This window comes from Harpia harpyja, chromosome Z (genome assembly GCF_026419915.1).
Source record: "Harpia harpyja isolate bHarHar1 chromosome Z, bHarHar1 primary haplotype, whole genome shotgun sequence".
In the NCBI taxonomy this organism is placed as follows: Eukaryota; Metazoa; Chordata; class Aves; order Accipitriformes; family Accipitridae; genus Harpia; species Harpia harpyja.
In genome coordinates, this window is record NC_068969.1 from 64127899 (window position 1) to 64374544 (window position 246646).

At 42.3% G+C, this 246646-nt stretch overlaps 4 protein-coding genes across 14 annotated transcripts; 2 read left to right on the plus strand and 2 right to left on the minus strand.

The window, feature by feature from the left end:
• Positions 1 to 53147: 53147 nt before the first annotated feature.
• On the plus strand, positions 53148 to 68892 carry PHAX (phosphorylated adaptor for RNA export). Its single transcript, XM_052777238.1, has 5 exons — positions 53148 to 53319; positions 55223 to 55842; positions 58144 to 58264; positions 60066 to 60149; positions 61715 to 68892. Exons 1-5 carry the CDS (start codon positions 53215 to 53217, stop codon positions 61982 to 61984), a joined length of 1200 nt encoding a protein of 399 aa, XP_052633198.1. The 5' UTR covers positions 53148 to 53214; the 3' UTR covers positions 61985 to 68892.
• A 16451-nt stretch (positions 68893 to 85343) lies between these two features.
• LMNB1 (lamin B1) lies at positions 85344 to 113884 on the plus strand. Of its 2 annotated transcripts, none has more exons than XM_052777218.1 (11): positions 85344 to 85787; positions 94023 to 94179; positions 95026 to 95151; positions 96200 to 96370; positions 98434 to 98559; positions 100947 to 101167; positions 102111 to 102336; positions 104680 to 104784; positions 105222 to 105341; positions 106085 to 106192; positions 113830 to 113884. In XM_052777218.1, the coding sequence occupies exons 1-11, from the start codon at positions 85441 to 85443 to the stop codon at positions 113848 to 113850; spliced, it is 1728 nt and encodes a 575-aa protein (XP_052633178.1). In that variant the 5' UTR covers positions 85344 to 85440; the 3' UTR covers positions 113851 to 113884. The 2 variants fall into 2 exon arrangements, with proteins under 2 accessions (XP_052633178.1, XP_052633177.1); XM_052777217.1 differs by lacking the exon at positions 113830 to 113884 and adding an exon at positions 107509 to 108526 and having other exon boundaries at positions 85345 to 85787.
• On the minus strand, positions 87329 to 197093 carry MARCHF3 (membrane associated ring-CH-type finger 3). 4 transcript variants are annotated; one of them, XM_052777219.1, is made up of 6 exons: positions 196719 to 197092; positions 196111 to 196284; positions 138146 to 138359; positions 135766 to 135970; positions 121281 to 121490; positions 111928 to 116426 (listed from the first exon to the last, which is right to left on the minus strand). In XM_052777219.1, exons 3-6 carry the CDS (start codon positions 138334 to 138336, stop codon positions 116268 to 116270), a joined length of 765 nt encoding a protein of 254 aa, XP_052633179.1. In that variant the 5' UTR covers positions 138337 to 138359; positions 196111 to 196284; positions 196719 to 197092; the 3' UTR covers positions 111928 to 116267. The 4 variants fall into 4 exon arrangements, with proteins under 4 accessions (XP_052633182.1, XP_052633179.1, XP_052633180.1 ...); XM_052777220.1 differs by lacking the exon at positions 196719 to 197092 and adding an exon at positions 139092 to 139234 and having other exon boundaries at positions 196111 to 196421; XM_052777222.1 differs by lacking the exons at positions 111928 to 116426; positions 196719 to 197092 and adding an exon at positions 87329 to 87937 and having other exon boundaries at positions 196111 to 196421.
• An 8593-nt stretch (positions 197094 to 205686) lies between these two features.
• CZH5orf63 (chromosome Z C5orf63 homolog) lies at positions 205687 to 216660 on the minus strand. Of its 7 annotated transcripts, none has more exons than XM_052778398.1 (5): positions 216576 to 216592; positions 214810 to 214946; positions 210605 to 210725; positions 206910 to 206966; positions 205687 to 206134 (listed from the first exon to the last, which is right to left on the minus strand). In XM_052778398.1, exons 3-5 carry the CDS (start codon positions 210722 to 210724, stop codon positions 205955 to 205957), a joined length of 357 nt encoding a protein of 118 aa, XP_052634358.1. In that variant the 5' UTR covers position 210725; positions 214810 to 214946; positions 216576 to 216592; the 3' UTR covers positions 205687 to 205954. The 7 variants fall into 7 exon arrangements, with proteins under 7 accessions (XP_052634358.1, XP_052634357.1, XP_052634355.1 ...); XM_052778397.1 differs by lacking the exon at positions 216576 to 216592 and adding an exon at positions 216053 to 216145; XM_052778395.1 differs by lacking the exon at positions 214810 to 214946 and having other exon boundaries at positions 216576 to 216660.
• Between the last annotated feature and the right edge of the window lie 29986 nt (positions 216661 to 246646).

A 246646-nucleotide genomic window follows, 5' to 3' on the forward strand; every position in this document is an offset into this window, starting at 1 on the left:
CACCCTCACAAAGGAAAAGGCCAGCTGGTCATCCCAGCACTGACCCTGGTGCAGACACCCCTGGCAGACCTGCGTGTCGCACTGAGAAGCTCAGTTCTCTATTTGCCTTTCCCCACATCAGATGCTCCCAAATCAGCCTTTGTCCACACACACAGATCGGTCAGCCCACCTGTGAAAGGTCTTGTCCATACTGAGGGTTGGGGATAGAGATGCTTCATTTATCACCTATGACTTCTGCCCATAGAAGCACTGAAATTTCCATGTAGTCCACAGAGATAATTTTTAAATTTTTAAAGTGGAAACAAATCAATATTCTTTTGTTAGATATGAGCCACACTTGGTGTGAAACACAGATTCAAAATGCTTACGATTTTTGTTTGTGAACACCCCAAATTTCCTTTTTAGGCTTAATACCCTTTTCCAGCCCTAATGCACACAGGACTGGGAGAATAAGCTTTTTCTTATTTATTATTCTTTATTATTATTATTATTTATTATTATTTATTTATTATTATATAAGCCTTTCTCTCATGCAGCCTCTTATGCAAAAGCATACTGAATTATATGACTAAAGGAACTAAGAAACATCCTTTCTTCCTCAGCTAATACAACAGATTTTTCCACTCATTGAACTATATGCTCAAATTTGTGACACTGAGAGATTGGAAAAGAGGCATGTGCTTGCCTCTTTTATGACAAAATCACCTGTGTCAGCACCATCTCTCTTCACAAATAAATTAAAACCATTAGACAGGAAAAGTGATGAAATTAACTACTCCTACTGTTTGGAGCCAAGGTATGTAGGTACCTCTGCAACAGCAAAAGGATCTATGGATTTTATACAGATTTAATCCCTTTGTTGTGCATGTTGCTGCACTGATTTTTATTTCTATAATTTGTTTTTTGGGGCAGCTGATAAAATAGATTTTCCCTAGATACCGTACGGGTGGCATCTAGTTCAGGAAACAGAACAGTTCTGGATAGTTTTGACATCAAAGTGCGATGACTTCCTGTCTGCCTTGTAGATCTTAATTGCACACACTGAACTGGTCAAAGACGAGAAGAATGCTTCTTCAATTAACCATGTAAAGAAAAGGATGATAAATATACGCAAGGCATATACATTTTTCTGGAGCACATTGTGGATCTCATCTCTATGTATTTTTTGTTAGATCTGTTGCCTTGGGTATTAACTAAGCTTTAATCTAGATATGGTTGTTTAAGAAATGCTATTGATTGTGCCATTTCCAATCAAGTAAATGTACTTAAGTCAAAAGGATTATGTACACATCATGTGGGTTATATTGCATGAAGCTTGTTTATATAGTACCGATTTTACATAGTGTGAATATTTCAGATGAAGAGAAAGACTGATGAATAAGGACCTTTATCCATTTTAATGAGTTACAGTAGAAAAGTAGACTAAAGTTTCTGTAACTTTAGTCTTTGTTTATGCCTTATTCAGTGGGTCTGCTGGTCCTTGTCAAAAAGGCATCCCTGCTCGTTTCCAATGCAAAGAGGCAGGCAATAAGTGACATTTCCAGAGAGCGAGGAGTTAAAAGGAAGGACGTGTACTCTTCCAGTGAGACTCGGGTTCAGGAGGATGTTGGGAGAACTCCTTTGTGACCTCGAAGGACGCAAGCCTGCTCCTGCTTCAATCTCAATAGCTTGGACAGGTGCTGAGAGAGCACAGTGGACAACTGTTTTACAAACGGCTGCCAAGCACCTCACATGTCAGCTCTTCAACATTGCCCATGACTGCAGCTTGGTTTTGGCTCAGTTTTGGCTTGCTGCCCCAGTCAAGGCTGCAAAGTTTTCAAATATCATTTTGAAGGGCCAAATGCCTTTGAGACAAAAATAATTAATACAGAAGAGGCAAAAGTAGAAATAAAATAAAGCCACAGAAGTTCTGCAGTATTTAACCAAAACCTGTTTCAGTTGCTGCAATAACACAATTGTCTTGCTCTCTTGCAAATATAAGTGTCTTCAATAAGAGTCATAAGACCAGTGCTTATAGCAGACGATAAAACATCACCAAAGAATTCACAGCTGCACTGAGAGAACAGCAGGTTCCCCCAAAAAGTACGCTGTCTCTTTTTGTAGCCGTTACATGTTCCTAAGCACTTTCAAAAAATCACTCAACTTGCTCAGCCAGCAGACTTCACCAGATGCTCAAGTGATTGCAAGGGAGAGAGAGGAGGAAGCTGCCTTTCCTCTCAAGGTGAAGATGACTGATGTCTCCAAACACTGTGGCTTCAACATGATAATATTGAAGTCTTTATCAACCCATAGCACACTTTACCATAAGTGAAATCAGAGGCTGAGTTTGACTTGCCAAATGGTCTCTATTAGCAATTTATTTCAGAACTATTTGGTGGCTATTAAGTTCTAGAAACATTTTTGTAGGCATACAAGTCTCCAGTCCAAATTTCAGAAGGGTCCAGACCAAGATTTCTCTTTAACACAGGCCACCATATCAATTACGGCAGCGTTCTCTACTTGGGACTGAACTTTCAATTAGGCATTCTGATTGCCACCAAAAATTTTGGCAAAATTGGTTTGTTGCTCTCCTGCTGACAAACTATAGATCTTGCTGGAAGAGTGTAGTGTGTTAAGTTCTGGAACACAGTTCTGAAGTACTTAAAAAAGTTGTTAAGTACGAGCGTACATAATTATATAGCTAATCTTGCCACTGTGCGCTCCCTTTTCACACACTTAAGTCCATATTGCACTAGAATTTGTTAAAACTGCACGTGATACATTTCTTATTCTTACTGAAACACATATTTTCACCTCTCTTTATAAAGCTGAAGGCAAGAAATGAGGCTGAATTTCAGAACAAGCTGCACTTTTGGAAAGGGCCGTTTATCCAGGTAGCTTTGTAGAAACTTTAGATGGATTGTAGTTTAACTATGTCTTACGTGAGTCTTACACGACACCTGACTGTAGCCAACTGTGGTTTGATCACGCATCTGCTTCCAAGATCCTCAAACTGTTCAGTGACTTTCATGGAGGAGAGAGTCGAGACTCCGCAAGAGCATAGGCCATATTCACAGAGTTGCAACGTGGCTCTGCCTATGCCCCTCTTTCTAGTTCAGTCCAGCTTACTAGGTATGTTGGCACACGATGTACTACTCTCTTCAGGGATGTTGCAGGACCCATCAGCCAGATCCTGCACTACCCCCACTATTTGAAGTTCTGGCCCCAAGTCGTCTGGGGCACCTTTTGTTCCCTGGAATATGACCTGACTCTGAAAATAGCATGACTGAGTGTCTGATGCTAAAATATCATTTAGTCTGTACATGTAAGGGGGATTTAGCTAATATCATTGTAATGAGAAGAATGATCATCACTCACACCAGCTTTACTAGATGCTGATAAATTCAGCCTGAGCAGTTCAAAGATTCTGCAAAGAGTGTGTTGGGAGGTGGTGGAGGAGAAGGAAGTGGGGAAGGAAAGGTAAACAAGAGAGAAGATGCTGCCTGTCTTATGGCATTGAAAACTTCAGCCCATAATTTTGTCTGTCTCAAAGAAACAGCTTTTGCCCCACTCTAAAAAAGGATGGGAGGTGCCATCTTTTCTATGCTACACTGACTGCTGAGGCCTGGCTTCTTAAAGAACAGCCCAGAAGGGTCAGATTTTCAGTGGATGAGATGTATCTTGCTATTAAAATGAGATAATGCAGTAGACACAGCCATGGAGTTTGGACTGTTGTCCTCCCTAAACCACAGGATTTTGTTTCCTGTTCTCTGTTACTGAAGTACTTGAACTGACCTAAAAGCAGCTATGTCTGGCTACTCATTCCCACTCCTGCTGCCATCAGGTCTTTACATGCTCATTTGCAATATCTACAGAGGCATCTTTCCACTTGAGGGTTTCATGCGCATCTGTCGGCCAGCTGTGTGATGCCAGCAGAGACGCAAGGGAGAGAGCAGACAACCTTTAGGAAGAATTAAACTACTGGGAACACATCTTGGCATACAAGACCGTGAAGAGATTGGACCTACACACACATACAAAATCTCACGTGTGCGTGCTCTGACATACTCCTTTCAGCCCAAACCTACCTGTTTGCCTTGTGCCACAACTCTTTGGCTTTAGGGACTGCAAACAGTAGGTGGTACTCCCTTAGTGTCAGAAGCAAAAAAGAAGGGGCGCTTCTCTCAGAAATGTGCTTCTCTTCATCTCTATCAGTTCTGGGTAGTATTTGTATAACATTTGGGCACTTGAACTCACATGAAGAACCCCTCACACACATGGGGTCAAGTAGGGAGAGTGTAGATGTTTTTTCAGTGTGCTGGGATCAGCTGGACTGCCTACAAGGGAAACCTGCGCTGGGTTGGGCTGCTGTCCCTGTCTGACATGGGCACACTCTGCCACCAGTTGAACAGAAGAAATTCAAAGGACAAAGGCTCCAGCTGATCTATTTGCAGCTCTGTCCTTCAACAGTGAATTAGCAACAAGTGCTCTGTCCTTCAATAGCGAATTGCAAAAGAAACCACCTCCAGCTTTGCTGTAAAGCCATCTCTCAGGAAAGTGGTTATGACAAATCCTTCCATTTTCCTGAGAGCCCTAAAAGAAGCCAAGAGCTGTCCCAGGTTATGGTGAAACACGTGTGCCTGGTGAAACATCATGACCCAGATCAGGATGTTTCCAGACTATCCTGTACTTGTACTGGAGAGGAATTGGGCAGTAGGCACTCAGTCAGCAAGTTTGCTTTGACTCGGTAGGAGTCTTGTCATGACAAGACAAGTTATTATCAACCATTATCAGAGAAAGGACATTACCTTCCATCCTTGGGTGAGTTTCTTTTGATAACTCCTCCTCATTCAGTATTCTCAGTAACAGCATTTCATTTATGACAAACATAATCACACACAACTAGGGCCAGATCCTCCACAGGTATAAATTGGATTAGTGCCACTGAACTCGGTGGAGTTTCTCTAAACTCCACCAGCTGAAATGGCAACAAATAAGCATTTGTGAAGTCGGTGATGGGTTTTCCTGTAGCATGCAAGACAATGTTTTTGTCTTGCTTTGTTTTCTCTCTTGTTTCTCCACTGAAAGTGACAGGAAGTGTCTTCTTACCTTTAATGAAATCAGCAATGGGCTTTCATTATGGATGGTAAAGGATTTTAGAAATATAATTCTTGTATTTTGTATCAGCCTTAACAAAGTCTCTGAAAGCTATCATCTACCATCTCCGTTTCTAGTTGCTGATATTAATGAAGGTAGTGAAAACTCATGGATCATTTGGTCCTCTGTAAACATTATAAGCATATTTTAGAAGAATTTATACAACATGTTAAAAACTGTCTAAAGTTTCCTTAAGCACCTGTCAGTAAGGATAGTGAGTAACTGTCCGAGCCAACCCCAAATTCCTATAACATGGAGGAGCCTCCATGCCCCAAATATTCCAGGCATACCCAAACAACGTGTGGGCTTTTTACTTGGTGACGCTGTGGTTTAACGTAAGCAGACAGCAGAGTGTGCCATACCGACAGCCCTTTTTGCATCTGTCTGTCAGCAATAAGGCAGGTGCATCTTTAGACTAGGCTCTCGTCTCCGTCTCTGGTAACATTTTAATGGGAAAAGGCAATGACCCTTTGCATTTTGTATCAAGTCTGAGCTATTAGATTTGTTCCAAGAATGTCCACAACAAATGCCATGTAAGAAGAACATTTGAAAGATGACTCTAAATTTAAAGCAAAAATATCGAAATTGTTATTTTTATTATTCAAACCATGGAGGGTTGCAGAAACAAAGTTTGCTGGAACTACTGCCTTTGAAAGACGAGACGTTTTCTTCTAGCGGGAACACTAACCAAAACACCTGTCAGTAGCATCGTTTCTATAGCAAAAAATACTGAACTACAAAAGCCTCATGTCTTTTATTAATAACAGTGACGAGACTATCTCTAACCAACCAATTTAAAAAACACGTCCCCAGATTTCTAAAATCAGAAGTGGCTCTCTTTTTGAGGCTTTTTTTTTTTCCTTTGTTCCTATAGTTTCAGTGTATGGTCCACCTCAATATATTTTACCAATTTAGAAAGACCCCTTTTTATGGATACTTCTTAATCCCCTAAGAATGTAAACATTTAAGGTAAATACTTAACAATTTTTGTTTGCACAGCCAGCTTTTTGGAGCAGGCGCTGTCTTTCTGCGTATTTGATACTGTTCTAGCATGATGGAGCCTGGTGTGTGACGGGGCCTCCTGCATGCTACAGCGGTATTATAATAGATGCCTGCATCATTTATAGGGAAAGTTGTTGCTGTCTGAATCCCACTTTCACTGCATTTGCAAAGGTTTGCTTTTGATAAATGTTTCACAGAAAACAGGAAGGATATTCTGACCCTTATCAGACATTGTGCTTGTTTCCATTTACTTTTACAGCCTGCTTGTTTGGAAATGCTAAAGGCCCGCCAGCATGTTCACGACATAAAGGATCTGTGGCTTCCTCTGAGATGCCTCAGGAAGACCCAGATTTTGCACAGTAGTGGGAGAAGGCATGCTCTTGAATGGATGGCTTCTGGAAGCCTAAAAGCCATCAGACACAAGGCTTTGGAGGCAAGGATGTCTTGCAAAGACTTTTGATATTCAGAACAAAAGGGACATTTTAGGGGACCTGTCATCCACAGGACAGAACGACTCATCCTATGGCAGGCACTGCTCAGGGACAGCCTTTCTGTTTCCCTAGCTTGGGTGCCCATCTAGCATAACCTAAATCCATCCTTTGTGGGAAGTTCAGAGCTAAATGCAAGTCCATCTGTTTCATGTTTGCTTTCAAATTTTTGAGAGCAGTGAGGAGGCTTTCTTGCAAAGAGTTCATGGCGCTCTCTAGTCAGCACAGTTTCCTGGCTTTCTGAGCTGGAGGTATTGTGGAATGCTATTTGGCCTGCTTTGTGGGTGTTTATTTATAGATACCTGCCCTTGTGATTTATTTTCCATCGAATTATAATTACTAGTAACAGTGTTAGCTGTCATGTCTACCTGGCAATTACCTCTGTGCTTCTGTGAGGTGAGGACTCTTGAGTTTAGAATGAAACGGGGTGGCTCAGATGGTTTTCCACTTTGGTGTTAATCTTCACTTGTGCTGTTCAAAACAGATAGGTTTCTTTGTGTCAGAAGAAAACTGTACTTCACGTTCTCAGATGTAATTTATAGTCCATCATTACTGAGAATTCCTGATAGTCCCACAGACTTCAGGAGAACAGCAGTATGACAGCTGGTAGCATGGGTTAAGAGAAATACGAGGCAGATCTCCTTTCCCTTCTCTAGTATGTGCAGGCTGTGTGCTTCAAAGGCTTGAAGGTATTAACTCAAACTAGATTTGAGTGCAGTTCCTATGTCTCTGAGAAGTCTTCAGTCTTAATTAAATGGGTGCCTGTGTTCTTCAGGAGCTACGGTGAAGGACAATCAGGCTTACAGCATATGAAGAAGATGACATCTGGAGTCTGTGGAACCGACAAGCAATGACAGAAAGAAATGAGGAAGCAGAACTTTGGGAGGTGAGAACAGTGAAGCACCAGAAAGTAAAGGAACAGGTATTCTTCCTTCCCACAGAGCTACTAGCAAGAAATAGACGTGTGATTCTTTCCCTATGGTTCAAGATCACCGTTGCACTGACTCCAAGGCATATGGACATGGCATTTTGTGTCAGGAGCCTTTCCTGAGTTATTTTAAATATTTATATTTGTATTTTAAGGGGCAGTCCCTAACTAGTACTGTGGAATCTATTGAGCTCTCTTGTGGAACAAGGGTTATTCACATCATGTGTTTTCTGCCAAGAAAGGACCCTCATGTGTGATTTAGGTAACCACACTCTTATGGATCACAGATTTCACACTAATTACAAGAAGTCTCTCATGATTTACGAGTTCTTTGCTGACCTGTAAGCCAACTCTTCCTTTTGGTGTGTACACCATGTTCCTCCTCTGGAGAGTATATACTGCTGTTGTGAAAGACATTCAGCTTTTAACTCCTAGTTGCTCCTAGATAACATACAACCACATGTGTTCAATTGTAGTTTCTTCACAGTTTTGTGCTTACTACAGCAGGCTGGGGAAAAAAACTCACATATCTTGCTGAACTGGAAAGCTAAACATTTTTTGATTTATTTTCTCCTTTATTCATCATATTTTCCTCATTAAAATGAACTCGTAAAAAAGAATTATCACATTAAAAAAATTTACCCTTTTCTTTTTTAAAAGGACATCCCCTTCCTTCTTCCTCCCCTTAAAGGAAAGGAGGAAGATTTAACCAAAAGGATCACATCTATCAGATGTATGTTTTGATGGAAAAAAGCAATTACAGATGGAAAAAAACCAGTATTCCTCCCTGCTTTCTTGTAGGAGGAAGAAATATCTCATTATATCCCTCTTCATGAACATTCAATTAGAGAGTCTTCCAGAAATTCAGTGAAAGAAAAAAAATTGTTTTGCCTGTTTTATGAGAAAAGAGGTAAAAGGATATTTTGCAGTCTCTCTACTCCACAACAAGGGGACAAACATCATTGGCTGTTCTGCCCATCAAAGTAGGAGAGAATTTATCTGGTCCTTGCGCAGATGGAAAAACCTTCCAAGTCTTCCCTTTCTCACTGTGTGACACAGGAACTGAGCTTCTCCAAATGCCAGCCTACAAAGAAATGCCTTCTTCACAAAGAAGAAAAAGACAATGTCATCACCAAGGCAAGTGACAAGGCACGATTCCGCTTAATGTTAGAAAAAAAACTTGTCCCTTTTTGTGGTGGAACAATGCATACACGTGTATCTAAATGAAAAAATGTGGTGTGGGAGGAAAAAAGGAAATCTCTGTTGGCCTTCACTGTAACACTTCCAGTGAGGAAGATCACCACCAGGACCCCTTGGCGGACCTAATTTTTGACAACGTTTGATTCCTTGCCCACGCAGGAAATACATGGTCAACTTTACTCAGGCTGAGAACTTGGACAGAGGACTCAAACACAGAACTCCACCCACTTACAGGTAGGAAGCTTCCTAAATCTCCTGTGCTTCTCTGGAGACAAGATAGGACAAAATCCCAGCCCCAGAAAGAGCAAGACACATTTTCGCTTGCTGTCTAGAAGAGGCAGGAGTTCACAGTCAAATTCGAGATTTGCCCTAAATTTCAAGTCTTGGTTGAAAACATATCAACATAGATCATCTTAAGAGAGAACAAAGTGGTGAATACACACACAGAAGAAATTTTAACTTCATCATATACAGAGGAAACACTTGCCCTGAAACAATATTCATAACAACTAACAGAAGATAACTCAATGTTTTCCTTCTTTTCCCTCGAAACCATCACTTCCACTTTTTAAGGACAGGAAAAGAAAAAAATAGAGGAAGAAAAAAACAAAACTGAAACTGAAAATAAGATTGCCTATAAAGTCAAGACATCTGGGCAGCTTCCTAGAAAACGTACATGTGTGTCACATCTCAAGTTACATGTTTTTTGTTGCTTGGTAACAGGCATCAAAGTTCCCTTTCATGTTTTATTTTCCTCTGTATCCACTGTTCATAGGGTATTTACTACTGTGACACCAGAATTCCACCACTGAATGGCTGTCATGGGGTCTGCCTCCTGAGTAAACCCTCTTTTACAACCCTGACTTCTCCTAAATAGATCAATATTTGATTTGTACTCAGAAGGATTAGGATATGGAAATGCCTTTTGAAAAGGCTCCTTACCTTCCCAGGGTGTAGACACACCTGAGAACGCTGTAAGAAAAAGCAAAATCATGGACAGAATGAGGGGGGAAATAAAGAAAAAAGGAAACTAAGAGAGAGGGAAAAAAACCTTCATACCAAAACCTGCCAAATGTTCTTTGCAAGTAACTTCACAACGAAAAGCCCAGGTTAAAAAGTAAAAAGAAAAGGCATTTTGTATTTGCGTTGTAGAAACTGAACTGTTCTTTGCATAGGACTGCTTGCCTGGAACACCTTCTCTGCCTCCTGCCAGACTCAAGAAAATGTCAGGCTTGCAGCAGCAGTACTTTCATGTGTCCTGGTACCGCTTAGGTTGCTTCTAGGACACTGTGAACAGAATCTTGAAAAATCTTTGACTCTCAGAGTCTGGACATCCCGTTGGGCTGAAAAAAACCCTCCCCTTAAAAACTGAGATTATCAGATGTAAAAACATAATTTACAAAATTGCTAAACAGATGGTGAATACAAAAGGCCTTGCTGCTTATTGATTTTATCTTTTCAAATAAATGCCATTATTTGTCAGCAAGCTTTGTGTTTTCCCCAACTCACAGTCTTGTTGCATTCCTGTTGTTAAGAATGTGAACGGCAGCTTCTAAGACTCCTTCTCACACCGTCTAAATGGCAATATAAAGCAAAGGATTATGGAGAATCAGGCCCTGCACAGAGCAGGTGGCATCAAGCCTATTGCTCAAATGCACAGGTTTTTCAGCAAACGCAAGCCAACATCAGCAAATGCTAATTGAACATCTGGCTCACAAGTACATCCTTCAGCACTGTATTTCCTGCATATATTATCGCGCAAAGTATTTTTAGTCTGTCTCCACTGGGATGTCATGGCTAGCAGATGACTGACAGGTCAGCTCAGCTCAGTGTAAAATTTTAAAGTGATATTTCATCAGCTTTACAGCAACAAATACATCACTGCTCCCATTAGTTTCAGTGGTGGTGGGACTGGCATCCAACATTCAGGCAGACAACGTATTTTTCTTAACAACCAAGGCTGGATCTGGAAGAGTGAGAAGAAAGCCTGTGCTCGAGGGCAGCAGCATGGTCACCGTTCCCTGGCTGCTTTCCAGCCGGGCAGCGCGCCGCATGTGCTGGTGCCTGGCGTTGTCCCTCCGAGGGGCAGGACTTTGCACTTCCCCTTGTTGAGCTTGTCGGGGCTCCTGCCTTGGCAAGGTACGACCCTAGGCTGATGCAGAGAGCAGCACCGAGTCGTGACTCTGCACAGGAGAAGGGATTTGCTTGATTCTGGGAAACGTACCATAAAAATGATACTGTTTCATGGCACCAGTGATTTGACTGAAAATCATTCGCTGAAAGCTAGATCGTTCTTCCTTCGTCTTACTGTCTTGTTACTTGCTAGGCATTTTTGTTGCCAATGGCATTGACAAATTTATGGACCCTAAGATTTACTTTTACTTTGACTTCCGCTGGGACGTTTGGCTAAGTACCAAATAGTGTCTGTGACATAGATTTCCCCCTTTCGGGGGTAGGAAGCTGCTCAGAAGATAGGTTGAGCCCCTGAAGAGGAATCACCCAGGCATGCCAGAAGTGCCAGTTCCTTCTGTTGTCTTAATAATGACAAGCAGTTAAGCTATATTGGGTGCTGGATGCATTTTGGAGGACTGCAGAGATAGCACCTACCTTCTTGTTACACATGTATCAAGAGCTGTAATACAAAGAGTGAGGTCACATTATCGCTGATCTGGAGCAGGTGGTGGAGTGCACTCTCTAGGTTTGTACAGGACACAAAACTGGGGGGAAGCAGTCGCACGTGCGAGGGCGGGACTGCCATCCAGAGGGACTGGGACAGCGGGGTTGGACCTTGTGCAGTCTGGGCTGGAGGAATGGGCAGCCCTGTCCTGGGCTGGCAGACTCCAGCAGCGATGCTGGCAGGCCTGAGGACCAGGTCTGAGGGGAAGGCGCTGGGTGCAGATGGGCAGCGGGCTGAGCAGGGGCCAGGCCTGTGCCCGGGCAGCAGCGAGCAGTTTGGTTTGAGCAGGGCATGGCACGGGGAGCCAGGGGACGGTGGGGTGATGCCCCTGTTCAGCACCTGTCAGGCCTCACCCAGGACACTGCCTCCCATCTGTGGCCCCATACAGGAGGCACGTCGACAATCAAGAGGGGCTCGGGGAGGCCAGTGAGATGGATGGTGGGGCTAGAGCACTGCCTTGCAAGGAGGTGCTGGCTGCTTTGTGGGGGGTAACTGTCTTTGTCTTTGGGTTGCTTTTCTTTGCCTTTCTTTTTCTTTTGGCTTGCTTGCTTTTTTTAAAAGGCCATGTGTGCCCCACCAAGAGCACAAACAATGGCGCAGTTTGACCTCTACCGCTTCTGTGAGCTGTCCAGTTTTTGCTCTGTCAGGTCAGACCAAGCCCCCCAGCATGCCAGCCCCGGTTGCAGCATTGGCTTTGAAAACCAAACCAAAGAGAGAAGCAAAGAGCAGATCTCTCCCCCAAAGATGCACGTACACTTAGAAAGACAGTGGGGAGATGAGAAGATGGCGCGGACTGATAGCATTTCAGTTTCTGTGAGCTGACATGCATTTGGAAACCCTTGCCCATCACTGAGGCACAACGATCTCCCTTTGTGCGCCACAAAGTACATCTGTGGCGGAGCTTCACACAGACCTCCTCAAAGCGCTCATAACACCCCCAGATCACACCGCGGTGGGCGTGTTTTCAATGAACACCTCCAATTAAACCAGAGCAGCCCTGAAGAAGTTTGGTGCAAGGCATTCACACATTTCGCCAGAGGCTTGTGCCTCTGGTCCTCTGTGGACCTGAGCCTCACCTGATCTCCTGTCCCCGTTCCTCTGCCCCGCGGAGCAGAAGTACCCCCAGTGGGGTGCCCCTGCATCCCATCCCTTGTGTCCAGCACCCCAGGAACATCGCACTGCCATTGCTAGTAGCAGACCACAAGCTCTGTACTGAGTTACCAAAGCCTCTGAGCAGAGGCTGCTCAGGCTTGCTGTGCTGGGACATGCCCTGGCCAGCTGACAGCGGGGCTTTCACTGGGTTTAGGTGCCACAGCACGTTCTCTGCTGACCAGGTGGCTGATGCGCATTCACCACCCTTATGGAAGCGTTGGCAGGGTGCAACCCTAGGCCGATGCAGAGAGCAGTGTCATGTCCCAGTTTCTCAGGACGATGACTCAGGTTTGCCGATTCCCAGGTCAGGATTAAGGTGAAACGACACCAGCATCCTTTAACTCACAAAACTCAACTTGTATTTGCTCACAACAAGAATTCGCATGCTCACAGCAAGAATTGGCATGAAACTACGTCAGTAAACTGTAACATGTGCTAACCATACATCACCAAACATATACTACAGGCCTTGCCTGTTTGGGGATCAGTTCAGGGAAGATAATAAGGAGAGCCCTCCTGTTGGGTCACGAGGTTCAGAGCGGACCCCGTCCCTTTCTAGACTCCCTCTCAGAGAGGAGCCTGGGGGCGGCTGGATCCATTCCTAGTCCCAGGCTTGGTCAGCAGTTTATGTCTAAAGGGATGAGGTGTAGGGATTACGGAAAAAAAAGAGACAGAGAGAGAGAGAAGAGAAAGATTTCACCAGTTGTGGGTCCAGCGTTGGTCCAGTCAGCCTAGAGGTCCTGTTCTGGAGGGTGCACGCACGTGGGGCTTCAGGTTGTGCCCTTCCATAATCTCCTTGCCCCTCCTTCGGGCGGGCACTCGAACTCATTAGGCTAATTAGGTGTCACGTGCGGTTTGTGCTTCCAGAACCTTCGGGAAATGGGTCGGTGGGCTTGGGGGTCCTTTGGGGAGTAACTTCTCCCTTCCTCTCCCTCCCAACCCTTCTTTGCTCTTTCGCCATCCCCGGGGAGCTGCCCTGCTCAGCCAATACGCTGAGCTGCGCACCCTCCTGCACAGCCTCCAAATCGCTTCTTTTCACCTGCGGTTCCTCGCTGTGCAGGGTTCATTGTTTTGCAGAGCATGCCATTAAGCAGAACTTGCGCCACCACAATGTTGGAGACATTAACTCTGACAAGCAGCACCAAGTCATGACTCCCCAGCAGGGACTTGGGCACTGCCGTATTGAGGCTGCACCCAGCAGTGCAGGCTGGTGGGAGAGCAGAGCCCCGGGACGTGGGGGCAGAGGGGGCGGTGAGGGGGAGGACGAGCCTGGGGTGATGAGCGGTGGGGTATGGGCTGGCCCTGGAGAACCCCCCATCTGGAAACATCTGCCCCAGAACCAGCTGCAGAGATGCTGCAGGTCTGGAGCTGGGCAGCACTTGCCTTTGTGGGGAACATTGAAATAATACATGGCACGTGTATAAGGACCCGTCAGCATTAACATCCCGCCCCTCCTGGCCAGGGGCTGCATTGCCGCACCCACTCTCCCACCACACTGACCCCATCAGCCAGAGGGACCAGCGGACACGTGAGGAAGCGGAGGACGTAGCACCAGGAAAAGGGGGAGAAAGCACGCATCGGGACAGCAGCGCCGATGGCATTGTTAGTTAACACCGAGGCTCTTTCTGTAGTTTTCATATATTTATTTTCTTTGATAAATCTAGGCTACTGAGAGCTATTGGATTGACTTGTGCACCAGCACATGCCCCAGCTCCTGGCCCAGTCCTGGTGTTGGCAGCTTCTGGGGCCTGGTTCTAGTTTTGCCAGTGAGGTGGCCTCTTGCAGGGCTGGGAAGATTCCTGGGAGCTGCTGGCCCTCCTCTTCAGGGGTCGCTGTGGTCCCCCAGGTGAGCGGTCCCTGTCCTGCCTCGAAGTGGAGGGACCTGCCACAGCCTCCCCCAGATCCTGGTGCAGCTCTTCCTGCTCCCCGTGGGTGGGAATGGGGACTTCGGGGGGCTGCTGGGACCCCCACGAAGAGCAGCGGTTGAGGTGCTGGGACGCTCCTCTTCATCAGCTCCAGCTGGGCTGCCAGCGGGGGCTGGGCCAGGGGCAGGAGTCCCTCTTTGGGAGGCAGCAGGTTGGGGGGCAGCCAAAGGGCTGCCCTCCCACTCCTCAGCAGCAAGGCCATCCTCGAGTTCCAGCAGACGGTGAGCCTCCCTGCTGCACCGTTGCACAGCGACATTGATAAGCTGCTGTACGAATGTCGCTGTGCGCCTTTGGAAGCTGACCCGCAGCAGCCGGACCAGGAAATCTTCATCCAGCCCAAAGAGGCCCAGGGCAGACACGACAAGATCCTCCGCTATGACTATCTGTGAACGCCGGTTCCTAAGGATCCGTGCCAGCTGCTGACGCACCCAGGGCAGAAGTGGCTGGAGGAGAGCTGGGTGGTCCCAGAAAAGGGATGCCCAGGTGTTGGGCCGGAGGCCGCCCACAGGAGCCCTGGGCAACATACCCACAGACTGTTGTTCGGCTGCTGCAGGGCTGTGGGCAGCTGGACGTCCAGGAGCTCCTCCTGCCTGGTGGCCAAGGACATATGGTGCTGCAGGTGGGGTGACAACATGCTCCTTAAAGTCGTCATCTGCCTGCACTGAGTACATGATGGAGACAATCATCCTCTTGCAGAGAGGGCACTCGGGCTTGCTCTCAGCCCACTGCAGGATGCATGCATAACAGAACTGGTGGAGGCACGGCATGGCAAAGCTGGCCTCCTCCCAGCTGTCCAGGCAGATGGGACAGCGGCTGTCCGGCTCCGCGGCCATGCTCTCCACGTGCTGTGGTGGGCTGGGGGGAGCTGGGGATGTCGAGTCGCTCCCCGTCACCGCCTCTGCAGCTGCAGCTGTCGTGCTAGAAAAGAAAGAGAAGCCAGGGTCACTAGCTGGCCTGGGGAGGGGTGGAAGAAGTGCCCAGGTCCCTCAAGAAGGAAACCCTCCCAGCTGCCCAGGCCGAGGTGTCCCCTCCCAGCTCACCTCTGCTGCTGCGAGCGTGCCTCCTGGGTGCCCCGGCTGCCTGAACCTGGCAGGGCCGGGCTGGGGAAAATCCTTTGACGGCTCTGGGGTTGGACACGGAGAGCTGCAACGAACAGCTCCCCGAGCACAACACCAGCACCAAAGGCCTCGCTCAACACTCCAGAACTCACGAACTCGCTCAGCTGGAGTGTGGGCACGAGCCGGCTGGCTGAGACTCATCACCCGAGTATAAGCAGTGAGGGACACCTGGTCACAATCCACGCCTCGGTGACATCGCGGTCCATCCATCGGTGGCACCAGAACACATCACTCGGGGACTTCACCGTCCATCGCTGGGGGATGTCACAACAGGCCATCCTCACCCACAGCGCTCGCCCCACATCTGGGGTTACCACGACACCGCTGCCCTCTCCATCCCCCCATCTCTCATCTTGTGCTCAGCATCGGTGTCTCACGCCAGTCACCGAGGCCTCAGCCATGTCTTCCCAGGGCCCCGTCAGGTCACTCTGGCCAGGGCAGACGTCTCCAGGCACATATGGCAAGAGCGTTCACTAGATAACACCTCGTGCCTCCCCGGGAGGCTGCAGGACAAAGTCCCACAGGCTCTGCCCACACCCCAGCACTGCTGGCCAGCCGTCTGTGCTCCCCTGCTTCCTCCCACAGGGGGGCCACAGGCAGCACTTGGCTCACTCTCACGGGTTTTCTCTTCTCTTTCTCCCCTAGCCAGAAGGCACAAGGGTGATCTGCCTCTGCTTAGCACCCATCAGGCCTCATCCGGGCACTACGTGCCACTGGGAGTCCTGGGCAGGAGGGAGGCCGACAAACCAGAGGGGCTCAGGGGCGGCAAGGAGGGTCTGTGGGGCTGGGGCTGGCTCAGCATGGAGCAGAGGAGGCGTCAGGGCACCTCACAGCACACGCCGGTGCCCACGGGGAAGGCATCAAGGGGATGGGGGCAGGCTCTTCCCAGCCCTGCCTGGTGGGAGGGTGAGAGATGGTGGCATCTCCTGAAACTCGAGAGGTTCAGGCTGGAGATAAGGAATCAAAACCAAAATCCCCGTGAGGATCATGAAGCCCTGGAGTGGATTGCCCAGAGAGGAGGTAGGATGCCTGAGCCTGGAGGTCAGCCTGCAAGACCTGAGTGGCCACCACCCAGAGCATCCAGGTCTATATTCATTGTTGCCCCTGCCCTGAGCCAGTGGTGGAACAAGAGACCTCCTCAGTCCCCTTCTAGCAGGAGTGGTTCTGTGGTTCAGTGATTGGTATGGCCAAGTAGGGGAACATCTGAGCGTGGAAGCCTCAGGACTGGCAGAAAAAGGGCTGTGAGAATGGCAGTTGTTAATGGCACTCACACTGGCACTTCATCAAGATCACATCCACATGCAGCTTCTCAGGACACCCAGCAGGGACAATCCAGGAGATGTGAAGAGCCCTCCAAAGGTTGTGCCTCTTGTCTTCTGTCTCACCTCAGGTAACTCTGTCCAGACTAGGTGGAAATACACATTTAGCTGCTTGCACAAAGGTGGATATGACAGCACGCATGTGAATGAGTGAAATCAGTCATAGTTTGAAATAAAAATCTCCCTCCCCTCCTTGCTTTGAAATTTGCAACATTACTGAGATTTGTGATACAGCTTGCAACAGAGGTTTGGGGCTGGAATGTCCAGAATGCCCCAGGAGAAGCTCCACACTGAGCTTCCAAGGCCTTTGGGAAACAAACGGGAGGAACTGGAAGCGCTGGTCAGCTCCCAGAGCTACGATATCATTGGTAGTAGTGAGAGTTGGTGGAATGAGCCCCACGGTTGGAGTGCTGGGATGGAGGGCTACAGGCTGTTCAGGAGCGATAGGCATGCCAGGCGAGGTAGAGATGTCGCACTATGTGTAAGGGAGAGGTTTGATTGTACAGCCCCTACAGTTAGTGGTGATGTGGTGGAAAGCCACGTGTAGGTGAGGATTAGGGAGATGGAAAACAAAGGAGATGTTGTAGTGGGTGTCTACTGCCGATCGCCCAGCCAGGATGCAAACACTGGTGAGTTATTCTATAGGCAATTAGGAGAAATTTCTGGATCGGCAGCCCTTGTCCTTATGCAAGATTTCAACTTCCCAGGCATCAACTGGCAATATCATACTGCTGTGACGAGCAGGTCTTGGAAATTCTTGAAGTTTGCAGTACGTAACTTCTTGTCGCAGGTACTCTGTGAGACAGCTAGGAAAGATGCCCTCCTAGACTTGCTGTTTGTGAATAGAGGAGAAGTTGTGGGGCATGTGATGGTAGGTGGCTGTCTTGGCCACAGTGATCATGAAGTGCCTGACTTCAAAGTTTTCACTGTAATAAGAAAAAAGGACAGCAGAGTTGCTACCCTGGACTTCAGGAGAGGAAACCTTAAGCTATTCAGGGAGCTATTTAGCAGGGAAGCTTCTTTTGAGGGCTTAGGAGTCCACGAGGGCTGGTCAGTTTTTAAGAGCCACCTTTTAGAAGCACAGGAGTCGGCAATTCCACGGTGTCATAAGTCAAGCAAGCTGGGCAGAAGATCAGCTTGGCTGGACAGGTGAACTCCTCGTGGAGCTCAAGAGGAAAAAGAAATTGTATGATCTCTGGAAGCAAGGTCAGGCTTCGCAGGAAGCTTACACAGCTGTGGTTCATATATGCAGGGAGAAGACACAAAAGGCCAAAGCTCAATTAGAGTTGAAACTGACCAGTGTTGTGTCAGATAACAAGAAGGGCTTTTTTAAGTATGTTAATAGCAAGGGGAGGTCTAAAGAAAACGTTGGACCCATACCTGTTGAGGATGGTCATCTGACTAATAGGGATGAAGAAAAAGCAGAGGCATTCAATGCGTTTTTTGCCTCAGTCTTTAACAACACTGACAGACCCTGGGCCGCCTGGTCCCGTGAGTCAGAGGACCACGAGTGTGGGAACAGTGACTTTCCATTTGTGGATACTGAAATTGTAAGGGACCAGCTCTATCAGCTGAATGTTCAGAAGTGCACGGGGCCTGGTGGGATTCATCCCAGAGTACTGAAGGAGCTAGCGGATGTTATGGCAGGACCCCTCTCGACCGTCTACCAAAGGTCTTGGGAGTCGGGGGAGGTCCCCGCTGACTGGAAGCTAGCCAGTGTTATTCCAGTCTACAAAGAGGGTGTGAGGGAAGACCCAGGGTACTACAGACTTGTTAGTCTAACCTCAGTTCCTGGAAAAATCATGGAGAGGATTGTACTGCATACTATTGAAAGGCATTTTAAGAATAACGCCATCATCGGGGACAGTCAACATGAGCTCACAAAGGGAAAATCCTGTTTAGCTAATTTGATATCCTTCTACGATAAGGTCACCCGCCTAGCGGATGAAGGTGTCATGATTTAAATCCAGCTGGTAACAAAGCACCATGCCGCTGCTCGTTTGCTCCTCCCACCCCAGCCATGGTGGGATGAAGAGAAAAATATAAAGAAAGGCTCGTGGGTCGAGACAAGGGCTGGGAGGGATCGCTCACTACTTATGGTCTCGGGCAAAAGACAGGCTCAGCTTGGGGAAGAAAAAATCAATTTAATTTGCTGCTAATCAAATCAAAACAAGGATATTAAGAAGTAAAACCAACCTTAGAACACCTTCCCCCGCCCCTCCCTCCTTCCCGGCTCAACTCCACTCCCAGTTCTCTCTACCTTCTCCCCCCGCAGCAGCGCAGGGGGACAGGGAATGAGGGTTGCGGTCAGTTCGTCACACGTTGTCTCTGCCGCTCCTTCCTCCTCAGGGGGAGGACTCCTCACTCTTTCCCTTCCCCACCACGGGGTCCCTCCCACGGGAGACAGTCCTTCACGAACGTCTCCAACGTGAGTCCTTTCTGCGGGCTGCAGTTCCTCACAGACTTCCCTGGCATGGGTCTTTTCTGCGGGCTGCAGTTCTTCATGAACTTCTCTGTCATGGGTCCTTTCTGCAGGCCAATCTTCAGTCACAAACTGCGCCAGTGCAGGCTTTCCCATGGAGTCACGGCCATCTTCGGGGGCATCCACCTGCTCCGGCGTTGGGTCCTCCATGGGCTGCAGATGGGCATCTGCTCCCCCACTCCCCTCCATGGGCTGGGGGGGGACAGCCTGCCGTCTCACCACGGGCTGCAGGGGCATCCCCTCCTCCAGAGCACCTCCTCCCTCTCCTTCCTCACTGACCTTGGTGTCTGCAGAGGGGTTCTTCTCACATTCCAAAACCACTACTCACTGCAGGTTCCCCTTCTCAGATCTGTTCTCCCAGAGGCGCTACCACCGTCGCTGATGGGCTCGGCCTGGGCCAGAGTCAGGTCTGACTTGGAGCTGGGGGAGCTTCTAGCAGCTTCTCACAGGAGCCACCCCTGCAGCCCCTCCCCTGCTACCAAAACCCTGCCACACAAACCCAAAACAGAAGGGAAGGTGGTAGATGTAGTTTTTCTGGGTTTTAGTAAGGCTTTTGATACTGTCCCTCACAGCATCCTTCTGGACAAGTTGTCCAACTGTGGGATGAGCAGGTTCACAGCGAGTTGGGTGAAGAACTGGCTGAAGGGAGAGCTCAAGGAGTTGTAGTGAATGGGGCTACACCTGGCTGGTGACCACTCACCAGCAGCATTCCTCAGGGCTCAATTCTAGGGCCAGTTCTACTCAATATATTTATCAACGATCTGGATGCAGGAATTGAATGCACCATTAGAGACTTTGCTGATGATACCAAACCGGGAGGTGCCGTTGACTCTCTTGAGGGACAAGATGCCTTGCAGAGGGATCTAGATAGATTGGAGCATTGGGCAATGATCAATGGGATGACATTTAACAAGTCCAAGTGCTGGATTCTGCACCTAGGATGGAGTAAAGCTGGGCACAAGTATAAATTGGGAGAGGAGTGGCTGGAGAGCAGCCGCGCAGAAAGGGATCTGGGGGTGCTGGTTGACACTAAGCTCAATATGACTCAGCAGTGTGCCCTGGCAGCCCTGAGAGCAAACTGCATCCTGGCACGCATCAAACACGGTATAACCAGCCGGTCAAAAGAGGTGATTATCCCACTGTGTTCAGCATTGCTGCAGCATCACCTTGAGTACTGTGTATCCAGTTCTGGGCCCCACAGTTGAAGATGGATGTGAAGGTCCTTGAATGCTTCCAGAGGAGGGCAACAAAGCTGCTGGAAGGGCTGGAAGGAATTTCCTATGAGGAGTGGCTGAGGACTCTGGGCTTGTCTGGTCTGGAGAGGAGGCGGTGGAGGGGTGACCTCATTGCTCTCTACAGCTTCGTGAGGAGGGGAAGTGGAGAGGGAGCTGCTGATCTCTTCTCCCTGGGATCCAGCAACAGGACGCATGGGAATGGTTCAAAGCTTCATCAGGGGAGGTTCAGACTTGACGTTAGGAAGCATTTCTTTACTGAGAGGGTGGTCAAACACTGGAACAGGCTTCCTAGAGAGATGGTCAATACCCCCAGTCTGTCAGTCTTTAAGAGGCATTTGGACAATGCCCTTAATAACAAGCTTTAACTTTGGGTTAGCCCTGGAGTGATCAGGCAGTGAGATTTCATGATAGTCGTAGGTCTCTTCCAACTGAAATAGTCTATTCCATTCTATTCTATTCCATTCTGAGCAGAGGCTGCTCAGGCTTGCTGTGACAGTACATGCCCTGGCCAGCTGAGAGAGGGGCTTCTGCGGGGTTTAGCTGCCACAGCACTTTCTCTGCTGGCCAGGTGGCCGTGGTGCATTCATCACCCTTATGGGAGTGTGGGCAGGGTACGACCCTAGGCTGATGCAGAGAGCAGCACCAAGTCGTGACTCTGCACAGAAGGAGGGATTTGGGTGCTGCCATATTGAGGCTGCACCCGGCAGTGCAGGCTGGTGGGAGAGCAGAGCCCCGGGACGTGGGGGCAGAGGGGGCGGTGAGGAGGAGGACGAGTCTGGAGTGATGAGCAGTGGGGTATGGGCTGGCCCTGGAGAACCCCCCATCTGGAAACCACCACACTGACCCCATCAGCCATAGGGCCCAGTGGACACGTGAGGAAATGGAGGGTGTAGCACCAGGAAAAGGGGGAGAAAGCATGCATGGGAATAGCAGTGCCAATGGCATTGTTAGTTGATATCGAGACTCTTCGACCACATTGAGTTGTGGGCTGGCACGTGCCCCAGCTCCTGGCCCGGTCCTGGTTTTGGCAAATCCTGGGGCCTGGTTCTACTTTTGCTGGCAGTGTGACTTCTTACGGGGCTGGGAAGCCCTCCTCTTCAGGGGTCGCCGTGGCCCCCCAGGTGAGCGGTCCCTGTCCTGCCTCAAAGTGGAGGGACCTGCCACAGCCTCCCCCAGATCCTGGTGCAGCTCCTCCTGCTCCCTGTGGGTGGGAACGGGGATGTCAGGGGGGCTGCTGGGACCCCCACGAAGAGCAGCGGTGGACGTACTGGGACGCTCCTCTTCCTCGGCTCCAGCTGGGCTGCCAGCGGGGGCTGGGCCAGGGGCAGGAGACCCCCTTTGGGAGGCAGCAGGTTGGGGGGCAGCCAAAGGGCTGCCCTCCCGCTCCTCAGCAGCATGGCCGTCCTCCAGGCCCAGCAGACGGTGAGCCTCCCTGCTGCACCGTTGCACAGCAACATCGATAAGCTGTTGAACGAATGTCGCCGTGTGGTTTTGGAGTCTGATCTGCAGCAGCCGGACCAGGAGATCTTCATCCAGCCCAAAGAGGCCCAGGGCGGACACAACAAAGTCCTCCACTATGACTACCTGCGAACGCCGGTTCCTAAGCATCCGTCTCAGTTCCTGACGCACCCAGGGCAGAAGTGGCTGGAGGAGAGCTGGGTACTCCTGGAAAAGGAACGCCCAGGTGTTGGGCTGGAGGCCACCCAGAGGACCCGTGGGCACCTCCTGCTCCACAGGCTGTTCGGCTGCTTCAGGGCTGTGGGCAGCTGGACGTCCAGGAGCTCCTCCTGCCTGGTGGCCAACGACTGATGATGCTGCAGGTGGGGTGACGACGTGCTCCTCAAAGTCGTTGTCCGCCCGCACCGAATGCATGATAGTGATGATCCTCCCCTTGCAGAGAGGGCACTGGGGCTTATCCTCAGCCCATTGCAGGATGCACACATAACAGTATTTGTGAAGGCATGGTGTCACATAGGCAGCATTTTGCCAGCTGTCCAGGCATATTGGACAGCGGTTGTCCTGCTCCTTGGCCATGTTCTCTACTTGCTGTGGTGGGCTGGGGGGAGCTGGGGATGTTGAGTCGCTCCTTCTCACCAGTACTGCAGCAGCGGGTGTCACACTAGAGAAGGAAGAGAGGGCAGGGTCACTGGCTGCCCCGGGGAGGGGTGAAAGAAGTGCCCAGGTCCCTCAAGAAGGAAACCCTCCCAGCTGCCCAGGCCGAGGTGTCCCCTCCCAGCTCACCTCTGCTGCTGCGAGCGTGCCTCCTGGGTGCCCCGGCTGCCTGAACCTGGCAGGGCCGGGCTGGGGAAAATCCTTTGACGGCTCTGGGGTTGGACACGGAGAGCTGCAACGAACAGCTCCCCGAGCACAACACCAGCACCAAAGGCCTCGCTCAACACTCCAGACCTCACGAACTCGCTCAGCTGGAGTGCGGGCACGAGCAGGCTGGCTGAGACTTGGTGCCCAGATATAAGCAGCGAGGGATGGCTGGTCACAATCCATCACTTGGAGATGTCACAGTCCATCTCTAGGTGACACCAGAACCCAACACTCAGGCACTCGGTGACATCATAACCCATCCCTGCCCCAGTACCCAGTAATCGAAGCAAAAAATCCCCTACAAGTAATGCATTCTTACCAAAATCAAAGGAATGCCTTAGACTGCATGAACGAAGAGCAGCTCAGAAAAGGTGATACACAGAAGGGAAGATTTGAGGTCATGGTGGCTTTGGTGGCCCTGTGAGCTGAGTGGAAAAGGTACTCAAGCCTCCTTTTGGTTTTTTTTCTCCTTAATTCACCAAAACTCCCCTGAAGTAGTGTTGTCATTGGAACTGGGCTTCCAATTTTTTCCCAGAGGACTCCTCTCCCATTCCTTCTTAATCCTTCAATTCCTTGGAAGCACACTTTTCTCTGCAAGGTGTGGGTTTCCACCTTAAATCATGGCTGGTTGGGCATGCTTGTGGCAACTCCCCTGAAACCAGAAAGGAACAGTATTAAAAACCAACACTTGGTCTCTTGGCATTTCATCTGATACCACGTTGAGAACAGAATTGCATTCTGGTTTTGCCCTTATCCGTCCCTAAGGACAGATGTTTTTTCATGGCACAGTACATACATACAAAAGAAAACATAACAGAAAGGTAAAAGGCAAATTTATTCTTGACCTTGATATTTTTGAGCACGTATATTGAATGGATATGCAAGCCAAGACAGGCAGCATTTTGTCATACAACTAAGGAGAAGATGTGGGGGACTTCCACTTGAAGTCAGCTGCTCTCATTCAATTCAGAGCCCATTCAGATTCAAGTCAGTGCAGACAGAGCTAGAAAATATGTTTCCCCCAGAATGTGTTCTACCATTAGTAGTAAGCTATTTAATGACACAATTTAGCTCTTCTTTTCTCTTGGGCCACTTTGCAGCATTGTTTACCTTCTTTACCAAAAGTGCGTCTGAATAATTGTACTACCAAATACATTACTACATGAATAGACTGTTCAGGAGAAGAAATTTATCTCGGCAATATGTATGCCTGAATTAGACATAAAATAAGCCTTCAGAAAAGCTTTAAAAAGGAAAGTAGGAAGAAAAAGAAACTGGATACAAAGTTGAAAGGAAAACACAAAAATGTGAAAATAAAATTAAATGTGAATTAAAACATAAAAGGAAAATTGTTAGCACTGTTCACAATCAGCTGCTAGGTCTCATTGACCCCCGATTTCACTGCAGCAAGGCCTTCAAAATAGGGTGAGATAATTTTATAAGGAACATAAAATGACCAGAGGTTTGAAAAAAAACCCTTAACCACCCCCTCCCAAGTGCCTTTCAGTAGGCTAATATATCCTCTTGCTGTAAAGTCTATGCAACCTTCTGCCATGGACAAGGAAAAGCCTTCTCTTTCACAGCTGTTGAAGATTTTGGGGGTGGGACAAAGGAACTCCACCTCGCCCTGAGGCAGAACTCATTGGCCTCTGTTAGAAACAGGTTTCTGGAAAATGTATGTCATGGGTCTGATCCAGCAGGACAGTTTTCCCTGTGCAAGCTCACTACACAGCCATCTCCCAGGTACTCTGGAGGCAGATTCCACTAGCAGACACTGTGGTATTACATATTTCCTCAAAGGTGTAAAGGCCTTTGCCTGTGTTCACCATATTATCCAGTTTCAAATTTATTAGTTCTTCTTCATGTATTTTAGCACAGTACTGTTTTAATTGATGCCACTGCTTCTGTTGAATTTAACAAGAAAGGTGGGCTGGCTTGACCAAGAAAGCTTGAGCATGGCTGCCTCATGATAGCATAATTTTTCTCAACTTTAATCCTTTAAATAGTGTGATTTTTCCTATCAGAAAACAGTTGAGTTTGATAATTAAGCTTCTAATCTTAAATAAGCTTTAGCAAAGGAAAAAAAAAAACAGCTTAAATTCAGCAGAGTGCTTTGAAAGCACTATTTTTCCCACAAGAACTTGCATTTTCACATATTTAGTTATAATAACATAAAAGTAAGATCTTGCCTATGTTTTAGCTATTGCCTTCATGGCACTAATGTTACGACAGAGAGATAGCCACATCTCGATTAGACCAACACCAGAACGTCTGTACAGGAAAGTCAGCACACTTCTCTCCTCCATGTGGATGAGCTCATAATGGGGTGCACAGGTATGTCTTTGGAAGAGGCCACTTTTCAGAAGGACTGTGAATCCAACAACTATGAAGGCATCCTGCTTATGATGAAAAGAGTAAACCTTTATGGAATGTTATATAAGTAAGATCTCCCCAGCAGCACATACAAAGCTCAAAACACTTTATACTTCAGCAAGTAATTTTTTCAGTCTTATCTTTTCTTTTCCATTGGTTGCAAATCTTTAAATTGCCTGAATTCCTTGTGGTAGGTCATGTCAGTTTGTACTGTGCATTTGGGCAATTCTGATTATTTACTTTTTAAGTATTTGTATGTATCTTAAATAATGAAAAATTAAGAGGGAGGAAAGAGAAGGGGAGTGACATTTTTTAACATTACTTTTTATTTGTCATATAAGTCCAGTTAGTATCTCAAAATGGGAGAAAGCTGGGGAGACATTGTGAGAGTTTTTTAAGCTCTGTAAGTCCTATCTTAATCATCTCTCTTCTACCTCTAAGCCTAATTTCACCTCAGTCTCTTTCCTGTACTGTTTTTCCTGCTCTTATGACTCCAGATTTTATTTGCCTCATGGCAGGACAGGCCTAATTTTCTATTGAAACCTCACTATTCCTGTGGTTTTTATTTCACAGAGTTTGGGTACTTACAACTTCTCTGGAGCTGATGATACTTTTTAACAAAAAAAGTTGATTAAAACAATAGTAATTTCATTAGCCAAAATACAAAGTGTACAGCCTGAACATTGGGTGAAAGTCATAGAAAATACTTTCTCTGCTCAATGTGTTGTGAACAGGAAGTCTACTTCCCTTTATCTTTTGACTATCTGGGTAAGGCAAAGCCATGCTGTTCTGCCACCAGCATGGTCCTTCCTGCTGGTGAGGAACCAACAGTGGTCTGCACCAAGGCCAGACATCTGGAGGCTCAGTGTTGCTTCTCTGCATGGGATGGGGAGAAAAAGACATCACCTAAACCTCCAAAGGGTTTCCTGTCAAAACATGGCACTAAACAGATATGTTAGCTGCCTAGGCAATGAGAGCACTTTGGTACAAATGGTTACTTATTACAGCAAAAATTGTGATTCTTTTTATAACAGCTTCACTATCTGCACCTCATCCTTACTGTTAGGGCCAAATCCTAAACTGCAGTAAATCAGCATGACAGCTTTGGACCTTCTGGTCCTCATTATTTCAAGAAAGTGAGAAAACATGCTGAGGGAGAAATATTGTCACGAATTTTTTTTCTGAGAGATGGTATGCTTGGATTATAGAAGATGAACTAAGTCTCCTTTGGCATATATGATTGATCAAAGAAGCTCTGGGGGTGAATCTGGCACTACACAGAAGCCAAACCTTTCCAAATTGGTGGCAGCAGACAGGTGAATTCCCATCCCCCTTACCCATTTCATTAAGGAGTCATTTAATCCTTGTTTGCAGTCAGAAACCCAAGACAGTGCTGTGATCCTTAAAGGAAAGTTTCAAGGACATAAATGATAGCAAGTTCCCATCAGTTTTACCTGTCAGATACTTTTCAAGAAAATTCCCTTGTGCTTACACTCAGTGCAGAGGGGTTTGCCATGGTGCTGGGCCTCCTGGCAACAGGGGAAACTGCCATCCTTGGAGGGGAAGTGTCCTTTTCTGGGTATGGACATTGGTGGAGGTTTGCTGCTCCCCTTTGCCAGCTGTGCTTTTCCTATGCAATGTTTCTTTAAACACCTCAGCTAAGAGCACTGTCACAAACTCTGCTTCATATTCCACTTGTCATTTTCCCCATTTCCCACCCTCAAGAAACTCCCTCCTCATTTTTGCATTTCTCTTTTCTTCAGACCTCGGTAATCCTCTCCTTTTCATACAGCTCTTTGTGCTTTAATTTTTTGGTAAGTAAAATACCAATGTCAGTTCGGTGTCAGCAGCGGGAATAAAAACATTTTTTATTTATTAAACAGCAAGAATATATCCTGCTCTTTAAATCAGTAGCTGGTTTTCTTTCTGTAAAGTAGCTTGAAAGCTCTGGTATGAAAGAATCAAATCAAGTCAATTGATATGTCAGAAAAGAATCATGACTTTGAACTGATTTTTTAATCAAGCGGTGGTTTTCCATACAAAACAAAGGACTAATAATGTCCTAATAACAGTAAGGTGTTACCCTTTTCATCCTGTCTGTCTTAAATTCAGAATTTTCTGATTTTTCTATAAGTCAACAGAGACTTTGCTCCTTTTTTGGGAGATCCTACACCTGCCCTAAAATACTTATTCCTATGCATACTGTTGCAACAGATTACATATGTGTATATCCATGCTTTGCCTATACCTATGCCTATGCCTACACCTATGCCTATGCCTACACCTCTGCCTACACCTACACTCACACCTATACTATCTGAATGCATCTATATATCTCTGGGAATTAGGGATTGCTTTGATGGGTATGTTTAGAAGACCAACAAATCTGGCCAGTTTTAAACTTTATTGAATTAATTCATTAACAATGCACTTGGTGCTGATGGGCAGTTGTCACACACAGTACTCAATACCTGTACTTACACAAAACCACCAGTCTTACAACCATACTCTAAATTAGCTGTGGGTATATAGTACCATGGAACTGATGCCATATAGTGAGTCCATATGGCCAGAGCCCTGGGTGGTTCCTTGTACTGAGATCATGGTGAGTGGGCTGGAGAGATCCTTAGTGAGAAAAATCAGAACCAAACTATTTTTCTTTCTTCTTGGGTTCTGCTTTCTCATGCCAGTTTTTACACTATTGCCCTCTCTTTCCAAAAACAGTGAGGGGGGTATGCTTTCTGCTTGCTCTGTTGCTTATTTTGATTTCTCTTGTCTTCACAGTCATCCTTCTTCTGTATTTAGGAGGATGCCCTGCCTCTTTGCATGCCCTTGTGCTTATGTTGCCCTTTCTTTCATCACTTGCATGCCTCCTGTGTGCAATTTCACCCACCTTTGCCTTTTGGATGATGACACTGCTCACATCCTTATTTAAAATTGTGTTTGGCTGACTACTACAAAAAATTCACATGCTATTGCTATATCATTTTAGTACACCTATATTCAGGTTCAAGGCAAGCTAATATTAATTTTATCCTGATTAGCATATTTATAATTTGTAGGTGACACAGGCCTCTGCTCTGGCTACAATGCTGACACACCTATGAAGATCCACCAATTCCCCACAGAGTTAGAGGGCTGTAGCTTGGAGCAGAAGGATTCCTTCAAAATCCAGAGAAGGACATTTGAAGTGCTTTCCTGGGTTACTCAAAGAGTCAGAGCACTTGGGTAATTAACTCTGTGGCCTGGAGGAGCAAGAGTGACTCTAGAGGCATCCTTGTTAGGGTCCTGTGCCTCCAGCTGTATGACTGTCTTTGGGAAAAATGAAAAATATTACTTTAATGAATTTAACAAAAGTAGTGTTGCCAATTTTTTTGTATATAATTAATCCATTTCAATGGATTAAACTTTCCCAGTACATTTTAAATCGGCACTTCAGCATTGCATTTTGAAACTGAATTTTCCTTCCTTCAGTTAAAACTTTTCCAGAATTTTTTTGTAAGAAACTTTGTTATAGCCCTCAAAATCTTGTGCTTCATTTTTATGTCTTACCAGTGAACTGAAAATTGTTTGCACAGCCTGACTTGTGGGAACTGCAAAATTTGAGCAAATAGATGCTGACTGACCTAGTCCCTTAACAAACAATTTTCTGCTATATTAAATATAACCAAGAGTGTGTTTAATGAAGTGCCTACGGCAATCAGTACAGTATCAGCTCATGTTTTATTTAATACAGGAGTAAATATTGCACTAAATGAGCACAAATTTTCTGGGAATGCAATTTTTTAAAAAAAGAAAAAGCCACCCAACAAAACCAAAGTACATCCCAGAATATATGCAGTGCATTGAGTTCTGAAATAAGGGATGAAGCTTTGTGTGCTCTATGATTTCCAAAAGATTGCAACTTTTTGAATGAAAACATTTTGAAAAACAAGTCAAGTGAATTAGTTTGTAAACTGTTTCTGTTCTCTCTAACCAAAACCATTCAGGACGACTGCCGAAAGTTGCACTGTACAGACTGATAATTTTTTTTGTTTTGTGCATATGCATGTGCTATAAATAGGCAAGTACTACATTTAGCTTGGCCAGAAGTGCCACCAACAGGCAAACACAGTGATTTCCCATAGAAAATTACAGCCTGTACCCCAATGCCCCATAAACATTAAGGTTTTTAATTTGTGAGGCAAACTCCACAGGAAACAGTTTTTACTCAGAAATTAGTTACTTGTTGCTTTGATAATGATTTGCAAGCGTATGACGGGCAATGTAACTAACTTTGGTTTTGACTCCTAAATTACCATGCAAAGCATTTTTACTGAGGTTGTGCTTTTTTTCCCACATATGAAGGGATGTTCCTACACAATCCCTCTGAGAGCCTGCCCTCGTTCCTCAATCTGCCTGTTTTGTTTTCTCTCTGTGTTGAACTGTGCATCTGGCATGTGCATGTATCTATGTATTATACAGGTGTGTTTCTATGCGTCCACCTGCTGGGAATGCATATTTAGCCTCGCTACTAGTTGGACCTGGGGCATGAAACCATAGCAGCCTTGCCTCTGTCAGGCTGCCAGAATCAGCAACTCCTAACATGAACCTTCTGCACTTTTCATTTCCTGGCTTTTCTCTCTTTTAGCTCTTTTATCAGCTTATAATGTGTACCTCTGGAAAGAGAAAACGGTTTCACTGCCTGACCTCCATCCTTGTAGACTGATGATCTGAAATTACATTGCTGCCTTACCTCCCATGCTACATGCTTCAAATCCTCTTATTTTGTTTCCCTTTTGCATATTGCTGTCTGCAAGCTTTGGTGAAGTTTTGTTCCCCTCGTAGATTAATCCAGCAGGCAGCTAAGCACCACACAGCCATTTGCTCAATCCCACCCCCACCAGCAGGACAGAGGATAGAATCAGGGAAAAAAGGAAAATCTGTGGGTTGAGACAAAGACAGTTTAACAGGACAGAAAAGGAAGGGAAAACAGTAATAATAATGATAATAATAATAATAACAATAATAATGATAATAATAGTATTAATAATGCTAATAATACCAGTAACACTAATAATACCAATAGTAATAGTAATAGTAATGGTAGTAATACTATTAGAAATAAAATAATTAGAATATACAAAACAAGTGATGCACAATGCAATTGCTCACCATTGACTCATTGTGTTTTGCTCACCAAACAACATCCAGCCAGTTCCTGAGCAGTGGGCCCCGGCCAGCTTTCACCCTCCTTTATATACTGAACAGTCATCCATCATGTGGTATGAAGTACCCCTTTGGCCAGTTTGGGTCAACTGTCCTGGCTGCGTCTCTTCCCAGCTTCTTACGTCCCCTCAGCGTACTCACTGGTGGAATGGTGTGAGAAGCTGAAGAGTCCTTGACTAAGTGTAAACACTGCTTAGCCACAACTAAAACATCAGTGTGTTATCAACATTATTCTCAGCCTAAATCCAAAACACAGCACTATACCAGCTCCTAGGAAGAAAATTAACTCCATCCCAGCTGAAACCAGGACAGTTACTCAGCTTGATTTTCTCCCCAAAGATCACACTACTGCTTAAGTAATGACCTTGTGCAGTCCCTTTTGTGCTGAATGTGAACTACTGATGTGCCAGGTTGCATCTGAGTTTTGGTCTAGCTTACTGTGAACAAAGAAAAGATTTTTTGGCTCAAATCAAGTGCCCAGAAGAGAAGCTCCTGCCGTGACACTGCTGACTCCTTGTACTGGTTTTGCTAAGGGTAGTCAGAGTTCAGTCCTGTACCTGGTAATATGACCTGTGGAGCACACAGATCAAGGTTTTCTCACAGCAGCTCTAGAAGGTCATTCCAGAGCAAGTGGTTCTGGTTATTGGCTGGCAACCTTCTCTTCAATTTTTTGCCTTTTGATTCGTGCTTTTAATTTGATAACCTTTCTCAAGTTTTCCCTGACCTGGCTTATCCTGCCCAATGTGTTCTCTTATCTTAAAACTGTTCTTTTCTTTAAAACTGGTACTTTTCAGCGAAGTGCTGGGTTTGAGGCTTTAATTTCTTTAATCTTTTCTTGAAACTCTGTTTGCAAAACTCACATTTGAACCAGGTTTTTTATGTCTCTCCTCTTTGCATTGATTAGCTCCCCTTCTAATCTATTTCTGTGACCACAGCTTTATTTCTTGACTTCAGCGGATGTGATCTCTGACTTAACTTCTCCAGCTTTTCTCTATTACAGTGACTTTCTACCTTTATTTGGCTGAGGGTTCCTGATCACCCTCCCGTTCTTTTTCCCCACTGAGTGAACTAAATGCCCATCTCTTAGCCTGGGTGAAATCTGTGCTACCTCCACAGGAACGTTTTTTAACTGACTCTTAGTGTTTGCAAACAATCAAACGGATCTTGGCATTATTTGTTTTCCAAAACAAGCTACAGTAGTTTGATCTGTTTCCTGAAGGTTGATCAGTGAGAATGAATCATTACAAGTCACCCTCTCCTGGCTGATTTTCTAATTATGGTCTCAGTCCAGGATCAGCATTAAAAACTTGAGCATTTCGGCTGCCTCACTGGAAAGCTTTCTCAAACTGTGTGACTCCACCTTGTGCAGACTGCAAGTCTGTAGTGTGGGGCAGACCTTTGTGTCTGCAGAGTGTGCAGTACCTTGTGGTACTAGCCCTGGTTTTGATAGGTCAGTTTGCTGCAGCAGTTAATAGTAACCGTCTGTAGAAGCATGCAGAATAGCCCTTTGAAATACATGATTGGGATCTACTGTTCAGACGAATTGAACCCTTACTCCTGTTACTCTCTCCAGTCATTTTGGTTAATCAGGGTCTTGCCCTGTGCTGACAAAATCCTATTTTATCAGAAAAGAACCCTGTGGATCTGCTGCAAAGATCACTGAAATCAATAGGAAAAGCCTCGTGATGTGGCCTGTCCAGCCGTTGGAGCAGGCACTGTAATTGCAGACAGGTTTGAATGAAGCCAAACACAATGAGTCAATGGTGGCTCTGATGCCTTGATGCACCACCATAGGGCAAATGCGTAATTAATAGCTGATGCCAGTGGTGTAAATGCTCCACTTCAATTAATATACGAGAGGATATTACTGGGGGAACTATTTAAGCTTATACAGCAATTTGTAAATGCCATTGTTTAAAGAGGGGTTTTTGTCTTAGGCAGTATGAACTAAAAACATAAAAAAGAGATGGCAGTGACAAGATTGCACTTGGTGTGCTGAACTGTCAAAATCTTCAGTTCCTACAGCTTCAGCTTCTTCAATTCCTTGGCTCTTCCCCCCTTGGGGATGGTAGAGGAATGCCTTGTGATATGAATGTGACCAGAAAGGCCCTCAGCATTTTCCAAAACTGTCCATTTCAGATGTCCTGGTACAGACTCGGCAACTACTGTGAAGGGAGGGATCTGAGCCACACATCTCTCCCTGGGGTGGCTCTCGGGAACTGGAGTAGGAGTTGCCGTGCACAGAGCAGCTGAATATGCAGTCGTGCTGTTTGAACACCCCGGCGACTTTACAGGCAAAAGAGGCTTTTCACTGAGGAGCGGATGTGCCCCACCGCTTCTCCAGCTGCCCCAACAGGCAGGAGAGATGCCCAAGATCAGGGTGCTAGGAATCAGTCGCTGCTAGTTTATCCAGTGATATTTCTCTCTCTGAATGCCTGTGTTTGAAAATGAAACCCCTGTATACAGTACTGAAAACCTCAGCTTTGATTTGAGCTATTTGGAACATTTTGACCTTTAAGAAGTGCTGACTTAGCCAGTTTCCACATGGCTGTTAGTGGCATTCAGATGCTGATTGTTTGTTGGATTAAGAAAAGAGCAGAGAAGTATCTGCACATTGTCAGCTCAGTATTAATATAATCTCTGCTTTTCTTCTGGACTAAAGGCATGGTTTACCACAGAGCTCATAAAGTAGAAAGATGCTTTTCCAAAGAGCAATAAACCAAAGATTTTCGTGATTCTTGCAAATGAGAAAATAAACAATGGAGAAGCATCCAATTCCTCTTTTTAAAAATAGTTAATAAATAAAATGATAATACAGATTTTTAGAGTATGGAAAACACTAGACAGTAACTCTGAAGAACAAGCATTCCTTTTCTCTCCAGGCTAGAAGTAAATTCAAATGTGAAATGTATCCAATGTAAGGGCTCAAGTAATAGAACATAGGCACTGTCCGTAAATTATTTAAAATTTAATCAGATATATCCATGAAAGACAAACAGGAATAGCAGAACAATGAAAAAATTCTCATTCACAGTGCATTGAAACAAATAGTATAATTTGAACATAACAAAATGTATACTTAGAGTAAATCATATACTTTTATTTTAAATCAAACTTTTCATAGAGCCTCTTCAGAACACTCAAAGCTCAGAATTCAATGAATAAATCCCTTAAAACTTAAGTTGTAAATGTATGATTTGGAGAATTAGTTTTATCCCATTCGCTGATACAAGCAGTTTAGAAATGCTTGAAAGATGGTATACCCAAGGAATTCTAGAAAGGTCTAATGGCTGCAACAGGGGTTTTTTGTAGAACTTTTTCTTTCCACTCTGCAGAAGACCAGCTCTTGACACCGCTGCTATCAGTGGAGCACCCCGTGGCACCAGATCCACCCCTGTGGATTAGTGTCAGGATCACAGGGGAAAAGGAAGCTGCTCCCTGTCACTACCTTCACTGCCTGGGAGTTACTTTGTCATATTTCTGCGGGCTCTGATGGACTCTGCAAGGCAGCTCAAAGAATAGTTGAAGTGTATGTGAAAGTTCCTGACTTGAAAAGTATACCCAGTCTTTCCCTTAAGTGCACTTGCTGCCTTAAGGGACTAAGAAACCACTTACATTTCAATGCCGGACAAACATAGTCATGACACATGGGAAAAGGAAGCCTATAACGGGAATAACATTGCAGTTCTGGTTCCTGTGCTTGCAGCCATGTGCCATATTCAGTGATACTGTGCAGAATGAAAAAATGCTGCTCTCTGGTGAAAAGGTCAAGTGCTATGCACTTATTTTTCAGTAAGAGAGACAAAAGAAGCTTTCTGTAAGATTTTCCATACCTGAAGTCTTTTTCCTGCACCAGACAGTATGCTAATGTATTACAGTAGTTATTTGCCTGGCATACTCTTTGATCTGTTACTGCAATCGGGTACTGTTGTATTTCTGTAATGAAGAGATGCAAGTACTTGAGCTTACTCTCAGATATTACTGCCTACTTCTATCAACGACACAAGGAACTCTGCCTCGTGCCAAGAGTCAGCACTTGTTCTTTATGTTTTGCAGTTCTTTAAAAGAGCCAAGGAGGAAAATAACCAACACACCTACCTGGCATAAATTAAGGCTGCCAATGGGTGAACTGAACTCATCTTTCAATTTCATGTAAGTTTTATGCAAGTATTTGGTTTGCTTTTAAATAAAACACAAGCAGGTACTCTTGGCATGGCTAGCAGCATTTCATGAAACACACACTTTCAACAGTATTTATTACAGCAAAGATTAGTTGTTAGCTGAGATGAGTCAAGGGTTTTGACAATACCCCTGCTAGCTTTAGAAGGTAGGCCATTGACTGTAGGACAGGTAGGTCATGCCCTCTCTGACTGTGAAATGTGCCCCACCGCTGAGAGCCAGCCAAGGAAGGACTGTACATCCCTAACTCAACATTGCATTCTTGATCCTCGTTCAGCAGAGCTAAACAGAAGTTCAAGTGCCTTTGACATGATATGCCTTGCTTAAGAGGCATATGCTTAAACACTTTGTTTAGTGCCTTTGTTTTGTTTAAATGCTTGCAGGAGTAATGTGGAAATATGTTTCTGAGGACTAGAGGATCGAAGTTAACTCTGTATTTTCGCAGCGCTTACTCACAGAGGGTTTGGGTATATCCTAGGTAATCTAGTCACTTCAGGAAGTTGAAACAGGAACTTCCAGGCCAGAGCAACACATTACAATTGGTTTGAGACTTCCAGACACAAAATACTTATTTCAGTTTCTCAAGTGAAAGTTGTTACCAAAACAAAATTTTGCAGAGATTCCAATTCGACAGTTTGGCAGTAGAGTTAGAGCTGGTGAAATGACTTTCCTGACGTCAACACACACTTTAGTGTGCCTCAAACTTACCCTTATTATATGTTGTATTATATATTACCAGGACTAATGTACTTTTTGAATCATACCAGCTTGGTCATCAGGATAAGTAGAAAAGAACTTCTCTTGATGGGTACCGCTGGTTAGAAAAAGAAAGCAAAGTTAGCATGGAATTAGCTAATTCCAGCAATTATTTACTGACGCACAACTTCTCTGCAAGATCTAGGTATATGGAATGTAACTCCCATTCTAGGACTAGAAACTTTTGTAAATCACTAACTCACAAAAATTTCTCTGCCCCTGATGCTCTTGAGGACTTTAACTCCCACAGCATGAACAAAAGCAGTCAAAGATCATGATTCTTTGTATTTTTGCCAGAACAATCTTGGAATGGAGTATGAATGATACAGCAGTTCTTGATCTTGTGAGGCTTTGTTATAAATCAGGTGGTGCAGGTCAATACAGAAGGGGAATGGAAAGAGGGTCTGGTTGATGATATGAATTGGAAGAATGTCAAGTGCTAAAAGTGTGGCAGACACTACCATCTGGTAGTGAGATTTGTGCTTCTGCCATATCCAGGGTGTTTTCAGTGCAAGCTGTGCCTTTGCTCTTGAGCTTTCTAACATGGCTTCTTAGGCCATTTCCAAACATTGCTGATGGCTTTTTCTTGTCTTTAATGTTTCAGCTTGGTCATCTCCAGACACCTTGTTCTGCTTACAATCAAACATGTTCAAACCACAGAAGAGTGGCTAGTTTCTAAGCTCAAGGAAGATGGGAGTGATTACATTTTTCATCTGTCCCTATGAACCTTACACTGCCTATTAGCCTCATGCATGAATTGAAAAATCTGGTAGCATCACTTTATGCTTTTTGACAGCTACTTCTTAGTAGTTCTGTAGGATCTCATTAGGTAATTAGCACAGGAGCTAGACATAAATCTAGTGGTTTAGATATTCCTTAATACAAAGGGTATTCCTGCAAGAAAGCTCACTGTTGTGCTTCACTTCTTAAAAACTGAAAAATGACATTTTGACATTTCCTATATTAGTTGCTGGGACTCGTCATACCCTTAGTCATTATATGAAAATGCTTGACTGTAAGCTACTTTAGAATTCTCCACTCATCTGTAATCAGTGTAAAAAATTATTGTGATGGTCTTCTTGTCCATCACGGTAAGAAAGTCCAGTATTCCAGCACTGCATATTTCCAGGCAGGGTCTGAAGGCATAAGAACAAGCAGAAACGAACACATCTTTTTTCCTACAAATATTTCATCATATCTCCTTTGAGGGATTGACTTGAGACTTATCATGATGTTTTATCCCTTTTAAAACTTTATCTCCATTGGTCAGTATAACTTAGAACATGCTTCCTGATTAAAATACACACCCAACTTCTTAAAAAAGGATGCAGTTATTCATCTAAAAGATGTCATGTGCCAATAAGCTGCATTATTTGACTGTCAACAAAGGAAAATATTTATTTCCTACTGCAAATTTTAATTTTTCTACCTGCAAATATTGATTCATTTTTTCTCTGTTTCATCCAAGAAACCATATGCAAATATGATTAAACTGATACATAGATATTGAGAGGTTTGGTGGTTTGGGGGCTTGGGTTTTTGGTTTGGTTTTGATTTGGGTTTTGGGTTTGGTTGGGTTTTTTCCCAAATGCTAGAACAAGTGGCCCAGAGATGTTTGCACCCCTCTTCCCTCCAAGGCCTTCACCATGGGACTCTTCCAAGCAGATCTTTGAACAGGCCAAAGTTCACTCTCCTGAAGTCCAGGCATACATTTTTCCTGCAGGTCCTGCTGGTGTGCTTTGTGACGCAAAAGTGATTTGGGGTTGGTCCTCTATTCAGGCAGTGACTCTTTTCCCTGCTCTGGCTGCCACGTGGCCTGGAATCTGCATTGGCACAGTGAAAGCTATTTCACATTTTTGATCAGCATCTTCTTTATATTGGTGTTCTTTCTAGTTCTTTTATGGTGTGGCTTACCTGCATAGTAGATGGTGGCCATTTTAGAGCAGGGGCTCCTTTACACAATTATTTTATGTAGTGCCATGAATCTTGGACTTTGGGCTTTCAGGCACTTACCATGGCCATGTAGCACTGATGCCTTGCTGTGATATTAGAACCACTAAGGAACATGAAGGTGTAGCTGCTATCTCTGGCAGTGTTTTGTGGTAGATTTTCCACAGCACACCTGTGCATCAAAAGAAGTGAAATAGTTGATGATGAAGGTGATGGCCAAAAGCTGAAGCAGTGCTGTGGTACATAAGGGGAATCTGTTTATTATATACAGTTTGTCCAGCATCCATGAAAATTAGCAGTACTATGTAATTATTTAATAAGTACTTCCTAAATTTTGCTTATCTTGACTAACCAGCAAGTTACACTCCATCTTTATCTGCTTATGAGTAGACTTTCCCATTATTCAAAGATACACCATAAGTTTCCAAACCGTATGTTTTCATACTATGCAGTTTTTTAGAGAAAGTGTTGCTGCAGCAGAATCTAAGCCAGGAGCAAGCCATTATAGTATTGCAGTTTCTCCAGCTGACTCCACCTCAGTCCCTGGCCATCGGTGACTGAGCAAGTACTTTCTTAGGAAGACAATACCATCTTCATTTGAAGATACCATGTGAGGTAGAACTTAACGTATCCTGTCATCATCACCTCCTATGATTGGGTTTCCTTATTTGCAAAATTGTGTGTCTTGCTTTAGGTTGAACTGTGTCGGTTCCCTGCTCTACTCACCTGCATTTGGCAAGCTTGCTTAATAGTTTTAGGCACTTCTCTGTGTCATGCTGAAAGCAAAGTGTTGATCTCTTTAATAGGCTAGTGTATTCATTGTTAGTCCACTTCCCAATGTTGATAAATAACTAACATTTAATTTCTATTGTCATTCACAGGCACATGTGTGTACATATAACAAGTCCAATAGAAAAGTATGAATTTATTATAAAATGCTGAAATCATAATTTCTCTGCTTTGTTTCAGATATCATCTACTGAAGTGACCCAGCTTGTCCTAAACCCATTTGGAAAACAAACTTTGGCAAGAGACCTGACCTTAACTGTTTGTGCTACAACCCTCTCTTAATTTGCTGGGTCTCCTGTTGGCCTAAGCTACTTTTTGCTGTTACTGCCTGAGGTGCTGTTACGTAAGGAAAAACTACAATGTAAAGATGGATTTGAAGACCTACCCAGCAGAACTTGACTGACAGTGACCTCGCCTGTACAAGTAGGTCTGCTCATAGAAGAAGCCAGACCAACTGTCTGAAAGCAGCAACGTTCCAACAAAATCATGCAAACTCAGCTAATAAATATGCATTAAGCACACTTGCACAGGGGGGTTGCATGTACAAATACTCAAACGTGAATGGCAACAGGCAATATCATGGTGAAAGCCAATAGGTTATGTAAATTGTAAAAAAGAATATGTAAATAATCTTAGGATTGCATTATAAGGAATAGAGTTGTAAAACAGAGTCCTTTTTGTGCTCCCAGCTGAGAGGCACCTTTATTGCCAGCAATAAAAGGTGTTTTATCCACTGTGTACTTCTGCTGCCTTCTTTCCAGTACCCACGTATGAACTGGAAGAGAAGAAAAATGCAAGCAAATCCATTCTGGTAACACTGCTGCTGACCTGACTCTGTTCCTAGTCATGCAGGACAGTGACTCTTTTCTCCTAGCTGTATTCAGGGCCAGAACTTCTAAGAATGGCATAAAATTGGAGGTTTTGCTGAGGTCAATGACAATTGAGCCTCGAGTTTTATAAAAACTCAATCTGAGAATAAGTAACTAAGGGAAGTGGAAGGAGATCTTTTGGTTTTGCTGCTAGCAATATTATCTGGGACAATTCCAGTTCACACGTGGTGGGGAAGGAGAATGTTAAAACTTTGGAGGGGATCAGAAGTATTCTGTGTTTAGCATCAATAAGACCCAAACCAAGCTTCAGACTTCTTGGAATATCAATATACTTGTAGGCATTTAAAAACAGGGTAGGTATTTTTTCCTTTAAAATATGAAAACTGAGAATATCAGTGTTTTCAACTAAGAAGGAAAACTTTCAGGAAAGTCAGTGTGAAATCATGAAACATGTAGTTTTGGCAACTCCACTGTTTCTTTTGATTAGCTGTTTTACCCAAGTCTGCCTTTTACCTACACTTTTCATCCTTCAGCTGCAGGGTAGCGTTTCCCCTACTCAGGACCTCTCATTGCTTTAAATTAAGATCTCAAAAGCACACACTTTTAAGAGAGTGTATTTTTCTCTGCTCTCAGTCAACACTATGGAAAGCAACATTCAGACACTTGGAGTCTTGTGCTTGTTATTAATTGCCATAATGATTTAGAATTCTAACAGCCCTCTACAGGGGTATAAATTTCCACCACTTGAAGCTTTGAGATTACAATAAAACTCCTGTATGCTCACCACTTTTTATGCTCACTAATCATTGGGCAATGATTAATGGGATGACATTTAACAAGTCCAAGTGCTGGATTCTGCACCTAGGATGGAGTAAAGCTGGGCACAAGTATAAATTGGGAGAGGAGTGGCTGGAGAGCAGCCGTGCAGAAAGGGATCTGGGGGTGCTGGTTGACACTAAGCTCAATATGACTCAGCAGTGTGCCCTGGCAGCCCTGAGAGCAAACTGCATCCTGGCACGCATCAAACACGGTATAACCAGCCGGTCAAAAGAGGTGATTATCCCACTGTGTTCAGCATTGCTGCAGCATCACCTTGAGTACTGTGTATCCAGTTCTGGGCCCCACAGTTGAAGATGGATGTGAAGGTCCTTGAATGCTTCCAGAGGAGGGCAACAAAGCTGCTGGAAGGGCTGGAAGGAATGTCCTATGAGGAGTGGCTGAGGACTCTGGGCTTGTCTGGTCTGGAGAGGAGGCGGCTGAGGGGTGACCTCACTGCTCTCTGCAGCTTCCTGGGGAGGGGAAATGGAGAGGGAGCTGCTGATCTCTTCTCCCTGGGATCCAAGCGACAGGACACGCGGGAATGGTTCAAAGCTTCATCAGGGGAGGTTCAGACTTGATGTTAGGAAGCATTTCTTTACTGAGAGGGTGGTCAAACACTGGAACAGGCTTCCTAGAGAGGTGGTCAATGCCCCATGCCTGTCAGTGCCTTAAAAAGAGGCATTTGGACAATGTGCTTAATAATAGGCTTTAACTTTGGGTTAGCCCTGGAGTGGTCAGGCAGTCAGACTAGATGGTCATTGTAGGTCCAAATGGAACTAAACTATTCTATTCTATTCACTTTAAAGCTTTTAACAAACAGCAATGAAAATAAAAAGGAGTAACTGCACCAGCTCAGATAAGCATGTAGGTCCCTGTAACTTGGAACAGAGAAGTCCCTTTGCAGGTGGTCCTTTTACTTAAATGTTGCTTGAGTAAAGCTCCTGCTTATCTTGAGGTTAGAAAGTAGGAATTGGATAATTCAGGAAAGGATGAATCAGTAACTCTTTGTTTCATTGTCGTGTTCTCAGCCTCTACTGACTTCAGGGGGAACTTTGAAAAGTTTAAACCTCTGTACAGCACGGAAGCAATCACTAATGGAATAAACTTTTAGTAATGTAGCATGGGTTTGGTTTTTTAATTCAAGGTGATGAGACCACAGCCATGAGCCCAAGTCTTAAAGTCAAATGCCCTCCACTGGCCATGAACTGATTTTCTTAGTGTTAAAAATAAGGCATTTAGTATGAGAGTTTGTTCGAAGCAAAACTCATGTTTATCTGCAATTTTTTTTTCGTTGTTCATTTGCTGTCTTGCAAAGCAGGTCAAAGTATTGTGAGTGGCTTAAACTACTCCTATGATTCAATAGATGGGGGGGGCAGGGTGTTTCCAAAAGGTTCTTCATTCTGTGTGTCCCTCAGGAAAGAAAGGCAAAAAATTACTATGTCAGGAAAGAAAGCAGAAAACTATTCTTTGGCAGAAAATGGTTATAATCTTTGTGACAGTGTAGCTTAAGGCCCATGCTAAAATCAGGGCCAAGTTATGAAGAAGCTATGCAATATCCTTGTACAAATGTGTCCTTAAAAGCTTGCAACCATGATAGAAAAAGAGAAAATACAGGACATGCCCAAGGCCATAACAGAAAAAAAATCTGTGGTAAGGTCAGGATTTCAACCCAAATTTTATGCGTTTTCATTACCTGTGACAAATGAGACAAAGTCAGACTCTAAGGCGCCCAAGTTCGGTTAGGGAGGGGAAGGGACAGCGGAAGCATGCTTATTCATGCGAACTATGAACATATGAGGACATTCCCCTTCCTGGAGCACTTACGTGACTTTGCCTTCTAACACGTGGCCACAGCTTACTGCCTCTTTTACTACTTCCTTTGCTTGAGACACTCCCGGCACGCAGCTGTCTTAACTGTCCAAAGGACAAGTTTATCACTACAGATCATCTCGCTGAAAGCAAGCAGAAGAGCTCTTCCACTTGTTTACCTGATACATCCTCTGCTGAAAAACAGGTGTGCTTTTAAGGAATTTAGGAAATTAGGAAACGTAAGGGACTTGAGGATGGGCAGTGAGCTTGTAGCCAAAAGCTTATTTTTCATAGCTTATCATGAAATTGATTAATTGACTTCTACAGTTTTTTCTATATGCCAGCCTGATTGGAAATTGTGGGCTAGGAGGTGAAGAACAGACTTGAATCCTCCAGGGTGATGGTTTTAGAGTCACAGCAGCTTAAAAGGTCACAGACCTCAAGCAGTGTGGCAGCTCATCAAATACACCTTTCAGCTTCTACAAATTGATAAGGCTACAGCTCAGGTTTTCATGGGAACCCTATGTAAGTTACCTGCTCAAACCTCACTCAGTGTTTTTTAGTGTTATTATATTTTCTCCAAAATGCGATGGGGATGCTCACCTTTCCTAGGCCCCACGGCAGTTGCACACATGACAACCACAGTCTTCCTATACATGTTGACATCCCCTGAATGATATCAAAGCTCCACACCATGCTGAAAATCACAAGGAATCATTCCTTTGGGGGCCGCTGCCAAGAGCTTTGACCAAACTCCTGAGCTTCTTGTGTCCTGGAGCAGATGGCTGACCTTAGCAAGGGTGCAGCATGCACTCTCTCTGTTCACAGAGCAGCGGTGAGTTTGGCAGACTTACCACTCTCTGCCGCTTGGGCTGGGCTGTAACCGTCCTGGAGACTGCCTACCCAGACAGCTGTTTTCAGCTGTGAGGGCTGAGCTCACCACATGTGAGCCATCTCTGGTCTGAGAGCTGTTTAATAACTGTTAGGCACGCAACTAGAGCCTGTGTGGAGGATTTACTGAGTGAAAGAGGACTGTGCCCTCCTGGGCTGTTATCCCAGCCTGTTAGAGCCTTGTATAGCCTGGGAGATACTTCAGGAGAGAGGCTGCGCAAAGCCTTCTCTCACAGGGGCTTTGGTGTCCTGCCATATTCGCATAACCAGCCTCCTAGACAGCTATACCCACTTGTTACCCTTCTTTGATCTGTTTTGGCTGGCTTTGCCCAGTACACCTCTTTGTGTGTGGATTTCCCCTTTACTGGATGGGGAGGGGCGTAAGGATTGACCAACAGCCTGTCTTGGACTTCGCCAATGCTCTCAAAGGCAGCCAGTGAAACGACCCTATTCTTGCTGTGCTGACCAAGCAGTCATCAGAGTATGAAAAATTCCTGGAGCAGGAGCAGTGGCTGTCTTACATTGTCTGTGTTTAAGTGCATGTTATTTTTCTCATGGATTAAATCTGTTCTTTAATTGTGATTTCTAAAAGCAGGAATGTGGTGGGTTGGGGGTTTTTTCCAGCTGTAGAAGCCAGTCTCCAGAATAACTGGTGAGATGGTTTTCATGGAAAGCACAGGCATGTAACAGCAGATGCTATAAGATAGGATATACAGGACAGTGCAGAAGGGAACAGCCTAAAAACAGTGCTTACAATTTTTCTTTCAGCACAAGCCCTTTCAGAACGGTGCAGAGAAAGGGAGCAAAATCTTGCAAGGTACTGTGAATGGGTATCATGCGTTACAGGACATTTTCTTCTTAGGGAGAGAAGCCCAGCCCCACTTGTGCCATTGGACCCTGCAGTCAGGCTTGTACACCCCTGTGATTGCTGGGGCCCCCTCTGAACAAGCAGTGTCTCTCAGTCCTGAGGTCCTTGGAAATGTGAGTGAACTCCCCAGATCAGGTTTGAGGGTCACAGCCTCAGCTTGGACATAGGACATATGAGGCTGATAGCTGACAGTCCAGCTCTGTAGAAGAAACTTTCCCTGGATCAAGTAACATACTTCTGGCACTGCCAGAAGGCACAAATGTGTAATTTTACCTTCTAATTAAAAAAAAACAGCAAACAAACAACAACAACAAAAAAAGGAAGTCACACTGTTGCCTTGCTGCCACTCTAGCTTGCTTTTTCTAGGAAATGCCATCTTGACATCACTTCTTCATGAGATACACAATCTCCTTGCTCCAGGCTAGTAGTGGTGCCCTCATAGCAAACATAAGCATACAGTTTTTCTAGAGCTTCTGCTTTGTGAGTTTACTGTGTAATACTGAAAAAATTTGTTAAGACACATGGCTTTAAAAGGCTTCTTAATACAGTTGCACATTACTTTCACCAACAAAAGAAATACAGGGTTGCATAAACTGACACAACATTTGCACACTTTTTTGCTGTACCGGTTTCCTGTTAATATTCAGTTTTGGCATTCAGATGGTGACCTTCTGAGATGAGGATAGCTGAAGATGGTTTCTGTGGCAAATTTCTGTGTCTCTCTCTCCTGGGTGGAGACACCTATTTATTAAACTGGAGCTTGCATTATGAAACTTTTGGTGATATTTTGGTGATATTTTGGTGGCAGGTTATTGAGCACCCTGGGAATAAGTCACAATCCTTGAACTTGGAGGTCCATTTTCTAAGTCAGCACACAAAAAGAGGACATGTTGGGTGGGCTAAGGAAAGCATCCCTCAAGTTCCACCTCAGAGTACACTCGGGTCATTTTCTTGCTTTCATTAGTGATATAGTCAATCACACACACTCTTCATAAACACAACTTCTATTTGATACTCTTAAGCTCCTTGCAAGGTGAAGCAATAGAAATCATGAAGAGTGACATCAACAGCTGACTAAGTTCTGGTTTTGTGAAAGGGGGGAGGGAGGGGGTTGGCATACCCTGAGAATAATTCAAAAGGCTAGGAGTGGTGTTAACACCAATAGCTTCATATGAATTATACTTTCTCACTGGTCCAGTGTTTAAAGTTAGTTGCTTTCTCCAAAGTGGATTCTGAGCAGTTGAAGAATTCCAGTCATGTACTTTGTTTTCATTGGCTTTTGCAGTTCCGAAAACAACTTAGAAATAGAAGAAAACAGTTCCAAGGATAACCTTGAGGAACTTCTTCTGGGACAAGTATATCCATAGATACACAAAGAAGAAAACACATAAATCAGATACTGAGGCTGTGGAATTAAAACAAAGGAATCCAGGAAATGCAAAGCTTAAAGTACTGATCTTTCATTGCCTTCCATCCTTTACTGCCTCTTCAGTTTGTTCAAAGGTGGTGTGACAGTGTGTTAATCATCAGCAATTGCTGTACCTATTTTATCTCCCTACTATAATAATAAGGAATTTGTATATAGGCTTTTATGAGACTGAATAGCGTCTGAGGTGGGCAGTTTGGCTCCCCTCTGGAGTGTGGAAGATCTGTGAGTTGCAAAGGCTTAGAATTGGAGGCAATTACCTTTCAAGAAAAAAATTCCCATTCTTGAAGTGGCATCATCATCAAAACATTTCAGCAAAAGAGAAAAGGAAAAAAGAAAAAAAAGGAAATTAGGTTAGCTGCTCTTGCTGTTAAAAACAATGTCAAAATTCCCACTGACTACAACAGAAACACAAACGGGCCTTACAGAGCAGTCATTTCCCCTGAGAGCACAAGATAATAAAGGTGAAGCAACAGTGCTTGAAAGAAAGTTTCAGAACTCTAGGAAATTGAAGAAAGGACAAGTTTAAATTGAATATACAGCTTGTTAATACCAGACTTTCTATGGTGCTACCACTTTTATTCACCACTGTAAGCTCAAGGCATCCAGTTTGTTGCTAGGAAAAAAAAAAAATATATATATATATATAAAAATACTCCTTGGTTTTTAGTGAAAGAGCCAGGCCACACAGACACAGGCAAAATTAAAGTGATTCCTTAAAGATAGCTTAAACATAGATAGCAAAATACTTACTTAACAGGAAGAGGAGAGAAGCATTTGTCTAGCTTGAAAAAACAGTCACTTCATATGGCACACTGGGCTCTTCTGGAGATTCTACATAGGCTTCTGAACAATGGAAATCTAGCCTTACAAAAGCCAACACGCTTCTGAAAAGTGAAATCTAGCCCTACTGAAGCCAACAGGAAAAAAATAAACCCATCTCTTTCAAGGGAAAGACAAGGAAGATGGAATTTAGGTGTTAATGCCTCCTAAAAAATGAAGGCAGCTCTGGAGTAAAATGAAATGTGACCAAAACTATGTTTTCACTGACAATTTTTACATTTTCATTACCTAAACAACTGCCTATCCCTCCCAACCTTTTCACAATGTAAGGAACACTGATATTTTTAAAGTCTTCTAAAAATAGTTTAAACAGCTACTTTTAAGAGATAAGTTCTTCTTTCTCCCACTCATACATATGAGAACATACATACATACATTCTCATACACAGGAGAACAAAAGGCCATATTAGAGCAGGCTGACTTCTAAACAAAATAGTGAAAAGTGGCTGTCTATGAAAGTGTTTAAGCACTGGTTGGATAAAGAAAGCTTTCCTAGTCCTTATCATAGCATGGGATCTATGCTCAGATTCTGTGCTTAGATCCTTTGCCCAGCCAAGGGTATCTTTGAATTGATAATGAGGTATTTTTGAATTTATAATAAGGTATCTTTGAATTGATACTAGCTTTTTGGTTGGGTTTTTTTCCTGGTGTTTTGAATCCCTTTTGAACTGATGTAAATAAGTCCTCTGACATTCACAGGACCCTGTGACAAAGAATGGCAGTGTAGCTGTTGGTTACCACTGCCACCTTTTCTTTGTTTTGAACCTGCCACACACTAGCCCCATGTTCCCTCTGTAAGGTAAGACAGGTGAACAAATGTCCCCAAAGCATCTTTCCCACTCCAATCACTATTCTACCAATCTCTGTCATACACTTATTATGTCATCTTTCATTTATTTTTTCTAAAGGTTTTACACTGTTGTCATCCTTTATTCTATTTTTTCCTGTTCTTCTACATTTTGAAAGGAGAGGAACCAAAGCAGTACCCAGTATTCAAACTGCAGGTGCATTATGGACTTATACAGTGTGAAAATTTTGTTTTCTGTGCTACATTCTTTTCCTAATAGTTCCTAACATTTCATTTGTTTTTGAACTCCACCTGAGCACTGAACTGTGTTTTCATGGGACTAGCTATGACAATGGTCATCTCAGCATCCACTGTTTTGTATGTCAAGTTGTGTGTGTCTCTTTTCCCACATGCATCCTTCCCCATTTATCTACACTGAGCTTCCTGACCTGGTCCTTAAAACATGAGTCTTAGGAGGTCCTTTCACAATTATTCACAACTAGTCCTTACCTTACTATTCTGCATGGTCTAGTGTCATCTGCAAACTTTGTCACCTCTTCCAGACCACTAAGATGAATGCTGTATCTGACATGGGGACTAAGCCTGTCATGATCCACCTTTTTTTTCAAATAGATTTATGCAAAATTTGAACAGTGGGACTGGAGACATGATTCCAGGCTAACCACCTAAGCTGCTTTACATACTCCTGTATGTCTTGCTGAGGCAGAAGATCCTGAGGGAGAAGTTAAATCCATTCTACTGACATTATTCAAGGAAATGGTGGTACACTTGTCCTCCATACCAATTTTCACCAATATGTCTTCCAATTGCCTGAGTATCTCAGGGAATCATGCTAAGACAATGACTTCAAGGTGCCACTGGTGTCCAGATTCAGCTATATGGTACTAAGCACAAGGCAACTGACCTATCTACTCTACTATTCCTGAAGGTGTCAAGCTCCATACTTTCTCTGGAAATCTTACACTGCTGAAGCCAGATTTGTGTTGATGAGCAGAAAACACTAGAAAACACATTTGAATGATGACATAGGTTTCTGGATTTTTTCAGTATATTATCTGCAGACTTTCTCTATGGGACCCAAGTGTTGTTCTGCTGACGCACTGGGTCCCTTTATGGAAAACTAGTGAGACCATGAAAATCAACTTTAAAGTATACAACATTTGCTGTATGTAGCTAGTGGGCAAAGGAAGAAATCCGGATTTTTCTTCTCATAAATGCTACTGTCTTCCAGTTGAAACCATTTTCTGCTCATGAAAGCTAATTCATAGTGTCTCCTATATTCTTCAAAGAATTTTTTCATTATCATTTAAAAGTGCATAGAAGTCAGACATATGTGCACACAGGCACAGAGATGTATATGTATCTATTTGAGAGGCTGGCTTTCAAACTACCTTATATACTGATAGGTAATAGATTCAATAAGGTGAGGCATGATATCAATGACAGTTTTAGTAATTGTAAAACCATGGCATACTGCTGCACTGTAAAGCAGTGATTCCCCTTCCACTTCATAAATAAACAAAGAAAACAAATCTGCTGCCGAGGTAAAGAAATGGTCATGAAAGCTGGAGAAGGTAATAGCAAAAGGACCCCACCTAGACAAAGCTGATACACTTCACACAGCAACAACCTTTGGAATAACCCGGAGCACTCTCTGAAGCCTGGTTATGAATATAGAACCACATGCATTAGAGAAACACTTTACTGACAAGTGTAATATTGTTACGCAGAGAACTGCATGGGGTAGGGTGATCAGTCCTATGCTTTCCTGAAGTTTTTGTCATGCTGAGTATCTTTTGGATATATTCCTGCAATTCCGAAAGCCTTAACTTGCTTACTACTTTGAAAGGGTGGCGTAGTTCCACCATATGAATTTATTTGCTGTGTCACAGTCTGGACTAACAATGCCATGAATATGATCCTTACGAAGCATTTCCCGCTCACTATTTACTAGTAGCCTCAGAGAAGAACAATCAAAGAAATTGTCTGCTATTAAACAGATGCACTGAACCAAGGTTTCTTTCATTTCAGATTTTACATTCCTGCATGCTGTATACTTTTGAAGGGCAAGGAATGGCAAGGTCTCACCACCTTAGTGCTGAATTTTATTGTCACACCTGAACAGCTCTCTACCATTTGGAGAATATTGACAGGAATAACAACATATCCTGAGGTTTTTAAGTTTTCAAAGATGAGAAAATCTATATTCTCTTATGGTCAGCTAAAGTTAAGGATAGAAAGGAAAGTGCATGGGTTTAAGGGTTTTTTGTCTTCCCAACCTAACTGGTCCTGACCACATTCTTAATAATAATCTTTATCCTGATGTTAGACAAAATGAACAGTTCATACTTGGTCAGAAAATTTTCTAGTTTAAGAGAAAAATGCTATACAACATATAGTTCTAAAGAAAAATGCTAAACAAACAAATACCACTCAAAATGCCAGAAGGCTCTGTGATAGGGTTGCCTTGGAACACTGAGAAATGGATGGTCTCTGGAGGCAGAACAAGAGCTCTGAAGACTGAAAAGCTCCATCCAAGTGTCATGTGCTCAAGAAGAAAGGTAGGAATTAAAATGTTTTGAAGTCTCTGTGGTTGGAATTCAATGCAGATTTTTTTCTGCAGGAAATAACACCTTGAGCACTTTAGTAACTGGTCCACTCCATCACCTTTGCTGCCATTATCTACAGGATGAATGTACACGCTGCCAGAAGAGGTAGACCTGACTGCTTTTCTTTTTCCCTATTTATTTGTGCATGCACTGTCACTGTGGGTTAAAGAGACCCAGGGAACTGACCTGGCTGAAGAATAATCTCTTTTCTGGCTAAACCAGTTTTCAGCTGGATCGGTTTCCTGATGTAATTCTTGTGTCACCTGCCACAAAAAGTCTAATGGCTGTCTAAGCACAGGCATAGAAATGCTTCTCGAGTTTGTCATTTCTGAAATTTGCACAACTTTTATGATACAATTAGCACACTATGTGTTGTGTGATATGGAATGTCAGATGTTTTATGATACAGTTCACACAGCACGTACTGTGTGACCCACACCATGTGTTGTGTGTTGTGTGACTGGATTCTTGTGCAGAATCCTTGTGTTTGACAGATATTTGATATATTCATATTGCATTGAATATTTGACATATTCATATTGCATTGAATATTTGACCTCATTTCATATTTTGAGAATAATCTGTCATGTGCGTATATGCACAGATATTGTACTGCTGTTGACGGAAAAGAATTTAGCTTGCAATCGTTGTAGAAGTCAAATAAGGTACAGTCATGGTTTAAGCCCAGCCAGCAACAAAGCACCACAAAGCCGTTCACTCAGTCCTCCCCCCAGCTAGGATGGGATGAGGAGAAAATATAAAGAAAAGCTCATGGGTCGAGACAAGGACAGGGAGGGATCACTTCCCACTTATGGTCATGGCAAAAGACAGACTCAACTTGGGGAAAAAACAAAATCAGTTTCATTTACTACCAATCAAAACAAAACAAGGATAATGGGAAGCAAAACCAAATCTTAACACACCTTTCCCCCATCCCTCCCTCCTTCCTGGCTCAACTCCACTCCCGGTTCTATCTCCTCCCCTGCAGCAGCGCAGGGGGAAGGGGAATGGCAGTTGGGGTCAGTTCATCACACATTATCTCTGCCACTCCTTCCTCCTCAGGAGGAGGACTCCTCACTCTTCCCCTGCCCCATCGTGGGGTCCCTCCCACAGGAGACAGTCCTTCACGAACTTCTCTGGCATGGGTGCTTCCCATGGGCTGCAGTTCTTCATGGACTGCTCCCGTGTGGGTCCCTTCCCATGGGCTGCAGTCCTTCAGGCACAGGCTGCTCCAGCGCGGGCTTTCCCATGGAGTCACGGCCATCTTCAGGGGCATCCACCTGCTCCAGCGTGGGCTCCTCCATGGGCTGCAGATGGGCATCTGCTCCACAGCTCCCCTCCATGGGCTGGGGGGGGACAGCCTGCCGTCTCACCACGGGCTGCAGGGGCATCCCCTCCTCCAGAGCACCTCCTCCCTCTCTTTCTTCACTGACCTTGGTGTCTGCAGAGGGGTTCCTCTCACATTCCAATCCCACCACTCACTGCAGGTTCCCCTTCTTACATCTGTTCTCCCAGAGGTGCTACCACCGTCGCTGATGGGCTCAGCCTTGGCCAGAGGCGGGTCCGACTTGGAGCTGGGGGAGCTTCTAGCAGCTTCTCACAGGAGCCACCCCTGCAGCCCCTCTCCCACTACCAAATGCCTGCCACATAAACCCAATACAGGTACCTATTAGTGTTAATCATAATTCCTTTCTAATTTGACTGATTTTCTCCTACATCAAAAAGGGGCATCATATTAACTTTCTATCCATCAGGCAGTAACCACTGGATTCTGTTTCCTGCATCAAAATTCTGTGAAGATTCTCTGAAGCTCTAAAAAACATCCCATCGCACACTGCCAGCTACTTAGTACTTTAACTGACATTAATCTGAACTTAATCTAGATTTAGAACAGTATGGCACAATGTGTATCATTTTTTATTTACTCAATAACAGCCTCCTATTTTCTCATCCTTCAAACCAAGGGCGGGGGGGGTACTATATATATATATATATATATATATATATATATGGGCAGGAACGGTCAACAGCTTCTTAAGTCTTGCAGAAAATTGTATTTCTAGGTAAGTAAGTAACACATCTTACTTTGCAGGATTGAACTATTGCTTTTCTTCATGGTGCCAATAGTGATAGACCTAACGGTAGTCTGAGATGTCGGGTAACAGTGAAGACCATTCCCTTGGTTTAGCTGCTATCATTAGGTAGATCTGGGCAGCTCCCTGCTTTGGGTGCTAATGAATGGATTTCTGCTTAGCTCTCCAATGCATGAAGAGCCTCGGTGCCTAACTCAAGATTTATCAAATTCCACCCAGAGACACAGTAAGCATTTCTAAGCTGCACTGCACTGTGCCCCACTGCTTTGTGTACACAGCTGAGGGACTGTGTGTATATTAATTATTGAAAGAAATATACGAATTACTGAAGACATAAGCTAAATTGATCTATCTGGCATTAATCAGAGCTAAAACAACCAGAAGGACCTTCTTTGAACTCCTGATTGGCATAGCCAAATGGGAAGTTGTTGAGCGTTGACCATCACAGTCTATCACTGAAGTAAATGCTCATTTTCTTAAGTTCAGTTTGAAGGATGCCTACTGGCAATCTCTTAACACTTGCCATTTATGTAGCATACCAACTGGGAAAAACATCTGTTCTTAGACAAAATGTGACAGAGTGGTTTCTTTCCCTTTACTGCAGAATCAGTATCCATGAAAATTTATGAAGAAATGACAATCAAACGGATAATTTTTTTCCTGATAAAAGTGAGCACAACACTTCACTGTCCCTGCGAGCAGAGATGTTAATACTGTAAAATACACAGTGTATTTGAATTTCAACAGCTGCAGCCTTGTCCTCAGATGAAATTATCTAATCTACCTCTGTTTATACCAGGTGAGGATACTGGACATTTGGTCCATCTGTCCAGTGCTGTGTATATTCATTCATCACTTTCTCACATCTCCAGTATTTTAAGTCTTGTGTCACCAAATACTATCACATTTATGTGTCATTACTTACAGAAGGTAAGGAGAGAGTTTGAACCCCACAATCAGACTTCTTTTAGTTGCTTAACACAGATACGGAACAACCCTAGAAATTATGGCAGGACTTTTCTATCTTCTGCTTTATTCTAATCAGTCTGAGGTTTGGGGTTGGGTTTTGGTTTGGGGGGGGGGGGGGGGTGGGCATGTCCTTTCACTGATTTAACAGTTTGCCTGCCTGATTTTTACTGGATTGGACTGTTGTGATAAATAAAAATAGCTCCGTTTCAGACCATCAATCCCTTAATCAAACCATTACTCAGTACTGTGTGTTATGGATCCACAGATGCACCCTCAAGAGAGTGACATTCTAGCTTTGCAGTGCACAAATGATAGCTTGAGTCATACGTAAATTAACACATAAGACTACACAGCCAATTTAGATTGAAACGGACCCTGGGAGGTCGCTTAGTCCCTGATGACTAGCAGGAAACAGACATGTTTCTCCAGGCTTCTGGGGCGTTTTGAGTGACACTGTGTAAGTAGGAAGTTCTTTTCTTCCAGTGTTTGTTAAGAAATACCTCAAGAATCTGCTGTAGAGATCAAAGGGGGCCATCTTACTAACTCTCTAATACAACAGCTTGTTGTTGGTTTTGCCCCTTGCGTTGAGGAGCCGCACGCCGCGGTCAACGCCCAGGGCGCTGGAGGGCCCTGCGGCCGCTGAGGCAACGCGTACGCACGGCCTTGCCGGCCGCCCCGCGCATGCGGTGAAGCTAAGCGGGACGGATTTTCATCTAAACTTATTTCTTTGTGCAGCAACGGCCATTTCCACAACGGCAGCGACAAGACAACGCGCCGGGACGGCGACACGAAACACTTCCGGGACAGTACAACAAGAACAAGATGGCGGCGGCGGGCCGCAGCCCCTTTCCCCCTTTCCGTCTCCTTCCCGCCCGCTCGCCGGCGTTCCCGACACGCACCGCACTCTCCATCACAGCCGCCCGCTCTCCCTATTGGTGAGAGGCGGTCGCCGCGGGCCGCGGCTGCGTCCGCCTCCGGTCCCCCCTCAGGAGTCGCCGCGCTCCGGGGGCGCAATGGCGCTGGAGGCGCGGAGGATGGAGGGCGACGTGGAGGACGGCGAGCTCTCCGACTCGGACTCCGACATGCCCGGCGCCGGCTCCCCCGGGGACCCGCAGCAGGTGAGGAAGGGGACGGGCAGGCGGCGAGGCCCGGGCTTCAGCCGGAGCCGCGCCACCCCTGGCGGCGGGCCGCGGGCCGCGGAAGGCCCAGCCGGGAGAGGCCCGCTGGGGAGCGGGGAGGGCAGAGCCGGGGCGGCGGTACGGCCCGGGCGGCTGGGCCAGGGGGCCCTTCCCCCGGAGTGACTGCTTACCCCGTACCCGGGGCCCGGGAACCGGCTTGTTCCTGCGGTGCCCGTTCATTTGGGAAAACCGCATGCCGTCGCGGGGCGGGGGGGGGGGGGCTTTTGTTGTTGCTGGGCACTGGGTTTGGTGAGCAAAGGAGAGTGCTCACCGGTACCGCTGGTCGCTTCAGGAACAATGCAAACGAGCAGTTGTAAAAACATATGAAAGTAATGAGTGGCGATTACTGCTTTTACTTGACGTTACAACTCTTTTGCGTCCGTGAATTGTTGAAGAGATGTTATTTTTTTTCCCGGTGTCTCATACTGTTTTCACGTTAGAGTGTGTTATGAAGTTAATGAGGAATTTATGGTGGTGTGCAGGCAGGAAAAGATTTCAAAATAAGATAAATCAGCGTATGACACTGTATGTGTAAGGATTTGGGGTTTTTTTTAGTTATTTTGATTATTTGCAATATAGTTCTGGGATGTGTAACAAAATAAATTATTACAGACGGGGGAGTTAATTTATGGAGTTGTTAGTGTTTTGCATTGGAGAATACCTTTTAAATTAAAGGTTTGTATTTCATAACATGGTAATATAAGTCGAAGACTTCTGTTTTGTGTTTGCTAATAGAAGCAAGAAGAAATGGTGCCGTAATGTTAGTGAAAGCAGCAAGCTTAAAGAAAGAATTTTTATTTCGCCTGAAACTGAAGGAAGAGGTCTTATTTTTAAAGATCACAGGATAGCATATAACTTTATGATAGTAAATTAGTTAGGGAAAAACTGGATTTATGAGTAAGGAAAATGCTTAGTGCGGATTAGCACAGACAGCATGGCCAAAAGTTTCCAGCAATAGGGAATAAGAATTCTGGATTATGTTACCCATGGTGCTTTTGCAGGTTATGCAGTTTTGAGCAGGTTTGGCTTTTGTATTTTAGTTTATCTGTCAGGTGTATGGGGAAACAGCATTTCTTGGATATTTTTACAGCAGTGGGATTTTTTTGTGTAAAGTATGTTGAAACCTTTAGGGATTTTGTCTTAATTAAGAAGCCATAATGAGTCTGGCGTGTCTTGTTGGTTTAAAGGAAGAAAACTCCAGTTCTTCTGGAAGGTAGAAGCTGGTACTGCCCCCAGCTGGTCATGTGCTCTCCTGATTGAACCAGAATCACAATACACTATCAGCTTTTCAAAGTCTGAGCAGCATCCGAGTTTTGTGGGTTTGGGTTTGGGTTTTTTGGTCAATTTTTCATCTCGAGCATCTGGGAAAGCTATTGTGGTTGCATATCACTCGTCTTGACCCCTTTCAGACTCTGTAGAGAAATACTGATTTCTATGCTGTTAAAAAAAACTTCTGGTAAGTTGCCATGGTGGTGGTTTGTTTTTGTTTTTGTTTTTTTTTAGTCTTTCATAGAACTGCTATGCATGTTGTGTCTTTGTCCAATTTGGGAATTTTAATAGCTTTTCTAGTCTTGTAATAATTTTAATTTCAGTCAAGAAAGATTACATTAAGTAGATTAGCAACTCCTGATACGTGTTATCTATAGCAGCCATACACAAACATTCAAAATACAGAAGTTTCATAGGATGCTTCTGTCAACTGTAGTCCAAAAGATGCTCGTAGAGGACTGCCCAAACAGTCATGAGTCAGAATTAAGTTCACTAGCTAACCAAATCTTTGGTGTGACTTGATAGCTCTTTTAATTTACAGTTAAATTAATGGACATTTACTTTTTCATTTCAGAAATCACTTGATGGCAATGATTCAGGTAGACCATTCCAGAGCAGCATTTCATCATGTGCACCAAGTGTTCCTTATCGGACAACCAAAAGCGTGGATTCAAGTGATGAAAGCTTTTCTGAATCTGATGATGACAGCTGTCTGTGGAAACGAAAACGACAGAAATGTTTCAACTTTCCTTCTGCTAAATCCGAGCCTTTTCAGCTTAGCCAGAGCCACCAGAAACAAACTGCTCTAGGTGGCAAGAAGGTCAACAACATTTGGGGTGTGGTGCTCCAGGAGCAGAATCAGGATGCGGTGGCTACTGAACTTGGGATTCTGGGCATGGATGGTAGTATTGACAGAAGCAGGCAATCTGAGACTTACAATTATTTATTGGCTAAAAAGCTGATGAAGGAAGCTCAGCAAAAGGAGGCAGAGACTTTAGATAAAGAACTGGATGAATACATGCATGATGACAAGAAAACATTGCCAGCAGAAGACGATAATGGGCAAGGCTTTCCCAAGCGGAAGAGGCCTGTAAAAGATAGACTGGGTGAAAGACAAGAAATGAAATATAAAGGAAGGTATGAGATAACAGAAGAAGATTCAGAGGAAAAAGTGGCAGATGAAATTGCTTATCGGTGAGTTTAATAACAGTATATCTTCACTTCCTTAAGTATTGGTAAACTGTTGATGGAAAATAAGAGGTGAGGGAAAAGCTTTCTTACTGCTAAATATGTAAGATGTCATACCAGATTACAAAAAGCATGAGTGCCTTATATGTATTTCCAAAATCCTGGGATTAAAATGCAGCATTATGTATGGCTGGTGTCTTGTAGCAGCATCCAGTAATACTGTCTAATTTTTTTTTTTTTTTTTTCAAAAGATCCACCAAAATGGTTTGTTATTTGAGAACAATGGCAAGGAAAAATATTGTTTCTCATGATACAGATTTAGTAGTGGCTTTTTTAGGAAATAGTTCGCAGACAGATTTGTTTCCTTAACCAAGTTGCTGCACAGTTGCCTTTGAGCTGGCACTGGCAGCACTGGACTGATGGTGTAAGGGAGGGCATGACTGCAGTCATTCTCACTTAGATTGACTTAAATTGCCACAGTCGTTTTTCAGTAGTGCAAGGGAAGAAAATTATATGAAACAGAGAACAAGAGTTAAAAGATTTAATGATGGTGAGCTTGATGTTTAAATAAAACCTGGGTTCGTTGATAATTTTTGATTTCTTATGTGTGATACTTAGTATTGCCAGATGTTGGCAATAATTAGACAATTACTAATGCTGTTATCAGTTCTTGGTATCTTCTTACTTATGAATTTGAAAACTTTGAGCGTGTCTCTTGTAATAAACTTTGTTATATTGAGCTTCATCAAAATAGAGCAAAAGCCTCTTTTTTCTGATTGTTTATAGTAGCAGTGGTGCTGAACTGCATCAGTAGGGTTGAGGTTGTACACATCACAGCACTGTTGTTCGATCTGTGCTGTGCCATCAGTGCCTGGATTCATAACCTTTTGTTGTGCTGGCCCACACAGTGAACTGAAATCAAAGAGTTTTTCTGACCATCTTGTGCCATTTTTTGCCCTTTACCTCACTCAGTTCATGGTGCAGTGCACAGCTGCTTGTTAAAGCATGCATACAGGAGGATTGTGCAGGGCCAGAATGAACACTTGGTGGGGATTTGACTGTTTAAGCTGCCACTGCTAGTAACAGAAGGTCTATTTAACCAGCTCTCTAAGGAATGCTAGTAATCTTAAAGGTCTCTGCATCTTTGAGAAACATTTCATTCTCTTCCAATAATTCACAATTTAGAACTCAATCCTATAAATATTTTAAGAAAGCATTTGCTTTCTGGTGCTTTATCATTCATTGAACTCAGTGAGGTTAAACACAAAGTATAAAGTTAAGCAGGTAGGGTAATCCTTTTCTTGATTAGGACAATCGTCACTAAAATGTGAGTTTTAACATTTAATTTCAGGTAACTTCAGTCATACAACTGAAGCAGCTGAAGCTAGCCTGGTTGTTCTAAATATCTGTTCACATCTGTGGTCAAACACCTTCTATTATGCAGTCATTGTAACAAATGCAACTTTATAGCACAGTAATGTCACTTGAAGCAATTGGGCTAGACAGCAATTTTCAAGAAATTTTGGTAATGGTGGTGGTCTGCTGATCTGAAAAGTGTAAAACTACTGAGGTGTAGTCCTTGGGACTGTGCTTAATGAGAAGCTTTGACATTAAAAAATGAGAATTTAGCGTATGAACTCTTGCTCTGGACAGGTGGTATTGATTTTGGGGCTTACGATGTGGGAGTACGTACTTTGGCACAGCAAATTGATGCTGTATAAGCCTCTCCCTTCATGCAGACTGACAATGAAAATTTCTGTATGAGGACATTGTTGCTAACAAAAGAATACAATTTAACTCAGGAATATTGCAACTTTTTTTCTTGTTTGCATTTTATAGGTTATCATAGATTAGTCAACAGACTGATGTCATTTTTATTATGTAGGTTTGTCTGAATGACACATGATACAGGGGAACTTTTAAACTTACTATTGTCTCTGGTTAATGGTTGATTTAACTGTAAAAGGTGCTGTAATTTTAACTGTAAATGCACAGCAGAGTTTTATACTTTAATTTCGGAGATTTATACAGGCCTTTGCAGTTTCTTATTTGGTTTAGTCTTCTACACACCAAAAGAAGAAAAATAATTACTCAATGCATTTTCATTGAAACAAATTTTAAAAACGCAAGCTTCAGAAAAAAACTAGCCCTCAGAAGCTGAGTGTTTTGAAATCTGATTCAAGAAGCCATTGAAACACGTTTAAATGTATGGACTCTTTAATTTTAGCACAGTTTTATGTTCCATGGTCAATTTTACTCGAGAAATTATACTGAAAATAAATATGCTTTTTTTTTCCCTCCTCCCAGGCTTTGTGAGCCAAAGAAGGATTTAATTGCCCGAGTAGTGAAAATAATTGGGAAGAGAAAAGCTATCGAACTGCTTATGGAAACAGCTGAAGTGGAACAAAATGGTGGACTGTTCGTAGTGGTAAGGAAAATGTGATATTGTGGGTTTGCGGGGGGGCAGGGCACACACAACTTTTTACTTGTAGAATATTTATGTAGTACTGTTGCACAGCTTTCATGTTGGACAGGTTCTCTCAGAGTTTCATGGCCTTCCAACTTGCATAATAAATACTAGTGTAACCTTCCAGCAGGATTTGAGTAAACAATGAGATGAATGAACCTGGAAATTGCTCAACTTTTTGTACTGAAATTAGTATCTGATTTGCAGTGATAACATCTTATCTGTTACTTTGCCTCCGTTGGGATCTTTCCCTGACAGACTTAAGAGTGAAGGATTCTGAAGCTTGAATAAAAGCTTATAATGTTAGGATCCAGGTGAAGCCCTGGCATGTTGCTTCAGTAAGTCAGGTGGATGTTTGACAGCACTGACCTATTTTCCGGGTTAATCAGCATGCCATCAGAGATCAACATTCTCAGCAGTGAGAGTTTCTAATGTCACATTTGAAGAGTTAATTTTCAAAAGGGAATCTGTTAGCTTTATTAGAGAACCATTGGCTTGTGTATCAGTAGAGCAAAACTGAGTACTGATTTCTGTTACAAATCGTGGTAAAAATCCTATACTTGATGGTTAGGTTATCAGTTTCTTGGTATGTTTTTGTTTCTATTAAATAATGAGCCTCAGTGCAAAAGTTCAGAAGGAAAAAAGTGGGAGGGAACTAGTAAGTACTTTCAGGCATTTGTTTATAATTTACATCTTTTAAGTTCCATCACTGGAAGTAGAGAGGAGAGAAAAGAAACAAACGAACAACCCAGAACAAAGAAAAAAAAATACCCACCCACCCCCCCCCCCCGCCGAAAGGACACAGCTCCTGGTGGCACAGGTTCCTTTGGCTGCAGATCAGAGTACGGTATTTGAGAGGCAGATCATACTGTTTTTCCTGGGATTTTGTGCTGATAGGATGATAGAAGTATGTGGTGTCTGCTGTTTCAAGAACATACTTAAAAATTGACCTTCTCTGTTCTTAGAACTTTTGTATTGTATTTTACTTTGTTATTTAGTAGAAAAGTATCACATTTAATGCAATGCCAGAGCACTGGAGTAACAGTTCAACTTCATGTACTATGAATGGTAATTGAATAATAGTATGATAATTAGTGCTTCTAATTTACAGAGGTTTCAAAGCTGAGTCCATTCATGATTCAGCATGGCACGTTGCACTGCTGCTGTTACAGTGAAAACTGTTGAAGCATGGAAATAATACGTTGTGGGGAGAAACTTTAAAGTACACGTTGTGTTTCATATGCCTTAGGCAGAAATGCAAAATCCTGCAGATATGCACATAGGTTGTAGAATTGCTGAGCAAAACTGAAAAAAAAAAAACCCTGACACCTACATAATTTTATGGAGTTCATTTTTGACATTTTACTGGCCTTATGTCTTTGGGATGTTCTGAATATTTAACCTAGTATATACATTATTGCCGATAGTTGTGAGAGTAGGTAGAATAGTATTTGCGTTTTGTTTCTTCTCTACCAAATCAGATTTAGTATGTAGTTGAACAGTTTGGTATTATGTTCTAAAGCAAATTTTTTGTACCTTCACAGTTTACCTGTCCAAATGTAGCAAGCTGGTTGTTGACCTTCTCATGACTAGTTCAATCACAAATAAAACATAGCCAGGGTTGTTTTTATGTAATACCTAACACAGCAGAACTTAATTTTTTTTATGCTGTCTCACTACAAAGCATTGTCTTAGATGCTATTTTTATGTCAACACTTACGTATTAAGCTTGTTATTACTAATTTACTCTTTCCCTATTAAGAACGGCACTAGGAGAAGAACACCAGGGGGCGTTTATTTAAACCTGCTGAAGAACACGCCTAGCATCAAAGAAGAACAAATCAAGGTAAACTTGTCAAGAGTGCAAATGATTGTCCAAAGTAAATTTTGGTTTTTTTCTACTAGAAATCTTATGATTGAATCTCTCTCATAACTTCTAGTAAGTTTAACTCTATATTCCAACTTCACATTCAAAATACAAGAAGAAAAAAACAACAAAAAAATTAATTGCCATTCACACTGTACAGAGAAAACACCTTTTATGTATTGCCAGTCACAAAAACCTGTTGAGGATGATGAGACTGTAGAGTCTGAAGAGATAAACATTGGATTTTCCTTAATTTGTATATACCTTACAGCAATGTTATCTGCAGTTGTATTTCTGCATTTGGAGTTCTGCATCGTTGTGCATGGATTGAATGGTGTTCTCTTAATAGAATATTTTTGTTCTCCAGCCGTAGCACCAGGCAGGGTTTCCCATTAAGTCAGATACTGCTCTGAACCTAGTCTGAATTGTTCCCTGGCCTCACCTGTGGTGCTCACCAGATCAGTTTTGTCAGCTTGTAAATATTACTGCCTTTCCTTTTAGGGTATGAAATAGACTGAGATGGTATTTTCTTCATTCAGTTAAAACAACTTGGTTTTTTCATGGTGTTTGCCACTTTAATGAAGTTATTATTAAAAGAATGACTCGTTTATTTTGCATGTAGGTGGCCACAGCTCACTCTGTAAATCGTCCTAGCATCGTGTACTGGGAACTGAGAAAGAAATCAACATAAACTGTGATTGTCTGTTTTATGTTTAAAAAAAACAAAACCAAAAAACAACCGTTCATAGCTTACAGTGGTCACAAAAAGTTGCAAGTTTGATCACTTTACCCCATTACAAAAAAAAATAATTTGCCTTTCTACCCCTCTTGCATGCCCTTGTAACTGTGTGTCTCAAGTGCTTAATGAGGCAGCAGTTTTCACTCAATGAACTTGATTGATGGTAAGAGACATCATTTGTCATACAAACCTGTGGGAAAAGTATGTATAATCCTGTCATCATATATAACTCTCACAGATTTGCATACCCTTAGCACTTGACTGGCAGCTTTTGGGGAGAGGCATGTAGTAGCATTTAGCTCTGCTACATGATATTCTACCCCTTGAAATATGGAGGAAACTTATAACAGTCGTATTTTGCCATAGAGAAGATGTTAATGGGGCTCACAAATGTTTGACAGTGAAGATCATGAGACCTGGACTCAAATTTCAATTGTGGAGGAAAAGTTTTCTGAAGTTGTCATAGAACCTTTGGTCGTATTTTCTCTACAGGTCCCTCTATGGCAGCATGACCCTGTGGTCTGTCACCCATTCCTTCCAGTTTTGTATCATCAGCAAACTTGAATTGAAAACTTAGCGATACATACTTACATACAGTTTGAGATAGCTGAGAAATTATGTAATAAAATTATTAATGGGGCATTTTCCTTAAGTGCAGTCTATCTTCCTACTATCAATAATGTGTATATTAGTTAAATATTAGTGAACGGTATTTGTAATAAAAAATTTTTTTTACTTCTTTATATTTTCTTTAGGAAACACTAGTAAAATGAATATGCCAAACTTTTTTTTGTTTTCTTTCAAGGAAATATTCTATCTGGAAAACCAAAAAGAGTATGAAAACAAAAAAGCAGCTAAAAAGAGGAGAATACAAGTTCTAGGGAAGAAGATGAAAAAAGCCATTAAAGGGCTTAACCTGCAAGAATATGATGATGCATCTCGTGAGACTTTTGCTAGTGACACAAATGAGGCTCTGGCTTCCCTGGATGATCTACAGGAGGGTCATCATGAAGCAAAGATGGAACCTGAAGATGTTATTGAAATTGATAACACTCATGATTTGGAGATCTTCTAGTTACTAATATTCTTGATAACAAAGTCACTATAAAACATATTAAATGAGCCTTTGTTATAATCCCATGGCTTCTTGTTTTCATAAGCTGCAGAAACAGGAACTATTTCATGCTGAAGAACATGACATAATTCTTAGCTAAATTTAACAGCATGGAAGATGTTAATTGTCCTATTAATTGTTTGCTGAGTCCTCCAAAGCTGTTAAGATTTTTCTAGATAACAGCTCTGCATCACCAAGTTCCTTAGGAACTTCTTTTATCCACATGTTAGGTTTAGGAATTAAGGCTATGTTTTAACCAAATACATCATATTTAATTTGCTGAAACTAACATAATCATCAAATAAGCGATGCTTCTCATTACAGTTGAACAGAAAAACAGTATAAAGTTAGTCTTGATATAAAGGATTGTGTGTTCTTAACATGGCAGTGTATTGACAAGAATAGCAGTGTTTATAGGATTAAGACCTGTAAAAACAGATTGGTTTGTGGAATAATTTTAATAGTCAATGACCTTTGAATAACAATCTTGTAAATAAGCACTGTTGAGCAATGTATGTTTTAAATTTCTGCAGCAGTCTAATCCTTCGTATTGTAATAGTGGCTTGAGCTTCTTACCTGTTCTGTCTAAACTTTTTCCATTATTAGACACACACACAGCTTACACAATCTTTTTGTTTGAAAACAAATATAACTGAGTGCTTTCTAAGTAGTGAGATTTTAGTAATCTGTGTTCCCCTCAAGGATCTGTAGACTCTACGTGCAAGTATAAACCCTTTACCTTGCAATTCTTGCTTCCATGCTGCTTCTTGTGTGCATTAGGACAAAGTAATGTGCAGCTTGCAGAAGTTCTGAAGTTTTTCTATGCTGACTCTTAAGAAAACAATAGTGCGCAAAAGATGACTTTTTTACTTGATGCAGAAGACTGTTGTGTAGTTTTTAAGTTCAGTTGAAGACAACTTTTATGTTGAATGTTGTTTTTAATATAACTGAAGAACATGTGTGACACTGGTATTTATGATGTCTAAAATACTTGTCACTAATAAGTTGTGTTTTCTGTGACTAGACTCTTGTTTTCCAGTATAATATATTTCTGAAATATTAATGAATTAATTCACTTTCAAACCCAACAACAAACTTCTGCACATAAATTTTGTTCACCTGGAGTCCTTGGATTTCAGAAGCAAAGCATATCACTAAAACACATTAATGAATTTATAACATTGAACAATTCAGTACTGTCAAGAGCTGGTATTTAAAGGACTACAATATTTGAAGAAAGAGTTCTTAAACCTATAGCACATTCTATTATATGTTTTACTAAATTTAATTGGAGTTTTGACTTTGCATTTTTCTGTTCATGTGCCAGAGCTCCCTATTTTTAAGAAGTTACTCATCAGATGTGAAGCATGCCTTTTCAGGTAGTAGTTGCTCTTGCTGAAATAACAAAAGGTTTTGATTTGTTCATTAACTTTCCTAACAAACCTGTGATGATCAGAGTACTAAACTGATAATTCGTGTAAGCGAAACAGAATTTTGTACTATTTAATTAGTTTGGGACTGTACCATTTGATCCTAGTTTGGAGAACTGCTTGGGAATGTCTAAACAATTTTCTGGATAGAATCAGCAAATTTTAATGGTAGTTTAATTTTTTCATTGTGATGTAATTTGCTGCTGATGAGCACTGTGTATTTTTTAAATCTTGATATTTTTAATGTTGATTTCCCAGGTAAGGGGTACTGAAGCAATGTGTAAAGTCTTCTCTTTAACAAAAGGAAGAGGAAGCAGACTGCCCATTCCTTCCTTCCCATGTCTGACTAACTGGCCTTTGCTTATCTTCTGTTTTTTCTCTCTTTTCTATTTTCTTTGGAACAGAGTCCTTTCAAAGGGAAGCTTGTTCAAAATGATGAGCAACTAGTCTTCATTCATATTACACCAGCGATTTCTTTTTCTTTACCTTTGGCATCAGGAAGATTGCATTAAGCAGCACCAGGTTTTGTGTAGCACTGTAGTGGCTGCAGTCGACCTTTGGTTTATTAGTGGAGTCGCGGCGCTGATCCTCCCCTCTCTGCAGCCTGACACAGGCCCCTGCCCTCTTCTGTCGGATATGTCTGCTTGTGCTGGTGTGTGGTGGTGGTGGCCCGGCAGTGGCCACATGGTGAGTCCGTGTGTGACAGTCTGTGTCAGCAAGCCTTGGGTTGAGCATGGGCGGTGCTGGAGCTGAGGAGCCCAGGGCTTTGGAGTCTGGTGCTGCAGCCACCACAGTTTCCAAAGGGACTGATGCAGTTGTACAAGGGTGAGAAAGAACAGGCTGTGACATTCCTTTGTATTGCTATAGATCTGTCTCTTTTGTCCATATCTGACAGGTTGCTGGAAGGTGTTGAGAGGGATGCAGTGGTGGTCATTTTCATCTTCCTCATCAAAGAGCTTTTCATTCCTCCCTCTGTGTTTTCTTCCCCCCAAACTACTGCAAGAGTAGGAAGCATAGGTAAGGGTAGAGGTTTCCTCTCTTAACTCCCACATACTCAACTTGTTTAGTCTATCCTGAGCTGATACTTGCAGAGATAGCAGCTCTGCGGTGCTGGTTAGTGGACTGTGTCTTGCCTGAACTGGATTGTGTGGGCTGTGTTTTGTCTAGGAACAGATACGCCTGGCTGTTGAGAGTTTTAGTAGCTGATGTTTTACAGATAAAAATGCGAATGTAAGAGTTGGGTTTTGTGTTCTTAAGGTTCTCTGATCGGCAGATGTGATTGAGGCATCATGTTTACTGCAAATGTAGACTGCATACTGCCAGGACAAATCTCCCCCTCCATCCCTTAAGTTATAGCAGGGTAATAAGCCATCTCTGTCTTGCCTGAAGCAGACAGTGAAGATGAGGGAAATGTGCTCTGGTTTGAAAACACAAAGCTTGTTTGTAACCAAAGACATTTTTCTTCCTTGTATCCCAAATTCAAATAAGAAAACAATACTTTTTGATATCACAGGAAAAAAATTTATTAATGATTCGGTTTTATAGTGGATCATGAAATCATCACTTTAAGTATAATTATAGTATTACAGGTTTTTCTTCCCCTTCCAAGTAGATGATCTTATTAAAATGTTTTTATGTCCTCTAGGCTTATTAACTCCTACTTGCCAACATTCTCAAGCAGGCATGGACTGACCTAGTGCTTACTGTGATGCTTTGAAAAGAAGATGTGAAGAATAATTTGATTTTAAAGGTAGTGATAGTGAGATCAGAAAGTGTTTTTGTACTGTATGCAGCTTAATAGTTGTCCCATATTCCCAAGGTGCTGCTGGGTGTCTGGAGCAACTTGTATTGAATCCAGTTCCAAACGTCAAGCCAGACAGCAATGCTTTGCTGTTCTCTCTGTACCATCTTCATAATGCTAGCAGGACATTTTATCCTGAACCTTATTACTGTCTAAACCGTGTCTAAATCTTTTATTCTGTTTTTCTTTATTTTGCTCATAATTTAAAAAGAAACAAACCCAAACCTGTGACTGTGACTCCTTTGTTGTGTTATGAGAAATGGCTAGAGACAGGTAGTTGGCACATGTGGGGTTATTCGTTCTACAGATAGGTTTGTTAAGGACTGTATGGTTTCTGAAAGACCTACGAGGAGCCAAAGAGGGAGAGGAGGGAGAAGACAGCAATAACAAGGTATAAAGGTGATGAGAAAAGTGAAGTAAAAAGATACATTTATTATGACATGTGCTGTTATGGAGAAGTTGAATTCCTTGTATTTTGTCAGAGTAAAGGTGTGGAGAGGTAGAGTAGGTAATAAAGGAAACTCAGTTTTTCAAAAGCATTTTTTTTCAATCTCATAAAACTTCGCTATGGTAACCCTCATTACTTTTCCCCCTTAACTTATGCCATCCTCTGCTGCTGCAGTTTTGACATGGAAGTGTCTGCCAGAGGCATTTTTTTTAAAGCTCAGTTTATTTCAATGTATGGAGGAGAATTGTATTCATGGCTCCAGTGAATATGGGCTTGGTACCCCACTCCTGTGCCTAATTCTTACTGGTCAGCAGCAGGTCAAAGATACAAGTCTGTTTCTGAACTACTGTGGTACTTCAGTGATTCTGGGAATATCCAGTCTTAGAGCCTTTTCCATCATAGTTTAAGGGATTCAAGAATGTGGCAGAGACAATGATTGCAATTTCCCAGGACCACCTCTTAGATTCAGGAGGCAGCTGGAGAGCATGTTGCACAGTGACAATCTTTGCAGCAGCTGTGACCTCTTGATGATTTAGACCTACTGCATCCTATCTCATTCATGACCTGTCAGGCCATAGGAAGTTCTTGCAGAACAAATCTTCCCAAAATTTAGTAAGGACATATTTGAAGCATTCTCATCTCCTTATCTGCAATACTGATAGGTGCCACTTTTTCAGAGCTGTGGAAGGAGGAAGGAACACTCAACTGTGATAGATTTAATATGGCCCAGCCAAATACATTTCTAGAATCACAAACATCCAGACCTAAATACTGACAAAAATGAAAACCATATATCTGAACTTGTAACAGGAGACTCTACGCACAAGTTACATATTCTAGATACTGCCTTTTAGGTAACTTTGGGGGTTTGGGGTTTTTTTTTTTTGCTTGAGCAGAGAGATTCATTTTTCAGTTATTTAAAAAGAAACAAAAAATTTTTCTTATCCTGAAAAATTTTCCCAAAAAGAATTTTTTTCCCCTTGAAAGATCATTTTGTGATTCAGTATATCAGCATTCCTGTTTAAAACATCCTTCCTTTGAAAGGTATTCTCATTTTTCCCCAGAAGTCACACTTTTTTAATTTGCCTCCTGAATTTTTCATTTGTTCTATCAGGTTTTTTTCAAATGATAGTAGAGCTATTTACAGTAATTATGTTTGTTATTTAGTTACTACTGATGAGTTTTGCACTGACGGCCTTCAACCACTGGAATGTCTTTATTAGGCATGCAGAACTTCCTGAAATATATACTGGGGCTCTGGAAGACTGTTCTTGGGCACTAGGAAGGACTTTGCCATGGAGAAGAAAGAAAATGCCTCCAAGAAAAAATAGATGCCTTGGGAAATGTTAATTGCTGATATCCTCATACATTCCCATGTTTCCAGATACTGGGCAACTATGATTACTCTTGCATGCAGAAAACTCATGACCTCCTTTTTCCTCTTATAAACAAGCTGGAACAGTGTAGTATGTAGTGTTTAAACGGCATGCAACATTGCACCAAACTCTTATGTGGACTATTTTGTGTACAAAGAAAAGTCAAAAAAACCTGTCTTAATATTGATCTGCTGTCCTTGATAAAGAATATGAGAACCCAAAATATTTTGGAGTCAAGATTTTGGTGGAAAAGCAGAATGTCCATGTAGATGTACAGGAGATAGGTAGCAGCCCAATTGACGTCTCATTCTTTTTAAGTCCTGATGGCTTTCTTCTATTCCTCCTACATCTGCTGGAAGTGACCCTATTCATTTTTCTTTTGTCCTTCTGGAGATATTATGACCCACCTTACCTTTTTTTTTTAACTTGTTTAAGCAGTTCTATTTCTCTGCCTAACTGATACATAAATAAAATACTCTTAACTCCTCTGTAGCAGGGATAAATTATTCCCAAGCCTACTACAGTGAACTAAGATTTTCTGAAGGACGAATTTCTGATCTAAAGTCCCTGACACCTTTTAAAAGAAAATGAGACAAATGCAGAAGGATTCTTGTGAGCCATCACAGAAAGTGTGCTGAAGATCTAAGTGAAGAATAAGCTGAAGTAAATGAAGGTATAAAATAAATAAGCTCCACAAATTACTACAGTTGGTTCCAGCCATCCAAATGTTTTCCCTGTAGAGCTGTCAGCCCAAGCCAGATGCATATATCTAAGAAGAGGTGTCATTCAGTTTTGTCTTAGGATTCTCTTGCCAACTCCTCATTGTGTAAATACCAAATTGTCAAGCTGGATAGTGGCAAGTGGGAAATATAAAGAAAAAAAATCTTTAATTTTGAAAGGGTTTGAGTATTTTATAAGTTTTCCAGAAAGTGTTTTTAATATCCTGGATACCTGTTGACTTTTGCCTTATGTGATACAAGTAAGTTTGTCTACTGTAACATTTGTCTAGATACTTTATTATTGTCTTTTAAAACATGATATACTAAAGCTTTATTTTAGGTCACTCTCTTGAAAAATATGTTTTATCCCAAGTTACTGTATCTTCATATTCTGTTTTGTAGCATACTAACTCTTAAATCCAATGAACAGGAGCTGGCTTCAAAGCTGTAGGTACTTATTAATTGCCATGAAATACAAAATACAAAATTGTCACAAAAACAAATGAGAAGGGCTTTGAAGAATTCTATATAATTACTATCTGTTTAGTTTTGTGTACATAGAAATACTGATCTCCAAATACCAATTGTTATTTTTCCTCAAGTGGTCTCAAATCCAGACAAGTTGCATTTATATTTACTTAGGAAAATATATAGAATATATATAGCACCTTGTTGTTTCTCCCTGCAGAACTTCTGTCACAGTGGATAAAAATCTATGGTTGATACAATCTTCTCTTCTACAGAAGGCAATAAAAATGAGCTAATGCATCATTGCTATTAATGCTAAGTGAGTCTATTTCCCTGCTCTGAAAATATGTAACATTCTCTTGTTCTTTTTTTATTTGGTTTTGATTTTTAATGCTAATACTTTGAGCTATTTTCTGTGAACTGCTTGATTTCTTATATTATCCAGGTTTTCCCCAATGAAAGGCAATCAAGATTAGTTTCTATGCAAAAACATTACAGTACCTCTCAAAAGACTGATGCTTCAGTAAAGTAATTTGTTAATTTTAACAAAATCTTTGGAGGTAAATTGAACCTTTTATGTGATCGGGTTGTCATTTTGCAATAAATTATTGATTGTATAGTGCTCTATTTTAGTGTTTTCAGTTTGGGATGACTACGTCTAAAGAAATCAGAATGCATACATGTGGAAGGAGAATAGTAGTGTCACATTCCTTTTTTTTTTAAGGTTTACTTATAACTATTATTTTGTCAAAATACTTATAACTGGAAGTATGAGAATACCAAGTTCAGTTATGTGACATTTCCCGCAGAAGTTGTCTGACAGTGTGTGGTACCACAATTTAACATCTCAGTCACTTTCCTCTGAGGATTACAAAATGAAGATATTCATGGGTTCCTTTGATTTCTGATGCAGTTGCAGGCTTTTATGCTCCTAGTTTAGCCAAAAGAGTACAAAGCAGATGAATACCTAAGCACTACAGCGGTAAAGCTGTAATCATCTTTGCACTTTTCAGAATGATTGAATGAAAAGAAGAGGGTGCCAGGCAAGCAGGAAAAGAGGGGCCTTTAGGATTCCCTACCCTTTATAGTCAGGTAACTGAATAAATGATTTTTTTCTTGCGTTACTCTCCCTGCCCTGGCAGTCTACCTCCGCTCTCAAGAATTTTCTGTGCTCAGCAGCTAGCTCTGGCAGTATTAATGCCCCCATGAGTTTCCTGTAGAGAGTTAAAAAGCATGTACAGGACAAGCACCATGACAAGCAGCCTGGCCTCTCGGCAAACCATTTCTATCCTCCCTCCCTTTCTTCCTCGCTGCTGTAGTTTTTATAATTTTTCACAGCAGCCCCCAGGCATGTGAATACACAGCAGAAAAATGATTTTGCATGTAGAAGGGAGACATGAGCCTGCTGCAATTTTCTCTGTAAAGCAACTACATAGAGAACAGAGGAGTGTGTATACAAGACAAGCTTTGAAGTAATTCTGAGTTCAAATTCATAATTTTGTGAGTTCAACAGATGAGATTAAATCAGGCAAGAAAGGGATTGTTCCTGTAATTAATAAATCACTCAGCTGATATCTAAGAAATCATTGTCCCTGCCCAAGAAATTTGTAAGAGTGAAATAAATAAGATACTCCAGAAAGCCCTTAAAAAAGTGACAAATAGAATACAATAAACTAGACTAGAATAGCTCCATTTGGAATGGACCTACAGTGACCATCTAGACCGACTGTCTGACCACTGCAGGGCTGACCCAAAGTTAAAGGCCATTATTAAGGGCACTGTCCAAATGCCTCTTTTTAAGGCACTGACAGGCATGGGCATTGACCACCTCCCTAGGAAGCCTGTTCCAGTGTTTGACCGCCCTCTCAGTAAAGAAATGCTTCCTAACGTCAAGTCTGAACCTCCCCTGATGAAGCTTTGAACCATTCCCCAGGCGTCCTGTCGCTGGATCCCAGGGAGAAGAGATCAGCAGCTCCCTCTCCACTTCCCCTCCCCAGGAAGCTGCAGAGAGCAATGAGGTCACCCCTCAGCCGCCTCCTCTCCCAACTAGACAAGCCCAGAGTCCTTAGCTGTTCCGCATAGGACATTCCTTCCAGCCCTTCCAGCAGCTTTGTTGCCTTCCTCTGGAAGCGCCCAAGGACCTTCACATCCTTCGTAAACTGTGGGGTCCAGAACTGGATAGAGAACAGCACACAATAAACACTCCGTTGGCCTTTCTGGAGCTTTTGGGAGCTGCCAGTTCTCTCTAGGGAATCTTCAGCCTTCGAGCTGTGAACGGGAACTCATGCTATTGCTAAACCATCTCTGTAAAATTACTTGATATGAAGAATATATTTGAAATATTTTATTTTTATGAGGAAATCAGTTTAAATGGGCAAAGGCAGAAATTCTTCCTTCAAGACATAATTACATGCAATTTCAACACGGCCATGTATTCACCATGCTGCAGAAGCTCATAAAAATGACTTAAATATATGCATATGCCTTGACCTTTCAGATCAATATAAAGTGGTTAGTCGTTAACAGTTCAATACACGATACTTTCAGGCTTTTATTTTAGAATACCGTGCAGTATCATTTAATGAACCTTTTTCAAAAGCCTGTAAATGAGAGTTCACTAGAGAGTATGTGCAAGTGTCCTGAGAAAGACGTTCATTGCTGTGTATGTACCAGGTCGTACTGCAGGAAACAAGGCTGCACTACTGCTTTCATTTATTTATCAGGTTTTGATCTTGCACTCAGCAGAAAAGAGAGAAAACATTTGCAGTGAAACAAAATTAGATTAATAAACAATGGTTTACTACTATGCTTTCTCTTCTTGTTCAGAAGAATTTTAGAATTAAAAATGTTGTTGGCATTTGTGAAGTTTTACTGAGGCTGTTTGAGAAAGCTGGTTTCAGAAAAAGTTGGGTTTGTTGCATTTTTTTACCATAACCTGGTGATTAACCCTCCTTATCTGCAGAGTTGTGTTGGGAGGAGTAATTTTCTTTGAAAGATTTCACTACTTCTGGGGGGAGGGGCAGTGGACTTCAAGAGCAATAATGTAAGAAAACATCACCTGTATGTTACCTGAGCCACTTGTATGGCTGTTGCTGTATTCCTACATGCTTTTGACTTTCTCCAGAATATTGCTATTTATGCAGCATTGCGACTGGCCATCATTCCTCTTCCCCATGCAAGTACAACCAAGTGTTTTCTCCAGTTGACTCTAAAGGCAATCAGCCTTCACTTGCAGAATTCAGATCCCTGGGGCATCTTTAAATGTTTCAAATCAATCAGAGCAATGGTTTCTACCCTGTTTATTTTAGAGTATTTTGGAGAGAGAATTAGACCTTCAAGGACGTGGAGCTCAGCCTCACCTGGAAGAGAGCTGACTCCCCCTTGCTGGAGAAAAGGAAAAATGTTAAGGGTCACAGGGCTAAGAGTATTTAAAAGCTGCCAGAGGTCATTCAGGAGGCCTGGGAGAAATTGGTTGTATTTTGTTAAACTGAAAAGAGATATAGGAAAGAGTTAGGTTCAGTGACTCTGGAGTTTCAGGTTGAAGATGTGGGAATGAGACCAAAGTGAGCAGCTGCATCCAGGAAGGAAATCCTCTCCAGATGCCGGATGAAGTCTCTGAATCAAGAATGTGAGGCAGCTAGGAGGAAATCTGGATCTGATGTGTGCTGGGAGGCCAAGCTTCCCCAGAGGAAGAGTAATTGAGGAAACAGCACTCTGTTGTCTAAAATCTGTTAAGGAGGTGTTAGCAGCAGGACCTGGAGCCAAACTCAGTAAGCCCTGTTATAAAGTGACGCTGGGGGCTCACTGAAATCTGAATAGGGGCACTCACCCTTGGCTCAGCATTGACAGGAAAAAAAAAAAAATAGCCAAACGTAATTTAAAAAAATGCTGACAAAGTGTGTCATCTTTCCCCTCCTCTAAGTCTCACTCCTGCCCCAAGCATTTCCTAGCAAAGGACAGGCATGGAAACAGCTTTTTCCTGAAAGGAGCTGGTTGTGTGGTTAAGGTTCTGCCGGTTGTATGTACTTATCAGAGACCAACAGTAATCCTATTTACTTTTAAAAATAAGAATAATAATAAAAAAGGTAAAACATTAATATTGCTTCGTGATTCCAAGCCAGTTCTTTCAAAGCAGTTTTATGGTGTTTGGCTGTAGAGCTGTATTTTTTAACCTTTAAAGCTTACTCAGGTAATTATGCAAGAATTACCAGGGGAGGGGGAAGGAATAATGAGTTTTCTGTCCTAAAGAATGCAGATGGTGCTTTCAAGTTTAAAGATTTTAAAAAAAAAAGGGGGGGGGGTTTAACAATACATTAGGTTTTTAAGGTATCTGTGTTTAAGGTAGTCCCTTTCTGATGCTTGGCAATTGATTCAAAGTGAAGCATGAATTTTATCCCGCACGCTGAATAAAAAAAAAATTACTTCCTTATTCCCTCTTGGTTGTTACTGTACACTATATTTCTCTAGTGTAATATTCTTAGATACTGGTATACAGAGGAGGAGGTGGTGTTTTGCAGTGGCATATTTAGTGGAAATCACAGGCAAGAAAAATAAGCTACATCCTGAGAAGAAAGGCAGGGGAGAAAGCAACAGATTTTGTGGCTTTAGGTCTCTAGTCCAGAAATTGGAGAAGATATCTTACAAGTTCATTATTGTCTAGTTGTATGCATATTTTCAGAACTAAGTCATCTCTGCAAGATGTTGATGCGATTTTTGGCACAAGGCCTGAAAGAATTATTCAGATGTCTTTGAATTTTTTGAACGTGTTGAGCAACTATTTGAGCCTTCAAGAAGGTTGGAAGATGAACTGATTCTTAGAGTTTACAAATATAGTTCTAGAAAGGCGTAAGAGTTTTGTTTTGCAGCCAGCATATCAATATCTCAGCAATTACCTTGTTTGTATTACACTACTTTCTTTATAAGAACCTATAGGAAGTACGTTATCTTTTAAAAAGGGTTTGTTATCAAAAACTGGTTTTCCCACTCACAGGCTACTACAAAGCATAGCACCTTTTATTCATGAGGTAAGATTTCTGTCTACTAATTCTAAAATGCTATTTTATCAGTAAGACTATTAAGTTCTTTTTCAGTACTCTTGTCCTCTTTGCAGCTTTTAACATTGTTTGCCATTTCAATAATGCTTCAAGAGAAACATACAGTATTTTCTTTTCCAAATGGGTGTAGAATCAATTAAGAGCCTTTTATAAAATCCTGTCCTCTGCTGAGCAGGGCAGATCCCATTAAAGTTGGAGTGGATGAGCAGTCATTTATCCCTGGATGGAATTTGGCCCTTTGTGAGATGCCATTTGGAATTAATACCCAAATCTCTTAAACCATGAGGAACTAAGCTTTAGGATTCCAAAAATTCTTCATGTGCAAGGCAGCCAATGATGAGTGCAAAACAATTTTACAATGATGCAAGTAAAAATATTGCCCAGAAGAAAATCAACAGAGTACCTGAAACTTAGGAAGGTGTGACTGAAGAACACTGATTATCTCCTTGTCATGCTTAGAGAAATTTCTAAAATTAATGTAATTCTAAGCGTAATTTTTAGTGGTGATGTTGCCTCAAGCCTTCAAAAAAACTGATTAACAAGTAAGAAGGCAGTGATAGCTTAAAGAAAAAAAAAACCCTAAAACATGAGAAGTGTGATATGCTTGCTATTCAAGGACTGTTTAGATTATGTGTACTTAAGGTAAAGCTTATCTAGTTTAAGATTCTGCTTACAATAGAGGATGCTTAAGGAGTGTTTGGATAATAGTCAAGGCACCAGATAACGGACATTTCAGAGTCACAGACTTGCTAATTAAGGACCTACATCCTCCTTTGGCACTGAGAAACGAGGGGTTGGCAAGAGGAACAAAGACCCTGGTGTCCTCAGATGAGGCATGACCACTAAAGGACAAAAGGAGTAGGGGTATTCTTCCCCAAACAACCACCAAAGATCACCAGAGACCCCGGCACAGGCGTAGAAGACTCTGGGATGATTGCTCAACAGAACAACACGTCATGCTTGCTCAACATAATGAATATGCAAAAGTTAGGCGGAACATATGTATTAGATAGGCGTGGTGTTTTAACTGCAGTGTATAAGTATGGACCGAAAACCTCAGTAGGTGTGCTCGATTGTGGAAATCTTCCACCTTGCACCCTGCACAGAATAAAGCAATGTCTCCTCTCCAAACATACTTTGTGTGTTTCAGGAGTTACTTTCTGATCAGGTACCAGTTAAGCAGGAAACACTGTTGTGGTACATGTAGGGCTTTTACATGCCACTAAGAACCACATGTCCCCTCTGTGTACTCAGTGCAAAAATGAAACTGATTTGCAGAAATTAGTGTAAATGGTGCCTACACATTTGGGACTGCTAAGGTCCAAATTCCCAATGAGACACACACACCGATCGTGATAGTCATAAATTCAGTCTTACTTGACAGAAAACAAAATACAGGAGCATGAATCTACAAGCATACATATAGGGCTCCTTGAAAACAGTTGCTGGTAAAAAAAATTGATTCCCATTACTGAACAAACAATCCTATCCTTAATTTAGCAGCTGAGGGGATGGCTGCTTCTCCTGGGAACAAAGTGGAGGTTCCAGAGAGCCATTACCTTGGAAATCCCACCCAGAGCAGGAACATCAAGAGCTAACAGCTCTTCCTAGCTCTCTCCAAGTACTGGGAGTTGTCCACAGAGGAGACTGTATTGACCACGTCTGGAAGCAGATCTGCATGAAGATGCCTTTCCCTCCCATGCCCACCGCAGGTATTGTGATCCCTGAGTTGGCATGGGAGAGTGTCCAGCTGATTCAGAAACGTATGAGATTGACTGCCGACCAAGCTCATTCACTCTTCTTTCTTGCTAACAGCTCCTGCCCAACTAGGTATGGCTGCACAAACCTTACTGTTTAATCCCTGTGGCTTTGGATCTGACCTTCTGCTTCAGCCAGCATGGCTGCAAGTCAAGCCAATTGCCTGGACCCAAGCTGGGAGCTCTGCCTTACAGCAGGATCAGGCCCTGAGAGAAGGACACACGTGTGCGTAGGAGGATCAGATTTGTACTGTTGATTCTTAGTTTATTTCATCTTAATGCTTGTTCATGCTGGTGTAGTGAGCTGATTTTTCAGAGAACTTGCTTGCTGGATACTACAGGCAAGAACAAAACATGATTTCAGTCACTGAAGGCAAATGGAAATAAATTATTCTTAATTTTCTGTAGTTAACTTTAGGCACTATTGCATCATTTAGTGTGGATGTCAATAAAGGGAAAATTTCAAGAAGGGTTATTTTATGAGCATCGTTATTCTGTGAAAGGTAGTTATTAACAAAATTATAGGGTCAGATCACTCTTACTGAAGTACAGAGGATCTGTACAATAAAGCTCTGCATCCTAGTATAGGTCCTTCTTTCTGAATAATCTGTCCTGTACATACCAATGCAAACAAAGAAGTGCATGTGGTTCTAGGAAGCTTCATCAGGAAGACGTTGCTGGTAAGAGACTCCTTATGCCCTCTTACTTTCTGCTGGCACACAAAAAAGACTGTTTTTAATGATGTTACTGGTAATTTCAAAGGTAGGAACCTGCTAGTAATTGCTGCACCTAGTTCAAGTTCTACTTCTATGCCCTTTCAATGCATGAAGTAATTCTTAGTTTATAGCGAATTCTTGACCAGAAAGGTGTATTACCTATGTACACCTCAATACTAACTTTCTTAGCCAACAAAAATTGATATATTGTCATATATAATAGTAGCTATTTATTACAACACATTCTTTGATGTACGACTCTTTGTATGCATGTGGTGATAGATGTACACAGGAGTTCAGTGACTGCTAAAATCTCTACCAGCAATCCACTGGCTCACAGTAATGATTTCAGAGTGAGAAGGCCTACGTGGGCCCTGCTCCTGTGCTTCTGGGAAGATTGTCTCTCACCTCTGCTTCAGTACATGTAATGGAATTCATTGCGAACGGCTTCATACCCTGGTGAGGCACACCACCTCTACACTATTTAGAACCCACACCTCTGTGAATTAAAGGGTTTTCTGGAGTGCTGAGTTTGGCTTTGTTGTGTCAGCAACAGCGCTCCTGCGCTCCAAGTCCTCTGCTCACGGACGTGTGCAGTCTTCACCGTTCAGACCTCTGCATGCAGCTTAGCTGAGTGATGCAAGATACGCAGTCTTATGCTTCACTCTTCCACCAGCCCTCATCCAGAGGGTTAGAATCTGCATGCAGTTTGAGGTTTTTATTAGAATATAGCTCTGCCTATTAATTACCACTATGAGCCAGGTGAAATTAAACAATACTTCAAGTACTGGCAGAGCCTGCTTAGTAGATTCAACATTTGACTTAAAGAATAATGAATAATAAAATAGTAAAATTTAGGAATATTTGTATCTGCGTTGCTTTCAGGAATTAAGCAGTAGCATGCCAAAATTAAATACAGCCGCAGTAAAAAAATAAAAACCTCTTAATCTTGCAGAGCTGAAATTCTTCTATACTCACTTGCAGTTACGGTGTGGTATTCATAGAGTCCCAGAACTAGAAACTTAGTAGCCAGAAAACATGCTGCAACTTCCTTCTGAAGTTTTAGTGAATCTTTTATTTTGTTCTCAAAAGATTTTTTTTTAAATGGCTACTTAAGTGGTCATATAGTTTTCTTGGCATCCATAATCCTTTCCGCTCCATAACTGAGGGCTACAAATAGCTGGGCTGTGAAAAGACAGTTACAACAGCTTTGAAGACTGCAATTTTTTCCTCTGCCAAGCAAGACTGGGGACACTTTGACAGATATAGCTAAAGCAACAGATAAAAATGGAAGCAGTAATCACTATCAACTTCAGGAGTCTGAAGCAAGCCTCCCTTTTTCTGAATTTTCAGAAATATAAAAAACACATTGAATTTCCGTTAGAGAGAGTACACTATCAGACAATATCACACAGCTAAGAAATTATGTTTATTTTGCATTCTGCTAGCTGCAATTACGACAATGCAAGAAATCATAACTGGCAGAAGAATACTATTGCTGTTGTTGGATATATGTTTATGCATATATCTTGAAATGCTGTATTTATCTCCCTCAATATCAGATCAGAAATACACAGTACTTCTCTGCACTTCCATGTATGCTAAAAAATATAGGACTTAAGATGAAATACTGAAAACCGTGTTTTCTAGCGTATTTTAAATATGTGATTATCTGAGTGTAAGACAGTTTTAACATCACAATTTGTTGTCCTATGATTTGCAATATTTTTTTAGACTTTTGCCTGATACCAAGTTTTAATAGTCAGTCAAACGAACTAACTCTCAGACTTACATTTTTCTGGCCTTGTATGTGAAATGAACACTGATTTTTTTTCCATATTTTAATTATAATACTATTGCAGATTATAATAGTAATTAAACTGAGATTGTATCAATATACTAATTACACAAACACTAATAAAGCAAATCCAAAAACATTTCTGGGATAAGATTGTGATGTAACAATGCAACCTCTTTGTTACCCTGTTGGTGGGCCAGATTCTGCTGCTGTTGAATATACTGGCTTCAACTGAAGAAAAAACATGTTCTGGGGAAGAAAGAACTTACTATCTGATTTTATTTTCAGTGAATATCAAGTTTTTGTGTTGGATTTTTTCCTTTGTATTGGGTTTGCGTGGCAAGGTGTCGCTAGTGGAGGGGGCAATATGGATAGCATATATGATAAGCTGGTAGAAGCTTCCCCTATGTCTGATGGAGCCAATGCCAGCTGGCTCCAAGACAGACCCGCTGCTGGCCAAGGCTGAGCCCATCAGCGATGGTGGTAGCACCTCTGGGATAACATATTTAAGAAGGGAAAAAAAAGTTGCTGTGGCACAGAAACTGCAGCCGGAGAGAGGAGTGAGAACATGTAAGAGAAACAAACCTGCAGACGGTGAGGTCAGTGAAGAAGGAAGGGGAGGAGGTGCTCCAGGCGCCAGAGCAGAGATTCCCCTGCAGCCCGTGGTGAAGACCATGGTGAGGCAGGCTGTCCCCCTGCAGCCGATGGAGGACCCCACACCAGAGCAGGTGGATGCCCGAAGGAGGCTGTGATCCCATGGGAAGCCCGCACTGGAGCAGGGGCCTGGCAGGACCTGCAGACCCATGGCGAGAGGAGCCCACGCTAGAGCAGGTTTGCTGGCAGGACTTGTGACCCCGCGGGGGACCCACACTGGAGCAGTTCATGAAGGGCTGCAGCCCATGGGAAGGACTCACATTGGAGAAGTTCGTGGAGGGCTGTCTCCTTTGGGAGCGACCCTGCGCTGGAGCAGAGGAAGAGTGAGGAGTCCTCCCCCAGAGGAGGGAGGAGCAGCAGACACAAGGTGTGATGAACTGACCACAACCCCCATTCCCCGTCCTCCTGTGCCGCTGCAGGGGAGGAGGTAGAGAAAACTGGGAGTGAAGTTGAGCCCAGGAAGGACGGCTTCACATCCTTATAGAAAAATGCAAAATGCTTAGGAGGAAGACTAGCCAATTGCATTGAAATTGTCTTGCAGTTCACCATATCTTCCCTATGCCAATACTCTATATTAGAAATCCCTTGACCTGTTAAGGTAATCACAGTGCCTAACTCTGAAACATAGTACAGTTTTTATAAGACTTCCTAATGAATAAGACTTTTAAAGAATAACTCTACAACCTAGACGCCAAACTTTAAAATCATAATTACTACCTTGCTAATTTATTTTAAAAATTCTTAAGGCTTTCATATGCCTCTCTGTCCTCAAATGTATAGTGTGAAAACTGGTATTTCTAACACCTGTAACACCTTTAGAACAGACACTGACACTCCTTATCTTCCCACCCACATAAAAGAGGCTACTGGTATAAAACTAAATATAAGGGCATGTCTGCACCTGAAATCTGCTGCATGCTTATTATATTTGCACTGTCATCCACAGCAGCTACTGCAGGAGCAGACAGACTGTCCATATTCCAAGATTTCTGTATTTTCACTGAAGGTCTCAAAAAGCACTCTATTGTTACTCTATTGTTAGGGAATCTGGAACTAAGTTTCTGGTGGGAGCAAAGAAATCTTAATACTGTGCATCAGTCTGAGTCACTCTTCTTGATTAATCCCACCACCACTGTACATGGGTTGTGGTGTTTGGGTTTTCTTGTGTTTTCTTCTGTGAGCTAGCACTGTTGATCTCATGCTTAGGTGGTAAGGAGGAGCTAGTCTGGTGAGCAGGTGATTCATGATGTCAGACATAGATATTTCTCCCACGGCTTTTCTGGGTTTATTCTCTTGAGGAAAGGAGCTCTGACTGGCAAGAGAGCAGCGTATGTGAGAGACAAATAGGCTGTTAAAATCCAGTTTTCTGAAATTCTGTGCTAAACTTGCTTAGAGATGTGGAACACATCAACTACATAAGCACCCACCTTAATGCAGAGAAACCTGGAAACTCACTGTACCTAGTATTACCTGTCAGATACTAGTTTAGATTTAGAGCAAGTGTTTAATTTTCTTTAAGATGTTTAATTTTGCACTGACTCACACTTTCAACAATTTTTTTTCTCTACATCTAAGGGGACGAGATTCTCTTAACTAAAACTTTGAGTTGTGATTAATCAGAGGAATTAATTTAATTAGTCTTTGAAGAAAAAACACCTCAGCTTCATAAAACCAATGACAAGGTCACAGAATTTGGCAACAATTGATGTGTTCTCTAACCATACCCTTACAAAGTGAATCAGAGGAGTTCTCTCACCAGCTACAGCAAAGCACTCTCATGTACTAGTAGGGTTAATACCTCTGTAATTTCTTGGCAAAAAGTTTTTCCCAAAACCTAGTACTTCTGTATAAGTTTAAGGCATCTGCGCTAATGATTGTATTCCTAGCAAGGAGATTCTGTATTTGTAATCTGGTTCATAGCCTGTTCTGCAGAAATGCAACGTTTCTAGTTTTGCACAGTGGTTTTTGAAGTGAGCTTAATCAGATCTTTCTGTGGAGCCATATAATTATCAGCTCCTGCTTCTCCTTTACCATCTGCAGTTTCTTTCTCTGTCCTTTGGGGTTTTGCAGTCACTGTGGGAAGTGACTGTAACTACGACAAATTGTCGTATCACTACATCTCCCCCTGTGGGTACCTCAGCACTGCGCGTAGACTATTCCCTGGACATTATCTCAGCCAAAATCAACCACCCACCCCCAAGTGTGCATTCCTTTAAACATGCATCCCCGCATGGCTTAGGATCTGCTTGAGCAAGGCAAACTGAAGCGCAGTGGTTTCGGTAACGAATACCGAGGAGCACTGCAGTTCTTGCGACGGTTCTTTTTGCTTCTGTCTTTCCTGCGCTGCTTCTCCAGGCTACGTTCCCTTCTCCTCCCCCTGCTCTCATCCACCTTGCAGCCTGTCATAGGCATGCGCCTACAGCGCGGCTGCATCCCAAATATGTTTATTCATCCTATTTTGGCTTCTGCTGGAGGAAGAGATGCCACAGAAATGAAATAAAGTTTTCTAAGAAAATTTTCAGCAGAAATGAAAAATTGAGTTTCTGTTGTACTTTAAACAGTAACTTCAAAGAAGAGCAGATTTTTTTTTTATTTCATTTGCATGCAGACAATATTGATAGCTCTGTTTGAATCCTGGTGAGATACAGTGTAGAATTAATATTTTAAAAGTATTTTTTAGGCACAGCTTCAAGTTATGCATGAGGGTACCCATTAAGAGTAACGCAGTCATACATGAGTTACTACTATACAGAGCAGCAATTAGAAACACATGGATCATGCAGCACTTACAGTTATCTAACTGGCATTATTTTTGCATTCCTGAAGCCAAAAAACTACTATCCCATCTGCTCACGTGAGGAGTCTCCAGATTTTGCTGTCTTTCTAAGCAGCTGCAGACATGCCCGTGCTCTCCCCTCCTGCCATGGCAATACCTCAGGGGAAAAAAAAAAAAATAATCTATTTCCTAGCTGCTTTGTCCCCAGAAGTGGTCTCTAGTCAGCACTAGATAAGCACGGAAATTAACATTTTGGTTGACTTGCCAGAATTACATACTGTAGTATTTATGATGTATGAATGATAACACAGAAAAAAAGGGAATCTCCTGAAAGGGAGTTTTCTCAGCACTGAAGTGTAAACTTAATTGGACTTTAGATCAGGCCCTGGTGTGGTGTCATGGATGTGCAAGCTTGTTTCGTGCTCTGACATTGTGAAAATACTGAAGTTTCACTTGTTTAACATTGAATGTAGCTGATAGGAACAACAGCCCTGTTACATATTGCAGGACCGTAACTATTTTATCTGCAACTCTTGCTGTTACAGAAAAACATTTGTATTCATTTTTTGTTGTTTTGCTCTGCTTCTTGAAAGTGCAGACCACAGCATTTACTCTGACTCTTCTTTAGCAGACATTCCCCAAGTGGAAACAAACAGTATTTTCTGGTAAACACTCAGATTAGGTAATATGAATTTAAAATATTTGTCCATTTCTTCTTTAGAAGGGTCATATTTGAATCCCTGACGTAACTCTCAGAGTACTGACACATTTCCAGAATGTATTCACCGTGATTCTTGTCCACTTTAAAAGTAAATATGGTATAAATACAAATGATTATATACCTTAAAAAAAAGATCTGTTTTAGCAATACAAAGTTGGCAACAGCAAGAACGGCCCATTTACCAGGAATTACAGAATCTATGCCAATTTCCCACAAGCTTTTCCAGATTCTAGAAGTTTGTTTATTTAAATCAGTGTACAATGAAAACCTTTGCTGTTAAATGTTGGAAGGCTTTTCTTTAAAAATGTCTCAGTCAGTGAAATACCTTCCACATTCAGGGGAGGCGAGTCTAAATGTAGCACAGCCTGCTGTGTCTATAAGATGTGCACATGCCCATTATGTACAATTTATGCTGACTGTAAAGGTATTAAATTGTAGCTGTGGCGGTATTTTGAAGCTGTGCTGAAGTACTTGTGATGTACTTCAGAGATCAGCTCTAAGAGCAGTAAAGTGTGTCAGAGTTATACTTACAAACTGAAAGTGTTTTGAGTCAAGTTGTCAGCCACACGGGTTAAACATCACATTCTTTTGTTTTGGTTTGGTTTTCTGAGGTAGAGAAAACACTCCTGGTTCCCTTGGGCAACAGACTGGAGGCAAGGGAGTGTCAGCTCCCAGTCCTTCAGGGCTGCGTTGTGCCTCTGAGCAGTGACCTCTCTGGCTGATTTAATACTAGCACTTACAGGCTATCCTATACAGAGGAAGTATATCACATGTGTGTGCTGTATCAGGCCCAAGCTGCTAAGAGCAAAGAACAATGTTGACATTCAGTTTCACAAGCAAAGTGTCTGACATCAGCCGAGGCACAGTTTGAAGGCCGATTCTTCTCTTACTTTCTTTTTCAGCCTAGTAGAGCAAGATGAATTCAATCACACAAGTAGCAGCAAGAAATCTCAGTTGTAAGCAAATGGCAGGGAAATCTGATGGCATGATTACTGAAGATTAACTTGCTTCAATATGGAGGCTAATCTTGCTGTTGAAACCACACAAAAGATTATCTTTTCAATAATGAGATTTTAATAGATTCAACTATTATCTTTTTTTTTAAATGTATATAGGAAATGCTACATCAATATTAACTTTTTAATTAGGTGGAAGCAACAACCTAAAAACACAGACTGGTGGAAAGTAAGCATGGAAGTGGCATGACATTTTGTTTTTCACTGGGCAATTATAATAAGCAAACTCATCAGGCCAGCCCCTACTACTACAATACTTGTTTCCATCTAATTTTTACTGTATTAGCAAACCTAGTCTGCTAAGTAAGCCCCATCTACTTTCATTTCATGTGATAGGCTGGGAAGCTAAAATGCAATAGTTTCAACAACAAAAAGTTAAAGCTTGAGGCTTTTAAGGAGAAAGGAAGGCCTCCTTACAAATAGTTTGGATTTTAAATACATCCTTTCAGTTTGGGAGGTGAAATGAAACACATCCCACCCATAATTCTTTTGGCAAAAAAAAAAAAAATTAAAAAATGCTTCGCTTCAAGCACACTAACTGCAAAACTAATACTGGGGAGCAGGGAGGGAATAACGATATATATTTTTATAATGAAATGAAAACTTAATGGTTTAAAACCCAGCACTAAATTAAATCCTGGATGTAGACAGATTCAAAGTCAGCACTGAACACCTGCAGAGGGCTCAGTTTGTACAACAATAAAATCTCCCAAACTTTATTTGTCTCTTGTACTGCCTGTGAATACAGATCAGTTCACTCTAGTGCCAGCTGCAGTGTAAAACTACCTTGGGCTATAATCCTACATTGTTGACAATTTTATGTTGCAGCAGGTGCTATAGAGATTTTTTTTTTTTTCCCCATCTGCTACCACTCTTTTTAGCCAGCTTTGCGATTTTTCCAAAGAGCTGGAAAAGAGCAAATTGTAACAAGGGGCAGAGAAGAAAAAAGGAGAAATGGCTTGTGTCAACAAAGGCACCACGTGGGAAAAAGCGGGAGCTCCCTGCTACGGCTAAATTACCTTTAGTTATACACATGCCTGTGACTGGAATACTTCTTTTTCTTCTTTGAGGGGATGCCACTTAACAGTGGAAATTTGCAAAAATTGTTGTGCTAAGCTAACTGAACAGAGAACGAACACCCAGGAACTGAGAAGGGGCAGCCAGCTCCCATAGGGGCGATCTCATGTCCAGTGGAAAACTACTGGGTTTCTGGAATCTCGTCATGGCTCATTTTAGAAGGAACCTTACTAAAAGACCGAGGAAATGTTAAGTAGGGGAAAATCTTAAGTGCCTTCCTGCTGACAAGACCCCTCTACAGAAATTTCTGTGAGAAGGACAGTTGGGTTTACAATCGAGACTTTGAATCATTCACTGTGTTCCCCTTTCCAGTTTCTACTTTCTAAGACCCAGCTAACAATGCCCAGTGGTCCTAATGTAAACCGACCTCCAGAAGATGCAGCCTACTTAATTGTTTGTGAAGGGATAGTGTTGATTTAAAAGCCATAAAAACCAGACCTTCAGCGGGTTCAGTTCCACACAGATGAATGTGGCTTTTTCGTCTTGCACTCCCAGCACCGAAGGATTCATGTTTTTTCCTTGAAGTATTCAGGTTCAACTTGTACTTAAGGACACAATAAACCTTCACGAGCCAGACTAACATCAGATAAGGAATATTCAAACACTAACACCAAACCCGGGGTTGAGCTGAATCTGAATAATTGCAGTTTGCATATTGAAATGAGAGTACTCATCTGAGGCAACTCGAAACCGGGTGCTCAGGCACTCCCCGGATCAGGAGTCACGCACCGTTTTCAAATTACAGCGTGCAGCCTACAGACGAGGGAAGAGTAAATTAGGGACAGAAAATGGCTGGCGAAGCAAAATCGCTTCTTTTCTCGCAGGCAGAAGCCGCACTGCCAAATGCGAGCATCTCCCCCGGGCCGGGAAGTGGCTGGCTGGCTGGCTGGCAAGCCGGCCGGCGGGGACGCCGGCGAGGCGAGGGGAAGGGACGCAGGCCGGCGGCCTTGGGGAACCCGCCTGGTACTGGAGGGGCTGTGGAGGGACGCCCGAGGGGACAGCGCGACGGCCGTCACTCCCCCACCCGCCCCGCCCCGGCTCCGGCTCCGGCTCCGGCTCCCTTTGTCCGCAGCCGCAGGCGGCAACAAAGAAAGGGGCCGCGGCGCCCAAGCCGCCTCAGCCGCGCGGCGCGGCGGGGCGGGGCGGGGCACGGCCGGGCGCGGCCTCCCCCCTCCCTCGCGCGCCGGCTGACAGTTGCGGGCGGTGGCGGCGGGTTTTGAATTTAGTCTCCAGCCGGCGGCGGAGCGCGGCACCCCGCCCTCCTCGGATCGCGATTGGTCGGCGGCCGGTGGGGTGGGCGGTGGAGCCGGAGGGTCGGGGGCGCCGGCCGGCGCAGCTGGGCAGGCGCCGGCCATATTGCATCGCGGCGCCGAGCCCGCCGGTGTCGGCGGAGGAGGTGTCGGTGTTGCACGGGAAGGCGGCGGCGGCGGCGGCGGCTCGGTGCGCGCCCGCCCGCCGGCACGCGGCTCGGCTCCCGCCCCGCCGGTGCCGGCTTCGTTCTGCCGTTACTGCCGCTACTGCCGCGGCGTCTCCCGTCCGGTCCCCCCTCCATCCCGCCCGCCGTTCTTTCCCCGTGGGTCGCGCTTGTCACTCCCGCTGCTCTGCCATGGCGGCCAGCATGTCGCTGGGGCCACGGAGCCGCGCGGCCGCCGCGGCGCACAGCACCAAGCGCCTCTCCCGGCTGCAGGAGAAGGAGGAGCTGCGGCAGCTGAACGACCGCCTGGCCGTCTACATCGACAAGGTGCGGAGCCTGGAGACGGAGAACAGCGCCCTGCAGCTGCAGGCCACCGAGCGGGAGGAGGTGCGCGGCCGCGAGGTCACCAGCCTGAAGTCGGTCTACGAGGCTGAGCTGGCCGACGCCCGCCGGACCCTGGACGACACGGCGCGGGAGCGGGCCAAGCTGCAGATCGAGCTGGGCAAGATCCGCGCCGAGCACGAGCAGCTGCTGGGCAGGTGAGCGGCCACGCGGTCGGGGAGGGCACGGGACGCGGGCAGACACGGATGGGGGGCGGAGGGGCCGGGACCGGCAGCCGGCCTGAGCGGTTGCCGCCTGTCGGGAGGGCGGGGAGAGGCCGCCGGCGGCGGCGGCGGCCCCGGCTTTGAATGAACGAGCGCCAGGCAGCGGCGCTGCCCCGCCCCGCCCCGGCGGGAAGCGGCGGCCCGGCCTCCGCAGCGCCGCCCTGCGCCTGCCGCGCCCCGCGCGGCTGCGGCCGTGGGGAGGGCGCCGGCCGGCGGCCCGTCGCTCCGAAGAGCAAGTCCGCTGGGGGATGCGGTGCTGGCGGCGCCCTCGAAACTTCTCCCGAGCTCACCCTCGCATAACTGAGTTTGGAGGGAGGGCTGCGGGGTTGGAGTCAGGATGCCCCTTCACCTCCCACTCCTCCCCCCTCCCCCGCTCCGCTCCGTGCAGACAGATGACTCTGTCTGTGCGGCTTAAGCTGCTTCAGGATGAAAAATACAGAGTGATGACAGTTTGTATAGTGGCTGTTGCCGGTCTAGGCTTTCGATGTGTCCTTTCCGAAAGATGTTAACTCCATGATACGAAGCTACACGAGTGGATAGTAAGTAGGGTTTACTTAACAAAAAAAAACAAACCTGGAATGTCTGTTGGTTTTACTGGATATTCGGATGTTACAAAAGGTAGATTTGTGACCAGATTCCCTCAAGATCGCAAAATTTATGGCACGGCGCCAAGATCTCCCTCCCCTCTTGCAGCAAACTGATTTGTGCCACTAGATTTTGCACCTTACACATTTGACTTCAGTTGTTTATTTGCTTCCTTGTTTGTGTATACCTGGAATTTGATTTCTGACTGCTGTAGTCTTCCATTAGCAAAAAAGAATCTCCTGTTTGGCCTTTTTTTTGCTAGTTAGGCCCACTTACCATTCTAACTTCAGTCTTGGGATCACAAAGTTTGTCGGTGGATTGATGTTGGAAAAAAAGAAAGGGCAGAGTTGTTAATCTTGCTCTACCATTGTATAACCTGTTAATTTTGATTTTCAGTTAAATACACTCTCAGCCCTGATTTTTCATAATGAGAAAGATATTTCATGTGTGAACTAGCTCATTGATGTTTTCATATGTCTGCAGACAGCTCCAATATCTTTTGGGCTCATGTTACTTAAAAACCAAAAACAAACCATGAGCTTGTAATTCGTGAGTCTAGTCATTCTTGTGGTTACTTCTTCGTGCCACATGAAGGTCTTACATCAAAGAGATTATTGATAGTGACTGGGAAAGCAAGGTGTAGCTGCAGATAGGCACCAAAATGACTTGAAAGTCAAACCAGGAATTTCCATCTCTTAGTGACTTTATGGAGGAAGACGCACTCTTCTGTCAGCTTCTTAGAAGAGTGTAGGTGGAGGATTGGGGTCAAGATGCAACTCGCAGCTGTTAATTTTAGGTAGAGTGCTCTTCCTACAACAGGGCAGCATGGCCTTGGCATGGCCTACTGCTGACTTCATGTTCTTTGAGAAGAGAACAGAACACACAATGCAGGCAAAGCAGTGAAAGACATGATCCTTAGGCATTTCATAATGTCATCATTTAATTGGCAGATAAAAGAGCAGAGCTCTGAATTGCTCCATCCCTCCAGCATCCTACAGACTGGATTAAGTTTCTGCTTTTGGGTAGAAGTGTATCATGCTTTCATCATTTGCAATAGCTGCAAACCAGGGAGAACTGTAGAGCCAAGATGGTACAGGAAAAATCCTGATATGTAACTTGAGCAATTAATGTAGCAATGGTTTACATTGTGAAGTTCGACACAACTGTGTTAACAGTCTTGTTGAACAAGGGCAGTTCAGTAAGTCAGGCTCACTGTTACTGTTGTGTTACTCGGTCTGCTTATGCATCAAGTTTGAGGATAGATTTCCACGGGTGAGGTGAACGTTCATTATGGAGACTTATTTAAGTGTACAGCAGGTCAAAATCCCTAGCTGGACTTGTCTGTATTCTGATTTGTCATGTGAGGTAATGATGCTGTTTAGGAAGCATGAGCTGGTGTTAATTCTAGTTCATTTAGGAAACTCCCTGTTTACATTTGTCTTTGGCAGGCTGAGATTTTGCTGTGGCAGTTTACCAATGCTGAAGTAACATCTGCTCTCCTGTAAAAGGAGACAATGTGGTAAAAGTTAACTGTGAAGGAAATTATGTGTTTTATTGAAGATATTGGTAAAGGATATAATGGTCATTAATTATCAAGTGTTACAGAGTGCAAGCGTTTGTAGTAAGTGTAATTGTGGCAAGGAACTAGTTTTATGCGTTTTTAATATATAAGAGATTATTTCTCTGGCTCTCTTGCTTTGTATCTTCAATTGGTCTTCTCATCTATATTATGAAATGAATTTCTGCAGTGGGATTAGGCAGTAAAATAAACATCAGTAATAGCTTGGTATCAGCCTACAGCTTGAATTACTGTGCAAGCGTGTGGCACTTTGCAGATGGTACCCTGAACAACTACTCAGAAGAACCAGGTTGTGTTAATGTGAGCAAAGTTGTAACAGCTGTTCCAGGGCTTCCCTGTGGTGCACATGTGGTGTGCTGTAATGAGCTAGAGGAACTGCTCTGAGGAAGCTGACTTGAAACTTTTCAAAGCATATTTTCATTATTGTAGGTGATCTCGGGAAGTGAGGTGAAGATTGGTGGCTGGGGAACTGCTGAGCTTTAATCTGAAAACTATCACTGTTGTACTGTAGAGAGACCACCCAGAGAAGTAAGGAGGGAAGTGATTAACTTGTTGCACAATAATTTAAATGATTGAAATGTAAGAATATAACTTAAGTTATCTAAGAGTGTCTTCCATGCAGTGTAGGATGTAACAATGCAAGGAATGATTTGCTGTAGGGTTAAATGTGGTCTCAAATATATGTGGACATGTAATGATAGTAACAGGCAGTGACTTGACATGTATGCAGTGCATGGGTAAAGGTTCTGCCTAGATTGCTGGTTAGAGTCGTGGGATTCACATGGTTGACAGAGCTCTTGAGGAACAGTCACTGTTGAGCAGTAAGTGGCTAGAGATGATGTATATTTAGGGTTGATTTCAAACACTCAGCAACTCGCTCCAGTTAAATAAAATGGGTGACATGAGACAAGTTGAAACCAAGTTACATCTGTTTATTTACAGGAAAGGCAAGCTTGTCCAATTATGCTTATTGTCAAAAAACTGAATGCTTTTAGACAGATGGTTCTTATCTTACTGTAAATCACTTCCTTGCAAAACATAGCCTTACTGTTGTGCCTACCACAGGGTAAAATAATACGGAAAACTGACTGCTAGCTAAACAAAACATAAAGTGTTAATGACTATAGTTTGTTTTTTGATTTTCATATTTCTCTACAACTGGAGTGGAAAACCAGCTCAATGTGCAGTACCATGTAATTTTATATGGATGTAAATATAGGCTGCATTATCATGAATTACAACACTTGCATAGCTGTGTCATGAATTGGCTGAAAACCAATGTTTTTCAAGGAGGATTTGGTTAATGTTGGTAATGCTTAGCTTTGTGGTCTGTCTCTGTAAGTACTGGCAGAAGGGAGTGGGTGGGTGTGGGAGGTGAAAAAAATCACCTGTAGGGTGGTGGCATCCTTCACTTGGTCAGTTTCAAAGGAACTTTAAATTACACTTGAGATCTAGCTACTGACTGAAAGGAGCAGTCTTCCTGCTTACCTTGCATTAGCTTTGTGGTTTGTCTGGCTCCAGAAGGCCAGTTCAACTTACTAAACTGGTAGAAAATTATTTTTATCTTTTTTCCTCTGTGGCTTTTCTACTACATTAGCAAGAAATTTAACAAGATTGGTAAATTCTAGGTTATTTCATGAACCTCAGGGTTGAAGGAAGAAGGGTGATTGATTGCACAACAGCGTGAAGAGGCAGCCTGCCGCTTCCAGTGGGCTATTCAGTGACTTGGCCGTTTTACTGAACTGCAAACCAACCGATGCAGGTAATCTCACCAAAGCAGTGATTGCCCCTTGATATCTGTATTTCAGAGCTTTGAATTAGCTTTAAATGAGCTAGTGCAGGTAACCAGACACAACTTAACCACAGTACCTTATAGTTGTGTGTGAGTTGATTTACTCTCCTTTACAGGTTATTAAGTTTTGGGAATGGTGAGCAAATTAACCTGCTTAGAAACCTGTGCCTCAGCTAGACTGCATCTGGTATGAGAAATTAGCTTGCTTAATGGTGAGCTGGCCACATGTACTGCAGCTGTCAGGGTTATTTGTATTCCTGAGAGTGGCACTGTGGAACACTTACTGCTGCCAGGTTGCTTGAGTGGTTGGAGTGTATTGGGGAAAACTGATTGCATTACTTTGTGTGTGCTGAGCTGTTTCTAAAGTATACATGGCTGCAACTCCTTTACTGAGAGCTGTGCTGGTAATGTTAGGTAGGAGTGAGACCAAGTTCTTCACACTCGGTAGTGTCTATGGGAGTTAATTGTTGTGGGTTAAATTTCTGAAGTGCAAGTTTTCCTTGAAGTACGGTGAAAATTAATAGGAACTGGATCTTTTCTGGGCAGATCCTACTTCCACACTATTTTAAAATAAATTACAGTTCCATAGATAAGAAGACCCACATGCTTTGAAGTCAAAAGAGAGAAAAACAAGCTGCTGCTTTGAAGAAGATGCAACTCAGCAACTATTTCTTTGCTTTTATTTTTCTTTCATGAGCCAAACAACTTGAAGGAGTACAGTTCTGGCTAATTTCTGAACACTACAACAGGAAGGTGTTTGAGGTTTTTTTTTATTTGTTGTTTTGAGATGTAGCTTTGGCTTTCTGTGGAGGAAAAACGTAGGTATTGTCGAGAGGCTCAAGTTCTTCCTAGTAAAAATTACTAGGTGTAAGGATGAAGTGTATGTTGTATACATTTGGTGTTTGTTTTTATAATTCACAGAGGGTTTTCTGATCTTGCTTTGCTTCTTTCCCACATTCCTTTAGTGCTGGGATGACACTGCTGAGTTGCTGAGATTTCATCTGGCTTTCAGCGTTTGAATTGTTGAGCTCCAGTTTCTGTTTTCTTTCCAAGAATGTGTTCGGATGAGCTGTCTCAGACAACTCATAACACTAACAACTAAGAGTGCTTAATTTTAATTCTTTTTTTTTCCCCCTTCTGTGACTTCAGTTGCACTAAATTATACAATGGCTTCACAGCCAATCTTGTTGCAAACAAGCAAGGAAGGTCCTTCAGGTATTACATCAGTCTTAGTTTAGTGGTACAGGTAGTGTATTGGGTTTTAATCATGTTGTTGTTGCTAGTCCATGTTGTATATCTTTTTCTCTGCCGCTCCCAATTGCAAGAGCTCTCTTCTCAGCTGCCTTCCAGTATGTAATTGGTAGAGGTATTTGCATTAAAAAATTAAAAAACCCAAAGTAACTTTAGGGTATGTGGGGAGTCTTCCTGTTTTCAGAGTCCAGGATAATTCAGGGTGGAGTAGGGGGCGGCACGCCATGGCCCTGTGTATGTGCGACTTTCAGGATCCGATTTGATAGGCTTGGTTTCGGCATGAAGTCTTGTGAGAGAGCCTGGGTGAAACAGTTTCTCCATGTTTTGAATAAAGCTTTCTCCAGCAATGATCAAACAACAGAGGCTTAGTGTAAGCCCTTATACTTCCCAATAGGTGATGGAGAGATTTTTATTACAGATGAACCATAGCAAGACACCTTTCCTTCCCTCTTTTTCCTTGTCTGCCGTACAGCTTCCTTGCATGCTGAAGTTCCTATGGGCCTGGATGGGAGGGGAGGGACGGGACAGGACAGAGGCCTCCAGTGAATAATGAAGAGAGCTGGAAGTAGGTACCTATGTGGCCAAAACCTAAATTCTGTGCTTTTGTCTGAGCTGTGGACCCAACCACTGTGAACTGTTGGTTCTAAGAAATGGTTTGTAAAACCCCAGGGAGGGACTGGATAGCGCTGAGCAGCAGAAATGAAAAAAATAGTTGAGTATAGAAGAGTCAGTGCGTGTCACGGGCTCTTGCAGTCTACAACTTTGGTTAACTGTGGTGTTACCCAACAGGAGCAGGATTAGCTAGTGTTAAGTCTGTTATGTGAAGCCTGCCATCTTCTGGCTGTAATGCTATGACATCCAAACATTAATCTTATTTCTACAGATTTTTTTTGCAAGCCTCTATGCACACATCTCTTTTGAGCATGATGTTAATTGTATATGCCTGCATGTAATCTTGGAAAAGCATCTTTTAAATTTGAGAGTCTCTCCTTTTATAAATGTGTGTTGATTTACATTAGTCTCATTTTGCTGAGAAGCATTGCTATTGTTTCTTATAAGCAGTACAGTAATTAAAAAAAGTAGTGAATGTATTAATGCTTTAACACTTTTGAATCTTGTTCTTAAGAATCTTTATCCAGTTTTCAGTCTCTTCAGTTTAGTGTTGTGAATTCTGATTTTTTTCACTTTTGCAAAGAGAAGCGTGAAAACTGAAGAACGTGCTAGCTGTTGTCTTACTGAGCCTGAATCTGTCCATTCCTGTAAAATGTTTGTAGTTTGATTATAAACATCTGGAACTTCTATATGCTACTGCCCTTACTAGACAAATGTAGGTATCCCAGAGAGAAAAGGAATCAACTTGAAGGTGGAAGAGCTTGTGTTACACATTTAAACACAGATGCTTTTGCCGACTAAAAGTCAATAGTAATTTTGATTCCTGACTATGGTTTTCCTTTCCCCTATTTTTGATAGTGGCTTGTTATAGCATTATTTGTGAGTAATTAATTTAGGCTGAAGAGTGTGGGTTTGTGTTTATGTGACATTACTTTATTTTTCTCATTTGATGTCTTTGTTTACATATGCCATTTTAGAGAATAAACCCCTAGAAACTGTTTGACCGCTTGTGTAGACATAAAAACTAATTCGAGTGGTAACTTGAAAAGCTTGTGTGTTTGCTTTCATAAAGACAGACACCTGTACCTCTGCACCAGTGGAGTTCCAGTGGCAGCCCAGACTATTGTATAGACAGGATTTGGGTATCTTTCCTCAGATCTGTGGAACTTTGTCATTATGTATGGTTAAAAGGGTGCTGCAAAGCAGTTCACTATGCTACAGCTTCTGCTTATGGAGGACTGGCTTATAGATAGTTGTCCTGGTTTCAGCTGGGATAGAGTTAATTGTCTTCCTAGTAGCTGGTACAGTGCTATGTTTTGAGTTCAGTATGAGAAGAATGTTGATAGTTGTTGCTAAGTAATATTTAGTCTAAAGTCAAGGATTTTTCAGCTTCTGATGCCCAGCCAGCGAGAAAGCTGGAGGGGCACAAGAAGTTGGCACAGGACACAGCCAGGGCAGCTGATCCAAACTGGCCAACAGGGTATTCCATACCATATGACATCACGTCTAGTATAGGAACTGGGGGGAGGGGGGGGAGGGGGGAATCGCCGCTTGGGGACTAACTGGGTGTCGATCAGCAGGTGGTGAGCAATGCACCGTGCATCATTTGTATATTCCAGTCCTTTTATCATTACTGCTGTCACTTTATTAGTGTTATCATTATCATAATTAATTTCTTCTTTTCTGTTCTATTAAACTGTTCTTATCTCAACCCACGAGTTTTACTTCTTTTCCTGATTTTCTCCCCCATCCCACTGGGTGGGGGGGGAGTGAGTGAGTGGCTGTGTGGTGCTTAGTTGCTGGCTGGGGTTAAACCATGACAATAGTAAACATCAATTTTCAATGAGAAGTTGGTCTGTTAATTGGAAATGGGCTGTTTGCAGCCCAGACAGTGGTTCTGCACAAGTTCCTGAGTGGATAAAAGACAAGGAAGATAATTTACTTGTTTCCACCCTATGGAAAGAGCCTTCTGCTGGGAGAACTTACTTTTTCCTATTAAGATTCTGGTGAAGGTAGGACGTTTTTACAGTCGCTAGCTAAAGAGAAAACAAGAGGTGCCTTTATTAAAGTTTTCCGTTTCCATGTATGCCTCTCAGACTTGTTTGATGCTCTGAGTTTCTCATATATTTAGGCTTCTATAGCCAAAGCAAAATATTAGGTTACTGTTATATCAGATGAGAAAGCAGAACTAAGGAGTTGATTTCAATTAGAGTAAATTAAGACAAGACAAAATATTTTTGTTGGGTGTCTCTCCAAGTTTAGGATTCAGATTGCACCTTGTTTTATTAGTCAGCAGTCTACTTTGGGGGCATTTCTAGACTTTCTTACCACTTTCTCTGATTTATTCCAGCTATGCAAAAAAGGAATCTGATCTTAATAGAGCCCAAGTCAAACTTAGAGAGTTTGAAGCAGCCCTCAGTTCTAAAGAAGTTGCACTGGCCAGAGCCCTCGGTGATAAGAAGAGTCTGGAGGCAGAAGTTGAGGATTTCAAAGATCAAATTGCACAGGTGAGAAGAAATGTTTAGCCATCAAGCTTCTGTCAGCAAATGAGGTGGTTTCATGTGTAATACATCTATAGTAAGAGCTGTCATTCTGGTGAAATACAACTTTGTAGCCAAAAAAGTGACTAGATGACAGTTTTGCATCCAAACTAGAACAAACTGTGGTATACTGTCAACATTGGAAGCAGTACTGACTAGGTGTCTGTGACCTGTACTGTTCAGTTTATTAGTAAACATGAATGGCAGAATAGAGTGCTTTTAAAATTGCAGACTCTGTAAGGGATGGTACTTATGTTAAAGAAAGCAGGTCAAGAGTCAAAACAAATTGTAGAAATGTTTCTGGGGAGAAACTGACTTCACAGATACAGATAAATAATAACTGACAAGTAACAGTTTTTGATTCTCTCTGCCCTCCTTCTGGTTCTGCCTGTGGTTCTCCATCTTCCAGGCATCTGATAGAACAAAGAGGAAGAAAAAAAAAGTCTTGGGCTAGTTTTGTTAACCCTTTGAAACATATGAGTTGTGATCTTAAGCCACACCACCTCAAGAGGATGAGTTGAGGGGACCAGGAGACTGGTATTTGCCATGCAGAAAAACTGAGGTTTTGTAAGGAAAATTGATAAGTAGCATTTTAATGCTAGTTACCAGTGTGAAATACCTAGAACTCACTTGTGCAAGCAATTGCAAAAGAGGAGGGGGGAAGACAGTACTGGTGTAAATACTGGATTTGATTGTCAAGTTCAACCATAACATGTAGTTAGCTGTACTTCTAGGTAGCTGAGGTCATTGTGTTATGTGAGTTCTGCTACATAATCATTGTTGTGTTGATTCTTTTCTTTCTTTTTCTTAAAGCTTGAAATTTCATTAGCTGCTGCCAAGGAACACCTTGCAACTGAAACCTTATTGAAGGTGGATCTTGAAAACCGTTGTCAGAGTCTCATTGAGGATTTGGAATTTCGTAAAAATATGTATGAGGAGGTAAACACTTGAGTCTCATTCACGTTTTTAAAGGGAAGACGGCAACTGGAGGGTCATCCTAGAATACTAAAATAATTTAGGTTGGGAGGGACCTCAGGAAGTCATCTGTTCTGAACTCCCGCTCGGAACAGGGTTTACCTCCATTCTAGCTGGAAGATGACCAGGTTTTTTTATTCTAGGAAAAATTATGTTACTCAGAGCTCTTGTGATAAAATAGCTTCCTGAATCATGTTGTTTCATGTTCAGCTCTGCCCATGGTATTGCAATGTACACATCTCTTGATAGTAATGAGAAAGTAGGTTAGTAATGAGAAAGTAGGTTAGTAATTTCTTGCATAATCCCTTTATGAAAAATAAAGTGGAGACGGACACTCAAACAGGTGCTATGGACTTACACTGCTTTTTAATTTCAGAACTTTCTAATAGGATGCTTTTGAATAATGGAAACAGAAGTTGATTTAGAGCTTTTTCTTGCCACCCTCCCTTTCACTTGTAGTACTTGAGGCTTTCCAGGAGGAACCTTAGAGCAGTAACAAATGTACCTAACCATACTGTCTTTTGTTCTGTGTGCACATTTCTTGCTAGTTGTATTTTCAGCTTTGTTCATGTTGTTTGAATTCTTTTTTCCAGGGACCATGGGCAAGCATACAAATAAATGGGGAAAATGCCATGAGTGAAAGTGACTGTTTAATTTCACAGTACTTTCATTTTGTGCAAGCATAGAAGATGTATTTCTAAAATCTAATCATGTTGAGGTGTATTTGTTGAAAATGCAGACAACTCTCAGAAAGAAAATGTGACTTTACATTCTGATGGTATCCTAGCTCTTATTTCAATGACTGACTATTGCAAAATAAGGTACCATGCAGATCAGACTGGGGAAATGGCCCTGTGTTTCTACTGAAAGTTTCAATGTCAAATAAACTAATCTAATGTTGATCCACAAGGCTAGCTAAAATCTGCGTTGCTATCTGCTCAGTGGATAGTCTTCTAAAACTTGTTTTCTCTTTTATTTACTAAATGTTATTTTATTTTTCTGTTTTTCTTAGGAAATGAATGAAAGAAGAAAGAAACATGAAGCTCACTTAGCTGAGATTGATTCTGGGCATCAAACTGAATATGAATATAAACTGGCCCAAGCCCTTCGTGAAATAAGAGAGCAGCATGACATACAAGTGAAACTGTACAAAGAAGAGCTCGAACAGACTTACCATGCCAAAGTAAGAACACCTTTTCATAGAGTTGTCTGATGTACTTTATTTTTGTTTTACTTAATGGAAAGATAGCCTAATTACTTGCATTTCAGAGGATTTTATTATGGAGGTTGGTTTAAAATTACCATGGTTTTGAATGTAAATTTGCATTTTCAGGTCTCACTTTGGGAGCAGGTTTAATCCTCAGGAAGTACAATAATAATAAGAGTAGGAAGCACTGTGTGAAGGTGAACTGTGGGGGAAAAAGTGATTAGTACTGGGATTACTGTGAATTCAAGGAAAGTTCGTGTGTGTCCTGGTTTCGGCTGGGATAGTTAATTTTCTTACTGATAGCTGGTATAGTGTTGTGTTTTGGATTTAGGATGAGAATAATGTTGATAACACACTGATGTTTTAGTTGTTGCTAAGCAGTGTTTACACTGAAGGACCCTTCAGCTTCTCACACCACCCCACCAGTGAGTAGGCTTAGGGGGCACCAGAAGCTGGGAAGAGACACAACCAGGACAGCTGACCCAAACTAGCCAAAGCAGTGTTCTGTACCATATGATGTCATACTCAGGATATAAATGAGGGGGAAAGCTGGCTGGGGTTTGCTGCTTGGGAACTGGCTGGGCATTGGTCGGTGGGTAGTAAGCAATTGCATTGTGCACCACTTGTTCTGTATATTACTTTTCTTACGCCGCTGCCGCTTCGCTTCCCCTCCCGCTGCCGCTTCCCCTCCCGCTTCTCTCCTTCTCTTGCTGCTGCTGCTGCTTCTTACTCTTCTTCCTCATTATCCCTTCCTTTTCTGTCCTATTAAACTGTCTTTATCTCAACCCACAAATTCTACTTTATTTTTCCAATTCTCTCCCCCATCCCCCTGGGCTGCGGGAGCGAGTGAGCAGCTGTGTGGTGTTTAGCTGCCTTCTGGGTTAAACCATGACAGTGTGTAAATATGTATCAACTGTAACATAGTCTTGATGATCAATAAGGTGTCCCATAATTTGTAGAAAACTTACTTCATAATAGGGCTTGCTGAGAATACAGCATCTTGAGTCCTCTGACCCTGTATAAAATGTGTGGAAGTTTTACCATACCCAATGTGTTCTGCTTTTCACTCTTCTAGAGAGGAAGCATACTCAAGCTGAAATCAGTTTTACTTCATAATTTCCTTCCTCTACTATGATTCAGCATTTCTGTCAGGAGGGATCCTGATGTCTCAACTGAACCTGGTTTCTGTGGCTATACTTATTGCAGATAGTATTTTTAAAAACAAGGTGGGATGTTACTGCAGAAAAGTTGGTACAAACTGAATTTATTAGCATAGTTTTCAGTCCTTTCAGTCTTTACAGTCTTAACAGTGTGCTGTTGCTTGTCTTCAGGGCTTCAATCTGACTTGGAAAAACTTATTTAAAGTAAGATCCAGCCAAAAATTTTTTTTATATTTTTTTAGTCTAAAAATCCTTTCACAACTGAGGCTTTCTTGTTCCCTCTCTTCAGGTATACTGGTTTTGTATTTTGGACTCTCTTATTTTAAAAAGTTTTTTTTAGATTCCATTTCATCTGCAGTTACAAGTTCAATAATAAGTCTGTGGTGCTGCTCAAGTGGATGTGGTAGTGTTCAGCAGGAATGATGTAGCCAGCTTAAATAAAATTATTTGAGCTTGAAGTTGTGATAGAATGAAGCAGGAGTGACTAATGGCACTGGTACTGTAATCTGAAAGCACATTACCAGTTTGCTTATGTTGGCTGAAAATTAACAGAAGTTTGCGTGGTTTTTGAGAATTGGTAAGTTTAGCTTCTTCTACTTAAGCCTACTCAAAAACAGTGCTACAGTAATTAAATATATAAAGCTAAACATTGGCCAGCATGAAAACTGAACTTAGCAGTCCAACTTCAGTACTGTCTACAAGGGAAACTTTTAAATTTTTAATCCTAGAATAAATATTTAGAGGAGCTCTTCTATTTATTCTAGGATAGAGCTGCAGAGAGGAACTTTGCAGTTTAGTGTTGTGTGTGGTTTTTGGTAACTCATTTTTCTTTTAATAAAAATTACTTTGAAACTGATGCCTTAACTTGATCTACTGCAGCTTGAGAATGCTAAACTGTCCTCTGAGATGAGCAATTCTGCAGCCAACTCAGTAAGAGAAGAACTGCATGAAAGTCATGTACGAATTGATAATCTGTCTTCCCATCTTGCAAACCTTCAGAAAGAGGTAACAAGCTGTTGTGACTCTTCAGTCTTGCTAATTACTGTTGTTGATTTTTATGTTAAAGGACTTACTAAAAAGTTAAGGGAAAGCATGAATTTGTCTTCTGTTCTGTACTTTTTCAATTTTCTTAATGTCTCCTTTCAACAAAGTTGAATTTTTGTGCAGTATCCTGCTACAGAGTGAGCATTTGAAAGGTGGTTCTGCTTTTGCAGAAACTTTTGTGGACAGATGGGACAATTTTAGACAAGAGCTCTGTATTAAAAGTTCTTGATGTTCTAAGCAATTTAGGTCTGTTCTGTAGTAATTGGACAGTCTAATATAGGATTCCACAAAACAACGTTCGAAGCCAGAGCTGGTATATGTAGTCTCTGTCCATTTGGTGTCTCTTTTCATCCCAGTCTGCACCTAGAACTCTGGGGGGGGGGGGGGGGGGGGGGGGGGGAAGTCATCAGGATTAGGATGAAATGCGAGACTGAGAAAATACATCAAATAACTGTACTTGAGCATTTGTAGAGTAGGGTCTTGAGCAGAAACTAATTATACTAACTATAATTATACTAATTATTATGTCAGATCACAGAGCACATGGATCACACCTGAAGAAGTATGACACAACCTATGACAAGCCATGTGTTCAGTACTAGCATATTTGATGGGAGTAACGTCATATGCACTGCAGTGGAAAATCTAGAGTGAAAATGAGAAATGTTAGGAATTGGTTCTGAAGTGGGCTTTTGTAACTTAATAATCAGTTGAAAATGCAACAAAACAATTTTTTAAAATAAATATAAAATATTGGTCATACTTGGCTTTGATTCTTTCTGCACTACATTTTGAACTGTATTCCTCCTGTACAGTAGACTCTTCTAGGACTTCAAAATTCTGTGTATTTCAGGTGAAGAATATAAATGCAGGGGCTGTTACTTCATAATTTTCCGAATAACTTGGCAGATACTAGTATGAATCTTCCCAGTTTTCCTGTTATATAGGCAAGTTAGTCTCTGGAAAAGATCAGATGATGAGGTTACACAAGAATTGGATTGAGAGTTTGTCTACTTAGATCTTGTTTCTGCCTTTAGATTACCATCATCTTGCTCTTGGTGGGTCAGTCAACACATGTTTCCGAGGGTTTTTTCCTTCTTACTTCAGTTAATTACCTGTGTTCTGTTGCTTACTTGGGAGTGACAGCTAGGTTCAGAGAACTTTCTTCTGAATTTGCAGAGGTATTGGTTGTTAACTTCAGGGCTATCAAAATCAACTTCTGCTAGTTTGACCGTAATTATCCACCAAAACCCCCATTTTGCTGCTGTGGGTTTGCTGCTAGTGATGTCAACCAGTGAAGTTTTAGTTTTCCATTTGCTAGCACTAACTTTACCTTTGTTCTCTTGGAAGAAGACAACTCTCCTGTCACTGATGCTGCTCTGGTTTGAGTTGGCAACACTGAGCTGTATAGTAGTTTCGACTGGGATCTTCCATGTGACACTCAACTCCTTCTATTAAATTCCTTATCTGACTCTTAACATTGACAAGCAGTTACACTGGCTTTCTGCATCAGCCTTTTAGACTGCCTGTTTTCATTGTCTCCTTGATGATGACTTTCTAAGTAGAGTGTCTGCATAGAAAACTTGGTGACTTAACGAGATGAGGTGATTGTGGGGCATTGTTTCCTGTGTCTGTCCTTTAAAAAATTCTCAAGAGACTATCAAACAGAAGAAAGCGTGCTTAGGGAAGGTAAACCTTAAAGCTGTTGTCATTGGCCTTTCTTTGATAAACATTCCATTCTCTATGTACAATATTAAGTTCTACTGGCTTGATGTGATTTTTAAAGTATGTGAGGAATTGGCTTTCTTCACGGAACACCACTGTACTTTCAGCAAGCCTTGAAGGCTTTGATAACAGGCAGACAAGCTTTCTCTGACAACCCCTATTCCTTTAGAGGAACTTCTTCCCAGAATTCAGAATTGGCAGCAGTAAACTGAAGCAGGAAGCAGACATCTGAAAGCTAAAGAGCAATTACTTACCACAGGCTCTGAAGTACACTGAGTGGCACTTTGATTCTGTGTCCTGTCTGGCATGTCTTAAAGTTTGACTCTTAAGCTCATCTTTTCTTGACTGAGTAAATACAGGTGTAGTAACATATCTTCAGGTCTCAGAAAAATGGAGCAGTAGGTGTCTTTCAGAGTATGTTGTAAGTTTCATTGGAACTTAAGGTGTTATGTTTGTAGTAGATGAGGTGGAGAACAGGAAGTTGAATATGGGTGAGTTTGAATTCAGAAAGCAGGGAGGATGCTTAACCTAATGTTTTGAATTCTATGTTGCCTGAATAGCTGAGTGCAAGGAGGTTTGGGTGAGCTTTCCTTTGCACCACTTATGTTTTCAATGCTTTCTAGTCTAGAGCATGGCAAGATAGAGTGCAAGAGCTTGAGGACACTTTGTCCAAGGAGCAGGACAACTGTCGCAAAATACTGTTCGAGAAAGAGAAGGAAATAACAGAGATAAGAAATCTGATGCGGGACCAGCTGAGTAACTACGAACAACTTCTGGATATTAAACTGGCACTTGATATGGAAATCAGTGCATACCGGCAATTGCTGGAGGGTGAGGAGAAGAGGTATGAAAGAATGTAGCACAAATGCTGGTATCTGTGTGCTTTCCTTACTTGTCTCATTTTCTCTTGAAAGGCAGTTCTTACTGTGAATGCGTTCACTAGGTGCTTTACTACAGTTTCCAAGGCACTGTTTGTTTTTGCCCCCTTCTGTCTGACACATTTATTTCTAAGTCTCCATGAGACCAAGCTGCTTGAGTATCAGATCAATAGCTCTCAAGGGAACAAATACAATTCTTATATTAAGATTCAGCACTGAGGACATAATGAATTGTCATTTGTAGGTCTGTTTGGTGCCATGGTTAGTATTCTTTTTTGGAGTTAATTACAGGGTTATTTATTAGCCAAATTAAGTATAGAGTAATTTTAATAAAGTAATAGCTGTTATGATTGCCCAGCTTATCAGCTAGCTGCATTTTCCACATCTGACCCCAGAGTTCAGCAATACCAAGAATTTTTGCCTGATAAGTCACAGTTGTCATTTGAAGTAGTTTAATACTTAACTGTTTTCTGAATGGCATCCTACTGGTCCAGGCTGATTCCTCTCAAGTGTGGGGATGAAATAGCAAAAGCTCTTGTGCCATTGGGTTTTTGCATAAATTTCCTACAATAGCTTAAGTCCCCCTAAGTTTTTTCTTTACTGGTTCCATCTACCCAGGAACGCAGTGTTTAACAAATGCAGGGAGGTGCCTTCATGACCTTAATGTAGTAGTCCATCAATATTCTATGCTCCAAAAGCATTCATCACCTGCTTGACAACATTTTATTCAATTCTCCAAAAAGTACCTAAGGCTTCACTTCTTCACCTAACATGCTTTGTTTACTATATTTCTTTACCTTTTTGCTCTATAATTTTAAGGGAAGAAGAGGAGAGAGGAAGAAAGTTTATAAAAAAGGTGGAAAAAGTAAAACCATGTGTCATGCATATTTCTTCCTCTCTTCAATATAGATTGAAACTTTCTCCAAGCCCATCTTCCCGAGTGACAGTTTCGCGGGCTTTGTCGAGCCGTACTGTGCGTGCAACTAAAGGGAAGAGGAAGAGGATCGATGTGGAGGAATCTGAAGCCAGCAGTAGTGTTAGCATTTCCCACTCAGCTTTTGCCACTGGAAGTGTGTCTATTGAGGAGATAGACGTTGATGGAAAATTCATCCGCTTGAAGAACACCTCTGAACAGGTTTGAAAATGCACATGTATCACAACTTTGCAATGGGCTGATTAGAGGTAGAAGGCAGCCTCAGGACTCTTTCAGCTCTCAGGCTCATGTTGATCCTGGAGCTAAAGCATCCTGTATAAGAGATTGCACTTAAACTAATGTGTCACAAAGTAATCTTTCATACAGTATTCTGGATTGACGATGACTTCTTCCTAATGATTTTTAATGCTTTCCATAGCAATTGTTTTATTGCTAGGTTGCCACCCATCAAAGTGTTAGATAACTCTTCAGAGTTACGCCTTGCAAGCGATCTGTCTGTAAAGCTTTACAGATTACATTGTCACTGACAGGAAATAATGCAAGCAGACATTAGGCTACTTTAGAAGACTTTTAAGAACTTTCTCTGCCTTAAAAAGCCCTGGAAGAAATACCTACTGATGCAAAATAGATGTCTAAATGCAATTAATTGCCTGTGTCCCTTGTAGTTCCATATAGCTTCTCTAAAGCATAGTTCTTCTTCCTTGGCTGCATGCACAGTTTTTAGGAGCCTTCAGTTCCCATACCAAAGCTAGATTATTTCATTCTATAAATAGGCTGGAGTTTGTACTGGGAGGAATACACATATCTATTTATCAAAGGGTACTTCATTTGAGTAATAAGGAAAACTTTTCCTTATGTTGCCCTCGGAATGATGCTGTTATATTCAGTACATTTACACCCTGCCCTCCCTTGCCCCCACAAATTTACTTGTAATTTCTGCTTAAGAAAAAAAAAGTCTTATGCTTTATACAGTTTTGTGAGTCATCACAGGAGGGGTTGGAGTCTGGGGACTACCATTTTTTAAATCCTTTGTCTGGGAGAAGAGAGAATTGAGTATTGTCTCATTAGGACACCAGAATTACAAGACCTGATTTCTTGCAGCCTTGATTTCAGAGAAGGTCTGAGTAATTCTTGCCGCCTTCTGTCCTGTCTGTGCCTCAGCTGTGTGTAGAAGTGTTAGCTGCATTTTTTGTTTTCAGTGTCACGTGGGCTTTGTCTAATGTCATCAGATCCTTTACTTTCACTAAAAGGCAGCTCGTCTTGATGTTTTAGATGACAAAGATCAGTCTGGTTCCAAGTGTCTCAGTCCACTCTAATCAATGAAGAGACAGACAGACAGACTCCTCCAGGTGGTGATACATAAGATTCTTAATTACTTGCCTGGGGTGTTGGCTGAGAGTGCTGACTTCATTTATTGAATGGAAGAAACCGTGACAACCATCTTGGTCCAGACAGCTAAGCATTTAGATGACTAAATTCAGACAAATCAAAGACTACTTCTAGTGAGTTAGGACCTGCTATTTTTTTTCCTTTTTGAGTTTTTCAAGCCTCTGGGATTTCCACCGCCCCCATCCCCCAGTTTGTGTACCACATGAATTTCCCCCTGCTTTTATTTAATTTAGCTACACATACATTGTTCCATGGGAGGTCAAATAGTTCTGTTACCACTAGCCATGGACAACTCATGGTTATTGCACTTTGCCAGGGGTCTAGATTTGAGCAACTGTCTGTAGTGCAGTGTAATAAGCTGTACTTGGGGAATTTTCACAAGTGTTTGGCAGTTTACATATATATAAAAGATAGAAAATACATAAAATCCTCCTTAAGTGTGGTATGTTTTGTTGCAATGACCAAATGAATGTCAGCATCCATTAAGATAAATAAGATTGTTTATTTTAGATGATCTTAACTGGCTGTTTTCAGGCTCCCATGGCAACTGTTTAATGTTTGGAAACAGGCGGGGGGAGAACTTAAAAAAAGATCTACTCTTGGTTTGAAATAGTCATTCTGTAATAATGACTTGTGTATGGTTTTTTCTGTTAGATTTGCTAGTGCTTGTCAAGTAGTTGACAGGCAAAAAATAATTGAAAGGAAAAAATAATGTAGGTCTTGCCCAGGAGTATGTAGTGGGAGGTGGTGTGCATTTGTAGAAACACGTTTTAAGAAGACTGACAGAAATATTTTGTTTTTTAAGAAGCCTGCTTGTTATCCTGTGGTTCAAAAAACGTATTATATTTTTGTAAGAGGATTTTAGTTTTATTTATGTATTTTTCTGGATCAAGGTATAACAAAACTGATGCAAATTATAAACATTAGTTAATATAACATCAGAACTGAAAAGCAGGATGTATTAAACTTTAACTTGCAATAAGAGGTAAGACAAATTTAACTAAAATTATTCTAACTGCATGCTGAAGATCAAGTGATAATAAAACTTTTTACTGAAAATTTTATGTGCCTTATGGCCTTATATATAAAATACCCTACACATGTAATAGAAAATGACTGCTGATGGAATTTTTTTTTTTTTCTTCTTTTCATTAGGATCAACCTATGGGAGGTTGGGAGATAATCCTAAAAATAAGAGACACTTCTGCTAGTTACAGATATACCTCAAGATATATACTAAAGGCAGGCCAAACTGTTAAAGTAAGTTGTCAAGCTTCAGCTGTTCAGTTGAAATGGGCTTTAGGCCAAATTGTGTGTGTCAATAAGACGCAAGGTTTTTAGTTTGGTCCTTTCTACATATATGTTCAGAAAATAATCACCTATATTTGTATTGGGCATTAGTTATATCAATTGCTGGGAAGAAGTTGGACAGAGACATGTTTTTCAGAAACTTACTTTCTATATGGAGGAATAATTTTGACCATGAACAGGTGCATTTACATATTAAAAAGTCTCTGCATTAAAAACATTGGGGTGTTTTATTGTAAGATACTTTGGAAGTAGGTAGGCAGAGACTTGTATTTTCTTAACTGGAGAAGATTCACCAGTGTCACTTAAGTGGAATACATTAACTCAATAAATAACATGGAAATCTATAAGACTAGCAAATAATGCTTGCATGTGACTTCTTTTAACAGATCTGGGCTGCAAATGCTGGAATAACTGCTAGCCCTCCCACTGACCTCATCTGGAAGAACCAAAATTCTTGGGGCACTGGTGTAGATATGAAAGTTGTACTGAAAAATTCTCAGGGAGAGGTAAAGTACCTCAGATGTGTTTAAATTTGTCTTTCTGTGGTGCCATCCCCTATAAAGATGCAGGCAGAACCATCGTTAGGACTTTACACATGAATGCATACAAGTGTTTAGTAAAGTTTTCTTCTTTTGCTTTCCAACCAAGCCTATGGTACCCCTGTCTGTCTTAACTGCAATTTAGGCATGCAATCTATTGAAGTGTGTGAAATTTTTCCCTATATTGAGTGTAAGTAGTAGAAGAATGACTTGTTCAGACACTGCCCTCATGCCAGGAATTGGGCAGTGCCTTAGAATATGTTTTGAGAAGAAAAGGTTTTAGTGAGCTCTTTGATTTGTCTCTTAAATCAGTTTTCCTTAAAACTGTGTGTTTATGAGGGGTGGGGAACGTTACAGTGAAACTCACTTTAAGCAATGAGGTATTAATTCTGGTCAGGTGGGAGTTAAAACTTTGGGTAGGACAGTTGCTATGACATCTTGCAACTGAAAGAAAATATTTAAGTATATTAAAAAAGCAAATTTGGAAGAACTTGATGAGTGTATTGTTAGAAAGACTCTTTTTAATCATTAAGAGATTTAAAACTAAGGTGTTATGAATGCTGTTTATGCATAGCAGTACATGAAAAGTACATAGACAAAATCAGTAGAAGTAGCTTTTCCAACAGCTGGAACTCCCATTTCTCAAAATCTAAGTAGATTAGCAACAGATCTTTAGAGGAGTCAAGTCTTAAAATAAGACTCTGTTGCAGGAGGTTGCTCAGAGAAGCACTGTCTTTAAAACAACTACACATGAAGAGGAAGAGCAGGCAGTTGAGGAAGATGCAGCTGAGGCTGTGGAGGAAGACCTTTACCAGCAGGTATCTTGTTTTACGTTAACAAGGTTATTTAGGTTGAAAAAACGGATATATAAGTAATGAATATTTGGAAAAATATCATACATGTTTGGGTGCAAGTATTCTTTTATTTTTGTTTTGTTTACTGTGTAATTTAATGAAAGCATGTGTTATCAAAACCAGTATAAAAAAAAAATTACTTCACATATTCCCTTGATGGAGACAAGTAGATTTTTCTTAAAACAAGGGTTCAAATCTTAAAGATTTGGGCTTTTTTTTTTTTTTTCCTTAAACTCTGTTCCTGGTAAGATTTCCCCCAGCCCAATTGTTTATGGTAAAGTTTGGCTTAAGCAGGTACACCTAAATTTACCTAAAGTTTTGAGAACTTAAATCTCACATTTTCTCTGACAGAGGGAATGAGAGATTTGAAGGCACTCTGAGAGAAAATGTCTCTTGCATGCTGAAGAAATGCAACTCTGAAGGCAGTGTAAACGTGTGAGCTTGCAGTGACACTAAAATGTTTTGAAATATAAAGGAAAAGACTGAGATGAAACATACTTGATTGTTCATGTTCTTAGTTTTATCCACTGCCTTAGTGTTTTGACCAGTTCTTAAAAAAAAAAAAGGTAACAAACACAAGTTCCTGTAATGCAGTGTTCAAGTTTGCTAATTTGTCTAAAACTTTGCTGCATTTCAGTTAGTACATATCTTAAAGTCAGCTAGAAAAGATAATACAGAACAGTAATTAAGGATGCATATGTAAACAGACAAAAAAATGGAGAGAGTTGGCTGTGTTGGAAATCATATTTTATGGCAACCATGGGTTTTGGCCTATAACTGAATCATAACTTTGTGGCATTTAATATAGGATCGGGTTTTTATTGCAGTTATGCAAAAGTACTGAAGTGCATCCAGCTGCTCTTGTGGTTTCTGGGATTGTATAGTTCAGCTAAAGTGTGTGTCTTAGTAGCCTTACTTACAAAAATGTTATAGAGAGATTAGATTTGTTTAGATAAAAACTCAAGGTACTTGCATATGCTCCCTGCAGTATTCACCATGTGTCTAAACTCAATGATGCTTTTTGACTTGATATCAAATATAATTATTTAAGCTGTGTTTTTTCTGGTACCTGTCCTCCATTATCTCTCATAAGAAAGGATATCTAGCATTCTTTTACTTACAGGGGACAACAGGTTGTACAGCTTTGCATGCTGACTCTTGCTTAGACCATGCCAGGCTAATAATTTCATATATCAAAAATGTACAGTATATTATTTTGAGTTGTTAAATCTTTTACTGCTGGATTTCTCTTTGAAGATGACTCTTTCTATTCATAACAGGCAGGCCCAGAGACATCTAACAGAAGCTGTGCGATCATGTAAACTTCCAGTCAGCCAGGTTCCTCAAATCATGGTAATCCTTGCCTACAGAACAGAGCCATCTCAGAAGCACAATGTATTTTTGTATTTTCTGTATGTAAATTTTTAAGCTGTGAGTCTGATGGCCTTAATTTCCTTTGCCACTGAAAAGGAAGTTTTATAAAAGAAGTATCTAACTTTCTCACAGGATGTGAATTGTTGACTCTGAACAATGTACTGCTTGAAAAATTGTGTCGCTCTCCCACAGATTTATATGCCAGTCTTTTTTTATTGAAACCTTGTGGAATGGAAATATTCCACTGTGTTTTGGGGATCAATTTTCTAGATTACACCACTCTAGACTAGCCAGTTGCTGTTGACCTCTTTGTATTTAGGTGCTGTTGGGGAAGGGGAAGGCATTTTCGATACTATGAATTCTTTTATACTGGAGACTTTTTTTTTTCCTACAGCACAATCAAGCCTATAAAATTTTTTTTATAGGAAAGAACAGCTTTGTTAAAAAAAAAAAACCACAAACCAAAAAAACCCACTTCAAAAAAAAAAACAACCCAACACGACAAAACCAAGTGAAAGCAAAAAAACCACACACACAAAAAAAGAACATAGCCCAGCTATGTTCACGTAAAAACTCAGAGGATGAAGGATGCAGTAAAACTCCTTATTGGTACTCTTTTCGTTTATTTAGATTTTTTATTCTGGAGGAGGATTCGTGTTAAATGTGTTACCTGTGGTGTTAAGATAGTGTAACCAGCTTAAATTTTCTTAAATGATTTTTTAATAAATAGAAGGATGTTTTAATATAGATTGTGTTGCTTGTTTACAATTTGTAGGAACAAAACTAAGTCTTTTAGGGGTCTAGTCTACATTTGTATGGAAAACAATTTGTCAATGTGGAGAGTTTTTCTGTCCTTCCTGCATTAATCTAATGTCTGAAAAAGCTTTGAATAAAGTATTTCTGTTTAAGACGTTATTAAGTAAAGCTTTTGGAATTTCTTCCTAGTGTTTCTTCCTAGAACTGAGTTAAAAGTTGAATGAGTGTTGAATATTTGGAACTGATAGGCTTTGAAGCTGGTGAAACGTAAGTGGAATGGTGGCAATTGACTTATAAAGACTTTTTCTGAATAATGGGTTACATAACCTCATGTTTGGAAAATTAATTCTTTAGAGCTTTATTCAAACTCTGTTGCATAACTATTTCTGCATCATCTTTGCTCATATGTTAATTCTTACTGGACTGGCTTTTACTATATCATACAAGTACCAAACTGAGCAGTTTAAGCATGGCACAATAACATAAATAGAAATTTAGAAACACCGTAAATAGTATCTTTGTCTGGAAGTATTTTCAAATGCATGGCTAGAATTTTGGAAGTTGATTTGGGCTTTTTTCTAGCATTAGTCTCATGACAAATTTAAGACTTTTTAACATGCCTTTCGTCTTGGATAAGTTCCCTTTTCTGGTGAACTACATGGTGACATTTCAACTTTGTGCCAGATGCAGATGGATGAAGATTACGGGGACTGCTTCTTTTGACAGTAATGCTGGCTTAAACAACTGCATGAAACCACAATGTAATACTTGATTTAATTTCCAGTTTATATTTGAGTGTTTACATAGTATAAATATTTTCATGTCTTTTAAGCATGACTCTGTATCCTGTAACATTCTGAATACTCCTCAGTTTGATCTGTAGGAATAATGGCTTTCTATTCATTGTAGTTTGATACCTGTAGGCATACACCATATAAATGAATACATATGTTGTAGGAAACAGTTAATTCCATTTCTTGTTTGTTTTCAAAACTAATAGCACAGGCTAGCAACGTATTCCAGTAAAGACTTGATTGGGCCAGTTAGATAGGACTGTTAATCTCACCGATCAGTAGTAAAGAAAAATACTTTGCATGTAGGAATCGGATACCTAATTCTTAATTCATAGTAGGAACCTGCCAGTATAATCAAGCATTCTTGGTTATAGCTTTTGTAGAGCCTGTTTTTTGTCACCAGGATGATGAACAGTGCTGTAACTCTTACCTGAACGTGTAGCTAGGAGCTGCTACTTGAAACTAATGGGAGAAATGTTGATTTTAGAAAAATTATTTTGCTGTTGTAAGTATTTCTGTAAACTAGCATAAAGAGTGCTGGGAAACACAAATGACCCTTCTGGGGAGTGTGTATGCGCATGTGTGTTCACTCTAACCTTCAGAGTGAAACATCCTACCACCAGGTGGAGATCTTACTATTCAAATATTTTAAAAAAAGTAAAAAATCCAAAACTGCTTACACTTCCCTGTGAGTGCCATAATAATTTTTGAAAGTTTCTGCTTTGTCGAACAGAACAGCTTCTGTTTTCCTACCTCTTCCCCATCTTCCCACGCTGAAGTCCAGAAGTGCATTTTGATTACTGCAAGGTAAGGTGGGCCTTTGGTGTACTGAAAAACACCAGCCTCAAGGTTGTGAAGGTGTATGTGTTGTGCTACTGTATACAGCAAATGCAATACTAATTTTTTTCTCCTCTGTCACACAATGTCCATGAGAGCTCTTGTTCCTATTAATCTGGAGCTGCATTCAATATACACTGCCATGGCTGTTGTGGTTACTGCCATAGTCTACACCAGTCTCGGTGAGAGAAGGCACACTGGTGGATTTGGTAAAGGTAGCTGACAGCTGAAAAATGGCTATATGCGATGTTACGTGAAATGTGTTCATGTTTTCTGGAGGTTGTTAGTCAGGTAATGAGCCAGAGAAGAAGCAAACAATACCCCAGTTAGCTCTGTAGATGTGTTCTACTTGTGATTAAAATTTTGGCAGGTCTTTTTATTACTACTGTTATAGTAATATGTGAAGATTTATTTTTAGGTACATTCAGTCCTTTCTGGAATTGGCAACAGATACGGATTATCATTCTCTGATACTGATCTGTTACACAGTTGACAAGAGCTAGAAATTTTATCATCCTGGAAGGTGAAAACTGTTTAGTAACTTACTGCTTGCAACTAGGCAAACACTTTATGAGAAATGTATCTGCTCAAATACTCTGATTTTCACAGGAATGAATGTAAGAATCTGTTTAGGAAACAAGTGGTTTGACTTGTAGAGCACTAGTATTGTATGATGAACACTCTTGAGGCAAGGTATGCATTCCTGTCAGCTGGTCCTATTTCTATAGTTGATTTTGGGGTCTGTTCACAGCAAAAGCAGCAAACCTGTAAACTGCATTCTTTGTTTATAGTGGACAAGTTCATTAATAAACCCCAGTGTAATCAACGGTAGCCCTGTGGTACAAATTACTTTACACAGCATAGTCAACTGTAGCTCTATGCTACAAATTGTGTTATGCCTATGACTTCTTTATCCCTGCTGCATATACATGCATCATATTTGCCCAAGCAGACAGCAAAATATAGAAAGAGAAATGCACATGTAAATAATATAAATACCTGTTCTATTCAAGATTTGTCTGCTTCTGTAAAAAAAGCAATTTTAAATGTTGGTCTTAAATTTTCATGGAGAAATTTGACTGTATTATCAGTGTATCATTTTGATACAAATCTGAGGGTTTCTGGAGTGAAAAGGATGTTTTACAGGAAAACTCCAAATCTGTGAAACAGTGCCTTTTATATTGATACTGCACTGTAAGCAGTATAGGTACTTGCAGTAGAAAAAAGACTGCTGTTTTTGCGGAAATGCCTGCATTGTAAATTGACTATGAAGTATTTTTCTCCAGGCAAAGAAAGTAAGTAGTTGATGGGGAATAAAAGCTCTTTAAAGCTCTTATCCCAAACAGGACAACTAGTACTAACTGGTGATTTTTATAAAGGGAATGGAGGCTATGTCTGATGGATGTGAATGCTTATTTAGCCTTTCCTGGTATGGTGGTTAACCTCAAGGAAACACGGGGGCACTTAATTATTTATAATATTCAACTAGACCCATCATAGGATTATGGCAAAAGTTCGCTATTTTATCTCAGGTTTTGCTTGGTGTGCATTTATCGCTCTGAGTACTTTGCTGCTCTCCTCTGGTTTCCTTTTATGGGTTTGCATAAATACAGGACTTGTTCTCTGATTAACCCTGAAGAAAGAAAAGTTAAATTTGGTGGCATCAATAAAGGCACATTTCAGTGTAAGCTGATTGTTTGATAGGATTTTCCCACAGTTATCAATTAACTCTTGGATGTGAATTTTCATAGCGGGTTTGACTGTTGCATTTTATGAACAGAAGAGATTATTGGCAAGCAAGTCTGACCATCTCCATAATGTAAGTCATGGAATGAAACTGTGATGTTGGTTTTCTCTGCAACTATAGCATTTTGTTTCTGAAGGTGGTGTGTTTTTGTTGTTTGTAATGGGATGTTGTAGACAGAATGTCAACATTGATTCTGTATTTTAACAAGCTTTATTGGAAAAGTATTTTGTACACTTAAGATTGAGTTGAAGAAAAATCACAATGAGTTCTATAACCTTTCAACATCAAAGGGAGGAAAAATGTAGCATTGCTATGAGGTGTAAGAGGCTGTTGGTAAAAAATTTAAGAACTGAAAGCAATCACAAGTACTAACAGACAAAGCAGCTGTCGAGAGGTGTAACTCTTGATTTTTGAAAAAGCTTTCTTATGTGGAAATTAAATTTGAAATGTGGAATAACAGAAATGAATTAGTATGCAGGTGGTGTCATCAGTTACATTACATACTATATACCCATACTGTAGGCTTGCTTGTTTTGTGGGCCTACTAGGTATTTATAAGGCTAGGGGCCTCTGTTGTACATTTTGCATTGTCTAACAGTTTTTAAAGATACTTTCGAATACCCCAAACCAGTATTTGGCAGTAAACAGGCAATACTCAAATCTGCTTGCAAGGAAAATTCTTGTTTAATTAACTAGCTGTGTGTTAAATGGAGCTAATAACAGATGAAGAGCTCAATTATTAATGTGGGGTTTTTTTAAGCTTACCTTTGTTTGAAAGGGAGAGCTTTTTTAGCTCTCTTTTAGTGCATGTTTCTCCCAGTAGCTTTTCGTATCTCTTTCTGATGGCATCCATCGCATCAAAGGCTAGTTGTATCTATTGGCCCTGATTCCCTTTATGTACTAAGTTCTGACATTGCCCCGTGTGACTTCCTACTGTGAAACTGATGCAAAGCTTTTTTTAATAAATGAAATGTAAATGACAGTTTGACGTCTCAGTGTGGCAGAACTATACAGTTGAGTAAAGAAAAAAAGCAAAAAAAAAATCCAAAAACTGAAAGCATCTGTAATCCTACTTATGCTGTGACTTACTTCCAGCTGAACAGAAGGCTATGTTATTTCTAAATCTTCAGTTACGTCCTTCTGTATCAGTTTCTTCTATCCACTGAATGTGGTTTCCCCCTTAAGTGGTTTATACTGCTGCTTCCTGTTTTATTCTCACTACAATAGGAAGTGAGGAGTTGCATAGCTTCCTGCTGTTGAATTTTCGTACCTTTTCAGCATTGTCATTTTGTCAAATACCACTGCTTAACCTTACCTAAATTTTGTCTTGTTTGTTGTTTTATGTAACGTGATAGACTAGTCTTGCAGGGAAGAGGCTGTGTAGAAGTAAAACTTCCTCACTTTGCATTGCACTCATACTGAATTGTAGTGGATCCTGTGTGCGTTTAACTCTACGCTTAGGATGACAATCTCTGTCATCAGCAAGCAGGATGCGAAAGGAAGGAACAAAACTGTATTATGTCTGTAGCTTCTTACAACATTTTTTTGGGTGGCTTAACTTGCTGCTGCTTTTATCACTTGCAGCTCAAAATACTGATTTGAATACTGCTCCTTCTGTATAACTTCTTAAAGGAAAAGGAATGTAAATGGCAAAGCCAGCTGCATGAGAAGAAAGTATAATGTTGCTACAAAGGAAATTGAGTGACATTATTTAAAAAAAGAAAAAAAAAAACCTCCTCCATCCTTTCATTAGTTAACTTTTGCTTAACTGGGAACTCTTTAAGGATAGCATAACAAAGATGTCATTGTACTGCCAGGAGCTTTGCTAGCTGTAGCTACTGCTGCAGTTAATTTTGTCTTTCACATCTATTCAGACTAAAATGAGTATTGCTGCTGTTGTAGAATATTTGCTGTAATGATCCAGTTTTAAAATTGTTAATTGAAATTTGGACTTGGTGTGGCAGCAACAGCCTCAACTAGTGGAAGAAAAAGCAATACTTGTCAGGAGGAGACTTCTGTCTGCAACTCTTTAGTTCAGACCAGAGGTGGGAATAAGAATTAGTATCATCCACCTTCCTGTTCTTATGTTTTAGGAGAAACAAGGAAGAACATGAAGCATGCTTTTTTCCATGGGTTTAATGCAAAAGGGTAAGTGTGTGACTGGGTTCTTTTCTGGCATTTTTTTCTCGAGAAAATGCATGGGAGACTATTGCTAGGGACTTCACCAGTCAGTTTTGCTCTACTTGTGCATCAAAGCAGAGAAACTGGAGTAGCAATGTATTTGCTAAACTGGACCATACTTCCTCTCTGGCTGCTTCAATATGCCTTCTTCAGATTAAATAAGCTGTCTTTTAAACAAAAAATGAAATGTGAAATAACACAGATGAGCTGGGCCAAGTCACTATGCTGATCTGTGTGCATATACCTTGCAGCTTGATTTGAGTAGTTGTTTTCCTAGTTGCTACTTAATTCCATATCATCCTAATTTTTTGTTTCATGAAACAAAACCAAGAATAAGTACTTAATAACACAAAGTAGGAACAAAATTCTGAAGAAAGCTTACCTAAAGCAAATATATAGGTATTAAAACACTGACAGTGTCCGGACCCAGCTAGACTTGTTTTATTTCTGCACCCTTGGCTAGCAGGTTTTCTTTTAAGCCAGAACTCTGCTTACATGCATGTTCAGTCTTCTATGCAGATAGCTGCCTTTGGGAAGATGGTTTTAAAAAAAGCACTACAGGTTTTAGGCCATCACAGAGTTTGATAGCCATGTCTTCAGAATCTTGTGCAGTTTTCTCTGGAAGACAAGCAGGTATTCACTGCCAAACATTTAACCAATCCCAACCTTATTGTCAGACTAAGTATAGATCTGCAGGTTTATGATTTTCTTACACATCTTGGCTTGTTGTGAAACAAGTTTTATGTCGGAATGAGGCTGCTGTTGCTTTATATAGGTAGTTGATTCTTTTATCCCCATGAAATTGACGGTTATAAACAATATTGCTAAATAACATGACTACAGCTAGACTGGTCCAAAGACAGAATAAAAAAAGATAACTGATTTGGTTTTGTGTACTAAGCTTTTTCTCCTATAGAGCACACACAACATCAAATAAGCTCTTCTCTGATGGTAAACACCCATAATACCTTGAACTATCTGAATTAAAATTACTAGCCTTCTTGCTAGGTGTTCCTTTTTATTTTCAGTTCCTGCAGAGTTTGAAAAACAAAGCACATATTGGCATTGCCATCTGCACACATTTCTAAAAAATTCATCTATTCAAAAGGCTATGTATCAATTTCTAATTCTAGCAGCATTTGTTAATGAAATTTTGTGCAGTTCTTTAAAATAAAGTCTCTCTACATAAGTGTGTGTCTCTTCTGAGAGTGAAGAATTGCTGAATGAATTGGGCATAAAACCAAGGGGAAATAGATAATGCCACCCAGGAATAAAGTCTAGTCTTTACACTCCAAATTCAGTTTGGTCATCGTAGTAGGCTGTGTATTACATTTTTTAAAAAAGAGCCTTAGTTCCAATGCTACACTGAGAAGTCAGGGTTTACATATACTCTGCTAAATCTACCTGTCAAGCTGAAAATTCTGCAGCTTTAAAATAATGCTAACTTTTATGCAAGACAAGTTCCTGCTTCCTAAAACATGTCTAATGATCTCATTCATTATGTATGCAGAGTTTTCCTTACAAAAATAAGTCTTACAATTAGAGTTAAATTCAGCTTGGTGTAAATGCAGAGTAAATTGGCTAAGTTTGAATTCACACCAGCAGAATGTGCACTTCAGTGCAGAATGTCATGCTTAATTTGTTGCTTCTGAGTGGAAAAAGTACAATTATTTTTTTTTCCTGAGTGCTACATACTAGAATACTTTTGAGTAGGAAGATTATTGCAATTTGTGTCATTTCTTTGTTTTGCACATGCTAGATTTATTACTGAAGAGTTTTCCTATCAGAGCTTTCCTGCCAAATAGGAAACAGATAATTTTTTAATCACTTTATAGCATTTAAATAATATGCCAATTTGTAGAACTCATTACACACAAATTTTAATAATCAAAAATATTGGTATAAAGGACCTTCAAATAAAATCAACTGGGGGAATGCCATTGCTGTGCTTTAGGAAAGAAAAAACAGCACTGGTTACTGTCTAGCTACCTAAAGAAATAATACTGTACAAACAGGAAATGATAAAAACAAAAGCAGTTTTTAAACCTGTTTTGCATTGTTGATTATCAGAGTTTAATATTTTAAACAATAAAAAAGTTAGCATCACTTGATGATGCAAGTATTAACATGAGCTTGTAGAATTCCATACAGTATCTGCTAAATAAGTTTGGCAGCTTAGCAAATATCATATGATTGCAGCATCCATGATTTGAATTCAAACAGTGATTTATTACTCTACAAAGAGCTTGTAAATCAGAATAGCACACTCCTGGGTTCTGGATGGTGTCTGTCCCCAGTGAGTTTGAGGAAAATATTTTTAGTGCATGGCCCCTGCGTAGAACTGCCCAAATCAAACGATTGTCTCCTTTGAGTTCCTCCTGAGGGACTGCAGGCCCAGCAGGGACTGCTGGTTGGAGGGGATGTTGGCAGACTTTGGGATTAGGAGTATCACCCGCTGATTGGTCTGACGCCATTTGTTGTATAATCTACAGTGATACCTAAAGGATACCTGGGGAAAGAGGAGAGATGCACTGTGTTTAGAGTCACTGTGGTCCTCCAAGGAATCAGTTGGGGTTTGGGGGGAAATGCCTTCCAGTGGAACAAAAAGCTGATAAGCAGCCTAATAGGGTGGGATAAAAATGAGCAAGAAGTGGCGGGCAAAGATGAGACCTACTATGTAGATGGCTTGTTCCCCAAGTTGCCACAGGAGAGAAGAAAAGCAGCCTGTGCCCTACTTTCTGCTGTTGCCTACCTCTCATACCCTTTTTTTATAACATGAAAAATCAGACATCCTGCCTCTGTCTTTCCCAAGAACTAGAATTATTGGCAGCCACTTACAATGAGAATGAGTTTGGGGTACTATCATGCTGCAAGCTGTTAAACTGACAAATAATGTAACTGGCTGGATGGTGAAGGCTTGCAGGTAGCTAAGCTGCGTGCAAACACTGACAGAGTTGTATGTTCTACCTTGTAACGCTTTATTGCTGAATGCACGAAATTCAAGATTGTGCAGACGCAACAAGGTGAGCATGAGCCATCAGCCAACATGTGTGTATCTCAGTTTACATTGTCTTCGAATTTTTTTTTGTTGTTATCCGCTAACCAGTTTCAACCTTAGTGTGGTTCTGGTAATAGTGGAAGAGAAATGACTGACTGCTACAGCTATACAAGATAGCTTGGCCCTGTATTTTTTTGAAATAGTTTACTGCTTATTTTAGTGACAGCCAAGTGTAGTGAGAGTTATGTCTGTGTAAGATGATGTACACGTGCAGTTTAAAAAAAAAAAAAACAAAACAAAACCAAAAACCGAAAAAACCCAACCTGTAAACTGGCTTGGGACCTTTGGGGTGAAATGTGCCACATGACAATTATTGTGTTCTGGAGCTGTGGGCAGGAGGGACGCATGCAGTGAGCACAGGAGGAACCTCTTCTTGTTAGCTGTTCTGTCTTCATGTGCAGCTGGTCATTTGTCACTGATTTTTATGCACCTGTGCCACATCTGTAGGTCTGTGCTATTCAGATGGCAAAGGGTGCCATAAAGGCTGGAGATAATGTGCTTGGTCTGCGCAAGTGGGTGTAAGACGCTGCTGACTCCATAGAGAAGTGGCTGTGCATGCTGCTGTCAAAAGGGGCTGCGCTGCTTACTTTCCTACCCCTACAGCAATGACAGGCTGGCTGCCAGTGAGGTATGGAGGGATATTAAGTAATATACATGTCTATGAATGTATCCTTCAGAACGCTTTCCTTATTGCAGAAAGGGTGCTTTTAACTAAATTAATTATTTACCTTTTTATAAAATCCTACTAGGGACAAAAAAAGACTTTCTGGGTTTTTTTACTGGATTTTTATACAGCTGTCTGCTGATAACGAGGGAAACCTATAGAGCTTTTGTTCACTAAGGAGTTGCTCAAAGACAGTTGTTCCAACAGATTAATTCATTCCTCACCTTTCAATCTCCTCTGAAGGTAAAGCAGTCTGCATCTTCGTTTCTGTGGAACATCGTATATGAAAGAACATGAGAAATCCCTTTTAAAAAGGCACTGCAGCATCAGCAAAAATCATGTGGTAGAGGGAGGAGGGGGGGGAAAGAAAACCACCTTGCAAAAACGAATGCCATACAAAATGCAGTGACTGCTTCAGAGGAGTGAGGTAGAGTTTAGGTTGAGTTTTCAAGTAGCACCACAGGAGATTCTTTGAGGAACTGCATTGTTAAGCCAGGCCTTAACTGCTTGTTTAAGGCATTTTCATAGGATATCCTAGTTAAGTTTGACAGCTTGTTTACAATGGGTTCTTGCCTGGAGGCAGTTTCCAAGTGATGTCAGCAACTGAATTTCAGTAGAGCCACAGTTACTCACCCTAAGCTGTTACGCTGGACGCAAAACTCTTGCGATGCTGAACAAAGGCCAGATATAGATTGGTCCTTGGCACACTAAACTCCTTTGTTCACCTCTTCAATAGGATAGCAAGGGGGGTGCCTATCTTTCTAACTTACTCTGAATTAAGTTGGAATAGCCTTTGTTTTAAACCAGCAGTTATGTTATACTGGAAGCTATAGGGCCAAATCCTGTTGTACTCCAACCTGCTACTTGATCTTACAGGAGTCAAGATTACCTGCATGCAAGAGAAAGCATAGTGTGGCCCTGTATTCTTAGTTTAAATAGCAATCTCCATTTTGTGTCTGAAGGTTTCTTCTTGGGAGTAGCAGGCTTTTTTGTATACGTACATCAGTTACAGTGCTAAAATGAAGAGGAAAAACAATAGCATTTTATGGAGAACTTGGGTGTTTTAAGGGAAGGGATAAAATAGCTTCTTAGATGCTAAAAATAGCATCCCTCTGTTCTCTGCTCACTGGGATAACTGTGGTGTGTAAATAATCTATATGCCAGCTTTTGCCTCCAGAGAAAATAAGCTGATTTATTGGAAGTAAAATGAAGTTTTAGTTTTCTTAATTTTCCCAGGACCTAAAGGAGCATTATATCGCATGTTGTGTGTAGTTTACCCCACAGCACTCAATATATTCCCTTGCATAACTAAGCAAGCAGTACAAGATTCTCCCATTTCTGAAAATTAAAGGGCAGGTGCTGCTGAAGCACTTGATGGGGTTAGCACTTCTGTGTTGGGTCCATTCCTTGCTGCATGGCAAGGGGAGGGTGGAGCCTCCCCAAGGCAAATGCAGGCTGGGGCTTTCCTGCATGATTGATGGGTCTCAGGCCGCTGAGCAGAGAGGGGGCATGTCTTCCATGTGTATCATGCTCAGTGCCATTTGTAAAGTAGTTGCTTTAAATCTCTACCTCGACTTTGCAAATCTGCCCTGTGAGAAAGTGTGTGAAAACACTGTTGCTCAAGGCTATTGACTTAATCTGCAGATATACTTAAACCTCCTCAACACTCTTCCATCCAGTACTGATACGGTGAGGGCAATGAGGGCACCTTCTATACTGTGAAGAGAGCCTTAGAGTCCTTCCCGTCATGTCTCTCTGCTCTGCGCACTGAATTAAGTCCATGCTGAACAGGAGGATTACTGTGCCCTGAAAGGCTGCCTGCCTTGCCCTTCCCTGATAAACATTAGCTTCATTAGCCCATCCACCTCCTGCTGGTCTGAATAATAGATTAGAGTGGAATTACATCTTGCACAACTCAGTGGACACTAAAGATACTGTATTTCAATTAAGTCAACCAAGGTGTGCATTTACATCAGGCCACTATTGGTGTATTCTTCAAGTGCCAGTAACACATTTCTCTGTATGCTTTTGAAGGGGTAAAATTTATAAAGTGAATAGAAGAGATGTTTGCCGCTTACAATACAAATGCAATAGATGGTGTTAGGGACTACAACTGAAATGTTGTAGAAGTCTTAATGAGCAAAGTCAGATATGTCCATGTGTCATGGGTAATTAAATCCAACTACTTAGCCAGACTACCCTTTCCAACTTCCAACTCTTTTGGTGCTTGTGAATTATGTATATTAGGTAAATTGCACAGCATTTGGGTTTCTAAGACAGTCATACACAAAGGAAATTTGAACAACCTTTGCTTAAATACCTGACACACAGGTCTACACACAGTATTGCAGGAAATAGAAGTGCCACCTCACTGCTGGAGTAAATGGCCATCCTGTCAAAGGGGAATGCTGCTGCTTCACAGAAAATGGAAGCAGAAACAACAGAAAGAGAAACTGCAGGAGGCTGAGGCAAAACTCTGAGCTTTCCCTACTGCTGTGTGCTACTAAAATTAGCCTGCATTCTTCTATGGAAGAGGCAGGGTTTCACCATTATGAATGGAGTAAATGAGATGTCACCTTTCATAGCTTTCTTGGACCTAGTTGTTAGGTACTGTGGGGTTTTTGTGTTTCCCCTCACCTCCCCTTCTCCAAGCTTACTCTGGGCTCAGCATAGGGTTTTCCTGCTGTGGGCTAGCTCTACTAATGCAGTTATAAAAGTGCCACCTCAGCAGCTTACACTGGTCAAAAACTGCTGGAAGGAGTCAGCCACAGAGTGAGTGGCCATACCCCCTGAGGGGCACTGGCCCTGTGGGATTAGTGGCTGTCCTAGCACGACAGGCATGGTGGTCTTGCCCCCACTCAGGGCAGCACAGGCTTAGATGAGCTTTTCCTCTCACAGCAGCACAGCTTTGCACGATTGCACAAGCATTACCCTGTTAGTGTGAGTGTTCCATGTCTGCATCCACTGTTCTGCTCTCCTCCCCCACCAGAGCTAGAGGTGTGAAATGTCAAACTCGACGGTAACCTGGGGTCTTCAGTGAACTGCTAGACCACAGGTTAATAAGCACTTATTCTGGCAGCTGTCTTCTGGGTTCCCTTCACTTCTGCTGGGCTAACTCTTGGTGCGCTGGCTGGTGCGCCATGGACTTCCCACGGTGCCACAAGCACAAGGAATGGGGAAAGCATGGGATGCACCCACATCCAAGGCTTTCAAATTGTAAAATTGGCCAGATGTTGGACTAGAATAAAATCTGAATCCTCTATGGCAGCCAGGTTGTTCACCTAAAGCTTTTTTGTGCACTGTGCCTTTACCCTTTGCACATTCTTTGATGAAATTCCCTCCTGCAGCATCTGTCTTGAACTTCTCCATGTTCCTTCCTTGTCTCCCTCTTGCTGTCCCCTCTGGTTGGGATTTGGGAATTACTGACCCCAAAGGCAAACTATCCTTCTGGTTTTCCAGAGGACTTGAGTGGTGTGGAACCAAGAGGTTTCTTGCAGATCTAACTTAAATTTATCAGTACAGAAGGTAAACATAAGCAATGCTTTGTACAGTTGTCCACCTGCTGTACAGCACTCTGTAACTAATTTTCTGATTTGTTCTTTCCCTTATTCTTGTGAGTTGAATAGAAAACCAATACTTACGAGGGTCCAAAAGAGGTAAATAGTGAAGAGTGCAACAGTGAGTGCAATGAGGCCAACAGCTTCGAGCCTGCTACTAAAGTGCAGATGGTCCACTGCTCCTCGTAGACACAACCAGCCAGAGATAGTCGCCAGCGGAGTGATAAACAAGAAGCATACCATGTCTCCAAAGAGAGTCCGTTTCTCGTGCTGGGGGCCTGGGTTCCTCAGCCACTGCAAGCAAAATGTAGACAAATCAAGTGTCAGCCCAGGGAGGATGTTTTACCCAAGACGAGCTGCTTGCTTGCAAAATGCAGACCTGCCTCTTTGAGGAGGGTACATGGACCACATGCAGTGTGTGGCTCTGGCTGTCCCTAGAGAGCTCCCACATGAACTTCTCCCCTGTGCTGCCTGTTGATGTGCACCTCTAGCCATGCATACCCACCACATCGTTTATTCAGCTGTAGTAAAAGCTGCCTTGAGAAGGGGAAGTGTTTTGCATAGCGCAGCCCCTGGCATTCGGCTGCAGAACTGTTCAAGAAACTCCTTTCTTAATGTGGAAAAAATCATACGCTCTCCTGACAGCTCGAGAGTGCAGAAAATGTTAGTATTTTGTGTGCTATTTTAAATTTTTTTTTTTTAATGTTCTGCTTGTAATATTGGCAAAGCCATTTTCAACTTGCTTTCAGATACCCACATGCAATCAGAGTTGAATGCCCACAAGGTTACTGTTATTAAGAGGATATGAGTCTCGCAGAACAGAGTGCCTGAAAGTCAACTGCTGAAGTGAAGGTTGATTGAACACCTGTTGGCCTGTCATGTTTCTATAAACAGGATTTTAGGTAGCAGAGGTAAAAGAAGTTCAGCCTACAGCAGTACACTGAGACCTTTTACTAAAAAACCCTCATCACTCAATATTTGAACAAGAAGACTACCATGCCCTGTAATTTTTGCCAGTGTAAGCCACAGGATTTAGTCAAAACTGCCCTGCAGCACCCTTTTATTTTTTTTTTGTTCTTTGAGCATATAACCATATGCACAGCACTACCAAGGATAGCAAATATTTCTTACTGTGGCACCTGGGAACCCCAACCAACCTGGGAGCTGTACATACTACCCTGGCCAGCGAGGGCAAACACACCACGTACCACACAGGACTCTCTCTGCCCCAGAGAGTCCACGATCTAAGCAGAGGAGTCAAGGCCGGGAATGGGCAGTAGAGGCGGGGTGAGCTCTCATAACCCCCGCTGCCTGCACGGCCAGAGCTGGGCGCAGGGCAGGCTATAGATTCCCCATCTGGCGCGTCCTTCCCAGGCTCCCCGCTCCGAGTGTCGAGGTCGTGCTGAAGGCAAGGGAAGTCACGCTCCTCCAGGGCGTTATTGCATTATCTGTCTTCAGCGCAACAAGAAACCAAAACCACTGCAGCTCTGTGCCAGCAGATGGGGATAAAGCTCACGCATCCTTAAACTGTTTGGCCCTCTCATTCCTCCCAGCGTACGGGTGTTTTTTTCTTCCTCCCTATTACAGTGCTGCAGCAGTGACCCAGAGGAATAGCAGGACTCAACAGTTTTGACAAGAGAGGGCAAGGCTACCAGCCTTGTGCAAGCTAATTAATATTTCTCATCTAGGTATCCTACCCCTCTATTATTTCCAGACCCTGCTTCATCTTTTCCCACTTTGCCCACAACATGAAAACAAATACAGCATTTACCTCTCCATCTTCATATGGGGTAAAACAATAGTCAAGAAACTGAGTGCAACCAGGAACAGGTAGTCACTAATATGGCACTAACAGAAAGACACAAATCAGTAGACAAGTTTGCCTCAGCCTCAGCATCTCTCAGATGGAAGTAATAAATTATCTACTTCACAGGATTTTTGTGAGGTTTAACTGCAACACAGTAATGCAGCAGCCTAAGATCCGTTTTTCACATATGACTCATGAATTTAGGAGAACACAAAAACATGAACATTTTTTTCAGGATGTAGGCTTTTAATTTGCTTCAATACTTTTAAAATCCTAAGGAAGCGGGAAGTGCTTCGTAACTACTATGTACTACTATAAGCAAGAAGTTGTAAGGGAAGACGCAAGTTAAAAAGGAAGGCTCAATATTTGTTTTTTCCTTTTCAAGCAGTATCTTAAGCTCAATATTATTGAAAATACCAGAATTCTGGGTGTGGTGAGCTCACCCCAACCAGCAGCTGAGCACCCACACAGCTGCTTGCTCACCGCTGCACCCCCATCAGTATGGGGGAGAGAACAGGAAGAGGCTGCAAGCAGAGCTTGCTTTGGTAGAGCCTGTACAAAATAAGGAGACATGTTTATGTTTGAACAGCTTTTTATTTTATTGTAACTTTATGAAGAATGCTATAAAAAGTCATGTGTGAAAGGCTCACACCACTTTCCTTGGAGCTTTCACTCCACTTACTTAAAAACACCCCCAAGGGTACGTGCATAACAGTTATATTTGGTTGCTTCTAGACAGGACAGATTGCAACCTTTACCTTCTTCAGTTTCCACAAATCCCTGTAATGCGAAACCACCAGGAAAATGAGAGGAACTGAAAGCACCTGGCAGTGGAGATTCTGCTCTTAAAGGTAACTGTGAAAGGTTTTTGTGAAGAGTATTCGTTTAAAAGGTGAACCACAAGAGGATTGCTAAGCACCTGCACCTCTCCTTGATCTCAATAGGAATTGCAGGTGTTCGCGATTTCCCCAGGGCAGACCTTAAAATGCCAGTATCGCCTTATCTCAGTGCTATATGTTGACTGTCCCCCCTATAACTGGGCAGTGAAGAATGTACTGCAACATTTCAGAGTCTGTTTAGTGGAGGCTGCATCCTCAAATCGCAGTCTGTTCATTGATCTGAGCAAGAAGGAAGAATGGCAAGAATACATATATGCAAGGAAGCACACACATTAAGGCATGTGTTGTCATCTCTGCCCTATGACTTTCATGACACACAGTACAAAGCACTTGAATTAAGACAGTATTTTATGATGTGCCATCTCACTTGATTGAAAGTTTGACAAAAATGGTGTGAGACTGCTTCAGAGGCTGACAGCTCTCCACACTCCTTATGTCGTCTGACCCATGTGAACAAAGAATCAAACCCACGCAATTCAAGTATTAGATGAGCCTAGGACAGACAAGAGTAGTTTTAAATAATAAATAACCCCCCCACCATTCTACAGTCTAACCTTAAAAGCTGGAGAAATTTCATTAGCTAGTTCTGAAGTGGAAGTCAAAAGCAATGAACAAATAATTTCAATGGCTCTATGGATTTCAGTCACAGCACATATTTTTCTCCTTAAGTAGTGTACATGTGTTTCTGAATCTGCTTCCATCTAGATTCTAGGTGTCAGTCTTTTGTTTTGGAAATGTGCACTGTCAAGTTACTTCATAGCTAAAAAGCCAAGTCAGCAAATCCTTTTGTGAAACTGAAACCCACACAATGATCCCAACGAAGTCCAGAGCTGATTAGCGTGGCAGTACAGTAGGGACTACCCTGCTGGCAAAGAATGAGATGTAAGGCCAGATGCAACTCTCATATCTGCACTATGATACTCTGAAATCTGTCCTATTAAAATGTGTCAATGTGCTCAATTATTTCTGCAATAAATTGAGACTCTCGCAGTAATAATTTCCATTTTGGAAACAAACAAACAAAAGAGTTCATAAAAAGGGTCATGTTTGAAGCAAGATGCTGACCTGCCTGGCAAAACACTACTTTATCAAGTGCTATCTTGAAGTGAGCGGTGATTCCTGTTCCTGATACACAGGTGTAAAGCCAGAGTAACAAGACACGAATTGAGTTTAGCAATGGCAGCAAGCAGTAATTCAAGAACAGGTAAGCGCAGCACCTGATGCACAACCCAATACTGGCTCATGACTGACACAAGCAAAGAAACCCTGTGCCTGGAGACTAATATACACCTGATGAGAATCCAGCCCCTCGAAGAAACGTGGGGTCCCACCTCGTCCCTCACAATGACACAATCCAAATGAGGTCTGCTCAGAAGCGAAACACCCCGCAAACCCTGAGCTAATGGCTGTGGCCACACGATACCTCTCTACTCGGCCAGCTGTCCACGCCGTCCCTTCGGCAGTGGGTGCTGCCACACTGCTCCAGCACAGGGGCTCTCTGCTCAGCCAAGCTCAGCTAAATGGGGCAGGTGTTGCTGAAATGGGTGGAAAGCCCACACCGCAAGAGAGGACTTTTAAAAGTTTGACTCATTTATCCCAGCAAAGTCATGCTCTAAATGCATCTTGGCGGTGGCCAGAAGAAGGGAGAACTGAAGGGGCACATCGGTGATGGAGAAGTGCTACTTAAGCTAATGGACAATGTGGGCTTAAGAACAAATTGATAATAGTTGGCCATAAATAAATTTAGGGTAAGAATCAGAAAAAAATTCCCAGCCTTCAGAGGATCCAGCTCTGGAACAGCCTCCCGAGAAGAGTGGTATAGGGTAAAATCCCCAAAGCTGACACAGTTTTAGGAAGGAACTTGCTTACGTTTTGAAAGGGATTTTTGATGTACTGCATTTGACATGAGAAAACACTGTTAACACACCCGAGGCTCCTTCACCTCACATGCTGACACGTGTAATACACATACAAGGATTTGTTGCAGTTACTTCACACAGCAGAGTTGAATTTAAATTATTATCTGCCCTAGAAAGATGAAATTGAGCTCTTGACCTTCATCTGAGGGTCTCCACGCTTCCTTCAACTGAATGCAGTCTCTAGTGCTCAGGAACTTAATGTGGATTTGCAACAGTCCCTGGGAGACTTTTGGTATATGAGCCCACTACTGGCTTTCAAAATTTTACCTGATATTTAAAACTGCATGCGAAACCAGATCTATTAAACTGTCCAAAATCCCCTTTCAGTGTGAATGTACAGAGATTTTTATTTGACATTGTCAAATAATCTGAAGCTTCAGGCTCCTGAGATGAGTGAATGGGCTCTGTTTCCTTTCCACTGCTTTACTTCATCCTGCCTAAGCAAACATAACTGGAGACTAGAGAACTGCTCATCTGAAAGGGAAGACAGGCTGAGGCATCTGCACGATGTGTCAGCAAAGTGAAGCCTTACATTTGGAGAAGGAAATCATCAGAACAACCAGCAACTGAGGACCAGAACACCCTGGAGAGGCTCAGACTGGTATTTTATCTAACCTAACCAAAATGAGCTGCCAGCAGAAAACTGCTGTAAAACACCTCCACAAGTTTGAGCTGCTTCACCATTGCCAAAGGCCAAATCCTAGAAGCACTCACCTCCATAGGTCTAATTTCAATTAGATGACTCACAAATGCTAAGTAAAGTATGTGCATAGTGTTTTCCAGATCAGATCCTAAGGCTAGAACCTGCTTCTACTGGGAAGCCCTTTTTAGTTCACTACATCTTCCTTGGAAAATTGATTTTACGTAAATGTTGCTGCAGTTATACCAGCAGCGAAGAAGATTCCAGAGAGTATGAAGAAAATCCATCACACTGCTTTTTAGTTAAAGGTATCTAAATAGTTATCACATATGAAGCTGGGGGGAGAAGACAGCAAGGAACTGTCTCCTCTAAATGTGTTTCCCTTTGAACTAGAAATAGCTTATTACACATCAAACATATCAGTTCATTTTGTTCTTTTCACGCTGATAGCTCTGCAGTGAATCTTGATGAAAGCAGCCTGTACCCAAGCAAAACTGCTAGCAATTGTTGTCATTTCTGGTTTCATGCCAGCAGTGACCAATGGGAACATTTTGTCTTTGGCTTTAAGCACAGACAGACTGATATTGCCTGGTTTTTTAGACTGTTTCTCTTGAATGAAGGACATTTTTAAAGACCAGGAGGACCATTTATTGGCACACACACACAAAAATAAATTACACCTGAACAGTTTTGTTCAAATGCTTTTTTACTCAAAAAAATTTTTTTAACCTTTTTCAATGAAATGTTTTGAAACTAAGCTTAACTACATGTAACTCAAAATAGTCTCCCTGACCAGAATGGTATGTATGTTTGTTTTCAGTGCAATGAAACGTTTCGGGTGATGCAAAACTTTTCTAGGTTAATGTTTTGCCAAAGAAAACAAACATTTGACAGTTACTTTTCAGTTGAAAAAATATTTGTATTTCAGTTTTTGGGTTTCCTGCTTAGATCAAACATTCAGTTACTGGCAGTGTTACTGTCTTCAGTGGGTGCTTTTAGAAAGGCCATGGTTAACAGCTCACAGAGATGTTCCTTTGGTCCCAGAGACAGTGGCCTGTCTATTTGACAGCTAGAAACTAAATGATTTGATCTCTGTAACTTTATTATGCTAATGTTACGGCCTCTGTAACTGAGTCCGCTCTTATTTAAGTTTAACCCTTATTTTAACTCAAGTTCCAGGGAATATTTTAATTGTGGATGTCTGAATGAGCCAAAGCTACTTTTTGAAAGAGCAAATGACTTTCATTTGCATGTTATTGCAAGTGAAAGGAATACATTATTCATTGTAAAGGTGGTGTATGATACACCTTTAATTTTTTCTGTTTTATAAAAAGAAGAAACCACAGCACAGATGGGAACCAACCCTAGGTGGCAGCTAAGTGTAAGGAGAGTACTGCAGGCTGTTGCTATCACACCATAACTGAACTGGCAATCTAGACCTTGGGTATTCTGCTAACTGAAAAACAAGAGTTTGACATGCAATGCTCCACCAAGTAGCAATAATACAGCGACCAGCAGATGTGGTGTTCAGTTTCTGGATTATACAACTTTAATGTCTAATAACAGGATTAGTAATTCTCTGATAGTGAAAACAAACAACAGAGCGTGCTAAGCTGCACTATAAAAATTGATGAAGTTTCTTGCAGGTCCAATTAAACAATATTGTATTCTTTAACATTAGTCTGGCTTACTGCTATTCTGTTTTCCTACTATCCACTTTCAGTTTATATTTCAGGTGATGCTTGTATCAGGTAAACGATTTCAAGATGTGTCAAGATTTTGTGGAACTCTGGGAGAAGCAGTATTTCCTTTTATCTGTATGTTTTTCAAAGCTCCCATTCTATTTTGGATGAATGTATTCCCAATTAGGCAGACAAGTGTATGCATTCAAGAAGATCAACAAAAATCACATTTTGCATTTTAAATCAAAAGCAAAGCAGATTTGCTATTGACAACACATATTTCAACACATTGCAAATGTCCTGATCTACAAGCTCAAATATACGGAAACTAAAGACATGATAGATAATAAATGCTTGGTAACTCTCCAAAAAGACAGATGCAAAAAAACTTTTCATCTTAGCACTTTTTTTTTTCCCCTAGAAAAAGCAAAGTTTGACTTGCTTCTATTGGTTGCAGGAAATGCTACCAGCAGGAGAGAGATGATAACCAGGCAGTTTAGAACTGTATTACAGAATCATGTGTCCAAAGAAAAGTCATCAATACTATCTAAGACAAAAATAGCTGTACCTTTGAAAACCCACAGCATCTTCCGTCATCTTGCTAGTCCTTAAAGAATACCATTTGGCCTTTCCCAAAGCAGCTATTCCCTCTCTGATGTTCAGTTACTTTCTCCTGGGAATTTTCTTCAACATTTTTTGCCCTTGATCACTAGTCCTTTAAATTTAGGAAAGAGCAGTTACAGATGTGATGGTTTGAAGGCATGGTCTGTTCACTGACAAGTAATTTTTCCTTTTCTTTTTTTTTTTTTTTTTTTTTTTGTTGGGGCGGTGGGTTGATCTTGTTTGCATGCTTGCTGTCAGTACTATGAGAAAGATTTGTGCTTGGGAAAAGTCAAGCAATGTAGCAAAACTTTTCTGAAAGGAACATAAAAACCCTATTTCACTTCTCTTTACAGGAGAGAGAACAGCTTGTTTGGGTGTCTGGATTTCTCCCCATTAGAAATGAATAGAGTAGGGTATTCTAGGTGTAAAAAGTGCATCTTCAAGAGGTTATGTTTTTAAAACTGTATGAGTTGGGGAGTTTATTACTTTAACTCAGACATACTTCTACTGGAAGTCTACAAGGCTGCTTCAAATTCACCCTGTGTGACTTGGGTCTCGGCGTGTGGGGGGGCATTTTCAAAGCTGAAGACAACTACATACAAAAGTATCTCCCCATCACCTCGCCCGTCTTATTTTGCCCTTTTTGGGTCAAGAAGGGAGGGAGAATGTACATACTTAAGCTATCAGCTCCCAGCCCTAATGTGCTGTACTGACAGCTTTTTGACAGCTTTGACCTTAGATTCATGAAAGTTTTCCTTGTTGGTGACTACTTTGAGTCACCATTTTCCTTCTGGCTTTAAGAGTGATCCTTCTACAAACTACATGCAGCAAATCTGGTGTCTCTTCATTACAGTAATTTAATGCTAATGACTTGCTTCACTGAGCAGTGGAGAGGAAAAATAAGTAAAAAGAATCCCAACAGAAAAAAACAGCATGACTCAAAGTGTTGCATAAAAAGTAAATTCATATTTCAGTGTAAGGCTTCTGGAAGTTTTAAATTACAATATAAGCTCATCTTAACTACTTTATGCATAGATGTAGGTTTTAGGGGGTTTTAAAATTTATTTTTCTCTTCTAGCATGAGCTCTACAGCCAGACTGGGAAAAAATGAAGTTAATTTCTGCCCAATATTGTGATGATTATCCTGACTTTATTTTTACTCCTAGTCATGCTGTTTTGCTTATGTGTTTTATATCGTTAATTAAGTGCTTTCTGTTTGTTTGCTTGCAAAAAATGAACCAATAGATACCAAATCCTGGTTGGTTTAAAACATGTAAATAACTTACAAGCAATACAAGCCTGACTTATGTGGTCACATAATGTTCTTATACCATATTTATGTTGTAGCTGGTTGTTTTCTAACAACATTTTATTGCTTATAAATACATTTGTACTGCCATGTTTTGTTTCTGTTTCTGTACTAAGCCAAGTGGAAGCAACATAGATGCAATATGGAAATTGAAATGAAGATTATATACAATACACACATAAAGCTTGCCTAATCTTTATGCTGAAACATAGCAAAAGCATCTACATGAATAATGTCATACATTTCTAGAGTGGATTTCTTTCTGTGGATTGGCTGCATTAAAAAAGCAGCTTATATAAAAGTGGAAGGTCTATAAAAGTCACTAACTGAAACTAGTGCAGTTTGATTTCACTGTATTTGTTTTGAGATCCTTCCAGGTTTGTCACAAGGAACATCATGTCTACACATATCAACCACCATATTATAGACTTTTCTTTCCTCTGGTGTCCAGGGTTTCTGCTGCTTAAACCTGGGTCCTCTGTGTCAAATGTAGCCAGGCTCTCACTGTCAGTGGGGTGACCAAAACATGGGATAGAGAAGTAGGGCTACCCAGCAGCAGCTCCTTTTCTCTTTGAGATGCATCATCCCTAGACACGTTCATAATGAGATATCCATGTGCCTAAGCACACATCCTACCCATCTATAATTTCCAGCAGACTGTAAAGGGGTGCTGCGCATCTAGCACATGGTAGAAGAGGTGGGTTCAGACCTTGCATGTACTTGAACTGAATTTTGGAGTATCATGAGCCCTGGGACTGAGTGGAATGTGCATGTACTCATGTAACGTGTAAATGGACAATGACTTTTGGATTACTGGCAAATAGCTCCTTTTAACTGACTGTAGGGCTGTGGATGTCTCCAAACATCCCCTTATCTGAAGGAGGAGCTCTGAAATCAAGCAAAATGGCTAGACTTGGTCTGCTGATGCCTGCCAAGTGCCTCAATAGCAACATGTTGTCTAGCAAAAATGTGACTTCAAATGGCAGCTCCAAAGGTGCTACAGAAAGCTTATGCTTCAGTAGATTATGTCTGATTAATGTTGGTGGTTTCAGTTTTTTGTGCCAGAGCTTGCTGGGTGCCCTCCAGAAGGGAGGTGAACAGAAGGACACAGCAATCTTCAGCAGGAAAAAAACTCTATTTCTATCATGATCCATCTCTTGCTCCTTTACAGTAATATATCGTATTCTCTCCAGTGCAGCTGTTGTGAACAAGTTCACGAGTGACCGAGAAGTAAGGAAGTACCAGATCCCAGTGAAGAGCTGAGGAGCATCAGCCTAGCCTCTGCGCAGAAGTCGCACCAGAAGCAGGGTCATCTGGAGGGAGTGTGACAGTTCCCGGTTAGCTCAGTCCATAAGCAAGGAGGTGTAAGTGCTGAAAGTCAGGTAAGGCATGAGGAGGCTCTGCACTTACCTGCAGCACATTAGCCACCCATTTAACAAAATCTGTGAAGGCTCAACAGAAAGCCGTTCTTACCGACAACTGTAAAAATCACACAGGGCACATTTGACACATGTAGGCCAACGGTATGGAGACAAGGAACTGTAAAGACCACTCCTTTTGGCTGACCAACCTTTGACAAACACCTGTGGAGGAGGCAAAATATGTGCATTCCCTGGTGTGTGCTTCTTTGTCTTGATGAAAGACAAGTCACAGAGCTACTCCACCCAATGTAGCAGGAGGCAAAAGACATAAATGGTGGATAGCAATGAACAAATCACTTGCCTTAAACACTGAAGAAGGGGTTAATCCCCACCATAATGCCCAATGCATGGTTCAGAAACACAATTCTTCTGGGGAAAATAATCTGAGTTAAATAAAGAAGTGAACCAAGAATGTCTGAAGCTTCACAAATGCAATGTTGAGAGGATGGATCTGCCTGACAGACTGTACTACCATTTCCTGCCTCTTGCGTTGGGTTTTGGGCATCAGTTAGCAGATCGTACATTTCTTGGGAGATATTTCTCCCCCAGACAACAAAAACGTGTCCTGTGGCATAGATAAAGGAATGTCTCCCTTGAGAAGTACCTAGTTTGAAACTCAGTTAACCAGAGAGAAGCTTATGATGGAGAAAAGACACAAACGATGAAAGAGGAAATGGAGGTCAAAATGAATGCTGTTTTTCCTTTGCTTTTTCTTGCAAGAGAAATCCAGGAAAAAACAGGCTGCTGTGCATAACATAAGTTGGGGAGAGAAAGCAAAGGTGAGGTCCTGGCATTTTTGCACTCTATGCATGATGTATGCAGGAGACAGGATATAGCTGTAGGTATGTCCCTTGTATCTGAGCTAAATATCTCCTGTTCGAGCGCATGGGCCCACATCCTTACTGTGAACATGGGCAACTGCTTAAAAGAAGGCAAAAAGCCATCTTGCAACAAATTTTTATAGAGCACTTGCTTTCATTTCATAATGAACTAAAGCAAACTAGCAACATGGCGGGGAGGCGGGGACAAATGCTATGGGTTCACCAGCCCATTCTGATCAAATCATGAAGCGCAGCAAGAAATCCTCTGCTGCTTCCATAGTAATGTACACAGAGGAGGAAGGAATATGGCTTGAACAACCAGCCATGCCATTTACTGCTCACTTCATTTCAAACCCACTACTGCTGCAGCCTGTCCTAGGTGCTAACAGCAGGAATGAAGTCAGATATGACATTTCTAGAAAAAGGAAGTGAAGTATCTCAATTTTTTTCCGTTGAGATTTCCTTCACACCCATGGCTAAGCCACTAAGAAGCAGTAATCAACCACGTGAAGGGATGGGGAGAAAACATAATATCATCTTCTTTTCTTTTTTTTTTTTTCCCATTTAAGAAAGTGAATAATATGTCTTTGAATAGTCAGAAGTACCAGTTTTTTTCCTGATGGACAATCTCTAGGAGAAAAGCTGAATATGATGATTGATTGCCTCAAGCATTTTTATACTACCTGTTACTGACCAATGGATGGGATATATTCCCTGCATGAGATAGGGCCTGCTCAGAAGTTACTGGATAAGCTTCTATGGACTATGCTCTACAAATTACTTTATGAGTACAATAGTCCCTCTTGACCTCCTAAAATGCATTGTTAAACTCATCATTCACCTCCACTGAAAGGAGCATTTACCATTTCCATTATCTAGTTCAGAGGAATCTTTGGAGAGCTAATTATCTTACTAAATGAAGAGAACTTTAACTCCCCACCCCAAACACAAGAACACACACACACAAAATCACAAACACAGATACACACACACACACACACACGATGGAGCTAAAAGCAGGTGGCCACTCTGGCTTGTCACGTGTCCAAAAATCACAGCAGGTTTTTGTGAAAGGTGGTCCTACTATACCTAACATACCTCCCTCCATGCTCTCATACTCTAGATAATACAAGGAGACAGACAGGACGGTGCTTTTAGGACACAGAAGATGGGGGAATCTGGCAACTTGCATCTGCTTTAGTCATGCTTTGAGAACTTTCAGATTTTCTGTAATTATTTGCATGGGGAGGTCTTTGGATTTCAAAGCACTGTGTATTAAATAAGTACGAACTTTAAGGACAAACTTCAATTATACTAACAGAAGTCAAGAGGTTTGACTGCTATCTTTCTGCTTAATTTATCCCCTTCCATACAAGTCATCTTAATTACTCTTTGTCTCTCCTGCTCTCAATTTTAAAAGTATGGCTTCAATTCCCTTCTAAACCAAAAACATACTCCTTTGTATAAGATCACAAAGGACTTCAAAAAAGTCAGTTGCTTTTTTTTATGACCTTTTCTGCAACTACACGTAATTGTTGTTCAATGCACTAAAATACTGTGGGTGTGGCAGCTGAGAAGCAAGGAAAGATTAGGTAGTAAGGAGAAAAACACCAGTTAACAATGTGTACTATGTTTCAGAAATGCTCCTGCACTTGGTTCTCATTTGTCCTCAGCTGAGAAACAGAAGACAGCTTTATCATTATTACTGTTATTGTTGTTGTTGCTATTATTTATTACTGCTTTTGCCAAAAAGAAGCCTCACTTCATCAGGGAATGATCAAGTGACTGGACTCCCCCAGCCTGGGCAGGGTTAGCTTTGCTTTCAATGTCTTCAATCATCATTAGCTCTGAACAATGTCATGACATATTTGTGCAAAGCAAGCCTCACAAGCAGCTGTTGCAAGGGAACAGCTTGAAGAAGCTGGACTCTAAAATCAAACTGTTTACTTTGCACTGCCTCAGCATCGCTCATCTTTCTTTTCAGAAGGCAAATTCAGAGTGGCATCGTCCTCATGCCAAAACCACAACCGAAAACTGCCTGGCGCAGGCCGAGAGCAGCTGGCCGAAAGATGTTATCATCTCCATTGGAGAATGCTCAGTCATAAAGATTTTGCTGCTCAGTCGCTGACAGCCTGAGAACACTGAACAGCAGCGTTTCTCAAACTGGGACCAGCTTCCTGGGAGAGGCTGGAGTCCTGCTAGAAGCACCAAACAAGCCAGAGGCAAACACAGCTGGCCTAGGCTTGCTCTGGTTAAGGCCTGACAAGACTACAGGTCTTGTGCTAAATACCGTGTCATGTACCTCTTTTTTGCTGATCCTAAGGAAGAATGAAGATATCCTCAGGCTTAGTCACAAAATGCGCATGCCTAACTCAATCCAGCGTAAAGCAATTTTGGTAGCCTTCAATGAGAACTGCTCACCCCGTCTCTGCATGGGCCCCTGACCAAATTCCCAGCAGTCAGTTTTATCCTGTATCGTCTCATCTGTGAATAAGAGCAAAACAAGATGTGCCCCCTCCCCTTTATTTTTAATACTGTATCTCTTCCAACCAGTTCTGCTACAGTTTACAGGAGCAATGAAGATGCACAGGAAAGACATTTTGTCCTGAACCCAAGCTTAGCATGTAAGCACCTGTGTCACCAGCTGGTACAGTAAGATGCTTCTCATTATTTTTGTAAAATGCTATTATTTGTAATTCACTTTTAATTCCAACACAAACCATAATTTGTACTTTTTTTCCCAAATTAAAATAGGGGAGGAGAAAGATCATTAACAGTGTAAAGATAGTAATCTTGGCTTTTTTTTGTTTTTTTTTTTTCCTGAGGACAAAAACCCCCAAACCTGGCAAACTTCATGCAGCCACTAAAGCATCTATAGTTGGCAAAAACTGAATTTTAATTGATAAGGGAGAAACAATTGTCCAATTCACTGCTGAGTCTGGTACACAGGCAAGAGAAGGCCAAAAGGTCACACACAAATGGCTAAACATGCCAGACACTGAACAAGAACAATTCCTTCTTGTGGGCTTGACATGAAAACTAGGTTTCTAAGGCTCCTCTGTTTGTCACCTCTCTCTCAAAAGCAAGAAAAAAAAATATTCTTGACCTATATTTAATATGCTGAATACCCACGCTTGTCTCGCATTCCGCAGAAACTGTTACTTCTCTTCCATCCTCTCCAAGCTGGCTGGTATACTAGGAATTCGCTGCACACTGTTCCCCAAATCTTCACTCACATTTACAGTGAAGCAAACCCATCAATCCCATTCTTCTTGCTTGTTTTGATTTGGTTCAAAATAAGGGTTTTCTTACTCCTGCCCATTCCCTGAGCTTCTGCCCTCATCTTGCCAAGCCCAAAACTCACAGCTTGCTTTGGCGGAGCTGCAAAGGCTTTGTGATGCCTATGTAAAAACAAACATCATTTGCTCATTAATGCTAAGCTTTTGGGGACATGCCCCATGTACTGACCTCCACCAGTGGCCTGGGTTTGCGCTCCACTGCAAACCTGAAGTGGCAGAGTTCACAGTAGCTGGTGTTTGAAGACGACAGCCAGCGCTCCAGGCAGCTGCGGTGAATAGTCCCCAGGGTCCCTGTACATTCGCAGGGGGAAAGCAGGTCTTCCTGGCTGCTGCCCTCGTGGCAGATCCTGCATATCGGCCGGTCGTTGAAGGGGCTGCCGGAGGAGGAGAGAAAATTGCTGGTCAGTATACAGGGCTGTGATCTAGCCTCTCTGTCTCTCTGTATGTCACAAATTAACAATGTGGGAAACATGTGCAGCTTGCGTACTTTGCTCTGTAGCTAGTACAAGCTAGTACCAAGCTGCTGGGCTAATGGCTGCAAGCACTTTGGTATTCTTGTTTAAAATACCTCTTCTGTAGGGGGAAAAAAGTGGAGAATGAAAAACACATCAGAGTGGCAGATGAGAGACAGACAACCAAGTGCTTCTGGACCTTTGTATTTCCCACCTCTTTGCACTGCAGCAGGGCAGCCACTTCAAGACATCTCTAAATGCATCAGGGAAGTTTTAAACCTGCCTCAGCTGGGCACCTCTTATGCTAGTGGTGATCTGTGCCATCACTTTTGACCTACAGGGTAGCATCTCTTACACTATTGATGATGCCCTGGCCTACAGGGTAAGCTGTTTTCAGTGATCAACAGCAAAGGACTACTGGACCTGAAACAACAGCACCTTGCCCTGTAGTTGTGCGAAGAGGCAGGTGTGCGCAGGCTGGAAGCTCCGTCCCTGGGGAGGGTTCCCGTCTCTTTGGGACAACACCCCACGAGCAGCTGGAGGAGTGATATTAATGGCACTGAAAAGAAGGACTCTGCCAAACACATCCCTCCCATATTGCTGCCTGTGGCTATTTCTCCTGCACTGCCTCCTCCAAAGCACCCCGCCTTGCTGGTGCCGGGGTGCTAATGTGCAAAGGGGGACAGGTGCTCCTCCCGCCAGTGAAAACCTGAAGGCTCTGATATTAACCATCGAGATTTTCTGTTTTACAGAGGAATCTCTCGGGGAAGAGAAAGGCAGTTGTGTGGCTTCCAGGGGTGCTCAGGCTTAGCGCAGCAGGAGGAAAACAGAAGCAGGCTGCAAGCACCCGTGCTGCTGAACCATGGATCCACTTGACTGCATCTTCCACTCAGCCCCCCCCTACTGCCAAGGCTGAGAAGGTCAATCTCTTAGCTGAGGTCCTGGAAACAAAAACTCTCCCTATCATAGGCACCACCTCAGGTGATCTCCTCAGAAAAGTAAGTTTTGAGACTGCCGCTGACAAAAGCTCGTTAGCAGATAATGTACAGTGGCACATAGCTGTTCCCTCTGTCCCTCTTCTGGCTCTTTGCAGGCTGCCCCGGGTAAACCTCACTGAAGTTTAACAGCAGGAAAGTGCAAAGAAGCCAGCCCGCTCCTTTCAATCTGTCTGGTAAAACAGTATGAAGTTGTGCTTGATGCTCTACACACACATCTGAGCTGTGCAAAATGCACAGGGTTTAAAAAAGTTGCTACGAGTCAAGGGGGAAAGGCCCTTTCAGGCTTACATATCGCACATACAGCAGCAGTTAATAATTTCACTCTTCACATGAATGCAGTGGATTGGATTACATTTGCTGTTTTGTGAAAATCCAGGGCTACTTCAAGACCCTTGCAGTCTTTCCAGCTTCACACTAGTGAAGGGGAACTTAATTTTGACTCAAGTACCAAGTCTGGATATGGCCAAACCCTTAAGCATCCTCTTTCTTGCTTCTAATGAAAACAAAGCCAACGGAAAGCGGGGTAGTGTTTCAAAGGGTATAGTTTAAATATATATTTCACCACTAATCTGCCATTCTAAACCGACAGCAGAAAGAGGCGCTCTCAATCACTTGAACAACGACTGAAGCAGCAACACTTGTGTGTGCACCTCTGCTAGAAATAGCTTGTCTGGCCGCTCAGTGCGCTGGCTTGGGAAGCATGAAGGAAACACGCTGCAGAAGTGCTGGCGGCAGCATGCAGGCTAAACACGGCATCCCGTGCCAGACAGCGCCTGCCAAAGCCTCCCTCTACGTATCAGGGCAAATTATTGCAGCTGGCGTGCTCGAGCAGCAGCAGCATCCCTAGACAGCTCGCTTCCCCCTTCTTCACCGAGTATAAATGGTGAGGGCTTAATTACATGTGTAGCATAATCATTATAAAGTTAGGATGAGGGCTTAATTACAAGTGCACCGTGGTAAGCCTTCACAAAGCACACCACCACATCTTCCCTTCAAGCGCCCGCAGGGCTTGCGGGTGACCGCTGGGGAGGGTGCACTCGAGCCCACGCAGGGAAGGGGCCCATCCCGTCCTGTCCCACCCCGCCACCCCCCCACGTACCTCTGTGTGGCGAGCGTCCGCACGACGGAGGAGAGCAGCTGCCCATCTTTGGCCAACACCTGCATGACATACTGCGGGCAGCTGCCAGCTGGGCCACCACTGCTGCTGCCACTGGGCAGGGTCTTGCTGTTGGGTGCCGGCGGATGCTCCGGCGGGACTCCCGGCAGGTGACTGCAGTGGCTGGTCCTCATGGCAGTGGGCAGTGGGTCCCCATCTAGGGAGGAGGGAGGACAGGACGGTGGGACGGGGGGGAAGGGGCACGTCCCTCCCTGCCTGCAAGTCCGCCGCACGGATCAGTACCAGTACCAGGCGTGAGAAAAAACATCCGCCGCTCCCTGCCCCAGCCCTCCAAAACGTGCTCAGCAGGGAGAGGAAGCTTATAACGTTACGTGTCGCAGAAAAACAGTCTGTATGTCTCAGAAACAGCAAGCCGGGGCTCTGCGCTGCTTTTTTTCCTCTGCAGACTCCTAAAGTCGCGAGTGATAAAAGGAGAGACTGAACCTTTTTGTCTCTCCCCCCACAAATGCTGCAAAGGAATATACAATCTTTACCTTGTGAGCTTTTAAACTTAAAGTCCTGCCTCTGCCCACCAATGGGGAAAGTTAGGTATTGGAGGAGAAAGTGGCCGATCAGCTCCAAATCCCCTGGGAAAACACTCCACTGCTGCTAAGTGCCTTCCATCACCAACCCACGGCAGAGCACGGACCTGGCAAATAATCCTGTACAGGGCTTTTGTCAGACAGACCTGCTTAATAACTGCCTGAGTGCAGCAATAATTTATGCCACAAGGTGAGGCAGAAATCACAGCTTGCCTGTGTCTGTCTTCTCTGCTTTGCTTTTTCACCCATCACTTAGAGTGTATTTTGTATGATGCTTTCAAGTGTGGTAATTGGAAAGCAAGGGTTATGCTGCTAACAAAGAGCCTGGGAATGTAAATTCATGATACCTTCATACGATGCTCCTTGCTGGGTGTGCTTATTGGTGAGCAAAGGCTGCGTGGTTCAACAGGCAGAACACCAGGCTGTGCGCCTGCAGGTTCGCTCTCCAGGTCGGTCACGGACAGCATATGTATGGGGTGGGTTAATCCCTCTGCAAAAGGGGGGAAAGACTTCCTAGCATGCCTTGAGACACTTGGCTACAGTCACATGTAAATGTTATGGGTTACTACTATGATATTCACATGTTGAAATTGGGCATGTTTGTCTGCACTGCATTCAATCCTCAAAAAAACCGTTGTGTGTCAGACACCACTGTTACTTGTGTAGTATCAGCACCGCAGCAGGAAACACAGTCTTTAAAAATTAAACACTAACCCACTCTTTTAAAAAGAGGTATTTCTCTGGGTTTTAAAAGAAATCTTGTAATTTGATCTCATTGGGTTTGAGCAAATGGCAGTGCTAACTTTCCGATGTCTCCTGAATGTTGTCTTTGGCAGTAAGACTTTGTAGCACGTGAAGATGTGATGGGGATGCTGGACTACTTGTACCATGCAAGTTTTCACGTAGGGACTTACATTCTTAGAAAGGCATCTAAAATAGGAAAAAGCTTGGCAAAGTGTTTGTTTTACAGGATTATTTCAGCTATTTCCAGACCATGTATATCCAAGAGAGTGAACTGGAGGCTGGTAAGACAGCTTACAGGGGATATAGTGTTCAGAGAATGGGGAAGGAAATCAGACTCTAGACCCCATTTACAATGAAAATTAAGCAAATGGCTGACTTCAAAACCATTAATGTAATGAACTGGTTAACTTTGTTCATGAAATCGCATGTGGGGGTAGAGACATTCCTCGCTTATCTAAAACCACAGTATCCAGTTCAGTACCGATGATTAACGAAAGACGTTCCACCTAACAAACAAGTGACGACACAAACGCACACACAATGCAGAAGATACCAGCCGCCACCTGAAGGCAGATTACGACCACCTAGCAACTGACGACACAAACGCACACGCAATGCAGAAGATACCAGCCGTCACGTAGACAGAAACTAGAAACTGTATAAATAAAGGGACTCTTCCCCATTTTCGGCGCGAGCCTTTGGCGGAACACTGTCTCCCCGGCCGCCCAGCGCTGTTTTGCTCTCTTATCGCTTGCTAATAAATTCGATCTTGTCATTTAATACAAATTGGCTCCTCCAATTTGTCACGAGCGTCTATAACAATTAACACATAAAAGATGCAGATTTTTTAAGAGAATAAGAGCCACGGACTCTCCAAGGAGATCATGGTATCAGCAACTTTATATTTTTAAAATCCATGCTGAGACATGTTTTAACATGTTTCTTGTTTAACAAGAATTCTTGTTTAACAAGAATATTCAGCAGCTGAATGCCTGCTTCATTCAACTTAAAAAGCCTAGGTAGTACCATGTTTACAGACCCATGCTACAGAATTATATATCCTTTTTCTTGTTGCTTCACTGACCTCATTAAGTACAACAGCGGGTTTATTGTTGCGTATAAAGTGACCATCCAAGCCTTTACAAACACATCCATCAGCCACTTGATGAGTTCAGAGCATTTGCTGAAGCATCAGATGATGGAACTAAATGCAAAGCTTAAAAGCACACCAGAAATAATGTAGCTATATCCCAGCAATGATGTTAATTCAAATTTCTGCATACAGTACTGCATTGACATTCCACTTTGGCACAGCAAATACATGTAACCCTTTTCTACCTAACTCTTTTTTTTTTAAAGAAAGTTGGAAGTTACAACATATTTTCCTGATTTCAGAAGAATAATTTTCACACAAAATCAGTGTATGTGCATGAAAGTAATACAACTATAGAATTAAATAATATGTGCTGTAATACTGAGCCCTGTGGTAAATAATGAAGATTAATTGTCCTAAGAAGCACAGAGATCCTAAGCAAATCTGAAGTCAAAGCTGACATTAAGGAATTGTAAATCTTAATATCCACAAAATCCCAAAGTCACTATTTACCCATACGTATGTATTATGTTCTGTCAGAATGTTTTTCACCTGAAAGAGGTGGAAATCTGTCACAAATATCTTAACAGAAGAGGAAGAATGAAGAACAAAAGCAGCAAGATGTGTTTAGATGGTATTAGGGAGAGATGCAATATTAAATGGGGGAAGCCAGAATATCAACATTTATTTCAGATGCCAGAAAATTCAGGGAGAAGTAGCTGAATTTGGCGTGATGGGTGTATGTTTGAAGAAATCTAGTAATTGGCTCTTTTTTTCTTTTCTGTGTTACTACACCCACTCCTCTTGCACACCTCTTGTCTACCCAAAATCTATTTTAAGAGTACCTTACTACTGTAGTATTTAAACCAGTTCTTTTCCCTGTTCTAGTTTTCCTGTTTTGCCTTTGGTACCACTTTCTAACACCCTCTTCTCACCTCCATGACATGAGATCTTCTGATGGGAGATGACAAAGTCCAACTGTCTTTTAGAGCAACTCTCCAATTTCAGCACTATCTTCCAACCATCACTGGTAAGTGTATAGTTCTTGGTATATTTCTTCTCTTCACTTTCTTGTGCAATTCCTTCAATCAACTATATAAAAATTCCATTTTCAGGGTTGTTTAATGATCACAAATTGAAAAATCCTGAGATAAGAAGGAATTCTTTTTTAGTGTGTTATATATATCCCGGGTTTTATATATATATAAATATATATAAATATATATATAAAAAAAAATATATATATATGGGTTCACGGGTATCAAAGTAAAGATACTGCATGTATTTTCCTCGTACCATGGCGGCGGGGTGTGGTGGGGAAAGCTGTTTAATTCTCATAGTTGTTCTGTGTCCTCAGAAATGTCGAATTCCTGGCTGGAAAGAGGAAAGAGGTCAGTACAGGTTTTCCTGGTAGGAGGACATAGTGGAACAGCATTCTGTTAGTCATTGATTAGAGTGCCCTAGTTGTGATTTATTCCTTCTGCTTCTTTCACTGGCTTATGGAGTGAATATCCCTCAGCAAGCCCTGCAAGTCTCACATATGTTCCTGTTACTTTTGCATTCAGGGTTCTGGTTTACAGACATGAAAAGCGCAAGTCTCATAATAACAAGTCTACTCCCTTGTTCAATTTACACAGTTACAGATGCAGATGATCACAGTAGTTTGTTGTTATTTATGCTATTTCCTCAAAAAAAGTGCAGGCACTATACATACAGTTAGCAAATTAAAGCTAGCTGCCACTGTGAAGCAAGACACTACAGAAGGGAATGAGATGCAGTGTACTCACGCAAATTATTTGAGGTCATGTTGGAGCTGGGTTGAAGATTCAAGTGCAGCCTACATCCTTTGCCCCATAATAATTTATAGGATGTTATTCTAGCAAATGTTAGGGATAACTTACACTCTTTTTTTCTCTCCTGATCTGCTGGCTGCTACCACCAGTGTTAAAATGTAAGTCAGCATCTGATTATCTTGCCTCTCCCTGCCCTCTCCCCCCTGCTTCATTTTTTAAATCATTCCAAAGTCCAGACTACTTTCTAGGGCTTCAATAGTTATTAAGAGGCATCTGTAAGTATTTTTTCATCTTGATATTACATGAATGAATGCAAATATTTTGGAAAAGTAGTTCAGTCCCACAAAAAAATGCCACCAAACACTTGCCATCTTTGTTTCAGAGACAAGCTACTTCTGGGCTTAGTCAACTTCTGATTACTGCTAACAATATGTCCCTGCTGAGCTCAACAAACATTTTTTTATATGCTGCAAGGTATTTATAGCATACATTCTTTCCCATGCTTATATTTCTTTTTAAAATATTTATAACTTCTATATCAAGAGAAACCATGAGACTCAACAAATACCAGTGAGCAAGGCACTGTTACTGAATTACATTCAAATATGAGATGTTAAAAACTAGCATTACTGCCCTGAAAAGGAATTTAAAGAAGAAACCATCTGCATTTACAATAAGCACCTACAACTGGAATCCTTGTTGCACTCTTTCCTACTGTGTGTGAACTGACCTCATTTCTTAAACCCATAAAGCATTATCATGCTGATGAGTGAAATTATCACAGTAGACTTTTTTAAGCAGTGCTGCTTTTCTGCTGAGGCTGTGTGCAGCTTAGATTTGCATGAGACAAAAAGACCTTACACGTCAAGCAACGGGTTGCAAAAGTTAAACAAGTATTCCTGTAGAGATTGTGTGTGAATTGCTCACTTTTCCTTTTTTTCAGCATCTTTGCTAAGAATAGGACATACTGCATCTCCCATAGTCATGTAGTTTCAAACTTGGAAAGCCATTCACTTTTCTTATTCCATGTTCCCATGAATCATCCTATTAGTTTCAAGAAATGCAATTCAAGCATGCATCAATCAGCTTCAAGACTTAAAAACAAGCATGAAAACCCATTACCTTCCCATCTGGAGACATATTCCCAAGAAATACTGCATTATTAAAAAAACACAGCCATTATTAAAAAAAATAGCTTTTGGAGATATATTTGTGTTTCCTATTTATGTACTTTCACATGCCAGAAGAATATTTCTCTTTCTACTCTATCCACAGCCCAGCGTTCAAGATTAAAATTACAATACAGTATCAAGTAGAAATGGCAAACTAGTCCTGAAGGCCAGGAGTGAAACCTAGCCATATATTTACATTGTGTGACTTGATAGGGAGGTGTCTCCCACATGGGCTCACGACTGCCTCAGTCTGCCAAACAGATTCTGCAGGTGCAAATCAATCTCTCTTGCACAGATTACTCTAGCAGTTTGGCCCCCAGTGACTTGCGCTCATGGACAGATTTTTACTTCAGGACACGTCAGCAGATTTGGAGCACAGACAGAATTCTGCATGGTACTGCAATCTCAAAGAATGGTACACCTCATGGAGAAAGGTCTTGCACCTTTATTTCTTCTATCAATCCTAGTTCATTACTCAGAATGCAAATTGTTGCATTCTAAGTAATGAACAAATTACTGGCTTCAAAAGTTGTCTGTAATATAGTTATCAGAGGCTGTGTGAAAAAGGTGTTCTTCACTGGCTTCAAACCTATGAAATAAGTATTACAGTGTATACTATGCTGTATACTATGTTTTTTGAAATGGAGAACAGAAACTCATCTTTCCATCACTGAGGTTTAGACAGTATTTTTATGCCATCCTGCCTCTTAAGACAGTCGCTTTTTTTCAGTAGTTTCTCAGTATAGAACATGTCCATCTTCCAGTTACCCTGACTTTGCATGATCCTTATAGAGATCAACCACTATGCACAAAAGACCTCTGCTTTAATTAAACTACTATTAGGGGTTTAGTTACAGGACAGAAGCCAGGACTGGTTGGCAAACCTCTGTGAGAAGCTAAATACTTAGGCGGTTAATCTAGCTGTGAGTAAGCCCCATCCCACTGCAGCTAACTTAAGACGCTCCAGAGACTAAAACAGGCATTGCAATGACTGGATGACTTGCTGCTTTGTCTCTCAGATTCACCTTCTCACTGAAAAACACAAAAGAAGAACCAAAAGTCTCAACTCCAGAATACTGTGAAACTTCCTAATTTTTTACCTATTAAGAAACAATATAGCATACTGTGAAGATGGCATGGCCAGAACCTTTCTAAAAGAGCAGGACACCCTGGGGCACCTGAAACTCTTATTTTAATAACTCTGACACTCATGAAGGAGTTTTCGGTACGTCATTTCCGAGGCATTCATAGCTGGAATTGTTTTAAATGTTTCTTGACTCTTCCCTCCACACTCCACCACACAGAGCTGCATGGATCCCCTCCTGGTTTCAATTCTACTGAGGCTACTGAGTAAAGAAACTAATGGAGTAACTGGCTGTTCCCGTTGTAGCCCTAGATGCTGTCTGCCAACACGGGGGACAGATCCGTACTTCTTTCAGTATGTTTCTTAGGTATCAGTTGGCAACTGTCAGCTGACAATTACAGCTTCGGAACCTTGCACCATGGGAGATGCCTGAAGGGCAGGCACAACCCGGGCTCCCAACCTGCCTCTCCTGTCCCCTGTGGCATGCATCTGGCCATGCCCCATCCCTTCTGCATTTGCCTCCCCAGGACCCCAGCTTATCACCTATTCTTCACTTTTTTCTCTGGACTCAGTTCCAGTCCTGTTGCATTATCCTGTGTGTGTACCAGGGTTGTTCTTTGAAGTAAGACTTTACAGCAGCTAAGCCCAGAATTCATAATAGGAAATGCCAGCTCTCCTACAGCCTTAGTAGACGTAAGGATCAGTACATTCGGTACACCTGCTCTGTTTGTTAAAAAATAAAGAAAATAAAAAGGTACAGAAACTTTCAGCAAAAACATCTTACCACCACAGGAGGTATGTATAAGACCCTTAAGTCCTCCCAAGTAAAAAATTAATTTCTGCAACTTGAGAAGATGAAGTAACTCCTACATCTGACAGTCACATGTGGCTTAGTATACAGAAGGACATACAAGACTCTGCCTAACCTGTTCACTACGGAGGTGCAAAGCACTCAGTGGCATCAAGCCATGAGTGAGAAAGGCCGAGGGGAACCACCACCAGGGCACAGCAGTACTGGGACACAATGACAGGAGAAGGATGTTGGAGAACATTTTTCTTAAGAATCCATACAACCTGGTCAACAGCATTCAGTTTGTAGCAACTATAACACCACCATCAAACCCTCCCAAGGAGCTACGAGAGACAACTGAATGCTGCAAGAGGAAGATGTAATACTTGTTTACCAGTTGAGGAGGGCAGTAAACTTTACACTGCTTGCAAGGTTTCACTCTGAAGTATGTCAACATATAGAAAGTAGTGCAATACCGAACCTCTCTGATATTAGGCAATTTTAGTTTGGCTGTTTCAGCCCACAGTTTACTAATTTTTCACACTGTAGATAGCATTTTCTGCTCAGCTGGTCTGACTGCAAAGAGCTCCAGGGCCGCTTAAAAACTACTGAGCAGTAGGCTCCATGTAAAGTGTAATTTTACAAACAAGCACATCAAAGAACTGAGTGCTAGTCTGAGGCAGTAGCAGAAAGCAGTTCAGCATGAATAGTCCTTAAGAGTCTTCCCATGCACTTAAAAAATCCCTGCCCACCCATAAATCAATGTTTTTTTGTTATGTACTGAACCTTGAACCACTTTTCATGAGAGCAATGGACTACCTTTTTGGCACTGTGGACTTTAATAAATTGCTTTATATGTCTGCACAGACACTAACTTAAGTCTTTTGCTTAGATTTTTCTTCTTTTGTTGGTTGTCAAAATGGAGTATGTCACATGATAATACCATAAGTACTTATGTTGGTGGCATTTTAGTCTTGCATTAATAATAAAAATCAGAAGACACAAATACACTTTACAACTGATCTGGAAATAGTAATGATAGTTTCTTTCAAAGCATATAGAAAGGCATGAATTTTCTTTTCTAGTATTAGTCTTTTCTAGTGGCAATGTCTTTCCTCATAGGAGTTGGAATGCAAGACTCGTCCGTCTCATTTTTCCTAGAAGACATTCTGAATTACTAGACAAACAGGAGGAGGTTATGATTCAGCATACTGAACAGTGCTGCCAACAGATTTTCCCTCCTGAGCTGAACAAGCTGCTTCCAGGTTCTCTGGAGCAACAGGGGTTGCAGAAAACCAGTATTTCCACAACTGCCCTTTGTGTGAATGGGCTCCCTGTGCCTGCAGAAGCCGGTAGAACATAGGCATGAATAAAACAGCCTAATGTGCTTAATTGCACCCTTATTAAGCATAATCTGGGAAATACAACTAGTGTTTCTGTATATACTGCTAATTTTGCATTTGTAAATTCCTGGCAATGGGTTGGTATTGCGAGCCAGACTCCCAGAATAGCCACTTAATCTACACTTGACTGTTGCACACACCAGACGTACGCACAAGCTCTGCTGAAGTTCGTCTTTCCCTCTGCCTACCCAGCACTCCTTGTAATTCTGTTCCAGTTACCCCAGCCCACACAACTGGCTGTTGCAGCTCCAAGTCCAGATGCCATTTGCTAACACGGGTTCTTCTGGTCTAAGGGTCCTGCGAGTGCTCAGCTTCCTGGAGCGGGACATACACTGGCTTCCGAACACTGGGCGACATCCCATGCCTGTGAGTTGTGCCTGTTGCATTAGGGAAGGAGGACAGGAGTGTGAGCGGTAAAGGTTACTCTGGAAGGGGGTGCTAGAGACAGGCTGCTCTGAGATAAGCATCCTTAGTGAGGAAGGATGTAGTAGTTTTGCTGACAATCCTGAGTGGGAGAGTCAAAACAGTTAAGTATTTTCCAGCTTCTTTCCCCAACCTCCTCTATGCTGCTTGCCACTATAAAAATCATTTTACTAGGCCTCCTTAACTGAGAAAGCTGAGAATACTCGGAACTGGAGGCTACGGCTTGCCTGCACCTATTTCTGGGTGACTACACTCAGGCTGAATCCCTGCCAGTGGAAGGAAGGCACTCACCCTAACACATTCCTAAATTCCCTTTTTTTCATTGCTATGTCCTCTTCACACTCCCCCTCCCTTCTTTCCCCACTCCTGCCCACAAACTTTCTGCTTACCCTGGTCCCGCTTAATGACAAATTTTGGAGGACTGTGAGAAAAAGCTTCCCCCAGGCAGCTCCTTTCCCTTATGCCAGGCAGGCGGTGGCTGTACCTGGGGAGCAGCGCTGATCCTGCACCAACCCTCTGCAGCCACAAGTGCATGAGTTACCCCTCTGGCAGAAACCAAAAGCTTCCATTATTAAAGGACCAAGTTTAAGGCTGCAAAATGATGATCACTGCCAAAATTATGCTACGTGCTGGGACAGTGCTTTTCTCCATTTCTTTTGATTAGTGGGTATGAGCTGGGAATCTGGCTTCCCACAGAATCAATGTGGCTTAATGAATAAATACAGCTCCTGAGGTCTGACGCAGAATAAATCTGAAGGGTGGCTTCCCCCAGGAGGGTGTGGGGATGGCACTGCCCTGAATCACTGTTTCCACATGATTTACTTACACTTTGTGTCATCCCAGGACATGGCTTAAAGCGCAGGTGTTTTCACACTTAAGCACCAAAATGCAGTGACAGAATTAGTATCTATTTATATGCTGAAAGCTTACAAGTTAAAGAGGTCTGGTAGCTCGTTTTTGCACTAGAAAGTAAGTTCTAGATTCTTTTTCATTTTCCTAAATTAGGTCACTTTATACAGATGAGACAAACAGATTTTCTAACCAAATGCCAGATATGCATGTTTACTTCTTGGCCTAAAACCTTTAAGATGAGGCTTGCACCACGAAAATTTAATTTCCTTTCAACAAGAGCCAAAGGACAAGGAATCCCATGTCAGGACCTTAAAGGCAGGGTTTATCTCTAAAAATCACTAAATACTTTGTTCTGAAAAGTAGCAATCTTTTTTTGCACAATATGTAATACTGATACTGCACTTCCTCTAGCACAGGAACTGTAAAAGTCTCAGAAATCCCTTTCTCTGCAAGTACCTAGGATTTCATCAGAAAACCTGCCTTGTGCAATTTCCAACAGCAGCAGTTTTAACCGGATCAGTCAGCGCCTCTGGGCCCTGTTTGGCCTCTCTTCTATTTAGATCATTCATTTCTGGTGCTTGTTTTATCAGAAAAGGTGTAATCCAAGAGTGTGGGATGCTCCTTCCACACAGCACATCTCATCACGCCCTCTGGGACTCACACTACATCTGCACGCTTCGGGGCAGCTAAGTGCCCCAAAGAAATGTAACAAAAATTATACCTACTACACGCTGATGTTTTATAGCTAATTATTTTTTCAGCAGACAGTGAGGACCAAGACAGTGTGATGACCAATACCTCTGTCAAATACAAAGTCTTAAAGTCTTTCTTAAATACAAAGTCTTAAGAGAACAAGTCAAATCAGACCTAATCCGAATGTGCTGCATTTGATGGAAAAATTACTATTGACCTCCCCTAGCTTTACATTGGACTCGAAGTTACTGTTCAGCAGCTGTAGGATGAAGCTCAGGGGAAAATGCTCCAAGTTAAATCTTTATGTACTCGCAAGGCCATGTTTTCCCCAGGTAACATCCAAAACCAGCTCTCGCCATTTCCACTGCAAGGCTAAAAGGAGGGCTGCTAACATCACATGAATTACAGCCCTGTCCCACATAATAAATCCCTAACTGTGCTTCATTTTCTACTCACACAGGTAAACATCAGCTGAATTCAACTATTATTCCTGACCAGGTTAGGTCAAGCTAAAAATGACTCAAACTGCAAATGGTGTAAATATTGCTTAACTTCATGCCTGGGGTTTACTAATGAATTCCCGTTCATGTAGAGCTTGTGTAAATCAATTCTTTGACAAACGGGAGCAGTTTGTAAACCTGTGGTTTTACATGGCTCACAGTGGTCTAGTCCGCATAAATCTTGAGCGGGACTATGACCTGAGCAACTTCTCCGTACAAGAGCTTGCATGACAGAGAACACAGGCAGCACTGGTTGGCAATGGAGGCAAGAGTCTGAAAACTGCAGGGCAAACAGAGCCAGGGATGAAAAGCAAAAAGCAAAATGTTTTTAATTATTAAAGGAGAATACTTGGAGAAACATGGTCACAGTATTTCTACAGATAGCTTAACTAAAATGCTAATTCTTTCGTTTATTGTTGCTAAGTCAATTATTTGCCCACTTTTAGTATATTTGATTCTTCCAGCTCTTGCAGTCGAGACTGCATTCAAATATGATCTCATTAAAAATATCATATTTATAGTCCTCACCATTGATGGAAAAACAGTCGAATGTATGAAAGGTAAAAAAATACACTAAACCCACTTTCAAATTAAAAGAAGTAGAAAATTAAAAACATTTCTCTCTTTAATAGCTTTATATTTTAATTCTAGAGTTTAGCAATATTGGCTACGTGAGCCATACACTTGCTAACAAAAACTTCATTAGAAGCTCAATGAATATGACTTCTTTTTAGGATTTCAGTTTTGAAATAGAGAAACAAAGATTATTATCTTACCCTGAATACCTCTGTTTTGACGTATTGTAATTTAACCTGAAATAATTCAGATTCCTTTGTATTAATTTCTTTTTTCTTAGTCTTCATCTGCATAATATTTAATATTAACATTTACTTCCTGTACGGTGCACGTCTCCTTCCTACGTGAGGCATCCCAAATATCTTACCCTGTGAAGCAGTGCTCTATGCAAGATATCTGCATTAGTAAAAGCATCATCTGGTACTCTGTATGGAAGCCTACGTGCCTTAAGTACAATGGAAACTTAAGCTGAAGGAAGGGAAGGCTTCTACCTCTTCTCCCCTAGATACTGTGTCAGTACTACAATGAGGCTGCAAACTCCTCAGGGTAGATTCGAGCCTTCTAATGTTTTATTCAGCAATGACTCAGCTGATGACACTTTGTAAGTACGTGAAACTTAGCTTGTATGTGATGCTTTGCAAAACATGCCCCAAACAAACATATTTATATGTAAAATACATGCTTTCTCTTATTCTAAGACTCTGTGATCACTCCCTGTAGAAAGCTTCAGAAATGAAGGTGCCATCTAACAAGCCCCTCTCCTTCACTAAAGAGAATTTACTGTGTATAATTTTATCTTGTAGTGTTCTAGTTGCCAGTAGTTGAGCTTTTGATGTTTACTGATGAGGGAATTAGTCTTCCAAAAATATTATTAAAAAAAAAAATTCTTAAAAGAAAAACGACTCAAAATTCAGCTCTTTTCCTTCTCCCTTTTCTCTTTTTACCCTTCAGGCAAAAGCAGCTAAAAATATTCTCACTGCATTTTCCTCCACACAGGAAGATACACTAATATGAGAACAAAAAGAGTTTATTTTTCTCAGCAGGAGCAAAATGTAGACTCTGTGGTTTTCTACAATGTTTACATAAAGATTTCCCTCTGAACTTGAATTCTGGGGGGAAAGAGTCTTTCATCAAACTCCAAGACTTGTGCTCTAGAGATCAATCCAGATGTGATAAGTTCCACATGGGAATAGTGCTAGTTAAAAACAGCGATAGTTCCCTACACTAACTAGTTTTTCATGCATATCTGTTGTGCTGTGTAAAACTGTATGTTACAGGGACCAGACAGTCCCATTCCTTTTCCAGCAACAAGCACACCAAGAATGCTTTTAGTCATTGTCAAATGAACTTGGCACTGGTCAAACAAATCAGACCTGACATGCAGACGTGGGAATGAAGAATAATTGCTGTAAACAAAGCATATAAAATTCAATTTCTATTCAGTAATTTTCAAGCACATTACTGAAATGCTGCACTAGTGAATCAAAACCGTAAGACAGAACTAAATCAAAACAGCATAGGTAAAATTTGACTGGACGACATTATTCTCCTTATCCAAATCCAAGAGAAATACCAACAAGAAAAATAGTAAGAACAGGGCTTAGAAGTGAACTAGGTCTTAGCCTTAATACTATGAGAAATAAAGGCTATGGAAGTTTGGAGTAGGTGCTGATCTGAGCTGGGATTTCAATCTCTGTGTTATTGTGACTTCTGCACTGACATCAACCCTGAGGTGCAGATTGTCTTGCATGCCCATGATACGCTTGGTACAGGACTGTGATAGTGAAACTGTTTGATGGTGACATCTCAGCTTGCTCCAGAGCTGTTAGAGCTTCCCAGCAGTCTAATAACTGTTGTCTAAGTTGTACCATCACTATATATATCTTCAGGGGCCACATGTACAGTATAGTTTACCTGATTTATACCACTAGATAGCTCTCTCAGCTGGTGAAATTCCTAGCTAGCCATCACAGCCAGATTCTGGCCCCTATCACTAAGATGACATCAGTTGTGATCTTCATCTAATGTCTTCTACAGCTGCAGGAGTTTTGAGTGTGGTCTTACTAGTCTAGGAAATAGCATCCAGCAGTAGCAAGTCCCAGATCCTTGAGAAAAATATCTTACTTACTTGCATCGTGGACAATTCTAAAGAACAAAATAAGAAATATGCAGTTGTCCATTTTGAATGGCCTTGAAATAACTCTTTCAATGGCTCTTAGATAGGCTTCATGCTCATACTTCACAGGAATACACCCCAGTTCACAATCATGAAACAATTTACTTAAGTTATTTTGGCCAGAACAAGTTTAAAAAATCAACACATACCCATATCTAAACAGACAACATTCATCAACTCACAGCAAATACTCAGTCCCATAACCAATGTATACTGAATGTGAATTCTTTTGAAGTTTATTGCTTGAAAGGTAACTTTCCCCTTCTCAAAGAGGAAGCGTGTCTGTCAAGCCTAATACACATAGGGACAGAGAATAGTATTAGAGGGAAGTGGACCATTACCTCACCACCAACATGCTCTGGTTTGGAGTTCATCCTACATGTATGGATATGATGAAGGGACTCTGGCCAAATTCCCTAAGAAGGCCAAATCCCATTAGGTCTGAGGATGTGATGATTATCATATTCCTCCAGCCACCCTTTTAAAGCAGTATCTTATTATCGATTCACTTATGTCTCATCAAAACGTATGCACACATACCACTTTGCATACCATAAAGCATCACTGATGGCACAGAAAACATCCAGGGGCGTGGAAATGCTAGAACTTGGCTGAGCACATTGGCTCAGTTGCAGGCGAACCTACATGAAGTTAATTGTTGACAAAGGGCAAAATAACTAAAGAGCTCAAACTTTTGCCTCAGGGGCTGCAAAATTCTGGGGTTTCTGGAGAAGTTGTGAACAGCCAGAACTAAAAGCTAAGATAAAATCATTATCTGCCTTCAGCAATGCCTTATGTCAACCTACTTCACCCTCTAAAACATTATCCATTCTTAGAAAACAAGTAATTAAAAATTCTCTTCTGTAGCTCCCAAGCAGGACAAGACTTGCCCTCCTGTCGTTGCTTGCTGGTGAGGAAGGTAAGGAGGAACAGTCTGACAGAGGTTGAGGATGTATTATTTCCATAACCTGCTGATTAACTTCCACCTTCCACAACACAGGATTTTGTGGATCTCTGTCCCCTCCACTCTCTAAACAACTTATTTTTAGCCAGCCCTACCCCACATTAAGACTGTGGAAATTTCTAGAGTCTGTTCAGTGACTATCTTCTGTTGTGACATCTATCATCCAGTGACTATACACAGCAGTTGAGGAGAGTGTAGAGATGATTACCAATGAAACCTAAAAATGGAAAACTTTAAAAGTCCTAAATGATAGCCCTAGCTAGGTACTCTAGTTCTGCCTCTTAGTCAAGACCCATTTATAGTTGCATAGCCCATGAAATGTGAAGTTTGAGGATCTGGCTTCAAAGGGGTTGCATAAAACTGGACACTATTTAAAAGAATAAACAAGCATACCGCATTTTCTATAAAGAGCACTTTCCTTGGTTCAATTAACGCTCAGGCTTAAGCTTTTAAAGCACATTTAAAAATAATACAAACAAGGAGAGCAAACCAACAGGATAAAATGACTAGTTTCCAATTCTATCTGCTTATTTAGTACATGATGAGCACTGAACTCTGCTCTGAGCGACAGAGACAATTCTCATCCCAGGAGGCTTCCACGCAGAGAAGTCTCAAACTCAGTAGTAAATTGACTACACAGATGATTCTGCTGGTTCTGGCAACCAGAAAAAAAGCAGACAGACTATTTTTAGCATGGCACTTCATTATCAGTTTAATGGCATCCCAAGGTTTATCAGCCTGTCAGGTCAGAAAGTACACCTTGTTATAGGGAAGCACTGAAACAAATTTCCTCATTAAGTACCATGTCTCCTAGCTTTTCCCTATTGCTAGAAGTATCATTTTTCACCCTCTAAGTTGGATAGCTAAGAGTCAATCATTTTCTGTTTTACGTTAGGCTATCTCCATCACTTTCACCTTTCTTATCTTTAGCTACTGCATTTTTAAGTGGTTGCTTCTAGGTCTTGATATGTTTTTCATCTGTATTTTATAATAACGTTGATACTAAAGTAGAAAAACTCATCACTTTACGTATGAACATCTTAGTAGACTAGTGAATCTTAATGAATTTTTGTCTCATAGTTTTGAGACTGCTGCATTGCCAAAGGTTAATTACATTTCCCATACCATCTGGGTATTGTTCTCAGTCATACTTGTCCTTAAATTTGTTCAATTTTCCATCAAAAGCATCCCCAGTGTTTTTGTTAGGAAGCTTACATCCTCCAACAACTCTCCTTCCTTTCTGCCTCCTAATTTATCTCTTACCACAGCTGTGGATGACAGAATTAATTCCTGGTATCACATCATTCCATAAAATGTATCTTAATGCTCTTGACATATTTGTGTATGTAATATCCTCCAGGCATAAAATTTATTTGTAACCCTAATGAAGAACATTGAGTCAAAAGAGTGACAAAATCAGTTGAAAGTAAGCTAAAGTCTTGGTCAAACCCCTACTTGGTGCACCTCTTCTCCAAAGCTGAACAGTCCCATCCTTGCAATAACTAAAACACATACGTGTAGTCCAGGTAATAAATTTATATAGTTTAGCATTAAGAGTATTTTATATGGAAATGCTGCTGAATAGCTGTACAATACAATTTTGCAATCTGATTTTAGCTAAAATGTTAATGCCTAGGTCATAGTGACACTGCTTAATTTAGGATGACCATTAATCAGTATCTTCACTGTGTAGGCCTGATTACTTTGTATAAACAATGCATGTTTTCCTAATGACTATACCCTTGAAGAGGAACTAAAGACTAATAAAAAGGAAACATCCTGCTCCAGAAGGCACAAAGGATGATTGCCAAAGCAGCACAAACGCGGGGAAAGGTAAAGGCGGCAGGGGGAGATCACAACCACCAACTCAATTCAAGACCAAAAAGACTTACCCCCCCACACCTACAAGGAGCATGTGTGCCAATTTACACAGCAAGCAAGACTAGTTTAAATATAACTAACCAGTAACAGAAAGGATGGTGATTACTAATCAATGAGCGTAAATTTAGGCGGATTTTTACTCATCATGTAACAACATAAATACGTTGTAGTTCTCTGGTGTGCTGTGCAAGCTTTGTGGAATTACCACCTAGCACCCATATTTGTGCAAACATGAAATAAATAAATATCTCGGCTCTGTGTGTAAGATTGGCTTACTGCACACTGGGTATCGGACCCCTCTTGTGGGACAATATATGTGCATCTGATGTTTGCGATACCTGCCCTTTCTGATAGTCAGTATCTACTTCACACACATTGCATTCCTGGCTGCTGATACAGCCAGTGGATGGACTAATTATGGGTAGGTATTTTTGAGCAAGTGTTCCCAGAAACTAAAATGAGATTATATGTCTCATTGCATATATCCATCAGCTCGTAACTGCCAAGCAGAGCTGAAAAAAGCAAAACAGAGGTAGAAAATTCCCTGTCTCAGCCCCAAAGCACTGAACAACCTTGGCCCCCACCAGAGCTCAGGTGTCTTGTTGAAAGCAAAACAACAGGAGCCTAATGCTCAATGAACGCAACTAATTGCAACAGGCCAGTGCAGGAGAAGGTGAGGGAGTCCAGATGGTGGCAAATTGCACCTGTTTTAAATTTCTTGTGCAAATGGAAGGCAGTAACTGACTCATTGCCATTTGAGTCTTCAGGGGGAAAAAAAAGACCTACCTGCTTATACTGCTAAACATGTTGTGCTCCTAACCAAGTGTGAACAAGCAAATGGGGAAAGTCTGTCAGCCACTACCCAAATGAGCTTGGATGAAGATGTCCTTGTATTATCTGGCTTTAACACATAGACATATACAAAATGTCAATTCCTGTGGCAAAACTTGAGCCATAGTCCCCTAAGTTTGTAATTTTTCATTATTCCACTTCGATTTAGTTAATAGAAGCTTTCAATCAAACTAACCAGATCAAACTCTGTCTGAAACCTGTAAAATAACCTAGAACATGATCAAGTGGGTGAGAAAACAAGAGCAAGCAAGCAAAAACAAGCAAGAGCAACATGCACATGTATAAAATATCTCAAAGGACTGATAGAGGTGTCTGTTAGTTTCTAAACATTAATGGCAACAGAGCATGATTACAACACTAATGTCCAGTAAGTACCTCCAGCTCTTCTTCCCCGCTGCACTTTTTCTAGTTCGTGTAAAATACTGGCTGTTCATATGGGCAGCACGTAAATGACAGTCAGTCAAACAGCAATTAGGAATTAACTCTATGTTGTAGGTCACTGCTGAAAGCCCACACTAGCCTTGTAGCTGCCAATTACTTTCAGCCCAAGATGTGTCCTTAAAAGCAGGATTATCGTACCTCTGCAACACAACCCTATAGTCACAATCAGCGACTGACTGACCATTCCTGTGCAATGAAGTCAGCTTACAGCTACGAAGTTAGCTTTAAGGGCTTTATTATGGATGAGTTCCTCCTGTGCTATTGAAAATACTTTGATCTCTCGGGTTTTAGCACAGCCTAAATTTAAAATAAGCTGCTGTAAGGGAAACTATCCTTTTATGCTGCAATTGAGCTGCATGGATTGAAAGGTTACAGGCGCAAGTGGGAGGAAAGTAGGAATTGGAAGATTAGCTACCACATTCATCTTCCTGCCTGCCTTGGCACAGACCCATGCAGTAAGTCAGAGAAACTACAATTTCAGCAGTCATTAAAAAGTGGCTCTGCATTTTGCTGGGAGAGGAAAAGAAAGAGATAGGATTCAATTCATAACTTCTTAAGATTTGATCATCTTCAGGGGCCGGTCCTAGAAAACAAAGCCTATTCTCTGTCTTATTAATACGCCCATTCACACTAAGTAATTCTCCCTGCCCCGTCTCCCTCAGACATGATTTAAGCTGTCACACTACAAACTGTTATTTCTTGTGCGTGCTTTAGAAAGGGAGGTCATTAACAACATGCTAGGTGATGGCCCCAAGTCTGTCCCGAAGTCAAGCTCTCTCAGCCTGCCGGGCTCTGAGCTGACTCCTTAGCTCTAGTCAGCAGCCTGGGCAGACACCTGTGGTCCAGTCAATGCCCAGCATGGCTCCTCGTGAAGCATCCAGGAAGATAACCCCCTGCAAGCTTTGCAGTCCAGATGCCCACTTGAGCCTTAGCCACATTCAGCTGCCACTGCCCACCGGATTTACAGGACCTGCAGTGCCCAGGTAAGTGCCTTGTGCAAGATGGCCTCCGTTGGCTGAGGACCCGCACCAGCAGCTTTTTCAGCCCCCACAGCCCTTGCATGGTTCACCTTAGGAAGAGTCAGTCTCAGGATCTCTGTAACAGTGCATAAGGTCTCCAGTGGCAACCACAGAAGTTATTTTATTCTGTTTCACAGAGATGTGAGTTCAAAGGGAATCAGACCTTAAAGATTAATTTGACGGTTCAACCAGCCCAAAGGATGACGCTGTAAGGCTGTCCTCATGTGAAGATACTACAATGACTCTGTCAATACCGAGAACTTAAACAAGCCATGTATATTTACTAATTCCAGCTACAAACATGAACTGCTACAGCATTTTATTTCCAAACATTTTAGAGAGAAATGCATTTGATGTTTCTCACAAACAGCCTAGAGCAGATAAGCAAACAACTAACACTGACCTTGTGTCAGATTTACAATTTTATTTTATTTTTTAAGCCCTCAGAAAACCACTGACCTAAACCCTAAGCTAGTTAGGAGAAAACTAATCTTCCAGTCTCCAGGCCAGTGAGGCTTGTAAAGCATCTGGCTGAGGGGAACACAAGACTGCCCTTGAGTACGATGATGTGCCAGCCACAGAACAAGCTCTTTCTGGTTTTGTCACTCCAGCCCCGGCAAAGGACAACTGCCAAAGTCCACCAAAAAAATCTTCACCAGTCAATCAGATCTGCTACTGGAGTATTATGGAAGAGCAGGGACACGCAACAGTTATGTATTTTCAAAGGACTACCCAAACGCTAATGAACGATGGGTCAGATCCTCAATTTACAAGATCAATATTACTCAACTTCAGCCAAGGACCATTTTCTCTGGCTAAGGAAATGAGGGAAAAAAAAAAACTTCAAAAAGGCCTCAAAATGATGCCAAGGCAATGCCAAGGCAAGTTCTCATGCAGCTCACACACTGATACGAAGAACCACATGGATAAGAAAGGATTGCAGACTATTGCAGCTTTGACCTCGCCTCATGCTGCTGTCTCTCCTGAGATAAAGCAGTGGTCAACTACAATGAGAACTGGGATACCAGAGTTCAGTTTTGATGACAAAAGAAGAGGAAGGTCTATTGCACTTCATCTGCAATCCAAACATTATTCCTCTTCCTTCACATCACTGATGGCTGCTTAATGGAAGAATTAAGCATCAGTGAGGAACACCAAGCTACAGGTAGGCACCACACACTGACCATCCCAAAGCAGCAGTCTCCATTTCTGAGCGTGCAACTTTAAACCCTTATTAGGTGCTAACTCTCTGAATTGCACATTGACCTGTAAGAATCTCTGGTTAGATGTCTACTAAAATAATGAAAAGGAGAGCTGAACAACTGCATCCACCTCTGCAGCTGCATCATACCTCCTGACTGTCCTCAGACTTTAACCCCAGCTGCTGGTCTCCCCAGAATTTTCTACCCCACTGCTCATGCAGATGTTTGATTACCCAGCACCAACAGCATTAGCTGTAAGTATTGCCCCTCCAGAGGGACTTAAGAGAGAAATAAAAGGAACAATGAAGACAGTCCCAATGAAGACTGGCAGTCACTACATGGTGCTACAAATTGATCATTGGATAAAAGTTAAAATGTAGGATGAAATCCCATTGCAGGGCTGGAATATAGTACACTTTCTGCTATACTAGCTTCTTATAAAATACCAAAACTAAAATGCTTCAGACCGCCTGCGCTGTAACAGCTTCACAACACTATTTATTCATTTGTGTTTACTGACACATCCTAATAAATATCACAGTCAATAAAATTTTTATGCCAGTTGCCTGTACCCTTTGGCTCACCTTCTGTGAAGCTTGGCTATTCATCATGACTGTCGTCATTAAGCCAGTAAGAAGTCTCTTTTGCTTACTTTTTCACCATGGGTATTTCTACGCAGAAACCACATTTACAATTTTTATGTGCTAACTTTTTAATACATGCCTAGTGGACTTACAACAGTTGTTGCAAAGTTTGGGCAGACTAATATAAATGTAACAGAATATTAAAAAAAGCATTGGTCAACAATATCTAACGGAGCTCTTCTCCCAACTCCCAAAGGGGGATCTGCGCATGGCCATTTCAAAGGTCATGAGCTTGAAAGCTGAGCCAAGTGATACCAGTGGCCATCTCCATTCCCACCTTCCACCAGGAAGGAAAGCACAGCTTCTACATTTTTAAATGGTTCCTTCTAAAAAGATACACATCTGAGCAGCAGCTTATCAAGGTCCTCTGGCAAGCTGCATGACCCATAGATTTATTTCATGGCTTTGACTATTTTTGCACATTCTAGCAATCCTCAATCTTGCAGGGATTGCCCAGGGCATGACATGTCTCCACATCTCCCACAGAAGAGCCAAGATAAAAAAATCAGTAAAATTGAACAGAAGTAAAAGAGCCCATCAGAGTCAGTGTGCTCTATTCAAGCCACTGTGCTTCTCCACATGTAGCCATGATAGTTAGACAAGGATATTTCATTCTCAAAACTCAGCAGTTTTGTGTAACAAATCAAACCAGATTCATTCATTCTTAAAAAGAAAAATAAATTTTAAAAAGGGGGAAAAGAAGATGCTCACTCCGCTTCCACAGCTCAGTCCAAATTACATGAACACAGAAAAAATACAAAAGTGTTCACATAACTATCCTGCAAGTGGTTTGTGGGTTTGATAGTCATTCAGTCTGGAGCAGAAATAACTAGAGCAATGTTAAGTAGCTGGCAGTTCCATGGGACAAGCCATGAGTATTCATGGCAGGAGCTGTATGAAAAAGCACGCGAACATGCCATAGCCAGAAAGATCATTACATAAATCATTCAGTGCATTATTTTGAAAAACAAATATGATAGTGAAAAGTTATGGATGAGAATAATGCATAATGATAGGATAATATCACAGCTGATTTCTCTCGGGCACAAGTGGTTGAGTTTCTGACTTTGTTAGGAATGTTGATAGGTAAGATAAAACTTAGTAAAGATCTGCAAGAATCAAAGAAAAAGGATCGAAGATCTGACTTGAGCATTTAGGGATTTTTTTACAAAGTGTTAGACTAAATATTTTGTCTTTGCTTTGGTAATGCCAGCAATGCTTAATCACCACTAAATACTGTCGAAAATTAAAACCAGATGATATTTCTGTTCTCTTTTAGCAACATTATTTTCTCTTCCTCATCTTTTTTCTTTAAAACACATGTCTACCAGTCAGTTAATTAACACTCATTTTTCTAGGATCCATTCAGAACAGGAATACACTAACTCTTCAGGTGAAAGTAACTTACAGACTACATTATCCTAAATTATTTTCTATTATTTTATCCTTGGCAGAGCAGTGCTGCAATGACAACCAGCAACTTAGAGCAGGACATATTAGCAAGATTGTTCACCTCCTGAGTTCTGCTAACAAAAAAACCTCACCACTCTATTAAATGAAAATAAATGGCAACTATTACCAATTTTATTATTCTTCCACAACGAAAACACACTACTGATAACCAAATCCTCAGCTCAGTGAGCTGTTAATTACTCCAAAGAATAAATCCCAGATCCATGAAACCTCTTACTCTCTATATTGTGTTTCTTCTAATGATGTTGCTGTGAAAAGAACTTGATTCTGAATAACCCCGAGAGGGCATCTCGGACATTCATGAAGGAGCTTCTTTGTCACGTAACCACGGAGAAGCATTTACAGAGGAATGGGTTGGGTCCCTCCCATAAAATTTAACATTGGGCATAAACTGAGGCAGTCTTTTAGTCATTTCATGGGTGAGTCCGGGGATCAGTACACTTTGTCGAAGCTGCACGTGCGCATTATCCCACTGCTTATAGGGCTGCTGTGTGCAATGACCTGCAGATAGGGCTTCTCTACAGCCAGTGGGATTTTCACACAGCCCCCCTGAACCTGTTTTTACAACACAGTAACATTTGCTTCCTTACATACTAATTGGTGGAAATTAACACTGTATTTCAATTAAAAGAGCAATAGAGGAAGAAAGACAGTTTTCTCAAGCCAAATTTGAGTTTTATGCTTCATTTTCAGTACTTTTTAAAAGCACTTCCAGTTAAATTGTAAGGAAAAATGTGACACAAAACTAGGACTTCTGGTCACATTAAAGCGATGCCTATATTAATGCAATTTTTTCAGAAAACAGGCTTCCCTGGAAAACACAGGATAATCTAGAGAGCTGGAGACATGACTGTTGCATCAAGTTACTAATTCACTTCAATTTTAGAAGACCTTCCTGGAATCTCTGTATGCTAAGTTTTATGAAAGCATAAAGCATTTCATGTTTGCATACCTCTGTGCATGCTTAAAAAGCAGACAAAACAGTTAATTTAACTTGGACCATAACTTATCACATACAGCTTTTCCTTTAATATCTGATAAGGAGGTATAAGCTTTAGTCCATCACTGGTAAGCCTTGTAGCTTAGTGCTTAACTTAAGAAGAATTATATATTTTCAGAGACAAATTTACTTCCTCCCATTTTAGGAGGCTTTCAATATTCTGTATGAGAAGTTCAGTGTTTGTTAGAGTGTGTTGGAAGTAACCTGAGCTTTGGCTGTGGCCAAAGGCTGGGTGTTGTGCATGATTTTTGCCTCTTTTGCCCTAAATGCTTGGTATGGTTTGGGGGGGGGCTAGTCTTAATACTGTATCTACCAGTATTTTATTCTTAAACCTGCGTCTGGTGTAATCCAGTGTTTCTGTCCTTCTGCCAAGCACAAATTTTTAATGTCTTTATTTTATTCTCTTTAAAAAAAGAGATCTATGTATTCTCAGGAACAGTATTTGACCTGATTGCATATGTAAGTATTTATTTATTTTCCACAAGGGCTGAAGTTAACAAAAAGAATGCTATTTTTAATTTCAGACTTTAAATTTTTAAATAATTGCATCCCTAGGCACCATACAGTAAAATATGATACAGAACAACAGACACGTTTGCTTCCAAAGTTTATTGCAACCAAATGAGGCCCAGCAGCTTGGTCCTGTGACATGCTGTTGGACTGGCCCAAGAACAGTGTCCGCCACATAACACCTGAAAACAATGACAGCTGTTTTTTAAAGCTCCAGACCAGGAAAAACCCAGATTTTTGTAAAGTGTGTGACAGGAACAAAGCACAGCAGCAGACAGTGAGGCACGCTCAGCAGGAGAGAGTTTAGTCAGGTGCAAATCCAATAAAGTAACAAGAGCAGAAGAACGAAACAAAGAAAACTGTCCTTTCGTGGTGACTGGCTCAGCATACAAAGTCTAGGTGTTTCACCAGGAGCTTTCCATATACTTTCAGCAACTCCCAGGGCTGTTTTTTTCTGTAGTGATGTAGTCTGAGCACCACAGCAGGAAGCTGTTGGCCATTTGGTTTCCTAATTTAAGAAGCACCGATATCAAGCCCCAGTATTACTCTTCAGCACATGTGCCATCACAAGCATTTGAAATGGTAAGTCTTCTAGCAAACACACTTGCTGTCACTAAGACCTATAATTAATGTGACGGATTCAGCACTGCCCCTACTCTGGACCAGGTGTGAGGGACCCAGTGAGACACTCAGGCATCTTTTGTGCACCACACATTAACATGTACCTTAAACATTCCCCAAAAGTAACAAAAAAAAAAAGTTTTCACCATTACTGCATTAATTCAGTTTCCACACACTCACACAGCTCTGCCCCATAGGACATGACGCTGCATCCAGATTGCAGGGAGTCAGCTCCCCACCCAGCCACCAAGGTGGTATCCAATTTTCACTGGCTTTTTCTGTGCGACATCTCTTTTTCCTAAAACTCTTGCTGAAGCCTCATCATCTTACATCATTAACTTCCTTCTCTTGGAATAGGTAGAAAATACCAGCTCTGATCCAGCACCTACAGCTGACCTCTGAATCTACTGACTTTAAGGAGAGGCTTGCCATGGACTTCAATAAGGCCAAGATTTCTTTGCTGTTAAGTCAGGCCCCATTGAATTGGCCATCATCATCTCACTGCTTCCTAACAGGGCCATCTCTGTAGGCTCTTGGCAAGATCAAATATTCTGCATGCTTGCAGAATAGGCTTGGAAACCCAGTTTACAAAATTGCTAATTAGAAATGCTAATAATCCTAACAAATAGAATTTACACCAATTAAACTTAGTTCCTTTGTGCCAGCTGACAAAATTAATATCAAGCTATTTCTCTCTGATTCTTCACTTGGTATTCAGCTATTTTATGTCAAATATTTGGTGGCTAATTTTACTTTCACTATTTCAAACCTCAGAAATTCCAAGTCAGCCAGAAGTGGCTCATACCAGTCTTGAAGCAGACTGAGCAGGTTTTTTAACAGTTCAGGTGAGATTACAGAATGCGAAAATTAAAGTTATGCTGTACCCACACCACAGATTAGTTGCCACAGCTCTACAGCAGGACAGAGATTTGCAGCAACAAAAATTTAGCTAACCATCCAGTCAATCTTAAAAAAGTTAGTTAAATTCATCTTTCTGCTCCTTTTTTGCTCTGTAATTGTTTCAGTGGCATTTGCATACAACAGGGACAGGTGCTTTAGAGACAGTGGAAGTGCTGGCTGCAAATGCATCTGATCAGTGAAGTAATCAAGAAACACCTGGAAAGTCAGGAATGTAAATGCTGTTTGCAAGCAACCTGCCAGGCAGGAAGTCAGCACTTACGACACTGATATTTCTATACTTGATAATGAAAAGGAATTTATCATTGCTTCAACTATGTATCTGCACAAATACAGAACTGCACACATTCCCAAAATGCTGGCAGATATTAATCATAAATGCTTCTAAGACCGATAAAGCTGAAACTTACTATGTAGAAAGTATGTCTGTGACATCATCCTAGCTGTGGAATTAATAAGTATCCAGGCCACCCATTTCAAGGTTAGGCACTTAAAACCCTAGATAGATAGAGATCAATGGAAGTGAACCAAGTGCTGTTACTCAGCATTACTGGCAGTACTCCACCCTCAGAGAGGACAGTGCAACTGCTTTCTAAAAGGTCTTAAAAAAACAAAAGCACCTTGCAACTCTGTGAGCTTAAAATGAGAGCATCTGTTTTGTGTGCCCAGTCATCTCCATCCTCTCAGCAGACATTGTCTCTGCTTGGGACAGAACAGGTAGAAACTGCTCTCGCTGGAGTCAGAGCAGCCTGCACAGAGGCACAATGCCCCATGAAGAGAGATGGCAAAGGTCTGCTTACTCTTTGAGGACCTCAAAGTGGGTTTAGTTAGATATTGTCAAGAAACAAAAACTGCTGAGGAAAAGATGGGTTGTATTATTGCAGTAGTGGGTGAAGAACTTCCTTGCAGTGAGACTTGTTTCTGACCCTGGTCTTGCTTGGGGTGGGTTAAGTCTTTGCGGGGAGAAAAGAAAGCTTACTTTAGAAAATGCCAAGACGTGGAGGGAAAAACAATGTTTACAGAGAGATACCTGCAGTTAGGAGCTCTTCAGCAGTTCAGACAAGGACATAGCAAGACTCATCGACTCCTAGCTAAAGAAAGAAAACACTCTAACTCAGAACGAGAGGCGTTTTGAAGAGGAAGGATCACCAGTGGATTATTATCAAGCAGTTTTATTTGCCTCCATCACTTTGAGGATGGGATCTCTCAGATCCAAAAGCAAAATCTGCTTTAGTGTAATCTCTTGACAGTCACTTACATAGTTGGGGAAAAATAATTTCTTCCACTGGCTAAGGCTTTATGGCATGAACTTCTGTAGGTACTTAAAAGAAAACAAATGTCCATTCTCAGAGGACCAATTCAGCACCCTTTGCTCTGTAATACTGGAAGGAAAGGGAAGGAAAAGGAAAGGAAGGAAACCAAAGGAAGAAAAGCCTGAAAAAACCCACAAGGAAAAGACCCTGAAACATCACGGTCTTGCTGCCATTTCACAAAGTTACAGATTGATAAAACAGCTCTGACTGAATGCATGAAGGAAATAGATCATGATGTCAGTGATACAGGGCACAAGATTTCAAGGCCTTGGGAATGAATGTTTTGTTATAACTTAACATATCATTAGACCAGCAGATGGAAGAACAGACATCTGTGTGATGCATTACTTTAGCACACTCAAAGTGACTATTTAAACATGAAGCCGTGGAGACTGATTTTTTAATCAGCTGGCTACCGTTTTTCTATTAAAGTTTTAATACAAGAAAAGCTGACATACAGTTCTATGATATCTGATTTTGTTTAGAAATTATAATGTAGTTCCAGAATAGCACTGGAAACTATGAAGAGCATTGTTGCTTGACCATAGCCTGTTTAACAGGACAGACGTGACTTAAACTTATCAGTATCTCTCCTTCTGAATGCATTGCTTTACTAGAACATCCCAAGTCAATTCTGCAGAGGCAGAAGTGCATTCGGTTGTGTGATGCAAAAGAAAGCACCAAGTACTCGTAATCCATTTACTTATTCTCATCCTTGATAAACAGCTTCTCTGAACACATGGTAGTAAAATCAAAAGATTATTTGTTTAGCCATTCCCAAAAAACTGCAGAGATATCTTGTTGGCTAAACACAGCCAGGTTACTTGAGAAATCCTTGTGGACAAGGGCTGCCTTCTGGGGGCTTCTTCCACTAACTGAATTCCAAGCACTCATACAAAGCTTTAAGTGGTTCAGTATTGCAGCATGTATTTATTTAACAAAACTGAGTACAATGTATCCAGAAGACATTTCTGACAATCTCAAACTGGGAAGCCCTGAGTTTGTATCTGCAAACCAGTACACAGACATATACCCACACTAACATTGCACAAAACCCTCCTTTACTTAGTTTTGTATAACTTTGCACCCCCTAAATATTGTTTTCTCAAGAGCATTATAGGACCAAATAAGAGTTCCTATTTACATTGTGAACATATAGGTAACTGCTCCCTGTAAAAAATTCAAACCCATCCTCTCCTACCTAGAGGTACCATTTTCTACTAGGAGAGGATCTAATACTCTCATCTGTCTGATACTCTGGGCATATGTCTTCTCCAGTCCTTTCACATGAGCTTCAGGAACGTGCCCATGTGGGAGCTCTTTATAATTCTGAGCAGAGGAGGTGGTTACCAAATACCAGATGACAAAGGACACCTCAAAACTGAAAAAGCACCTTGAGAAGTTTAGTTTAAGTTCTTCATTAATGCCTACAGGAAAAGTGTATCCTGCCCATACTAAATAGAATCAAGAGGAGAGCATGTACAACTCCATGGAGACTCTGAACTAAAAAAATCAGCATGCCAAGTTTGTTTCCCTATCCATCCTCCCAAATTTTGAGCATTTAAGAAATGTGCTTTTGCAATTATGCATATTGCATGAGCAGACACAGTGTAATGGAGCCTTTACTCTAACAAAACACAGACAATAATTAGATGATACATAGGTCAAATTTACATAGGCTTATATATCACTATTATTTCTCTGGTCTTCAGCTTTGAACTTTCAAATGCTGCAGCTATTAGTAATTGTGATTTCTGTCATGTAAAGCTCCTACATTTACTTTCACAGAATCTTGTCACAATTAGCACAAAAACCTCACAAGGAAATTTCAAAGCTTAGCATGCCTAAAAAAAGAGCACTCCGAGAAACAGCTTCCTGTTCTCTCCCAGATATCTTGGTAGACTGCATATAACCCATTTTCTTTCATACAGTGAAGGTTTAAAAGAACAAATACAAATCCTGTGTACAAATCCTTTGCTCTCCAAACCACAGTCACATACTTCAATATCTGAAAAGCAATATATGCAAAGAAAAATCAAGAAACAGGCATCACCCTGGATTTGTTTTACTTCCTTTCCTCTAAACCCAAAATGACAATTCCTGTGCTATAACTCCCTGTGTACCTTTGGATGCTAGCAGTTCAAAAACAAACATATACTTCCCTGGTAACTTTTTTTTGGTTTTTTTTTAACTTTCTCCATGCTGCTTTATAAATTAGGTACCTCAAAAACTTGGGAAAATGTACCTGTCCTCTGCAATGACTAATTGTGCATACAAACTGTATAGCATGCAAACTTACTCCCACAGAGGTATTCAAATGGAGAAAAATTAATTCATTGTAAATTGCATCACTCTTCCAAATAACTCAGGATTTTGAGACAGCTTACTACTATATAGCTTTTTCTACCACTTCTAGCTCACAGATGTCTTAACTAACAGCTCAATGGTTATAAGGTGACCCAGAAAGGACAGAATTGATGAAACACTGCAGTACACTCTTCCAGCTGGGAGCACTTCTATGCTCTTTTTGGATCCCTAGCTTGTGTTAGTATTTAAAAAAAAACAAAACCAAAAAAAAAACCCCCAAAAACCCATCTCTGTGCTGTGCCCACATATACGTTAAAGGGAGCAGAAGTTGTTCTGTTCTGCAATCTTGTTCTATTTCATTAAACATTTCAAAATTTTGTTATCCTTTTCCATTTTTACAGACTTCTCATAATTTTAGTAGAGCCACAATCACCTGAGCATTTACAGCTGGCTTCCACAATATCCTTAACGCACTCATTTGTGCATGCAAAGCCCTATCTCCTTGTTAGTCATTAATGCCGCAATTTTTCTTTCAGCTGAAAGTATTACATGTGTGACTCCATTAAGAAAACTGCATGGCTAGGAAGAGTGCTATAAAAAGGCAAAAGACAAATGTAGCATCCTCTGTCCTAGAGAGTAAGTGCATCTCTTACAGCACTGTCTATAGAGCTTGGTTATTTTCCCTCCTACCAAGAAAGAGAAAAATGAAAAAAGGTCCCCCCTTCACCACCAGATATTTTGCACAGTCCATACCCAAAGTGTTACACCAGAGCTGTTTTATGTCATACCACCCCAACAGAACAAGCCATGTTAGCCAGTCTGAACAGCAAATTAAAACCGGTCCTCCCTGCTTTCTCTCAGCCTCTTCACAATGTCTCTTACCTGTACATAATTCACCCCCAAAGCTTCACAGCACATTTTGGAGCCTACTGTGCACCCAGCAGCAATCAAGGTGATCTGTTGAGCTAAGGACTGTGCATATCACACAGATGACTGCATGACATCTCCAAGTTACAAAATTAAAAGAAATTTAAAGTTAACATCTTTTTTTGAAAAAGACTGCAAAACCTTTTAACTGAGGCCATAGAAGATGCATTCCAGCAAATCAAGAGACTTCCCTGCTGTACGGAGCTCACCTACCATACATGCTTGTCAGTATAACTTTCAGTAGCAGAAAATTACTGAATGCGTTAGGACTTAATTTACTGTCTCATCTTCTACCTTCCTTATAACCTAGCCACTGAGCCAGCACACACAGCAATAACTTACATAGAGCATGACTTAGTGGCCAAGCTCAGAAGTGTATTTTCCAGCAACTGAATGAATCTGTGCTGTCTCATGCACTGTGACCACATCCCAAAAGCACTGGAAGTACACATAGCTTCAGCTGTTAAAAGGCTGATTTTAAATGTTTTCATATATTTTAACACACAAGAGGTGCTGTACGGTGGTGAGAATGATGGGAATTTAACCAGAAGAACTCACTTTGCCAGGTCACTCAACAATGAACACACAAGGCAGTGAGTTGTTACTACTGATGGCCAAAGACTTTTTCATTAGAATGGGTTGTTAACCTTCGTACTATTTGTAATTCAGACAGCAATTTTCACTTGCCATAAGCTACCTTTAGAACTCAGCAGGGATAGCACTCTTCATCATTTCCTACCCTGCAATGTTAAGCATCACAAAAGCTACTGAACAGCAAGTAGCAATGGTTTACTCTGAGGTGGCTATTTATTAAAAAAAAACAAAAAGTTCAGATGAAAAGTTGCTATGCATACTTATACCGTAAGTACGTAAGACTATACCTTAAAACAAGCTGTAATCCTTATCAATGTCATCCTTTACCTTTCACGTCTTTGAAAGAAGTAGGGAAAAATCCCAGATACAAGGTAAAAAAATTTGTTCTTTTTAAGTATACTACACATGCGCAGCATCACCTCCCCTGATTTTGATAGGCCAGCACCTGGCAAATGTCAGCATCTAATTGAAAGGGACACTTGCTCCATGCAACATCGCTACCCAGCAGATGAGCAAAAATGAATCGATGATGTTTCATCTCGTGGAGAGGAGCACTGCCACACCTGAACTTTCCCCTACAGCACACAGAAGGGGGAAGGTACTTAAAAACAACCCAAAGTACTATCAACAATACAATACTCAGGACTAGGGGGCACTAGGACTAGTGAACAGGAAGACTAGGACTAGTGATTGACTTGGGGACTCATGACCCCAGTTCTATGCACCTGGAAAATAATCTCATGAAGCAGCTGGAATTGTCTCTGCTGCCATTGCTATCAACATCTTCCTTGCTCTTCACTTAATGGACAAAAATCCTTAAAACAATTCCAAGTTTGAAGGCTTCTTTGTAAATTCTTGAACAACACAGTGTAAATCACTTCTTTCTTTAAAATAGAAAGAAAGAAGTAATTTACTCTACCACCTTGGCATTTCTAACTCCCGCTCCTGGCTTTACTTTTTTTTTTGGGGGGGGGGGGGGGGCAGGGGGGCTTTTCCTCAGTTGAATTCAGTGTGGTTCCTCTCTTCCTTTTAGATATGCACGATTTTTGTACCCTCTTTTCCCTGTTCATTCTTGCATCTCAAGCTTAAACTTTGTCTCTGTGTGCTATAATTTTCTTTTGCAGGGCCTCTTCTCCTCTCCTCTTACCTTCAACCAGCTATTCCCTCCTCCCATTTCCCATAAATGCTGTACACAGAAGAGCTACAAATGGTGGCGTCTAAGAATGAGGGAGCTCAATCAACTCAACTAATGAGAAAACATAGAAGTTTGCCAACGTTTGTAAAGCTAAGTCTCTTTCCCACCATCTAGTTCTAGGAAAAGAGCAAGATACTAGGTTTTCAGTTCACACTGAATCCATGGCTTTTTTGCTGTAGAAATCTCTTTCCCATAAGCCTCCAGCTAGGAAGGAAAACTTCCTAGGAAAAATTAAACCTCTAACATTGTGACTATTGCAACACAGACCATTTCCTTCCTTCTCCCCCCCTGCTCCCCTCTTCTATCATGAAATCTTCTGGTCGCCACAGGAGGGGGAGGACAGGTCTCCACCATGCTGCCTTTTCCCAGGCTGGTTTTAATCATTCTCCCTCTGAATGATTAAAACCAGCCAGAAACTTGCAGCTCCTGCATCTTCTCCTGATCTTATTTCAGCTTAATGGTAGCTCCATGCTGGTTGGGTTAGAGGAGGACACAATTAGCTGGAGGGACAGGTACGGGAACAACTGGCCTCTTACCAGGCTTGCTGCTGCCATCATGTTTCTAACATGCAACTTCTGTAAATCTTCATTGTTGCTTAGTTAATATCTTACAGAGATGTTGGGAAGGAATGAGCTGGGCTCAGAAAGGCGTAACTGCCTGACCTCATCACACAAGAAAAGCAGTCTCTGCAAAGACAGAAAGCATTCTAACAAATCTTTCTACATTAAAAAGTTATCCCCTCCTCTTTTCTTTTCTGAAAGCTACACGTGAAAGTCAGAAGACTTCTAACACAACTGAAAGATTCTGCCCCTTGCTACAGTAATGACAAATGTTAATGCTTCCAGGGAAAACAGAATTAAGGCAAGACTGAAATTACCCAGACTTAGGGCTGACATGCAAGGCTGCCAGTATGGATTTCAGCCCATTAAAAAGATGCACAAATGACAGGAAAATGTGTTGATGCACTCAGTCTCTTTTTCACATAGAAGGACCCAGCTTTATCACCATGGAAGTATTTATCTCTGCCTTTAGAAATATTAGTTGACTTCTCTGTTTCTGAATCAGGAAACCTCAGCAAGCTAAAAGACCTACTATGACTGTAACATTCTAAAGCTGAAACCCAAACAAATGAGAAGCCAAGGATCTTAAACACTGAGTTTGGACTTCTTAAACCTCAATAGCTCCTATAAAAAATAAAGGGCACAGAGAACTCTATGAAAGACACTCCTCCCTGTTCTTGCAAGCAGAGGCTGACCAAACCTCTTACTCTAACTTACGAGTATTTCGACGAATCTTCAGTGAGAATAAAGAACAGAAGAGGAGACTGAAAAGAAACACCCCATCTACACCCCAGATGCTTAATAAAAATACTTTCAGGCATTGAAGGTGAGGAGACACAAAATGCATCCTTTTTCCTTCTTTAAGCACTTTGTCTGCATGTAGGGAGAATTTCACTTTTTTTTGGTAGCATGTACTAAAAGTCTGCAGTTATCTCCTGCCAAGCTACTCCCCTCCATCCACACTCCCCCTGAAAAAAAAGCTGAATGAGGACCAGGACTTTGTGGGAAGTCAAGAATATTCCCATTTCTGTTGCACAGTTCTGCTTTTTCAATACAGTGAGTCGTCTTGTAAGTCAGCTTAAAGTATTTTAATGTATGGTTTAAAGATAAGTATGTGTGTACGTGTGTGTATATATATACACACCACAGCTTCTGGCGGGACCCTAGAAAACTGGCAAGAAATCAGGCTACTGACTCTTCCTTCAATCTAATGAAAACGGAGACAACCCTTCCGAAAGATGCTCCTAAAAATAAGCTATCCCATCTAACAAAATTAGTCCTCCATGCTTGGTTTCATTCCACCTACAATACTGTACTAGGATGCAGGAATATCACATTACTTCCAGATTTAAGATAAACTATTTTATAGTGTAAACAGTGTAAAAAGATGAAGCACTTAACACTGTTGGCTTTGATTAGTTATTTCATTCTTTATCTAAGGTTACACACTTAAAAATAAAAAGGGGGGGAACAAACAACAGAGAAAATCAGCATCAATTTACAATTTTAGTATTGAGTAGTGGCTAAAAAGAAAATTAATTCACGCTGCTTGAAGGTGGAGTTTTTTATTATTCATATACATATTGCTACTTTCTTTATGAACAAATACTGGACTAGAGCCACCACTGACACTGTGAAAAGCAGGTATAAAACACTGCCATTTAGCACTTGTCAAGAGTGATTACAAAGATGAAGACAGTCTGTGAATTAAGTGTCATACTTTTATTTAAAGGTACTTTTTTCAATCCCATGTATCTGTTTTTAACATGTTTCCACCCTTCCTTAAATTAGACCAGACAGCTTTGTATAAATAAAATACGATAATCCACAGATATTAAATGCTCAAATGTGAACGTACAAATACTGCGACTAGCTTCTCAAACTCTGACAAAACCTGTCAGTGTGTTTCTTAAAGAAATATTTTTAGTATTAAAAATAACAAAAAGAATTTACTTCCTTTGATCCACATTCCCATCCTACTTATTTTTTGACAGCAGCAGGGCAATGGATACATGAGGGGGAACACAAGATATTGCTTAAGGGAACAATATTTTTTTCCCCCAAAGTAACAAGTGACACCATCTTACCAAGCACAAGAAAAATGAACTTCTGAAAGGAGTCTGGTAAAAAAAAAAATTCCAAAATCTCTCTTCCCTTACAAAAGCAGAACAGACCCAAAATCATGGGGTAGATTCAGGTTCAGATCATATCTAAGACATGGGTAGTACTAAAGTGCAAGACTTTGCTTTGGGCCTTTTCTGACGTTTTGTTTTGGTTTTTTTTTTATTTCAGCATTTATACTGAGAAACTCAGCCACTGCTGTGAATGTCAGTGAATGACTGCTTGCTAAATACTGTAAATTGTACCTGTAAGAAAACGGAACAAACCAACACTGCATTAGTTGTGGTCTGGCACAGCTTCAGTTTGGCTGCTTCTTCTGGATGGAGCACAGGGTTTGGAGAGCTGCCAGTAGCACTGATAAAGTGAACCAAACCATAAAACGTAACACACGGGGGAAGAAAAAAATTCTTTTGCCAAGAAAATGCTGTCGGCAACAGCACAGCATCCTCACATACACTTTCAAACACCCCTATATTATTGCATAACACTTTAAAAATCTTTAATATGGTACAAACTTGTCTTTCTTAAATAACAAAAATTAACAGTTGGCAGCTACTTCCATTATTGCTTCCCCCCACAATCATTAGTGCTGTCTTATGTTCCTTGTTAAATACATTCCCCAGAGTGACAAATGTGCCTAGCAGAGTATAGGCTTAACACACCAAGCTAACATAACTCTCCTTTGATTTTCCCATGTACTAATGACCGTTCAGAATTGATTTATAGCTTCTGCCAGTGGTATTTTATTCACGCCATGTGGAATACGGAGAAGCCATGTACCTAACTGCCCATGAAAACACTAACAGTTCTAGAAAAACTGCTTACTCAGCAGAAAAGAGGAGCATTAGTTCCTCATCCAACACCTACAGTGTAATGAAATGGCTCTATTCCTGCTACTGAGCCAGCACAGTCAATACAAGCATGCAGTTATTTTTACCTCTGCATATGGTGCAAGGCTAATTACTCCACCTTTGGCTCTTTACAGATCTACTACAGACTTCCAGTCAGAGATCCATGACCAGATGCAACCAAACACCATTACATGCATGCTATCGCTTATTTACAATTCTAAAGCCTAGAACTTAGAAGTTATTCTTGTTCCCATAAATAACTCAAAACAACTCAAGACCCCTTCCAAACAGTATTCTTATCTCCCTTTTGGTACTCGGTCGTATAATTCAACAATTTGTGCTGAATGACCATTAGCCAAGCTGCATCAGAGTAGAGTACTACCCAAAATACTTTCAGTCACACCTGCTAGAGCAGGAGATTCTGTTCTCGTGCCCTCTGTACTGAAGTATGCATCATGACAGTGACACAAGACAAGAGGAGAGGCATATAAGGTTGAGATTCAGGAATTGGTTCACTACTTTAAAAGTCATCTTTTACAAATTTGTATTCAAAAGGCAGTAAGAAAATAATTGGCCTTAAAAACATGCCAAATACTGCACCAATCTTTCCATTTGCTTGCTGTAATGGGATAAAATGAATTTAATAGCATGTCCATCTGGAGTTCACCTTGCATATGTGCTCAGAGGAAATAACTAAACCTACAAACCAAAAGCCTAACTCTCCCATATAAAGATTCAGTGTATGCTCACAACAGCCTTAAGAGAATATCACTGCTTCCCTACCTGCAACGTTCCTCCCCCTTCAAGCAAAAAGGCCCAAATATCAAACTGTAGTTCTGGAGCCCACCAGCAGTTCAGGGCAGAGGTAGTATATCAAGCAGCTGTCCAGGACCATGTCCTGCTTGACACAAAGCAGGTCTGCTGGAAGAGTTTTCCTTTATCTACAGGCTTCCTCTCTAGCTGACCAAATCCCTACCCTGTGATGACACAGTCTTATCTGTTGTCACCATGAACAGACCTACTGCAGATGGCTGGACTTTTACATACATAACAGTGAATTCTCTACAGAGGGTAGCCTGGATCCATGACCACATTAAATGAAGCAGACATTTTGTTTATATTTCTACTCCTCAATCTGGAAAGGTCCACAGATCCATAACCGGGTTTTATCAGAAGCAGACAGCTATAGAGGACAATTTTTTTCCCCAATGGACAATGAAATAAATTCTGCTTACTGCACTGTTTCTAATAAGATGAGGCACTAGTATATACTACAAAAAAGGTTTACTCATCAGCCTCAAAATTTTCCACAGTAGGTTTCCATCTTCCCAGTCTGTTCTCACAGTGTGTGTACATCAAACCCCAAAACCACATCAATATCTTTTGTGAGCATCTTGAGTGCTTAAAGAGGCAGACCATTAGCATCAGCTACCTTGGATATTCACCGTCATATCTTCCTCAAGCTTCAAGGACTTTTTGTCTCATTTCAGCTTAACAACAGAGATAAATGATAAGCGCTTTCAACTTGCATATATTTATTTTTCGAGGTGTAATTTAACAGCCTTTGTATACTGCTACAGAGCTCTTCTTACAAGAGTCCAAGACATTAAGACCACAGTGCTATCTCCTGTTATTTACTGTATATGCATTTGACTTTACAGGTGAGTGCCATGTTCACCTGAAGAACATCTTTGTCAGCATGAAAAACGCAGTGCGAAGGCTCTGCAGACAGCCTTTGATTCTAGTACTCGCCTAGCCAACAGGAATTACTAGAGTTAGAAGTGAGAGATGCTGGGAGGAGCTGATGCTAAGAAGCCCTAAAGAGTGTGGATGGGGAGCCCACCAAGGATGGGAGAGAAGAGGAAGACAAGGAGAAGCAGTAGAGTAAGCAGGTAACAAAGCAAGGCAGATACAGAGAGGAAAGGAAGACAATGAAATGGTAATCAACCAGCAGTAACTCATCAATTACAAAAGTTAAACCAGAATTCGGGGGGCGGGGGGAAGCAAAGCTTTTTCTGGAAGGGAGAATACTCCAAGACTATGTAAGACTATGAAAACAAACTGAGGGCTGGCAAAGTTTAAAAACCAAGAAATGCTATTCTGTCCTTATTAATGACCTTTTCAAACTCCTTTCTGAAGTGAAGCTTTGATCACAATCAATTTACGTAGAAGACTGAAGCAACCTTGAAGCAGAATGAACTCTGCAACTGCTTCAGCACAGGAAAGTAAAATGCAAAGCTAGAGAAAAAACAAATCACTATTCCCTTTGGCTATCATTAAGGAAAATCTAGTGATTGGTGATCACTGCTAAATGGGATGAAATTCTACCAACAGATATGTCATGCAGGCTACCTGAAGTAAATCAGCATACCTGGTATGACTTTAGAAGATATCCTGAAGGACTCTAGTCCTTCAACCATCACAGCCAAACACCACTGCTATTGTCAGTTTACTGAAGTTATATGTAGCATGCAAACCTACCACGCCTTTTCTAGCAAAGGATAGTAGTACTAAAATATTACTCAAATCATCATTTTATGGCAGTCATTTTCATTTTACAAATAATAAAACCGAGGTGGAAAGAAGTACTGCCTGGCTTTCTGCTTGCACACAGAATGAACAGCAGTGGCAGGAATAGGAAGCCCTGGCTGAGAAGTTTCCCCTCTTAACTGCTAGGCTGAACTTCCTCTCTCCAGAAGCTATGCCACCACAGCAGCAACATTCAGTACAACTGAAGTGTAAAAGTAAGTTAGTCTATAAACTAGCAGGGCTCTGTCAACTTACAAGGACAATTTGGCATCCCTTTCATTGGTTGCACCTCAGAGCACCAAGTACCACACACACCCTACACCATGCTCCAAACACTATAACCAAATGTTAGCATAGCATCCCATTAAGATCAGTTGTGAAACAGTGGTGAAACAAATATTACACAGTCAAATCCAAAGCGTCTCTAAATAGAGCCGAGCCTTCCACCTGAAATGCTGCTGAGCACAGTTCATGTTCGCTGCTGCAAATCTTAAACTCCAGTTTCCATGCCAGCCTGTCCGTACATGCTTCCTCAGATTCCTTTGGGATGAAACCACACCTGTCTGATCTGAAGCCCTTTTGTGTATTAAAAAGAAATTTGCAAAGGCTTAGATTCAGTCCTGGCAATTTCCTTTGTCACGGAGAGAGGAAGGGAGAGAGGGCTGAGAATATTTATATATGACAGGTTAGGGGAGAATTGCCTACCTTCTGCTGTTTCCCACAACATGTCTATAAAGCCACAACAAATTGTAGGGAAGATCAGAGAGTCAGAATTTAACTCTTCCTTATGGAATAGGGCAGTTTTGTTCACAGGATCTCTTCCTATACTAATTAACAGTTTTCTGAAAGACGACTTCTGATCACAATTTTCTATCCCACTTTAAAAGCCCGCATTGTCACTGGTGCTAGACTCTCTGGTGGCTGCTCCAACACAATGCACAAAAATTACATGAAAGGGGAGGAGTTTCAGGTTTTGCTTAATAGACCACCTGGATCACACAACACACAAAACTGATCATTTAATGAGGTGGGACATATTGGTCTATTTGTATTGTAACTTGCAGCTGCTGTTACAGTAAATTCAATGTAACTATAACTCTGGTCACAAACTGGTCTTTATACAAGTGCAAAGATGCTGCAGAAAAGGCTTGTTGCTGAAATTCTTACAGATTTTTCACATATGGCTCCATTGCACACTGCTTAGGTAAGATGAAAGAGCACTCTCTTCTGCCTGATTTACAAATGCCCAGAAAACCCTGGATCTCTGCTTGACAACACTGATTATGCGCTGATAAAGGCACAGGTCTAGAAGTTGTCTGGGATCCACAGTTCAAACTGAAGTCAAGGGATATTGCAAGTATTCTTTAGCATTACGCTTGCGACTGAGAAATATATTAAATCCTAAGACCAGTACTAACATTTTGTTCATAAGGGTTGCCCTTCAAAAATTAATCTAGTCACAAACAACACCAAGTCAAAATTGGTTTTAGTATTACTGGTTAGTACAGAAAGGAAGGAAAATAGATAATGATTTTACCTTTTTATTATAGTAAGCAAGTGAGCAAAAAAAGAAAAACTGTGTTCACATGTTTACAGATCACTATATATATTACAGCAAATATGTGCAGAATAGAAAATATTCATATTACAATTGTTTACCTATAGACACCATCAGGCTACAAACTCCCTCAGTGAACAAACTTTAACTATTCTCAGCCTTTTGCAATGCAGTTACTGAATGCAGCCTGCTGGGAAGTCAACAGAACAGCCTTGAAAATTGTATTTCTAAGCAACGTTATGCTTCTGTTGTTGTATGTTACTGCTTAACCATCTCAAATATTAAAGGGACTAATCAGCAGTTCAGAGGGAATTCAATCATCCTTCTTTCAGGTTAAATGCCTGCCGTTTTAACTATGCAAAACATTAGGCACCTAGGGTAGGACACATACATTAATATGAAGTCACTCCTCCCAAACCACGTTCTCGTTTTCCTCAGTGACTTTTCAAATTTCTAGACAGTAAGAGGAAAATACCACTTGCAGAAGTGCATATCAGCCTTTGTTAGCTTTGGCATTCTTCTTGGTAACATATGAAGTCAGAGCCTCAAAATACCTCATCGGTTCGAAGTAGTTTGTTATCTGGCAGCATGATGGGTAACAGTGCATGTGCAGACCTGCAGCCTTGATTAAGTCTGAAGCTGCAGTTTTGTTTTGCCTTTCCAGAATCTGGCAGCATGTGCTAACAAGGAGACCACATGCAAAATTACAGCAAAACCCCCTCTGGAATGACACAGCTACTTAGTCTGTATTGACAGTGACATCAAGTCAAAGATCATTTGCTGCTTGGTTGTTAATGGTTGTGCTAATATATGAAGTACTTGCCAAACAGGAAAAATAGGTAAACTCCTTGGCCTAAACCATTTATAATCCAAATACAAAAAAGCAACAGAGTGTAAATTAGAGGAGAATAAGAACAGTTATTTAAGTAAAAGGTGCTCACATCTAGATAATTCACCTTTTATAGTGCTACAGTGATTACTTACAAGATAGGGCTGTTGCTTAAATAAGATGGACTGTCAGCTCTAAGTATATATAGTTAATGTTGAAAACTACTGGACAAGTGGTCAAGGATAGCTCTTCCAAATGGAATCACAGAATCACAGAAGGGACCTGTGGAGGCTGGAAGGGACCTGTGGAGGTCATCTTGTCCATCCTCCCTGCTCCACCAGGAATATATGAACTATTTGCAGCTACCCTTCATGTGTCAGTATTGGTCAGCAAGTTTCCTTGTAGGCATTGCGGCAGGCATTTATCTTCCAGAAGGCTCTGGAGGAAGAGAGAGACAAGAACCTCCTGAGGACAAAGTCATGAACAGCTTCCCACATAAGGGAGCACAAATGAGAACACAGACATGATTACCAGAGACTCAGTCAAACGATGTAATAAGGCAGGCCTGAATGGTCAAACAGATGATAGAAGTAGCTATAACATACTACAGAAGACAGGTATCAAGGAGGTAAAGTTATGTGGGACTTTGAAGAGGATTTTAATTTGGTTCCATGGAGGCATCCAAAGAGGAGGTGACAAATCCGTGTCAAGGATTGCTGTGGCCATCAGAAAGAACAAGGTTAGCGCAATCTACAGTTAAGAAAGAAAATGATCAGCCACAGATAACACAGAAGAAGAATTAAAAACACTGTTCTCGGTATGCAGTACAATTGAGCAGGAGATTACAGTATGATTGTGCAGGAGATTCTGGGTCGTGGTTACAAGTCTGACAAGTTAGACTCAGAACAAGGAGAAGCAAAAATAATAGCCAAATTCACATACAAGGGAAAAGATAAGCAGTCTAATTTTTTGTGCGCAAGTTTTTGGAGACCCTCATTCAGAAAGCCTCAGAGGGATGGGCTAATGAGGAAATAACAGAGGGATAAATGCTAAGAAAGAAGAGACAGGTTTAATTGTTAATTAGTGACAACTGCAGGGGTAATCTAAAATAAGATGGTGGAGGGCAAGGGATGGGACCACAAAGGACTCAAAACAGACTGTGTCTGCAGAGCAGGGCAGAACTGATCTTCCCTGTGCTCTGCAGTTTTAGTCTCTGTGCACGCACCAGCGCATCCTGATGGTGACACAGGTACTACCCATAGTCCAGCCATGCTGGCCATTCACCCCAGGGCATCTCTAGGAGCTCACTGCAGTACCCCTCCTGTCTGCAGACAGTTTTCTTTCAAAGGAAACCAGGTCTGTCCCTGACTGCTGACAAATATATAGAGCCAAGGGAAAAAGAAAGATGATAGTCTGTTAAAAAAGAAGACACTGGGATGTCCAGAGAGGACTCAAGAGACTCATACTAATATGATGAGGAACATAAATATCATTCAATGAAGCAGGAAGAACCAAAGGGTGAGAGTTGCCTAGAAAATGCATTTAAGACCTTGGTTTAAAATGGAGTGACTTCCATTAGGCTTTGGTGACACCAATGTCAGAAAGTCAAGTTTGGTGGCTCCTTCCTTGTGATCTAACCAAACTGCTATCTCCTGGTTTAGTATATTCTTAAAGGAAAAAGCACACAAGGCTTCAACTTCTAAGTCTTCCCTTATCTGAGGAAGCAGAGCCTATTCAGTCATTTTTAACTAGTTTTCCTACTTTGCTATCTTCATCTACTGTGGCACAAATTTTTCAGCATGAAATGACTCTGGTTAACAATAGCAACTCTGTTTTTAGGACTGGGGACAATGTCAAATGCTTTAGGAGGTCAAAACAACAAAACTAGCTAAGGTGAAATTTCCCATTGAAAAACGGGAAAAATTAAGGCACTGATGTAGCTTAAAGAGATCACTAATGCAGCACAAGCCACCAATCCAATTGTCAGTCCTTCACTGCAGCCTCATATTAGGTACAGGAGTTAAGGCTCTGCTTTTGCCTTCTGAGCAAATTCGTAATAGGGGAATAAAAAAATGAGTTGATTAAATAGCCACAGTTACTCAAAATTGCTGCATCATTTATAAATAATAAGTGTGACTGCAGTATACACAAAACAGAGAACTTAGTTATCCCTCATTAGGAGACGCATATTTACACTATGTAGGACAGCATTCAAATTAACTCATCTATTTAACTACTTGTCATCCATTACCTCACTTCACAGAACAGAAACAGGTTTTAGCTTGTGTTTACTGGTAGCACTTAGAGCAAAGAAAATCAAAACTTTGTTTTGCCTCCATGTTCCCAGGGTGACTCCCAGGTGCTGCCGAGGCCAGCAAGATCCTAGACTGCACTGGATCACAGGACAGAACTCAAAAAAAATCCGCATGTTCTTCCTATCCCCCAGCTAATGACCTGCACATCTGCTTTCAAGGAGGAACTATAAGCCTTCTACATTATGCAAATTAAATGATCATCCATACTGCTTTCTGTCCCGTTAAGAAAAAAACATCAGCAAAGAGAGAAGCATCCTCCTGGGAGACCAATCTTATAACGTGCCCAATGCTCCTGTTCTCAATTCCTTTGTACAGCGCTGTGGTGGGCTGACACTGCCCAGCAGCCAAGCGCCCATACAGCTTCGCTCTCTGCCCACCCCACCTGCCCCCAGCGGGATGGGAGAGGACACGAAGAGCAAAAGCAAGAAAACTCATGGGCAGACATAAAGACAAGTTTAACAGGCAAAGGAAAGAGGAAAGAAAAAAAAAGAAGTGATGCAAAGGCAGTCGGTCACCACTTCCCACAGGCAGATGGATGCCCAGCAATGGCCACCTTGGAGGACAACACCCCCACTCCATTCTCCCCTACCCCAGGTTTTATTGCTGGGCATGACACTATATGCTATGGAAAATCCCTTTGGCCAGCTCAGGTCAGCTGTCCCCCAAAAACCAACAACCTACTCGCTGTGGGGATGGGGGAAGGCAGTGAGGGGAAGGGAGTGAAAGCCTTGACAACGCTGGCCTAGCCACAAGTCCAAAACACAACACATTACAGACTGCTATGAAGAAAGTTACCTCCATCCCAGCCAGACCCAGTACAAACATGAAAAGCACTACAAGCTAGCATATGACCCCACTGCAGCTGACTGGCCAGCCACAGACATGCTTACAGTAGCCCCATCCCAGTTAGGGTGATTTTGTCCAGAGAGCACTGCTATATCACACACCGCTGTTCTGCACCACACAGGGAGCGGTGCGATGCAGTTGCAGTCCATACATGAGTTTCATGGGCAGACCACCGTTGACCCGCTTCTTATTTTCTCTGAGAGAAGCCTGATTACTACAGACGTGCAGCAAAATCCCACTGCTGCTCAGTGACCTGTACCAGCATCTTGCACAACACTGGTTTCTGTCAGACCTCAAACTCCCTCTAACAGTCCTAAAACAAATCTTTTGCTTGGGGAGGGAGTGAATTCCAGGTCACGCCTATAGACATGACAAAGATCACGGATCTGAAACCTAGCTAAAGGGTCACATCCTGTTGGAAACTCCCCGACAAGAAAAATGTTCCCTGCATGCTCCTTTCAAAAGGCGATGAGAGAGTGATTTGAATCCTGTTGGCTAAAGTTAAAAGCGTTTAATGCAGGGAACTGTACATGAAAATGTGAGCCTGGGAGTTTCTGCAAGTTACTGCAGCAGCCTTCTGCGTGATGTACACTGTATTTATAAGCTTAGGTTATTTCTGCTCAGGACTTTGAGTGAGTCAGTGAATACTTGCTCTCATAACAGATTCAAATTCAATCATCGCTGCATGACTCTGTGTACTCATCCAAATAACTCCAGGCTTTTCGGGCATGTATTCAACTGCTTAATCTAGCATGAGGGGATGGATGGTTCCTATCAGTAACCAAAGCCAGGTCTCAGTCTGGCACCAGCAAATGCACTCCTGTAAGCAGACAGGATACAGAAAAGCTTTCTGTTCTGTTCCAAAATTCTGCTTAAGTTAATATCAAGCTTGCTTTTTTCTTTTTTTTTTTTTTTTTTCTTTTAAGGATTACAGTTTTCAAAGATAAACTGGGTTGGGTTTTTTGCCCTTCCTATAGAAGCTTGAGGATTCTCCTATAAAAGGCTGAGGTTTCACATGGATCCATGAAAGTATGTGTCTCTCACCTCTCCCTTTTCTGGCTCACAGGTCAATTTGTAATTCATTGTGGAAATCAAATATAAAAATATTTTTTGGCAAGGATTTCCATCTAAGAGGTTCATACATCTTAAAGAAAAAAACAGCTGAATAGTCATGGGATTCTCTGATTAAGCAGTGAGCAAACAAAACACTGACAAATTATTTATAGTCATCATGTTCAACTTAAACATGAGCCATATATTTGGGGTGGGCAATAGAAGACTAACAACTAAGATCAGCTAAGTAAAACAGTATGTCAGGCAACCTGGGCATTTAAGTAAAAGTAGCTACATAAGTTTTACCTGATTGGATGTAAGTATTTTTTCCCTTTATATCATATTCCACACTTTTCATAATGAGTAGATTAAATTAAAAACCATTCCTAACAGGGGCACAGAATTATTTCAGATGATAAGGCTATGTATTTCAATAGTGTCTTGACTTGCAAGCCTTAACTAATCCCTTCTAAATGTATTCTCAGATAGGAATACTAAGGCTCAGCTATTTCACGAGGAAACACAGGCAGACACAAGAAGACTTAAAATCAGATAAGGCCCAATGAAGATTCTGCTGTAGAGAGTTGGTCAGCCGCGAACAAACCTACACAACTCTTACTCTTTCTCATCATGGAGTTGAGATGTCTGGAGACAATGGAGAATGACCAAACAAAAAGTTCTTCCTAAAGCTGTTCCTAAAGTTCTTCCTAAACTGAGAAATTCAGCCCACACAGTCTTTGAGATACGCACAATGGACAACAGCAAGGGCGGCAAGATGCATTGGTTTGGCTGCTAAATGTTGTAACATTTCCCATCTCACGTTACACTACTGAGTAACCTCCTTGTTCCATTCATACATGGGATTTTCAAAGTTTAAAGCTCAGATCTGAAATTTGAAAACTGCATTTTACATCTCTACTTCTTGGCCAGAAACCCACTATGACTAATATCAGCAAAATCTTCATCTGAGATACCGGAAGTGCTCTTGTAATTTGCTTTTGCATCACTGAAACTTTGGGAATATAAATGATGCTCAATAATCACATCGCTTCTTATTTCCATTGTTTACAGTTTAAAAAAAATATATAATTAATTATCTTTGCCATTATGAAAAGTCTTATAGAATGGGAGAGGAAAATAACTCTTTTGCGACAAAGTTTTTCAACAGCAGGAAAAAAAACTTACAAAAACACAATTTCTTCAACTTATTATTCTAATTTTTACAGTGGCTCACATAGAAACCAATTAATCTCCATTCAATTTTATGGAATGCTTCCACAAGAGCTCTTAATACAAAGCTAAGACTCAAGTAAGCACAGTGTAAAGATGATGAGAACTCTGCTAATATTATCCTCACAGAGATAGCAGAATTGCACTTTTCCTGTGTTTCTGATAACAAGTATTATGGGCACAATGTTCAAAACTGTCTTAAAATTGCTCCTTGGGTTTACATTAGCCATGGCTGCACAAAACCAAACTTCCTTGCGCCGTCACTGGAAGTACGGACAGCAAAATTCAATCCAAAGGGGCAGAAGGACAAAAAAAAGGAATAGTTACAAGCCTGGAAAGCAAAACGAAATATTAAAAACTAATTTTAATTAATCACTAGGATTAAAAGACTGCATTAAATGCTAATACTTTTAATCAGAGATATTTGAAGAGCTATAGTTTAGAAACCTTCCTCCCCTTCCTGGTTGAATGCAAATTACCTTTCTGCAAACTTGCTGAAGTTCTATTGATTACTTATCTGGTGAAGCCTACTCAAAATTTGGAGGTTTGATTTTGTTTTTAACTTCACTATGAATAAGTAACAATATTGTATGTCCCATGCCACTGCTGCCAGTGCACAAATGCATTCCCAAAACTCCACTCTCCCAAACCTTCAAAACAAGACAGAAGTAGCTTGCAATACACCTGTTTAAACGTATTTCAGAAACTCTAGGGCAACTTCTGCCATGAAGCAGCTGCCTTTGCAGATCACGAAAGAGCTTTCAAAGCACACAGAAAAGTACATGCCGAGCTCTGGCTCCAGCAGAGTAGACTCGCTCAGATTCCTTCTAACTGCAACTGCTTCTGCTACACATTTTCTATAAGCCCCTGCTGCTTCCTACCCACACAGGCTGCGAAGTAAAAACGCCTTCCTGTCAAACGTTACAGGGACATCTTACCAGATACAGAAATGCAGACATGTACGTAAAGGCTGGAGCCATCTTCAGAAAATTTTTTTTTTACCAGTGCTCCAGTATCTGTCTTTTCTAACAAAACTCATTGGGAAATGGCGTTTTAAAACTGTTTACATAATATATTTAATGACTGGAAATTCTGATCAGAAACCTATACAAATTAAAACAAGTTCTAATACCCTCTGGTTAAACTGGCTCTGATGTGATAGCTGGATATAAAATAAACCATGGTAAGCAAAAAATTTTCCTTAAACAGAATGCAAAATATGTGTGGTTGAGACAATCTGCTCTAACTCTTCGTCCCATGTTCAGTGTTCCCAGAATTATGACTTTAATGAAGAAGAGGACGTTCCTTAAACAGCTCTGACAGACACGGTAAGAAACACAGACAATCATTTTTGGCAGCACACTCAAGAACCTGGGGAGAAGTGAAAATACTCCACTTGTCAAGATCTGGAAAAATGCATTTGCTGTCCTCCGTCACAAAAAATGGTTTCAGTCTCCTAGCTATTGTGGAACAAAAGGGTAAAAAACTAAATTTGCGTGTCTAGAAGACTAATGTTCCCAGAAGAATAATTTCCATCTGTAAAAAATAGTTGTTAGTTTGTTAAAATGAATGGAGATATTCTTAAAATTAATACAGAAACCTTATGCTGATAGTTTCACTGTTCAGGCCTGAATAAGATTTTACCAAAAAACAGAAGAACATTACAAATGAGCCAAAAGACTTACCGGTATTCATGCATATTACCACATGGCAGCTATCAGGGACAGAGTTGTTCATAACCTCCATTTATGGAAATACTGAATTTAAAGACTGATAAACTGCCCACACTTTTGCCATCACTTCTTTCAAGTATGCCTTGTTTTCTTTGTCAGTCCATACTGGCTACAAATTTTTTGGCTATAATCTATTTCATAAATAGACCCCTCAGCCTTTCTGTTTATTTTGAGATACCATGATGTTAAGCACTGTGTTTCGCCAGCAGGAATAAGTCTGATACTGTTAATGATTATCTGTGGTATAAGGAAATCAAACTGAGTGACAACTAGAAGAGAAAGCTGGTTGTTCAGGAAACAAGCATGCTAGTAATCAGCACTTCTCAGAACAAAACATGACAAATGCATTGCTGTTAGATGGGAATTCGTTACAACACCCATATATCAAATAACGTTTACACTATTGTGACCTGTTTTTAAAAAATCAACTTAGAAGAATCTGGCTGGCAGCAGCAAACCAACAATAACAGAGTGAAATAACCTGAGGAAAAGGGCAACAGCAGAAAAACTTACGTGCACTGGTGCAGGGCCCAGAAAAGCGATTCAGACCGACTTACGGCTTTGTCCAGTCTTGCTGTCCTAGGTGCAGAGACACACCAACTTGTGTGTTCCTGCAAGGGAACCCTCTCCAAATACTTAGATGGCTGCTCTGACAACTGTAAAACTCTCTCTACATATTTCAATGTTGTGTCCCCATGCACACGTTGCTGAGCATACCGTGGATCTTGTTTTATAGATCCAGGATGTGAAGATTACATATTGGTTACAGTTAAAATGGTCACTTCTCCAGCCTACAGCCAGGGCTGCCTTTTGCCCCATCCCTTTACTGTATGTTTCATTAGACCACCCAGATGTGACAACACACATTACCAGATGTAGGGTTTCATGCTCTCCAAAGGGTAAATGTCCTACACCTTGCGACTGTAGGCTGGTCTTCATAGGCATATGCATACCTGCTTGTCACACTGGTGCTGCTGGAGCCTGGAAAAGCTCCAGTCCAGGGTCAGCATGGGACACTGCAGCAGGGATGATGCCAAAGGAGGGTATGTTTACACAAGCTTTTGCAGGCAAAGAGGAACCTTCATCTACCTAATGCTCCCAGCCAAGCCAGAACTGTATGACTGGTTTTTGGCACGTGGGCAAATATGAGGTAATAACTCTAATGCAGCCTGGAGTAGATGCAGAACAATTTTGCCCCTACCTGCAAAAAGCTCCTTACGTGTACCCTGAGGACCCGTTAGATGTGGCTGGGTTGCATGCTAGCAGAGCTATACAGCTTCTGAAACAGAGCTGGCTTCTCTCTGCAGCTCTGAGCATGGGGCGAGTGAGCAGACGCCTGCCTGTACCTGGGGATGTACCCATACCCACCGGTCACATAGGCACACTGTACTTGCAGAAGACCTTAAGCAAGTTGTGGTTTTCACCAGCAACTAAACACTATTTCCACTCCTATTTAGATAAAATCTAACTGGCCTGAGGAGTAATTCAAGAGCTCATGTACACACCACAGTTGCTTCCAGCCTAACCCCAACCCAGGGCCTAAGCTTGTTCAACTTCGTTAAATAGCTGCTGTTCATAGAGCTGAGCGACCTCTACATAGGAGCTGTCACCTCTCAGTCTTGCTTTCTGTAGCTAATTGGAAATGGCAAGGCTCGTTAAGCTTCAGCAGCCAGGTTTTTAGTTGCCTTATCCATGAACACCGTATGGATGATGTTATTAGCTATCACTCTGCATTGGGCAATATAAATTTGCGAACAGACTTTCTATTTGTTGGCATGCGCCAACTCAACTCTAAATAACACCACTGCCGAGAGGAAAAACAATAATAGGAAGGTGCAGCTAGTGATTAAAGCACCATGGTCCCAGGAGACAGAAGTTTTCTAGGTGACATTCAGCAAACCACACGGGCTACAGTCCCCCCATTTAAGCCACATTACAGCAGTGTTAGGACTACATTCTTTCCCCTTCCCCCTTTAACCCTGGTGCTGCTTCTTGTTCCCTCTCTTCCATTGCTAACTTACAGCTATCCAAATCTGGGTGCTGAATTATCCCCAAATTAGTCCTACTAGAAAATAAACAAGCAGTTTTCTGCTGGCGTACCTCTCTGAGCCAGCTCACCACTGAGCCAGCTGAGCACCAGCCCCAGCCCACTTCTCCAGATTGGCTTCTTTGACAAGGCTCCTTCCCACTTTTAAGGGGCCAGCTTGCTTCTTGCAAGCAATGCTGCGAGCCCTCTGGCCTCTGCAAAGCCTCAGGCACAGCAGGTTTGTTTCAGCTCGACTGAGCACCCAACAGAAAGGAAGGAGGGTCTGCTTCTAGGCAGCTGTGCTGAAGGTGTCCTGGAGCAGGAGGATGTCTGAAGGCTCCCTTGGCTCACAGGCTGAGGAGACAAACTCAGAGCATGGAGCTGAAGTTTGGCATACCTCCCCATTCAAATTCCCTCAAAGCTTCAGGACTGGCTCCATCACAGCAAGACAAGGGAGTTTTCAGGGAACAGATTAAGGAACAGCCCTAGTCTGCTCTTGTAGCATAAATATCTTCCACCAATTTCTCCATCAGTTTATATCCTGTGTATGTTTCCCTACAACAGGGAAAGACATTCCCCACATAGGCAGCTCAGGAAGCCTGTTTCCCACCCCCAGAAACCCACCTCTGTTGCAATGTAGAAAATACATCAGTCAGCTCATGATGCTTAGCCAAATTGTTTTGTTCCTGTTTTCGTATCTTAAAAGTACAAATTTCTTGGGCTTTGAAAATCTCTCTGTGTGATTCAACAGTCCCAAGCACAACATGCTCTGTGTTTGCTCATGTTCTGCACATAAAAGTTTTTGTTTATTTGTTCTTCATGTCAAACACACTGCTGAGAAGGGGACACAATTCAAAATAAACTGTAAATGAGGGGAAATAACAGTGAACACACAAGGAACATGGAAGTTTATCTCCTTTAGTGATCTCCCTGACATAATCAAAGAGGTATCACCATGATAGGTGACATTACAGTGGGGGTCTGCTACAGGCCACCTGACCAGGAAGACCAAGCAGATGAGGCCCTCTATAGACAGATAGGAGCAGCCTCATGTTCACAAGCCCTGGTCCTCATGGGGGGACTTCAACCACCCCGGTACCTGTTGGAGGGACAACACTGCAGGACATAAGCAATCCAGGAGGTTCCTGGAATGACAACTTCCTTCTCCAAGTGATGAAGGAGCCAATGAGGAGAGGTGCTGTGCCGGACCCTGTTCTCACCAACAAGGAGGGGCTGGTGGGGAATGTGAAGCTCAAGGGCAGCCTTGGCTGCAGTGACCATGAAATGCTGGAGTTCAAGATCCTTAGGGCAGCAAGGAGGGCACACAGCAAGCTCACTACCCTGGACTTCAGGAGACCAGATTTTGGCCTCTTCAGGGATCTGCTTGGTAAAGTACCACAGGATAAAGCCCTGGAGGGAAGAGAGGCCCCAGAAAGCTGGTTAATATTCAAGGATCACCTCCTCCAAGCTCAGGAGTGATGCATCCCAACAAAGAGGAAGTCAGTCAAAAATGCCAGGAGGATTGATGCATGGATGAACGAGGAGCTCCTGGACAAACTCAGACACGAAAAGGAAGCCTACAGAGGGTGGAAACAAGGACAGGTAGCCTGGGAGGAATAAACAGAGAAATTGTCTGAGCAGCCAGGGATCAGGTTAGGAAAGCTAAAGCCTTGATAGAATTAAATCTGCCCAGGGATGTCAACGGCAACAAGAAAAGCTTCTATAGGTACATCAGTGATAAAAGGAAAACCAGGGAAAATGTGGGCCCTCTCTGGAAGGAAATGGGACTTCTGGTTACCCTGGACATGGAGAAGGCTGAGGTACTCAAAGAGTTTTTTGCCTCAGTCTTCACCTGCAAGTGCTCCAGCCACACCGCCCAATTCATAGAAGGCAAAGGCAGGGACTAGGAGAATGAAGAACCACCCACCGTAGGAGAAGATCAGGTTCAAGACCATCTAAGGACCCTCAAGGTGTACAAGTCCATGGGACCTGATGAGGTCCACCTGTGGGTCCTGAGGGACCTGGCAGATGAAGTGGCTAAGCCACTATCCATCATATTTGAGAAGTTGTGGCAGTCCAGGGAAGTTGCCACTGACCGGAAAAGCAGAAACATAAACCCCATTCTTAAAATGGAGAAAAAGGAAGACCCAGGGAACTACAGGCCAGTCAGTCTCACCTCTGTGCCCAGCAAGATCATGGAGCAGATCCTCACAGAAACTATGCTAGGGCACATGGATCGGTGACAGCCAATATGGCTTCACTAAGGGCAAATCGTGCCTGACAAATTTGGTGGTCTTCTATGACGGGGTAGAAGGATAAGGGAAAAGCAATGGCTGTCATCTACCTGGACTTGTGCAAAGCATTTGACACTGTCCCGCACAACACCCTTGTTTCTAAATTGGAGAGACGTGGATTTGATGGATGGACCACTCAGTAGATAAGGAATTGGCTGGATGGTTGCACTCAAAAAGTTGCAGTCAACAGCTGGATGTCCAAGTGGAGACCAGTGACAAGTGGTCCTCAGGGGCCAGTACTGGGACCGTTGCTGTTTAACATCTTTGTCAGCAACATGGACAGTGGGACAGAGCGCACCCCCAGCAAGTTTGCCGATGACACCAAGCTGTGTGTGCGGTCAACACACTGGAGGGAAGGGATGCCATCCAGAGGGACCTTGACAGTCTTGAGAGGTGGGCCCATGAGAACTTCATGAAGTTCATCAAGGCCAAGTGCAAGGTTCTGCACATGGGTCAGGGTAATCCCAAGCACAAACACAGGCTGGGTGATGACTGGATTGAGAGCAGCCCTAAGGAGAAGGACTTGGGTGTATTAGTGAACGAAAAACTGAATATGAGCCAGCAACGTGTGCTTGCAGCCCAGAAAGCCAACCGAATCCTGGCCTGAATCAAAAGAAGTATGGCCAGCAGCCTAGGGAGGTGATTCTCCCCCTCTACTCTGCTCTCCTGAGACCCCACCTGGAGTACTGTGTTCAGGTCTGGGGCCCCCAGTGTAAGAAGGACTGCTTGAGTGGGTCCAGAGGAGGGCCATGAAGATGATCAGGGGGATGAAGCACCTCCCCATCAGGATAGGCTGAGAGAGTTGAGGTTGTTTAGCCTGGAGACGAGAAGGCTCCAGGGACACCTTACAGCAGCCTTCCAGTCCTTAAAGGGGGCCTACAACAAAGCCGGAGAGGGACTTTTTACAAGGACATTTAGTGATAGGACAAGGGGTAATGGCTTCAAACTGAAAGAAGGTAGATTTAGATTAGGTATTAGGAAGAAATTCTTTACTGTGAGGGTCGTGAGGCACTGGAACAGCTTGCCCAGAGAGGCTGTGGATGCCCCATCCCTGGAAGTGTTCAAGGCCAGGTTGGATGGGGCTTTGAGCAACATGGTCCAGTGGAAGGTGTCCCTGCCCATGGCACAGGGAGTGGAACTAGATGATCTTTCAGCTCCCTTCCAACCCAAACCATTCTATGATTCATACAGCAGTGCACGCTGATGTCCAAGCATGGAGACCTACTGCACCAGGCACTGTACAAACACAGAAGGGTGACTGAAATCCTTGAATTTTAGAGTGCACAGGCTAACACTGAGCAGAGAAAAGGAAAACATAAAAGCAGAATGATGTTGGCAAATATACCGGTTCTACCACCTACATTTTAGAAAGGGAAGGCTAGCAAGGAAAGAAAAAGTATGAGGTAAATACTAGCAAAATGGAAAAACAGGAAAGCACAAGAGCTCAAGGCAGAAAAAAGGTGAAGACAAGTAAGTGTGGAAGGATGCTTAAGTGCCAAGACTGGGGATGTAGACATACTCCAGGTCAGAAACAGACATGCCCGAGACAGATTTAACATGTGGTTTTGTTACTATTAAGTGTTGTGTAGATGTTACCATTTTAAATCCCATCTTAAAATGCTGTTCCTCAGATTTTTCAATGGGAATGAACAAGGCCTGGTATAAAACTATTTTGAATGAATGAGTCTCACATCAAAATCAGAGGTTTTTCAACATGAAGTCCACCCACAGGATACCACATCCTTATATTGGGAAAAACTTACTACGGCATTTCGTCTCAGGTCTTAACATGAATCTAAGCATTGATTTTCTGGGAGCCATCAATCTGTGAGTACCTCTGAGATCCCAGTGTCCCATGGGAGAGGCAACCCTGCTTGGGAGCTCTACGAGGAGGGGACACCAAGGGTACTCAGGAGACTGAGAAGCACCCTGTTGGGCTGAGATTGATTTGCGCTGGGATTAGTGCTGACCTCAAACACAAAGTTTGGAAACTAAACATCTCACCTTAGAAACACCAAAACAAAATGTTCTGATACTTCCGAGGGGAAATTTTTTTTAATTTTGCACTAAAGACTTTAATTTGAGGATGAAAGCAAGTACCAAGATACCAGAATTTTTAACATAACAAGAATCTCCATTTTGAGAGTTTACCCAGGAGAGCTGTGGCAGAGGCGTGCTAGTCTTCAGGAAATAAATAGCTCCTCCCTCAAAACCCAACAAAACCACAACAATATAGACTGCCATCAGGCCAGTGCGAATTTTATCTTAAATGATGGCTCTCAGCCACCCTGGGCCATTCAGATGAATTAAGTCAAAGGGACTGCTGGCAGGCTCTAAAAACAGGCTATGTTTAAGAGCTTTGCTGGCTTTGTTGCTGCAATGAAAAAAAAAGGAAGTTGGAGAGGCATTAATCTGAAATTGAAAGTATCATCAATATCTCCAAGACACAAAATATAACTGGAATGAATAATTAATTCTGGTCTACAGTGCCTTGCATGAAGCTTAACTGAGAGCAAAGTGATAGATACGAGCTCCTTTTCCCTTCCTGTTATTTTATATTCATGTAAAACCAGGTTCAGTAATCTGAAGAAGGAGTATAAGACACTGTGCTGTGGGAAGGGGTATCATAGTAAGGGAACTGAGAAATAACTACAGCACAGCACCAAGCGGATTGACACAGTGAGGATGACATATGGGTAAGGTGAGAATTCCTTGGTAAGCGTTCTACTTTGTATTATCACTTTGGTGATTTTCAGTACTTCAATTTTGTGACAAGCCTTCCTGCACAGTGTCATTAATATTTTTCCTCCCTTTAAGACTGTGACTCTAAGCAGTAGCAGTATTTCTTCCTGCCAGCTTCCAGAAGGAAAGGAAGACATCCCCCTCAGCAGTGGAAATCTGCTGTGCCTACCTTTGTAATGCTCTCACATACTTTTCCTCGGTCTATAATCTATGCTCTATTTTAAACGAAGGATGCCCACAATGGCTCTTCTGGGCTTGCTCTAGTTAGCTGGAGTCAGCTTTAGGGTAGTATGTCATTCGATCAATGATGGTCTGAGGATGAATCCATTCAGAAGGCTGGAAAAAACAACCCCTCTAAAATTTGAATCAAGGGACCTGGAGAAAAACTAATTGCAAAGAACAAGCTATGCAGATGCTAGCTGTGTTTTCAAATGTATATCAAGTTTCTAATACTATGCACATCTCTGAAAGAGTTTGTATCTACTGCAGAGAAGGAACAAGTAATACTCTATACAAATTCAGGAAGGTGTTGGAAGAGAGAGAGCAAACATATGTCAATTTTCCTTTTAGCTAAGCCGCATATTTCAGCTGCAACATGCCAGATTTCCTGTCTTCCTTGCTGTCTTTGTTGTTTTCTCTTTCTCTCATACTTTTCTTTCTGATGTTCTCCAATGCAACCCTGTAGGTTGTGAACACACACATTACAACTAGTGTTACAGGCATCAGCTGAGGCACCAGAAACAGTGTAGGCACATTAATTCAGAAGATAAATTAGCATTTGTGAAGACCATGGTAAAAACACAGCCAGTACCTGAGCTTGGCCATCTCTACCTAGTGCTACAGCCAGAGGTTTGGTGAAGCACGACTGGCTTTTTTCTCTCCATGAGGTCCTACTTCACCCACATGCCACACCAGTCCCCAACTGTGGGGAAGAGCAACTGAGCAAGCTAGAAAATTGTCTCCCTGATTTCCCCCTTATTTTCCATGTTTTCTCCTCCTGTCTTTCACACAGTCAGGGCTGCTCCCCTGCAACCGCATGACACTAGACTGTGATATTTGTTTGGCAGCACTCTGCCACAGGGCCGTGTTATATAGCTGTTGTTACCTCTTTAATCTTCAACCGCATATGACACATTTGAAGCTAATCCAACTCCAATAGTGTCAAAGGAAGATGGAAAATAAACAGCATTCCTCTCTACTGTCCAGCCACTGCAGACAGACTAGTCTCCGGCAGAATCCTGAAGGTCAGTATCCACAGTATCTGCAGCTATCCAGTAGTAGAATGAGGAATTTTAGAAGAAAATTGGCAGCTACAATGCAGAACGAGCTATCATACCTACATTAATTAGCTGTGCTATCTTTGGAGGAGCTCTCCTGGGTACGGTAATACCCATTGCCCTATGCCATTTTGACATGCTCCAAAAGTCTTAACTATCTGCTCACACAGAGGTGGTGTTACATCACCCTGGCTGCTTTGATGAATGTTCTACAGCAAGGTTCATCCAAGGGGGAAAAATAGTGGGAACCATCTTAGGAGCCACATCTACCGGGATGCCACAATGGCGATCAGCACGCCATGGGATAGCAGAGGTAGCCCACCTTCCCAACCCTAACCAGGGCTGGGAAGTCTAGATGGGACCCAAAGCATTTTTTCCTCTTTCTGTAGAAAGTCACAGCAGGGTAAGGCAGAAAGCCCCACCAAAATCTGTTGCATGACAGGCAAATTCAGGGAAGCAGAAGAAACCAGCAAAAACCAGGGTATCATTTCGCACCACAGCTCAGAGAGAGTAAAGAACTTTCAAGCAGCAAGTCCACAGTCACTTTGAGGAGCCCCCAACAGCGTTTCATCCTCATGCAGAAAGGAGAAGGCAGCTCTGCCAGTACATATGCCACAAGGACTGTAATTATCCTGATGCGTTTTAATAAGCATTATATGCAAAATCGTATTTTGGTAGACCAAAATAGCTCTCATCTTAACTACAAACATTTGAAGCAGTAGATATTACTCATCCATTTAGAGCTCAAGCCTGTGATCCGCTAGGCAGTTTGAAACATGCTTGAACTCCTGCTGTGGATGGAGCCTGTCTTTAACAGCAAGTGAAGACCACACGGAACTCATGGGCTTGAAACAGAATTTACTTGTGAAATCCCACGGCCTATAACAAGCAAGAGATCAGAACAGACGATAGACAAGGTCCCTTCTGGCTGGGAAATCTGGCAACCAGCTAATCTGTATGTTCCCAGATGAGTCTATTACCTGAGTAAGCCTGTAACTACTCCACACAAGTACTCCATCATCTGGAATTTTCAAAACGGGCATCATACACCCCGAGATACTGTCACAACAGTCATTAACATGAACAGACAAGTTGCAAGTCGGCTGCTTCATCAGTCTAACAAACAGCAACAGACTGCGCCATTAGCAATTAAAGGTAAATGACATTTAAAACCCTAAAAAACGCACATCCCAGACTATTTATAATTGGAAAACACACTTACCTAAAGCAAGTCATAATCCCACTAGTTGTTGTCTGCCGCTGCTCTCCACCTTATCCCCCTCTCTTTACAAACTGTGGGGACCATAGGAGGGTTACCTACAGGAGTGCTCTGCTTGGGATTGGTACCAGACGGTTTCTGACACCATGCACTGGCAGCCTGGTCTGAAGCCCACAGACATGAGTCATCATCAGTGAGAGTTTTTCTGTTTATCTCAATGAGCACTGGATGGGCTGTAAATATTCTTGCCAAAACCAGTCATTTCTAATAGATCCTCTGTTTTCACTGGTTTCATGATTTTGAAATGGCTAGATTACTCTGTACAGTCAGAGCTGAGGCATTACTTGGCACACCTCCTGCATGCACTATCAACAGCCCACATCCAAAGATGAGTGCAACACAGGGTTAAAATTAAGTTTAAAAATTTGTTAACACTGAAAGTTAAACTCCTCTAACATATGCTGGCATTTTTACTGAGCAGTGTCATAATCCCTCGTATCTGCAAAGAGCCATCCAATCCCTGGCTCTTGAAAAGGAAAAGAAAAAACAAAGGCAAAAGGATATGAAACTCCAAGACCGAATCTCAGAAATGGTTAGGGTTTGTCACAACCTCTGTAACAGAAAAAAACCCTGTTTCTTGTCTTTTTTTTTTCTTCACCCTCCCAGAAAGTCCTGAAGGTAATTCTGGCTGAAAGAGTCATCAGCTAGATCACTTTATCTGGACATTTTTACTGTTGGTACCGGGTTTTGATTTTTTTTTTTTTTTTTTTTTTGCTGATAGAGTTAAAAATCAAGCCTCAGCCATCCTACCAACCAACCAAACAAACAAAAGTAGCAATTCATCTCTGCATAGATAAGGCACCCCTCCCAGCGCCAGGCATTTTTATTTGCGTGTGTCCAATGACACTTGCGTCGCCTACCCGGACCCTCAACCGACCTTCCAAAACACAAACTAAACAGGCACACAACCAAAAAAGCCACGACCGGAAGCCGCGCCAGCCCCACAGCGAGCGACCCACGTACCGTCCCTCCGGTTGGGCTGGCGCCGCAGGACTTCGCAGCCATCAATGCACGCGCGGGCAGGCGCTCACGCACAGACGACCTCCACCACCTCCTCCTCCTCCTCCTCGCGGGGACGGGACGCCTCCTTCCCTGCTGCTTCCCCTGGCCTGGACGCGATGTATTTCCACAGACGGGCTGTAAAGCAGCGGCGGGGACGGGCGCTGAGGCGAGCGCTCACGAAGTTCAGGGAGGCAGCCGGGCTCTCGCAGGCGCCGGTGGCGGCGGCCGCCACTCCTCGGGAAACCGGCGAGGCGCGCGGGGGCGCGGGCGGCCGCCGCGAGGCGCGGCAGGTCCGCGGGCAGAAGCGCGGAGAGCGGCGCTGCCGCGGACCCCGCGGTGCCCCCACGGTCGCGCCGCCAGCGGACAGGGCCGCCGCGCCTCCCGCGCTTCCTCCCGCCGCCGTTACTTGCCGCGGCCAGCCGCAAGCGCGGGACGCGCCTCCCAGGCAGCCGGGGCGCCCGAGCCGCACCCGCTGGCCCCGCCGGCCGCCTGTCCCGTCGCCCCGCGCCCGCCGTTCGCCGCCGGCGCCGCGGGCAGACCCGCGCCCGCCCGCCCTCTCTCTCGCTCACCCGCTCACGCTCGGCCGCGCAGCCCGGAGCCGGGCGGGAGGGAGGGAGGCTGCAGCGCGGCGCCGCTGCCTCTCACAAGCCATTGACCCGGGCGGCGGAGGCGGCGCGGTCCCGATCCCGGTCCCGGTCCCGCCTCCGCCAGGCAGCGCCGCCGTCCCCACGGCCCAGCCCGGCCCGGCCCAGCTCGGCGGCAGCGGGACAAAGGCCCGGTGCCCAACGGCCCCGCGGGCGCTCTCCCCGCCGGGGCTTCCCCTGCCTGGCGGTCGGCACCCCCGCCAGCCTCGAACGGGGGCTCGCCCGTGCTCAGCGGCAGGCGGGGCGGGAGCCGCCTGTAAGCATCGGTGTTAACGGGAACAGTGCGGGACCGAAGCCTGGGCTAAAAAACCCAAACAAACAAACAAAAACCCCACAGCCAAAAAACCAACAAAAAACAGACGTGGAAACACAATTCGTCAGTGTCTTGTCAGCGAAGCCAGAACATCAATATGCCTCTTTCTTGGTAGCCTGAGAGAAAAAGATTTTCTGAAGCCTGCTGCACCTCTGCGCCTGTGAAGCTCGTGTTGATGTCAATGCAAATGTCCAAGTCGCTGAAGCTCTGCTAAAGCGGTATCTAAAATGACAGCTCCAAGTTCCTAAGATAACAATGAATAACCTAAAGGAAACCTGAAGGCTCATATTTTTGTTTGCTTAATTATAGCTCTCCATTGCATGGCCTTTCTCAAGCAACCTTGCTTTCTTTGTCCAAAAATAAATTAGCATTGCAGGGCTGAGATAGTATCTATTTTGCTGTATTTTCTGTAAAACTGCTTTGTTCTCTCAATACAACTGCACATTAAAACACCAAGATAGACTTAAATCTTGCTAGAAGCCTAATCATGTGGGAGTTTTGCCTTTGGTCTGCTTTCCCGTCAGTGGCAAAAAAAAACCCCACCTGTCTTTGCACCTGGCTATGTGTTCACCCCCAGTGACAAAGGTGCTCTTTCAGGTGGAAGAGGAAGCTGCATACAGGTGCCACCTGTGTATTAAAATAAAAGGAGAGGGCCCAACACTGGTTGTTGAAGTCACTCAGTAAACCTTAGCAGAGGGCAGGTGAGTTAAATTAAATGGCAGTGAAAATGTTAATGTTCACTGGAGTGGGAACATTATTAATAAAGTCACTTGGAACCCAGCCTTGCAAACAGGTCTTCAGTGACAGCCCTTACCGCCATGGAGGCCTCATTGCAATGGATGCCTCACTTTTTAGAGTAGAAGCTTAAATACACATCTAGACACACATCAGATCTATGTGTACAAATGTGGTTTCTGACCACTTTTTTGTCTTTTAGTGTCTGAATTTTGCAGTGATGCTTTTCAAGCACTTGTCTCCAACTAATCAACTGTTTTGTGAGAAAGAAAATAAATGAGCCTGGTTACCAGTGGATTGGTGTCCTTTTTCCAATAAACTTCCTTCCACTGCGGGACCGTGACTCCTTGGCATATTTGCTGTGATATGCCTTCTGGATGAAAGATGTTAAATGTCACAGTCAGTACAGAGCTACCCTTCTGCTGTTTGCTTGGGAGCAGCCAGCTGGCCAAAATGCATGGTGGCTTCATTCAGCATGCTTTTCCCCCACTGGGGGACATGGATGGAGAGATCTCTGTCACCTTCCTGGGAGCAGATCTTCAGGAAACTTGTAGGAATGTAATAGTTGGGGAAAAAAAAAACAACAAAACCCAAACACCACCACCCCCCAAAAAAAACCCAAAACCCCCAGCTGGATCACTTTGTTGAACTGGTCCCTGGTTTAAATGTTCCTGGGAAGGAGTCAGAGAGGAAAGGGAGAAGGTGTCACGACCCAGACTAGACAGACCAGGGAGTCGCGTTTAATTCAGAATTCCCTCGGGCTAAATTAAGGTGGAATGACACCAAACAATCAGTTAAACATTTTATTTAAGACAGAAACAAATGGAACTGGGGAGGCATGGTAGTAGGTGACAGGGTTTCTCACAACAGGAATTGGCATAAGACTACTTCTGTAAACCGTGTAACCATATACATCAGTTCAGGGAATAAGGAGATGCCTCCCGTTGAGTCACGAGGTTCAGAGCAGACACACTTGCTTTCCAGACTCCTCCTCAGAGAAGGGCCCAGGGGTGGCTGGATCCACTCTTAGTCTCAGACTTGGTCAATGGTTTATATCTTGAAACGGATCAGGTGTAGGGATTGTGGAAAAGGAAAGAGAGAAGAAGGCAGAGAGAGAAAAAGGAAGAGAGAAAGATTTCACCGGTCCTGGGCCCAGCATTGGTTCAGTCAGCTAAGGTGACTAGTCAGCTGAGGGGTCCAGTCCCGGTGGGCTTGCGCTCCCGGGGCTTCAGTTTGTGTCCTTTTATCATCCTTGCCCCTCCTTCGGGTGGGCACCGGAACTCATCAGGTTAATGAGCAGTTTGTGAGCCTTTGGGCTTGGGGGTCCTTTGTGGAGTAACTTCTCCTTCCCTGCAGACACGGCATTGTTTGATCTTTGTATCAGAACAGCTTATCAGAACAGGGAGCTGCGCACCCTCCAGCACACCCTCCTCCTCCTGTTGCTGATGTCTGAGCTGATGGGCTTTTCACCTTGGTTCCTTGCTGTGCAGGGCTTGTCTTCAAGCAGAACTTGCCCCACCACAATGTTTGAGACATTAACTCTTTCAGTCTCTCACAGAAGGGAAGGAAAAGAATTGGACTGATACACAATTATATGGTCCAAGTCTCATTTCTTTAGCAGGCAGGCTAAAAGTATATGGCCTATAGTAATGCCCTGAATTAGAGCTGACAGTTTTATATGCCCTGATCTCCATAGCATCTAGGTGCATTCCAGTAATGCATGTCACATGTTCTTTCACCCTCTCCCCAGGAGAAGTGGGTGTAGTTGTGTCTCATTCTGGTAAGATTTGTGTGTCTGTATGATTGGGGGCAATTTATTGTATATTCTGTGGATAAAGTTTTGATCAACCATATACACTCCAGAAGGCAACATCAAGGGAAAATGTGGAAGGTCTGGAGTGCCCTCAGTCCCTGCAGTTCATCCCATAGACAAGACAGACACCTGAGAGTATTTGTCTCCTGGAGGAACTCATTTTACCCTTTGGATATCCCGGGCATGTGTCATGCATCACCTGAAGATAAAGACCAAGAACCAGACTTTGATCTGAAATGCTATGAGAGGTGAGGGTAGAGGACAGAGGGTGGTTTTGTCGTTCTTACCATGACTTTTGCCAAGGCAGCACAAGTCAGTATTCAGCTGGAGTCCCCTAATTACTGAAACTTTCCTATTCAGGTGTGTCCCACAGCTCCAGTCCTGCCCTGCAAGAACTCAGGTTTGGGTATCCAAGGTCCAGCAACTTCACAAGAATGGGATGGAGCCTTCTTGTCAGCAGGACATGATAGACAACAGACACTATATTGGTACAGTATAGAGCAAAGCTGACTGGAAAGTGGTGCTGTCACTGAGCAAAAAAATGAGCTATAATCCTGCAAACTGTGAGGGACCGAGAGACTGTCCTGAGCCCACCGAGTGGGAAGGGACACAAACACTTGCATATGTGGCTTTGTTTACTTCCACGTGTTGCTGCACTTGTAGTTAATCCAGATGGCCATGTGATTAAAGATGAATCAGAATCTCTACCAATGAAAGTCAGCCAATACTTTCAGAACTGACTAAGCCTACAAGCAGATTTTTTTGTTATTTTGGAGAGTTAGATGCTAATAAGAGAGATAAAAAATACAATGTAAATGAGAATCATACTTGATGAAAAGAGCTTTCTTTAAGGAGCTAGGAGGGAATCTTGATATTATGTATCACAGGCCAGTTTGGATGGGAAGACACTGTACTAGGAGTGCTGTGCTTAAAGAAATGAGACAATCCCTTCTATGTACTGTGTGTAATTTAAAGACACAAATAAAGAGTCAGAGAAGTAGAACATATAAGCAAGTAAGCCTGGTGGGTATTTGTTATTTATAGTTACTGGAAGCAGATAGGACATTGTGTATGTGCTTTTTAATTGGCCAGAAATAGGAAATAAGTTCATCTTGTATTCAAGCTCTTTTTACGTTACAGGGATAGTACATTATGGAGCTTTGCACTCCTGCCAACGTTCACTGTCAAAAGAGTAAATTGCCAGTTTTCACAAAGTTGCATATGCCTCCATAAATATATATTCAGCAGGGGCATATGTCTTCTCATTTTAAGGTTATACTTTAACACATTTGATTAAAGGGATGCATGTTCTGGGAGTCTGCTGCATTTATTATATTCAAAAAGAAGAAAAAACCCTCGAATTTATGTATGATACATCCTTTCTTGTTTTTGGACAGCAAAGGTGGCAGACCTGCTAGTCATGCTAAGCCACACAAGCACTTGTTCAGTCTCCCCACATGTCAAAGGAAATGGAAAGCAGTTAACTATTTCAGGTAAAATTCTGGTCCCATTGAGGTTAACAAATTATTTTGCCTATGGGATCAAAAAATCACATGACTATTTTTAGGACTGATAATGGCAGGAAAATGGAAGATGACACTGAAACGCTTCTCTGGCCAATCTACTACTTAGAAGATTATGAACTCTTAGTGTTCACATGTGAAGACAGTCATTGAATGCCTTATTATTCCACTGAGCTGGGCTGCTGGCTTCGGAAGAGAAGGTGGCCTCCTGGAGTTTTTACTTCAGTATTTTGTATTCCTCAGAGAAGATAACAGAGAAGGGAATAACATCTCCAGCAACATTGACACAACCTAATTTTGCTATGAGAAACCTGCAGTAGCACCTATGGTCCAAAATGAACTGTCAGCCTCTTGCTCATCACTTTGTCGTGCAGCGCTTTTATCTGGAAATGATTATAGCACAGATTCTTTTTTGAGATGTGCCGCCAACACTCTCTATCGATGTTTCCACCTCCTATCTTTTTGTCCAAACTGATAAGAACAGGGCTTCCACTCCTTTAAAACAGTAGAACAGTCACATCTTCTCAGATACCACTGGGAGATTTTGGCTGCATATCCCATGTTTTGGCTTTGGAAGGACAGGGTAGTGTTTGGAGAAGAGTGGCTGGCGGTGATCTTTCCATACCATAGAACATTCACCCTCGAGTCCAGGCCTGTTGCTTGCACATGGGTCTACAATGACGTTTCTCACACATCTGAATCTGCTACTTGTGTTGACAAGGAAAATAGGATTGAGGCATGCACAACACAGGGTTGTGTTTGATTGTACACCAGAAGAAGAGTTGGAAGAAACAGCCACCCCTTCTCCGTACATTATATGCAACTAGCACCCCCAGCCAGAACTAATGGAAAACCTCCACATCACTGATAAAGGCCACGCCATCAACAAAAGCTATCATAAAAATCCTGTTACCATTCACTTTACAAAATAAAGGGGCGGGGCGGGGGGGAGGAATCTGGCACTGGCTGCAGAAGAAAACCTCCACAGTCTGAATGAATAAGGAGCAAGGGATTCATCATCTCCTATATGATTAAGAAGTTTGCTTTTAGCTTCCATTTTTTTCCTTCCCAAAACAGACCTTATTAAAAATACAACAAAAGCAAATTGCTCTCTGATTCCTATTCCAGCCTCTGTCAGTGATGTGTTTTGGGAAATGGGGCAAGTCCACGTGACCTCTGTCCTCCATATCTTTGAGATAATAACTTTGTATTTTAGAAAAGTGCTTGAACTATGGTTAAGTGCTGTATGCCAGTTTTCCTATTACAAAACCTCAGTAAAGAAAAACCTGGGTCCTCTGAAACCATCTCAGCTTACAGAAGGAAAGCAAATGGCACTTGCTTGCTGATACAGAGGTAATTCAGACCTATTATTTAACAGTAACTTGTGGTACACTTAGAAGTTTGACTGTAGCATTACGAACTGCAGAAAGTATAGAAGTTCGTGTCTCTAGGGTCCTGTTCTTCTGTCAATGGTGACGAAAAGCACTGTGGATAGGCCAAAGCTATGCTGCAACATACAATTCAAGAAGCATCTTGCTATTTCAAGCTTTGCCTGTTTTTTTTTTTCCTCTCAGGCTGGGGAAAGCATTACACTTAACACTTTGCCGAGTTACTCAAGTTCAGTCACTTCTGAGAATTTTCAGTTTGGTTTTTTTTAATAATCTCCTCAACTTACTGTTCCTCTACAGTGTAAATGACCACATCAGGGTGAAGCAGCAGGCTCTAAAGGTGAAGTAAGGCTACAAAAAGAATAAACTGGTTACTTAAAGTCAGGATGTTTTCCTTTAGAAGCAACAGTTGGCTGTAATTTTGGATCAAACAGTTACAGAATTGCTGATAAAAGGCCTTAAAGAGGTTTAAGGAGATGCTTAAACTTCTAAGCTTCTCTTTAGTTCTTGCAAATCTAGTAAATCCATCCTATTTGATGCCACTCTCTTTCTGCAGGCCTCTTGAGGAGTGTGAAATGCTATCAAATATAAGTTTCCGAAGTCCTATAAATCACAGGGTATAGTTAGATGATGTGGCTGAACTTACCTAAAGCTCTCTTCTATAGAAAGGGCACAGCTCTCTGTCCTGGGAACTCTTGGATAGTTTCAGACCCCTTTCTGAGTGGACTCAAGTTGCTGAACTGGAAGAAAGTTTTAATTTCTCACCTCCCACTGCCCAGAAATTTTTCATCTTGCAGAATACATATTGGAGCTGTGTGGCAAATGATCTGTCAAACGCTAAACACATTTTTTTAGACTGTAGGATGGGGCCATATAGGAGCTGTACAATTTCACCATACCAGATCAGCTGGCTTCTTATCGAACCATACTCCAAAAGCTAAAGTCCCTAATGAATCCTAGTGAATTTCAGTTTGCTGTTCTAACTGGGTATTGTGGCTGGATTCCACCCCTGTGAAGACACGTCTGTCAAGTGTCCCTGTTTAAAATCCTGGTGATGAGGGAAGACTGAATACCACCTTGGTAGAAAGAACAGAAATGCAGCACGCAGGGATTAGTTTCCATGTTAAAGGATCTATTAAGTAGATCAAAAATACCGACAACTTTCTCCAGTGCTTAGTACAGATTATTCAACTTAAAAGAGTTGACTTTTTCTTAATCTTTCTCCTCCTCCTGAAAATATATTTAACTTAGGCATTCTATCTGTCTACCTCACATCCCTACATTGTCAATGATGCACTAGTAGAACTGCAGTAACCCTTGATAAATGGTATTCTTGCCATATGGTGAATGGATTTGCAATTGTGTTGCAGCCAGAACTGAAATGTGATTCCTTTCTATCAGAAAGCATAATGACTGGACTCAATTACGACACAACTCTAGTCCATACGACCAAGCACTGTTCCCGTCATATCAGAAAAAAGTTTTTTCTCTGTTCACTGGATTTGTAATGATGGAGAATTATGCCACAAGCATCCCCAAGCAGGGCAAAAGACCATACATTAGCATGGATTTTTTTTAAGAACATAACTGGAGTCTAAGGGAGAAGTCCCATATCTTAGACCAGGAAATTTTTAAAGACACTCTTAGGGTTTCTTACTTTCATTTTATTCTCTGATATTAGTAGCATTCAGAGAGACATGTTTGGAGTTAATAAATGCTGTTTTCATTACAGATTTTGTTATTTTGGCTCAATTATAGTTCACTCTGTTTTTATTTTTTCTTGTGACTGGGAGTAACTTAAGTACTGAGGAGCTCAAATCATGCTGTAGTAGATAAAATAGGCATAAGTGCAACATATGCTCATCCCATTAGAAGAAAAATAAACTACTCAGTGTTCATGTGTTAGTAACTGCTGTATCAAATTGTGATGATTGTTCTGTAGATATGACTGCTTCAGGGAGAGGGTGCTGTCTTTAATCAAGTGTCCTTTTCATTTACAGTAAGTACCTTCTTCTCCGTTTCAAATGAGCACTTAGGATAGACTCCTAGACTTCTTCAAGGAAGTCTCTTACAGACCTACAGCTTACATGTACCAACAATCTTGAAACACTGTGGTAGGCTGAGCCTGGCTGCATGCCAGGTGCCCGCCAAAGCTGCTCTATTGGTCCCCTCCTCAGCTGGACAGAGGAGAGAAAATATAACAAAAGGCTTGTGGGTCGAGATAAGGGCAGGGAGAGATCGCTCACCAATTACCATCATGGGCAAAACAGAGTTGACTTGGGGAAAAAATTAATTTATTACCAATCAAATCAGAGTGGGATAATGACAAACAAACCCAAATCTTAAAACATCCCCCCCCCCTTCCCTTCTTCCCAGGCTCAACTTCACTCCTGATTTTCTCTCCCTCCTCCTCCCCAGCGGCACAGGGGGACAGGGAATGGGCGTTGCAGTCAGCTCATCACACCTTGTCTCTGCCGCTCCTTCCTCCTCAGGAGGAGGACTCCTCACTCTTCCCCTGCTCCAGCATGGGGTCCCTCCCACTTGTCCACAAACTTCTCCAATGTGAGTCCTTCCCACAGGCTACAGTTCTTCGTGAACTGCTCCAGCATGGGTCCCTTCCACTGGCTGCAGTCTTTCAGGAGCACACTGCTCCAGTGTGGGTCCCCCATGGGGTCCCAAGTCCTGCCAGCAAACCTGCTCCAGTGTGGGCTCCTGCATGGACTGCAGGTGGATATCTGCTCCACCGTGGACCTCCATGGGCTGCAGGGGGACAGCCTGCCTCACCATGGTCTTCACCACTGGTTGCAGGGGAATCTCTGCTCCGGTGCCTGGAGCACCTCCTCCCCCTCCTTCTTCACTGTCTGCAGGGCTGTTTCTCTCACATATTCTCACTCCTCTCTCTGGCCACGGGGGGGGGTCCCCCTTCTTAAATATGTTATCACAGAGGTGCTATGACTGTCACTGATGGGCTCGGCCTTGGCCAGCAGCGGGTCTGTCTTGGAGCCAGCTGGCGTTGGCACTATTGGCCATAGGGGAGACTTCTAGCAGCTTCTCAGAGAAGCCACCTCTGTAGCCACCCCCACTATGAAACCTTGCCCCACAAACCCAATACAAACACATCTCACTTTATTTGCTGTTATGGAGCAGCATTTATTCTGTCAATGAAAAGCCAGCCTAGGATAGCAGTAAAGGAATGGTACAGAAAACATTGCTACTGGTGCAGCTGGGCTGGATGATTAATGCAAAACAGAATACAAGTCACTCAAGTTTTTTAGGACACTGGTACCATACATTCTAAGAAACATAAGGCCAGATAATGAATACTGCTTTTTCACAGAATTTATGTTGCACAGTCCTTTCAGATCCACACCAGAGCAGCTGCATTTTTTTCACTGGTTCCCATCATTTTGCAGCTCCAACTTCATAAGCCGGTCCTCAAATTTTTGAATGTCTACTCGATGCTTCATTAGGAACTTTCCATTTAAATGAAAAACAGGTATGTCATATTTGTATTTATCATACCACACTGAATTCTCTGGAAGGGTAATATCCACCTCCTGAAAAATAAACTGTGACAGAAAAGAAATGTGTTAGTACCTGCTGGACACTGAAAAAAATGCCTACTTGTCTTTTACTAGATATTTTTTTCGGAAATGCGAGGCTGTTTTCTTAGTGCTTTTGGATTTATTCTTCCATATTGTAGGCAATTGCCCATTTTGTGGGGTACAAAATGTATGCAGCCAAAATCCTTGGCTGCGTGTCCACAAAGGACTCTCTCCCTAGTCCAGAATGATATTCTTGTCCCTCTGTGCGGAACCACTCTCCTGTGAGCACCAACCACAACAAATATGCAGCTGGCAATATAACAGCTGCATGTTAGGCAGTGGAGTGCAAGATCTCTTAATGCTCCTGTTAACGGTTTCTTCCTTCAAGGAACAGTTCAAAACCTGGTTGAAGAATGGCAAAAACTGCAATGACATATAGCTCAAATATTTGAAGTCCCACTTACTAACATCCTTCCCAAACGATATCACTACCTGCTTCATAGAAGTTGCAAACTCCGCTATCAGACAAGGCAATAGTATTTCAAAAGCAGTGGGTTTAAAAACTATTGCGACAAGGTGTATATTGGTTTAGTTTACCAATACTTATTTGAGTATCATTGTTGCAAAATGCTTTTGGATAATGAGTTTTATGGATATCAGTGCTGAAATTGTCTTGAAGAGGTGACCCATGAAAGAATAATGGATGCAAATAAATCCAAGCAATTTCATTTACAAAGAAAGAATCCTGATTAACTGTTCTTGCTATATAGAAAATGCATACAGTATTGCAATACATTACCCTTCTCTTATATGGCTCAAGCTCTTCTCTTGCTTCATCACATAGAGGGCATGGTTTCTAAAGGAAAATATTCAGACCAACTTAAAGCATACAGTAAAATACACAGATCATTTGTACTGTACAGTAACATACATAGACAGGAGAGATTGTTACTGTAAATGTGGGTTCCCTCCCCCGTACCACCCTGTCTTACTGCTTTCTAAATCTTTTTCTGCAGCATGGATGAAAAGAAAATAAACTATTCAGCCACAGAATTTAATTATTTCTTATTTGCTATTATTTTTCTTATAGTGCAAATTAACAGTTTTCAATGGCACTTCTAAAGGCTGATTCAAGGGCATGGTTTGGAAGGTCATGCACAGACCCCTTCTTTTGGTCAGCAGCAAAGAATATTCAAAGCATTGCCATCACCAGCTGAAAACAACTGTGGGTACCACTCTTGACAGAAGAATTTCCCTTGATAGAAGGGGAATGAGGAAGTCACATGAGTAATTTCTAATGTTTCAGATCGAGTCACTCGAGTCAGTTCAAATAGCAAAAGAAGGTGACTTAAGATAACCTGGCTGACTTTGTCTGAAAGGAATTAAGCATGATCCTCCAACCTGCAGAGCTGGGAGGACAGTAACCTCCAGCAGGGAGAACTGGCAAACAGCTGCAGTGTTTTGACCTGTGATGGGGTCAAACTACAGTTATACAGCTGACTTCTGCTGATCATGCATCATGATCATTAAAGCAGTGTGTACCTGAAGAAGTGACTCACATGACGGCACATTGCTTCAGTATTTGTAATGGCAGAATTTGGCCTGTAATTCACATAGCAAAGTATACAGTAGTGAAGGTGATGGCTCTGTCCCTCTGCCATGAAATACCTCTCACAGCTGGAAAAAACCTTCTTCTCTCCCTCCCACTTAAAGTCTTCCTAGGGCTTGTTTAAATTTGGAGTTAATCTGAAACAGCTGCATCTTATTTCCTGTGTGTGAATTAATTTGGATTAAATACTCTACTAGGCCTGTGGAGAGCTTTCTAACATAACAGCCACATAAAAGCATTTGACAAACTAAGTTGACTCTTAGCAAAGATATGTTTTTACACCTGCTCTGATGGCAAGCTTAAGCACTACATAGTACTAATAAGATTGGAACTGGTTTAAAATCAGACAGTGAACTATTTCAACTGACAGTGAAATCTGTTTAAATGGTCAGTTTATATTAGTACATATTTTTCAGTAGAACAGTGCAATAGTAGGTCTCTGCCATCACTTGCTTTATGTTAATTTGTAATAGGTCTGCCTGGATAAAGCTGTCTCGGACAACCTTCTCTCTCAGATGTATATTACAGTGGCAAAAGGGACTCCTACTGCTGAGACAGTAAAAATCCCTTTCCAAAGTGACATATGCTGTGTTGATAGCTAGATCTGTTAGAAAATACACATGGTGGAAGGGAGAGTTTTATTTCTACAGATAATTGTCATTTATACTGCATACTTAGACTGCAGTTTTGTGGTCATTTTAAGCTGGCACTGATGCTGAAGGAAGCAGACTCATCTTCCTGCCACTGTTTCTTTTGTGCTGGCATAAGCACTCAAACAGCTGCACAGTAGAGCTAGACAGGAGAATTGATCTGAGTTAATAGTAATCTTGCAAAAAAAAAGGTTTTTTTAACCTGAAGCAGCTGTTGCACAATGTCCTGGTTTCGGCTGGGATAATTTTCCTCCTAGTAGCTGGTGTAATGTTGTGTTTTAGGTTTAGTATGACAATAATTTTGATAACACTGATGCTTTCAGTTGTTGCCAAGTGGTTTTTATACTAAGTCAAGGATTTTTCAGCTTCTCATGCCCAGCCAGCAAGAAGGCTGGAGGGGCACGAGGAGTTGGGAGGGGACACAGCCAGGACAGATGACCCAAACTGGCCAAAGGAACATTCCATACCATGCAACATCATGTCCAGTATATAAACTGGGGGGAGCTGGCTGGGAGGGGTGGATCACTGCTCCTGGCTGGGTATCAGTCAGCAGGTGGCGAGTAATTGCATTGTGCATCACTTGTCTTTCTTGGATTATATTTCACTTGCTTTTTGTTATCTTCCTTTTCTTTGCATTTATTATTATATTTTTTATTTTGTTTCAGTCATTAAACTGTTCATATCTCAACCCACAAGTTTTACTTGGTTTTGACTCTCCTCCCCATCCCACCAGGGTGGAGGAGCAGTGAGTGAGTGGCTGCTTGGTGCTTAGCTGCTGGCTGGGGTTAAACCATGGCACACAAAAATGCTTGTGTTGGCATAAAAGGAGCCTGCGAGGGGAAAACCATTTGACAGTGCTAGCTTCTATCAGTCTGAATTGGCTGCAGAAGCCAAAGCTCCCTCCTGCCTTCTCTTTTCTCCTTACTCTTAAAAATAGGAAGGAGGGGGAAAGGAGTTAATTAGCATAAACTAAGAGTGCAGATTTGATTTCTTTTAAAGTAGTCTGCATTTTGCTTTGCAATTGCCAGAGACATGAAAAACATTTTAAGTTAAAAACACATTCAACAAGAGGCCACTTTACAGAACTACTTGAACTCTGCTATTAGGAAATTTGATTTCATACAGTGTCTTACTAGTTAGAAATTTTAAGATACAAAAATCATACAAACAGCTTTGTTCCAATTATTAACCCCAAAGTAAGCTCATTATTCCCTACCTTATCACATTTGGATTATGAATGAGTTGATGCTGAATCAAGCAAGGGGAGAGAGAGCTGTAACATTAAAGTATAGTTCTTCTTATAGCATGCGTTGCTCTGATTAATAAACAGATCGTGACCTTTTATTTTTTAACCTATTTGTATGCTACACAGTTTAAACACTCCTTTATGGCTAGGGATGGAATGAACAAACATTGTGCAGGAGGAAGTTATTTTAACTGCATCCATCTCTAACAAATACAGCAATACTGATGTCAACATTCTCAGTGCTTTGCATTTCTAGCTATTCGCCTCTTGAAGGCTACATCAGCTATATAAATGCAGTGTAGCCCACCACGTGCCATCCTATCTAAAAGTGCAGACCTCAGCAGATAACACAGCCTCTTGACAACGATTCGTGGAAGGTTACAGTTCACAAATGACCATTCCTGCTCATCACATCTGTTTTCTAAATATGCTTAAGAATCCTATCTCTTCACGCCACAGACAAACCTTTCCCTGCATTTTATTCCTGTTAGCATTACACAGCCAATAAAGCAAAAAGAGGGTAAAGCACAATCTACTTTTTCCTCGTGTGCTACCAACACTAGTTGCATGTATTTTCAGTCTCACAGGTAGTGCTGGAATAAAACTCAAGTGCTTTGAAGACCCTACTTTGGCTGGTAATGCTTGTCCTGGGCAGATTATATGAAACACATCATCTTTGTTATCCAATTCCAGAATGAAACACTGGCAGTTAGAGAACAATTTTCAGCTAGTAAATGGACCATAGTGTCACTGAGACACAACTATCTTGAAATCTTCATTTGTTGGTTGTAACTACTTGCTTGCTACAATAAGAGTAGGACCGTGCTCTAAAAGCTGGTGTAAAAAACACTCTCAAAGTAAAATTCCCAATAGTACACAAATTTGAAGGGGACAAAAAGCATGGCCCAGATATTTCATCTCGGATTCATGTATATCAAAGCTGATAAATACACAGTCTTGCCTAGCTTTATTCTGTAAACAACTTTTACCTTGGTGAATAAAGTTAACACTGGCTTATTTGCACTGGCTGAACAGAGCTGTCTCCCCAGTGGACTAGATGTATGTCTGGCTAGTTGCAGTGTTCTGCTCAGAAAACAAAGCACCATCATCCTGTTAAGGCAAAAATAAAGTGTTTAATTGTTTTGTGGCAAGTTATAGCTCATGAAATTTCATGTTAAGATAAATGTGATACTTCAATTGCAGTTCTAAAATACACATGATCAAACAATTTTCCCAGGATTTTTATGTTCACAGTTTCAACACATTAATCAGAAAAATGGTTTACTATGCAGCAGGCCAGAAACATTGCGTAGCTCAAAAAGTGTAGTTCCATTAAAAAAAAAAAATCCCTATGTTTTCTTGCTGAAATGCCTCTTTTAAATTCCCTAACACAAATGCTGACATAAACGCATTATGCTGTTTCAACTGCATAGATGCCAGTAAGAATTACGTGAAATTAATGAAATGCAAAGTGCTATGCTTTGAACCTCAGTAATCTTGCTGCAGTGCTTGACATATTCTACTTACTTAAAATTATTCCATCAAAAAACTAATCTGTACCTAATCAGAATATTAATATAATGCTTTCTGCAGTGAATAGAAAGCTGCAGCCAAGATGATTTAACTTGGTAATATTAAAAGCATGCACACTGCCCTGAGTCCTTCCTGCAACAGCAAATTAATTTATGAAAGATGTTGATGGGTTTGTGAATTCTGTGGAAAAGTTTAAGTAAATTTAGTGTTGTTGAGGGGTGCCATATTGGATTCTTGACGCCACCTATTCATAATAACACTAATAACAACAGTGCTTCCCCCAAACTTGTGTCTTAATGTGACCTTTATAAGGCATTTTAGGCCTGAAAGGCAAAAAACAGAAGCAAAAGGGAGTCTGCACAGAGACTATTGGCAGACATGACACTTGGAATTTACACTGGGAAAATCAAGTCCCTTTTACATAAAGCCTAACTGCTTCTGTTCAGTTTCTGTTCAGGCACAACTTACCTGTAGTTCTACTAACTACAGCTAACTACAAATACACAATGTAATGGCACAAGTTTAAACACCTAAAGTGTAGCAGGACTACATTGCAACTGATAAGCATGTTTTAGCATGTTCAGTAAAAAAGAGCCTAGTGCATTCACTGAATCTCTCAGTACTAATATTACATAGTTTTGTTTTAAGAGAGACAGTTTAGCCAGCATAACTTCTAAGGAAGAACAAAACATTGCGGTGGACTCTAAACTTAAGGCTACTTAACTGCTATGTTTCTAAGCAACAAGAAAAATCAAATGGGTGACATGATACTGCTCCACCAGCCTTACTGCACTGTCAAAGACACCCTTTTTTTCCAGAGGACTTTGGTAAGGGTAACTCACCATGTTTCCAGAAGTTTCAACAGAGCAAATACAATGAAAAGGTATTACCCTTTGAAAATTATAGCCTGAATTATCAAATTTCAGATGCTAGGAAAGAATCAGATTTTTTTCTTTGACCACATAAAAATAAAGCTGTCTAAAATAGAGTATTCTTCAACAAACGGGCTTTGGGTTTACTGTTTAGTTTGGGACAGAAAGGGTTCTTCATCTGTATGTGTCAGGCTTGATACCAGCAAGAGTCAGCTGCAGGGGCGGAGTGGTACGCTTGCTGTCCCTGCAAAGTTGCAGGTGACTGGCACAGCACACACTGCCATTGGTCATAGTCTTTGGCAGCTACTGCATTTGTTTTACTTAGCCAGGTGGAAATTTAATTATCTGGGATTTTACGTGATAAATACAAAAAACAAGCTTGGAACCTTTTGGAAAAATGCAAATCTGGATGATAGTAAATAGCTTCAGTCATACTTAGAAATCTTCGTGTCCACAGTAAATGGGTGCCCAGAGTGGATGTGGTTTTGGCATTAAAAGTTGCAGTATGCGAGCCTGCTCACATGCAAGATAAAAATGCCAAAATAAATGGTTTGCATTGTGGCAAGTTTTTAAATGAATGCTTTTGTTGCTGGCCTAGCAAGCCAGATTTTGTGCCTTCAAAACAAGGAAAACGCCCCCAAACTGTTCTGTGAACAGCAGAATGAATGAAGCCTAGACTTCCATGTATCTTAATCCCCATATATACACACATATATGTATAAAATGCCTCAGGTTCATTCCTTTATACCACCTTTTTTGATCCCTCCACCCTCTGGTAAATTTGAGTCCAGTGGACAACTCCTACCAAAACATCAGCTGAAGGGGAATGCATAAGACAATAGCAGTACCTGAGCTTCAAGATGTCACAAAAAGAAATAAGTTAGCATGCTGTCTTAATTCCTTACCAATTTTAAATAATTATATGAAACACTCTCTTTGGAATTCAGGAGAAAACTTGCATTGACCTGTACTACTACTGAAGCAAGAGTCTGCTGTTTCCAGAGTTAGCATAAGACTGGCTGAATATTTTTATAAATAACCTAAGGAAAACAGAGTCCTGGCTGTCAATTTATTCACCCATGTAGAATGATAGTAAGGCCAAACTGTAACACCAGTTACAAAAAGACTCAAAGGACTAATCCTGATTTATAAAATGATGCTAGTCTCCATCCAGGCCCCAGTCATGCTCTGCTCTTCCATCAGCATAAAGCAGTCTGAGACATCTAGCCCTGACAGAGGGTGAGATACTGTCAGATGGCATCATGTTCCCACAGTACAGATGATAGAGTTTGACTTCCCTACGCTTCTGAAGCCCACAGTTGCCAGACAGCATCACTAAGAAGGAGAGCAATCAGACCTGCTGCATTTAACCTGGGCTAAAGCATCGTGCAACTTCAGCTTCACAGGACTGCAACTAAGGCTCTGCCCCCATAGAAATTTTCTTTTAAATCAGTAGAATTTACTAATCTTATTTTATTGGATTACGTAAAAGGGTCATGGATAAAACCAAATAGCAGTGGTTTTGCACAAACACTGAAAGGTTCTAATATTGTGAAGGGTTAAGTATAGTTGTTATTGATCAGGAGCTGATGAAAGCAAATATCCAATCACTCATCAGGCAAATCTACTTCAGCAGCTCAATTTGTCTTAACAGCATCCCAGAGCCACATGGGTGTTTAGTGCACCCACGCTACCATTGTGTGAACGAGTGGGTTCCTAACACTGGCCTGCACTAAGCTGAGCAATATTTCAGGAATGCAGAGTTCCAGCGTCAGAGGTCACTTCCATGCCTGTTTCATCACTGACAAAAAGAAAGAAAAGTGTCACACAGAAGCCCCATGGCGTTCATGTCCAGCTAACAATCTGTATCATATCTGTCTTTTGTTATAAAGAAGCTAAAACACTAAAAGCACACACAAAATCTTTCAACATGATTATTCTGGAGCTCTCTTTAGCCTACCCCCAAGTAATTATAAATTATCCTTTGTTTGAGGAACAAAGTTAGTATGTAAATGTAGAGCAGGGTGCTTGCAAACTTCAGAACTTACCCTCCCCTATACTACAATGCTACAGAATGATTTAACAAATGATGCTTGTAAGTCTGGACTTGGCCCATGCTGTATTTTGCAAAGCCAAATTGGACTCATTTCCTGTTAATAGAATTTCAATCACCTAATAAATCTTCATCTGCTGGAAAAATAAAATGTGACACTAAAACCAGCCATTATTTAGATGAGATAATTATCTGTATAAACCTTATCTTAGCATCAATCAAGGAAAGACAAGCATGGCTGAGTTTTTCTCCAACTATGTACCTTTTAATGATGCTATATACTCTTAAATAATGTCAGCTTCAAGTCACCAATATACTCTTGCTCTGTGGTTCTGAATATTTTATAGGCATAGTTATCAACATATTTGGACAGGATCATGTCCTGTTTTCCATGGTTTTGTATACATATACATGAGGATGAAATTATTGTGAACTTGCAAGCATTTATTTTTATACACTTTACATTCATGTGGTATTTGATTCTGGAACCCTAACCTGGTTTGACAGAAAATGGGGATTGCCTAGGCAAATCACACCTCTTTCTGCAAGGTAACAGTAACATGGAAAATGTTACATTGAAAACTCCTAGACATTTTCTAGCTATTTGTCCTAAAGAAACTTTGTAACTGCCTATTACACTGACTCCCGCCCTCCATTTACTCCTCAGTCTAGCGTGACAAAGGAATATCGACTGAAAGAGAGTGGGGCAAGCAAGCAGATGCAAATCTAAGAATACCTGCTGATGGCTCAAGTCAGTGGTGGTTTAAAACAGCCGCCTTCTGTTGTTCCTCATTCAAAACCAGCTACGGTCATCAAGGGAAGCAAACTTCCAGCAGTCTGCTGTTGTCAGTCTGATTTCTTACCAGGGAGATGCTGAACAAGAAAATATGGTGCCACAGCAAGAGAGCAAGGAACATGCGTGAGCAGGGACACCAAATCCTGTAGTTGCCAAGATCCCCACAAGGCTTTTAACCCCTCCAGCCTTTCAGAGGAGGCATGCAAAATATATGAAAATCTTGAACTTCTTTTTGCAAATGCACATAACTCTAAAAGTCTTAGGGAAGAAGCAGAAACGTCATCAGTAATACCACTTGCTTCTGTGAGGTGATGTTATATATCAATCAATGCATATTTCTACACATTTTCTCCTCCGAACTACAGTAATCTGGTGTAAATGCCACCAGCCCCTTGCATCCCATCCCAGCAAAGATTAAAAGTACAATGTGCAACAAATTTTGCTTAGTGATCCCTCCGGAAGAATCCATTCTAGACTCTGCTCCGAGGCCCGTACTCCAAATTTCAAACAGTCTAAAAAACATACAACAGGTTGCTGCTATGGCCACGAGACCATTTCTGAAGACTAAACTTAGAACCGGCATGTACAACGGACCATTACCATAAAGGAAAACTATAGCGGAGTTTAAAAGCCTGTTTTACACATCTCAATTTGAAAACTTTTCAGCCAAAAGATCCCCCCCGCCAAGGGCAGGGGGCGAGCCAAATCGGGCGGAGGGTGTACGCAGGGGTCTTCCCGTTGTGTCCCGTAACGAGACACCCCGATTTCTTTCGATGCTCCGTTCCGAACCAGTAATGCCCTCTACAGACAGACCGAGTCAAAGCCCATTAAAAACCACGAGAGCGACGGAGACCCGCCGGTGCCGGCTCTCCGGGGCTCAGCCCGCTCTCCCCGCTCGCCCCGGCGCCCGCCACTCTGCCTCGCTCCGCCCGGCCTCCGACCTCCAGGGCGGCCTCCTCAGCCCCGCTGCCGGCGGGGGACCGCGTCCCCGGCCCGCCGCAAGGCCCAGGCCCGCGCCCGCCGCGCTCGCACCGCCGGCGCCGGGGAGGCCCCTGCGGCCGCGGCCCAGGCCCGGCGCGGCGCTCGGCACCAGCCGGCGTTAAGCCGGGCGGGCCGGGGCTGCTGACGGGGCCCTGCGCGCCGGCCTAGGCTTGCGGCACGGGCCGGGGCTGCGGACACCCACCTCGCCGCGGCTGCCCTCCGGGGACGCGGCGCGGGCTCCCGGCAAACGGCGCGGCGGGCGGGCCTCGGACCGGGAAGGGCGCGCGGCCTCGGCGGGGCCCGGCCCGGCCCCGCCCGGCGGGAGGTGGCGCCCGCCTGCCCGGCCCCCGCGGGCGCCCCCCGCCCCCGCCCTCTCCCTCCGCCCGGGGCTTCCCCCCGGAACGTGCGGCGAAGGCCCGCGGACGCCCGCAGCCCCTTCTCGAGTGCTCCCAGCTGCCCCCGAAGCCCCTGCCCCTCCAGACGTGCCTCCTTTCTGCAAGAGGCAACTCTTGGCAGGCGGGAGGCGCTTGCCTCGGCGCTTGCGGAAGGCCTCCCCGGGCCGGAGGGGCCGCGGCAGCCGGCGCTGCCCGGCTTTCCAGGAGCTGGGAGCTCAGCCAGAGCTGGGCACCCCCCCCCCCCCTTTTTTTTTTTTTTTTTCTGCTGGAGAAGGTTTCTGGCTTGCAGCCTCAACCCTGTGCCGCACTGAGCTCTCCTGCGTCTCTTACTCCGTGCCCTCCGCTGTGGGTCGAAAAGCAGCCAGCTGCCTCGTCATCTTCTCCGTCCCGGACGGATGTGCAGGAGCTGGATTTTGGCCGCCCACTCAGGCTGGCAAAGAAATACCTCTAGACATAATGGACCCCCCCCCCCCCCCCGACATTATTTGAATGTATCATTAAAGCACAAAGGGTCACAATAATGAAAGCACATAGGGATCGTAAGAGAAAGGTGTGGATAAAAATACACTGAGAAGTAGTAGGCAGCATAGGCAGAAAGGCAAAAATTTCCACTAAGCAAAGGGCCAGTCCTGCAGTTCTTTTGCTCTTTTGCTCTTTTTGCTGCTTCTATTGGCTTCAAATGGAGTAAGTGGGCTTTGATTTAATGTCTTTCTTTTGAAATTGCAATAAAGTTAATGTAATAAAAGAAGGACCTAGATTGTCTTTTTGACAGTGCGAATTTCAGTTTTAGTGAGGCTTTCCACTTGCCTGTGACTCCAGCAGCAGCAATGTAGATAAAATAGATTTTTTATTAAAGATGTGTAACGTTGCTTTTTAAATGTTTACCTTTTAAGATTTAATGCAGGCAGCGAGTATAGTCAGGACTGAGTGTAACATTGGGGAAAAGAGAGGGAGAATACAGACATTTGTTCTAAACACGATACTCAACAGCCTGAAGCATTACATGGTATGTCTGCTAGGCAAATTAGTGGGTGATATGAAGCCAGAATCAAACAAGAATATTTCAGAGTTTATGAATAAATCCAAATTAAATTGGAAATAGGCTCCAATTAACACAATGGGATTCAATAAAAGCAAGAAAGAGATTAATTTAAAGAAGTTATCAAGCTGAGCATCCCAGGGAGAACTCTTTTCCTGATGAAATGAGTTGCCACATTCTTGTCTGAAACTGTGAGCTTTTTGTCCCTTCTGCTGTGACAGATACTTGGCCATGAGGGAGGGCCCCTGCATAAAGAAAGGTGTAGTGTGCCCTTCTTTGCTCATGATGTTCTGTTTGACTACTGCGCAGTGTTTTAGTTGTCAGGTGTGTTTGTTTCCTTTTCTCCAGAAAAGTGTTTTAAATAAAAATATAGCAAGTGTTCACTGCTGGGGAATGAAAGCTGTAGGCTCATGTTGTTTTAGTTGCTGTATTTCCATCAGGATTTTTGTTGTGCTTTTGTAGTTGTTCCTAGGCTGAGAACTGGGGTATAGACTCAAGTCAGCTTCCTCTCTTCATCTGTGCTTTGAGAAGTACAACAGCATGTAGCAGGAAGGCTCTGCAGGAGAGCAGTCTTACCCTGATGACATGATATATGTAAATAACTAGCAGAATAAACTGACATGAGGGTTAGCCAGCTCTGGACACTAGTGACTCATTTTCAACCACTATCTTAATTCCTTCTGTTGAACAGAGGTGTAACACTGGCAGCTGACACTGGCTGCTCATTTTTGTGCCAAAATCAGAAAACCCAGTATCAGACTTCAGCATTTGGCATTGGTATACACTAGACCTTTCAAGCCTCACATGAGGGAATCACTGAACTGGCTCCCACCTGGCTTTTAGTTTCTGAGAAGGGGCAGAAGGAAGACATTTAGGGAGAGGGCAATTTCAGCAGATGGTGGTTGAAAAGCAGGGGTAAGTAAAGAGATAAGCATGTTCTTGACATCCCAGGTCCCAGATTAGTTTTATCCCTCTCACTCCAAAAATGAGTTTAGTGTACTTTGGGATCTGTGTCTAGGATTTCCAAAAGAACCTAGAGGAGAGAGGCACACAGTTCCCCAACTGGTCAGTTTGTTCAAAGAGAATTGCTACTGAAGCCAAGTAGTGCTCTGGCCGTGTTTCTTTCCTGATTTCAATGTGATTGTCATGTTGCCTAACTCCGTGTAATTATTAGCCAAACCACTAATTGGCCCTGCCGAGGTAACTGTTCAGAAAGGCATTCATCTGATTGTGTGCTGTTTGCAAAAGAAAAATATTTTCCAAGAGCTTTCATTCTTACTTTGTCACTTGTATTTATTTGGTTTGTGTTTAGGTGTATCTCAGGTGTGCTCATTTCGCCCTTAAACCAGGTTGTTTATAGCCTGGGATAAATATGTAAAAAAAACCCCCAGGCTTCCTTATACTACAAACTTCTGCAAAGAGAATTTAATACTTAGAGTACTTTGTAATTGACCAGTTTTGTTTTGGCAGGTTTCTGCTACACCATTGTGGATAGTTCAGCACAAAATTACCTTTGGTTTTAATACATTAGTTATATGATGAATCTTCATTACTGTTCATAGCGATTTGAGAAGAAAAATATTACAGATGCAGAAAGAATCATTACCTTAGAACACACATCACTATTGCTGTGCTTAGGAATAAGATGGATTGCTGTAAAGTTTGCTATTTAAAAACATGTTCTGAGATCTGAAAGTAGACCAACTCACCCTATTTTTCATTCTGGCACATAGGATGACTTTAAATATCAAAGGCAACTATGACTCAATGGTTAAATTTGACTGCATAGGCATCCTGCTATGGTGCACAAGACTTCCTATCTTCTTTTGCATATCTCTTAAATAAAGGGTCGACATGCTTCCACAATTTTGGACTAAAAAGAACTCATGTTGTGATGGATTGCTGTTCCCAATGGCCTTCAGTTAGGTTCTCGTCCAGATTTCTTTTTTTATTGCCCTGGTATTTTGACTTGATGCATATCTTCACGTTTTTGTATCTGGTATATATCACAATATGCTTTCCATTACATTGCATGCTTTCTTTTATTTGGACATTTAATAAATACTGTATTTAAAATGTAGCATAACACTGGTAAGAGATAAACTGTCCGTTCCTCTCTCCAATCAATGGGTAGTAAAAAAACCAGAATAGAATAAAATAGATCCAGTTCATCGAGTACCACCCAATGTTTTCCTCCTCTTGCTATTAACATACTTTAAAAGCCTTTTCTTGTTGTCTGACACAACACTGGCCAATTTCAACTCCAGCTGAGCTTTGGCCTTTTGTGCCGTGGGGACCTGGGTCTTCCTTTGGGGCCCGGCAGCAGGTCTTGGTGCCAAACCCAGCAGCCACCCTCTGTCCCTCCCCTCACCTTGCGTGGCCGGCTTGGCTGCAGAAGGGTCACGGAGTGGTGTGTGAGAGGAGGGCGAGGGTCCCTGGGGTATGTGAGAGGAGAGCGAGGGTCGCCGGGGTGTTTGAGAGGAGGGCGAGGGGCCCCGGGGAGCACGGAGAAGTTGCGCTGCCATTTCTGCGGGGCTGACTGGCAGCAGAGAGGAGCTGTGCTGGGGGAAGTCCTGCAAAGAGCATGCGATGGGGACGGGTGGTGGGGGTGGTGGTGAGGGGCGCTGGGGAACTGACGGTGCCCGTCTGCCGAAGAGGGGTCCTTTCTGAGCGGAGGAGAAATGCCAGCGCCAAGGCTGGATCTGGAAGAGGGGGAAGAAAGCCTGTGCTTCAGGGCAGCAGCATGTCCATCTTTCTTGGGTCGTGTCTCTTAGTACTAGAAGACGGGGAAGAAGGGCCCAGCGACACCAGAGAATGGGACTCAATGGCGCTCAGGTTAGAGCAAAGGGCCCGGCCCCACAGTGCTCGACTCAGGGAAAGGGGCCCTGCAAGAGAACAGGGACAGGCACCATGGCACCTTCCTGAAGGGAAAGGGGCCCTGCAAGAGCAGAGGGCCAAGATCCACGGTGCTGTGCTCTGGGGAGAGATGCGCTCAGAGAGCACAGGTCCAGCCCCATGGTAGTCAAAGCAGGGCGACGAGGCTGTGCAAGACCAGAGGGAGAAGCCCCATGGTGCTCTGCAAGGGACAACGAGAGACAACGTTGGGCATAGCCCCAGGAAAAGGGGGAGAAAGCAGCACGGGTGGAGATAGCAAGGCCACCAGTACTGTTAGTAACACAGAGACTTTTTCTGCAGTTTGCAGACCTTTATTTTATTTCACTTGCGAATTATGTCACTTAGAGCACAGGGAGACATTGAGGGCTGGTGCACGCCCCAGCTGCTGGCCCAGCCCTGGTTTCAGCAGCGCCTGGGACATTCTTCTAGCGCTGCCAGCGGGGTGGCCTCTTCTTGGCTGGAGAAGAGGCCTTGGGGCTGCCAGACCTCCTCTTTGGGGCTGGCCGTGGCCCTCCAGGGGAGCGTTCCCTGCCCCCACTGGAAGTAGATGGACCTGCCATGGCCTCCTCCGGCTCCTCCTGGGGCTCCTCCTGGGGCACCTCCTGGGGCTCCTCCTGGGGCTCCTCCCCAGGCTCCTCCTCGGGCTCCTCCCCGGGCTCCTCCTCGGGCTCCTCCTCCTCTGGGATAGGAAGGAGGGTAGGGAAAAGGCTCCTGTGACGCACATGACGGGCAGCTCCAGAGGTCCTGGGGCGGTCATCCATGTTGGTTCCTTCGGGGCGGTTGGAGGGGGCTGGCCCAGGTGTGGGAGACCCTCGCCGGGAGGCAGCGGGGCCAGGGGCACCCACGGGGCTGCCCTCCCGCCCCCCCACAACATGGCCGTCCTCCAGGCCCAGCAGACGGCGGGCCTCCCTGCTGCACCGTTGCACGGCGACGTCAATAAGCTGGTGCACAAATGTCGCTGTGCGATTTTGGAGGGTGGCCCTCAGCATCTCGGCCAGTAGGTATTCATCCAGCCCAAAGAGGACCAGGAGGGGCGCGATGAGGCCCTCCACTGTGGCTGCCCGCGAATGTTGGTTCGCAAAGAGCCGACCTAGCTCCCGATGCGCCCAGGTCAGAAGGGGCTGGAGGAGAGCTGGGTGATCCCGGAAAAGGGATGCCCAGGTGTTGGCATGGAGGCCACCTAGAGGACCCGCAGGCAGCTGGATCTCCACAGCCTGTCGTTGTGTTGCTGCAGGGCTGTGGGCAGCTGGACGGCCGAGAGCTCCTCCTGTCTGGTGGCCAATGACTGGTGGTGCTGCAGGTGGTATGACAACATGCTCCTCAAAGTCATCATCTGCCTGCACTGAGTGCCTGATGGAGATGATCAACCCCTTACAGAGGGGGCACTCAGGCTTGCTCTCAGCCCACCGCACAATGCACGGGTAGCAGAACCGGTGGAGGCATGGTATCACAAAGCTGGTCTTTTCCCAGCTGTCCAGGCAGATGGGACAGCGGTTGTCCAGCTCCATGGCCACACCCTCTACGTGCTGTGGTGGGCTGGGGGGAGCTGGGGACGTTGAGCCTCTCCCTCTCACCGACACTGCAGCAGCTGGTGTCACACTAGAAAAAGAAGAGCAGCCGGGGTCACCAGCTGGCCCGGGGAGGAGTGGAAGAAATACCCAGGTCCCTCAAGAAGGAAACCCTCCCAGCTCCCCACCCCAGGCAGAAGTTCCCCCGCCCAGCTCACCTCTGCTGCTGCAAGTGTGCCTCCTGGCTGCCCCAGCTGCCTGCATCTGGTGTGGCCGGGGAAAATCCTTCGATGGCTCTGGGTCTGGACATGGAGAGCTGCAATGAGCAGCTCCCCGACCACCGCAGCAGCACCAGTGGCCTCCCTCAACACTCCAAACCTCGCGAACTCGCTCAGCTAGAGCGTGGGCTGGACCTTGCTGAGATTGGGTGTCTGAATGTAAGCAGTGAAGGACGCCTGGTCACAATGCAGCACCTGGGGTTGTTTTCTGGTTTTGGCTGATGTAGAGTTAATTTTGACTCTAGTAGCTGGTATAGTGTTATGTTTTGGATTCAGCATGAGCATAATACTGATAACACACTGATGTTTTCAGTTCTTGCTAACTGTTTGTACTAATTCAAGGTTTTTTCAGCTTCTCATGCCCAGCCAGCAAGAAGGTTGCAGGGCACAAGTAGCTGGGAGGGCACACAGCCAGGACAACTGGCCAGAGGAATATTCCATACCATTTAACATAATGTCTAGTATATAAACTGGGGTGAGTTGGCCGGGGGCAGGCAGTGGGAGTTGCTGCTCAGGAACTAACTGGGCATTGGTCGGTAAGTGGCGAGCAATTGCATTGTGCATAATTTGTTTTGTATATTCCAATTCCTTTATTACTCTTGTATTACATTATTATTATTATTATTACTACTATTACTATTATTATTTTCTACCTTTCTGTCCTATTAAAATGTTCTTGTCTCAATCCACAAGTTTTACTTTTTTTTTCCCCAATTTTTTCTCCCATCCCACTGGGGGAGGGGATCGAGTGAGTGGCTGCATGGTGCTTACCTGCCGGCTGGGGTTAAACCATGACAGGACGTCACAGTCCATTGCTAGGTGACACTGCAGTCCACCCATCGGTGGCACCAGAACCCATCACTCAGGGACTTCACTGTCCATCGCTGGGGGATGTCATGACAGGCCATCCTCACCCACGGCGCTCGCCCCACGTCTGGGGTTACCACACCGCCACTGTCCGCTCCATCCCCCCATCTCTCATCTTGTGCTCAGCATCGGTGTTTCACACCAGTCACCGTGGCCTCAGCCGTGTCTTCCCAGGGCCCCGTCAGGTAAGAGGGTTCACTGGATAACACCTCGTGCCTCCCTGGGAGGCTGCAGGACAAAGTCCCACAGGCTCTGCCCACACCCCAGCACTGCTGGCCAGCCCTCCGCGCTCCCCTGCTTCCTCCCACGGGGGGGCCACAGGCAGCACTTGGCTCACTCTCACGGGTTTTCTCTTCTCTTTCTCCCCTAGCCAGAAGGCACAAGGGTGATCTGCCTCTGCTTAGCACCCATCAGGCCTCGTCCGGGCACTACGTGCCACTGGGGGTCCTGGGCAGGAGGGAGGCCGACAAACCGGAGGGGCTCAGGGGAGGCAAGAAATGTCTGTGAGGCTGGCTCAGCAGCGAGCAGAGAAGGCGTCAGGGCACCTCACAGCACACGCCGGTGCCCACGGGGAAGGCATCAAGGGGATGGGCGCAGGCTCTTCCCAGCCCTGCCTGGTGGGAGGGTGAGAGACGGTGGCATCTCCTGAAACTCGAGAGGTTCAGGCTGGAGATAAGGAATCAAAACCAAAATCCCCGTGAGGATCAGAAAGCCCTGGAGCGGGTTGCCCAGAGAGGAGGTGGGATCCCTGAGCCTGGAGGTCAGCCTGCAAGACCTGATGGCCACCACCCAGAGCACAACTGTCACAAGCCCGTGCAGGGATGCTCGCTGAAGTCCCGCAAGAGAAAGCATTGCCGGTGGGAAAGGTAGCAAAGGATTCCAAAGGTGCAACAGCTTCGTAAGCTGCAATGCCAGAAGACCACTTCCTGGTTCCCTTCAGTTCTGCAGATTTCACAAACATTGATTTAGAATGGAACGGAACGGAACAGAATAGCTCCATTCGGAAGGGACCTACAGTGACCGTCTAGTCCGACTGCCTGACCACTCCAGGGCTGACCCAAAGTTAAAGCCCATTATTAAGGACATTGTCCAAATGCCTCTTTTTAAGGCACTGACAGGCATGGGGCATCGGCCACCTCTCTAGGAAGCATGTTCCAGTGTTTGACCACCCTCTCAGTAAAGAAATGCTTCCTAACGTCAAGTCTGAACCTCCCCTGATGAAGCTTTGAACCATTCCCCAGGCGTCCTGTCGCTGGATCCCAGAGAGAAGAGATCAGGAGCTCCCTCTCCACTTCCCCTCCCCAGGAAGCTGCAGAGAGCAATGAGGTCACCCCTCAGCCGCCTCCTCTCCCAACTAGACAAGCTCAGAGTCCTTAGCTGTTCCGCATAGGACATTCCTTCCAGCCCTTCTGCCAGCTGTGTTGCACTCCTCTGGACGCATTCAAGTTCTTTACCATCCTTAACCTATCGTGGTAGATAAATCACAGTGAGGGCATTAGCCCTGGCACAGGCACACATATGTTGTGAGGTTATGCAGGGTCAAATTTAGAAGAGCCAAAGCCCAGCTAGAAGTTAGCTTGTCTACTGTAGTAAAAGACAATTAAAAATGTTTCTACAAATACATTAACAGCTAAGGAGAATCTCCACCCTTTATTGGATGTGGGGGCAACATAGTGACAAAAGATGAGGAAAAGGCTGAGGTGCTTAATGCCTTCTTTGCCTCTGTCTTTAATTGTAAGACCAATTGCTCTTGGTGTATCTAGTCCACTGAGCTGGAATACAGGGAATGGGAGCAGAATGAAGTCCCCATAATCCAAGGGGAAATGGGTAGCAACCTGCTACACCACTTAGACACACACCAGCCTATGGGGCCCAGTTGGGATCCACCAAGGGTACTGAGAGAGCTGGTGGAAGTGCTCACCCAGCCACTTTGTATCATTTATCAGCAATCCTGGCCAAGTGGGGAGGTCACAGTTAACTAGAAGTTAGCAAATGTGATGCTCACCTACAAGAAGAGCCAGAAGGAAGACCTGGGGAACTACAGGCCTGTCAGTCTGACCTCAGTGCCAGGGAAGGTTATGACACAGATCATCCTGAGTGCCATCATGTGGCATGTATAGGACAACCAGGTGATCAGGCCCAGTCAGCACAGGTTTATGAAAGGCAGGTCCTGTTTGACTAATCTGATTCCCTTCTATGACGAGATGACCTGCTTAGTGGATGAAGGAAATGTGTGGATGTTGTTTACCTAGACTTTAGTAAAGCGTTTGACACCATTTCCCAGAGCATTCACATGCAGAAACTAGCTGCTCATGGCTTGGATGAGCATACTCTTCGCTAGGTAGAAAACTTGCTGGATGGCCTGGCCTAAAAAGTTGTGGTGAATGGAGTTCAATCCAGCTGGTGGCTGGTCACAAGTACTGGGGCCAGTTCTGTTTAATGTCTTTATCAATGATCTGGATGAGGGGATCAAGTGCACCCTCAGTAAGTTTGCAGATGACACCAAGTTGGGCAGGAGTGTTGATCTGCTTGAGGGTGGGAAGGCTCTACAGAGTGATCTGGACAGGCTGGATCGATGGGCTGAGGCCAGCTGTATGAGGTTCAACAAAGTAAAATGTTGAGTCCTGCACTTGGGTCGCAACAATCCCTTGAAACGTTACAGGCTTGGCAAAGAGTGGCTGGAAAGCTGCCCGGCAGAAAAGAGACCTGGGGATGCTGGCTGACAGCCGGCTGAATATGAGCCAACAGTGTACCCAGGTGGCCAAAAAGGCCAATAGCATCCTGGCTTGTATCAGTGTGGGCCAGCGGGACTAGGGAATTGTCCCTTTGTACTCGGCATTGGTGAGGCTGCACCTCGAATACTGTGTTCAGTTTTGGGCCGCTTACTGCAGGAAAGACATTGAGGTGCTGAAGCACATCCAAAGAAGAGCAACGAAGCTGGTGAGGGGCCTGGAGCACAAGTCTTATGAGGAGTGGCTGAGGGAACTGGAGTTGTTTAGCCTGGAGAAAAGGAGACTGAGGGCAGACCTTGTTGCTCCCTACAACTACCTGAAAGGAGGTTGTAGCAAGGTGGGTGTTGGCCTCTTTTCCCAGGTAACAAGTGATAAGATGAGAGGTAACAGCTTCAAGTTACACCAGAGAAGGTTTAGACTGGATATTAGGAAAAATTTCTTCACTGAAAGGGTTATCAAGCACTGGAACAGGCTGCCCAGGGAACAGAATTGTTTTTTATGGGTGAAATGTGAAATCCTGAATGCTCAAGTAATTTAAATATGAAAAAGGTAACAAATTGAAAAAACAATCACAGTGTCACAGATTCAATAACTTACATAAGGAGTGGAGGAACATCAGGAAAATATTTTAGTGAAGTAAATTTGGCTCTAAGACTATAGCAGATTCTTGCAATAAGGTGTAACTGCAAGGAACAGCTCTCAGAGATCTTAGCCCGAGGCAAAGCACCTTGAGGACTATTTAAAAAAACACTATGTGCCTCTTTAAATGGTAAATATCAGTTGAAGAGCATTTTAGTTTGCCTAAATGACCTACATAAGTGAAAGTTAGAGGACTGCCTGCCTATGAACTTTCACTGTCTGTTAGCCCAGTGATCATGTGAACATTAGATGTAGTGACACATAAATGATACATTGAGTAACAGTAGCTTGGACAGTATTCTGACTTTATTTTTATATCTAAGAATTTCTATTGGAACATTGCTGTGATGACTGTTATGATATCTGCACGTTAGTTTACTGAGCACCAGTAGAGCACTTGGTTGCAGGCTAAGACAGATCCCATTGGAAATCAATGTTAGTCTTTCTCTTCTCTTTAAAAGCTTTGAGTCAGACCATTCCTTTGCATGCAGCACAGAAGATAATTGTAGTATGTTTGTTCTGAGTGCTAAAAAAGAGTTGAATACGGTTGTGTTTAACAGCTTTTTTTAATAGTAACTTTTTCTTTACATAAATTCTAGCTCAGTGGAGAGTATTTGTAGGGAGATGGAAGTTTTTATGAGAGCTAGGATAATCACTAACCTTATATTCAAACAAATGTTAAGGCTGCTCTGATAAACAGCGATTGTAAATGTCGTACTCCCCTCATCTCCAAGATCATATAGTTGAAGAATAACAGAGCAGTGAAATAATGTATATAATTTTGGTCCATCTGTCGTCAGTAAATTATGTCAAGGTCTCAGCAGTCATTTTTCTAACCCAAATTTTCCTATCACATACTATGCCTTTGATTGCACATAAATGGCATGTGAACAAGTAGCAGTTGTTTGGCGTTATAAAGTGAATAACAGACATTTCGTTTTACTCCTGTACATTCACATCTTTTTCCTAGAAATGTTTTCCTGTGTTTTACATGGCGTGAGAGACTGAAAGAGTTAACGTCTCAAACATTGTGGTGGGGCAAGTTCTGCTTGGCGACTAACTCTGCATAACAAGGAACTCTGCCTAGCGAGGAACCCCAGGTGAAAAGAAGCCGATTAGAGCCCATGGGCAACAGGAGGGGGAGGGCGAGCCGGGGGTGCACAGCTCCCTGTTCTGATATGCTGAATAGGGCAACTCACCGCGCACGGCCAAAGACCACGTCTGCAGGGAAGGGAAAGCTACTCCCCAAACGACCCCCAAGCCCAAAGGCTCACAAACTGATCAGGACACCTAATTAACCTAATGAGTTGGAGTGCCCGCCCAAAGGAGGGGCAAAGGTTCTAAAAGGACATTTTTTTCCGTAATCCCTACACCTCGTCCCTTTAAGACAGAAAACCGCTGACCAAGCCTGGGACTAGGAGTGGATCCAGCCGCCCCCAGGCTCCTCTCTGAAAGGGAGTCTAGAAAGTGGGGGGGTCCGCTCTGAACCTCATGACCCAACGGGAGGGATCTCCTTATTTTCCTCCCTGAACTGATGTATGTGGTTACCACGGGTTACACAGTTTGACTGAGGTAGTTCCATGGCAGTTCGTGTTGTGAGAAACACCTCCCAGTTTCAGGCTGCTTCTGCCATGAATAAAATGTTTAACTGATCGTTTGGTGTCTTTTCACCTTAATTTAGCCCGAGGGAATTCCGAATTCAACACGACTCCCTGGTCTGTCCAGCCCAGGTCGTGACACACGGATTCACCTCTTAAGGCAAAAAAAGCCTCTCTTTGTATCATACTGCAACACTTACCCTTTGAAAAAACATTTACGGTTTGAAAGAAAATGAGAGAAAAGACTGAATGTGAGGCTCTCTCCTGAATCCTTCTCTCAGGATTTGTTTCTCTCGGTTTTGAATCTGTTTTTCTCTGTTTCTCTCTGTTTTTCTCTTTTTAAATCCTTCTCTCAGGATTTGTTTCTCTCTGTTTTGTGTTGATTTATAATTAATTAAAAACTGATCTCAAACTTAAAATTGCAAGGTATAGAGGACCAATGTGGAGTTTAACTCTGATACAGCAAAACGCTCATCCAATGTGTCTTACATTTTAATCGTTGTGTAATCCCATTGATTTACATTCCCATTTTGCAATAAAAATACTGAGCCATACAAACTGCAGTACTAAGATGCCATGCAGCTATCATAGGAGCCTCAGGATCATGATCCTTAGGAGGGGATGGGTATGGTTTCACTCTTCTATTTAGGCTTGTTGAGACTAAACAAACAAACAAACAAACATCCCTGTTATAGACGCTCGTGACAAATTGGAGGAGCCAATTTGTATTAAATGACAAGATCGAATTTATTAGCAAGCGATAAGAGAGCAAAACAGCGCTGGGCGGCCGGGGAGACAGTGTTCCGCCAAAGGCTCGCGCCGAAAATGGGGAAGAGTCCCTTTATTTATACAGTTTCTAGTTTCTGTCTACGTGACGGCTGGTATCTTCTGTATTGTGTGTGTGTTTGTGTCGTCAGTTGTTAGGTGGTCGTAATCTGCCTTCAGGTGGCGGCTGGTATCTTCTGCATTGTGTGTTATTTGTTCGTTAGGTGGACCGTCTTTCGTTAATCATCGGTACTTAACTGGATACTGTGGTTTTAGATAAGTGAGGAATGTCTCTACCCCCACATGCGATTTCATGAACAAAGTTAACCAGTTTATTACAATCCCCCCTTTTCTATTTTATCCTGATTTTGTTCATTAAATCGATCCAATGCTTTTTTTGTCCACCCGAGGATAGGAGTAATTCCTCCGTCTCCGATTTGTTCGTATTGTTTCCGTAGCAGCATTAAGTGTGTAGTTTCTAAGCGTCCTTTAACAATAGCGATTAACCTATTGAAAATGTATGGTCCAAAAGTCAAAAATAAGATTAATACAATAAGAGGTCCTGTAATAGTCGACAATAGGGTGGTTAACCAGGGTGAATAGTTAAACATAGACTCATACCAGCTCTGTTGCGATTCCCGGTCTTTTTTTCGTTTTTCTAACCCCTCTCGTAGCTTGGCCATGGTATCTCTAACTACCCCAGTATGGTCAACATATACACAACACTCCTCCCGTAGGGTTGCACATAACCCCCCCTGTTGTATGAACATTAGGTCTAAGCCCCGTCTGTTTTGTAATACTACTTCTGATAAAGACCTAACAGACTGTTCTAGGGTTGTCATGGCCTTTTCTATCCTGGTTAAATCTTCATCGACTGTTACCCTTAAAGATTGAAATTTTTTATTTTGTTGTACGAGGGAGGTTATTCCTGTACCAGCTCCAGCAGCTCCGACTGCCAGGAGTGTTGCCACCGTGAGGGTTGTAAAGGGTTCACGTTTTTGTATATGATGGGCCTGAGTAGTTTGATAGTCATAAACGAAATCTTCGGGATGGTAAATAAGCCTAGGTATCACAGCTACTTGTATACAATATTCAGTTGTTCAATTAAAGACCTTTAGGGATATACAAGGTGTAACCCCAGTTTGGGAACAAATCCACTTAGTATTATCTGCAGGAATTAACCATTCAGCTGTTATTTCTCCTGATTTGTGAGTTGTGTTACATAGGTGTCGTTTGTCTTTTGGGACATTTCCTATACACTTTCCTTTTCCCGATACTTGGGACATTGTTATCCCTTGCTTACGTTCAGATTCCTTATTCCACAAGCACTGAGTTGGATTTGTTCCGTTGGCTTTCTTAAATCTACTGTCTACCCCAATAGCTTTATAAAAGGGTGGCTGAATGTCGTAACATAACCAACAATGTTCAGTTATATTAGGGTAGGTGGTATTCAGTACCTGATAACTGGCTTGAAGCATATTCCACAATGGGCTGACGCTGACTTCGGGTGCAAGAGTCGAGGGTTTGATTTTTACTGATACGTCCGGGATGTTATTTTCAATGACGTTGATGTTAGGAGAGATTGTAACAGTATGTACAATACTGTTACTTCCACCTTCCCCTACCAGGACCAGATTTGGTCCGACATCTGAAGTATGTGGGAAGGGATTTTCTTTTCTTATTTGGATGAATCCTCCTCGATCCGTCCCTGGTTCCCATATTCTTATTTCCCACATCTTCCCATGTAACCATCCTGAATTCTCAGGCTGTCTGATAGTCATATTCAAGCTGGTACAATTCGATTTGTATTTTTCTCTTAATGGTTCCCCGTCATGAGCATAAGAGGGAAGTTTACATCCTTGTGGACTCCATTTTACGTCTAAAAATAAATCAGGATTCCCAACTCTCCATCCAGTAGCTATAGTCTCACAACCTCAATATGTACAATAATAGTGTCCAGGGTAATTGCAATATGAACGGCCTGGGTTCGAAAGGGGGTACATATAAATGGCTGGTTTAATCCCTAACTTCTCTTTACCACAGGAATAGGGAGACACATGCCCTAGCATACTGTATATTGTCACATTAAAGGACGGAGATCCAGGGGTAGTAACAGTTTGCAATACCTTTGATTGATCTGGTTGTATTAAAGACCATTTGAAGGGTTGATGGTGGATGTTCCCACATACCATGTGTAGATACCATAATAATATCATCCAGACACGGATTGCTGGTGGGGTTCCCCGAGGAGTACCAACAGGTGTCAACGTCAATTCTTGAATTTCTCTCTGTCAGAATATGTCCAGCCGGACTCCCAGAGTCCATCCTTCCCCTCAAAGTGTCTGTTCCCCGCTATTACTTGCCGATGATCTCACGGTGTACTCGCGCTCCCTTTTCCGTACGCCTCTGCCTACTTCGCCTACTCCGGTGCCTGGAGCAGTGAGGTTTTTCATCTTCTCGGCAGCAGTAGTACTTCTCAGGGGCGTGTTTTTCACTTACAAAGCCCTTACGGGGCTTAGTTCCTCCTCGGGAACTCGTGTAGGATATTTTATATTGCCTGGGAAATGACAAGACACTCGTAGGATTCAGGGTTATAGGAGCTCTGGGTTTGTTAGGGACTTCCGTAGTTACTCCCCCACCCTTTGAGGAGGCTGTATTTTGGTCCCCTTCTCCTTTGGGTACACTGTGTACAGCCATTCCTAGATGGGTGGCTGTTCTTACAGTGTGTCCACCAGCATTCCCTGTACAATTTTTTTATTTAAGAGCAGAAGCCGTCTTAGTGGCACATTTAGTTTGTTTCCACATAAATCTAATAGCACACTGTTTTATAGTTCTGGACCAATCTTTCTCATATACTTCCCAGGTTTCAGGCACTAATAATTCCCTCCCACAAAGTAATTTCCCGATGACTATTTTGTCCAACTGGTTCCTATTGGGGAATTGATGTTCTCGACATTCCATACAATAATAATGTCTCCTACTGGGACTACAATACCATTTCTCACCGCACTTTACACAGTTACGAAACACCCAACTCCAATGGTTGTGGTTATGATGTTTTAAACACGAAATCCCGTCAAGATACTCCAATGTCGTAGGGATTTTAGTCTCTACTTCACAACAAAAAGGTAAGTACTGAGGGGTTCCTGCTAGTTTGTATATACCAGCTCCGCCGGTTTGATGAGGTATCCGTTTTATACACCAAGGAACAAAATTCACCACCTGTAGATCATCTCCAGGTGATACCTGGAACTACTGATATAAATTAGGTTTTACCGTTCTTCCAAAAGGATTCATTCACTCCTGTAGCTCCTTTTCTTCCTTATCACTAGTTTCAAGTCCTCTGAAGTCTTTGCTATTTCCCTCTGATCTCTGGGTAAAGGTCCTTTAATTCGCGAGGCATGCGTCCATCCTCGTTCTGCAGTCCGGATAGTAGTTTCTGTGGTAAGTAAAACAAGAAAGGGTCCCTCCCACCTAGGAGTGAGAGAGGATTCTTTCCAGGCTCTGATCAATACCATATCACCTGGCTTTACCGAATGTATGGATATATCTAGGGGTGGTCTCTGTACTACCATCCCTTTCTTCCACAATTTTTCCCTTCTTTTCATTAGCTGAATTATATATGGGTTAATATTCTCTTCATCTAAAGTGGGGTAGTCGGCTGGACACTCCATATCATAAGGCATGCCATACAACATTTCAAATGGGGAAATTCCTGTATCTGTCCGGGGCTGAGTTCGAATGTTTAACAAAGCAATTGGTAAACACTTTACCCATGACATTTTGGTTTCTATCATTAATTTAGTCAACTGTTTCTTAATTTCACCATTCATCCGTTCTACCTTACCAGAGCTTTGGGGATGTCAGGGGGTATGGAATTCCCATTTAATTCCAAAGGGGGCCAGAGTTTCTCTTACCACCTTGGAAACAAAATGGGGGTCTCGATCTGAGTCAATAGTTTCAATATTCCCATATCGGGGTATAATATGTTCTAAAAGTACTTTCACTACTGTATTGGCAGTGGCCCTAGCAGTAGGGAATGTTTCTACATAATGGGTGAGGTGGTCCACTAATACCAGTAGGTGTTTGTACCGTCCCACTTTGGGGAGATCAGTAAAGTCAATCTGTATCTTAGCAAATGGTTGGTGTGCTAACTCCCGTCCTCCTGGTACTTGTTCTCTAAGATGTTGCTTATTAATTTTCTGACACGTCAAACATCTCTGTACAATTCCCTTAGCCACATTATAAACTCCAATACACATATATTTAATTGCAAACTGATCAACTAATGCTTGAACACCCCAATGGGTCTTTAAGTGTATGCTCTTTATTATTTTCCATGTTAATGCTTTTGGTAATACTTGCCTCCCATCAGGTAATTCCCAATTACCCCCTTTTTCTATTACTCCCATCTCCTTTAATTTGTACATTTCTGGTTTACTAAATTGTGGGTTTAGGATTTTTGACGATTTTTCGTTTGTCAGTGGGGTGACCGTTATAGTCAGCAATGCTGCTGTCTTGGTCTCTTGGTCAGCCAGGTTATTCCCCCGAATTTCAGGAGATGTTCCCCTTTGATGTCCCCTAACATGTACTACCGCAATCCTCTCGGGCCCCCTAAGTGCCCGTAGGATTTTAACAATTAGCTCCTCATGGATTAAACCCTTTCCTTGGGAATTAATAAGTCCCCGTTCCTCCCAAATTTTTCCAAACGTGTGTACTACTCCATATGCATATTTCGAATCAGTATATACCGTTCCCTTTTTGTCCTTTAAAAGTTCCAATGCCCTAAATATTGCGTACAACTCGCAGGTCTGCGCTGACCAACTAGGGCTGAGAGGCCCAGATTCCTTTACTTTTAGGTTTTCCCCATCTACAATTGCATACCCTGACTTTCTTTTTCCTGTTATTACTCGAGATGATCCATCAGCAAATAACTTCTCTCCCTCTCCCAATTCTACTTCTTCTAGATCTGGCTTAATTTTCGTTTGTTCTTCAATGGTTTGGAGGTAATTATGTGTTAGCTCCTCTTCAGGACCCCCATACAAAAACTGTGCCGGGTTCTGTAAGCTTGTTGTTCCGATCTCCAATTTAGGGGAATGGATTAGGATCCCCTCATATTTTAAAAGCCTGGCATCGGTGATCCATTTTTCAGCCTTTTGTTGGAGAACCCCTTGAATATTATGGGGAGAGAACATCCTTAATTCACTTCCAAATGTTACCTTATTCACTTCTTCCACGATCAGGGCTACAGCAACGACTGTCTGTAAACAGGTGGGCCACCATCTACTGACGGGGTCTAATAATTTGGAAATATACCCTACGGGTTTCTTTTTCCCTGCCCACTCCTGGGTCAAAACCCCGTATGCTGTCCCCTCCTCAGTGGCCACAAATAAATAAAAGGGTCTCTTCACATCAGGCAAACTCAAGACAGGTGCGTTAACTAGATCAGCTTTAAGACTCTCTAATCTCTCCTCATCCTCTTGGGTCCATTTAAGCAATCTATCCATAGTTAACTTTTGATACAAAAATCGCACTTTCGCACTAAAGTTCTCAATCCACTGCCTACAATACCCAAATAGCCCCAACAATTGTCTAATCTGTCGTTTATTCCTCGGGGCTTTCAGTGATAAAATTCCATTTACTCGTTCGGGGTCTAACTTCTTAGTCCCCTTGCTTATCCAGTGTCCTAAATATTTTACCTCCTCTTCCACAAACTGTAGTTTCGACCGTGATATTTTGAGGCCTTGAAGGCTCAAGAAATTTAACAACCGTATGCTTTCTTTTCTGACTGCCTCTTGATTTTCTCCTGCCAACAATAAGTCATCCACATACTGTACTAGTACGACCCCATCTTGCAGCCGGTATTCCCGTAGAATCCTTTCTAGGGCTTGTCCAAATAAGTTTGGGGATTCCGTAAACCCTTGGGGAAGTACAGTCCACCTTAACTGCTGTCTCCTATGAGTGTCTGGGTCTTCCCACTCGAAGGCAAAATAATTCCTACATTCCTCCTTTAGAGGGCATGACCAGAATGCATCCTTAAGATCTATTACACTATACCATTGATTCTCGGGCCCCAATTGACTCAACAGGGTGTGTGGGTTTGCCACTACCGGGAACCGGCTGACAGTTCGTTTATTGATTTCCCTTAGGTCATGCACCAACCGATAGCTGCCATCGGATTTCTTTACTGGTAAAATCGGGGTATTAAAAGGGGACATGCAGGGTTCAAGTAACCCTTTTCCCAATAGTCTCTCGATCTCAGGTTTTAGTCCCCTTCTCCCCTCATTAGATAAGGGATATTGTTTAATTCTCACTGGAATCTCGGGGTTCTTAATAACCACCTCAAACGGTTCAATATCCAGTTTTCCAACTGTTTCGGGAGTATACCACACTTAGGGGTTAATTTGCTTCTCGTCCACCTCTGTAAGGGGACAAAGCCTGATTTTTAACTCTTCCTTTTCCACGTCCACCCGAATCCCCATCTTTACAATTAAATCTCTACCTAATAAGTTGTATTCCGCTTCAGGTACTAACAACAGCATTCCAATTCCATATCGGCAACTTGATTCCACCGCCACATCTTTTATAACGGGGACCCTAAATGGTTCCCCTTTTGCTCCAATTACATTAACTTTATCCCCGGATATTTTACATCCTGGAGGTAATGATTGTACAGTAGACCTTTCGGCTTCGGTATCCACAAGAAAGGTCACCTCCTGGCGCTGAGGACCCACTTTTAAAGTTATCAAGGGCTCTTTCTTACCAGGGGTCCTCAGCACATAGAGCCCCTGACCCCGCTAATCCTCCCGGAACGCTTTCTCATCCTGAATCCTTTTTCTACATTCTCTCTTCATGTGTCCTTTTTTCCCGCAATAGAAACATTCCACGGCTTTATCTCCTCTCCTCTCAATTCTTTCCTTATCTCCCCCACCAGACCTATCACACCTTATCACACTTTTCTGTCCTTTTCTTACCGCAGCAACCAGTAGCCTAGTCTGCCGCTTTTCAGTTTCCTCTTCTCGCCTCACATACACCTTCTGAGCCTCTCTAAGTAATTCATCCAGCCCCCGCTCCTGTCAGTGCTCAATTTTCTCTAACTTTTTCCTAATATCTCCCCAAGATTTTGCCACAAACTGAGTTTTCAGCAACGCCTGTTCCACAGGGGTAGCAGGGTCCACCCCAGAGTACAACTGGAAACTTTTTCTTAGCCTTTCAAGCCATTCTGTCGGGGTTTCATCTTTCTTCTGTTGTTCACTAAAGGCTTTATTAATATTCTGACCTCGGGGAACAGATTCTCGTATCCCCTGAATTATAATTGTTCTCGGATCTGACATATTATTCCTATGAGCTGGATCCTGGTTATTCCAGTCTGGCCGGTTTAAAGGCCATTTCTGATCCGCAGCTGGGCCAGCTTGATGTTGCTGATCCCACACTCTCATTCCAGCCCTTCTAATCATGTCCCTCTCTTCCACGGTAAATAGTATGCTCAGGATAGACTGTAATTCATCCCACGTGTACAAATTCGGTCCCAAGAATTGATCCAGCCTCTCGGCTACCCCCAGGGGATCATCTAACAAACTCCCCATTTCCTTCTTAAATTCCCTTACATCCCCCGTATTAAGGGGAACTGCCACATACCCCGTTCCCGGTCCCCCCCGTCCATCCCCACCAGGCACTAACATTTCCCGAAGAGGAAACAATCTCTCCTCTCCTCGCCTTATTCTATTACGTGCAGACTTTCTGGGAGGGGGTGTCGGGGTCGGGGATCAGGTTCCGAATCTGACCACTCCTGGGCCTGGGCTATTCCCTGGCCTTGGGGTGGGTCCTGAGGTGGAGGGGCCTGAGGGGCATAGGGAGGGGGCCAAAGGGGGTCCTCATCATCCTTTCGGGGTTTTTCCGGTCTTTTTTCCCTTAAGGCAAAGAGGAATGATGGTTCCCAAGATTGGGGAATCCATAAGGCAGCATATTCGCTCTCCTCTGGGCCGGCTGGTGGTCTCCTATTGTTTACCCATATATTTAATTGTTGACACACCCAATCCTCAGAGGACCCGAACACGGGCCAGAATACATGAGGATTGTTGAGGGGTTTCCCACCCCAAATTGCCATACAATAATTAATCATCTTTTCCTTAGACTTATTCTTTCTCCTTGGGGAACTGTTCCAATATCTTATCATCAGGCCTAGGGGACTATCTGGGGGTATGTCTGGTAACTTATCTTTCTTCCCCATCCCCATGGGTCCAGAGGGCTTGCTTTTCCTCTGCCCCATCTTCCGAGGTGCCTTTATCCACACACACACACACTTCCCCTCGGTCGTGACTCGCTCCCTCGCGGGCTACGAGAACTGCACTACTGGAGGGTCCGCACTCGCGTGATCTCAGAGAGACCTCTCACACAGTCGCACCTCGGGATAACCACCCCAACCAAACGGCTCACAATTTATATACTCACCCACTCCTGGGGTCTTCGTTTGGTCTTCGTGCACAAAATTTAAGGGGTCCTGCAGGTTCTTTTGCTCAATTATCGTAATTTAAAGGGGGTTCGTGGGTCCAGGGTATGGTGGCGGCACCTCCTCAAGACGGGGCTATCCGGGGATAGGGCGCCTCCCCGCTTGCGAGGGTCCGCACCAAAGAACCTGGATCCGAGTCACGGCACCAAGTTTGTTATAGACGCTCGTGACAAATTGGAGGAGCCAATTTGTATTAAATGACAAGATCGAATTTATTAGCAAGCGATAAGAGAGCAAAACAGCGCTGGGCGGCCGGGGAGACAGTGCTCCGCCAAAGGCTCGTGCCGAAAATGGGGAAGAGTCCCTTTATTTATACAGTTTCTAGTTTCTGTCTACGTGACGGCTGGTATCTTCTGCATTGCGTGTGGGTTTGTGCCGTCAGTTGCTAGGTGGTCGTAATCTGCCTTCAGGTGGCGGCTGGTATCTTCTGCATTGTGTGTGCGTTTGCGCTGTCATTTGTTTGTTAGGTGGACCGTCTTTCATCGGTACTTAACTGGATACTGTGGTTTTAGATAAGTGAGGAATGTCTCTACCCCCACATGCGATTTCATGAACAAAGTTAACCAGTTCATTACAATCCCCTCCCCAAGCCCTTCAACATTTAATTCGTGAATGCATCACTCAGTCTTGTCTGCACCACAGAGCCGTGGCTCAGTGCCAGCCCCACACATGCTGCCTTCATGTGAGGCTGCTGGGTTGTGGTGATGCCATTAAGCTAAACGGAGTCACTGCAGCAGCTTTAAGTATTTGCACACAACTGTCTATACCATTTTCTTGTTAGCTCACACCCTTCAATTTTTCTGTGGAATGCACCTTCTAGGACTCTTCTGAATAATGTTAGGTATGTGCAGGTGAGCACATAAGCTAGGGATTGTGCAGGGAGCCACATTCTCTGAAAAAGAGAACGTGTTCTTTGTTTTCAAATGAAGTAATGGGAACAAACCACATTTATTCATAGCAGATCAACTGCAGAAGGGGATTCCAGGTCTAGGGATGTGACAAACACAATTTTTACGATAAAAGTTTTTCCTTTCAACAGTAAGACGGATGACCAGCAAAGGGAGAGGTGTCCAACTTCAAAATCCATATAGAGCTTGTCTTCTGAATAGAACTATTCCAAGGCATGAGAATGGTTACATTGTGGATTTACTGTTCTTTTCTTAAGTAGGTACCTAAAAGCATGGAAAAGTGTCTTCATCATTCTCTGCAGGGCCCTTTACCTGGGCTTTGCACTGTAAAATCGGGGGGGTGGGGGGGTAGGGGGGTGGGCAGCAGCTGTTTTATCGTGCCAGGATCCCAGGGTGATGTTACATGGGCCTTTTCCACAGAAATCTAGGGGACCATTAATGTATTGTTGTCAGACAGGGGAGGCTAGAAAGGAAGAAACTAGCTTCAAGGTTCATGGAAATGTCTGTCTTTTGGGATGCCTGCACAGCAGTAGTTTCCTTAGCCTGAGGATGCCCAGACAAGCTTTAAACATGCTGTTTGGCTCTTGCAGCAGTTTCTTGTAGCAGACCTAGCATGAGTTCAGCCCATTCTAGTTTACTCTGTTTCTTGACTTTGGTGACAGCCATATAGATAGACTTATTATTTGTGTGTTTAAAGGAATTGGATTGCCAAGATGAAAAGGCTGTTGGTTTTATGCCCTTCAATATAATATAATCTAGCTGAAAGTGATGTTACTATGATTTCTTCATAGATGAGGGCTCTGACTTTTTGTGTAAAGCTTGTGTAACCAAAAATGTGTTGAGCTATATGATCTTCATTGTCTAGACATCTCAAGTATTTGGTTTGACAGCAGCAAAAATCAGTTATTGTATGCTGCATGGATCACTGACTGGATTTGATCTCAAACTGTATTCAAAGCTAAACTTTTAATAATGGGTATCTCCCTAGCATGCAGGGCAGTACTGCCCCTGATACTATAGAAAGATACATGATGGGCTAACTCACACCTTGGGTGTTGCTGTAATTATGATCCCATGGCAGAAAAGTGTAAGGTGGCAATGATGGTGACACCTGATTATTGCTACTGATGTAAAACTTCTCATCGTGCTTTATCAGCTGCCCTGGGGTCTTCATAAAATAAGTAGCCAGAAAGAATGGCAGCTTTATTTCAGCAGCATTGCCCAATTAAAGCAATTCCATGGTAATTTGTGCACTGATGCTATCAAATACGAGCTTTTTGTTCTACTCCTAATAAATGCAGATATATCAAACCCCCCTATTCTTTCTGTTTGACTTAATTTCACAGTATTTCTGTGACTCTGTTCAGTAATTTCTTTGAACTGTTAGGGTAAACTGGAGATCCTACAACTTAAGAAGACAGCATGCATATAATCAGAGTGGGCATTTTGCCCTTTCTATCCAAAAGTCAAGATTTTATGCAAAAGTAAGATTCAGCAAGACTATGTGTTTTTCAGTAGGCATAAGGGAAAATGGGGGAAAGAATTTTTTCTAATGACTCCTTCAGCACTGGGCTCTTCAACTCCTGATCAGCTTGCGTGTTTGTGCATCTGTGCATGCGTTAGCAGGTTGAAAATAGTTAAAGGAGGGAGGGTCCCACAGTATTCACCTCTTTTTTTCTCAACAGCTTGTTTCTCTGCAAGTGATCAAATCCTCAAACACAGATTCAGCTACTGTTTTAAATTGAAAATTCTTTATTCTGAACCTCTCTCTACTGTCCAACTGAAAATGTAGCTGGCTAAGTACTTTTTTTTCCTTTCCTTTTTGTTTGTTTAGTTGTTAGTTCTGCAGGAGTAAAGCAATATTAATCTCTCTCTGGGTTCCCCATTGCCACCTTTTTTTCTCTGTCAGTGTGGAGTATCACCATAGTGTGTGTTACTTAGGCTGAGAACTGGGAAACTCTTCAACTCAGACCTCTCTTTCAGTTGTTTCTTCTCTGGTCTATCTAGATCTTGTCATACAACATGTCTAATCCATGGCCTTTCCTATTTATTTATGCAGCTAAGATTCTTGTCTGGGATAGCAGTTCAGGACTTGGTTGCTGCAAAAGCCTTTCTTCATCCTTGAGAAGAGGAAAGATGCAGTCTTTCTTCCTATGCAGCTATTCTCAATGTAAATAAAATTTCCTTAGCCTGTTATTTTCATCATGTTACTTTTCTAGTTTCATTCAGCCCATGACTCTTGCTCTCTTTCATATCAAATACAAGTATTCTCCTGACTTACACAGTCCTCAAAGCTTACCTGTCATCTCTGATTTTTAATATAATTTAATATTTTTATATGTAGTCCATCATCACTTTGCTGTGATGATGGCCTATTCGGTCATGCTAATCGGCCAAGCTTCTCCAACTAATGATATTTATCTCTGGCCTTATGCTTTGGTTAGACCTTTGTAGCAAATATGCTTAATATGTTGCATCTTTATATATGAATCAGCCTTGATTCTTGATTAGGTCTCCAAAACTGCTACAGTAATGTTAATATGAATAATATTATCTGTTGTACACTGACAGCCAGCAGAGATCCATGTGTTGACAGTGTAATGTTCTCACAGCAATCAGTTTCTCAACTTTGCTCAAGACAATGATGCAGGCCATTAGAAAGACTTTCTACAGAACAGCCTATTTGTGTTGAAGACAGCTATTTTCATTATTTCAGAAAGTAACTGAACACATAACATGTAGTCAATTGGTGCCTGTACTATTCATATGTGTGCCCTCATTTTCTGTGGTTTTCTTCCACTTCTTTCAACTATTGTTTCATATTCAAGAAAAAAAGGACCCTTCTGTCAGGACCCAGCTGTAGCTTCAAGAAAAATTGTGGCTGTCTTCTTGGTACATCTCTGTGATGCTAAGCACAGCTGGAATGTGACTGTATACTGCACAGGCATCAAAATAATACAGTAGATATTCAACAAAATTGATTTTTGAGAACACCTGCAGAAGCTTCTTGCAGTTATATTACAAGACTTTGTTTCAGTATGGTGTGTTGCATTGTATTTATTTTTGGTGAGAGAAAGAGAGGGTAAGATATTGAAAGAGTTGTTCTGAACAAGGTAGAAAGATTCTCAAGTAGGGGAGGATAACTAAGTAACTCAGTTTTAGTCCTGCAATGCAAAGGACAACCTAGCTTTATCTGAGCAGTTGCAGGCAGAAAGTTTTAAAAGAAAATGCATAACTCTTAATTTGGCTTCAGTGGGGCTGTGTAGGGATTTGGTGAGTCAGTCTACATAGAAAAGGAGCTTCATCGTGAAAAATTCTTTACTTCCTTGATTTATCTAATTTATTAATCTCTCAGACATGCTGCAAAACTTATTCCTTTGGCTGCAATTTTGGGTAAAGAGTGAAGAACTCCAGTCCTATTTTACTATCTTCCTGTTAAGTAGTAGAAAACTAGTATCTTGGGAAAACAGTGTTAAGTATGGACAGGATGAGTTCATGCTGCTTTACATATTTTTAATTCACAGCTGTGTGCTAAGGGTAGTGCATGAGTACTTACCTGGTCAATGCAATATTACTGATCAAAGAAATGAAATAACAGATGAAGTAACAAATCTGGATTTATGATGATGATAAACTTGAAGTGCAGTATTAGTAATTTGTTGCAGTCACTTCTTTCTTTGCTCTGAAAAATAGAATTAAACTGATGTGAGCGAGATGCAGCATTCAGGGTCTCTTTTTAAAAGTTTTCCTTATGTTTCAAGGAAGCTCAGTTTTGATTTGAAAGTTATGCTCTGATGTCCCTTTGGTTTCAGCTAAGTAGAATGCTTGTCAGGAGGCAAAATCGAGCCTCAAGACTTTGCATATAATTATCTGTTCAGGGATTTCCAGTTTGTTAGAACAGAACAATGCGCCATGATTCAAAGGCTCTAACCAGTACAGGTCTAATTCTTTTAAAGTGTGCCTATGATTCTTCAGCCAGGCAGTATAAATGCATCAAAGACTTTGAAACAAGCAATCAGATTTTGCAGGTGTAATATTTCATTTTAATTAACAATTCTTCACTGTAATGAGCTTCCAAATGTTTCTTGTGTTTGTCGAGTTTTCATAAAGCCATATAAAGTTTTAAGTACTTTTAATCTTAGGTTTAATCATAATTACAATGTACTAGCATGGATGAAGAATGACATCAGACTTGCAGACATTTTCTTTGGTTATAAATTAGCATTGTTTGAAAAACTGGACAATTAAATAGTTGGCAATGAAATAATCTTGAAAGTCTTTGAATCCTCATTTTTAATCCTTAAAATCACAAGTTCAATAGCATCACTGGAAGCTGTTATTTAAATTTGTGGAAAATACATGAAACAAATTAGAGTGTTTCAAAGAAACTCAGATGCAGGGTCCCTGCCCAAAGAGTTCAATCTAAACAACAAAGCAGAACAATTGACACATTAACAGAAAATGGGAAGTCTGAACTTTATATAGAAAATATCAAATTAATAGCTTTATAAACAGAAATGGCAAGAGTTCTGAAAACTATTTGGTGAAAGAAGATATTCTGGCTGCAAAACTCCAACACTTTGAAAAAAGGTTTCTATGCATTATTACTTGTGCCTAAAGTGTCTTTAGCTGTTTGCTGTCTTCTCTTTAGAGCAGCTGAGGCAAGTCTGAGCTTTGACTTACTTATTGGTCCCATGAATACTGCTCTAACACTACATATTAGAGAAGAGATGGTACTGTGTTGCTTTATTCTTCTGCTAACATTAAACTATTGGCATGAAAGTGTTTGTACAACAAAATCTTCAAATGGCATCTACAAAGAGATTAAACGTTTTTCCTACTGCAACTTGCAGAATCTACTTACAACAAGTTCAGACTTTGTACAGACCCTTTACAATGTTTTTTCATATGTCAAATCTACTTGCAGGTCATTCTGTGATGCAGATGTTCTGGTGAAAAGTAATTTCACAATACTAGATAAAATAATCTGTTCCTGAGACATAAATAAATTGTACACTTGACTCCACATAGGCAATGTAGCAGAAGTTTGTAGCTGTCTCATAGTTGTTAAAGTTTTCCTTTCATGTTGAGCCTTCTCACTGTGACATTTGATCAGCAAATTTTCATTTGCGTTCTTGCCAAAACAGTGTAAAGTATCCTAAGCAGAAGTGAAAGTTTAAATGCATTTGCAAACTTGATGAACTATCCAACGCTTGTTCCTTTTGAAATTGTTATATAGAATGATATGCCTAAAAATTTTTTGACATCATAAGGCTTTAACATAAATTCAGGACAACATATTAGTGGGTTTTACTTTATTGCCAACTTTCCTGCAATCTTTTCATTCAAACACTTACAGTCTTCAGTATTTGCACTGACTGCATTGACCTACCTGATGTTCATGAGGAGCCTGTGGATATCTCATGTTACAATTAATCAATCATCATTCGTTACTGAATTTTAAAAAATAAATATTACCCATGAATTTGAAGAAAACTTCCTATGACACAACAAGGAATTCCTGAATTCCATGGAGCTACTGGAGATTCCCAAGAGTGATTTCCACAAAGCATTCAAGAGTTTGTCTGAAAATCAGATCCCTTTAAAACTAGGCCATTCTGGGAACAGTCAGACTTTTTCTCCTTTTTTTAATTTCTTTGTTATATAGCGATAATAGTATAGTAAGTTTACATGCACTCTTTACAGATCTGAGAAGGGAGCCTAACAGCTATGAAAGCTTGCCCTTTTAAAGCTGGATGATAAATCTACTGAGTATCGTAACATATGTACTAAGAAAAAACTAATAAAGAACTTACAGTCCACCCTTTCCTAGTGGTGTTTTGACATTGTCTGCCAATATAGTAAGCATAGTAAGCACTCTAGTTCAGTGGCATAGTATTTTTCACACTGGCCGATTTTTCCATCCCTGATTACTGTCAATAATGAAATGGTGTGCACATAGAATCTCTAACGAGTTATTATTATTTTTGTTATTATTAGTAGTACTACTCTTACCTAATAGGTTTGGAGGTCTGGATAACTTTATAGAATGATACTGGAAACACTGTATGATACTGAATGCAATCAAAGCACAGTCTCTCTTAATGAAATGTATGTGTAGTTGTGCAGACAGGTGGGAAGTTTGTAAAGATGATTATATATTTATATAGGAATGAGCAAAAGATTAAAATAATTTAATCAATTTATGCTTTAATACTTATTCTAGTGATTACCACCCTTTAATTTTTTATACCAAATTCTACATAGATGGTTTTGGTATATTTTAACCCAGCTAATCTCTCTCTGCTGCACTCCATGACTTCTTCCTAGCAGGTATTTTGGAAATAAATATTGCAGTGTTCTACCTGTAGTAAAGATAGTCGATATGTAATTTTTTGTTCAGCTTTGCTGTTGGTTTTGCCTTGCCATGAGGAGGTGCTGATGACTGGTTTCCATTCATGTTAGAATCTCAGAAAAAGGTATAGGAGGTAAGTTCCAGTTCTTAGCTGAGAACTAAGATGAGAAGTGTAAGCAACAGAAATGAATAAATCAAAAAAATTTAGGTCCTACAGTAAGCTGAAGCAGGACAGTCTTCTGTTTGTCCTGTTTCTACAGCAGCTGATGGAGAAGGAATGAAATTCTCCTCAGCAAGGTAGCTACTAAAACCCAAGAGAATCTGTTATTCTTGAGAATTATCACCACAAGTTATTACAAAGTCAGCATACATTTCAGCAAGCACTTCAGCACTTTGGGGTTACTACAAGAAGCAACTGTGAAGCATTATAATTTCCTTAACAAGGTACTTGCAACTTCCTTACAAAGCAAATGAATCAATAACTTCTATTGATCAGGGAGACCTAATCTCTGCTAAGGCCATTTCTTTATGGATTTTAAACCAATCAGTGCAGACCAGTTTTTCTTGAAGAAAGCACTGGAAAGAGATATTAACTACTTAACCTCATATACTTCACAGGTACAGAAGGACAAGACTGCCACAAGGCATTTGCAGCTGAAGAATGAGACAGATTTTAACTTAAGGAGAAGTCTGTTCATAATACCGTAACAGGTGGAGTACCATGATCTTGGGAGAAATGTTAAGAGCCTGTCTAAACAGGGTACAAATTACACCATAGACTTAAGTGTCTGATCAGAATTTTGTGTGATGATGGAGTGGAAAGAAACAAAGAGTTGTTTGGAGTTTGTCTGGCTCTATCTCTGCATTGTATTCCCTTCTGTTGTTCTGTTCATGATGAATTTCATTCCTTATTTTAATGGGTTTGATTGCAGTGAAGCAATAGTAATGTACCTCGTAATTCCTCAAGGAGAGTCATCAGGATGCAAAATCATTCCTCGGCTCTTCTAACTGCATTTCTAGGTATTGTTACAACTTTTCTTGTTGTCCTAAATTCATTGGACAAGTAAAATGCTGAAAATGTTGGTTGTTTGACAGTGAGAATAGCGGCACCCTGTGGCTTGTCCTTGACTTTGCTTTGCAACGTTTCAATCCTCCAGTAAAATCTCTCTGATTCCCTCTGACCCATGCTGGTTATTATTATAACACATATGAAAATAAGTGATTTATTTTAGCTCATGAAAGATAGCGGATTTTGTTTCAGAAACCTTGTTTCTCTGCATATGAGATAGACTGTATTTGGGGTAAGAATATGACTCCATCTCCAAAAAATTATTAAAACCCAGTAGCTTTCACCCTCTGCTGTTAACCTTCACTACTTTGTGTCTGCTTTTTTTCTTTATTCACAGAAAGCTATGAAACCATCTCTGAGCTCATCTATAGGCATGTGTATATCCAACAATATGGATTACAATGAATCAAATTGACCTGGACCTCAAGTAGTGCCTCAGATAGGGCTTTGCCAACCTAGTCTCCTGATTATTTAGAAACCTAATATGTATTATTTCAATACAGTTCTGAAATAATGGCCCTGCCAGTAATTTCTGGAGGCCCTGTGTATCCCTCTTTCTGCTGGTGCAAAGGACTTTCAATAATGAGACACTATTCTGAGCACATTCCAGTATCACACCTACTGTGCCCCTGTGCATCTGGCCCCTGGGACCAGGGTTGGGGGGGGCTCTGTGACACCTTTGAGTGTCACTGTCACTCATGGCATTTTGACAAAATCCTGCCACACCTGTCACAAAAGTGAGGGCAGTGACATAATAACAAAGGATGGCATCGTTTGCACTTTTACTCTATTGTTTTATTTAATCTTTGTAAACCAATCCTAAAATCACTACAGTTTGTTTCACAGCCTATGTAATGATATTTCTCTACTAATAAATCACTGCAGAGACTGGCGCTCTACTTGGGAAGAAATGAAAACATTGATGTGGTTCTGTTTTGCTAGCCACCAAATTTTTGGTGCTCAGCAGTGCTCAAACAACAGAGGTCCCAGGTAATGGATTTTGTTCCAGCAGCACAGACCTATAAATCCCAGTCTTGACCATGCAACATAAACAATAAGCAGTGTTTCTTGATGAGTAAGGTATAACTAAAGCACCCAGAGAAGTATAAAGGATGTTAGCTGGACTGAGTTTGGGTGGAATTTTGGTTATAAAGGTGAAAGTAAGGCTTAACTAGGACATGCTGCCCAAAACCAGACCAGCCTTTGAAACACTTCCAGTAGCATCTGTTGGTTGTTGCA

Excerpts from the sequence above, each read along its gene's own strand:
- PHAX (XM_052777238.1), top strand. The coding sequence starts at position 53,215 with ATGGCGCTGGAGGCGCGGAGGATGGAGGGCGACGTGGAGGACGGCGAG. Across the intron at positions 53,320-55,222 it reads CCCCCGGGGACCCGCAGCAG|AAATCACTTGATGGCAATGA; the intron begins GTGAGGAAGGGG and ends TTTTCATTTCAG. Across the intron at positions 58,265-60,065 it reads ATGGTGGACTGTTCGTAGTG|AACGGCACTAGGAGAAGAAC; the intron begins GTAAGGAAAATG and ends TTCCCTATTAAG.
- MARCHF3 (XM_052777221.1), bottom strand. The coding sequence starts at position 138,336 with ATGAGGACCAGCCACTGCAGTCACCTGCCGGGAGTCCCGCCGGAGCAT. Across the intron at positions 121,491-135,765 it reads AACCCAGGCCACTGGTGGAG|TGGCTGAGGAACCCAGGCCC; the intron begins GTCAGTACATGG and ends TTTTGCTTGCAG. Across the intron at positions 116,427-121,280 it reads TTTACCTCTTTTGGACCCTC|GTATCCTTTAGGTATCACTG; the intron begins GTAAGTATTGGT and ends CTCTTTCCCCAG.
- LMNB1 (XM_052777217.1), top strand. The coding sequence starts at position 85,441 with ATGGCGGCCAGCATGTCGCTGGGGCCACGGAGCCGCGCGGCCGCCGCG. Across the intron at positions 96,371-98,433 it reads AACAGACTTACCATGCCAAA|CTTGAGAATGCTAAACTGTC; the intron begins GTAAGAACACCT and ends GATCTACTGCAG. Across the intron at positions 104,785-105,221 it reads AGGCAGGCCAAACTGTTAAA|ATCTGGGCTGCAAATGCTGG; the intron begins GTAAGTTGTCAA and ends TTCTTTTAACAG.
- CZH5orf63 (XM_052778395.1), bottom strand. The coding sequence starts at position 216,622 with ATGACGAGGCAGCTGGCTGCTTTTCGACCCACAGCGGAGGGCACGGA. Across the intron at positions 206,967-210,604 it reads TGTTAACTTTATTCACCAAG|AAACCATGCCCTCTATGTGA; the intron begins GTAAAAGTTGTT and ends ATTTTCCTTTAG. Across the intron at positions 206,135-206,909 it reads TTGAGCCATATAAGAGAAGG|TTTATTTTTCAGGAGGTGGA; the intron begins GTAATGTATTGC and ends TTTCTGTCACAG.